This window comes from Alligator mississippiensis, chromosome 7 (assembly GCF_030867095.1).
Source record: "Alligator mississippiensis isolate rAllMis1 chromosome 7, rAllMis1, whole genome shotgun sequence".
Taxonomy (NCBI): Eukaryota; Metazoa; Chordata; order Crocodylia; family Alligatoridae; genus Alligator; species Alligator mississippiensis.
This window is the reverse complement of record NC_081830.1, coordinates 10,145,423-10,376,289: the sequence shown is the minus strand read 5'-3', so window position 1 is coordinate 10,376,289 and position 230,867 is coordinate 10,145,423. Positions and strand designations below refer to the sequence as shown.

Sequence of the window (230,867 nt, the reverse complement as noted above, 5' to 3'; positions counted from 1 at the left end):
CTGATTGCACAGTTAGCATAGCTTTTGGCCATCAATAACCAGCTGTTCCTTCCCAGGTCAGGAAGAAGCAGAGGCAGCTGAGGCTTAAACAAAACTAGGGTGTGAAATCAGGAAAGGCACAAGCCCAGGAGTAGGTTAGAGGAGGAAAAGTAGCAAAAGAAAGGTTAGCTTGACTAGTGGAACATCAAGACTGTTAGGAGAGGCGGGGTTAAGACCTGCAGAACAGAGTAGCAGGAATCCAGGAGATTGTGAGAGCTGTGAACTCAATGTCCGTGGTCAGTCCTTGGTTTTAGTGCCCTGCTTGTGAACCATGTGTTCTCAGGCTTTGTAAGCACAGAAGTCTGATTCCTGCTAATCTCTCTTCACTCCACTGGTGTGAATGATTCTCTCCCCTCTTCAGCAGCCTTGACAGTCCGCTCATTGAGTTCTCCTTTCTCTTGCAATTTTCCTGGCTTTGTCTACACCTGGAAATGTCTGCTCCCATTTCACAGCCCTGAAGATTGTTTCTAACTCTAGTTGTGCCTCCCTCCTCAGACCTGAAGGGTGCCCGGGGCTGGAAAACACAACTGATGCTATCCCAACTGCACTCCGTCCAATAGAAGATAGAATGCAGGGTAAATCTGCACCTTAAAGAATAAGCAAAGAAGACTAGATTGCAAGCTTTCATGAGCAGAAGCTCACTTGATCAGATACTGTGAAAGGCACATATATTTGTCTAAAGTCAAGCAGAAGGCATGGTGTATAATTTGTGATAAATATGGATAGGTATCTATATAGAAATAGGGATAAACAACAAGACAGATATAGAGATATATTAAATATATACACAGATTAGATAGACAAATACATAAATGTAGCTATGTAGATGGAGATATAGATTTAGAGACATGTTTATGCTCCTGTCTTTTCTCATCTATCCATGTCATCTATCAAGCTATATCATGCCTTCTAGTTGACTTCATACCACCACTGCATGCTACACCCCAACAGAAGGTCACACACCAAAAGCTCTGTGCCTCACCTATTTCCTGGGCCATCACGGCAACACATTCATTCCCCTCATTCATCTTTTTGACCCTGGTTTCACTCCCCCTCAAGCCAAGCTGGATGCAGAGTGCAGAGGTTTGCTCTTGGCTCCAGCTAGGAGGGCAGGTGAAGCAACAGGATAGGAGAAGATGCTCGAGAGAAGCAGCCCACAGGTGCCTGCCATGGAAGAGCTAGGTGGACCAAGCCTGGGAGTGCCACTGAGGTAGGACAGAGACTCCATCCAGGCTATGCCATAATCCCTGATCCCACCCCAGCCCAACCCTGCTCACCCCTCAGCCTGCCAGAGCCCCAAAGTAGTTCAACAGCTTTATTGAGGCTAGGGCAAGTCCTATTTGCCTCTCAGGTAAAAGAAACCACACACTGTACAAAAGCATCATCTAAAACCGAGGAGAGGGAATGCAGGCAGGAGCTGCGTAAGGAAGGCTACAGGCCCACTTACCTGTGGCTGGGCCTAGCTGCCAACACAGAGGTTCACAGTTCTAGAGCAGGTGCACACAGCACAGGACACCCTGTGTGCACCTCATTCCCTTTGGCCCACTGTAGCCTTTAGCCAGGTCCGGCAGCTGGCTATGTCCATGACAAGAGTACAGGGCTAGTCAGAGTCACTGTCACTCTCAGCTTCCTTTACGTCCACGCTGAACTTGTACTCCTGGTCGCAGCCCATGTAGGCATCACTCATGAAGTACAGTGTATAATTGTGGGTGCCTGTGGCTGGGGCCACGAAATCCAGCTTCACCTGCATGGGAAGACAGCAGCTGAGCAGGTGGGGGTGCTGCGGTGCACTAGACATGGAGCCAGGCTGATGTGCTTCATCCCTGGCTCCCAGCCACAGATGTGGCTGTCTCAGGCTACAGTGGATCCTGCTTCCAGCTCCACAGGCCCCAAGGGCGTCATCACTCCCCACCCCCTTTCCCAGCCAGCAGCTGGACTCTGCCAGGTACCCCAAGCCCCAGGGTTCTGGCCTGGGGTGTAGACCCAGGTCCCCCACCAAACTAAGGTCAGCCACAGTTGCATCTAGGCTTCAGCTCCACAGCTTAGGGGTATCAGCAGCATTCCCTCTAAGCTGTGCACAATAAAAGATCATGCTGTGCAATAACTTTTTAACACTGCACACACAATGGTGTGCCATCAGGTGGGGGGCACTGTGGTAGGGGGCCGGGGGGATGCCCCATGCTGTAGCAAGGGGGCACCAACACCCTCCCTGCCACCAGCTTCCCATCCAGCTTCTCGCCACCTACCCCAACCCAGCCACAGGCTGCTGCAGGAGGGGGGAGGGGCAGGCACACAGATACCCGTGCACTCCCAGCCAGGATTGCTCACAGATTGCTAAACCTTAGAGGGAACATTGGGTATCAGCCCCATGATCTCTACCTTCCAGCCTGGGCAAGGTAATCAGAGACCTGACCAGCCCCCAGCGCCCACCTCACCTTGGCCTTCTGCTGCAGGGTCAGCCGTTTGATAGAGATGAGGCTGTTGGACTTGGAGTCACCGATCACCACCCACCAGCCCTCCTCACGCTTCTGCAGGTACAATGGGAGCAAAGGGGACAGCTTGGGCACAGCCCTTGCCATGGCAGAGAGGTGCTGCCCAACCTCCTCCTCCCCCCCCCCCCCCCCCCCACACACACACACACAAAGGGGCAACAGGGCTCCCAGGACAGGACCCAGAGCTGGGTCTCGTCCATGTGGCAGTCCCAGCCCCTGCCAAGGATTGCCAGCTCTGGGCAGAATCTAGTTTGGATGTACCTGGGGAAACAGGGGTGCAATGACTGGTCCTGTGACTTCCTCCTCTCTCTCCAGCTGCACCAGTACTACCACTGGGCCCCCGCTGTGTGGCAGAGACATGGCTGTTAGGTTGTCCCCAGTGGAGGTGGTGCCCGCTGCCCCAGCCTTCCCAACAAAACACTCACCTTCGGATGCTGTCCTTCTCCACCACCTCATAGGATAGCTCGATGTTGGGGTAGCGATTGCAGAAGCGGGCCACATCAGCAATCTGGGCGTCTGAAAGCTGTAGCAGGGCATTGCGCTCCTCATCCTCCATCTCCATTATGTCGAAGACGCTCTCCACACCCTGAAGGAGACATTTGCAGCCCGGGGGAGGGGGGGTCAGCTTGCCATGCCCAAGCCCACCCCAGCCCCAGCTGCTCAGTGAGCTCCACAACATCAAGGAACCAGGGCTCAGCTCCCCATGGCTGCTGGGACCCAGCCATTTCCCCCATGCTCTCACCTTCTCTGTGCAGCGCTTGATGTGCTCAGCCGTGAAGTGTGGCAGCTGCTTGAGGTACGAGTCCTTGGACCACATGGCCTGGGTGACCATCTGTGCCAGCTCCATGGCAGCCAGTGCAGGGCTGAGCCACCCGTTACTGGACAGCACATCCACACAGGCCTGGATGAGGCGGATGGCCTAGGGGGCAGGGGAGGAAGAGGGGGTCAGGGTGGGGGCTCTTGGGCTGTCCTGGCTTCTACCATCCACCTCAGCTGATCCTCCCACAACCTGCCCCTGCAAATCTACACAAGAATAGACCCCCTCCCTGCATCCAGTTCATACACTTCAGCCTAGCTCCACCACAATCCCATTCATACCATCCTGGCCCCCCAGCTCCCCTGCATCCACCCCAAGCTGGATCCTCCCACCCAGCCTGGCCCCACCATATCCATCCACACCACCCTGGTCCTACCAGACAACCCCGGCCACAACCACACATGTAGCCACTGCCAGCTAGCCACAGCCAGACATGCACCTTGCTGAGAATCTCCTCGGTGTCGGATTGCAGCTCGGCACTCAGCTGCATGTGGGACAGGTGGGCCTGCAGCAGCAGGTTGGTCTTGACATGCGGGTCGTTGAACTTGGGGTTGGTCAGTTTGTGCGGGACCTTCTGTGCCAGCTGCCATTGAGAAAGCGGGGACAGGCCAGGCTGAGCCCCTGGGAGGGCTGGGGCTATGCCTGCCCTCCACAGCCTCTACCCTCACCCCCCGTCCCCTCCTGAGGAGCTGAGCCGTACCTATAGCTCCCAGTACTGCTTCCCATCAGGCCCCACACCCCCCCACTAAGGCTGCCCATGACACCCAATGCTGCCACCTCCCCCCTCTCCCCACCAACCCAACCCAACCCAGCCCAGCCCAGCCGTTATGGCAGGCAGCTGCGGCCAGATTCCAGCCATCCCAAGCCTTACCTGCCGCAGAAGATTGTCCTCGTGGTGTCGGATGGGGATGTTTTCATATTCGGCGGCGTTGGAGATGATCTCAATCAGGCCCCGCACCTTGGTCTTGGCATTGAGTGACATGCTGAAGAGCTCTGGGGAAGGCAATGTGGGGAGGGGTCAGGCCACACACACACCCTGCCCAACCCCACTGCCCATAGTTGGCAGGCATGGAGCCCCAGGCCCTACCAATGGTGGTGTAGTTGATGTAATAGTAGGCTGCAATCATGCCCAAGTTGAGAGGGGCCACGTCCATCTCGTCCTCAATGCTGATGCACTTGGACTGCTCCAGGTCACTCAATGTCTGCTCCACCAGCTCCGACAGGTGGTCCGAGAGATGCCGATGGGAGACGCCTGCAGACAGAAAGTCAGAGGTGCTTGTTGCCCTGCTAGGATCTTTGGCTGGGAAAGTGAGGACCGGGCCAATTGCAGTCAGGAGTGCATGGGAGGCCACGGTGGAAGTGCCTCCATCCCATGAGGGTGGGCAAGAGCTCTGGGGACCCCCATACAGAGAGAGGCTAACGAGCTCAGGCTCTGTGGCTGTGCCAAAGTAAATCAGGGACCAACAACTTTAGTGTTTGACTGGAGTAGCGCAGAGACACCATTAGCTGTGTCAGCCAGAAGTCAAATAGGAAGCAGGGAACATTTACAACCCTTAGACTAACCAAATTGTGTGCATCCCCCACCACGTGCACATGCATGCACACACATGTGCATGTGTATACATTCACATGCATGTGCATATATTTATGTATAAACACCATTCACAAATGTGCGTGTGTATGCACATTTTGTGTGTGTGTGTGTGTACACCCCCCCCACATAAATACATGTTTGAATGGTGGGTATACTGTTCTTTGTATATTGTGTAACTAAAATAATTTCTTCTTCTATGATTGTCTGACTTCTGTGTTGTTTTTAGTCTGTATGTAACTAATAGCTATAACTAATAATACTAATAACTATATATAATCTCTTCTATGAATGTGTGACTTCTTCTGTGTTGTAATAATACCTGACTACTTCTTCTACTATGATGTATGTGTAATGTGTGTTTCCCTGCACAGTGATGGATCACACTGCAAGGGAAAACATAGCTTTCTTTTTAAAGAGTTTGGGGGAGAAAACCCAAGAAGAAATATAAACTGAAAGAAATGGATTGGATAGGGATAAGTAGAGGGATTCTAGTTAGTAAGCTAAGCTATATCCAATCCTTTCCAAGAGCAAAAAGTAGTAGGAGACTGACTAGGAAGCCCTCTCCATACGCCGCCCTTCTCACAGGGCTCTTCTCTCTGCAATGCGGCCTTCTCACAGGGCTCTTCTCTGGAGCTGGGGTCTGTACACCCCGAACTCTGTGCCCTCGTTGGGGCTGGGGTCCTCACTCTACCGTGAGTCCCCTATGAGGCCTCCTCCATCCCCTTATAGCTTCACCCAAACCACCGGTATAAACAAACAAAGCAAACACAAGCCCCTAGGCCATAACTGAACTTAACGCTGCCCAGCTGTAATCACGTTACTAAAACATCCCAGAGCTGCCCACCTTAACCCTGCTTTGAGCAGTACCTGCAGTTCTCGCATCCTTGCTCAGGGAGCTCTTTCTGCCTTGGCTGCTGGTAGGGAACCACCTCTGGCCTCCTGCCTGTGCTTTATATATAAGGGCCAGGCCCTGCCCCTTCCTTCATCTGGCTAGGTAGGTGTAAGCCATTAGCTCCCTTTGGTTGCCTTGGCAACCGGAACCTGAAGAGTCTTCCTGGCTCTCTCAGTAGCAGGCACCTTAGTGTCCTGCTACAGTGATGGATGAGTCCCACACGCCAAGGGAGATCATGGTGGCCACAAACCACATGGTGCAGGGGTGGCTCACTGGGCAGGGTGAGAGCACCCTTGGGTTCATGGTCACTGACAACGGGGCCAATATGGTCAAGGTTGTCTGTGATGCCAACTTTTTTGGCATCCACTGTGTGGCACACAGGCTGCAACTCATAGTCAGGGACGCCTTGGTGATGGCACCATCACTACCACCCAGCTCATTTCCAAATGCAGGAAGGTGGTGAGCTACTTCCACCGCAGCATCAAGTGGGGCAAGATGCTGTGGGAGAAACAAGCAGAGCTGAGCATCCTGCAGCACAAAATCATGCAAGATGTGGAGACTCCATGGAACTCCACATACCTGATGCTCGAGAGGCTGGTGGAGCAACAGAAGGCCATCCATGAGATGACCTTGCTCAGGGAGTTTGGGATCAGCGGCCCCCTTAACAGAGCTGAGTGGGGTACCATCTCCCAGATCTTGGTGGTCCTCAAGCCATTCCTTGAGGCCACCGAGACCTTCAGTGCTGGCGATGCCCTCCTTAGCCAGGTGATCCCCGTAGCGAGGGAACTTGAGAACCAAATGGAGAAGTTTCAGGGGATCAATGTTCCTGGCTGAGGCAAGCCACTGTCACCAGACATGCAGGCACTGGTGAGGTGGCTGAAGAAGGGCATGAGGAGACAGCTGGATCCCTTACTGTCCAATACAGTTCACATGCTGGCGGGTATGTGCAACCCGAGGGTGATGGGGGTATATACACTGGCAGCACCAAAACCCTCGATCACTGGACACAAGTGCTGGTCAAAAGAGTCAGGGAGGCAGAAGGGCAGAGGCAAGGGGAGGTGGAAGAGAGGGATCCACTTTCCCATGCCAGCACTCCCAGCACCAGCCAGTCTCCTCCATGCCAGCCACTGCCAATGTGGGCCAAGGGCATGGCTTCAATGCTGGGGTCCAGACAGCCTTGGGCAGGTAGTGCTGTAGGAAGTTGTCTCCAGTTCTGGTGATGAGGTTAGGTTAGCAAGGTTCGGTGCTTATTTTGAATTTACAAATTACTTTTCAGAGCCTCCTAGGTAGTAGGTACAGAAACTCATGAACTCAATACAGACAGTGGAATTCTGATACACTACAACCTGCTGGACATCTGACTCCCAGGTACTTGTGCACTTTTACCTGTGCTGCTACATCCTCCTTCCCCACCCCCCCAGCCTGTCCCTCACCTCCTGATGCCTCTAGTTCCATTTTCACTAATTGGCTTTCTTGCCTGCATTACATGCCAGCTGAGTTCTTTACTATTCTTTTCATCCGGGAACAGCGCGCGCGCGCACACCCCCCCCCCCCTTGCAGGTGCTTCTTCAGCCTGACAAAGGGTTTTTCAACCCGAAAGCTTGCTAAGATATATTTCTCTAACTATTCAGGGGGGTTTTTAATAACAAACATATAAACATAAAAAAAACCACAGCATAACCCATCACACACCACAAGTAACACATCATTTATATATCCAACACAACATCTCTATTTCTTGCATTCAATTCTTTTATAAAAATTCTTATTTCAGTAATCATAAACTGCCTAGCTCCATGGTACAATCAAGGAAAACCCCTCTCCATAAAATCAAAACACAACCACTCACTGTCCCAGCTTTCTCTAACTATTCAGTTGGTCTACTAAAAGATACCAGATTGACCCAAAGGACCAAGGTCTGCCAGTGCCATGTCCCCAGACCAATACCCCTAGCACCTGTCCCCGGTCAGCTGACCGGAAGGACGCAGGGCCCTGGGCAGTAGGCACATCTATACCCCAGGGCTGGAGCTGGCAGGGAGAGTTCTCTGGCAGCTGCTGGAGAAGAAACTCCTGCAGGACAGGAGGCTCTAGTCTGCGACAGTTTGGCTGCCTAAGATGCTGCCGGTGCTACTGTGCTGCAGTGCACTGCAGTGCTTACCTATTGTTATTTAAAGTGGTGGACCGGTTGAGGCTGTACAGGAGGAGGCAGCCTCATTGGGGCACCAACTACCCATGTCCTGTAGATGCCCTTGCGCCAGTGAGGGCACACCTTAACACACAGTGTCACCCACCCATGTCACGAGTTTTGCTTGTCAGCAGCCTGAGGTGCAGGTTCCCAGAACCCCCTTTACCTATCTCCTTGAAAGCTGTCAGGCTTCATGGCCACTGCAGGGCCTAGCATGCCTACATTTTTCACACCCCTGTGCCTTAACACACACACAGTCACATGCGTCACAAGTTTTGCCTGTTAGCAGCTTGAGGTGCAGGTTCCCAGAAACCCCTGCACTTAGCTCCTTGAAACTTGGCAGGCTTTGTGGCCTCAGCAGGGACCACCACCCCTGCAGCTGTCACCCCCCTGTGACTTAACACACGCACATGACACAAGTTTTGCTTTCAAGACATAGGTGCAGGAATTTCTGGGAAACTGCAGCTCAAGCTCCTTGAAACTTGCCAGGCTTCATGCCCTCAGAAGGGGCTACCATCCCTGCAATTTTTATCTGAATCAGCAAAAAAAATGACAAAGTTATAGGCATTTCAATGATTCTCCACTATATTTGATGGCTGAATCTCCGAATCTCTCCGAGTCGGAGCCGAATCTTCTGAAGCCGATTTGGCCAAATCCATTTGGAACAGCGATCCGAATCTCCGATTTGAATTGCTGTACATTGACTTGGCCAAATCCAAATCGAACACTTCCCTATTCGCACAGGCTTAATGGCAAGGTTCTCTGAGTAGATATGGTATCTTTTATTACACCAACTGGTATCTAATAAAAGATATCACATCTACTCAAAGAACCGTGTGTGTGTGCGCGCACACACACACACGTAAATATGTAGTTGTGTATGTATACACCTACACATACATGTGCATATCACATGTGCATATATAGTTGTGTGTAAATATACACATGTAACGTGTATACACATACTTAGATATGTGTTTATGTGTATATATACACACCTACACAAACACATGTATGCATACGAGCACGTGTGTACATAATGTGCTGGGTTTTTGGTTGTAGCTGTGTTGGTCTAAGGACACAGACAGGCAAGGTTCTTTGAGTAGATGTGATATCTTTTATCAGATATCAGTTGGTCTAATAAAAGATACCACATGTACTCAAAGAACCTTGCCATATATACATGCGTGCATGTATGTATCCATATACATAATACACACACACACACTTTCATGACCTGCAACTCAGTTCAGTTCATGAGATGCAACACAGAGATGCACTACCATTAGGTATACCCTTTGTGAAGCATGAAAACCTAACTGTCAACTTCTGAAAGACTGTCCTAGTTAAACCATTATTTGTCACCTAGCTTGGGAAGGGGGCAGGCAAATTAACCCCTTTCATTTGCATACATCCAATCACAATGCAGACAGATACATGTTATGAATGATCTCTACCCAGGACCTTAAAACCTGGGGGAAGGAAGGGAACGACAGACTTGAGTTGGCAGGGGCACTGAACCACTAGCGAGAGCTCAAAGCTCCCTGAGTATGCTCTTGCCTTTCCCATGATTGGTCCCAATACTCGTTAAATGTGTGTTCAGCTTTCTGATAAAGCAATTTGCTTGAGAAGAGATAGGCATGCCCCCTCTTTATGCCAGCACCTGTCTGCTCAAGCTAGCTCCTCTGGTCCCTTATACTGCTCATCCCTGAGGTAACCCCCTGCCACCCCGGGACTCACCTTGGAGGTTGTAGTAGTTGGGGTTCTGGGTCATGCGACGGTAGAGGAAGGTCCAGGTCAGGTAGTCAACAGCATCCTGCTTGTTCTCTATGGTCTTGGTGACAATCTCGGCATTGAAATGATCGTGCATGCAGTGGTCCAGGTGCGACTCCACAGGCAGCGGCTCGTACAGGAATTTCTTGAAGAAATCCTACCCAGGGAGGGATGGCAACAGGAAACAATATTAAGGGCCACAGGGTCGACAGAATGGAGCTATCACTGGCTGTGCCTCATGGCCCTGAGGGACCCCCTGTGCCCCTGCTGAACCTGACTGGGGGCAATGCTAGGGGTCACCAGGGTCAGGCCAAGGATTCTAGAGCTGGCTGGCATGATCAGCTCAGAGGGAGGGACCAGAGATGGGGAGGAGCAAGGGATGATTTATGCCATAGTGGTGTTGTGTGGGGCTTGGCTACACCACAGAGCTGGCTGTATTTCCAGGACACTTGGCATGTCTTTCCTCCATGCTGGTGTTTAAGCCAAGCCATATTGTTCCCCAGGTGCATCCCTTCCTTCCCTCACCCTCTCACCTTCTTAGAGCCCTGACACATGATGACGCAGCGGCCCTCGTCATCTTGCAGGGGCCGGTTGGCATGGCCCACCATCTGCAGCACATCATAGATGGGGTAGTCCACGTACCTAAGGCAGACAGGCAAGGGGGCATGAACAGCAGATGGCTGAAGTGCCAAGGACCCCTCCAGGATACATGCCTCACCTGCAACAACCCCCTAGGATACTCACGCGTGGATCTTGCCATTGTAGTACTGTGTGTCCATGATGATCACCAGGTGGGCAGCAATATTCATGCCCCAGCAGAGGCTCCGGGAGGCCACCACCACTTGCACTGCACCTGGGAATGAGTTGGGGGAGAGGGGGTCATTCACAGACCAAGCCCCATGGAGCCCTCCAGCTCCCAACACAAGCCCCAAACCCACCAGCTGGACCCTGGAGGGAGGGAGAGAGGGCAGGAGTTGCCTATTCTATTGGTTGCCCCATAGCAGACCCTGCCTCCTGCCTTGGTTACCCCACCGGTAGGACAGGGATACCACTGAGCCCTGCTATAACCATGAAATGCCTGTGTCCACTCCTGCGATGCATTGTGTAGCAACAAGGTAGGTAAGAAGTTTGCTCTCTGTTTGAAGCTCAGCAAGCAGCTACTCATTTTGTCAAAGCACCAGCATGGTCAGTGATCGCAGGGAGAAAAATAGTCAAAAAGGAAGGATGTGAAAAAAAAAAAAGAAGAAAGGTCTGGAACAGAGAAGGCAGGCAATAAAAAAAGGTACATAGGCAGGAGTGTTCGTGGTGCACATGTGTTTATACATAGAAGGTTCTAGGAAAAATGCCTAATAAGAAGAAATCAATTATATAAGCTGTCTGTAATTAGCTGGTAGTAGTAGAAGTAGCAGTAAAATTATGAATGTGCAGAAAGAAAAGGCATAAAGACAGTTTGAAAGCAAAGGGTTGTTGAACTACTGGTCTACTAAATGGCTGGGCTGTTTCTAAATGTCCCAACAAAACCCTAAGCTGTCTGTAATCAAGAGGTGAGGAAGCCAGACTGTCTTGCAAGGTAACTAGTGCAGCTCTGGGTGCAGGAGTGTGCAGCATCTTCTGAATGCACCCATGGGTAGAGCAGAAACTCCTGTCTCTCTAGCAGTCTCTCTCTCAACAACCCACTGGTTCTTCCATCCAAGCGTTTGAAGCAGTACTGCAGAGGGCCAAATCCATGGCTCAAGCACCACCCCTCCTGCCCCGCCTACCAGAGCTGAAGAGCTGCTCCACTACACGCCGTTCCATGGGTGTCAGCCCCTCATGGAGGTAGCCCACGCCATTCACCAGTGTCTCCTTGAGGGTGCTGTCGTCCAGCTTGTCCAGGTAGGGCGTCAGGTCCTTTTCTGTGCAGTGCAGGAACCTGTGGGAGCATGGAGGTCACCCGCCCTGCCCCCTCACAACCCTGAGAGGTTCCTGGGTTCTCGGCTCCAGGAGGGGCATTCGCAGCTGGAGACGAGGATCCAGGACACTCAGATGCCGGCCCCAGATGCGCTGTCAGCCACCGATGGTGGTGATGGCATCTCACTGCTATGCCTCCATCTTCCCACCTGTCCCTGGGGTGTCATTTGAGGTCCTCATGCTCCCAGCATCTAGCACAAGGCCCCAGGGCCCCAGTGAGGCTCCAGTTTCACCACACCTCAGGCCCTTCTGGCCACCATCCTCCTGGCCACAGCCGAGCTTGGGGCTGCTGGCAGGACCTAGCATGGCATTAGTGGGCCAACAGCCAGGCGTGTCTGACTGACCACACTGTGGGGTGCATGCTTTGATCATCCCTGCTTTCTGGGAGTCCACACTGGCCACTTGCAACCCTACAGAAGAGGCCACAGCCTCACAAGCACTCAGTAGATCATTCTGATCTCCACAGGAGGATCAGAGTGGGGATGCTCCTACCTCTGCCTTTGGATGTCAGAAGCGCAGGTGGTGAGGATGTCAATGGCTGTAAGACGTGTCTGCTTGCGGGATGGGACGAAGACGATGACGGGCTTCTTGGGCGAGTGCTTCATGATGGCGTGGTATACCGGCTTGGCCATGGATAGTAAGCGGGTCTGCGTGTGGCTGATGTTGAAACCCTGGGAAGGACAGGGGCAAGTGACCACTATGTGCCAGAGGGAGGGAAGGAGAGGGGACAGACAACCGAACCTGGCTCAGTCTTACCTGGATGTGGAGCTCTAGGGGCACTGGCCGCACGTTGGGGTGGAAGTTGAAGGTAGACGTGGCACTGCAGCCCAGCCAGTGGGCCACATCCTTGGCATTGGACAGCGAGGAGCTGAGCGCCACGATGCGGATGGGCCTCTCAATCTGAGAGGAGATGTAGCGCATCCGAGAGCAGATCACTTCCAGCACAGGCTGTGGGTTGGATGCAGAGGGTCACACCTGGCACTGCCTCACAATCGTGTCCCACCTACCTCCTTTCCACAGCCTTGGGAGGAGGAAGGCCCAGGCAGCACCAACATCCCCACCCCACATGGCTGATCCACTCCACCCTGGACTTGCCCCATTCTCGCCCCCGATGAGGTGGACTTCATCCACAACAAAAAGGTTGACGTTCTGGACGTTCTTGCGCTGCTTCCAACGCCGGGAGAGGATATCCCACTTCTCAGGTGTGCTGATGATGATGTTGCCTTTGCCCAGGAGCTTGAGGTCTGTGCTGGTCTCACCCGTCAGCAGCACCACCTTCTTGTTGAGGCGCTCCTGGAACTTCTCGTACCAGTCCAGGAAGACCTGCCACCAAGGCCCCACAGAGGGTCAGTCTTGGCCCCCTGCTTGCCCCCCCCGCCATCCTTCAAGAGCAATTGTGAGGGTGGAGAGGGTCATCATTCCCCCATCCCCTGATGGGGGCTCCCTTCAACTTATGGTGAGATGCCAGGATGGGTCACTGTCAGAAACAGTCATAGAATCAGAGAAATAGGGCTGGAAGGGACCTCCAGATGTCATCTAGTTTGACCTCCTGCCACAGGCAGGATCATCATTCTCCAAACCATTTATTCAACTTAGTAGAGTGACAAAAATGATGAGAGGGCTGAGGAATGCAGTTCACAAAGAAAGGTTGAAAGAACTGGGGTTACTGAATCTAGAAAAGAGATGACTGAGAGGGAGTTGGTAGGAACCTTCAAAACCCTGAAGGGCAACAACAGAGGGGATGGAGATGAGTTTTTATAGATGAGGCCAAGCAGGGGTGAGGGGGTGCGGCGGGGTGGACGAGTAGTAGATATGCTGGATTCAGAGAGACCTAGACAAAATGGAGGACTGGACCAAAAGAAATCTCATGAGGTTCAGTATGGACAAGTGCGAAGTCCTGCATTTAGGACGGAACAATTCCATGTACCGCTACAGGCTGAGGGCTGAATGGCTGGGGAGCAGCGCTGCAGAAAAGGACCTGGGGGTGACAATAAGATGAATAGGAGTCAAGAGAGTGCCACTGTTGCCAAGAAGGCTAACGGCATCCTGGGCTGCATTAGTAGAAGTGTTGCAAGCAGATCAAGGAAATGATTATTCCCCTTTGTTCAGCATTGCTGAGGCCACATATGGAGTCATGTTCAGTTTTGTGCCCCCCACTACAGTAAGCATGTGGACAAATTGGAGAGAGCCCCATAGAGGGCAATGAAAATGGTAAGGGGGCTGGGGCACATGACTTATGAGGAAAGGCTGAGGGAACTGGGCTTACTGAGTCTGGAGAAGAGAAGACTGAGGAGGGATTTAATAGCAGCCTTCAATTTCTTGAAGGCTGGGTCCGAAGAGGATGGAGCTAGACTGTTCTCAGTGGTGGCAAATGACAGAGCAAGGAGCAATGGACTCAAGTTGCAGCAAGGGAAGTTTAGGTTGGATATTAGGAAAAACTCTTTCACTCAGAGTGCAGTAAAGCACTGGAACAGGTTATCCAGAGAAGCTGTGGAATCTCCATCCATTGAGGCTTTTAAGACCCGGCAGAACAAAGCCTTGGATGGAACTATCTAGTTGGGGATGGTCATGGTCCTGCTTTGAGCAGGGGGGGTTGGACTAGTGACCTCCTGAGGTCCCTTCCAATACTAATTTTCTATGATTCCATTATTCTCTCTGTGGCCAAAGGAGACATGGCCTCAAGCTGCAGCAGGGGAAGCTGAGGCTGGCAGTGACAGAATTTGCTGAATGTGAGCTAGGTCCAGCATTGGATCAGGCTGCCTAGCCAGGGACATTTTCAAGAGCAGGATGGAGAGACGTTTGTCTGGGAGGGTTTAATCAGGGCAAGGTTGCAAGTGTGAGAACAGGAGGAAAACCCTGTTCAGATGCAGCTTACTCTCCCTTCCACCTCTGCTCTCTGCCACTGTGATGCAGGAGATTGGGCAAGACGGAACCTATGGTCTGGTCCAGTCAATGGCACATCTTATGTTATCCCCAGCACCAGGGCAGCACAGCAAGGGTGGGAGAGATGCGCTGCCATCTCTGGGGATCTCTTTAGCGTATACTGACATGTCATTAGAAGCAGGAAGTTGGCTGCTGCAGTTCCCCTGCTTTCTCTGTGACAGTTTTGGGTGTTAGGTCTGTATGGTGGAAGGGTGACCACAGTCAGTAGAGTTTAGATTACAGATTATATAAAATGGTTTGGACAGGCAGGGGTTAGACTAGATGTGACCTCTGGAGCTCCCTTCCAGCCCAATTTCTCCTGGAGTCTATGCCTCAGCCACTCAAGGGGCTCCCAGCCCACATGCTCACCTGCTCAGCAAGTGGCTCCATGGGGGTGATGTAGACACAGCGCCCTTCTGAGTTCTGCAGTAGCATGCGCAGGATAGCAAACTCAGCACAGATGGTCTTGCCGCTGCCCGTGGGGGCGCCCACAAAGACGTTGTCATCGCTGTTGTAGACCGTGTTGAACACTGGGAGGGCAGGAGGGAAGAGGCACCATGGATGCATTGCTGAGGGAGAAGCCACTCTGACACTGGCTGAGGCCCACACCTGGCACTGACTGGAGGAGCTAGGAAGGTTCCTGTTCCCCTCATGGCTAAGACAGATGGGGTCTGACACGTCTCATGTTCCTAATGAAGAGACCAGGGCATTGCCTGCTGATGGCAGCCCAGTCTCAGGGCATTTCAGAGCATCCACTGCAGGCCCCTCAAGGTCTCAGCACCCTAAGAGCTGAGTCAGCATGGGCTGGATGAGGCTGAGGTCCAAGCTCGGCATCCCACATCTACCAGGAACCAGCCTCAGGGGGTTCAAAAGGAGAAGGGGGTTGGAGACATGAGGTAATTCACCCGTCTCCTTCCAAGCCCTCGGAAATGACATTTTGAAGCAGGAGATCTTCTGACCTGGCCAGTGTTGACCCTAGCACTGTCCACCTCCAGCAGTTGGATGCAGACACCACGGCTACATCTAAGAATTCTCTGCCTTGCCCTACCTCCGTGAGTCCTGGCCCAGCATGAGCTCCAGGCACTTCAACATCGCTACCTGCTGCTCTTGGGCTGAATGCAAGGGCATAGGCAGAACCCCACTGACAGAACCACGTGGTTACTCCCAAGCCAGGCTCTGTCTGGAGAATGGGGGCCAGGCCACTACCCACCTTGAGTCTGGATGGGGTTGAAGAAGGGGAACTTATCCTGGTAGAGGCTCTCAAAGGCGCTGTTGCGCAGGGCAGACACGGGCAGCGGCTGCAGGTCCAGCAGCTCTGTGGGAGGTGGGTACTTCTCAGGGAGGATCAGGTGGCGAAATGACACAGGCAGCTGTGTCTCACAGGCTGCAAAGCAAGGGCACAGCAGCACCAGACCAGTCAAACCACTGCAGATGTGGCTGCTACTTCCAAGATCCCACTCCCCTGCCCCCTCCCAGGCTGCCCCAAAGCCATTCAACCGGCACCCCCCTAGGTCTGCCCCCACAAAGCCCAGCAATGCAGGGGGAAGGTACCTTCCCATGCCTGCTGCACTTTGGCACTGCCAGGAGTGCTGTCAATTTCTATATTCATGAGTCCCAGAGCAAGGGGCAGCCCCAATGCTACTTCACCATTGGCTGTGGAAGGCTGATGAGCCCCCAAGAGGGTCCCCAGCCCCTCCATCCAGTTTGCTCTCCAAGCCTTTCCGTCTGTACTGGACCACCCTGAGAGCCACCTCCAGGCAGCCTAGAGGTCCTTCCATGCCACAGACAAAGCCAGGACTCACAGAGCCAGCGGTCAGAGACCACGCGGATGAAGTACTGCGGAGGCAGTGGCTCGAACACAGGCACGAAGAAGGTGATGAGGTGCTCGTCCTGGGCATACTTGGCTTTCAGCAGGAAGTACTCATGGTGCAGGATCACTTCACTGTCCACATCCTCTACCAGGATCCAGAAGGCTTCAGATGAGCCATGGACCTGAGAGGGGAAAGGCAAGTTACCTCCACAGTGTGGGGCTCCAAGGCTATTGGAGACCCATGAGTCAATGCCTGGCCTCACCACAACATAACGGCACAGCTGAGTGGGTCAGCAAGCCTCACCTTCTCGTCCCACTGGAAGTCAGGTGTGATGGTCAGCTCCACCTTCAGGGTGGACCGTGTGATAGGCTGGAGATGGACAGAGAGCTCCAGCTTGGGGAACAGGTGGACGTACTTGTGGATGGTCTTGCCCATCTTGGGCATCCGAATGAGCTCCCCTGTGGTGGGAGAATGGATGCCCACGTTAGAGGGAGAATGGACCTGACTCGACTAGGGGCAACGCTACCATGTTGGGGTAGTGCTCCATGTTAATAAACTAATGCTAGGCGCTATTCAAACCAAACCCAGTCCTGAGCAGCTCAGGTCCACAGGACAAGACACACGACATGCAACAGGCATCAGAGGTCTTGTGGTAATTTAACTGCTGGGGTTTTGGGGGCAGAGGGACCTCAGAAGAAGACCAGAGCTCCTCTAGGACATGGAACTGGCTAGCAAGAGCCCACAATCACCAACCCCTCCCAATGCTTTGTCCATGGAGCATCCAGGGCAAGAGTAGCAAGAACCAAGCCTGGCTAGAATGAAGGAAAGCAAGTCTCCACAGGCCACAGCATACCAATCTCGTTGTGATTCAGGTCATAGAGGCGCTCGAATGGAAAGTTCTTCTTCTCAATCTTCTTCACAACCTCTTCAGGCAGCTTCTTGAACTGGCGCAGGGGACACATGGACTGCCACCTATGAGGTGGGAGGTAAGACGTAGGGGGTAAGCAAAGGGCATTCAGAGCCCCCAACACCTTGGAAACGTGCTCTCCACCATGACTGGGTACAACTGTAGAGAGCTTGGCCTACAGCGTGTGGCCAAGAGTGGTGTGGACCTTCTGACTCTCCCCAGCACAGTCCAGAGACTGCACTCCCCAACTCTGCCTGTGCCACATGCCATTCCAAGTCCCTCAGTGGGGGCATCCATGACATGCAGCATCAGGAGTTAAACTCTCTCCTGAAACCTCCGTAGCGCTCACCAGGCCATGCCCAACTTGCCGCAGTGCCGGTCTCTGATGTAGGCATCCGCTGCCTGGTCTCTGCCAGTTCACTCCAGCAAACAGCATGCTCCCGAGAGCCTTCCCCCCACCCTGACTCCTGCAGCCACCCAGCCACCTGACCACAAGCATGTGAGGAGTCCAATCCCTGCAGCCACTTACATCCTCTTATCGATCATCTTGCAGAGGTTGAGAGTTTTGTCAGTGAGCTGGGCCCAACCACGGTTGAGGACAATCTCGAAGATGGCACGCATGAGGCGCCCAGCGGACTGTGGGTAGGGGGGGAACAGAAGGGCAGCTTTTAGGACAGACAGCCATCGGCGGCTGGGGACTCCCCATGTTCAATTAACAGATGCTCAGCTCAAGAGAACAGCTCCCCTCTCTTCCTCTGGACACCCCTGATTGCTGGAACTAAGCCCAGACGAGAAGGGAGTTAGGACTGGTAAAGCTGAGGTAAGGATCCCACCATCAGCATTCTGCCCTCAGGAAGGCCTTGAACTGGATATTGCCCTTCAGAGCAACGTGCAGGAGTCACCTCCCTGAGGAGGCATCCCAGCTCCTTGTGACAAGGGGTGGAATCCAGAGCAGGGCTCTGAACATGGATCCACATGCTCACCTGGGTGACGTACACCATGTCAGCCATTAGGGCGAAGCCTTCTAATTTCAGCTGGGAAATGAATGCCTGGAGCAGCACGTTGATCTGGGGAAAGGACAGCACAGAGCTGATGATCTGGGTGAGCAGGGACCGGCCTAGCACCTACCCCGGCTGTGAAGAGGGGAGGGATCCTGGCTTGCCAAGAAAGTGCGGTAGGTGAGCGTGGTGAGGAAAGCCTCTGGCCCCTCACAGCAGGAGAAGAGGAGTCTCTACTGCTCTTCATAGAAATCCTAGGGAAGTGGGGCTAGAAAGGACCTCCAGAGGACACAAATAGTCTAACCACCTGGCTGAGGTAGGATCAACCCTGCCCAAACCACTGCAGACACATCCATCATCTAAACTTCATATAAGACTAACATCAGCCCTGACACAGAAAAGACCTAACAACCCATCATAGGTAAAGCAAGGGAACCACAGCACCCAACATCTTGCTTCTATGAAATGCGGTTAATATATGCTCAAGACATCCCAGGCAGAGGCTGTGGCCCCAGCTACAGAGGAAGGCCCCACGGTTAAGGCATCTCTTATCCTGGTGATTCTCAACCTTCATTAGGCTCCAGGGCAACTTACACTGTTAGGCTCCAGCCCACCCCCTGACCCCCCATTAGCTTCCAGGTCCCCCCTAGTGGATAATCATGGTCTCATCCCATCCAGGAGGCTGGCCGCAGATGGAAGCATGGTATATTCCCAGAGCAGTGGCTGAAATAAGAGCCCCTTCCCCATGGTGAGGAGCTGGTGGGGTTGGATTCACCTTGGCACTGGGCTCCTCTATGCTCTCCTTCACTGGGATTGGGACCCGCTCCAGCAGCTTCTGGAGCTCCAACTTCTCCTCCTGCAGAGAGACAGGTGCAAGTGAAGCCCATCCAGGCCTGGATACACTCTGTACCAGCTCCCTGCCAGCAGCAAGGAGGTTTGGTGGTCCTCTGTGGTGGGAAGGAGTCTTCCCGGCCTCACACCCACCCACTCCCTCCTCCCCAGGCCACGTACCTCCCGCACAGTGATGTTCTTGAATTCTGAGGACAGCGAGAAGACCCGGAAAAGCTCGATTTCGCTCAGCGTGGGCTTCAGCAACTGGTTATAGGTCTGCATTGTCTCGTTGGTGATGTAGTAGTGGCTGGCGATGCGGCCCAGCTCTGTTACCTGCAGCAGGGGAGAGGAGGGGAGCCACAGGGATGAAACAGAAGCAGGCAACCACCCCTGGCCACCTTCTTTCCCTGGGGGAAAGAAGGTGCTGCCTTGATCCTGAATGAGAATGAGCCTGCACAGCAGACCCTAAAGTCCTGCTTTGGACCCTCCAAACCCTCTGCTCTCTGCTCCCAACTTCCAGGGCTTCTGGCTTTCTTTTCCTAAGCAATGGACACATGCAACGTGAAGGAAGCTTGCTCCGGCAGAGGCAGTCGTGCCACCATGCCAGACCCTCCATGTGCAGAGCAATACCAGCTATCACTCGGGGATCTTCAAGCCAGCAAGGGAGCAGCCCACAGGCTACTAAAGCATCTGGTCGACCACTTGTCACCTACAGAACATTGTTAGAAGATGGACCCAGGGACTAAAAATCATAACATTCCCAGACACGAAGAACCACAGAGCTAATGCAAACAAGAACTTCTCTGCTTCTGATGATCCACCAGCCATCTCTGCTCATCTCGTTGTGCTTTGTGGATGACAATGACCCTCATCAATGGTTTTGCTCTTCCACTAATCAAGCTGCCCTTTCTCCTGCACTCTCCTGGTTTTTCATCTAGTCCTGAGGCTGTCCCTATGCTGCTATTTGGAAGCCCTTCTCCGCTCCTTTAAGCCAGAGGTGTCACACATAGGGCTGATGACACCTTTCCATCTGGTCTGTTGGGTCATTGGATGTCATGGAGGTGTGGCCTACTGCAGAATTTAGCATCTCTGGGCCTGGCAGATGTGGCTGTGTCCATGTCCTTCCTAACCCCGAAGAGGTACCTTGTGCCCAAGAACTTGCCTAAGGTTTTTTCCAACTATACCGTTAAGTCCAATAAAAGGTATCACCCCTCATTCAAAAATCCGTGCGCCTCATCAATGATATATGGAACAGAGTGCAATATCACAGCCGCCCTGCCCCCTCCAGCACCTTGTTTCTGGAAAGCAGAAGGTGCAAAAAGAAAAATTCCCATTGTAGCAGACAGCTGATGGTCACCAGAGGCTCACTCCTCCTCAGCCAGCTCGCTCGCTGCTTTAGGGAAAGGCTACAGTGTTAATTCTTTTGCAGCCATTAACCACATTGGCAGCAGCTTTTGACTGCTTCATCAAAAGCTATTGCCAGTCTGGAGTGGGGCTGAGAAAGGGTTAAGACTTGGTCTCTGCCTCTGATCCTTTGCTAGCCTGGAGAGAAGCAGCAGCCATTTCAGCACAGTGGCTCTATGTTTCTATTCTGCTGAAGAAAATCAGCTTCCCCATGTAAGATGAAGACTCTGATTTCAGAGGCCCATTTTTGAGTCAAGGGTGCATGTGAAATACAAGTAAAATACAACACTTGCATTTAAGCAGGAGGATGCAGTTTCCACCCTCCAGTTTGCCAGGCTGCCTTTCCTGGCCTCACCTGGAAATTTCCTGTCTTCTTGTCGTACTTGACGAGGTTGTTCTTGTCCAGCATCAGCGCAGCAGTGTGAATGAGGTCCAGGCGGCGCTGGTCCAGTAACGGATCACCCTTCAGGTCATCGTGTGATATCCCATAGAGTGTTGGGGAGCGCAGCATCCGGATATAAAGGTAGGTGTAGCCTAGCCAGTTCACCGCATCCTATGGAGACACACCACCACACCGTCAATATGTTTCCAGGGAAGCAGATAGATGGCAATGGAGGGGCCAGGTTGAGGCGACACTTTGAGACAGCAGCAAGGTCCAAAATCAAGAGCAGCCAAGAAATGGGGTGTTTCTATGTTGGAGGCCACCAAGCACTCAGCTGGAGGCCATGGACATTGGCAGAAGGCGGCTTCCTCACTCACCTTGGCGTTCTGGACATTGCCCAGCACGATTTCAGCATTCAGCATGTCAGGTAGTTTCGACACCATCTGGCTCTCAATAGGCAGCTGCTGGTTGAGCAGCGAGAGGTAATACTGCAGCTCGCCATGGGATGTGATGAGGATGCCCTCACCTTTGCTGTCATACTGGGGTCTTCCCGCTCGCCCCAGCATCTAAGACACAAAGGAGGTTTTATAGTCAGCATAAAGAGGACCCTTCAGCTCAACCACTGACCAGGTACCTCCCAGGCGTGGGGCTGCCCAGATTGACCCCACTCATTCCCCGTTATCTCCATAGGATGTGCCTGGATGAGCCACCAGAGTCAGGATCATTTCTCCCTACCCCTAAAAAACAATGCAGGCTTAGTTTGCCAGCAAAATACCATAGTTACTCAAATCTAAGATGACCTCAAATCTAAGATGACACCCCAATAATTAGATTCTAGACACAGAAAATTGTATATAGGTTCTAACTCTCTGAGTCTAGAATTCAATTACTGGAGTGTCATCTTAAATTTGTGCCACCCCCCCCAGCTGCTGCAACAAGGAAACAATAGCAGGGAGCGGGGGGAATCAGGTCCCTTCCCCTTCCATGAAGAGGCAGGAGAAGTGGGAAACATTTCTTCCAGCTCTCAGTCATGACAGGGGATTCTAAGATAAGGCTTTGTTCTCCCATGATGAATGGTGGTGGGGGGAAAATCTCTCATCTTAGAATAGAGTAACTATGGTAGCTCACAGAGCAGCCTAGTCAATCAGCGTGGGGTGCCTGGTAAAGCCACAGGGAAGGGGGAGGTGTTTTCACAGTGTGAAGCTGATCCCAGAAGGCAGCTCCTACCAGGAGGCAGACCCATCACAGGCCATGGCGGTTTTACCTGCAAGATATCCAGGGCCCCCAGCTCAGTCCAGCGCCCTTTCTCAGGGCTGTACACTTGTGTCCCTTTGATGATGACCGTGTGAGCGGGGAGGTTCACGCCCCATGCTAGCGTTGCTGTGGAGACCAGGACCTGCAATAGCACAAACACAGCTGCCATTAAAAGAGGGGGATCTCACTTAGGACGGAAGCAGAGATATGGGTCCCCACTTCCATGGGACAAAGGTGGAAGCATGTTGGACTTTGCTGAAAAGACATTTCCAGAAAGGGCCACCGAGTCAGGAGTCAAAAGTCAGTTCCCAGCTTTATCACCGACTCCTGACATGACCCCAGGCCTTAGTCACTGCGCCTTTTGTCTATACTGTAGCAGCAGCTTGTATCCACTGCTGGAAATCTGGACAGTCTTCTGTAACCACAGTGCAGAAGGTAGAAGCTCACAGGCCACTGGTGGGACACCCTGCTCCTGGATGCTTTTAGCTTCTGTACCTTCTAAACCAGCGGTTCTCAACCTTGTTAGACTCAAGGCATCCTTTGGAACAAGGGTGGGCAATTATTTGGGCCGGAGGGCCCTGTAGGGAGTTTTGAATGACTTGTCATGGGCTGGGTCAGCACCCCTCCCCACCACAGCAACTTGACAAAATTCCATTTGGGGCTTTAGGTAGGTGGCAAGCAGTGTTCGGGAGGGGGATGGGTATAATCTGCTCCCTGCATGCCCTACCCTTTGAAGCGGAGTGCGGGGATGTGTGGGGGGAAGAGTGCCTGGGAGCCAGCTGAGGGTGAAGGGTGGGGAGGCAGGGGCTGCATGCAGCAGAGCCTGTCCAGTCCACAGCTGCCCCTGTGACACTCCACATGGGTCTAAGCCATGGAGGCAGCCATGGACCAAGCGAGCTCTGCTGCACGCAGCTTCTAGCAGGGCTGTTCCTGGTGTGGCTGAAGCTGGCTGGGTGCTGCTTTGCTCCCCTCACCTTAAGTGGGAGCTGCCTGAAGTGGGTCAGCACGGGCAAGAGCACAAGGAGCCACTGCTGAAGGCAAGGGGAACAGATCAGCATGCAGTCAGCTACAGCCACACTGGGAACAGCCCCGCTGGAAGCTGTGTGCAGGTCAGGGCCCAGGCCGGCAGGGCTATTCTTCTCCCCTTGCCTTTGGCAGTGGCTCCTCCTCCTGCTGTGCTGCTCTGGGTGGGTGGGGGTGAGGGGGAAGCTTCAGCAGGTCAATTCCTGCCCCAGCACTTGGGGCTCTGGCTCCAGTTCCTAGCTACCTTCCACCTGCTCATTGCACTGGGTGGGTGGAAGGCAGCTTAGAGCTACAGCTGAAGTCCCATGAGCTGAGGCAGGAGCCACCCAGCTGAAGCTCCTCTCTGCCCAGAGCAGTGCAGCAGGGGCAGGAGCAGGAGGAGGAGCTGGGGCTGGAGGCAAGGGGAGCTAAAAAGCCCTGCCAACTAGGGCCCCACGCACTGCATGCAACTTCTGCCAGGGCTGCACCCAATGTGGCTGCAGCTGGCCAGGTGCTGCTCTTCTCCTCTTGCCTCCAGCACCAGCTCTTCCTTTCACTCCTTCCCCTGCTGCACTGCTCCGGGCAGGGGAAAGCTTCAGCTGGGTGGCTCATCCTGGAGACAAGGGGAGCAAAGCAGCACTGCAAACAGCTCTGCTGGAAGCTGCATATGCTGGTCGGGGCCCGGGCCAGCGGGCACTGGCAGGAGCATAGCACAGACTATCCTGACAGGTGTGTGGGGCTCAGTCCCATGCAGAGCACCATGAGGGTAGCCATGGGGACGGATCCGGGTCAGCTGGTGGGCGAGACCTGGCCCACGGGCCATGTTTTGCCTACCCCTGCCTTAGACACTAAGAGCTTTTAATAATCCTTTTTCTTTTTTTTTTTTTTGGACTACAGAAAAATCCTAGAGTCATTTTTCTGTTGCAAAGAAATCAGACAACGATGGGTTCCCCAAATGGTTTGGATGCTCCAAACTCCTAATGCAAACCTCTGGGTTTATCTGGTAAACTGTACCTGCCTGCTTAATAGGGCTATCATGATCCAGCACCCTGTGACACCCCAGGGTGCTGTGATCCCCAGTTGAGAATCACTGCTCCATGCTCATAGGAAAGGCTTTTTCTTTTGGCTCCTGGCTAAGCCTTGTTCATTGGCCACTGGGCTGCATTTGGTCTTTCTCAAGAAAGAGCCAAAGGTTCCGGTCTCAGTAGAAGACCAAGCCCTAGCTTTGTTAAGACACAACTTACCAGGCCTGGGATGCCTGATCCAGACTTGCACTGCACACAGGCCAACGCACCAAATATACTGCTCAAGTGTCACACAGTGAAAGATCTGGACACGCAGCCATACATGTTTCTGCCTTGAGAGTGGGAACTCACCTGGATGTGCTTGTCAGCAAACAGATCCTCCACCAACGTCCGGTCCACCCTGGTCATCCCAGCATGGTGAATTGCAAAGCCATAGGGCAGCAGGTCCTTCAGCTCTAGGTTCTGGAGCAGAAAGAGTTGGGGAGTCCTCAGGATAGATCAGGAATGGGGGAAGGCTCATAATGAGCAGCATGGGTGGGGGGTGAAAGAGAATGCAAGCCTAACCCACAGGATCAGCACAAAACACAACCCTGGAAGGCAGCTGACCCAGTGCTCTTCCCACCCTCACCTTGCACTGCTCAGCTTCTGTCCTCAGGACCTCAGTGGAGGCTGAGCCCTCTCGCAAGAAGAGGCCCAGAGTGTCCTTCTCCAGACACATGTCCCTGATAGCCCGGGCAGTCTTCCCTGTCTCCTTCCTGGAGTGAACGAACACCAGAACCTGTTGGACAACACACCGTACTGTTAGTAACGAATGGCTGTGGGTGTACAGGGATGTCTGCTCTCACGCATCTGCTGTGCTCAAATCAGCAGGGTGATGGGAAAGGGGAAGCCTTCAAGACGGAGCCCCAGAACTAGTCTAAGAGAAGATGCATCATGCCTGGCCTGAGAACAGACAAAGGGGCCATTGCAGAAGCAGGCTAAAGGCACGAGAGATGCCTAGTTCTGGACACAGCTCCAGCCAGCTCTGCCTCCCAGGCACGTCTGGGAGAAGGCACATCAGCCAAGGCAGAATGTAAGTGCCCAGACTGCGATGAGCAGTGGTTAGTGACACTATAGATACACACAACACATCTCCATCACGGTGAGAAGGCACAAGCTACCCAGGCAGCAGAGTGAGGCTGCCTAGAGAGACCCCAGTGAATGGGCCATCACCTCAACTGCATGCCCCAGTCTTAAAGCCCAGCAGACCTACCTGGTTCTTCCCTGCATGCTCCATGATCTTCTCATAGACGATCTCATTCATGATCTGGAAACGTTTGATAGCTTTCTTCTCTGTGATCCCCACATAGGTCTGCTCCAGGGGCACTGGGCGGAAGCTGCAACAAAGACTCATGGAATCAAGCCGCCTATGGCACCACCACCCTATAGAGGCCTGTAGCCAGACAACCGCCCTGCAAGTCCTCTGACCAATATCAACCTATCCCACATGGGGTTCAGTTTGGTGACAGCTATTTTAACCTACTACCAAGAAGCTTCTGCAGACAGTTTAGGGTGGAGGATGAAGAGCTTGCCCAGTTTGGATGCACGTGGAAACCACCACCCTGCTGGCCACTGCATACCAAACCCTTTCTAGACCAAAATTTCACTGAGGCCTGCACTGCTTCCCACACACAGACCACCACCTCGGTACCTGTTATCAAAGTAGAACAAGCCTTTGGCAGGGTCCACTCGGAGGAATGTGGCCACGTCCTCATAGTTCGGGAGGGTAGCGCTCAGGCCCACAAGCCTCACATCCTCCTGCGTCATCTCGATGTTGCGGATGGCTCTCGCCACCAGCGACTCCAGGACAGGGCCTCGGTCATCGTGCAGCAGGTGAATCTCATCCTGGAGGTGCGAAAGCAGAGGTAGAGCTACTTTGGGAGGATGCAGCTGGGTGGGTGCACAGATGGAAGACCACACTTGTCCCACCACTTGGGGCTGTCTTCTAGCAATTATGGACACTTCAGAAACACTAAGATCTCCACAGGGCCTCTATGGCAGCACTGTAAGATGTACCATCTCTACAATGGCCTGGCCCACACCAGCATTACTCACCAGAATGACAAGGCGCACCAGCTGGGTATAGGTGCGCTCACCACCTTTGCGGGTGATGATGTCCCACTTCTCTGGGGTGCAGACAATGATCTGGGTGGCACTGATCTCCTCCTTGCACAGCTGGTGATCCCCAGTCAGTTCTGCCACATTGATGCCATAAGTGGCCAGGCGCTAGGAAGAAGTCCTGAGGGCTTAGATCAGGCGATAGGCATATGGCTTGGGGAAGACTTGGGGAGAAGAGACTCTGGGCTGCCCCTCTGGGAGGCTGGGCTGGACCACCCCATGCTCCCAAAAACACTGAATGCATTTTCTAGACCATGACAGCAAAAGAAGCCAGTGGCACCACGCTACAAAGCCTTCAGTGGAGGCATTGCCACAAGTGGGCAAGACTAGGACATCATGGAATTTAAAGTACTAGTAGGTACAACACCCTCTCCTCCAGCTCCAACACAAGCTCCCAAATCCCTAGCCCAGGGGTGGGCAAAATGTGGCCTGGGGGCCAGATGCAGCCTGACAGGCCATTCTATCTGGCCCGCAGGGCCCCTAAAAAATTTAGAAAATTAATATTAAATCTGCCCTGGGCTGCCTGTCACACGGCCCTCAATGGCTTGTCAAAACTCAGTAAGTGGCCCTCTGCCCAAAATACTTGCTCGCCCCTGCCCTAGCTGCAATCCCCACACTGCCTAAGTAGGGATAAGGCCAAGGGCTTTCCTTTACCTTCCCGAAGCTGCCCACCATTTCTTGCACCAGAGACCGCATGGGGGCGATATAGATGATTTTGAAGTCATCCACATTGATGGTGCCGTCCATGTTAATGTGCTTCCCAATCTCACGAAGCATGCACATCAGTGCCACGTTGGTCTTCCCTGCACCCTGCAATGGACAGGGAGTCAGCGCCCACAAGCCTAACCCTTCGCCACAAGAGCTAGATATAGAACTGGAGAGAAGTGGGACTGGAAGGGAGCTCCAGAGGTCCCATCTAGTCCAACCCCCCTGCCAGATCAGCCCTGTCCAAACCACTCGACACATTCATCGTCCAAGCTGTTAGCAAAGCTCTTGTCAACCCTGATACAGTTGTAGCACCTGAACCCTGATAAGGCTTAGCACCTGAACCTGCCACAGGGGGACCACGGCAGCCAACGTCCTGCTGGTATAAAGTTGTTCAACTCCGCTCAAGAGATTCCAGGAAGAAGTTGTGTCTCCTACTCCAGAGGAAGGCAAAACCTCCCCACTCTGTACCAATCTGCTCTAGAGAGCATTGTTCTTTATCTGCTAGCTGTGTTCCTTTTGGAGAGTTCAAACAAACTTTGCTTCTGCATTCATTCCATTGGAGAACTAACTCAGATGCCAAAAGCAACCCCCAGACCTATATAATTTTCTCCAAGGGTCAACACGCTTCTGTAAGGAGAGGCCAGGGCTCTGGGAACAGAGCTGGGCTAGACTCCAGAGCCTGGGGCACACCAAAGGAAGGTGGCTGGGGCATCTGCTGCTAAACACACAGAGGAGCAGGTCCTGCATTCTCACCGTGGGAGCACACAGCAGCAGGTTCTCGTCCGTCTCGAGCGCAGCACGGTAGAGCTTGCTCTGGATCCGGTTCAAGGTCTTGAAGCCCTCAAAGCCTGCCTGAGCATACTTGGGTAACTTGTCCACAGAAACCAGTTGCTGGAAAAAGGAAACACTGTGAGCAGCAGAAGTCAGTTCCCCTGCACCACCAGAGGCAAGAGATCTCAGGCACATGCAGCTTAGAAGAGGTTTCTTATAAGTCAAAACTCTGAAGTATCCCAATGCTTCTTTATAAATGCATGGTGCAACCACAGCTTGAAGACTGTGCCCTGTTCTGGTCCACCACACCTCCAAAACAATCTAGAAGAACTAGAGAAGGTGCAGAGAAGGGCAACAAGGATGATAAGTGCTATGGAGGAGTTTTCACATAAGGAGAGACTAAAGAAGCCAGGCCTGTTCGGTTTGGAAGAGAAATGATTGATGGAGAACATAAAAAAGATTTACAAAATACTGAAAGGTGAAGTGAAAATCCACAGGGGTTTATTACTGACTCTGAATCAGAACTTCCTAGACCTTGAGAGGAACAGTGGGGGAAAAGCCCTGGTGAGACTCAGTTCACCCTCCTGACCTCCGCTGCTGTGAGACCCAGGAGATTGGGCGAGATGCATTTCTGGTCTGACCCAGGACACAGCAGTTCTGATGTTCTTAGGCCAGGCACTGGACAGAGAACAAGCTTTATGGAGCCACCAAGAAGACTGTAGAGGCTGCCCCTCAGACCACTCTGAGCCTTGTGCTGAGAGTGAAGAACACCACTGGTAGAGCAGGTGCCTTATGAGGTGGGCAGCAAGGGGTGCCTTATGAAGTGGGCAGCAACCTAACCCTCCTGCCACCAACACAGTGGGACAGGGCTGGGTCACCTACCTCCTCAGAGCCGAAGGGCTTAGGTTTTAGGGCAGGGACGTGCACCTCCTCGTAGCCTTTGCGCTGGCGACGGAAGGAGCCGTCAGGCAGCTGGCACCGCTTGTTGGCCATAAAATGGCTGCCTTGGGCAAACACCAGGTCCTCCAAGTCCAGCACCTGCCGTGGGGCCAGCACCTGGGGACAGCAAGGTTAGAGTCAAGGAATGGGTGGGAGACACTTCTGACTGTCCTCTGTACACAGAGCATTGACATGGGAACCTCCCCATCCCAAGTGAGACTAAGGTTCCCTGACTACCCTTATCTGCAGCCAGCAAGATCATGGCATCTACATGACCTCCACCATTTGAAGACATCTCACTATACTCACGTGGTTCCTCATCTAGCTGCTACCTTCTGCATCTCACCACCACGTGGTGCGACAACACCTACCTCTCCACCCTGATCCAGGTCCATGGTTTCCAGATCTGTGTCCATCCGGGACTGGCGGACACGTTCCCTGCGAGAGCGCTCCTCCTGGGAGAAAGAAGGCAGATGGTGGTTACCCCCTTTGCAGACTGATGCCCATCAAGCTTGAACAGCACCCCCCTCCACTACAGAGCGGTGCTATGAGGGCAGATGCAACTACATCTCTCCAGAGAACGGAGGGGTCTACTCTGGGGTGACACCACTGTGGCTGACCCCTTTCACAGCACTAGGAATACAAATGCATCATCTCACAGCTGCCTGCTGGAAACTCAAGGAATCCGCACACCTTAATAGTGGTCTGGGTATCTCAGTGCATCAGTCTAGAGGCTGTTGTACCAAAGCTCCTCCGAGGAGTGCATCTGCTATGCTTTCAAAAGGAGGCTGGCATCAGAGGACCCCACCACAGAGATTAGGAAGGTGGAATGGCATTGCCTTTTACCTATCACTGACAGGCCAACCATACAGAGTAAGAGTCTGTGTAACTATAAAGACTAGTGTCCACTCCTATGATGTGTTGCACTGTAACCCAGCTTGGTACAAAGCTGCTAGCTCCTTAAAGTTGAGCAAAGCAGCTGCAAGTTTTGTCCAAGTGGAAAATTCATCAAGGCCAGTGGGAAGATGTTCAGAAAGAAAACAAGTGTAATTATAAGAAATATTTGCTGAGCTGGGGGCATCAATGCATTCAGGGTGTTAGAAAAATACCCAACCTTGACAACTCAATTATGCAAATAACCTATAACAGCCAAAAACAGTAGCACAAATCATGGTAAACATAATGAGCGTGCAAGTAACAAAAGGCATAAAAAACGTCCCTGCTATAAGTTACATATATTACACAATTCACTGGTGAACCATGCAATAAATTTACACTGGCCACACGTGCAAAATAGCTAACATGCAATTAACTGGTTAATTGCATAATAAATTTAGACAAGCCACATGTCCAAAGTCATTATCACACCATAAAAATGGCCATGTAGCTATAAAAGGAACCAACAACCTACAAAGTTAGTGCTTGCAAATGTGTAGCTAATTTGAATTTGTAGCAGGGTCTCTAGACTATGCCCCTGACCATCTCAATGAGATCTTGGACTGTCTGATCAACAGGATGTGGACTAAGACTCGTATGCAAGGTAACTAGTGTAGTTTTATGTAGAGGAGTGTGTGCTGTCTGCTGAATAAACCTGCATGACTGGAGTGAAAACTCCTCTCAACAGCTCATTGGCTCCTGGATCCAAGGTTTTAAAGCAACCTCTGGGGCTATGCTTTGTCTGGAGGGGGAGCCTACTTTAAAACATGCTCAAGAAAGATGCATGTTCAGCCTGCAACATTAGACTGAATCTCTACAGTCACCTAAGCCACAGAGTGGCAATCTGCAGCCCACAGGCTGGAAGTAACTGGCTTTCGCCTGCTGTGGCATAGGGATAGGGGTTGACCCAAACCATGTCATCCTGGCCATCTCTCTCGATACATAATAGAAGCCCCTCTGGCTCTACCTCTCTCTTTCCAAAGGCGCCTCCATCCTTACCCGAATGAGATCCTCCTTCTCTGTTTCGTGCAGCTGGTACAGGAACTTGGAGAGCTCGGGATCCGATTCCATCTTCCCCATGATCCTCTCCTTCTCGGCCTCACTTTGGGCACTAGCCAGCAGTGTGCAGTACAAGACTAGGGAGAGAACAGAGCTCAGGGGAGGAAGAAGCAACTATGCGTAAGGGACACATGACAGCCAATGACAGTTGGGGTGGAGCAGGGAGCAAAGAGCACTGATGGTAGGCCAACAGGGGAGTGGAAGCTAGCAGATGTAGGGCTGGAAGCCCACTCACAGGACAGATTTGCCATGATGCCATCATGCTTTACATAGGAAAGACATCCTCCCCTCCCCCAAACACCACCACCATGGGCCCAACACTTACTCATCATCCTGTGCTGCCTCAGCACTTTGATGAAGTCAAAGGTATTGAAACCCAGGAGCAGGACAAGCTGGTTCTCGCACTCACGGTCATCGCTGGCTGTCTGGGAAGAGAAGGCATGGAAAGGTCAGTTACGTATCTGCTGCCCACAAAGTGACCCCTTAAAGGAAGTGGCAGGGGGTAGAGCTCTCATATCCCAGCAGGCAGGGCTCCAGGGCAGGGCTGGATTCAGCTGGTGGTCTTGATCTAGCACCTGGGGCAGGCCCAGTAGAGACCCATCTAGCCATGTGAAGCGGGGTGGGGAGAAGCCTTGGCTCTGCGGACTAGAGACTGACAAAAAAAAAAAACAACACTAGCGACCTGACTTTTGACAGTTCCTAGCGAGCGGTTCTACAGTAATTGTCCCCAGAGAGAACATTTCTACCAAGGAATTAAGCCTGGCATGGTAGCATGTATGAGGCAAGCTCTTTGCCTACATTAACACATTAACACACATGATACACCCAGCAGCTTGGGTAGCTCGGAGCCCAAACCTGCTTGCCCCTAGGAGGTTGGCTACATACTTTCAAGATCTCCAGAACCTCATCCGCCTTCTTCTGGGACACAATGGCGTCGTCATAGAAGCGGCTCAGTTGCCGCTGGAGCCAGAAGGCATCAATGTCACGAGGATGCAGGTCCTTCTTCTTGGAGCTCATTAGCTCCCCAGAAGCCACAAGCTGAAGCAAAGAAGGGAGAGTCACCTGATGGATTCCCTCCCAAGAAAAAAAAGCTTTCCAGTGAGACAGAGCAGCTGTTATCACTTGTGCAGGCAAACCACACTCTTTACATTTTCCTCTTCCCCATCATTTCTCAGGCTTCTGGGTTTTGCTGGCTTATGTGCGGGAGAGGGAGGGAATTCTGCACCTGCCTCCCCGGGGGCTCTACCACATGTTCAATTTAAAGCAGGATACGAACCAGCTACAAAGTTACTACATATTTCCAAGTATTAGCTTTGTAGCTGGTGGGGTTTTAGCTGGACAGCCATTTTTGTGGCATGATAATTACTTTTCATGTGTGGCAGGTTTAATTTATTGCACAACTGACCGATCAACTGCATAATATATGCAACATGTGGCAGAAGCTTTGCTGCTACATGTCGGGGGTCTTTTTTAACCTTTCCTCAGTGGTACTGGGTGTTGGCTGCAGCCAAGGCTGGGGATGGTGACTGGGCTGTGCCAATGCTCCTGCTGAGATTGAAATCTGGAGGGTCCTAGCTAGAGGACTTTCCCTCTGCTCAGGGTCAGACCAGTGCTACACTAGGGGTCAGGAAGGAATTTTACCTCTTGCTCAGACTGGGATAGATTGGGGGGGGAGGGGAGAAGAGAGGGGCTACATTCCTCTGTAGCTGGGGCACGGCCTCAGCCTGAGATCTCTTGAATTTATATTAAAAACCTTTCACAGCAGCAGGACATTGGCTGCTGTGGTTCCTCTACTTTACCTGTGGCAGGATTGGGTGTGATGTCAGGTGTTGTTATCAGGGTTGAGGGTAATTTTATGAAGAGTTTAGCTGATGGACTTTTCTAGGATGGTTTGGCTAGGGCTTGGATAGGATGGTTTGGATAGCGCTGATCCTGCCTCAGGCAGGGGGTTGAAACAGATGTGACCTCTGGAGGTCCCTTCCAAACCGATTTCTCTACGCCTCTATGATATACCCTGGGTTTCATGTATGAAGCTAAACCCTGGGAGCTGAATGTATGTTGCTTGGGTCCCCACCAAGGAACAGCATCCCAGCATTTGCTCTTGGTCTCAAGCCCAACATGAGAGATCCAGGCTTCAAACCGACACCCCTATCCAAAGAGCTTCCCACTCCCCCAAGGAACTCACATTGGCCGAGAGGGTGCAACGGACAACAGCTTCATCCCCCTCCATGTCATCGTCTGATGCTTCATCCCTCACTTCACCGTAGACATCCTCGTCGCCCTCCTGTTGGAACAAGCAGTTCCGGTGAGACCAACGCCCCCTGGAAACACTTGCTAATTCCTTCCATGGGCAGGAGGGATGGACATGTCATTTGTGTAGACAGCTAGAGAGGACACCACTGAAGGCAACGGACCAGGAGGCAAGGCTCTGTTCTATTCCCAACTCTATGACAGGATTTCCTAAAAGACTTAAGTCACATCCCTGAAGACCTCAGCTTCCCCATTCACATGGTACAATAGGCTGCAGATGGTGACCGGGCTGTGCCAATGCTCCTGCTGGGACTCAAACCTGGACGTTCCTGGCAAGATGGTCTTACTCCTCTGCTCAGGGTCAGACAGGCTGTATCTGGGGTCAGGAGGGAATTTTACTCCATGGTCAGATTGGTATGGACTGAGTAGGGCTTTGCCTTCCTCTAGGGCACAGTCTCTACCTGGGATATCTTGAGCATACATTAATATCCTTTTACAGCAGCAGGACATTTGCTGCTGTGGTCCCCCTGCATAACCTGTAGCAGGTTTGATGTCTTGTGTTGTGTCAGGGTCAACGGTAGTTTCGTGAAGAGTTTAGATGATGGATTTGCCTGGGATGGTTTGGACAGGGATGATCCTGCCTCAGGCAGGGGGCTGGACTAGATTTGACCTCTGGAGGTCCCTTAAACCCAACTTCTCTACAATTCTAGGAGCCATTAATCTTTTACACAGAGCTCTGCAGGGAAGGGCACTGGCTCTGTTCTTCTGACAGAGACTGAAACCAAGGGTCACACAGGATAGGCTACAGTCAGGCCAACACTGGAGCTGCTCTTGCCTGACTTTTGTATGATAGCAGGAGAGACATTTGCTGGCTAAATGCATTAAGGTTCTTCATCTCCATACTGACCAGAAGGGCAGAGGGTTGCTGTCAGTTGGAACCTTCAGCAGTAGCTAGTACTGGATATATCCCAACGTTAGTAGAAAAATAATGCACTGAGCTCATTAGGCCTTCCCATATAAGCTACAGCCTGAAGCATGATGGTAAAGGAACAGTCTAACAAAGCTAGTTCTCTCACATCAGTTATGTTACAGGACACAAAACGTAGCAGAGTTCAGTGTCAGGAAACCTCATCTGTCTTGTGACACTCAAGTCCATTCAGAACTCACTACCATGTACATGATTCAATGTTTCCCCTCAGGGCCTGGAAAAAGTCCCATGTTTACTTGTAACCACACACCTCCAAATAAAATACATACCCTTTGGTATGGTAAGGTGGAATGAAAAACAAAAAAAGGTGTCCCTCACCTCTGAATCTGTTTCCCTGTTTAAGACATGCCACTCCCCCATAGTATACAACTAATTGGGGGAACAGGTCAGTGTTGTAAGCAAATAAATACGGTAATTTCTGCCAATGATGCCAAGTTTCAAGTAGTGCTCTATACAGAGACATTTTCTATGTTAGTTCTTTTCAGAGCTCAAATGACTTAGTTGAGTGGGCTTAGAAAAACAGGTCTATTTTTCCTGAAGGGACTCATCCCACTTAATTTTTCTTCTGGCACTCAGACTCTGGCAAAGGGCAAAGTTCTGAAGCGTAGCTCCTTGCCAGAGTCCATCTGTAGCATAAAGCAGTCCAGTGCACTCTAAAACAGGCACTGAATGAAACAGGTGTGAACAGAGAGACCAAGGGAATGCTGAGTTGGGAGCTGGAAGGCAGGCATAAGGCAAGCATCTGGCTCTCTGAGCTGCACTATGGAATTCATATTGCTACGCCTCCCTTGGCAGAATTGTAGGCAGTCTCTCAGGGCCAAGAAGCAATGTTTAAAGCAACATCCAGCCTCGCCTCCCCTCACTAACACAGCTGAGTCAGAGCCAAAGCCCAGGCTGCTCCAGTGGCGAAACCAAAGAGAATAAGCCCACTCCACAGCCAGCAGCACAAAGGGACGGTGAGAAGAGGCAACTGCTGACTTACCTCTTCGTCAGACTCGAACTGCACATTCACACCGTAGGTCTCATCGATGTTATCATCTGCAAAGGATGAGGCAACTCAAGGTCAAGCCAGAGAGAGAGTGGGGTGCAGCCCTTAGTCTCCACATGCAGTGAGTTAATAACCATGCTGCAGAGAAGAAAATTTCCCAGCCCAGAGCTCAGTTTCTAGCTCCCCGTAATTGAACACCCTAACCCAATGTAGGATCATCTCTTGTACCACAGGCCAAGAGGGGCTCTCCCAGCCTGTATTACAACGACCACGTGCAAGGGAGGCACGCCACAGCCTGTACCCATGTTCTGGATCTCCTTGTCGCCACCGTAGTCTGTGATCTTCTTGCCCAGGTTCACCAGCACATGGTACCGGGTGTCATCTGTCTGACCCAGCAGAAGGTCAATCTCCTTCCGCCGCTCCTTGTCCCGCAGCTTCTCATTCTTTAGCACAGCCAGGACCTCGTCAGCAGCTCCGCAGAGAATGTCCCGGGGCTGCAAGAGGAATGGGGACTAACCTAGTAACTCCAGCATATTGGCTTCTACTGACCTAAGGGAGCATTGCCCTGCTGTGATAAGCATTTCTAGTGATCATGAAATGATGGCATTTCTGGATGAATGCTAAAAGCGTGCTTTCTATGACAACAGGCTCCATAAAGGACACCACACCGGGAAGGTCAGCTGCCTAAAACACAGCAACCCTCCAGGCTGGGGCAAAGGGTGAGTTGCAGAGCCCTAGAGAAATGGGACTGGAAGGAATCTCCAGAGGCCACATCTAGTTCAACCCCTTGCCTGAGGCAGGGTCAGCCCTGTCCAAACCACCCCAGAAAAATCCAGCATCTAAGCTCTACATAAGACTACCATCAACCCTGATGCAGCACACACTTAACACCTGAACCTGCCATAGGTAAAGCAGGGGAACCACAGCAGCCAATGTCCTGCTGGACATTTTTCTGGACATCCAATTTAACTTTATTGGCTGCATCTTCAAACCATCAGTCCACCTCCTAATCTCTACAGCAAGAGAAAAAAAGGTGCTTTCCTCCTTCTTTATGGCAGCCCTTCAAGTCTTTGAAGCTATCATGTCTTCTCTTAGGCACCTTTTTCCCAAGCCCAGCTCCTTCGGCCTCTCCTTGTAGCAGCTGCCTTCCAAGGTCTTGATCGTCTGTCACCTGCCTCTGGCACCTCTCTAACATCTACATGTCCTTTTAAAATGTTGAGCCCAGAACTGCATACAGTGCTGCAGATGAGGCCTAACCAGTGCTGAGTACAGCACAATCATCTCCTGTGTCTTGCACCTGATGCTTCTGTTTGACCCCTCTGCTGTACACCAGCATTTCAGCAAGTCCAAGGGACTTACAGAATTTTATGAAGACCAGTGGGTCTCAACCTTGTCAGACTTCAGGCCCTGTCTGGGAAAGAAACCAGACGGTGCTCTAACTGGCTGGGCTGGGGTTTTACCTGGTCCCCGAGGGCTGCCTGAATGAAGCTCAACAGCACTTCGTAGGTCTCCCGAGTCTCCTTGGTTTTGGGCTTGTAGATGATCCCCACCATCTCATCAATGCCCTCTGACAGCAAGGTGTAGCCCTTCATCTTGTTGATGTCGTGCCTGTCCTCGTCACGCTTCCTCCTCCTGACCAGTGGGAAAGAGAGAGAGGGTTATACAACCAAATTGAGAGACAAGCTATTTCGGCTCCCGGTTGAAAGGCTGGCAGAGGAGGAGAGCAAAGCTGAAGCCCTCCAGCAGCAGGGGACTGGCCCTCACTTGCAAATACCCGTTAAAAAAAAAATCACTGGGGGGTACTTCTCACCAGCTTTCACTCTCACCTTCCTAGTGGGAGCAACATTTTAAGTAGGAATCGCTCACCCTTCAGAGCATGTGGCATCACTGTTCAACATCTTCATCAGTGACTTGGACAAGGGGGTAAAAAGCATCCTGTTCAAATTCGCAAATGACACTAAGATGTGGGGGGAAGTGGGTAGGCTAGAAGGGAGGAATAGGCTGCAAGCGGACCTAGAAAGGTTACAGGGGTGGGCGGATGAGAACAGGATGGGTTTCAACACTGACAAGTGCAAGGTACTGCACCTGGGGAGGAAGAACCAGCAGCATACCTACAGGCTGGGGAACTCCCTTCTCATCAGTGCAGAGGCAGAGAAGGATCTTGCAGTCATTACTGATGCCAAAATGAACATGGGCCGACAGTGTGGGGACGCGGTTAGGAAGGTCAACTGCACCTTGTCGTGCATCCATAGATACATCTCAAGCAGGTCCAAGGAGGTGATCCTCCCCCTCTATGTGACACTAGTCAGACCGTAGTTGGAGTACTGCATCCAGTTCTGGGTGCTGCACTTCAGGAGGGATGTAGACAACATGGAGAGGGTCCAAAGAAGGGCCACTCGCATGATTAGGGGGCAGCAGGGCAGGCCCTACGAGGAGAGGCTACGGGACCTGAACCTGTTCAGCCTACACAAGAGAAGGCTGAGGGGCCACCTAGTGGCCGTTTACAAACTAGTCAGAGGGGACCAGCTGGCACTGGGGGAGTCCCTGTTCCCCCGAGCACTCCCAGGAGTGACAAGATATAATGGTCACAAGCTAGCAGAGGGTAGATTTAGACTAGATATCAGGAGGCGCTACTTCACTGTCAGGGCACCTAGGGTCTGGAACCAACTTCCAAGAAAAGTGGTGCTGGCTCCTACCTTGAGGGTCTTTAAGAGGCTAGATGAACATCTTGCTGGGGTCATTTGACCCCAGTACTCTTTCCTGCCACGGCAGGGGGTCGGATTTGATGATCTGCTCAGGTCCCTTCCGACCCTACCAACTATGAAACTATGAAACATTGTTCGGGTGACAGCAAGGCTGGCCCTGAATTATACTGCTAAGAGTGTTGCTTGAATATTTTTTACTGGGAACCAAAACATTTAGATTGAACTGCAACCCAAAGTGATGCAAAGTCTGGCACTAAATGTAGGGTACCAGAAACAGCTCTGAATGTCAATGACCTGACCTGAATTGCCCTTCCTAATAAGGCTCTCCTGCCAGGTGGTTTCAGTCTGGGATTTCAGTCTGGGTCTACATATATGTTTTAGGACACTTCCTAAAGAAAGGGTCATTTCTTGCAGGTTATGAGAACTGCTAAGGCATGCGGTTTTACAACCTAATGGAACTTTCAGGAGGAATTTGGTGCTTTTTGCTAATCAGGAGGCTATATTACATCAAAGACATGACAGAGAGGTACACACATAAAGATGATGCAGAACAGGTGAGACACGAGGCAGGCAGAGTGCATGTGAGAGCGAGGCAGGCCGGCAGGCCAAGCGTGCGCGGCAGGCCGAGTGCGAGAGAGAGAGAGACAAGCAGAGAGGCAGGCAGGCAGAGGGAGAGGCAGGCAGAGAGACGCACGCCTACGCCCTGTCCCATTTGCCACTGCACTGCCTGCCCTCCCCTCCCCGTGCCACAGAGCATGCCTGTGCCCTCTGGCCACCCCTGCCTGACTTTGTTCAGAAAAGAAGAAACTTTCATCAGTGACAGAGCAGCCGGGAGCTGGGGTTCTCCACAGAATCAGTGCTTGTACCTCTCCGAAAGAGATTGCATACACTAGATCACTCAATGGGAGTTCAATCAGCTACCTTTTCCTGTGGCCAAAATCAGCCTATTTATTATTCACTAGATCATTTGTCCTGCAAGACAGTTGAATAAAAATGGGAGAGAAACCAGCTGTACTACTGTTATGCCTGCCCCAACGTGAATCTAGGAGCGGGCTGTCTCTTTTCAACAGGTAGATGGCCATTTCTAACTGTGATACTTCCTTGGCGGGTGTGGCTGAGCTACTTTTATTGCATAACCTCCCCCCCTCACAAATTGCATACTGTATGTTAACGTGCAGCGGTGGTCTCAGGGCAATGAGCAGGAACACAGGCATCAGGCAGGGCTTCCAGACATATCTGAAGCATGGCAGCATTGCCCGCCTGCCACATGCTGGCCATGCCAACACAGCAGCTCTCAAAGGCACAGAGAGCAGCCCAGCCTCCAGATACAGAAGCTGCCATGTGGTGATCCAACCTCCCAGCTCACTGGTGGTCAATACCGGTGGCATCAGATATACATTGGTTTTGCTCCAAATTTGTGTCAGGCTGGATTTGTGGGGAAACTGAAGCTCTGTCAAGTGCCAAATTCCAGAGAAGAAGCAGAGCTTAAACCCACTCACTTGGCCCGCCGCTCCTCCTGCATTTGGGGCTTGGTCCTCTGTGCTTTGTCACCCATGCGTGTCCCCTCCAGCTTCCCCACCAAGGAGAGCACTTCCCCTGTGGGCTCATCTCGCCGGGTCCTGTCGATCAAGGAGCGGTCCGCTTGAAGTACGAGGTTGGAGTTCTGGAAGGATCAGAGCACAGGGGGATAGGGTCAGGAGGAGTTACCACCATCTCCACTTTCCAGGATAAGAGTACCATGCTTTCAGCATTGCCACAAGCCCCTCATAGCTAAATCCCCATGGAACAGCCAGAACGCACCAAGGAGCGCTGCTTTCCCAAGCTGCTTTGCATCCTAAGAGCTCCCTGATCATCTTCCTTTTCCAGCCTAATTACCTGGAGTTAATTAGGTCTCACCTAGACTAGCACATCTCTGCTAGCTGGAGACAGCATTCACTACTGACCAGCCACCAGAATACACGTGTGTGCATGCACACACAAGTGGGAAGACACTGGAGCACAGACCAGCCCTTACTAGGGTAGATAAAAATCAATTATTTAAAATAAATAAATAAATAAATAAATAAATAAAGAAGAATTTTTTTAAAAATTTAAATCTGATTAAAAAAAAAATCCTCAATAAAATACTAAATTTCTCTCTCATTTAAAAATAAGTTACAATTAAATCTCACCACAAACTTGCTAAACCTACACTTAGTCTCAGTATGTTGCAGTTGCTAGAAAAAAAAAGTTTAGCTTAGCTAATCCTCATGGCTTGTTTAATTAGTTAACTAGGTTTAGAATCTATCACCCAAGTTTACAGTACAGAAAGCTGCAGTAAGAGAAATCTAGAGTTGCCAGTTGCTCGTGAGTGTCATTTTCTTATTTTATATTACATAATACATGCACCTTATTTTGGAGCATCATGGCCCCAGACCTTAAGTGATGCCATAAGTCTATTCCCTATTTTACTTTAGCGTAACTCAGCTTTCCCAAGGGAACCTCATCCTATACTTGTTTTCTCAAAAAAAACCAGACATGCCAGTGAGTTCAATGGGGCTTACTCCAAAACTAAGTGGACTCAAAGTGCAGTCAGTCTTAGCTTTTTTGGTAATTTGGAATTGGATCTGCATCCTTGCTGAAAAAAAATGTAAATGATTAACTGAATAATAGAGTGAGAAGAACTGAGAAGAATAACTATTCAAAACTCATTTTTGTTTCAGGATCCCATTTAAGCATAAGAGACTTTGTCTATCTGCAACAACTTCAGAGTCATCTGTTGGTACTTTTAGCAGCAGTGCTGCAACTAAACATATTTCAGACAACGAAGTACCAGTAGCAAGCAAAAGATTTCAGTCATCCAGTAAAACCACCAACGTGGATAGATTTGTAGTAAGGACCAGCAGATACCAACAAGACACCATAGATGAAAAGATTGCTCAGTTCATTTATGCCACAAATTCTGCTTTTTGCATTACTAACAATAAATACTTCATTGACATGGTCGAGTCCTTACGACCAGGCTACACTCCACCTGGTAGAGCAGACATTGGTGGAAGGTTGCTAGATACAACGTATGAGAAAGAACTTGAACAGTGTGCAAGAAATTCTGAAGGGGAAATTTGCCAGTTTAAGCCTTGATGGGTGGTGCAATGTACACAATGATCCAGTAATATGTGCCTGTGAGACAACAGAAGATGGGTTTGTGAAGAGGTCGGTACCGCCTCTTCGGAAGAGGAAGATGATCCTGGCCAGGGTTTACCAGAGGTGGCAGTGACAAGGCTGAGGAAGGAACTCCCGAGGTGCCCGAAACTGAATTTACCAGATCCCCAGGTGCGTTGCATTGGCTCCTCCTGCTGCCCTGGGGCTACTTCAGGCAGGGAGTTCTCCCTGGGGAAGGAAGGTGGGGAAGCGAGAGAGCCCCAGCAGGACAGAGGCTCTGGTTGAGAGTTTATTCCCTGGGAATGGGGCTTGAGACCAAGACGGTCTGTGAGGTCAGAGGAGCTCTGTGAGTGCTGCTGTCTGCCAGTCACAGCAAAGGTTAAAAACCCTAAGCTTGCAGACTCCAGAGGGAAACCTGAATAAACAGGAGAGGTTTTTTTTCTTCTTTTGAGTTCCACTGACAATGTGGATTAGGAGGCTGTGTAGCCCCAGGGGAGCACTGTCTCACCTTAATGAGGGCAATTAATGGAGCCCAGGAGTGAAGCCTAGCCGGCCGAAGAGGAATTGTGGCTATACCTGTGGGGTATCAGCACTAGAAGCACTGAGTTCATTTTCTTCTGCTCACTAACAAGGGGAGGATTTCCCTAAAGCAGTTATTTTCTTTTTTTTTTCCTGCCGAGTGAAGGAAGCCCTACAGCCTTGGAGAGGAGAGGAACAAAAGACAAGGAGAGACAGGCTTGATCTGATTTATTAGACCGGGCAAAAATATCTGGGTCCAAAGTCTGGACAATTTAAAGATTCTTTCTTTTTGCCAGAGATAACTATCCAGAAGAAAAATGATAATTGGCCTTGAGTCAGAGAAAACGGCCAGGCTGACCACATGCACATATTCTGGATTATACCCGATACCATGGTAAGAACTGGTAGGTGTACGGCTGGGGTGAAAGGGGAGGTTGGAGCCCCACTTGGAGGGCACCTTGCACTATAATCAAACTCGTGAAAACAACATCACCTCCCAAAAGAACATTCCATCAAGTCATGGCAGGCGAGAATTAGGTGGAGACTAGAGTCTGACTAGCTAGTCAAGGCATTCCTGACAACCACAGACAGGTGAATGTCATCAGGATGTCAAAGGCCACGTCCTTATGTGGTGATCCCTCAACAGGCTGCATATGTTTCAGAAACAATAGATACATTGGGAAATGCCCACACAGCAGAACATTTAAAAGAAGTGGCAGTGAAAGCTGTAATAAACTGTGAACAAAAATTCAACTGTCACATGCACAGTTGTCAGTGATAATGCTGCAAAGTTGGCAAAAATGAGAAGATACTTAGAAGAAGAAACGGAAGGATGCTCCTTAATAACATACGGCTACAGTGTCCATTTAATGCATCTTTTAGCCAAAGACTTAAGTACTTCTTCAGAAATAAAAGAAAATGTTGTTGAAGTCATAAAGTACTTCTGTACCAAGCATTTGGCTTCAGCTTCACTGAAGAGAGCAGGAGGATCCAAACTCACTCTCTCTCAAGATGTTCAATGGAATTCTGTGGTTCATTGTGTTGAACAATGTATTAAGAACTGATCTGTTTACATTGGATTAAGGAGGAATGTAGAGGATATGCTCAATATACTGAAGCCTACATCCATAGCCTTAAACAAACTTCAGAGAGGTTGTTGCTGCATTGCTGATGCTGTTGAAATTTGGAAGGCACTTCAAGAGACATTAAAAAAAGAAATACCTAACCAGAAAGTTAAACTGAAGGCAGTAAAGAAGCAAATGGATCAAGCACCAACTCCACCTCATGTTCTTGCCAACATTCTCAACCCCAGATATAAAGGTAGATGCCTAACTTTTGAAGATGCTGCTGCCTTGGCATGGGCATCTCAAAATCACTCCTCAGTTATGCCAGTCATAATAAATTTCAGGGCTGGGGGGGAACCATTTAAATAGTACATGGTTTACTGATGATGTTTTGAACAAAGTCACTCCCCTGAATTGGTGGAAATCATTAGCCAGGCACCTTGAGATAGAGTTCCTTCAGTTGCTAAGCCAACTTTTCACAGCAGTAGTTTCCTCCGCAGGCATAGAGAGGATATTTTCATTGTTTGGTATTATTCACTCAAAGAAGCTAAGAAGTCAACTGGGAGTTGAAAAAGCAGGAACACTTGTATTTCGGTTTCAGTCTATGAATAAAAATGGCAGTGGGAGTGGGGAAGATGAGACCTAGCTGTAGAAGTTTTAAGGACAGCATACATTTAGTGTTGTGATGACTTGTCTGTTAGAGTTAATAAAATGTGAAAATTAAGAGAGAGAGTTTAAGGACAGATGTTGTAAAATGCTGTACTGATTTGTAAATTGACATGTTTTAGTGATCAAATTTGTCCCATTGTTTAAGAAATATGTGAAGAAGTATCACTGGGAAACTTGATAGAGTTTTCTCTTGGTGATTTAAATTGCTTTGATTTAAATCAATCCACCCTGGCTCTTACCTTCCTGGAGGACCCCTTCTAATACCTGAAGGGCATTAATGGAAAAGCTTTGCTTGGAGTTACAGTTGCAGCGTAGGAGTTTAGCCTCAGAGAAGCTGTTCCCTCCCTATTTGACTTCAGCACAAGTAGCTTGAGAGCAAGAGACCTCTGCACTATCTAATGTGCAGCAGGTGCCACAGCTACTCAAACACACTTGCACCAGAAAGTGAGGGAGCTGCAACACAGTGCATTAGTTCAGTGAGCAGTGAATCTCTCCCGCACTCCAAATTTCCCTCCACAGTCACCCCTGTATCTGTCATCTGCTCCAAAGGTGGATTGTTTGCAGACTGCCCAGGGGAGCTGTGGACTCTCCATCACTGGAGGAGTTTCAGGAGAGGGAGGACAGTCACTGGTTGGGGATGATCTAGGTGTAGCGATGCCTGTGCTTAGGGGAGGTGCGGGCTCCCCATTGCTGGAGGAGTTGAAGGAGAATTCATATAGCCACAGGGCGAGGATGATCTTGGCATAGTGATGCCTGTGCTCTCCTACGAGGATTTCCTAGGCTGTGCTGGATGCCCCTCACTTTCTGCTACAGAAATCAGGGGGGCTTTAAGATTCCCTCAGAGAAGTTGGCTGCAGCCCAGGCTGGGGATGGTGACTGGGCTATGCCAACGCTGCTGGGACTCAAACCCAGGTCTTGACCCTTCACTCAGAGTCAGACTGATGGCGCTGCAGTGAGGTTAGGAAGGAATTCCCCCCCTCCCCTGTCAGACTGGTAAGGACTGGTTGGGGAGGGGCGCAGGGGCTGCCTTCCTCTGGAGCAGGTGGGGCACTGGGGGGAATATTAACAATGTTAAGGGTTACAGCAGCAGGACCTTGGCTGCTCTGGTTCCTGTTTCCTCTGTGGCAGGGTGAGGTGTTAGGTCTGGGTTGTTTCAGGGCCGGTGTTGGCCTTAGGTTGAGTTTAGAAGACGAATCTGTCTGGGGTGGTTTGAACAGGCGGTGCCTGCCGCAGGCGGGGCTGGACCACACCTTCTGGACGGACTGAGGTTCCCGTCAGCCCCGCTGCTCTGCGACTCGGGTGAGAGGAGGACGGCAGGGGCAGTTTTCCCCAAGCTGCATGATGTCGGCACCGTGCGACGGAGGCCTCAGAGCAACGGGTGGAAACACACAGCCCGCCCCGCCCCGTGCCCCAGCCCCTGGACGAGCCCCGATCCCGGCAGCACGAGGCCTGGCGCGACCGGCCCCGATCCTGGCAACGGCCTCCAGCACCCCACGGGACTCACCGCTTTGTACTCGTACTGCAGGCTCCGTGCGGTCACGTCCGCCATGGCAGCTCCTCAGGCGCCGCCGCCTCACAAGCCCGCGGCCTAGCAATACGCACCACCGCGCCACCAAGCACTTCCGGGGAAGGACTTCCGGTGTGTTTCCGCGTGTCCCGGAAGCACTCCCTCCCTCCTCTGCAGGGCTGAGACCTGGATGTAGCCTCGGGCGGTGGGCAGCGGAAGGACCCCGGTGTAGTTTGTTTGCTTTCAGCGTAGGCAAAGGGGACCCGGCTCTCAGGGGTGTTGTGTAGCGGCAGGCACTACGCAGGGCACCCCTCGGGGGGTGGAGCGAAGACCGCGGTCTTTCCTGCCTGTAAGGCGCTCTTAGGCGACCGCGCGCAGCCTAGCCTGTTGACAGCTACGACGGCGGCACTGCGCTCCAATCAGCGTCCGGCGGGGACAGGGCTCGGAGGACTATTGGCGGCGCAGTTTAGCCAGCAGCCAGTCACCTTCCAATCAGCGCCCAGCGGGAACGGGACCCGCAGAAGTGGTAGAGGTGCAGCCTATCACCGGCGAGTCGCTCAACTGACCTCCCGGCGGGGACAGCACAAGTAGACGCAATCCAATCAGAGCCCGGCAGGGGCGGGACCCGGAGGGTTGCTCCCAGCCGCTTTCCAATGGTCTCCCAGCGGGGGCGGGCCTGGGATTGGGGGCGCGGCCTGCCCGGCGCCGCAGGAGCAAGAGCGGGGCCGGCGCGCGGAGGGGCCGTACGCTGCGCATCGGAGGGATGTGGGCGCGCTACTGGGGCCCAGCCGTGGCCGCGCTGCAGCTGCTGCCCCGCCGCTTCCTGGCCGTTTGGGCCCCCCGCCGCCTGCGGCCCAGCCCGGGCCCGCCCGCCGCCTCGAGGGCCAGGGCCCGACGCGACCTAACGCCCGGGCTGTGGCGCCGCGGTCAGGGCCGCCCCGGACACGGCGCCCGCCGCCTGCTGGCCGCGCTGGCTGGCGTTTTCGTGTGGGAGGAGCGGCGGATCCAGGAGGAGGAGCTGCGGAGGTGGGTGCGGGTCCCCATGGCGCCAGCATCGACCCTGACGCCGCGCCCTTGTCCGCGGACTGAGCCACTGGGGCCCCCGTGCCGCCAGGATCGGGGCCAGTCCACGTGCTAGGATCGGGCCTGGTCCGTGCGCCGGGATTAGGCCCCCACATTGCTGGGATTGGGGCGCTAGCATCAGGGCCCAGGTGCTCAGTCCAGTGCACAATGCCATGCTCTCCCCTTCCTTTCTCTCCCAACCCTTTTTTGACAGCAGAGAAGGAACAAGTGGTTGCCACTGCCGCCCCCCCCCCCTCAAATATTGGGTCCTGCTGGCGTCCGTTGGCGGCATCCAGCCTGTGGGCCGGGAGCTGAGCACTCCTGCTTTAACCCTGTGTCCTGGCAGCGGCATTACTCTCCAGGTGGCGCTGAGGGAGTTGACTGATTTCCTGGCTCCTTATTATCGCCCTGATTCGTCCTGATCTCTCTGCTCCACCCACGTGACTGTTTCTCCCCCATGGCTCGCCAAAAGCATCTGGGAACGTCTCGTAGCTAGAAAGAAAGTGTACACCCAATGGAAGGGAGGGGCCGTCACCAGGGAGGACTATACCTCGGTTTCTCGGGGCTGCAGGGGGGCGGTCAGGAAGGCCAAAGCGGAGATGGAGCTGGGACTAGCGACCCGGATCAAGGACAACAAGAAGTCCTTTTTTAAATACATAGGGGGCAAAAAGAAGGTACTGGGTGACATGGGGCCTCTGCAAGACACGCTAGGAAATCTGGTCATCACACCAGACGACAAGGCTAACCTATTTAACGATTTCTTTGCCTCCATTTTCCTGAGTAGGGACCAAGTCAGCCCATCTGCCAGGACCCCCTCAGGCCTCGGGGGGAGGTGCACCCAGGCCTAGGGTCAGAGAGGATCTAGTCAGGGAACTTCTGGAGGGGCTGGATTTGTATAAATCAGCAGGTCCTGACGACCTCCACCCCAGAGCGCTGAGGGAATTAGCAGAGGTCATTGCAGGACCCCTGGCACGGCTTTACGAGCACTCGTGGTGCTCTGGTGTGATGCCAGAGGACTGGAAAAGGGCCAATGTGGTTCCCATTTTCAAAAAAAGGGGGAAGGAGGACCCAGGAAACTATAGGCCAGTTAGTCTTACCTCGATCCTGGGTAAGCTTTTTGAGAGAGTTATCCTGGTGCATGCCCACTAGGGGCCAGCAGGGGAGATTAGGTTTAGGGGCAACCAACACGGGTTCATTAGAGGCAGGTCCTGTCAGACCAACCTGGTGGCCTTATATGACCAGGTCACAAAATCCTTAGATGCAGGTGTTGCGGTGGATGTAGTCTTTCTGGAATTTAGGAAGGCCTTTGACACCGTCTCTCACCCCATTGTCATTAAAAAACCAAAGGACTGTGGTGTCGACACCTACACAGTCAAATGGGTCACTAACTGGCTGGAGGGTCACACCCAGAGAGTGGTGGTAGACGGGTCATTTTTGACCTGGAGGGATGTGGGCAGTGGGGTCCCCCAGGGCTTGGTCCTCAGACCCGTGCTGTTCAACATCTTCATCAGTGACTTGGACGAGCGGGTGAAAAGCACCCTGTTCAAATTTGCTGATGATGCTAAAGTGTGGGGGGATGTGGGCACGCTAGTAGGGAGGAATAGGCTGCAATTGGACCTAGACAGGTTACAGGGGTGGGCGGATGAGAACAGGATGGGTTTCAACACTTGACAAGTGCAGGGTGCTGCACCTGGGGAGGGAGAACCAGCAGCATACCTACAGGCTGGGGAACTCCCTTCTTGTCAGTGCAGAGGCAGAAAAAGATCTTGGAGTCGTTATTGATTCCAAAATGAACATGGGCCGACAGTGTGGAGACACGGTCAGGAAGGCCAACCACACCTTGCCATGCATCCACACATGCATCTCAAGCAGGTTCAAGGAGGTGATCCTCCCCCTCTATGTGGCACTGGTCAGGCCGCAGTTGGAGTACTGCATCCAGTTCTGGGCGCCGCACTTCAGAAGGGATGTGGACAATATGGAGAGGGTCCAGAGGAGGGCCACCCGTATGATCAGGGGGCAGCAGGGCAGGCCCTACGAGAAGAGGCTGAGGGACCTGAACCTGTTCAGCCTCCACAAGAGAAGGCTGAGGGGGGATCTAGTGGCCATTTACAAACTAGTCAGAGGGGACCAGCAGGTATTGGGGGAGTCTCTGGTCCCCCAAGCACTCCCAGGAGTGACTAGAAATACTGGTCACAAGCTGGCAGAGTGTAGATTCAGACTAGACATCAGGAGGCGCTACTTTACAGTCATGGAGGCTTGGACCTGGAACCAACTTCCAATCAAAGTGGTGCTGGCTCCTACCCTGGGGGTCTTTAAGAGAAGGTTAGACGAACACCTTGCTAGGATCGTTTGACCCCAGTACTTTTTCCTGCCCATGGCAGGGGGTTGGACTGGATGATCTGCTCAGGTCCTTTCTGACCCTACCAGCAATGAAACTATGAATGGTCTTGATGGTCCACCCTGGGCAGATGCAGAGTTTTGAAAAGGGGGTGCAAGTGGTGCGATGCCTTGTCAACACATAAAACACAACAGCTGTTTTCCACCTGATAACAAGAAAGCTAGAAGCTTTGCTAATGTACCCAGGGCTTGGCACAATGTGATTCAGTTTACAATCAAAGCAAAACCAAAGGTGACTTGAGTAAAATATGCATTCCTTTGTTGTTTCATATAAAAGCCACAGCAGACTTGGCCAAAACATAATCCAGAGATGTTGCCTCGTTATCCCTGGAGTCATTACAATTAAAAGTATGTCTTTTTCAGATTCATGAACCAAAATCTGGCCTTTTGGAGCTTGGCTGACGGTGACTCCAAGGCCCAAGTTCATATCTCTAGCTAGAGTTGGAACTCAGGATGTGAAAGGTTAAACATTTAAATGAGAAGTGTGTTTACCAGTAATGCATTACCAGCTAACCTAAGCAGTAAGGTTACATGGCAGGCAGGAGGGAGGAGGACTAGTACCCATAGCTAATCTACTCTCCTCCCCCCAGTTTGCCCATGGATGCAGTGGGCTGGGAAAACCCTCACCTGTTGCTGCTGTCTCCAGCTTCATGTGGGCTGTGTTGCCTGGCGGGGCTTGTGGCTGCCACCTCCCCTCCATGTCAAAGGCCTTGGGGAGCGGCTCCCAGCAGCAGCTGTGTCTGAATGGGTCGGTGTGCAGCCCCCAGCTCCCCTGTGCTGCTCCAGGCAGGTGTCTGCAGCTCCTCCCCTGGTGCAGGGCAGGAGAAGCATCAGTCCAGGGCTTTGCACCTCCCGGCCAGGACTAGGCCTGTGTTGTTGGTTAGCTGTTTAACCAATATAATCAGAAGTCAAATGGATCATTTTTATTTACATCCTTAGTTAAAACCAGTCTGTGGGCCTGTAAAACATTAGCTTTGATACCAAGAGAGGCTAGCAGACAAGAGAATTTTAGAAGGCGTAGCTTGATTAGTGGAACATCACGGCCATTGAAAAAGCACTTGTTAATGCACATGGAGTGACGAGTTCAGAAGGAATGCAGGAGATTCAGTTGACTTCATGGCTCTTCTTATTGTCACTGGTGCCTGAATAAAAATGCTGCTGTCATTGCCAGGCAGTTGGTTTTAAATGTTGGGTGGAGCAGGAATCAAAGTGGGGTGCAGCTGCTCCCATGCCCGCCCTGCATCCGCCCCTGGGTTCCACATTAGCTGGTAGCACACAGGAGGGTGATCTGGGAGTCACTGTGGACGGTTCAGCTTGGTGCTCAGCCACCGTCCAACAGGCAATGAGGGATTATTAAGAAGGGACTTGTGAACAGAACAGAACGTTATGCCCTTTTATAAATCCCTGGGGTGTTCACACCTTGAATCCTGTGCCCAGTCCTGGTTCCCGTGCCTCCAAATGAATATAGAAGAGCTAGAGGCAGCCCAGAGAAGGGTAATAAGGATATTGGTGGTATGGAAGAGCTTCTATACGAGAAAAGACCAAAGAGGCCAGACCTGTTCAGTTCAGAAAAGAGATGCTTGAGTGGGGATAGTATTTTCATAGATTTCATAGACATTAGGGCTGGAAGGGACCTCGGAAGATCATCGAGTCCAGACCCCTGCCCCAGGGGCAGGAATTCAGCTAGGGTCCAAGGATCCCACCAAGGTAAGCATCCAACGTTTCTTAAAAGAGTCCAGAGTAGGTATTTCAACACCCTTGGAGGGAGTCTATTCCAGGCCTTGGGGGCTCAGACAGTAAAGAAGTTTTTCGTTATGTCATCCCTTGGGGCACTCTGGTGAACAGGTGTTCCCAGATCCTGATGTACACACCTTATACTTATAGGCTGCCACCAGGTCACCCCTGAGCCTGCGCTTTTCCAGGCTGAAGATTCCCATGGCTCTCAGCCTTTCTTCATAAGGCTTGTTCTCTTGCCCTCTGATCATGCGTGTGGCTCTCCTCTGCACACTCTCAAGCTTCTCCACATCCTTCTTGAATTTTGGAGCCCTGAATTGGATGCAGTACTCCAGCTGTGGCCTCACCAAGGCCAAGTACAGCAGGAGGATGACATCCTGAGATTTCCTTGAGAAGCATCTATGGATGCAAGCCACAGGTTTTTTTTTGCCTTACCAGCTGCAACATCACATTTGTGGCTCACGTTCATCGTGTGGTCAATCATGACCCCCAAGTCCCTTTCGGCTGTGGTGCTAGTGAGCGTAGCACTACCAAGCCTATAAGCATGATGTAGGTTTTTTTTCCCCTGAGGTGGAGTACTTTGCATTTTTCCGTATTGAATGTTATCAGGTTTTTATCCGCCCACTTTCTAAGTCTATCAAGGTTAGCCTGGATCACCAGCCTATCCTCGGGTGTGGACACTGTACCCCGAAGTTTGGTGTCATGGGTGAACTTGGCCAGTCTGCTTCTGACACCAGTGTCCACATCATTAATGAAGCTGTTAAAGAGTACAGGTCCAAGCACGGAGCCTTGGGGGACACCACTGGTCACGGAAGATCATAATGATTCGCTTCCATCGACTACCACTCTCTGGGTCCGATATCAGAGCCAATTCCCCAGCCATCGGACTGTGATGTAGCCGAGGCCACAGTTGGCCAATTTTTCCATGAGGAGATCATGAGACACCAGATCAAAGGCTTTTTTAAAGTCCAGATATATGAGGTCAATCTCTCTTCCCTTGTCCAGGTGATATGTCACCTGGTCATAGAAGGAAATGATTGATCAGGCAAGACCTACCCACAACAAATCCGTGCTGACTGTCCCTCAGGATGTTGCCGTCAGCCAGTTTGTCAAGAATGGTCTCTTTGATAATTTTTTCCAAAATCATTCCACGGATTGAGGTCAAGATGATTAGCCTGTAGTTCCCTGGATCTACTTTCCTCCCTTTCTTGAAGATGGGCACCACATTGGCTTCTTTCAATCTTCAGGTACTTCACCTGAGTGCCACAAGTTCTTGAATATCCTTGCCAGTGGCTGGGCTATGATGCCTGCCAGCTCCTTAAGTACTCTGGGGTACAATCTGCCAGGACCCGCTGACTTGAAGGTGTCCAGCCTCTCAAGGTTTTCCTTTACAAGATCTACACCAATGTTGGGTATAAATTCACCCTCACCCTGGCCATCCCGCATCATGTTAGGCAGGGCAGTCCCTTTGGGCTGCTGAAAAACCAATGCGTACCCATTAAGCAGGTTGGCTTTTTCCTGGGTGTCAGCTGTCCCGTTTGGTTTAGCAGGAGTCCAATGTTACCTTTGCTTTTCTTCCGACTCCCCACATATCTGAAAAAGGACTTTTTATTGTCCTTGATACATGTAGCCAGTTGGAGTTTGGTTGCAGCCTTGGCTTGCCTGGTTCACTCCCTACAGCTCCAGACCAGTACAGAATACTCCTCCTTAGCGGTGATTCCTGCCTTCCATCCTTTATCAGCCTCTCTCTTTAGATGTAGGAGGTTCACAAGTTCCCTGCTGAGCCAAGGAGGTTACTGTGCCCTTTTGCTACCTTTCCTCCGAGATGGGATGGACATCCCTTGTGCTGGGTCAGGGGTTATAAAATACTAAATGATGAAGAGAAAGTTGATAGGGATTTATTATCAACCAAGGGGTCACAGCATGAAATTACTAGGTAGGAACTTTAAAAAAGGAGGTGTGTTCACCCAGGTCATTTAAGTGGAACTCATTGCCATCAGATGTGGGGGAAGCTGAGAGTTCAGCCTGATTCTCAAAGGGATGAGCGCTGTTCTTGGAGGAAAGGGACACCAGTAAGCATGGGAGTAAGGGGCACAGCTTTGAATCACAGTGTCCTAGACCAGTGGTGCTCAACCTTTTTTGGCCAGCAGGTGTGACCAAGCCCTCCATGGGCTGGATTCAGCAGAGCCCTACCCAGTCGCACAGTTGGGTGGGGGGCAGCCTGGCACTGATCCAGCCATTCAGGGTGAGGAGAGTGCAGGCCTGGCCCTGCAAGAGGAAGGGGGCATGACCTTGCCCAATTTGGCTGGGTGCAGGTGAGGGGGCATGGCCTCACTCTGATCTGGCCATCCATGGGGAGGGGCATGGCCCAGCTCCATCCTTATCCTGTCCCATAAGTCTTCAAATTTTGGCATCAGGGAGGGGTGGTAGTACTGCCACTGCACCCTTGCCACCAAATTTCCCAACTCATGGAGAGTCCTGCAGGCCAAGTTAGAGGCTGCAAGTGAGAGGAACAAGGGAAAAAACCCTGGTCAGACCCAGCTCACTCTGTCTTCCAGCATCTGCTCTCTGCAGCCATGTGACACAGGCCTATTTGATGTATAAGTAGGCTTGCTGCCCACAGAGCAACAGTTAGCTCCCCCCTGTTATTGGGGGGCGGGGGGGCTATTGGGTATATGTTACTTGATTTTGGGGGACAACTAAAAAGAAAATGGACAGAAGTGAGGTTACAGGCTTAAAATGAGTGCTCCTAGGGGGGACACTGGGCAGAGTGCACCAGACAGTGCCTGCAGGCCCTGGAACACATCCAAGGAGCCAGTGGATGCTGCCCAGTGAAACTGCATAGAGATGTGCACAGAGCACGGACAGGAAGGTGACCCTGCAGTCCCTGGGGTTCCTCCCAGCCGCAGCCTCTGTCCTGGTCAGGTAGATTGCCAGCTTGGCTAGGGCAGGAGGAGGCTGACCAGGAGGTCCTGGGACTCACTGGAGCCATGGATAAACAGGTGTTGAGGGAGTACAGGAAGTGTGCTAAATGCACGCCTGTGGCAATGGCTCTGTGGAAGAGCTGCCAGCTGAGGACCCCAGTGGCTCGCAGGATCAGGATGGAGTATATGCTTTTCTGCCAGGCATCCTTGTCCTCACTGCTTGGTGTCTGGGTGGGACATAAGGACAGGATTACAGAGCGTGCAGACCACAAGCATGTGGAGTAGGCAGCAATGGGTAGGCTGGCTTGGTATCCCCCAGGCTGGTGAGATTGTGTGCTGGGGAGTGCTGTGGGGCAAAGACTGGGTAAGATGGACCTCTGATATCTGCTGCAGAAAGACATGCAGGCCTGCAGCAGATGCTTTAGTACAGCAGTGGGCAATTATTTCGGGCAGAGGGCTGCTTACTGAGTTTTGGCAAGCCATCGAGGGCCACATGACAGGCAGCCAGGGGCAAATAAATATTAATTTTCTAAATTTTTTCTTGGCCCCGGGGTTTGGATAGAACGGCCTCACGGACCGCATTTTGCCCACCTCTGCTTTAGTCTCTCCGCATGTTCCATTGCTGGCTGTTCTCAGGGAGCAAAGCTTTAAAAGCTGATGCAATTGGAAAATTGCAGAATGAGAACTTGCCTGCGACTGAACTGGGTTAAGTACGGTTTACACGGACTGCGAATTCTTATTCCATCATCCAAGTTAGCTTTGGTGGCTCCTTTTATTCCTGCAGGCTTATTGCTCAATCATAAGTGGAAGCATGATCATCCAGAAATTATGTGAGGCAAATATTGCTTAGAGTGATATCTTTTGTTGGCCTGACTGTATGGTCTGGATGGAGTTAGATATGTTTTCAAATGCAAGACCTTCTTCAATTAAGCCTACGCAGTTTTCCATTGACTGCTGCAGGGTTGGGGTCAAGTCTGTCATAAGAGTTTCCTTAAGTGAGTAATCCTCTTTTGCTCACAAGGGTTACTCATGTCAGTACTGTAGCTATTAGTGGGCTTAACGATTTACAGGATTGGGCCCTCCAAATGAACTGGCGGGGTGGCAGACCTAACAAGTGGGTCTCCTTCAGATTGGCTCTGCCAGTGTGTTTGGAAGGCAGCGTTCATTGAAATTTTCACAGCTGTGACTCGTTTGGTGGACGTCTGCAATGTCCTGGTATGTATGAAAGAATGTAGCTTTAACATAGGAGGAAAAGAAATTTTTCAGACTGTTAAGCATTTGGATAGGGGATGAGGAAGGGAGCCAGACAGAGACCCTTTATTTGGCATCTTATTTGCTAGCACTGTGCTAGAAACTGGCATTAATGGAAACTGTGAAGAGAATGTGGGAGAAGTTATTCTTTGCTCTGCATTATATCATTGCTCACATCTAACAGAGAGCTGCCAGCGGTATAAAAACCAGACTAAAAAGCTAGCCTGGCCTGCCATGTGCCATCTTAATGTCTTTGTATTCATGCCTGAGATGCTATCCTCTGTCTTCTGCCTTTGTTGCTCAGAGCGCTTTGCAACATGGGAACCTATCATTCGTGTTCTGAACAGATCGAGACAGGTAGGCTTGCTTGAGTCCAGCTTGGAAATCAGACAAAATTGGGAATGAAACCCAGGGTCCTCTTCTGGCTCTGCATTCATGGGCACAGGTACCCTTTCAGACGCAAATATTCTGATCAATTAAGGTTAAACATAGCTATTAATATTATCGCATTATATCCAAACGTGGGGCTTGGACAGGAATTCATAGCTGCAGTCTAAACTGTGTTAGTTTGGCAGGTTTTGAAAAGAGATGTTAGAAGAGCCTGGGTGTGCAGTGGTGGTCACCGGGAAGAACTATAAAGAGCAGAGGTATTGATAGAGAACAGTGCACAAAGATACGTGAATTATGGATGGACTGATAGTCTGTGCAGCAGGGAACTGTCTTATTCTGCGCTTTGTACCTGTTATCAATTGAATAGAATCACAGGGAAGTCAGGTTGGAGGTTGTATCTAGTTCAGTCCGCTGCCTGAAGCAGGATCACCCCCAATCCTGGAATAAAGAGCAGTCAACCCAGAAAACCACCAATCTGCAGGTGCTGGTGGCTGGTAAGGAATGTGTTTAGGTCTTATTCTTGTCACCATCCCTGTATGTCTCCAAGCCCAGGTTTTCAGAAGGGGTTAGTGGTATTTTGTACGTTGCTTTCTGTTATCCCCCAAAGGGAGGTTCCTTTTAAAGGAGACTTTTTGACATACTTGGCATCTGTTCTCAAAATATTTCACCTTCTAATCCAAGAGCTATATGTGTCAGGGTGGTTTTAAACCTGCCTGAGAGGCATTGGGTGTTGGCTGCAGCCCAGGCTGGGAATTTTGACTGGGCTGTGCCACTGTTCCTGTTGACACACGCACCCAGCTGTTCCTGACTTAATTGGTCTTGCCCCTCAGCTCAGTCAGACCTATTGCCCTGTTTGGGTTCAGGAAGGTATTTTGCCCCATGGTCAGATTGGTATGGACTGTAGTGGGAGGGGGTTGCCTTTTTCTGTAGTGGGGGATGTGGCCTCTACCTAGCATCTGAAGTGTATATTAACCTTTTATAGTAGCAGGATGTTGGCCACCGTGGCCCCCCTGCTTTCCCCGTGGCAGATTCGGGTACGTTGTCTTGTGTTGTGTCAGGGTTGACAGTAGCTTTACTAAGAAGTCAGATGATGGATTTATATAGGGTGGTTTGGACAGGGCACATCCCGCCTTGGGCAGAGACTACACTTGTGTACTTGGCACCTATATTTGCAGGGACTAGGTTTGCATATTTAGTATCTAGTACTATATGCAACTCTCCCCTTCAAGATTTCATAAGCTGATCACTTTCCAATCCAAGTGATGTGCATCAGGGCGTTTTTAAACCTCCTTCAGAGGCATCTGGTGTTGGCTGCAGCCAAAGATGGTCACCTTCTCATCACCTTCCAGCACCTGCAGATTTGTGGGTTTCTGGGTTGATCGCTCTGTATTCAAGGATTAGGCTGGGATGGGGTTTGGACTGGATGTGACCTCTAAGGTCCCTTCCAACCCAGCTTCTCTATGGTTCGGTTCAGTTCGTACTTGTACTAGTACTTGTATTGGTTCATAGTACTTGGTAACCTGTCTTGACACCCTGTTTGAGAATCACTGAATAAGGGTGACGAATTAGGGCTGCAGTGAAAAACAATCCAGTTTATTGCATTTTCATGTACCACATGCCTTGTTTTGGGAAAGCAGAATGAAGGGGGGAAAAAAATCTTTTCCTTTTAACTGAACAAGAGTTCGGTATCACTTTCCTTGTTGAGATGCACACCTCAGTTTTCGAAGGCTAATTTTCAGGGGGAGAGGTGAGCGGTATGTGAATAAATAAGGTAATGGTAAAACAAAAAAAAAACACATGTCTAGGAAAGAGGTTAGTATAGTAACCTTGGAAAAAAAACACCCTGTTCTGTGACTGATTACCCCATCCCCTTTACAGTAATACTGGTGAAAGCACAGAATCCAAGACACTGATGTCTTTGCACTTGGTAACATCCTGTCATATATCCTTGGTATCTGTTATGGAGCCTCGCTGTTCTATACAGGAATCTGGACTCATGCTGGTAAAGCTTTCATGGTTGAAAACTCAGTGTCACCATTCTCAATGGCACAGAAAACTACAGTCGAAAGCTGTCACAAAAACTTATTTCAGGCTGTTGAGAGGCTGCACCTGCGTCTTGTCATCAAGCCAACTAAAGCTCTTTATACTTCTATTTATATTCAGATAAGAAGCTTTTCCTCTTTGCCTATTACCTGTATTTCACAAACATCTGCTGTGTTGCAAGGGCTAGGTGGATGTATCACAAGCTGAAAAAAGAAACCTTGGTTCTTCTTGGATATTTCTCCTCTCTATATTTTTGCTTTCAGCTTAATTTTTTCTTGCTTGTTTCTGTTGCTTGAGCTTGAGACCAATAATATAATTTCTTTTTGCTTCCTGAAGTTAGGTCTGTTTTTTACCTGGCTACTTCCCTTCCTACCATGTATTCATGTGAATTTTTTTTTCTCTTCAGTGCTTGATCTCTAGTCGTAGGTGTACATAATTAATGCACTTGCTAGCACCCTAATTACTAAAACCTAAGGTTGTTGTTTCTGTGAAATGATGAAGTGAGATTCTATTTAAAAAATGGTAATGCATGATCATAAGTAATTGTAAATGTAACTGGGTACCTTGGAGCCAGTGCCAGGAGGGAGGGATCTGCAGAAACTTGCTCTTGCAGGCCTGACATTCAAGGCTGCATTCATGGCTGAGCCTGGAATCCTACAAGTGAGCACGTGCAGAATTTAAAGCTGCCATAGTAGCCCCCATTCTCTGATGTTGGTCAACTGGTGCTCTTTAAATCAAAGTGGGGGCATGTGAGTAGAGTTGGGAAGTGGGTCAACAGACTGGTCAAGTAACAGCAAAAAATAGTTGTTGGATACTGTATTTTCTCACATACAATGTGCTCCTTTTTCCCCACTCCCAAAAGGTCCTTATCTTTTGGGACCTGAAAAGTGTGGGCAACACAAGTGGCTGCAGCATAATGTTCACAGGCCTTTGCCTGCCTAACCAGGAAAGGCCTTTGCCTATAGGTGCAAGAACAGCATGCTAAAGCTGCCAGAGTCTAACCATGTCCTGATACCTGGTGGGAGTCATAGGGTAAGAGAAGAGGACACTTCTGTTAGGCTGCCATAGGAAAGAGGTAGCTGTCAAGAAGTGCTGTTCCTACTATTGTGGAGTCTGTGGGAAAGGGTGGAGGGGTGCTCCTCCTTTCTGATGGCTTTCTGCCTAGCTGCCACATACATCCAGTGGCCAGTTGAGCTGCTGAGCTTGTTATGTGAATACTTCCCTTCCTGGCTGTCCTGGGACTGTGGCCTAGCCCTGGTAGGACAATGTGTTGCAGCAAAGAGCAACCCACCAACAGCAGCTGCTGTTTGAGATTTCCTGCCAGCTGCTGGGCAGGCCAGAAGCGCTCTTGAAGACTCGTCAGTAATCTGAAATAGGCTGCATGGAGATCAGCTGGATCTCATGGGACCTCCACTCATAACAGGATTGACATGCTAATTGCAGTATGGTCAGCAGCTCAGTAATGCCCTGTCCTGGATTATCTGGGACAGCTCCATTTCGGCTGTGTCAGCACGGGCCTTGCCTCCCACCTGTTCTGGCTCCGGGCATCTCTGGGAACAAGCTAACTCATAAAGCTTCACCTTGTTCCAAGAATGGGGAGAAGTAATTCACCCCGTTAGTCTGAGATCAGGTAGAAGAGGGGGAAGGGGGTGTTGTGCTTTCTAGTTTAAATCAGAGATGCATAAGTTTTTGTAAGCAGTGACATTATGTGATGCTGTGAAGGGAATGCAGGGAGCAGAGATGCTAAATAGAAAGCAGTGATTTGAATAGTAAGTGGGGGGAGGAGAAAGATGGGGGCAGTGCTGGGGGTTCAGCGGGTAGGAAAGAGAAATAAAGCTGTAATCCACAGAGGGACAAAGCTGCTGCAGGTCACAGGATAAGAATCCATAGCGTTGGTCTGGACCAGATGTATCTGGATCCAGTCTGTGAGTGACCTCTTATTCCACGGTTTCCACTTCAAGTTGGTTTGTAAAGCTTTGCTGTCCGAGATCAGCCGCTCCAGGGTTAGTGATGGCACATGCAGGAATATTGCAGTATCTATGTATCTGTCTGGAAGTGATGGCTGCTTGGCATCTATGTTCTTTCCCACAGGGGTCTGGCCAGTACACATAGCAGAGAGGCACTGTGAGCTGGTGATGGTGGGGGAGCAGGTGAACGAACCTCCTAGAACCATGGCTAATAAACATGGCCTTTGCTCGCCTCTCCACCAAGCTCCCAGGAAGCCTGTAGGCAGACGTCACAGCTTCCTGTTGAATTCACTGCACGTGAGCAGTTTCTCCTCAATAGACCATTTCCTGGGAACAGCACCCAAACAGGCTTGTGGATCCTGGTTACGGCCACCTCTCTTCCAGCTCTCAGCTGGAAACTTCATGGACAATCTTGGCTAGACTAAGCCAGGAGCTGAGAAGTCACTTCCCTCAGTGGCTTGCCATGGCCCTGCAGGGGAAAGCCTGCTGCTGCAACTGTTCCAGGCTTGCTCTACATGTTACATTTACTCCCTGATTAATGTGTTTAAGGTGCTGTCAAATGGGAAATACTTATGCTGGGCACAGAGTTTTCAATTCCTGGTGATAGAAACTAGAGAGTCTTGAACCTGAGGCTGACAAGCTGTGACCAACAAGCAGCTGATTGTCCAGGGACTGAGGCTGGCAGCCGTGAGTCTCAAACCAGGCCCAGAGCAGACAGCTGACTGCCAGCCCCTTGTGCAGGGCTGCAGCACCTAACTTTCCACTTGCCAGCGTAAAGAGAGCCTGGGACTATTGTCCTGGGCTCCTCCTGTCCTTGCAAGTAGCAGTGTGATTGGGATCTGATCCCTGATTCCAAAATTGCTCCGTCTGCTCCAGCTTTCTAAGCACCAGGTCTGGCATGAATCGCAGCTCTCCACTGCTGCTTTTTAGCCTTCCCAGAGCCTGGGAGAAAGTGTGTTGCTTTTTAACAGCTTTCACTAGGAACCTGCCATGTCTGCATAGAGCTCTGAGCCTGTGGCTTTATGAGAGAGGGTGGGGATGCAATGGAGCTGTTGGGTTTTGTGGCCATCACCAGGATGACTGAGGCCTCTAGCTCATTAGAAGTGCATAGCTGGCCTTGGAGGCTGTATCAGGCGGGTTTATGGATGATACTGACCAACTTGTGCTGATTCCTATCTCCCTTCCTCTCCCCAAGGTCCGCAGAGGAGATGAAGCGCACGCGGGAGATGGTCAGCTTCTTCCCAAGTGGCAGCGAGGAGCGGCCAGAGCCTGTAATGCCAGCATGCAGTGAGCCCACCTGGGAGCTGGTGATGGACAAGAAGCACTTCAAGCTGTGGCGACGGCCAATTGAAGGGAACCACCTCTATCAGTACAGAGGTAATCCTACCCTGGCTGAGCTGTTGCACTGTGGGTCTCATGGGAAGCCTGGTACGGCTGCGCGTGCCTCTCAGATGCTGTGTCTGCGTTGGCTGTGGCTTCCTTCCCTCCCAGTGCTAAGCTGTTCTGCTCCCAACCAGAATCACTCCATGTCCCTTTGTTCTCCTTGCCAGCCCTGTCTTCCCCTTCTCCGTGTGCCATGGTGCCAGCTCTGTCTGCCTCTGACCTTGCCATACAGCCTGGCTTACACCTTTTTGTCTCCCTTCCCCACAGTTTTTGGGACCTACACAGATGTGACCCCCAGACAGTTCTTCAATGTACAGGTGAGTGTTCCCAGACCCTATGTCTGAACTCAGAAAACCCAGTGGTGTAGAAATACAACCATGTCCCTGCCTAGTGCTGCAGCCAGCCAGTGACGTGGGCTGTGGGGCAGAGAAGAAGCAGGGGTGGCCTCCCAGTTGCAGCACTTGCTTCATCATCACCTGCCCACAGTCAGGTGATCTGTGTGTGATGAGGGTCTTAGAGTCACAGCCAGACTAGGCAGGGCTGTCCAGAAGTCACAGCTAGTCCAAGCGCTGCCCAAGGCAGGATCAGCCCCATACAAGCCCTGCCAGATGCATTTTGACCTGTTCCTAACACCACGTTCCAGCCATGTACACAGCAGCAAGGCCTAGAGACACTTAGAGCCTCCAGCTTTGCTCCAGGTGATGCCAGGTGATGAGGGCTGGCAGTGCCCTTCTGCTGCCAGGGGATTAAATGTACTCAAGAGATCCCAGGTGGAGGCTGTACCCCTGCTGTAGAGGAAAGCAAACCCCTCCCAGTCTGGACCTATCTGAGAAGGGGGGGAGAACTCCTGATGCCCAATACAGCACCAGTCTGAACCTTGAGTGTAGGGCAAAGACCCCCTAACCAGGAACCTCCAGGTTTGTGTCCCAGCAGGAACACTGGTCCAGCCCAGTCTCCCTCCCTAGTCTGGACTGCAGCCAACATCCAGCACTCCTGAGGAAGGCGGACAGGATTTTTCTTTTCCCTGTAGAAATAGGAGAGGAGAAAAAATTCCTTCTTGGCTTCATGGGGGAATTAGCAAAGCCCACAGGCACATTAGTTTAGCTGAGCTGGTAGTCTGTGGGTCTCTGAGTACAGCTTCTGCTCCCCAGCCATTAACTTCACCCCTCTTTGGCTTGTCCTTTTTATCCATGGGGTGATCTCTACTCCCCAGTGTTTATTGCCAAGAGAATTCAAGCTGCGTGATGGATGTTGCATGTTGAGGAGTGTTCTTGGCCAGAAAGAACCTGGAAATTGGAGCCTGAAGACCAAGTTCTGTAGGAAAGATGGCTTTCCCAGGGCACATGCCTCCAAAACCAGACCCAAGTGCATCAGGAGCATGGTGGATGGGAAGTCACCGGTGAGGCCGTACTTCGGCGGCTTGCTTGGCTGTCCACCTTAAACTCTACAGTCACATGCTGCAGAAGGCTGCAGGGTCAGATTCTAAAGCCACAAACCACTTCTTTGTAAAACCAGGCTGCCAGAAACAGCCTTAGAGGGGAACTGTGTCTTGCTGTCCTGTCCTGGTTTGTGCCACTGTGCAGTGAGATGACAGCAGGGCTTCTAAATTTCCCCTTTGAAGCCTCTGTCTTTTCTGGTTAGATGAAGCTGGGCTTTCATAAGCTTTTCAACAGACTTGGGTCTGATTTCCTGAGAGAGTTGGCTTTTCCTTGCATATCCACCACTGGCTGGAAGAACATTTTATCACTTTGCTCCATGTTACCCTTCTCCTGAGCTCTTTCTTCTCTCACTAGCTGGACACCGAGTACCGAAAGAAATGGGATTCTCTAGTCATCAAACTGGATGTGATAGAGCGAGATGTGACCACTGGCTCGGAAGTGGTCCACTGGGTAACCCACTTCCCGGTGAGTAGTTCTTTTCCCTTCCCTGCCTCAGGATGTTTCTTCCCGAACCTGAGATGGGGAGGGACTGATTTTGTGTTTCTCCTTCTAGTACCCCATGTACTCACGGGACTATGTCTATGTCCGGCGGTACAATGTTGACAAGGAAAATAATCTGATGGTGCTGGTATCACGGTATGTATTGCCACTATGGTCTAGTCAGGCTCCTGTGATCAGAGAAATCATAGAGAGAAATCAGTCTGGAAGAGACCTCCAGAGGTCACACTTAGTCCAGCTCCCTGGCTGAAGTAGGATCAGCCCTGTCCAAACCATCCTAGGCAAATCTATACTCTAAACTCCTCGTAAAACTACCAGCAACCCTGGTGTAACACAAGACATAACACCCAAACCTGCTACCAGTAAAGCAGGGGAACCATGGTGCTTCTGTAAAAGGTTGTTAACATATGCTTGAGAGATCCCAGGTAGAGGGCTGTCCTTAGCCTGTGCAGTGTTCCCTGCTTTAACTGGACAACTGGGTTCTTGCTGACAGTATAGTAAGCCCTTTCTATAACTTGGGGGTTGGCAACATATGGTCTGTGGGCCTGACTGCATGGAGCTTCAGCAGTGGCCAGGTCAGAGCTGGTCTGTCTCAGCCCTGAGCCTGGTTTTCCTGCCCACGTCTCTAAAACATTGCTGACTGCTGCTAGAATGAGCTGCCCAAAGCTTTGTGTGACAAGATTCTGGTTTTCAGGCCTTTTTACTTCGGGCTGATTTGCTGGTTAAGTTGGGACAAACCTGTCTTGACCAGATGACTTTTTTGAGTTGCTTTCCAGCCCAACTTTCCTAAGATCCTATGGTTCTTTTGCCCCCTTGCACATGCATGTTATGAGGCTGCCTCTGATTATGTGGGCAGGTGCAGTCTTCTCCACCAGACCCCAGCAGGTAACTCTTAGTGATATGCCATTAATGTACATTTTGCCATGGAAGCCACTAGTCAAGCCTTTGGGCCTGATACTCTTAACAACCTGGGTTAGATGATCACAGACTAGGCATGGGTAGAAGAGAGAAGTGCCCACCTCAGGATATGGGTTTGGAGAAGTGCCCGCAGGGTGACATCAAGAGGTTGCTCTTTTTCTTTGGCACCGTGTTCCATTTCTTATGCTAGTTGGTGCCCAGCTAGGGAGGAAAAGAGGGAGGAGGTCTGGGGAAGCAGGTTGTCAAGAAGGGTTTGGAAAGGATTTTACATAGGGGTAATGAGATGCTTCCAGGCTCCAGAGAAAGTGAGCAAGATGCTTAGTGGGAGTTGGAGGTGAGTGAGTGCAAGACCAAGCAATGGAGACCTCTCCTGCAGCCAGAGCAATGGGGTGGCCTTGGTTCAGGGAACTGGAGATGTGTTCCTGGGTTGGGGGAATGAGGGGTTAGAGCTTTGAGGTGGGCTTGCTTGGAGGGAAGGGGCATTGTTCTAAGCACAGAGACCACAGCTGCCTCTGGTAAGACAGGGCAGGAGAGAACCAGGCTGAGCATTATGTGCTGTGTGCTTTGCATTGTGCTGGGGGATGTGTGCACGCACACACTGACTCTGTTCCAAATGTGCAGCTGATAGCAGAAGAGGTGGAAGAGCCAGTGGGCAAGGGCACCTCTGGCGTCTGCCTGGCTGGTGTGACCCTTAGTTGCAGCCTCTATCAACAAAACAGAGCCAGTGCCCTTCCCTGAAGAGCTCTGCACGAGAGGCATGGGTCCTTGAATCACAGAGAATTGGAGCTGGAAAGGATCTGTGGAGGTCACATTGAGTCCAGCCCCCTGCCTGAGGCAGGATTAGCCCTGCCTAAACCATCCCAGACAAATCCATTGTCCAACCTCTTTGTAAAACTACCCCTAACCCTGACACAACACCAGATATCACACCCAACCCTGCCACAGGTAAAGCAGGGGGCCATGGCAGCCAATGACCTGCTTCTATAAAACAATAATATATGCTTAGATCCTACGAAAAGGCTGTCCCCCTGCTACAGAGGAAAGGGAACCCTTGCAATCCCTACCAGTCTGACCTGGAGGTAAAACTCCTTCCTGACCCCAAATGCAGCATCAGCATAACCCTGAGCTCTCTAACCAGGGACCTCTGGCTTTAAGCCCCAACAGGAGCATTGGCACAACCCAGTCACCATCCCCAGCCTGGGCTGCAGCCAACAGCTCTGAGGAAGTTTTAAAACCCCCCGACACATGTAGAAAGAGGGGGAAGGGGACAACCAGCAAAGCCCAGAAGCCTGGGAAATCCCTACGGTAGTACATGGGCATCACTACAGTTAGATGATTCTCAAGCAGTGGCTGTCCAACCTGTCCTTGAACACCTCTGGTGATTGAGAGTCCCCAGCTTCCCTAGGCAAGTGTGGCCTGGGTGAGCTTCTGTCACTGAAGCTTTAGATGCCTCTGTGGGAAGTCTGTGCTTGCTGCTCTGGTGCGTGGCCATCTCCTTTGAGGCAATGCCTCTTGATAAAACCTGAGCCTGGACCTGTATCTTGAGGACATTAGCCAGGATCGTAACGCTCTTCCTGCATCTCCAGGGCAGTGGAGCACCCCAGTATCCCAGAGGATCCCAAGTATGTCCGTGTCCAGACTTATGAGTCACAGATGGTCATCCGCCCGCACAAGACCTTTGATGAGGTGAGTTCTTGGCAGGCTGGGACCCCGGGAGCCAACCCCAAATGGGGTAGCAGGTCTTTTGAATGGCAGAACTCTCCATCCTCTGCTTTCTGGTGTTGGTTTTTACAGTGTGCCTCAAGGGTGACTCTGTGCCTGCCCTGCCCCTGATGAGAAACCCTAGAGCTGAGATGTTCCCACGTGGGTGGGGGTTGTGGCATAAGAATCCCACTATTGGAGGCCTCAGTCCCTGGACAGTCACCTAATTATTAGTCCCACCCTGGATAGCCTTGGGTTCAAGACTCCATGCAGGTCCCTGGTTTCTCCTGCCAGGGATTGCAAAGTCTGTGCTGAGCATTATTGTTTCCTGTTTGATGGCACGTTAAGCATGTTAATTGTGGCCCTGGTGTAAGGTGTAGAGGAGGCCTGGAGCAGAGTCAAGATAGCAGCCTGTCCCCTGCAGGGGCATACCAAGCCACCAGAGGAAGTGGGTATTCAGCTCCCAGCTCAGTCTATTAGGGAGCTCTTGTCCATGGAGTTTCCATCCAAGAGCTGGGGGAGAAGTGGTCATACCTGGGATTCACAAGCCCACTTGGGTGTTATTCCTAGGGAATGGCCGGTTGAGAAGGAACCGCTTGCATGCAGTGGAAATGCAATGGGAAACTGTGACATCTGGCCACATGGCTTGTTGGGAGTTTGGTGATGGGGCAAGCAGTGGCCACGTTCATTAGCTGTAGCTCTGGGCAGTTCATTCATCTGCTGCTCCAGTAACTTCCCAACTGGAAACTAGGGGTCTGAGGTGTAGAAGCTGCACAACTGCGCAAACCAAGAGACCTCCTTTGAATATTGGGCCTTTTTGAGGAGTTGCATCTGTCCACACTTGAAAAAGTTGTAGACGTGTGGACTGATGCTGTTATGCAGGGGTCAGCAACATTTTGGCTGGAGGACCAAAATAACCTCTATCTCAACCTGCACCTCAGCTTGGCATGCCAGAGGCAGACAGCAGGGGAGCCATGAGAGACCCAATCCTCATTGCTGGCAGTGGTTGCATGTGCCTCTGGGTGAATGGTGGGGGAGAGGTCAGGGTTGCATTGCCCTAGCCCTTTCCCTGCCATGCGCCCCTAGATGCACACATGTCTGCCACAGAGCCCAGCTGGGGCTCTGGAGCCCAGTGCAGCTGCTTGCAGCCTGTGGCTGCCTGCCGCAGCCAGCCTTGGGTCTGGGCAGCTGCAGCAGGCAGCCAGGAGCTGCTCCTGGCCACCTGCTGCAAGCAGCCTGGGCTCCGTAGCCAGTGGTAGCTGCCTAGAGCTTGGGTTGCCTGTGGCGTGCCAAACAAAATGGCCTCATATGCCATGCTCTGGCATGTGCACTGTGGCTTGCTGATTCCTGCTGTAACGGCTTACGCTGATGTAAGTGTTGCACCTTTCTGCTCCTATAGCTGTCCAAGCTGTGATTTACCAAGAAAGGCTGAAAGAACTAGGACTGTTGAGTCTGGAAAAGAGAAGAGCAAGGGGGGATTTACTCACAGGTCTCAAATCCCTGAAGGGTGTTTATAAAGAGGATGGAGCCTTTCTCTGTGGCCATAAGGGGCAGGACCAGGTGCAGCAGTCTCAAGCTACAGCAGAGGACATTGAGGGACTTCTGCATGCCAAATCCATTGCCCACTCTGGCTGGTCCAGGACTGAGCCACACATGGTGCCTGTTCTGGCCAGTCCAGGACCCATGCTGTACACCACTTCCATCCTAATCTGACCATAGCGGGCACTGGATCCAGCATGCAGGTGGGGTGGAAAAGTGGCTATCTGGAGGCCTAATCTGGCTTGTAGTCTGACATTTCTGTTTAGCAATGTCCAGGGAAAGTGTTAGCACATTTTAACCCATGCATGTCTGTAGGATCCTGGACAATTGTCCCAGGAGAAATGCAGTGTCTGTCAAGGCTGGGGGTTTCCACCTTCCTCTGAATTGGACTGGCTCGGGGGGGCTTCTCTTGGCTCATTGGGATCTGCAGTGGCTCCATAAGATTGGCTGCAGCTGCTGATGGTCCTTTGATAGATCACGTGTCACTGATGCTACTCTTGTCCTTAGAATGGTTTTGATTACCTGCTGACATACAGCGACAACCCCCAGACCATGTTCCCCCGCTACTGTGTCAGCTGGATGGTCTCCAGTGGTGAGTAAGAACAAAGGCTCCTACTGGATTGAGAGAAGGACCTAGGGTCTGGATCTGTCGCCTATGGGGCTGAAGGCTCCTGGCTTCCCCTCTTGGCCCAAGGGAAGAAGCAGGCCTATCTGGGGCATGGCAGGGGGAGCTGGGCCTTGTTGCTCGGCAGTGTAATCATCTCATGTATTTGAGATACTGCTGAGAGTTTGGACTACCAAACCAGTAACCTGGGAGGGGCACAGGATGCTGTGCCTGCACTGAGCTGGAAGGAGGTGGCTGCAATCTTCAGAGGGTCAGTGGGAGGAAGCTGTCCTGTAGCTTTCTACACCAGCCTTAGGACCCCAGGAGGGAGTGAGCTGACTCCCTTGTCCGGGGTGGGCTGGAGGCTCTGGCAGCTGCTTCCGTGGACATTCAGTATAGCAGAGAAGCAGGCTGGGAGGGGACTTAACAGTGCTGGGGCCAGCAGCACTTCACAGGTGCCAGCGGGGGGCTCAGGAGCACAAGGAAGGTGGCCCCTAGAGGCTGCTGGAGAATCTGCCATGGTCTCTGCTCAGAGCCCTGAAGTGGACCCCACCCTGTCTCTTTCTGCTCCCGGGAAGCACTGGGATGCGCTTGGAGCCTGTGATGAGCTGGGAGTGGCTTGTTCAGAAAGTTGCGACTTGAATACCCCTCTGTCCTGGAAGCTGCAGAAGGCGCATCCATGACACAGTGGAGCCAGCTTGGCAGAGCTCTGAGTACTGAAAGCAGGGGAAGGGGCCCCACTGCCTCACAGGTCCATAGTACTGCTCTCATCCCTTGGGGCTGAGAACATGGGTGCCGGAGTCTGGTGTCTCAGGCTTGTATTCATTTCATCCACTGCTGGCACTAGCTGGGCAGAAAGTAGGCAGCTGGCCCAGGTTACATGCAGGGCTGGGGGCAGAGTTGGGACCAGACCTGGATTGGCTGGGGGGCGGCTGCCCTCTCTAGGGCTTGAGTGAGGGGCTTGAGACTGTGTCAGACTGTGTCCCTTCTGGTGCTCATGGCACCCTGTGTCTCCTGCCAGGCATGCCCGACTTCCTGGAGAAGCTACATGCAGCCACCCTCAAAGCCAAGAGGATGGAGATTGAGGTGCGGGACTACATCTCTGCCAGGCCGGCTGAGAGCAGCGGCAGTGAGAGCAAGGCCAGCCTGCCCAATGCAGAGCACAAGCCTGAGGGTACACGCAGTCCTGCACAGCTGGGCTACGCCTGAGGGCTGGCCCAGATCCAGCCAGCTGGGAAACTGGGGGTGTGAGACTCTTCCCCCTCTTGTCTCTGGACCCTTCCTCATTCCCCATCTGGAGACAGGAGTTTGCATCTTGCCCCCGGCCATGTGTTTTCCTGGCCTGTGAACTGTAGCATCTGCATACTCCCTCTCTGTGCTCATAGGCACTGCCCTCGTGAAGCATCTCCTCTGTACAGAATGAACAGTTTTGCCCTCCCACCTGCTTCTCTCCCCTCCAAGCTGGCTGGGGCCAGAAAGCCACCTCAGCTCTGCAGCACTGGGCTCTTCAGACTCGAGCAGTGTCTATTGGCAGGACTAGCGCCCCAGCCCAGATTGTACTATAGGCTCTATGTGGGGTACTACAGCCATCCCCCGTGTTGCCCCGCTGCTACCCAAGTGCCTTTCCCCATGGCTCGTTCTGGGGGTAGGGGGCTGAAGTGGGAAGCCCAGCATGAAGCCAGAGCACGACACTCCCCTGGATTGGAGGGAAGTCAGCACTGCTTCCCTGCCCACTGGGCTGGTTATGTTTCTACCTCTTGAGGCTGCCTGCCTGCTTGGGAGCCTGGGCTGGAGATCTAGGCCCTGCTGTATAGATACTAGAGTTGTCTTAGTATGTCGGAGGGGTATTTTTCAGGAGTGGGCATCTGCTGTCATCTGTGAGCCTCTCTGCCCTCAGCTACTGAGAAGCCAGCACCTGCTGCCACAGCCCAGCCAGCCACGTGTACCTTAGAAGCAATGGGATCCCCAGCTGCCTGCCCCAGGCTGGGTGGATGGGGGGGCAGTCTCCTGTTCTGCTTATCTGGGTCAGTGGGCTTATCTGGAATGGGACAGCGGCTCAGTCCTGGTGCCTGTTTGGGGATGGGGCTGGACCAGGCAGTTTCAACGTGGATCAACCTTGATGAATAAATAAACTGTTACAGTAAGCAGTTGTCGGGCAGCGAGTTCTGTGCCAGTACCGCCCAGCGTCAAGACCTCCCGCCCCACTTCAGAAGCTATGTGTGGCAGGGGCTATACCAGCACTGGAAATCTCCCTGCTTTCCCTTTCCTCATGGGGTGTGGCTGGTCCAGGGTAGGACAGCCTAGCCCCCATCCTCTCAGTCAGCCTCACCACTCCTTTCATGCATGCTGGTGTTGTCCAAACCAGCATTTTTACAAGGAGAATAAACTTTGCAGATCATTATCAAACAAAGCCCAGCCCTGAGTCGGTGGGAGCTGTGGAGCTGCTCTGGCTCTCTCCTGGTGCCTGCTGGCTGAAAGGAGCCTTCAGGTCAAGGTACTGGGTTTTCCTTGGCAGGATTGGGGGAGTGTGGAGAGCAGCATCAGGCAAGGCCCTGCCGGTACCCCCTCCCCCCCAGCCACTGGGACTGCCCGGGGGTGGATGAAGATGCCCTTACAACACCGTACACCCTACACAGTTCTTGCTGTCCCAGCTCCCTATTCAGGAGAGGGCTCTTTTCTCTCCCTTCATAAAACACAGGGCAAATCCTCTGCTCAGGGAAGCCTCCCCCAAATCTTGGAGGGTCCCACTGGCACCAATCCCCTTGTGGAAATTGCAGGGCTTGCTTCATGCTGCTCTCAGCTGGACTCGGACAAGGACAGGGCTGTGCCAGGTCTCTTGCCCCCACAGTCCTGAGCTCTCTGCCCCATGCCCAGCCCTTCTGCAAGGGCACAGGATCATGCCAATGCCTGGCCTGCTGGGGTTAAGGCCCATGGAACACACTGCCCAGGAGTGGATCAGGCTCCAGCTCAGCAGAAACCTGGGCTGGGGGCAGCGTTCACAGTGTCACGTGTGTCTGTTCCAAGCTAGTCAGGAGCTGAGCGTCCTTGTGCCACTGCTGGTGGCTGCTTTGCTACAAACCAGAACCAGGTGAGGCACACACCCTGCCCCACCTCACGGGCATTGCTTCTCCAAACAGGCCTGGCCTGGGGTTTGGGCATGGCACTAGGCACAAGAGGGAGATGATGATGCAGGCATGTTCACGACTGGGGCACCATGGCTTCCACCCTGCCATCAGGACAATTGGAGGAGCTTGAAGGGTACGGGGAGGAGGGGGCAAACAGTGAGGCTCCCAAGACTGGTAACAAGCAGTGGGAGCCTTGGGTTGCAGTCACCCCCACGTGCCAGCCCAGTTCCTGGCCGGCACGCCTCTGTTCACAGAATCAGAGAAAATGAGGGTTGGAAGGGACCTCAGGAAGTCGTATCTAGTCCAACCCCCTGCTCAAAACAGGACCATCCCCAGCTAGATCATCCCAGCCAAGGCTTTGCCTAGCCAGATCTTAAAAGCCTCCAAGGATGGAGATTCTACCACCTCTTTGGGTAACCTGTTCCAGTCCTTCACTACCCTCCTGGTGAGAGAGTCTTTCCTAATATCTAAACTCAATTTCACTTGCTGCAACTTGAAACTGCTCCTTATTCTGTCATCTGCCACCACTGAGAACACTAGCTCCATCCTCTCTTGAACTGCCCCACAGGACATGATGCTCCTCTACCCACAGCCATCAGCCTAGGCCTGGGATAGCCAGAGCCTTTTGTTAGCTCTGTCTGGTGCCCAGCATGAGAACTCTGGAGGAGCCCTCCCTGGTGCACATCTCCAAAGGCCAAGCACAGCTGTGCAGCTACTTTAAATGGATGCTGTAAAACACTGCAACAAAAACAATAAATGTTATGCTGTTCAGCAGGGATCCAGGTTTTCCATTTCTCTTGGAAAAACCCAGCTTTTTCCCTTTGAAGCGGGAAACTCTTGAGTTTCCCCTTGCAGGCTAGCAGAGTTCTGGCCTGCTAGGTGCTGCTGGTAGCTGGGGGAAGTGGGGGGAGAACAATCAGTGGCAGGGGGTGCCACAAGCGTGTGCTTGTGTGCGGTGGCTGGCAATACAGCTATGCAGGGTGATGGGAGCAGCCCTGGTAACTGGAAAAAAGTAAGTCTATGGGATGGAGGCAGGATGGAGAGTCAGGACTTGGGGAGTGTTTTGGCATGGTCCAGGCACACCCACTGGCAACATCAGGGAGGGGCACATGCTCCCCCACAGATTTCTGCATGGACAGCAGGGTGTGGGGCACAGGGCTGCAGCCTAGTCAGACTGGCACTAGGCAGAAGCTGTCCCTGTAGCCCAGCAAGCAGAACTCAGCATGGGAGGGCAGAGTAGGGTGGGGAGACTCGATGCTGCTGTCACTGCTGCAGCCAGAAGTCCTGCACTAGCTGCACTGCCTAGGTGGGAAGCCTTTTGCAAGTCCAGCAGCAGTGGGGACGCGCAACTCTGTACTGCCCCCACTGCTGCTGGGTAGGCAGGTGGTGCCTCGATACAGCAATGCAGCTGGTATGGGGTTGCTTTCTGGCGGTGGAGTGGCAGCAGCACCTAGTCTCTCCACCCCACTCTGTCCTCCTGCGCTGGGTCCTGCCCACTGCACCAGGGAGGCTCCCAGGGGAAGGGCAGCAGGGCAGGGAGCACCAAGCCCCCCAGCAGGCAGTCTACAACCCCCCTTCCCCCCCCATTTCACTCAGCTCCACTCCCAGCCACAGACAGAGAAGGGGCCCAGGCTCTGCGCTCTTCCCTCCACTGGGGCCACAACAACTGGGTTTTCTGGTACTACTGGCTGGCTGCAGCTGGTGCTTGCAAGGCAGGGAGTGAGCAGGATGCAGCCCAGGCAGCTGCGGGGGGGACAGGGGCTGTAGGTGGGGAGTGAGGAACACTGGCAGGGACAGGGGCTACATGTCACAACGGACACTGGTGAGGAGGGGGAGGGGGCAGTTGGGAGTGAGGGGCATGGGTAGGGCTGGTGGGACAGGGAATTGTGGGTTGGGAGTGACAGGGCACCAGCAGGACTGGGGGCTGTGGCTTGGGAGTGAGGGGCAACGGCACAGGCAGGGGCAGGGCACTGCCATATCAGGGTTGCTCAGCACCACAAAAGAGCAGAGGGGAATATCCACAGCTGGACCTGCATCCTGATCAGTGAAAGAGGCAGAGGAAACTGATTTTTTTATGATAAAAATACCAAAATCAAATGCCAAAATATATAGGTATTTAGAATTTATTTTATCAATGATTAAGGCACTGGTAGGTTTCCAAATTGCTTTAAAATTGTAAATATCTCAATAAAACATTGTGTTCAACTGATACCTATATAGTGGTACTTCATTTTAAGTGTGGAAAAACATGGATTTGGGGGGGGGGGGGGGGGTTAATTAGCAAATTTTGGATTTTTTAACAAAGAAAACCAAGATCCATGTGATCAGTGATTGGAGTCACACAGTAAGGGATACAGACTGGGGACTGACTGAATAAGGAGCAGCTCTGCAGGAAAGGACCTTGGGGTTACAATGGACAATAGGCTGAATATGAGCCAGCAGCGTGCCCTTGTTGTCAAGAAAGCTAAGGCATACTGGGCTGCATTAGTAGGAGCATTGCAGCAGATCAAGGGAAGTGAGTCCTTCCCTCTATTCAGCACTGGTGAGGCCATATTTAGAGTACAGGCAGTCAACACAATTGGTTCTTGCAAACCCTGTCTTACATCCAAATTTTGTAACTCAGAACCAATTTTCTCATAAGAAACAATGTTATAAATGGGGGATTGGTTCCTAAACCAAGGCCCAATACCCTATTTTCACCAAAAATACCCCAGAATTTTGTACTCATTCAATTATAGATGAGTAATATAGCTACATTAATGTATGTATATTGTAAATAGCAATCATATTGATTTGGAAGGACTTCTCTGAAGTGACTTTGCTGGACTTTTTGAAAGGCTCTTGGTTGGACTTTTTGAAGGGTTCTTGGCTGAAGTCCTCTCGGGAGTCTTGACTGCAGGTTTTTCTGGAGTCTTCGCTGCTTTCTTAAAGAAAGTGCCCAAGGAAGTTTGGCCAGATGTTCTCCAGGGAGATGAGTGATGCAGTGAACTTGTTTGCTGGCATGGCGTCACATTGGATCAAGTGTTGTAAAGTCGAAACTGGTGCTGTAAAGTTGAAACAGGGTGTCGATTTATGTTGTAAGTGTGAAACATTGTAGTTCGAAACATTGTTAGTAGAGGACTGCCTGTACTGTGTTCTGTTTTGGAACCCTCACTACAGAAAATACGTGGAATAATTGGCAACAAAAATGGTTAATGGGCTGGGGGACATGATTTATGAAGAGAGGCTAAGGGAACTGAATTTACTTAATCTGTAGAAGAGAAGACTGAGATGGATTTTAATAGCAGCCTTCAACTACCTGAAGGTTGGTTCCAAAGAGAATGGAGCTAGACCAGGAGTGGGCAAAATGGTGGATCCAGGTGGCTAGACTCCAGCACAACGGCTATGAGGAGGTGCATGTCCCTGCCTTAAAGCCCAAGCTCTTTGGCTCAGAGGAGGTAGATGACCCAGCCCTGTCCCACTGGGTTGGTGGTGGAAGGGTTAGGTTACCCAGCATTCCTTGCTGCCACTTCATAAGGCACCTGCCCTACCAGTGACTTTTTCAGTCTCAGCACAAAGCTGAGTGGTATGAGGGGCAGCCTCTAAAGCAGGGGTGGGCGAAGTCCAGTTCATGGGCTGGATCTGCATGGCAGTGGATTCCATTTCCCAGCAGCCCCTGCCCAAGTGGCTGGGGCCAGTTTCCACAGAGACCCCAGCAGTAGCCCTGCAGGCCTGGGGTTTCCTTGGAGACCAGCCCCAGCAGCCTGGGCAGGGCACACAGCAAGGCAGGGACCATGCTGGGATCTTGCAGCAGTGACAGTGTGGTCAAGAGCCACGGCACAGCTGTGATCTGCAGCCTGCGTGCTCCAAGCAGAGGCATGCAAGCAGCAAATCACAGCTCTGCTGCAGCTCCAGACCATGCTATCACCACTGCAAGAAGGCAAGGCAGAGCCACGATCCACTGTCTGCACGCCCCTGCCCGGAGCATGCAGGCAACAGACTGCAGCTCTGCCGTGGCTCTGGACCACGGCATCACCGCTGCAAGATCCCAGCCTGGCTGGTCTCCATGGAAACCCCAACCCCAGACTATCACAGCCAGGCTGCTGCTGGAGTTTCCATAGAAACTGGCCCCAGCCATGCAGGCAGGGTCTGCTGGGAAATGGAGTCTACTGCCAGCCAGATTTCGCCTGTGACCCAAATTCTGCCTGCCCCCGAGCTAGAATGTTTTCAGCGGTGGCAGATGACAGAACAAGGAGCAATGGTGTCAAGTTGCAGCAAGGGAAATTAAGGTTAGATATTAGGACAAACTCTCACCAGTAGGGTAGTAAAATGCTGGAACAGGCTACTCAGCGAGGTGGCAGAATCTCCATCCTTAGAGGTTTTCAAGACCTGAGTAGAGAAAGCCTTGGCTGGGATGATCTAGTTGGGGCTAGTCTCACAGTGTGAGTTCGTGCCTGGTGCGCTTTTGCCAATAAACACACAGGGGTGGAGGATCCAACTTAATCTTTATTGTTTCAAGTCTGCGCAGAGAGGGGTGCTTGGCAATCATTTGCAAAGCAAGCACCACCGGTTTCTACCTTTGGGTACCTTTTATACATATGTTTGCAAGTGTATCGCTCAGTGATTGGTTACAAGCCACTGACATAAGACGTTCTCTACTGAGCATGTCTCTATACCTATGTTTTAGCCATGTATTTCATTTACATACATATATGTTTCATTAACATACTTTTGCTCTGCCCAGGGGTGTGATTTTTAGCATTATAATGAGACCTTTTTTTGAACTTCTTGCTATCTTACAGGTGTCAGGGAGACGTTATCCTGCTGGTGTTAGGGAGGCACTCCAGGAATCCTCCGAATCCCACACGCTGTGCTTTGCAAGCATCTCTTAACACACACATACCACACCCCTCCCAGCATCTGCAAGTTGCCTTAAGTATTGGGTTAGATATAGTTTACAGACGCTAGATATACCATAAAAAAGAGTACATAAAAAGATTACATCAGTTGGACTAGATGTGACCTCCTGAGGTCCCTTCCCACCCGCATTTGAGGTCATGAAGGAATTTTACCCCATCATCAGATTGGTGCGGATTAAGGGGCAGGGGCGGGGAATTGCCTTGCTTTGAAGCAGGGGCCGTGGCGGTCTACCTGGCACCCTGGTTAAGAGTCACTCGTGCAGTCCCTTGTTGACCACAGCACTGCTGTCTGCCTCTGCCACCTCCCGTGGCCACGAGTCCCAGAAATTAACCCCATGCAGTGCCTCTTGTACGTTGTAAAACCGTCTCTTTCTTGCAACCTGGGACTTGGTGAACAACAGCACCCTGTTTGTCATTGTAGTTTGTCATAACTAAAATATATAATTGTAACAGCATTCAAATTGTACTTACCTGAAAGGATAAGGAGGGCTGCCCTGCACAGGGGCGGTGTGAAGAGACAGAGTTTGCCTCAGCCCTCGCCGCACAAAATGGCGGCCGAACGCAACAAGATGACGCCGCTCGCTGCGGGCAATGCGCACAACATGGCGGCCGGCGTTGGGACTTCCGCTACCGCAGGCCACACCCCCCCTGACGCCAGAGCCGTTACCAGCGTGATTACGCCATCCGCTCGGCGCCTGCGCGGTGGGGTGGCGCGCGTTTTTTTGAACAGAGAAGAATCGGATGATCGGGTGAAGTTGAGTTTTTGCTGCTGCAGCGGAGCACGTGAGTGGGGCCGGGGCCGGGGCCGGGGCCGGGCCGGGGCCGATCAGGTGTGACGGGCGGGCGGGAGAGTGCGAGTGCCGCGAGCTAAACGTGGGGGGGGGGCAGTGATACCTCACTCACTGTCCGGCAAGACCTCCACGCTGATTGGCCGGGAGGCGGGAACATGCTGAGAGTTCCCTGCTGGTTGGCTGGCAGGTGGCTAGTGGCCGAGGCGCTCTTGCTGCGGGTCCCGCCCGACCCTTTGCTTGTGCTTGTGGCAGGGCCGTATTTCCTTGTGTATCTGCACTGAAATGACCAACCGCGGAACTGGGGGAGGAATGTGTATTTGCGAGGCAACACTGTAGTGGGGCCGTGTTTCCTTGTGTATCTGTGCACTAGTGCAGGTTCCAGCTACCGGATTGGGGTAAGAAGGTGTGTCTGCAAGGAAATACGGTACTGGAGGGGGCGCCCTTAAATTTTGAAATACCGTGGGGAGGGCAGGGTACATGTCACTAAATTGGGAGAAGCTGCAAGGAAATACGATAGTGGGGTCCATATTTCCTTATATATCTGCACACTGCAATTTCTAGCCACTGTATTGGAGGGGGGAGGGGTGATGTGTTTGCAAGGAAGTAGTGTAGGTGGGGGTTGCTTTGGGGAGGAGGGCAAGTTGCCCTTGTAGGTGAGGTCTGTGGAGTTTCACTGGGGCAGCTGGAGGTCACTGATTCATTAAAAAAACCCTTTCTCTTTCTTCCATTCCACCCCCTCCCCTCCCAGCAGAGATGAAGAGCTCAACACCCCAGTCCGCCGGCCGCTCCCTGAGCACCGCCTCATCCTTCGATAGCGTGTTTGTGTCCCCCAGCACCCGGCCCCAGGCCCTGAGTGCCGGCAGCACCCCTGAGCTGGAGAGCTTGGCCGGCAATGATGATGAGCAGGAGAAGAAACAACGTCGGCGCTCACGCATCCTTGACCTGAAGCTCAGCAGCACCGAGTCGCCCCTTGTGGTCAAATCCCCTGCCATCAGGTAAGAGGGCTGCTGCGGGGCTCCACCCATGGGGTGAGGGCAGACACGATCCGAGGTTAAAGAGGCAGGGAAGAGATAATGGAGGGATATGATCCGGGTTTGGATGGGGAGGGGGAGTGACAGACCTGATCTTGAGTTAAGGCGGGGGAAGACGGATGAACAGACACAATATGGGGTTAAGGGGTGGGAATGATGGGGAGACATGTTGGTGGTTAAAGGGGGGTGGGGGGGAGAAATGAGCGGGGTTAAAGGGGGGCAGGGTGGACAGACAGACATGATCTGGGATGAAGGAGGAGGAGCAGGGGTGAGGGTGGGCAGACACAGATGTGATATGGGTTTAAGGGGATGGGCTGACAAGCATGATTCCGGAGTTAAGGGGTGGGGTGACCATAACTATTTTAGGAAAATCTGGGATGGGGAGGTGTGCAGGCTGGGGCCAAGACCTGCTGGGGAGCACAGTGCCTTTTCTCATCAGAACTGGGGCCGTGCTGTCAGCCGGGCTTGGTGGCACTGCAGGGGCTCTGTCTGACTCATGGCTCTGTCCCAGCACCTTCAGCTGCATCCTGGCCATGAGCAGTTGGGCAGGCAGAGCCAGCCTTGGGCTTACACCCATCTGCCTGGTTAGCTTCTGTGACAAAGGCACCATGTTCCCCAGCACATCCCAACAGCTACTCTGGCCCTATGTACTGCCATACACCTGTGCATGTGCACTCTGCCCTGCAGCTCCCAGGAGTGAGGCCAGGCAGGACAGTTTGGGACATGTGGCCAACCTATACAGGGGGCACAAACCTAATGATGGGGCTTCTTGGTTGGGGGAGATGATCTGTACCTCAGGCTGGGTTAGTGGGGTGCCTGCTATTTATCTCCTCCCTGAAGCCCTAGGCCCTCCAGAAACTCTGGGACAGACCTGGCCCAGGAACAGCAAGTTAGATGCCCCTATCACACGACACTTCCCTGTGGTGTTCTCTGGAGGTGCCCAGTGCTGAGCTCTCTAAAGCAGAGGTTCTTGTCTTTCTTCAGGCAGGCAGACACTTCTCTGCCGGTGATCCCAAGACTGACAAACGCTCAGATTTCAGATCACTACTCAACCTGCTTTAAGCTGTCTGCAGAGAATGTGAGTTCAAAGCTGTGGCTTGAGGCAGCTTTAAAGATGGCCAGCTTCTTATTCCTCGGGCTGGGAGCATTTAAAATGGATTAGTTTTAGGCAGGCACCAACGGGAGTTCAGGGATTTCTTCCTGGATTGCTGTTGGGAGTAGGCGGTTTATTTTGGGGGGGGGGGTGTGCAGAAGCATCTGTGTTGTGGATTATGAGCACTTCTGGGCTGGAACAGTCTCCCCGTCCCTAGGATGATGGGATCCTGCTCTGGGATAACTGGGGCAAGGAAATACCATCTTTTCTCTTAGACAAGGCTTGCCTTTTTTTTTTTTTTCTCCCAAAAATTGGCCCCCTCTCCCAAATTGGGATGTGTATATTAAGCAGGATGGCTGACTTTTTGCCTCGTATAGTAACACCCTGCTTTTGATTCTTGCATTACTATTCGGGCACCTGTGGTGGTCCATTGACTTAATGGCTCATTTGCTTTTCACTCCAGAGAGGATAACTCATTTCTCCGTTATAGTCATGATGTTCCACTAATCGAGCTAATCTTTCTTAGGGCAGTCTTGCTGTCTACTGCCTGCTTCGGGTCTCTCGCCTATTTCACAGCTTTGGAGACCCTTTAGCTCTCTTCAACCATAAATCCACCTATGGAGACCAGTATTCAGCAGCAGCTAGACTTTCAGCTTCAAGTAAGCAGAAAAGAGCATGAGAATCAGCTGAAGATCAGCCTCTGTCTGTGCTCTGCGCAGCTATGACTCGGGGGCGAAAAATCTTTTTTTTTTTTTTCCCCCCCCCACCCCTTCATTTTGCTTATCAAAAACAAAGGGTGTGTTATTCCAGGGTGTATAAGAGAAAACAAGGCATTTACTTTCAGCTCCTTGATAGAAACTGACTAGTATTAGAATAAGATTCCTTGAGAAACATCTTAATTAAATGATTCCCCACCTGCTGTAGACTTTGAATTATGCCATTTTTCCAGAAATAAAAGCTCCTGCTTTGCTCTGTTTCAGAAAATCACCACAAAAAATGCCTTTGGCTTGCATCTTATTGACTACATGACGGAGATCCTCAAGCAGAAGGACTCAGAACTCACTAACTTCAAGGTGAGAGGTCCTGTACTATCTGATCCCTTCAGTGCCCTGTTGCCTCTGGTATCTGCTTGAGGAGATGAGCTCAAATATGTCCAGGGCAAAGGAAAGGTAACAAGACTGTACAAAGTCCGCAGTCCAGAGCTGGTAGATATTGGAGAGGACCTTTCTCCTGCTGTTGAAGTAGTAACTCCAGCTATAGGAGGAATTAAAATCCATGGAAATTGCTTAACATCCCCAAAGCATTTCCCTGGGCTGGGGCTGGCTCATGAATAGCTCAGGAGAAGCGTACTTGGGTGATTCAGACTCAAAGGTAAAGAATAACCCATGAAATGCTTACTCATGTGATGCTGAAAACATGGGTTCTAGTTGGTGGCCACTCAAAAGCCTGCCAGTTGCTTAGGATCACTGGAAAGTTGGGCTGGAAGGGACATCACAAGGGCTTTTAGTCCAGCCCCTGCTCAAGGAAAATTTAAACTATCCTAGGCAAGTCTCTGTCCAACCAGCTCTCAAATGTTTCCAGAGATAGAGGTCCCTTCCCCTCTCTGGGCAGCCTGTCCCAATGCTGGGTCACTGTCAGTTAGGAAGGTTCTCATCTCCAACCTCAATATTCTCTGCTGTAGCTTAAGGCTGTTGTTTTTAGTTCTTTCCTCTATGGCCACAAAAGGAAGCCAGTTTTTTATTCTCTCTGTCATCAGCTGTCTTTCAAGTATTTGAAGATGGAAGTTCCCTTTTGGTCTTCTCTTCTAGACCATCCCAATTATTTCAGTATTTTCTTCACTTTCTGCTCCTCTCCTCCTGTCAGACTTGGGTATAAAGCAAATGTATTGCAGCACCTCGGGTTCACAGCTCCCATTTCTACTGTAGCTGACAGCTTATCCCAGTAAGGCAAGACCCTTCCTAGCTGTCCATCCTACATCCTTCATGTTCCCTTACCACCTCCTTTCCGTTACACAGATGGCAGCTGGCACCCTGGATGCTAGCACGAAGATTTATGCTGTCCGTGTGGATGCTGTTCATGCTGATGTCTACAAGGTCCTTGGTGGGCTGGGCAAAGATTCCCAATCTACAAGAGAAGAGGATGGTCAAGACTTGGGTATGCTGGCTCTATTCAGAGGAGAGGGATCTGGTTCTTGAGCTCAGTGACTGCCACAGAATGAATGCTGCTTCATTCTAGGCAATGTCCAAGAACAGTCTGTGGCTTCATTCTTGTATGAAACAGGAAGCAGTGTTCACTAGTGAGTGAACAAGATGGGAAGAGATGTGCAGGATGCAGTAGATGACCAGTAGGTTGGGCCTTCCTAGATGATCATTTGTTTTAAAGCAACCCAACATGTATCCAAATGAAATGGATTAGCTGTGCAGGATTTTGTCCTTTTAGAGGGTGAATTGCATCGCCCATTATCTTGCTCATTGATACTTCAGGACACAAGGTGACATACATGTTCCTTTGGTGCTTAATAGGCCCAGTCCTGTGCACCCTGGGAATTTCTGTGCTGGATCACTTACTGAGAAATACTTCCTGGGATCTCCAGGGTGGGTCTTGCTAAGCAGGGAAAGTTCAGGTTTCCCTGCTCACTGAGATGCACCCTGGAAATCCTGGGGTCACATCTCTGTAAGCAGGGAAGGCTGGGCCAGCACTCGGGGCTTCAGGGGTCTGATCCTGGGCAGGATTGGGCCCCTCAAGTCCCCAGAGCACCTGCCCAGGGCAGCTGGAGAGCATGGGCAGCTCTAGGCTGCCAGCGCTCTCATGCCATAAAGTAAGAGACATCCACTGCAAAGTAGCAGCACAGATTGATACTCCCTTCATTGCAGCTCTGGCTTCGGGGCACTTGTGGTGTGACAAGGGACACGTACTTTCTGCTTGGTCTTTGTGCCACCATAACAATTTTCATGATGGCACAAAGGACATCTGTTTCTGCTTCTAGAATTACTGTAATATAGTTTTAGTTGTGTTTTTTCTCCAAAACAGCTGAACCTGTAATAGGTTTGCAACAAGTCCCTAGGGCAGGGTGTCGAATAACTAAACCAAGCTTCCATGGTTGAGGCTTGGGGGAATGGAAAGCAAGCCTGTGGGAGAGGAGGGTCCACATGTGACAGCCTGTGACTGAATCACACTGAGCTGAAGCCTTCTGTTAGCACCTCTGTCAACTCCAGAGCAGCTTAGCTACCCCCCGCCTCAGTAGCCTTGTGTTTCTAGATGGAACTGCCACCCTGGAAGCCAGGAAGAAAGCTCCCACCAAGGACAAGCACTTCTACAAAACCATCGAGCAGAACCCAAATAACCTCAACGTCCCGGAGACTGATTGCAAATGTGAGGTGGGTACAGTGGTTCCAACGGGCTTGGCCACTGTGTTGATCTTTCCTGCTCCTTGGCTCCACTGGGCCTGTTTCTTCAGATGGTGGCTTTGACCTTCATGCATGATCCTGTTGCAATCACAGCAAGCTTTTCCTTTTTGCTTTTCTCCATTCTGTACTGCCCAGTCAGGGTGGATTTCCCAAGCTCTGCCTTAGCTCAAAGACAATCCAGCCACAAGCATGATACTCCTTTCAGATTCATGCTTGAGGTTTCTCTGCCCCTATCTCACCCCACTGTTTCCTTCCCCCCCCCCCACATACAGGTTGACCCCATGCTCCAGAAATCAGCAGCCTCCTTTGATGAGTGTAGCACGGTTGGCATCTTCCTCAGCACACTACACATCCACAGCTACTGCAGTGAGCTCCTGTTTGAATCCAAGGTTACACCTCTCTCATCTTCAGAGATGATGCTCGAGTCCCCAAGCTCTGCACCTGTAAAGGTGGCCGATATTAACTGTAAGTGCACATGATGCCGTATTTGTCTCTTGCAGCATGCGCCTCTTGAATATGACCCACACCTTGTTTTGGGAAAGCAGAATGAAGGAAAGTTGCAGCCAAAAACTGAACGCAGACCAGCTTGCATGCCCTCAGCTAGCTCACTGGCTGCTTTGGGGTAAACCTCTTGGCACCATTGCAGCTACTGCTGAATTTTTACAGCAACTTTTGGTGGCACAACCAATTCATCAGTGGCTCTGAGAGGGTTAACCGAACTCTACCCCTGCCAGAGAGGAGAGCCCTGGATGGCCATTCCAGGATCTCCATGCTTCTATTCCAGTGTAGAAATTGGATTTCCCATTTCAGAAAACACACCTCAGTTTTGTCGAGCTTAGTGTTTTGGAGAGGAAAAATGCATGTGATAGCGTGAGCTCTGGCATCGTGCAAGCTCAGCTTTCCTTCTAAGCTCAGCAATAAATGCTTCTGCTCATTATCTCCCAACACAATGGGCACTTGACAATTGTTCAAATTTCAGTGCCAGCCACCTTGCTTGGATTATCTGGCTGTAGTTTCTTTGGGCTGTTATTCAGGCATTGCTCAGTATAATCAGTCTCCAGGCCCATGTCTTAGATCCTTGGCTAGCCACAGAGTTTGTCCTGTCCAGGGATCCTGGTTTTCTGACTTTTTAAAAATTAAATTGCAAATTCTCTGCTTTTCTTATTTTGTTTTTAAGTGAAAGGCCACTATATATAGGTATCAGTTGAACATCATGTTCTCTTGATACATTTACAATTTTTTAAAGCAATTTTGAAGCCTACCAGTACTTCAATCACTAATATAAATTCTGAATACCTACAGGTCTTGGTATTTGAATTTTGGATTTTTCATCATGGAAAATCAGAGCTCCTCTGGCCCCCTTAGCTCACAGAATACAGGTCCAGGCCCCCAGTGTCAGGGTTATGGGGCCAGGGAACCAGGTCCACAGCCCCCTGCCATCCTGCAGCAGCACCCAAATCGCAGCTGCCACCTGCGGGAGCATAGCTGCTGCAGCAGAGCATAGAGCCTGCCTGCTGTGGGCTCGGGCACTGGGGACAAGGCAGGGAGGGGGCAGCTCCCTGCTGCTGCATGCACACCCAGTGGGGGCAGGGGGGACCATGACCCCTAGATCTGTGCAGGGTGGGGGCAGGCTGCCTTCTGTGGGCTTGGGTTTCCCACCTTGCTGCCCTTCCCCAGGGCCTCTGAAGCCCTGCAGGTGTGACTGGCACTGCAGGGTAAAGTGGGGCTGTGCAGGGAAGCTCCTTGCTTTTGTGAGCTCTGTGCTGCCCTTGTGAGATGTCCCCTGCCCACGTAGCAGGAGCAAGGGTGGCAGCGTGAGGTTGTGTCCCTTATTGCTGGCGCATGGGCAGGGGATGCCTCGCCAATGCATGCAGCAGCCTGGAAGTTGTCCCCACCCCTCCCCATCCGCTGGACAAGCTGCCTGTAGCCCTGTCCTGCTCCTTGCCAGGGCTCTGCAGCTGCGCATTCTAGCCCCAGGTCCCAAGCCCTACACGCCCCCTGGCTGGGCAGTAGTCCCAGTCCTGCCTAGCTCCTCCCTATGGGGGCCTCAATTCCTCCCTCCCCCACCTGTGGGAGCTGCTTTCCAGGCTGCCCCTGCCTGGCTGCCCTCTGCCCTTCTGTAGAGAGCTATTTGCAAAAGTGCAAAATCCACAGGTTTCTGTTTTTAAAGTAAAAATTCCGTGTCTTCCTCTGCAGGGTGGGGAAATCTGTGTTTTCTCCAAGTAGCACAACAGTTGTTACGCTGTGTGCTTCAACTTGGTGGGTGACCAAGGTTAGAATGCTCTGTAGAACTGTGGATACACCAAGAGTAGTGATGAAGTTTTTTGGGGGGTTTTTTGTTTGGTGGGTTGTTTTTTGTTTTTTTGGTTATTTTTGGCATTCCCTCTCCAGTACCCAAGCTTCTGGGTATTGGGATGAAGCAAACAGTTCTGGTAACAGCTAATTTTTAGCTCTGTACACTCTGCCTCCTAGCGCTCCTGCTGAAGTGCATTGAGAATCGTCCCATCTGCCCTTCCCTTACTAGCCTCCGGTTCAACGAATGGGACAGCGAATCTCACAACGAGGTGAGTTTGAGGCACATGAGTTGTCGGGAGTCGTTCATGCCCCACGTGAGCCGTAGTCTACCAGAGTTTGCGCAGAGCTTATCCCCTTCAGGCAGGGGTTTAGACAGTGACCTCTGGAGGTCCCTTCCAGCCGGACTCCTCTGTTTCTATGAAAGGCCTCTTCGGGGTGAGAAAATGGGGAACTTTTTCCTGCATCAGTTCACTGGGGGACTATAGGCCATGTTTGCTCTGTGTCCTTGAGGGATTGGGTCTCAGACCAACTCAAGCTGCTTGGAATGGCTCAGAGTGGAAAATGGGGTTCTCCCGTCACCACTTTAGAATTGGCTTGCCATTGTTCTATTTTCTTTTGCCTTGTTACAGCTTTTCCTCACAAGTCTTTTTAACCACTTCCCTAAGAAAAGTGGGAAGGGACTGTGGATTTCTTGCTCTCAAATACAATGCACTTCCTTTTTTTTGGAAGGCAGAAGGTAGGGGGAGGAAAGGATTTCTTCCCCCAACTATTTTTTTGGTGGTGGGTTTGTTTCCTACCCCACCATGGAGAGGCTGTGCTGCAAGATGGCTGCCAGCTTTGTGGGACAGCAGGCAAGAGGGCCAAAAACCTATTTCCAATATGAGTGGCTCTGAAAGGGCTAACTCTAGGACACCCCCCCCCCCCCCCCAACCTTGCTGCCTGAGAGAAGCTGGCAGTCATCTTGCCAGCACAGTGTTTCCATATTTCTATTTCAGCAAAGACCATCAGATTCCCTGCTTAAGGCACCTCCATTTTAAAGGGCTGACTTTTTTTGCAGCGTGGGGGAATGCTAATAAATACAAGTTTAGCCATAACAGCAAAACCACATCTAGTACATAAGTTAGATCAGTTGTGATTTGCTATTCTTAAGCCAAAACCACAAATACACCCTTAGATACACTGTGAAGATCTCAAGGTCTTCTTGTATAATGCCTCCTCTTGGGCATTCTGCTCAGTTTAATGTAATCATTTAATGTGATCATTCATTAAAGTGAATGAATGCACCACTGCTTTTAGCTGGTGCCTTCATTGCTTCTGTTCTACTTAACTGGGCTGCTTGTAACATCCACAAAGCCTTGCTCAAGTCTTTCGGAAGCAGGCTTCGAGGTTGCCTGCATTAGCCACCTTTCTGTAGTTGGACCACTTGAAAATCAGTTGTCACCAGCCTTGGCTGTTGTGGCTTGTGGTGTTAAGCACATGTTTTAACAGTGCCCTACCTCGGAAGTCCGTGTGACCTGGTATCGAATCCTGTCTCAGAATATGTAACTTATCGCTCTTTCCCCTCTCATGCTCTTTTCCTCTTGCTTTTGGCTGCTGTTCCTGGGCTGCAGTCGGTGTCGGCTCTGCTGGAAAAATTTAAGAAGAGTGACCAGGTGTTCAATGTCAACGCTGACGTGGAGGATGAGCCTGAGGACTGTGCTGATGCCCCTGTGATGGATGACTTTGATGTAGACCTGCTAGACAAGACTATGGCAGGAGATCTGGGCAAGTTTGCACAGGATCCTGAGGCCTTCAGGATGGCACATGAAGGCACCAAGTGAGTGGTTTGAAAGGGTAGCATTTTTAGACTGTAGGTCATAGGGATTTCTTGCTCAAGGAATGAGCCTTGGTGACTTGCTGGAGAGAGAATACCCTGTTTGCATTATCCATATTCAACTGTGCTGCCTTCTCCTCAAAAGGCTCCTCCCAGCCTCTGAAATGCTTTAAATACCCTATGCATTTAAAATGCCTTTACCACATGTACTCACATGATACACACATGGCCCCCAGTAATCGGAGACAAAGGGCTAGACGGGACCTTGAGAGGTCATCTAGTCCAACCCCTGCCTAAGGCAGGATCGCCTGTATCCAAACCATCCTGTCCAAATCCATTGGCCAGCTTCTTAACAAAACTACAGTTACGCCTGACCCGACATGAGACATCACATGAAAACCTGCTATGAGGGAAGAAGGGGGACCATGGTACCCAATGTCCAGCTGCTGCAGAGATTGTTAAATACCCTCCAAATAGTCTGTAGTGGATTGCATGGCCTTCTTCTTGGGAAGGCAGTCTTCCCACTTCTCCCCAGTCCGTACCAATCTGACCATGGGGTAAAATTTCTTCCTTACCTCAAATCTGGCATTGGTCTAACCCTGAGTGGAGGGGCAAGACCTTCTGGCTTTAAGTCTCAGCAGGAGCATTGGCACAGCCCAGTAGTCATCCCCAGGTTGGGCCACAACCAACACTTATAGTTTCATAGTTGGTAGGGTCAGAAGGGACCTGAGCAGATCATAAAGTCTGACCCCCTGCCGTGGCAGGAAAGAGTACTGGGGTCAAATGACCCTGGCAGGGTGTTCATCTAGCCTTCTCTTAAAGACCTCCAGGGTAGGAGCCAGCACTACTTCTCTTGGAAGTTGGTTCCAGATCCTAGCTGTCCTGACAGTGAAGTAGCACCTCCTGATGTCTAGTCTGAATCTACCCTCTGCCAGCTTGTGATCGTTATTTCTAGTCACTCCTGGTAGTGCTTGGGGGAACAGGGACTCCCCCAATACCTGGTGGTCCCCTCTGACTAGTTTGTAAATGGCCACTAGATCCCCCTTCAACCTTCTCTTGTGGAGACTGAACAGGTTCAGGTCCCTTAGCCTCTGCTTGTAGGGCCTGCCCTGATGACCCCTGATCATGTGGGTGGCCCTCCTCTGGACCCTCTCCATGTCCACATCCCTCCTGAAGTGTGGTGCCCAGAACTGGACGCAGTACTCCAACTGCAGCCTAACCAGTGTTGCATAGAGGGGGAGGATCACCTCCTTGGACCTGCTTGATGCCTCTGAGGTAGGCTTAAGGCCTCTGATGCATGCAGCAGCAGGATTGTGGAGGCAGAGCCCCCTCAGCCTCATGTGGCAACCAGCAAAGCCCAAAATACTGGGAAAGCCCTATAGTGGAGCATAAGCATAGCTACATCTAGTTGGCACCTGTCCCCAGCTGGTGCCTGTCCAATGTTCTTGAACACCTCTGGTGAAGGAGAGTCCACAGCTCCCCTGGGCATCTATTCTACTCCCTCACTGCTCTAACAGGGAAGAAGCTTTTCCTGAGATCCAGTCTCAATCTTTTGCTGCCACTTCCAGCCATTGGTCCATGTCCTCCTCTGCAGCAAGAGAGAGGGGTTTTTTTCCCCCTCTTCTTTATGGCAGTCCCTCAAGTCTTTGAAGACTGCTATCATGTTTTCTCAACTGCCTTGTCTGCAAGCTGGACATACAAGGAGAGTCTGAAGGAGCTAGGTATGACTTGCCTTCCAAGCCCTCAATCCTCTGCCACTTGCCCCTGGACCCTCTCCAACTGTTCCATGTCCTCTTTAAAATGTGGAGCCCAGAACTGCATGCAGTACTGCAGATGAGGTCTAACCAGTGCAGACTAGAGGCACGATTAGTTACCTCCCATGACTTGCATCAGTAGAAACATTAGGTACATATGAAAAGAGCATTGGCCTTTATGCAGCTGTGTTGCACTTCAGACTCCTACCAAGTCTGTGGTCTGCCAAGGCTCCCATATCCCTCTCCATAGAGCTGCCATCCAACCAAGTGTCACCCACTTTATTTTTGGGGTTTTGATTATTCTTCCCACAGTGCAGTGCCTTGTCTTATCACCATTGAACTTCATCCTGTCAGCTCCAGCCCAGCTTTCTAACCTGTCAATCCTTCTGAACTGAGCTCCCATCCTCCAACATGTTCACAATCCTTTCCAGTTTCATGTTGTCTGTACGTTTGCTTGAAGTTTCTATGCTGGCATCCAGATAATTAATAAATCAACCCTCCAAAATCAGGGCATGTTTTGAGGCTTGTCTGTGCTAACACTTGGGAAGCCAGTGATGGGGAGGAGCAGCCCATATCTGAATGAGATCTTGTCTGGCAGGCATATGCCTGTCCTGCTGTCCTCTGCATTGGGCAGTGGTGTCTTTTGAATGGAGTGACTTACCTGTATTCTAACCATATCACCTTGCATTCTCTTTCCAGGAAGGACGTGATCCCTCTGGGTGAGGGAGACATCACCACCATGTGCCTCCAGCTCTCCACGAAACCAGGGGAATATTCTTACTTCAGCCCCCAGATTATGTCAATGTGGGCTGGCCCAGAGCACTGGAGATTCAAACCTCGTCATAAATGTACGTATGTCCATAGGAGGCCATTCAGACTGTGGATCTGGGCCCAAGCTTATGCATCTGTGGAGGGCTGGCATCCTAGCCACTGAATGAGGAGTGCGGGCATAGCATTGCTCTCCAGTTAGGCTTTTAACCACTGTGAGAACATGATGGCTCTTCTAGCTCCTCTTGCCCATGAAAAGGTTTCACAACTAGGGTGATTGTGGCAGAGTGCAGGTGATCTCTACTACATACTGTTCAATGCTAACCTTCCCTCAGTTGTTGATGAGATGGTAGCTTTTGGCTGAGGAACCACTGAAACAGTTGAGTGTGAGGTGAGCTCCTACCTGCTGTCTGGGGCCTCTTGATGAGGCTTATGGTATGATTCATAGATTGTTAGGGGCTGGAAGGGGCCTCGCAGATCATCTGGTCCAGCCCCCCAGCTTTAGGCAGGAAGACAACTGGGGTTAGGTGACCCCAGCGAGAGACTTAGACAGTCACCCTCTTGAAAACCTCCAGGGTAGGTGACTGCATCACCTCTGGAGGGAGTCTATTCTGCAGTCTGGACACCCTGGTTGTGAAGGGGTTTCTTCTGGTATTAAGCCTGAAGCAGCATTCCAGGAGTTCGTATCCTTTGGTCTTGGTCTTCCCTGGGGGTGCCCTAGTGAACAGTTGTTCACTGAGCTCCTGATGCACTTCTGTGATTATAGTGGTAAGCCGCTATTAAGTCCCCTCTCAACCTTCTTTTTAGTTTAAAGAGGCCCAGGTCCCTCACCCTTTCCTCATATCGCTTGCCTTGCAAGTCTTTGATCATACAGGTGGCTCTTTGGATCCTCTCAAGTTTTTCCATGTCCTTATTGAAGTGCGCTGCCCAGAACTGGATGCAGTACTCCAACTGCAGTCTCACCAGTGCTGAGTATAGTGGGAGTATCACTTCCTTAATTTTACACAAGATGTATCGGTTGATGCATGCCAGCATGTTATTTGCCCTGCTGACCACCGCCTCGCACTGACAGCTCATTCATGCGATGGTCATTCATTACCACTAGGTCCCTTTGGGCCGTGGTGTAAGTCCAAGCTATCACCACCAAGCCTGTATGTATGCTAAGGGTTGTTTGCCCCCAGATGGAGCACCTTAAACTTGGGCAGACCAGAACCAGATGAAGTTTAACACTTCCAACTCTTGAGCCTGTCCAGGTCCACCTGTATCTGCAACCCATCTTCTGACATGACCACACTGCCTCATAACTTGGTGTTGTCTGTGAACTTGGCCAGCGAGCTTTTCACTCCCCCATCCAAATCATTGATAAAGATGTTGAAAAGCACCGGTCCAAGCACGGACCCGTGAGGGACACCACTGGCCACTTTGCACTGGGATGACAGATCAGTTCTAGAGAACTCTCTGGGTCCTACCCTGTAGTCAGTTTGCCGCCCACTGAACTGTCGAGCAGCTGAGCCCACAATCTTGCAGTTTTTCCCACAAGGGTATCATGGGATACTAGACCAAACATCTTTTGGAAGTCTAGGTGTATAACATCTACCTAGTCTCCCATATCCAGGTGGTGAGAGATCGTAGAAGAAGATGAGATTGGTGAGACGAGACCTACCTGTGACAGTCATGCTGGCTGTCGTTCAAAATCTTGCCTTCTGCAATATGCTTGCAGAAGGTAAGATTCTGAATGACAGACGCACAGATTCTTTTATGAGCTTTTTTTATGATTTTCCCTGAGCTGGAGGTTAGGCTGATTGGCTTATAGTTGCCTGGGTGCTCCCTCTTCCCCTTCTTGAAGATGGGCACAATGTTGACCTTCCTCAGGGATTTCCCCTGTGTGCCATGAATTCTGAAAGAGCTTTGCCAGGGGTTCAGCCAGCTCCTTCAGCACTTCCAGATGAAGTCCACCTGGCCCTGCTGACTTATGAATGTCTAGCTTTTCTAGTTGGTATTGCATCCACAGTGGGGAGGCTGTCAGTCCTGGCATTTCCCCTATAAGCTTCATCTCACTTGACTTTCCCCTTGTTGCGGTATTTCACCAGACCAAAGTGGGTGTTCAGGAGTTCAGTTTTTTCCTGAACGTTGGATCCTGCTTAACACCTCGGGACAGCCAGTGGTCCCACAATTTCATTTGTTTTCCTTCTGCCTACATACCTAAAGAAGGACTTCTTATTGTCCTCGATTCCCATGGCTAACCTAAACTCAGTCACCGCCTTGGCTTTTCTGATCATTTCCCTGCAAGTACTGGCCACTGTTTTTGTATAGTTCTTCTTGAGGACCATCCCTAGCTTCCACTGTGCATACACCTTTTTCTTTAACAGGACCGCAATGTCCCTATTAAGCCAGGAGGGCTTGCCAGCCCTTCTACCTTTCCTCTTTGCAGAAATGGTCTTCCTTTGTGCTTTGAGTATTGTATCCTTGAGCAACAACCACTTTTTGTGCACCCCATTCACCTTCCCTTCGTGGTCCCGCATTGCCTCCCTTACTAACTCTGAGCCTGTCAAAGTCAGCATTTTTGAAGTCCAGGACTTCAATCCTGCTGGTTGATTTGTCGACCTTGCGGGGGACAGTAAATCTGATAATTTCACAGTCACTGTCCCCCAGGTTACCCTCCATGTTCAAGCCACACACCGGATCATCTCCCTCGGCCAAGACCAAGTCTAGGAAAGCATTACCTCTAGTTGGCCCTTACACTTCTTGGGTCAGGAAGAGCTCTGTTATCACAGATGGTCAGGAAACTGTGAATGATCTGACCTAGCCAAGTGTTCCTTCCAATCTATGGGTAATTGAAGTAGCCTGTGACACCCAAGTCCCTTGCATGCATGGCTTCTGTCAGTTCTCGAGAACTACAGATCCAGCTCCTCCCCTTGGTTTGGCCTGTAGTAAATATTTGGACCAGTATTGTGTTTATATAGTGAAGCAAATAATGCACCTATCTGATTTAGAAACGCTTGGATGCTTATCTTGCTGAAGTGTCCCTGTATTCACCTGCCCTCTCTCTCGGCCCAGCTCTTGGCTCTTCAATGGGGGATCTTCGGCTCCTGGGCGCACAACAGGTGTGAACCCATGCATCTCTGCCAGGGAGCAGGCAACACACTTATAGGAATATCTTTACTATAAATATGCTTTCATGTAAGCAACACTTTTTTGCTGCTGTTCTTACAAGGGTCTGGGGTCTAGCCTGGCTGCTGTTCTGCAATACCAGGAAGTTCCCGCTGCCACTCCCAGGATGTCACACTTTCTGGATGCTCTGCGTTCCCAGGAGGGCTTGTTATATGGCAGGCAGTGGGCCATGATGCTGGAGAGAACTTGTATTTGGCCTTCCAAAAACAAATAGTGAATTTGGAGGCATGAAAATACAGAATCCAAGTGTAGCTTACAGCCACCCTCAGATGCCCAAGATCAAGCAATTTTCTGCTTGTAGAATAGAAAGGCTGATGTCATTTTGGAGTCTAGTTTCCCTGCTATTGCAGAGAAGCTCTCCTCATCTGGGGAGGAGTGTGGAGTATCTCCCTCTGCCTGACCCTTCCCTGAGGAACAGTGAGAGAATTTTTAGCAGTACTCGCAAACTGTCTAAATTCTCCTGCACCCAAAACTGACCTGCAACCTCCCTTTCCCCACTCCCCCCCTTGCCTTTTCTTCATAGTGGAGGCAGGTGCTGATAAAGAGATCAGGAAGAAGAGTGCCAAGAAAGTCTTTGAAATCAACTTTGATGAGGATGTCAACTTTGAACCCTATTTCCGGGAGACCAGGGTATGTACTGGACTCGAGTGTGGGGCATAGCTTCTTCTGACTTTTTTTTTAACCTCAGGGTTTCTTTCATACAGCTCCTGTAGACTAAGAATCTGGCTCTAAAGCTAGCCCTGAACTTTCTAATTGCTTGTTAACTTACAAGTGTGGCTAGCTGTGGGGTCTGAAAGCCACACTAGCTTCTTCCTGGTATCTTTCCCCTCCAGAAAGGAAGTATTTTAGATCCAATTTTGCCTTCTGGCAGGGGGGAGGGGGGTGTCTTCAGAAACAGTTAGCAAATACGTATGAAGTGGAAGCTAGCTTATTCTTGCACAGCTTTCTAGGACAAACAGGAATGAAGGGGGCCTAGTGTTCACCTCTTTGTCAACATGGTTATTTATATCGCATTTAATAATGCCATGGTGCCCCACTTTGTTCCCTTTCATAAGAGCCTCAATTTGTAGTTGGACCACTGCTAGTTTTAAGGTTTCTCTTAAATTGCCCCTATTTTACTGAGAAACATGAAGCTCTGAGGATCCACTTCTGCATCCTTTGTTTTTAGAGCTCTAGATGTGCAAGCAACTTAGCGCTGAGGGTAGAACTTGGAGCTCCCACATACTGGGAAGTGGGTGAGGTCTGAGGTGGGTTTCCTTGAGGTACTTGATCTGGAATTGGCCCTGGTGTAACGCAGCAATGACCTTCAACAGGCAGCTACCACCATGGCCAAATCTGTCCTTGAAAGCCAGAACAAGAAGAGCACGACACTCCCAGCTGACTTCCACTATGACCCCAACAGCCTCACCAGGCTCTTCCTCAAGCCGGATGTCAAGGTGTGTGGTCTCTCTGGCTCCCACTGGTGTTTAGCTGCTGGCCCAAGGTTCTCCAGCAGGGGCATATAGTGATAGAAGAAGCTGGGCAAGAGAAGGTCCCTTAAATACAGAGGAGTCCATCGCTGACGCTTAGCAGGCTGTGGTTGTTTGTGTGGGACGAAGAGGGGAGGATGTGAGAGCAGGTGATGCAGTAGGCTTGGAGAAGAGAGAACCTGGGTGCCTTTGGGGGTGAGAGAGAGCATGGCTGGATTGTCCCAGTTGGGTTGCGTAGCCCATCCAGCCTGTCTCGCCCAGCTGTTACTGTCTGTCTTCTCCTTAGCTGTGGAGGATGTCCATGCAGAGCAGCTCCTCGAATCACAGTGATGAGATTGGAGAGTATGATTACAACAACCCCAATGACACTTCCAACTTCTGTCCTGCTTCCCAGGTAACTGGGATGGGGCCAGGGTCTTTGCTTTGACTAAAATCCACCCCCCTTCAGACAATATACTTTCTCTCTGCTCCAATAATATTGAGGTCAGGCTGACTCTGAGCTTCTCAGCTTCAATGGCCACCTCTGCTGAGACACTTCCTGGCTTATTCCTCTTTGCCTGTGACAAACCTTCTGCTCCCTTTCACACAGCTATACCTCAAGCAGGTCTTTCTTCTGGCTTCCCATGCATTTTGGGTTGCCAGTAAAGTGACCTGTTTTGGTCTCTGAAAATGTCATGGACTTTCTTCCAGGCTCTGGCAGACCCCTCCTGTCACGAGCCTGCATCTCTCCAGCTTTGGCTATGGCTAGTGGTTGTCCATGAATTCCATCCAGCTCTGAATGCCTTCCTTCACCCTTGCCTTTGCCTGTTTGATGTCTTCCCTGTTTGTCTTGCTCCAGGTACCTTGTTTCCTCACATGTGTTCTGGAATATAATATACAGAAAGGCAGAATAAAAGTTCTTTCCTGCCTATTATGCGTGAGGAAAATATGGTAGTTGGGTCTCCATGAAGTCACTTGCTCATGCTTTGCAGGAGAGGCTGCAGCCAGACGCATTGATGTATACAAAGGGGGTCTGTTAGCTTCTTTGCCAGGCAAAGATACAAGATCCCTCTGTATTTCCAAGCCCCCTGGACAAATGTGTCCCTCTTACTCTGGTTCAAGGGCTTGGTTTGGGCATGTGGGGAGAACACCCCACTTGGGTGGGAGGACACAATCTCCCTCAGCTCGGCTCACGTCCATGTGTGCCCTCACCATGTTGGGTTTTGCCTTGTGCTCAGTGTGCCAACAGTGATGATGATGATGACAATGACCCTGCAGACTTTGGGGGTCAGACTGGGGACTTCGAGCTAACTGCCAACACTGCCCGGGGCTTCAGCCAAGGGGTCGATGCCAACAGGGCTGACATCACGACCTACGGGGAGTCCAACCTGGTCGCAGAGCCTAAGAAGGTGAGACTAGGCACAGGGTAGCTTGGAGTTGGTCCAGGAAGGTGTTCAGATGTCTGCTTCCCCTACCCCCCAACTCTCCACCTCTGACTGGGGCCTCTGCTCCACCCTAGCCCAGCATGTCTGCCCTCAGGTCAACAAGATTGAGATTCAGTATGCCAAGACGGCCAAGAAGATGGACATGAAAAAACTCAAGCAGACCATGTGGGACCTCCTGACTGAAGCTAAGCAGAAGCAAGTGCCGGCAGAGGTAGGTACAATAAAAAATGCTGGCCCCTTGTCAGGCTGCCCCTGCCACATGGTAACGCAGGAGCCCTGTCTATCCCCTGCATAGCCACACTGAGGAGTCTTGTCACCAGCACATGCAACCTTCTCAAGCCCCACGTGGTACCTGCTCCCCTTCCGTCTGGTATAGATTGGCCTGTCTTGGGGCAATCCATTGTAGACATAAGGGGCATTTTTACACATGCATGCGCCACAGCACCAGGTGCTTTTAAAAGCACCTGGTGCTGCAGTGCATGCATTCATTAGTATAAATGTTGAAATGCACATTGGCACAATGCACCTTTGATGTTCAAAAGTGCACTGCCACCATTTTCTCAGCACTGATGTGTGTTTTGCCACTTAGACGAATGCACGTGATGCAGTGCCGGGCACGTCGGCTTGCATGCTCAGCAGACTTGGTTAATGAAGCCTGCTCTAAGCCTGCACTGGATTTCCTAGGTGTATAAATGCCTAAGAGCTCCAAGGACCGCTCGGGATGCCAACTTGGTCTCCTGCTTTACCAAAGCCTGGACGAGGTTGTGGATAATGCTTGTGGCTCTTTGAGGGGAGATGCTCCTTTTCATAGTTGGTAGGGTCGGAAGGGACCTGAGCAGATCATCAAGTCCGACCCCCCGCCATGGGCAGGAAAGAGTGCTGGGGTCAAACGACCCTGGTAAGGTGTTCATCCAGCCTTCTTTTGAAGACCCTTAGGGTAGGAGCAAGCACCACTTCCCTTTGGAAGTTGGTTCCAGATCCTAGCCGCCCTGACTATGAAGTAGTGCCTCCTGATATCTAGCCTGAATCTATTCTCTGTCAACTTATGGCCGTTATTCCTTGTTACTCCCAGTAGTGCTCTGGCGAACAGGGACTCTCCCATTGCCTTCTGGTCTGCCAGTTTATAAGATGGCCAGCTTATAGATGGCCACCAGATCCCCTCTCGGCCTTCTCTTGTGGAGGCTGAACAGGTTCAGGTCTCGTAGCCTCTCCTCGTAGGGCCCGCCCTGCTGCCCCCTGATCATGCGAGTGGCCCTCCTCTGGACCCTCTCCATGTTATCCACATCCCTCCTGAAGTGCGGTGCCCAGAATTGGACTCAGTACTCCAACTGCAGCCTGACCAGTGTCGCATAGAGGGGGAGGATCACCTCCTTGGACTTGCTTGTGATGCATCTGTGGATGCATGACAAGGTGCGGTTAGCCTTCCTGACTGCATCCCCACATTGGTGGCCCATGTTCACCTTGGAGTCATTATATAGACTCCAAGATCCTTTTCTGCCTCTATGCTGACAAGAAGGGAGTTCCCCAGCCTGTTGGCATGCTGCTGGTTCTTTCTCCCTAGGAGAAATTGAATACTGACAGTCAGTAATTGAATCCCATCTTGTTCTCATCTGCCCACCCCTGTAACCTGTCCAGATCCAATTGCAGCCTGTCCCTCCTTTCTAGTGTGCCCACCTCTCCCCACATCTTAGTGTTATCTGTGAATTTGAACAAGGGGCTTTTCAGCCCCTTGTCCAACTCACTGATGAAGATGTTGAACAGTGTGGGCCCGAGGACCCTCTTTTAGAAAGAGCTGTGTCCATTCCCCACCTAGTGGACACCAGGCAGGGCTGGGTCAGGAAAAAGCTGTTTCCCCAGTGATGATTTTTGCTAGCCACTGTCTGCCAAAACAGCACTCTGAGGTCCTGCACGAGCGCTTGTGGTGTATGGTGATAATGGAGCTGAGTGTCTGAGCACTGCCTTGTCGTCTTTCTCTCTGAGCAGAACAAAGATGTGGAGGAAGAGGCAGCGGCAGTGGTAATGGGCGAGAAGGTGCTGAGTAACCTCACAAAGGAGCTGCCGTGCAGGTATGTGAGGCACTGTTGCCCATTTCATGGTCCCTACAATAGTGCACCACCTTCCCTATTTGCGGTGCAGTTACAAGTGCGTTGTGGCATAAACATAACGTGGAGGGGTTTTGAACTTCAGAGCTGCACTTGCTCAATGTGGATAAATAACCAGGGCCAGAGTTGCTGTCTAGTTTGCTTCCTTGAAGACAGCTGGCTGGATCCTGGGCATTTCCTAAGGGAACCCCTGTTTCTCCTAGATGGAGATCCTTTCCACCCTGGTACTCTATGGGCTGGCTTGCAGGGGTGTGAGGCTGTGCCTCTTATGAGGGGAGCAGCCTCAGACTGGCTGGAACTGGGCTGGGACCTGCCAAGCAGGATGGACTCCCTTGCTGTGGCTCCAGCTGCCAGCTAACCCTCTCCACCGCACTTTGGAATATAGGTTGCCTTCCGTGATGGCGCAGAACCTCTCCATCCCTCTGGCTTTCTCCTGCCTCCTGCATTTGGCCAATGAGAAGGTGAGTGTAGCAACTTCCATGTCCCCTGGTGGCTGCAGGGAGAGGAGTGGGAGTGGTCTCTGCTCCCAAGATCTGGGCACAAATGTGGCTGCTTCAGCTTAGGACCTGATCCACAAAGAAAGTACAAGTGTTGCTCAGGCTGTCTCAGACCATGGAGGGGTGGGATGGAGGTGGACAGATGTCATCTCCTAAAGCCTCTCCTGTGTGCTTTCCCCTTGCTGCTTGGGCAGCTTTCATGGCATAGCATTAAACTCTGCTGGGAATGCCTTTTAGAGCAGGGGTGTCGGCCAGTGGGGCAAGCTGGGGCATGGTATGGAGAGATGCATGTGGCACGCAGCAGATGAGGGAGCGAGCATAAAGCAGAGCAGCCAATGGGGCCAGGGAGTACAGAAACCCCCACAGCTCTAGAGCCTTTTTATCGTGTCCAGCTCTGTCCCGATTGCTGGTGATATGGTCACTGCGCTCTGCTCACAGCTGTTCCACTGTTGCTGGGCCAGGCTAGAGGGGAAAACTGAGAGGGGAGATCAGGTGGGGCAGGGGCCAGATAGACCAAAGGCAAGCACTGCCCAGCCAGGCTCCTGAACCTCCAAGCAAATCTCAGTGGGCTTTGCTGTGGAAGCAGCACTGTGGACTGGGAATGGCTGTGACTGCACTGGGCCCATGCCAGGTCAAACTTGACTCATGAGGTCTTTGAAATGTCCCTCCTGCATGTCGGGTAGCTAATAGTTTTCTCCCTGACACTCGGGTCTTCCAGGTCACACCAGGAAATGGGTCCAGCTTAGTGGGAGCTGGGGGCAAGAGCTCACAGCATGAACTGGCTTTCTCTTGTCTTTCAGAACCTGAGACTACAGGGCGTGGAGGACCTGTCCGATGTCCTCATCCAGCAAGGGCAGTGAGATGGCAGTGCTGCTGGGAGAGGAGCCACCATCCCCCTCCTCCTCCCCCACCCAGCACAGGAACTTGGCTATTGTGCAATGGTGGCTCTTGGTTTCTACGTGTCGTCTCTTCTCTTGGTGGATCCCTTGGGCTTCTGAGCTTCATGGGGCCCTGGGTTAGGGTGAGCACAGGGGTGCTGCAGCCTCTCCCACCTGTCATCTGCTACTTCACTTGCATTATCCAGCCTGTTAAGTCCTGGGGGTCTCCAGACCCCACTTGCACACAGTAGGCATCCCTTAATCTGCTTTATTGCAGGGGCAGGGGGAGCCTGGAAAGGAGAGCCTGGAGCTCCTGCAGTAGAATGGGGATTAGAATCCCACAAATTAATCCTCCACAGAGCCTCTTGGTATCCTGGCTGCAGCAGTAACAACCCCCTTGGGGTGCTGCCACCTGCTGTGTGAAAGCACAGCAATGGCTTCCTGTATATAACCCCACCCTTCCTTGTAATATAAGTCTCTTGTAATTAGCACCTTTTGCCTGTTTCACCCATAAGATACAGTGGTCCTCTTGTATAGCCCTGCCTTGAAATAAATGGCTGTAATGGTGATGCATGCTATGCCTGGGAGCCCACAGCAGTAGTTCTTACCTAGGAGTTCTTGCCTGTTGTGCCCCCACCCCCTTGTTCCCCCATGCCCAGCTCCTTGTTCCACTTCACTGGCAGGGCCATGGGCTCCATCTCGTATCTGCCCTAGGCCACTGATGCAGATGCTTCCATCCTGTGTGGGGTCTTCCCCAGGGCTCTGGCAGCTGCCTCCACTTGCTGACAGCATTGGAAAAGAAGGGTTTACAGCCTGGCCCAGGCTGCAAGGTCAAGAGGATGTGGCGGATGGACTTGCAAGGCATGGTGCACTCAGGACCCTGCAGCCTGATGCAAGCTTCCCCGCCCCTGTGAGCCTCACTGGCAGCAAAACCCAGCCTGAGCTGCAGGTTGGTGAGGGGGGTTGGATCCAGGCTCTCCTGGGCTAATCGCTACATCAGCTGAGTCAACTTGGTTTGAGACCCAAACACACGTGCTAGGGAACCAGCTAAGCCCCACTGCCATTGGGGCACAGCTGGGGTCTGAGCCCTTTCCTTTGGGGGAAATTGGTACTTTCTACCCAGTATCTTGGCACCAGAAAATTGCAAAGGCTGAGTCCATGTGAACACTTCCTGCTGTAGTACTTGGCTTGTGCTGAAATGTCCAGCATGCTGTGCTCAGTACCTGGTGCCAGGATCTTGCCACCAAGTTCCCAGGGTCCATTCCGTGGGCTATCCCCTTGGCAGGCAGTAGTCCTGGGCTGCCTGTAAGTGTCTTGCCTAGTGTCTAAGCCCAGGCCCAGAGGGATGCTGTGGCATCTCCTCACCTCATGAGAGAAGGGGCTGGAGCTTTGCCCTCAGACAAATGCATGGAGCCCCTTGTAGTGTCTAGTGCTTATGCTGCCAGGCCCCAGCCTGCAGACAGGTGGGCAAACAGCTCTCTCAGGCTCGGTGCCAGCTCCAGGGTTTCAGTTTTGTGCTGCTGGGAAATAGGTTGGCTCTGGGCCCAGCCCCAGAGCAGCTTATCAGCCCTGCAGCCAAGGTGTCCTGGCGCCAAGTACTGCTGAGCAAACAGCAGAGGCAACCTCCTCCTGTTGGAGGGCAGCTAGCTCCTTGTAGGTGAATGCAACTTGGGCCTTTGCAGGGACGTGGGCTTGGAACTGCTGGGGTTTCTTGCCTGGAGCCTCTGTTGCCCCTGGGGAAGAAGCACAGCAAAGTCCAGCTGTCCCCCTGATCTTGTGTGCTCAGGGCCTTCTTGCCACCTCCTAAGTGCTGCCAGCCCTCCTTTTTGCCCCCACTCCTTGCTTCCTGCACCCTGCTCCTGGTCCCAATTCGCACAGCTTGCTGCCCCAGTACCATGTGTCCAGCAGCCGCATCAGGTTCCTGTGATCATAGAGGTCCTTGAGTTTGAGGGAGGCTGTGGGTTTAACAAGGCAAACCTGGAGCCTAGGAAGGTTGGGAGCTATTCCTCTCAGGGGTTGTTTCTCTGTCTGCTGAAGAGACCATTGTGTAGGACTGTCAAGGACCTGGTGATTTGTCCAGATGCATCGCTTCCCCTGTCCCTAAGGCCCATAGCCCTGCTGCAGAAGGAGGTTAAGTTAGCTTCACATAGCTTGTTTGTGCTGATCTGTTGTTGGCTGTTGCCTATGGCCTTATCTTCTAGGCTTACAGTCCTAGACTCTGGTTTCATTTTGCATTCAGTTTCTGGGAATCTTGCTGTCCCCTGTACTGTGCCTATTTCTCCCCCTGCCCTGCCTTTTATCAGTCTTTGATCTTTTATTACAGGTTATGGGAATCACAACAAGTGCTATTGAAGATTATTGCTTTAATTTCCTTCTGAGAACCCAGAATGAATAATTTACTGATCTTGAAAGCATTTGACTGTAGGAGTCAGGCTGGCAGGGTTATTGGCAATCACCTGATCTGCCCTGACTAAACCACACTGTCCAATCTGCTCTTGAAAACTTCCAGGAATGGAGACTGCCCACCTCTTTAGGTAGCCTCTTCCAATGCTGGACCCCACTCAGGAAGCTCCTCCTCAGCTCCAGCCTCAACTTCCCCTGCTGCAGCTTGAGGCCCTTGCTCCTAGTTTGGTTCTCTGTAGCCACAGAAATAAGTCCAACTCTGCCTTTATAATTACCCTCCAGATATTTGAAGGCTGGGATTACATTTCTCCCTCCTGCCCTTCAGTCTTTTCTTCTCCAGAATCAGTGGCCCTAGCTCTTCCAGCCTGTCCTCATCAGTCCTGCTTCCCAGCTGCCTATCATTTGTTGCTCTCTGCCAGATTCTTTGCTGTCTGTCCATGCCTATAAAGTGCGGGGCCCAGACCTCGACTCAGGAGTCCAGTTGAGGCCTTGCCAGTCCTGAGTCAAGTAGAAGAATTGCTGCCCTTGACTTGCAAGTGACCCAGCTGTTAATGCAGCCCATTTTGCTGGGTTGGCTCATCGTTCACCGTAACCCTCAGGTCCTTCTCTGCAGCCTGACTAGTTCCCCAGTCTGTTGGTACATGCAATGATTCCGTCTCGGGTGCAGAGTTTTGTGCCTGTCCACACCTAAAATCGTAGGCAAGTCGGGCTCTCTGGGCATGGGAGAATGCATAATTCATCTGCTCTGGGCTTCCTTCACTCTTCCTGCTCCCTTCTAACTACCCTCTGCCTTGATCCCAATCCTGGCATCAAGATACCTTGTGACCCCTGATGGCAGTTGTGCTGGGGCTTCTTCCCTGCCCTGTGCCTGGGTGCAGTAATTGGATCTGGGGTGTAGGTTGTAGCTGTGTTGCTCTAAGAACATAGGCAGACAAGGTTCCTTGGATGAATCTGAGATCTTTTATTAGACCAACCCAAATGGTTGGAGAATAGTTATTAAGCAAGCTTTCGGATTCAAAAACCCTTTGTCAGGCTAAGGAAGTTTCAGCAGTCGGTGTGTGCTCTTCCTGGATGGAATGAAAAGTAAAGAAGCCAGCGGCTGGGCTGGTGTGCAGACAAGACAGGTAGTCGGTGAAAATGTAGATTGAGGAGTCAATGGGTGAGAGACAGGTGGGGGGGGGGGAGAGAGAAGGGCGATGAAAGTGAAGAGATGCCTGGGGAGTCAGATGTCAGGCAGGTATAATGTGCCATAAATCCAATGCCTATATTTGGTCCATGATTTTTAGTATCCAGGAGGTTGATGAAGTGGAGTTCGTAGGCTCGTCTCTGGGAAGTGTTTTGTACGTTTCCTTTGAGGATCAGGACTGAGAGATTGGAGAGAGAGTGGTTTTCTTGTGAGAAATGCCCCCACCGGTAATTGGGTATTCCTGTCTTTGATAGATTTCCGGTGTGCATTCATTCTGGTGCGCAGTTGTTTGGTCTCTCCTACGTATTTTCCATCAGGGCATTTGGTGCATTGGATGAGATGTATTACATTTCTGGAGGTAATTGGGTCTGGGGCTTCAAGGCTGGGTGCCCTCAGCTTCTCCAGGCCTGTGCACTTTCAGCGCTATACGTCTCCTTAGCCTGAGACTTTAACATTATCTACAGCCCTAACCAGAATAGAACGATGCATGCTGGTTATCGGGGACTTTAGGGCCAGTGAGTTTGTGCTTGCTCCAGCCCAAAGGCTCTCACGGTTTAAGGCTCTGGCAGCAGCTGGTAGTTTCCTTCCCAGGCCACAGCTCCCAGACACCTAGATTGCTGTAAGAATCCCAGTGGTCACTTGGACCCCGTGCAGTACCCTGAAGGGCCTGGAACCAGGAGGGAGTTAGGGTACCTGAAGAGGTTAAACTGTCTCCTGGTGTTTGGGGATTGGCTCAGGACTTTGGATCTCCCACAACTGGATGCAATACAGAGCCAGATGGACACAGACTGGGAGCTTTTTGCCTTCCTCTGCAGCAGGGGCACAGCCTCTGCCTGGGGTCTGCAGTGCATTTAACTCTTTGGCAGCAGCAGGGCAGTGCCAGGCCAAATCCCCCAATGTCACTTGGTGCAGGGTTAGGGGCTCTCAAGTGTCTCGGCCTGGCTGCTATGCTTGTGCTGGTGTGTGGTGCTAGGAACAATTCGGACAAAGATGTGTCTGGGAGGGTTTGGAAGGGCTTGATCCTGGCTAGAAAAAGGGGCAGGGCTGGATGTGACCCCTGCAAGCGCCCAGCCAACCTGGCTGCACTTTAAATATTCTATGCATGCAAATGCTGCAGAGCCCCAGTTTGTTTTCTTAAACTCCTTATCAGTGCAATAAAACACAGATGGAGGCTGCCTTGTATTACCCAGGCTTTTTGTAAACATCTTTTCCATAGAAGAATTACCTAATTATTTCTCCTTAGTCCAGAAATGAGTAAAAGCAAGGAGCTGACGTTCTGTAAGGGGAGGTAGCCTGGAGCCTAATGAGGTTGAGAGCCACCTTGGACTAACTGGCTGAGAGAGTTGTGTGCTCTATCCCTACATTTGGCAACTTGCTGAGCTAACTGGATCAGGGGCCAAGAAGGCAACAACTGACTTCATCAGATGCTAGAGTGAGGGGGCAGCTTCCCTCTTACCACAAGGTCCTTGATAAGATCTCGGGGAAACAAGTGATTAGCTCTGATCCTGCCAGCTGCCATGGTAGGGACAGGCATACAACAACATTGCTCTGGTACTTGTCTTCTGCAAAGAGCTGGCCTCCTTGGGAACACCTATACCAGCCCTAGCATGTCCTGTTCATAGTGGGACCTTGTCTCAATGGGTTTTTTGGTCTGAATTTCAGTAGAGGTGGGGGTTCTCTTTCCTTCCTCCGGCTCAGGACTTAAATGCTGCTGCTATAGAACTGTCTTCATCCCCCCACTCCCTTCCTAGACCACTGGAAATAGCACCTGGATCTCAGAGGAGGGGGAGGGTGGCACTTAGGATGCTCATGGGAAACTGAAGGAAAACAGGCAATGGGGCTCTTTGGTGGGGTTGGACTGGGGTGGGCGGTTATCATAGAGCAGTGGGACTAGAAGGGTCCTGTGGAGGTCACATGGAGTCCAACCCCCTGATCAGCCCTGTCCAAACCATCCCATCCCCATCCATCAGCTGAACTCTGAGCAAAACTACCATCAGGCCTGACCTCCCCACTCCCCCCCACCCCACCACAGGGCAAGCAGGGGGGGCCCACAGTGGCCAACATCCTGCTTCTGTAAAAGGTGGTTAATAAGACACTTGAGAGATCCCAGACAGAGGCTGTGCCCCTGCTGCAGAGGAAGGCAAAAGCCCTGCAGCCCATACCAATCTGACCAGGGAGTCAAATTCCTTCCTGGCCCTAATGCAGTATCTGTTTGAGCCTGAGTGGAGGGGCAAGACCCTCTAGCCAGGACCCTCCAGCTTTGGTCCTAGCAGGAGCATTTGTACAACCCAGGCCCCGTCCCCAGCCTGGGCTGCAGCCAAACACCCAGTGCCTCTGAGGAAGGCTTTGAAAAGGACAAAGATGATATGTGAGATGTACTGCACGAGATATGGCTGCACTCAGTGGCATAAAAACATCCCTTAATAGTTAATAGTTAATCTGTGCTTTCCATCTGCTTTCACTTTCTGTCACTGGGAGACCTTGGGGGGGGGGGAGGGGCAGCAAGCCCAGGTGGTATCCTACTTTCTGCTGGCTATGCTGCTTGCTCTGAACCCACCACAGTTGCCACCTAAGAGGCTTCCTGGCCCCATCACTTATACCTGGAGCCCTTATGTGGAAGCTCCAGCCCCCTTAGAGGGGTTTGAGCTTGACAGGGGAGGCTGTGGCAGAGTATTGGAAATCCCCAGTCTGCAGCCCAGGAGGCATCACTGCCTGCGTGCTGGAGGAGGGAGCAAAGGTTCACGCCCAGACAGGAGCTGCTATAAGAAGCAACAGGGCTCACGTGGGGCCAGCACAACACAGGTGCCAGCTCTGTTCCTCACCAGGTGTGGAGAAAGTGAAAACAGCTGTGATGGGATCCTGCAAAAGCTCTCTGAATGGTAAGGAGATGGGGAGCTCCCTGGTGCCAGGGTCACAGCATGTTGGACTTGGTGCCACCTGCACTTGCTTGCTGCAGCATGATGAGCTCATGCTGGTGCCCCAAATGGGGTCCCCGGCCCCAGCACTGCCCTTTCTGCCCTTGTTGGCACTGGGAAGAGTCCTGGCTCCTCTGTGGGCCTTCATCACATCTCTGGTCACGCGTAGTTTGGGGCTGGAGCCGAAGCTAGAGCCAAGAGCCTGATCAGCCCTGGGCTGATCGGGGCAGCTCAGGCTCCCAGTCTCCAGGGGCTGGGAGGCTCCTTGGCTGCCAGGACAAGGCTGGGCAGTTGATGGGGCCCCCTGTGGAAAGGCTCAGGGAATGAGGCTGCTGGGCTGGGGCTCACTACAGCCCCAGGGCTTCTCTGGCCCCCAGCAGCATCCAGGGAAGACCAGGGAAGTTGGGGTTTCACTCCCTCGCTCTCACAGTCTTGCCAGAGCCCATCACCTCTGGCTTTTGGCTCCGTGTAGGAAGATGACAGGTGGAACAGGATAAGGCTTCATCCCTAGCCAGGAGTGGATGGAGTGGGGTTTTCCCAGCCTCTAGAGGCACCAAGCCATGAGCCTCAGCCTCTGGTCTTTCAAGGGAGGGCAGACAGCTGCACTCCTGCTCATACCCGTTCATGCCCCTCCTGGGCTCTTTCATTTTCAGTTTGAGCCTGAGGAAACTTCCTGCTGGAGTTGCACAAACCAAGGGGCTGTTGGCTCTGCTCAGGCTATGCCCTCTGCAGGCATGCCAGCTTCCTGTCTCTGGGGAAGGGGGCCAGGGCAGAATCTCCCTCTGGGGCTTCCCCCCTCCGGTCTGCTCCTGGCAGGTTAAGAAGCCAGGAGGCTGGAAATGCTGCCCTCTCCCTCCTGCCCTTGATGAAGGAGTCCAGCTGCTGTCCCGTGGTGGGTCCAGGCAGCCAGAGTCCCCTGACCAAAACAGGGTGTGAAGGGATCAGATCCCCTCCAGCCAAGGCCAGGGTCTCACTCCTGCTTATGGCATCTCCCACAGGCCTGGACAAGCTCAGGGAGGCATCACAGCCCCTCTGCTTCCACCCTACCACCAAGGGCTCCCAGATCCAGCTGGATGCAGCACACCGCACAGCCAGCAGGGCTGACACCTTCTGTGACGGCATCGTCTTCAGCAACCGGCCTGTGCAGCTGGGCGAGAAGGTGGTGCTGCGGGTGCTGCGCACGCAGCCCCGCTGGGACGGGGGGCTCCGGGTTGGCTTCACTAGCCTGGACCCCTCGCAGATGATCCCTAATCACCTGCCCCGCTTTGCCTGCCCATCTCTGGTGCTGCAGGGGCGGACATGGGCATCCCTTCTGCCAAATGCCTGTGAGGAGCAAGGCACCATTGTCCGCTTCTGGCTGGACCACAGGGGCCGAGTCTTCTTTGAAATCAACAACGAGCACCGCAGGTTACTCTTCAAAGGCGTGCCAGTTCAGGGCCCGCTCTGGGCTGTCATTGACGTTTATGGCCAGACCAAGGCTGTCCAGCTGCTGGGTGAGTCTCTGGGTTCATGTTAGGGGCAGGACATATCTCAGGAAGCTGGTTCCCCTCTGACATAGCCTTGAGACCTGGGCTGGGAGCAGGGGCTCCATCTGGGTGGTCCAGGCTTTGCCTATAGGGTCTGACTCCCTGGAGAGTGGTGCTGGGGGCAATGCGCACCCACCTTGGGGGTCTGGCCAGATGATGCCCCAGCAGAGGAAGACTCTGCAGACTGACTCGCAACCGGGGTTTCCCCTTTTCTAGATCAATATGGAGACCTCCAGGAGCTCCCCCGTGAGCTGCCCTGTTCCTTCTTGCCGGATGGTGAGTGTCAGGAGCCAACACTTGGCCTCTTTACATCCTTGGTGAAGGGGGAAGCGTGTTACAGGTCATGTGTGAGACCCCACAGTGGCACAGGGAGGGTGGTTTCCCCAGAGATGGCTTCCAGGACCTTGACACAGTTCTGGGTGCTAGGTAGGGTGTCTACATGGCCTACATTGGCTGATGCCTTCCAGCCCCGGAAGCTGTGGTCTCTGGGGGTGAGGGTATGCTGCATGGGGGTCTCCTGGCACACGCAGGCCTCCAAAGCAGTGATGCTCAAACTCACTTCCACTTATGTCCAGTGTGGCTGGCATCAGCCCTGTCAGATAGGAGGACCTGTGTGGGGAAGGCTGAAAGGAGGGTTGGAGGGATATGCTCTATGGGAAGGCTGGGTGGCTGTTCCATGTACCTGTGGACCCTCTAGCTCCTCTGCTCTTATGACATGGGGCCTGGGGAAGAAACCACCCCTCAGCCCCCAACTTTCTGAGGTGTCACAAAGACCCAGGCTAGCAGAATAGAAGCAGGGGCTTGCAGGCTGGGGCTGACTGAGCACAGCCAGCCTTCACCCTGCCAGGCTGGAAGGGCACATTTCCTGAGTCACTAGCATGGGGAGGGAGTGGGGGGAATCCTGGGGCAACACAAGCCTGCCCTGGGCTGTGCTGATGGCTCCTGTTCCCCGCAGAGCCAGCACATGGGGATCGCTGCCACCTGCCCAGGTCCAGCATGGAGAAGTGCACCATCTGCTACGCACATATGGCCAACACCCTGCTGTATCCCTGTGGCCATACTGACTGCTGCCACTGCTGCGTCCAGAGAATGCTAGCCACTGACAACCGGTGTCCCATCTGCCGGCGAGACATCAAGGATGTGGTGAGGTTTAGCCTGTGGGGGACAGACCTGCAGGCCCCAATCCTCTGAGGGTTTTGAGAGTGCCTGGGAGACCCCTGAAGAGGCCATGCTTGGTGCTGATGGGCATGGGGATGCAGTGACATCATATCAGCTCTGATGAACCCAAAGGCTGGGTCTGAGATGGCCCCAGTGTCTGTGCCCAGCTGAGAGGGAGCAATGCTCCCTGGTACAGAACCAGCCATGGACTGAGGGCTGATAGGCATGTGGAGATGTCCAGTATGCAAAAAAGCATCAATTTATGCAAATGTACATGTGTTTATGCATCTGTAGATATATTAGGGTGCTCTTAAGTGTGATAGATATGTAAAGGGCATGAGTATTGTATGGTATTACAGTATTATGATAACATAACTGTAACTACTGTATTGTTTCATATACAATGTGCATCCTTTTCCCTAGTAGGGAGGGATGATAATCATGCTAGCATGATTAATGAGGTTAATAAACCTCCTGGCCAGTTTCTATAAAAGGGCAAGTCTTTTCCCCTCTTCATTCTCCCCTCCCAGCACAAGGCGCCTGTGTTGGTTTTTTGGAGAAGGTGAATATGTGAAGAGGAAATGTTTTAAATATGTAAATATGCAACAGCTTGTAAATGTGTCACAATGGTGTAATCCGTGTGTGCTATAAATTCTATAAATATGCTGCCTAATAAATATGTATATGCTTATGTATCTCATTAATATGCAACTATGGCACAAGTATACGGGGTTGTTCCTGCCTGGGCTTTCCAGGGGGCAGCTGTTTCTCCAAACCTTGTTGCTTCTCATGGATGTGGGACAGGTGCCATCAGCTTTTCAGGGCCCAGGCATGTGAGTGTGATCGGTCAGATCCTTCTCAGCTCAAAGCCTAACTGACACAACTGACAGGCTTAGCATTGGCAGATATACAAGCTGGACCATTTAGTGCAGGGTCCTTCCAAGTCCCTACTTCTTCCAGCTGTGTTCACATGGGAGTCTTTAATTACTGGAAACCTTGATTATGGTACTGGGTCAAGCTGATACAGGTAAGCCAAAATAATTGCAAGTATACAGCAGGGAGGTCTCTGCCAAGATGGCCCAGAGGCCAGTCAGAAGAGCCTGTGGCTCAGCTTGGATAACCAGCCGATTTCACTTGATGTGAAATAATTTATCTGGGGCAGAGCCAGGAGGTAACTACCTACTGTATTTACCTGAAGCCAAGGCACCCCCGAACATAAGACAACCCCCCCTTCCCCGATTATTAGAACCTTAAATTACATTCTTATTATTTTCTGGGGAAAGGCAGTATGGAAAACCAACCCTAAGACACCCTGGTCCTTATAAACCCATGTGTCTAATGCCCCTAGACAGGTGCTCCAACACCTTTAACCTCCTGGGTCCTGAATCTCTAGCACATGCAAGTTCCTTGTATTTCACCTTTCCATTGCCAGGGGGAGCTTTCAGGCTGGCAATGCCCAGGGGCTGCAGGGATACAGGCAGGAGGATCTGTACCTGCAAGGACACCTGAAGCACCTGATAGCATTTCAGGATGTGCTAATCCTGCAAAGCTGTTCAGAGACACCCTTACCTTCCAAAATACCGCCCTCCCCCAGCCCCTCATGGTTCTCTTAACCCTACTGACTTTTTGCCCCACTGCAGGGAAGCCTGATACAGCTCCAGAGGCCAAACCTCCCACCAGAAATCCCAGTGCTACTGCTTTATTTCAAGGTGTCACTGCGTTCGCTTCTTGCCTTGGATTTGTTGCTCATGTGCAAAGCTTCTAATGCTGGCTGAGCTGCATTCATGGCAAAAATCAAGCCATCCCTTGGAAAGAGCGCCAGCTCTCCGCATAACAGGGCTTCAAAATGGAAATGATCAAGGCTTTTATTTTAAAGGCCTTCCACAGTGAAATGGATTTCCTCAGATGACTCGGAGTTTCTTAAAGCAGCAGAAATCAAACTGGGAGTAAAAGGAAAGTGCAGGGCAGCATAGGAACCCTACTGAACAAGAAGGAGCAATTAGTGACAAAGCTGAGCTACTCAATGAGTTTTTTTTTTTGTCTCCGTGTTCCTGAACAGGGCTCAAGATTGTCACAACCCAATTAAGTAGTGCCCATGTCACAAACAAGTAAAACCATTCAAAACAGTTTTTTTTCTACACTAGGTTAACTAAGGGTTAACAATAATGATAGTAACCGCTTTTTTTTTGCTGCGCATGTCAAAAAAAAATTTATAACTGCGACACTAACATAAAATAAAACTTAGCCTTCTGTGCTGTACATAAATCATTATAATTGGTCAAAATGACAGGGGAGTGTCCAGGAGTGTCCCTATGATAACACCCTAGCAAAGACCGCTAGATAATTGGCGATCCTAATTAAATTTATGACGTGGCGAAAAACAATTGGCTATTACACAAATAAAACCCGTCTTCACTTCCGTGAAGAACGGGAGACCTCCGCGCACACACACCTAAAAAACCTCTGAACGTATGCGTAAAAATAACTGACAAATTGATCACTTGTCAATCTCCCCCGTCTCGACCTTATCAGACGTAAATCAACGATCTACCGGCCCGACTTTTTTCTCCGTTTATCTGCCCGACCAAAAAACTCTTATATAGACCGACCTATGACCTACAAACCTTAAGCTATAACTAACCAAATATTTCTGACCTCCGCTATTTACCACCTTGACGGCATAAATAAATAATCTTGCTTTTCAACCGATAAGCGTCCGCCTAATTAATTCCACTCCAAGCGTCACAAATACCCACCTGACGGCCTTCTAAGGCCCCAGACCCTTAACTGCCCGGGTGGGAGTCAGAGAGAGCTGCTGGCCGGCTGCCCTGGGTCCCGACAAAGATAAGCCTCCTAATGGGTTCTTAAATGGGCATCAGAGGGACACCAGCCTACAAACTGTCAATGCTGACTTGGTGCAGTCACTTGGATGGACTGGATGTGTTTAAGTCAGCAGGCCCGGATAAGCTTCATCTGAGTACTGAAGGAATTGGCCGGTGTCATAGTAGAACCACTGGCACGGCTGTTTGAGCTCTCGTGGAGCTCAGGTCAGGTCCCGGAGGATTGGAAAAGGGTTAATGTGGTTCCTATTTTCAAGAAGGGCAGGAAGGAGGATCTGAGTAATTATTGGCTAGTCAGTCTCACCTCCATCCTTGGAAAGGTCTTTGAAAAGATTATGAATGATCATACTTGTGGGAGTCCAGAGGAAAAAATAATGCAGCAGGGAAGCCAGCATGGATTCAGAGCAGGTAGATCATGCCTGACCAATCTGGTTTTGTTTTATGACAGGGTCACAAAATACTTAGAGACAGGAGTAGAGGTGGATTTCATTTTCTTGGATTTTAGCAAGGCCTTTGATATGGTATCTCATCCCATTCTCATAAATAAATTAAGAGGCTGTGACATAGATGTTTACACGGTCTGGTGGGTGGCAAATTGGCTTAGCGGTCACACCCAGAGAGTGGTAGTAGATGGGTCAGTATCGACTTGGAAGGCTGGGGGTAGTGGTGTCCCGCAGGGTTTGTTCCTTGGATCTGTACTCTTCAATATCTTCATCAGTGACTTGGATGCGAGTGTGAAGTGTACTCTGTACGCCTGGACACAGGAGGAGGGATGGATGTCGTATACCTGGACTTCAGGAAGGCCTTCGATACGGTATCCCACCCCATACTGGTGAACAAATTAAGAGGCTGTGATGTGGATGACTGCACAGTCCGGTGGGTGGCGAATTGGCTAGAGGGTCGCACCCAAAGAGTCGTGGTAGATGGGTCGGTCTCGACCTGGAAGGGTGTGGGCAGTGGGGTCCCGCAGGGTTCGGTCCTTGGACCGATACTCTTTAATGTCTTCATCAGCGACTTGGACGAGGGAGTCAAATGTACTCTGTCCAAGTTTGCAGATGACACAAAGCTATGGGGAGAAGTGGACACGCCGGAGGGCAGGGAACAGCTGCAAGCAGACCTGGATAGGCTGGACAAGTGGGCAGAAAACAACAGGATGCAGTTCAACAAGGAGAAATGCAAAGTGCTGCACCTAGGGAGGAAAAATGTCCAGCACACCTACAGCCTAGGGAATGACCTGCTGGGTGGCACAGAGGTGGAAAGGGATCTTGGAGTCCTAGTGGACTCCAAGTTGAACATGAGCCGGCAGTGTGCCGAAGCCATCAGAAAAGCCAATGGCACTTTATCGTGCATCAGCAGATGCATGACAAATAGGTCCAAGGAGGTGATACTTCCCCTCTATCGGGCGCTGGTCAGACCGCAGTTGGAGTACTGCGTGCAATTCTGGGCGCCACACTTCAAGAAGGATGCGGATAACCTGGAGAGGGTACAGCGAAGGGCAACTCGTATGGTCAAGGGCCTGCAGACCAAGCCCTACGAGGAGAGACTAGAGAAACTGGACCTTTTCAGCCTCCGCAAGAGAAGGTTGAGAGGCGACCTTGTGGCTGCCTATAAGTTCATCACGGGGGCACAGAAGGGAATTGGTGAGGATTTATTCACCAAGGCGCCCCCGGGGGTTACAAGAAACAATGGCCACAAGCTAGCAGAGAGCAGATTTAGACTGGACATTAGGAAGAACTTCTTCACAGTTCGAGTGGCCAAGGTCTGGAACGGGCTCCCAAGGGAGGTGGTGCTCTCCCCTACCCTGGGGGCCTTCAAGAGGAGGTTAGACAAGTATCTAGCTGGGGTCATCTAGACCCAGCACTCTTTCCTGCTTATGCAGGGGGTCGGACTCGATGATCTATTGAGGTCCCTTCCGACCCTAACATCTATGAATCTATGAATCTGTCCAAGTTTGCAGATGATACTAAATTGTGGGGTGAAGTGCACGCTCCAGAGGGTAGGGAACGACTGCAGGTAGACCTGGACAGGTTAGAAAAGTGGGCAGTACACAACAGGATGCAGTAGAAGAAGGACAAGTGCAGAGTGCTACAACTAGGGCACAAAAGCATCCAGCACACCTACTGACTGGGAAGTGACCCTTTCAGCAGCACAGAAGCAGACAGGGATCTCGGAGTCATAGTGGACTCCAAGATGAACATGAGTCATCAGTGTGACAAAATCATCAGCAAAACTGACCACATTTTATCATGCAGCAGCAGATGCATGACAAATAGTTCCAAGGAGGTGATACTTCCCCTCTATGCCGCATTGGTCAGACCACAGTTGGAGTACTGCTGTTGATAGACTTAAGAGGGTCCAGAGGAGGACCACTCATACGATTAGGGGTTTACAGGACAAGCCCTATGACGAAAGACGGACGGACCTGGAGCTCTTCAGCCTCTGCAAGAGAAGGCTGAGAGGATCTTGTAGCCGCCTACAAATTCATTGGGGGATGCAGCAAGGGATTGGAGATGCTCTATTCACCAGGGCACCTAGGAACAGTGGTCACAAATTGACAGAGAGCAGATTTAGGCTAGAGAGAGATTTAGGCTAGGCTTCATGGTGAGAGTGGCCAAAATTTGGAATGGGCTTCCAAAGGAGGTGGTGCTCCCCCCTACCTTGGGGGTCTTTAAAAGATGGCTGGATTGGCATCTGGCTGGGGTCATCCCCAGGACTCTTTCCTGCTTTGGCAAGGGGTCAGACTCGATCTGTTGATGTCCCTTCTGACCCTAGCATCTATGAATCTATGGCCTGGGCAGCAGAAGCGGCTGGGCAAGTGAGGCTGATCTGATTCCCATTGAATGCTACTCTTTTTCTTTGGACTTGTACACAGGTATCCTTTTGCACCCCACCCCCAGTGAAGACCAGAGTGAAGGCTGCAGCTTGTCAAGTGCTGTGTAGAGGTTGCTTGACTCCAACTATAAGCCTGAGACTTGATGTGTTGAATGAATGAGTGAAAGCCCCACTTTCCACTTGTCCTTTCTAGCTTTGGTTCTCAGCCCAGGTCTGACTGCTCCTTTATTCAGGGGACAAAGCCGCAGCTTAGATTTGTGTTTGGGGGCAATTGTGGGTTGCCACAGCTGCAACACTCTTACCCCTAAGAGTGGGTTGCAGGGGAGGTGTTCAGTGGTGTCACTGCCCCCCTTTGATTCCTGCTCCACCCAGACTTTAAAGCCAAGTGCCTGGGGGAATCAGTGGCCTTTCTGTTCAGGCAGTCAGCCTGACTCATTATCCACTTTCTTTTTCCTTGTAATCTCCACCCCTTCTCCCTGTCAGGTATTAACAGCCTACTCCCATTTTCAGTGGTTCCACTATTCAAATAATCCTTTCTTCTGCAATGTTGCCATGGCCTGTGCTACATGTATTATACAATGAACTGGCAAAGTGCACAATAAATTTAGCTTGGCCACACATTCAAAGTAAGACTGGCTGCAAGTGCAATGCAATTATTGCACCAGTGACTGGTGAATCGTGCAATAAACGTACGCAAAGTCATTGTGACATAAGAAATGACTCTCCAGCTATGAAAAGAGCTGCAAAGTTAGCACTTGGAAACGTGTAACAACTCAAGAGCTGGTTTCTACCCACGTTTAATTTGAATGCATAGCAGGGTCCTATCAGCCAGCCTCTCCTGGGCATGCCTCTTTTCTACTTCACAGCCCTGCAGACACTTCTTCCTTTCATTACCACCAGGGCTTTGTGGCACAAGCAAGAGGGAGAGAAAACTGCTTTTCTAGGGAAAACTTTTTGGATCCACAGATGAGGCCACTGCTACTCCATGAGACACACTTCCCCCTCTGCTCCCCTTTAAATGCCAGCCCTGCCAGCATCCAGCTATTTACACTCCTGTACCTGCCCCCCACCAGATGCACCATAGGCTAGAGAGGGCTGCTCAGGGATTTGGTTTCCATGGAATATCCAAAGAGCTAACCTTTCATAGTGTTTAAATACAGAATATGTACAAATTTATCACATCTATACTGTTTGAATACTCATACATTACACTAGTTAAAGAGAGTTAGCCTTTCATAATGCTTATACACACAATATTTGTATATTTATCGATACATTCAAAATTTTCATATAATGTTTAGTTATTTTTCATAATATTTATACATGTGGTATTTACATATTTATAACCTGCATACATTCAGAATATTTCTATTAAATCTAATATAATAAAGGGTGTAGTTAGTCTGCCTGTCCGTAACACTCCAGCCCAACTGCGCGTGTGCCACCAAGAGTGGGAGGCGATTGGTTGGGCAGCTGGGCTACACAGGCCCAAGTATGCGCTGCTGCTGGGGAAGTTTGGGGACAGGGAACAAGCACCAGCCACCCGAGCAGCAGGGCTTGCTCCCCCACCTCTCTGCTTGAGGCCAAAGGAGAGGATCATACTGGTGGTGCCCCCCAAAACAGCCAGCAGGGAGGGGGAGGCAGTGGGCAGGGAGGGGAGCAGGGGCCAGCTGGGCACAAGCCCAGGGGCCCCTACCAATTTGGGGAGCCTTGGGATCATCATCATGGAAGTGAAAGTCAGTTTTAAACTCAGAGCTCATTTTTGGCGCTAGGTTTAAAACTGTGGCTTTCACATTTGCTTCCCTGGGAGCTGGAAGTGGGGCCCCTCCACCAACAGGGCTGGGGTCGGGCTGGGAGAGCCGCACTGTGCCTGGGGGAGGGGAGCAGCCTGAGCTGTGCCGCATCTGAGGGGGAGGGGAAGGGGGCCAAGCTGGGCTGGCAGAGCCGTACCCCACCTGGCGGGCTGGGGCGAGTGGGAGCGGTGCAGCCGGGCCAGGAGCGCAGCACTGTGCCTTTGCAGGCAGCAGCACTGGCAGAGTCTTGGGGGCTAGATTCAGAGATGACCCAAGCAGGAGGCAAATCAGTCTATGCGGGGCCCCACTCCCGGACGTGAGGAGGCCAGCGGCAGATTCTGTGCCTGTGTGTGTGCACACATTTGGCTGTAGCAGGGGCGGGGATCAGGGAGAAGAGGTCCACCCAGCCTCCCTCACCAGCACTAGGAAGGGGCCCTTCTTCCCCTCCTGCAGCCCAGGCTGCATGGGGGGAGGGGGCCTCCAATTTTGTGCTTGTCTAGGGCCCCAGCATACCTTAATCTGCCTCTGAGAGAAGGAGAAGCAGGGGGACGCGGAGTGGGGGGGGAGCTTGGAGCAGGGCTGGACGCAGACTGGCAGGGGAGTGCGGGGCCAGACACAGGGCCCCGTCGCCACCTGCACCCCCCCCAATCATTTTTGACAGGCAATTTGCTAGTAATATATGAAGGGCACTTCTTTCATAATGTCTACACACATAATATGCATATTTCTCATATCTGTACATTCTGAATAATTTATGTACTCTAATATTTAAAAGGGCTACCATTTCATAATGTCTACACATAATATTTACAGATCATATCTATACATTCAAAATATTTATATAATATTTAAAGGGATAGACTTTCATAATATTTATACACACAATATTTCAATATTTCCATATTTATCATAGCAATACATTCTAAAAATATATATTATACTATTTTAAAAATATCCTTTTATAATGTTTGTACACATAAAATCTACATATTTATCACATACACATATTCAGAATGCATAGATATTATAGTATTTAAAGAGCTAGCTTCTCATATTGATTCTATCCATGGTATTTACATAATCATATTTATAGTGTCTTGATAATGAGTGATTTATAATATTGGAATGTAATACATATATGCCAGCAGATTATTTACAAGATTCCCACCTTTATAATAACATGATGATTAACAACATTCAGAATATACAATTATAATACAATATCTATTTACGCATTGATTGTTCTTATATGCTTGTAAATAATTATAAAAATATATCACGCATATATAATTCATTTTATGGGTAGACTGATGGCAGCTGCCTCTAGACTCTGTCCATGTGCCCTCTGCCCCTGGCTGGCTCTGTACCAGCAGGCATTGCTCTCCCTAAGGTTAGTGCAGATACCGAGGCTGACGTCCCTGCAACCTCCACTGCCTATGAACACTTTGGGGGGTCCCCTGGTCCCTCTTCCTCCCCTCCAGGCTGATGGGAGCCCTCAGAGCATGGGGCTGAAACACTTCCACATCCTCAATATCCTGCCAGCAGACGGCACCAGGCGCCAGCAGCCAAGACCTGCTGGATGCAGCGGCGGCAGCAGTCGGCGTGGCTGCAGGGGTACAGCATATGTGTATAGTAGATGGCCCATTCCACTGCACAGGGCCTGGGCAAGTGGCAGGGATCCCTGCATGCTGGCTCTGAGGGAGACAGGAGCCATCAGTACAGCCCTCATGTTGCCCAAGTTCTCCCCCCAACCCCTCCCCATGCTAGCGACTCTGGAAAGGTGCCTTTCTGGCCTGGCAGGGTGAAGGCTGCCTGTGCTCAGTCAGGCCTAGCCAGTGAGCCTCTGACACCAGCCCCTGACTCTGCCCTGCTGGCCTAGGTCCCTATGGCACTGCAAAATGGGGAAGGGGGGGGACTGAGGGGAGGTTTCTCCCTCAGGCCCCATGTCATGAAAGCAGAGGGGGGCTAAAGCAGGTAAGGGCAATTATTTCGGGTGGAGGGCCACTTACCGAGTTTTGGCAAGCTGTCAAGGGCTGCATGGGAAGCCCTGCCCCTTGACAGGAGCTCAGTGCCCTGGTTGCCATCTTATGAACAGAAGTCCCACCCTTGCCCCTGGAAGTACTCCTTTCAGCAACAGGTTTTGCCACCTCAGAACCATAAAAATACCAAATTATGTTCTAAAAAGCAAGCATCTACAACATTCAGTAATTAATTTCAAAAAATAATTTTGTTTTACTTTACATGTGTTTGGGTAGTATTTAATAGCTTAACATGAAGTTGTACTTTTGTATATTGTGGGGGGCATGGGAGGGTCGGTACAGGTGTGCTTGTGGGGGTGGGGGGGGAGATAAGTGTGGGGGTATGGGGCTTGTGGGTGGCTGTGGGGGGGGGTGCATGTGTATGGTGGGGTATGCACGTGGGACTCACCCTATGAACACACACACACACACATACTGTCCCTCCTCACCCCCCCCCCCCCCCCCCCCCCCCCCCCCCCCCCCAGGTACCGGAGTGGCCCATGCTTTCCAGTCCCATATAAAGCCAGGAGCCATGTGGTGCTGGAGGAGGGTGGGGGAAGGGAAATGGCTGGGGGTCAGGCAGGGCAGGGCTGCTCGGTCCTGCCGGTTCCCCATGGGTCCTACTGCTGCCGACTCGTCATCTTTGACAGGCAGCCACAAACAAATAAATATTAATTTACTAAATTTGTAGGGGCCCTGTGGGCCAGATAGAATGGCCTGGTGGGCCAAATCCAGCCCATGGGCTGTATTTTGCCTGCCCTGAGCTAAAGGGTTGCCAGGTACATGGAACAGCTAGCTGGCCACCTACCCAGCCAGCCTTCCCATACAGCACATCCTTCCAACTCTTCCTTCACCCTTCACAATGCATGTCCACGTATCCCCAACAGACTGGCCCAGCCTGTGAAATGTGCTTCCAGCCATCCAATCACAAGAAAAACCAGCCCTCCAGTCACACGGGCATCTGGTCATTCACCCACCCACAGATCCATCCATCCATCCCTCTCTCCCTCCCTCCCTCCATCCACCCATCTCCAAGAGGATGGATGCAGCCATTGATCCATACTTCCAGCCATCTGGTCACAAAAAGATCTAGCCATCCAGTCACAGCAGTACCCACCTACCCAAGAGCACCCATCCACCAAGCCCAGGATATTGTGGGTCAGCCGTGCCCAGCCTCACTGGATTCTGTTGGAGGGGACCTCTAAGCACATCTGACTGGACAGCTGCAATCTGCCTGTAGATACTGACGATGGCCCAGAGCAGGGACCATACTGGGATGCCTTGCAGCAGCAGTGAGTTCCTCCCCATATCATTGATGCTGAAGAAGACCTGGCCCCTGGAGGGAAGCCCACATCTGCCCCTGCTGTACCACGGATGGGCATGTGATGCGGGGCAGGTCCTGAGAGACCATCTGAGAGGGGTCGAGGGCGGTGAAGCCCACATGAAGCCCCCTGTCCCAGTGGGGCTCCATGAGCAACACTACCTCCTTGCCCAGCCGCACTGAAGACAATGCCATCTCAGAAGGTGCTGGCCCGACTCGCCGTGAAGCGTGGTGCTGCAGCCAGATCTGTGAGCCCTTGGTGGAGGGGTGGAAGCAGAGGGGCCATGACAGGTCCCAGTACTCATCCATCTCTGTGAGAGGCTCTGAAAGGAGGGACAGACCGTGAAGCTCTGGCACTACCAAGCAGATGACTGCTGTGGGGAGCTGTGACCCTAGCTGGGGGAGACAGGGCAGGTACCTGGGTCTGGTGGCAGACACCGCAGCAAGGCTGGCTGGGTGTTTGGCACCCAAGCTGACTAGGGGAGCTGAAAGCCTGAGATGATAGGCTCCAGAGACAGAGAAAGATGGGGGTGAGACCCCCTGCTTCCCTGAAGGATGCTGCTGGGGGCTGGAGAAGCCTCATGGTGGGCGCAGAGACTGTGATGTGCCCCAACCAGGGGGTTGGGGTAGTACCCCCAGATGCTGTGGTGCCTCTTCAAAACTTGACTTAGGCATGAAATGAATCTGGGCTAGGAGCTGTGCGGGGAGGCTCTGAGGGTTAATGTGACATGGCTGTACCCAGGGGCCAGGATGGCTGGGCCCAGGGGGGCTGAGGGGCCCTGACCCCCCCCCCCCCCAATAGCTGCTGGCATGCTAGGAAGAGAGACATGCTTACCATACTTCCTTCCAGCTTGCCCTGTTCTTCCGCTGTCCTGAGGATCTGCCACATGGGCAGGCTGTGAAGAGAGGGGGCCATGCTGTGGGCACTGCTTAGGAGCCAGGACCCCCAGGGTCCCTTCCCAGTTGGGCAACTGCAGGCAAGAGCCTCAGCCCTCAGTGTGCCCATCTGTGAAACAGCAGACCACTGCAGCTCCCAGATCTACAGTGGCTGCTGGGGGACAGCTGGGGAAAAGGGTCCTGGGCTCCGGAACTCGCTGAGTGATGAGCAAGTGCTCCTGCCTCCCACACTAATGACTGGATTCAGCCCACAGTGCTTGCTCTGTGCCTCATAATGGAGCCTGTTAGCTATACCCACTGGAGCTGCTCCCACAGAGCAGGGGAAGGGAGGGACCCCCAGCAGCCTGGCATCGAAGCACCAGCCACAGCCATGCCCATCACTGCTACTCACATGTCCAAGCCTCTCACCTCTCACAGCCCCCGCCTTCCTGGAACCAGGGGAAGCACAGGGGTCTCCCATCTCCTTATCGTTTAGGGTGCTGCCGGAGGATCCCATCGCTGCTCTGTGTCACATGGAGCTCGCTCTCCCTCAGACCTGACAAGGAGCAGGAGATACAGCCTGAGCTCCTGCCAGCCCTGGTGTAAGCCCTGCCTGCTGCTTTCCAACCTCCATGCATCTGAGCCCACCCTCGAGAAATCAGCTGCCTTCATGTGCTTAAAGAGGTCACGCTTCCACCCAGCTGGGCCAGAGGCCAAGCTGGAATTTTCCTACAGGCAATGGGCCAAGTCCTGTGTTGCCTTGGGGGAAAGAAAGGTGGGGGCGGGGGCCTCGTGATGCTGAGACATCAGGGTGTCATCACCCTTTTGGGGGGTTTTATTTTACCGGAGCAAGTTCCTCTGAGCTAGACCCTGGTGTGTTGGGATATTAGGCAGGCAACGCTCCAAAAGCAGCGTCACCCAGCAGAGACAAAGACATCCTCACTACCCAACTTGGTTCCCCCTAATCTGTCCTCATGGCTTGAGGCTCTCATTCCTTTGCCATGGCATGGGGTGTTGGATACAATTTGGGTTCAGATGTCTGTATTCTCACCCACGGGTCTGAAAAAGCACGGTCAGTGGAGCCAGGAGCAGGGAAACTGAGTCATGTCCTGTGACCACTGGCTCATTTCTCTGAGCCAACGATCTCTCTGCAAATGGAACAGGTAAACCGAGTCACACTCAGTGCCCATTGCTCTTTCCTGGAGTTGCCTAATTAGCCTGGGGTGTGATGGCTGGCCTATGCCTACCCTAACACCCCCTCCCCTCCCTATGCCTGGGCCTTGGCAGGCCAGATCTAGCCTTTGGGCTACACCCTTCTGGAGATCATAGAATCATAAAAAGTTAGGCTTGGAAAGGACCTCAGGAGGTCATATCTAGTCCAACCCCCTCCTCAAAGCAGGACCAGCCCCAATTAGATCATCCTAGCCAAAGCTTTGTCTAGGCCGGTTTTGAAAATCCCCAAGAACCTTCCACCACCTCTGGGTAACTTGTTCCAGTGTTTTACTACCCTCCTAGTGAGAAAATTCTTCCTAATATCTACCTAAACTTCCCTTGCTGCAACTTGAAACTGTTGCTCCTTGTTCTGTCATCTGCCACCACCGAGAACAGTCTAGCTCAGGGGCAGGCAAAATATGGCCTGCGGATGTATGGCTGTGGACGTAGGCTTCTAAACTTTAAGGCGGTCTTTGACACTGTCTTTCACCCCATCCTCATCAATAAATTAAGCGACTGTGGCATTGATGCCTGCACAGTTGGATGGGTAAAAAATTGGCTGATGGGGCACACCCAGAAAGTAGTGGTGGACGGGTTGTACTCAACCTGGCGAGATGTGAGCAGTGGGGTATCCCAGGGCTCAGTCCTGGGGCCCGCACTGTTTAACATCTTCATCAGCGACTTGGACGAGGGGGTGGAAAGCACGCTGTCCAAATTTGCTGATGACACTAAGATGTGGGCGAGGTGGACACACTTGAAGGGAGAGAGAGGCTGCAACTAGATTTAGACAGACTACAAAAGTGGGCAGATGAGAATAGGGTAGGGTTCAACGTAGACAAATGCAGGGTGCTGCACCTTCGGAGAAGGAATCCACAGCGTACATACAGGCTGGGGAGCTCCCTTCTTGAAAGCACAGAGGCGGAAAGGGATCTCGGAGTCATTACTGACTCCAAGATGAACATGAGCCGCCAATGCCAGACCGCAGCCAGCAAGGCCAGCCATACCTTGTCATGCATCCAAAGGTGCATCTCAAGCCGGTCCAGAGAGGTGATACTCCCCCTCTATGCGACTTTGGTCAAGCCGCAGTTGGAGTACTGCGTCCAGTACTGGGCGCCGCACTTCAAAAGGGATGTGGCCAGCCTGGAGAGGGTTCAAAGGAAGGCCACCCGCTTGGTGAGAGGGCAGCAGGACAGGCCCTATGAGGAGAGACTGAAGGACCTGAACCTGTTCAGCCTCAGCAAGAGGAGGCTAAGGGGAGACTTAGTGGCTGCCTACAAGCTCATCAGGGGAGAACAACAGCAAATAGGCAGAGCCCTTTTCTCCCCAGCACCACCTGGGCTGACAAGGAACAATAGTAATAAGCTGATGGAGAACAGGTTTAGGTTAGAGATCAGAAGGCAATATTTTACAGTTAGGGTGGCCAAAATCTGGAATCAACTTCCCAGGGAAGTGGTCCTCGCCCCTACCTTGGGCAAATTCAAGAGGAGGTTGGATGATCACCTGTCTGGGGTCTTGTGAACCCAGCATTCATTCCTGCCTGTGGCAGTGGGTCAGGCTAGATGATCTGTTCAGGTCCCTCCTGACCCTAGCTACTGTGAAACTGCTATTAAGTCTCCTCTCAGTCTCCTCTTCACTAGACTAAATAAGCACAGTTCCCTCAGCCTTTCCTCAGAAATCTTGCCCCCTAGACCCTGAACTATTTTTGTCACCCTCTGCTGGACTCTCTCCAATTTGTCCACATCCTTTTTGTAATGGGGGGCCCAAAACTGAACTCAGTACTCCAGATGCAGCCTTACCAGTGCTGAATAGAGGGGAATAATCACTTCCCTTGACCTGCTGGCAACACACCTACTAATGTAGCCCAGGATGCTGTTAGCCTTCATGGCAACTGTGGTACACCGCTGACTCATTCAGCTTATTGTCCACAGTAACCCTCATGTCCTTTTCTGCAGAACTGCTTCCCAGTCAGTCAGCCCCCACTGGAGAGAAACCAGATGAGGGGGTGGCTGTCTCTGAGCCTGGACAGGCCTATGTACCCGCTCAGCAGCTACTGGGCTGCAGTCTTCACGGAAGAAATAAGCTGCAACCAGCTAATACATGGGATAGAGGCTGGGAAGGCAATGGGCTGGGTGCTTTGACAATGAAAGAGCATCAGCTCCATCAGCTTGGACAAATCTAGTGCCCCCCTGCCCCACTGGCTGCTCTGCTTTCTGCTCCCTGCCCAAAGGCCCCAGCAGGGGGATCTCAGAGCCCCGAGTAGTCGCCTGTCCCAAGCCGAGACAGGCGAAGTGCTGAAGGACTGGGAAAGGCCCGAAGATGGCACACAGGTGGGTACAAGCACACATGTGAACACATTACTACACATGGTTGCCATGTGACATGTTTCTAGCCATGTCTGGCAGGTACCCCCAGCCCAGGGAGGCAGACCAGACACTGGGTATCACTGGTTCTGCTGCCATCTCTGCAGCCTCTGGGTGTTCCCAGCCAGGCAGCACCCCCTGGTGGTGGGAATGGGGCAATATAGGGCGCTTGGATCGTCTGGACACACAGCAGGGACCCTGGCTAGACGGTAGGGAGCTGACAGGTTCACCCCAGAAAACTGAGACATGCGGGTACCATGAACTTGTTTCACAGCTCCCTGCCCCACCGGCTGCTCTGCTTTCACCTCACCTGCTCTGTGCCCCCTACCCTATCGGCTGCTGTGCTCCCTGCTCTGTGCTTTCCTTTTGTCTGCTCTGCTCTTCGCTCCCTGCCAGATCTGCTCCTCTGCTCTGTGCCTCATGCCCCTCTCCCCCACTGGCTGCTTTGTGCTCCCTGCTTGATCTGCTGCTCTCCTTTCTACCCTGTGCCCAAAGGTCCTGGGTAGTTGCTTGTCTCGGCTTGGGACAGAAAATGCCGGAGGACTGGGAAAGGTCCAAAGACAGGACATGGGGGCAGGGCGGCACAGGCACACACATTACCACACACAGTTGCCATGCATTTTCTAGCCATGCCCTGCAGGTGCCCCTGGCCCAGGGAGGCGGACCCAACCTTGGGTGTTACTGGTTTTGCTCCAAACCCTGGTGCCTAGGGGTATTCCCAGTCTGACAGCACCCCCTGGTGGTGGGAAAGGGGCAATGCAGGAAGCCAGAATTTTCTGAATGCAGTGGGGACCATGGCTGGAGCAGGCAATGCCTTCACCCCCACCCTGGCAGAGAAACAGGCATGTGGGCACCATGGTCTCAGTTTTACAGCTCCCTTGTGTGCCCTGCCCCATCAGCTGCTCTACTTTTTGGTCCCTGCCCTATGCTCCTGCCTCAATCTGCTGTTCTGCTTTCTGCACTTTGCCCTGTTCCCCTGCCCCATCAGTTGCTCTGCTTTCCATTCTCTGCACTGCACTTAATGCCCCACTGGCTGCTCTGCTTAGAGCCCCATCCACTGTTCTGCTTTTCACTCCCTGCCCCTTCCCTATCCCATTGATTGCGCTGCTCCCTGCATTGCCCATTGAGTGAGGGGCACCAGCAGGGGGGAGGGGGGCAGGGTGTTATGGTTTGGGACTGAGGCCCCTCACTGGGTCAGGGAAGGTGGCAGGGACTGTACGAGTACCTCCCCTTCTGCAACAGGGTGGGGACTCCCCCAACACCCATCATTATGGTTAAACAGTCCAGTTAACTCACAGTGACACAAAGCAATTTTTGCAGTTCAGACCAGCTGATTCCATTGGCATTTCTTGGCAGCCCGGCTGCCCCTTGCCACCGGTTGACAGAGAGGCATATACCATATAACAGCAAATTCCACAGAAAGTAAATTATATCATATAATTTATATTAGTTTAAATCTAAAATTAAATATATTATAAATATGAATTTATATCAAATATGAATTGTAATTAATACCATTATAATTTATTATAAATTAATGTATAATTTATTTTTGGTATTAATGTAGTGTTCTACAAAAAATTTAAAAATACTAGTGAATGCTAACCTGAATAGAAACAATTTATCTTAGTTGTCAAACGCTAGCACGCAGCATCTGCCAGCAGTTGCAGCTGATGCCCTCTGTCTGGGGGGCGTGACCACTTGTCCATATGTGGAGGCCGCACGTTCTGCATTCACTGAGCTGGTTGGAATCGTAAGGCAGCGTTTTGCCAAGCTGTAGAGATGTGGAAACCGATCAGCAACAGAGTCCCAAAACTCAGTTACATTTAAAGGCATCTGGCACTCTTTGATGAAATTCATGTATGCAGCATGTTCATTGCTGTGCTCTCTCTGCCACCCAGGAATTGATTTAATTAGCTGAGGGTTAACAGTCAGAAAAGGCACCTGATTCGGGTCAAAAATGCGAACAGCACTAAAAAAGGCAGCAGCCGGTTGTTTAAACCGAGGCGGCAGCGACGGATCATACTTGTAGAACTGTTTCAGCTTGGCAGCGATGGCCTGGAACACATCCTGCCTGCGCTGGTTTTCTGTGGGACAGTCTGAAAGCTGCTGTGAGGCCATGTCTTCCACCCAGCTTATCAAATCCATCAGTTTGTTGTGCATGTTGTGATTCAAAACCTGTCGCCCTTCAAACCACGTGAGCAGCTCCCTGAATGGGGTCACATTTTCAGCCACAAACTCAACTTTGTCACCAATGTCGCCTTGCTTTAGGAGCTCGTGCAGCTTCAGCATGTACTGCGTGCCAGGCGTGATTTCCAGCTCCTGTCTCACAAATTGCTGGTAGTGCTGAATGTTCTTGGCGTGGTAACAAACCGCATCAAACCACGAGTTACACTTCACAGGGGCTGGCTCGACTGTGAGCGGCACTGCTGCCTGCAGCTCCCCGCTCTGATTGGCCACAAACTCCCCGTACCGAAGCTTGCGGCCCGGACAGTGCTCGAAGGCTTTTTTCAGGGAGGAAACCAGGGTGTCCACATCTGGGAAGTGCATGCGCCAGATGTCGCTGACCAAAGAGAGGATGTGTGCATTGCAAGTGACATGCACCGCGCCAGGCATCATCCCCTGCAGCACGTCAGAGAAGGCTCGGCACATGTACACAGCGTGGCCTGACAGGAACGCTGACACCCTGTTGAAGTCCACGCCGTGGGTGATGACTGCCTTCACCACGGCTTGGGCCACCACGGTGGAGCTGAGGGATGCGAGCGGCACCGGCTCGGCCTCGAACACAGACGGGCCGTGTGGTGCCCAGCCACTCGGCACGAACAGCAGGCGCAGCACACAGTGCCCATGCGCATCCGTGGCCTCGGCCACCACCACGGCCACGGCCTCACCGGGTGGCAGTGCCCATGGGGACGGGGCGCGCGAGGCCAGCATGCCGGGCAGGTAGTCTTGGCGCAGGCGGGCGGCACATGGCAGGCCGCCGGTGCCAGGCAGGTAGTCCCGCAGGCGCGGGTGGTCCAGCTTCTCCAGCGGGATGTTGGCGGCTGTGAAGGCCTCCACGAACGCCAGGGCGGCCTCCCGCCACTCCGCGCCCCGCCGCAGCACCAGCGCCGCCGTCGCCTGCTTCTTGCCTCGGCCTTGGCCTGGGCGTCGGCGGCGCAGCCGCGCCGCCCGGACTCCAGGTGCCGGTCGATGCTGTTCTTGCGCTGCATGTCCAGCGTCACGTTGCAGGCGGAACAGAAGAGGAAGCCGCTGTGCGCGTGCAGCGTGCCCGCGGGGAACTGCCGCACGCGGTTCTGCGCCGAGATGTGCTTCGCCTTCTTGGACTTCTTGTCGCTCATCGCCGCGCCTCCCGCCGCGCCCGAGATGGCGCCTCGCGCCGTCCCCTCAGCCCTGGCGTGGGGCTGCCTGACTGGCTGCCGGCTGCCGCGCATGCGCCATTACGGCACCCGGCCAGAGCGTGCGCAGCTCGCCCAGCAGCAAGCAGCGGCGCATGCGCCTTGTCTCCTGTCCCCTAGCGGGCCTTGGAAGCGCATGCGCAGCTCCCCCAGTGTCAAGCAGCAACGCATGCGCATTGCGGTCCATTCCCGTCTGGCCACGGAGGCGCATGCACAGTAAGCTGCTGGCAGCGGGTGCGACCATGGCGGGCGGCGGGGGGCTCAGCGCGTTGTGGGTGCTGGCCGGTACGGTGCTGCTGGCGGGGACTGGTGCGCATGCGCTCTACTTCCACATCGGGGAGACCGAGAAGCGCTGCTTCATCGAGGAGATTCCGGACGAGACCATGGTGATCGGTGAGGGGGGAGGGGTCTCGCGGGTGATACCATGGCAACTGGGAGGGCGAAACCAACCAGGGCCTCGCTGGCGTGGGCGCTAGCATGGTAACCGGGGGGCGGGAAGAGACTGACTCGGTCCTGGGTGGGGGGTGAAAGATCCCAACTAACACTGGGGCCCGGTGACAGACAGGTTGGGGGGGGCAGGGGACCGCCGGAAGTGCGGGGGTGGGAGAAACCAACAGGTGGGCCGGAGGATGGAGGAGACTGGGGGGGTGGAAGCGAGGTGGGAGGTCAGGTAGGGGGAGGGGGTCATGGGGGCAGGGACGGGACAGCCAGGGGTTGTACAGGGTGGGGGGTTGCTGCCACCCCAGCCTGACCCCCCTCCAACCCCACAGGGAACTACCGCACACAGCTGTGGGACAAGCAGAGTGAGTCCTTCCTGCCCTCCACGCCGGGGCTGGGCATGCACGTGGAGGTGAAGGACCCCGATGGCAAGGTGAGGGGTGGGGCCGGCCTGGACGCCTGGCTGGGGGTGCTGAGGCACCCGGGCTCTGGCCTGCTGGGAAGGGAGACGTGGGAGCCCGGCAGACACCTGGGCTCTGCCCTGGCTTTTGGGGGATGCCTGGGTTCTTTCCCACTGGGAATGGTGACCTGGGAGCCCGGATGCTGGGTTGCATCCCTGCTTGGGATCTCACAGCTTGGTCTCTGCAGGTGGTGTTGTCTCGGCAGTACGGCTCCGAGGGTCGCTTTACCTTCACCTCGCACACTCCTGGCGAGCACCAGATCTGCCTCCACTCCAACTCCACCCGCATGGCGCTCTTCGCCGGTGGCAAGCTGGTAACTCCCGGGGGAGCTTGGAACCCGGACAGCTGGGTTCTATCCGGGCCGAGCAGGGTGGAGCTGGGAGCCTGGACTCCTGGGCTGTTTTCTGTCTGTGGAGTGGGGGTCTGTGGTTAGAACAGGGGATGGGGACCCGGGATGCTGGATTCTCTCCTGGCTCTGGGAGGAGAGTGGGTTCTAGCTGTTCGAGCGTGTGGGGCTGGGGGGCCTGAACTCCTGGGTTCTCTCCCTAACTGGTGGGGTATCAGAGCCCAGATGCCTGGTTGAGTTCTGAGCTCTGGGAATGAAGCAATTCATCTCTGGAGGGGGCAGCCTGTTAGGACTCCTGGGTTCACTCCCCAGGGCCAGCCTGCCAGCCCCTTCTGTGCCTCATTTGCCTCAGAAACAGAGGCATCTGGGCTATGTACAGCTCCCCCCGCTCATGGCTGAACAGATGGGCCCTGGAGGTGGCTGTGACTGGCTCATTGGCTGTCCCCCCACCCCCTTAATCCCCTGCCTCTCTCCCCCTCCCCCCCTGCAGCGAGTGCACCTGGACATCCAGGTAGGGGAACACACCAACAACTACCCTGAGATTGCTGCCAAGGACAAGCTAACAGAATTGCAGCTTCGCGCTCGCCAGCTCCTTGACCAGGTCGAGCAGATCCAAAAGGAGCAGAACTACCAGCGGGTAAGAGCAGAGGGCCCAGAGTAGGGTGGGGAGGGTGGGGGTGTCCCTGCCTGAAGGAAAGGGGACATCTCTGCCTTCATCCCCAATGCAGGTGTGTGTACAGGGAGCACCCAATAGGAGGGGGTACAAGGAGCACTGGGGTGGCATTGGGAATGCTGGGGAAGGTACTAGGAGCACCGGGGAGGTACTGGGGGTACTAGGAACTCTGAGGGGTACCGGGGGTGTTATTGGGAGCCCTAGGCAAGGCACTGGTGGGGACACTGGGATCACTATGGCTACATGGTTTTTTTGAGGTGGTGGGGGGGCAGTTATCAAAGCTGCAGCTGGCATCAGAGGGGCACAAGCTGAGGCAGTGCCAGGGGGCACCTGGGAGGCTGCGGGAGGTGGTTTTTGTCCTGGTCTGACCATCCTTTGTGATTTTTTTTCCACCCGCCTCCCCCAGTACCGCGAAGAGAGGTTCCGGATGACTAGCGAGAGCACCAACCAGCGAGTGCTCTGGTGGTCCATCGCCCAGACCATCATCCTCATCCTCACTGGTGTCTGGCAGATGCGGCATCTGAAGAGCTTCTTTGAGGCCAAGAAGCTGGTTTAAATGCCCTCCTTGCCCACCCCCCATTCCCCTTTCTCCTTTCCCCCCACTGTCTTCCTATCTCCTTTACCCCTGAGTTCAGTCTAGCACTGATTTGCCATGAGAATAGCAGGCTTCTCTGCCTGGCAGGGAGCTGGGGGGCACTGTCAGGATGCCGGCACTGGAGGGGAGGGGTACTGGGGGCCAAGGGGGGAGGGACTAGGAGCCCTGGGGGTACTGGGAGCCCTGGGGAGCTGTTATCAAGCAGGAGGCAGGGGCTGCTTTGTGCCCCCACGGTGCCTTTAGCAGTGCCTGGCAGGTGGCCTGCTCTCTTAAGCGAGGCACAGCCAGGGGGTGGGGAGGGTGGGGATTGGCATGAGGGCATCTGCCCAGTGCCAGTGCACAACAGAGGGTAGAAGAGGAAGCCATCAGACCACTTAACCTAGCTTCCCCTCACCCGCAACGCATCACGAGTGTCCCAGACTCCCTGCCCTCTTTTCTGTGCCCAGCCGCAGTCGCTGTCATGGGCTTTGAAAAGAGGCATTTTTGTTATGATTGTTTTATGGAGCGCAATAAAACACCCGTTCCAGTACCCAGCAGCTGGCTGGTGATTTGGGGGCTATGAAGCCTGTGCCCGCAAGAGCCTGGAGGTGGAGGGCTCTGCAGGCAGCACCAGGCAGGGTCATTACAGTACCCAGCTCCTTTGCACAGAAGGGGCACTGCTTCTTGAACTGGGGGAACTGGCTTTAAGCTGAGCATAGTGCCGGTGTATTTGGGAGTTGGGATATGCCTTGCTGTGTGCCAGGGCTGGGGGGGGAGGGGGGAAGGGGGTGGCAGCAGGCACTGAGTAAATAGGAGGGCTCTTTTGCCCTAGGGAGGTGGGTCCATCGATGACCCCAGGGCAGATGTGACGTTGCCTGTGGGGCAGCAAGGGACCCCCATGTTTGGACACCTGGGGTCTATTCAGCTGCTGGGGGAGGAGGAACTTGGATGCCCGGATTTTTTTGGTGGGGAGGGGGCAGGGGCTCGGACACCTGGGTTACTTGAGGCAAAGCTGGGATGCAACCCAGGTGTCCTGGCTGCCCTGACCTGGCCCGGGAACCCAGGAATCCTGGACCTGGTGCCACCTCCGCAAAGCCCCAGGGCTCCAGCTATAAGGCCCCTTCGTGCCTGGTGCGGTACGAAGCTGGGGCGGTCCTCCAGCCGAGGAGCAGTACGGAGGAGAAGCTACGCTCTAGCCCAGGGACTTGGTCTCGTTGGTGGGAGCATGCGCACTGAGACCATCTGCCCCCCTCCCCACCCGAAGCTGGTCGGCGCATGCCTAGTGCGCCTCCGTCCGGGTTCCGGAAGTGCATGGGCGCATGCGCGCCAGGCTTGACAGAAGCTAGCGGCGAACATGGCGGCGCCCAGCACGAGTTTCGCGCACATGGGGTTGGACCCGCGTCTGCTGCAGGTGGGGTTCGGACGCCTGGGTCCTATCCAGGAGGGGAGCGTGGGGGTGGCTGGGAGCTCGGACGCCTGGGCTCTCCTCCCCGCTCTGGGTGGGGAGGTTGGTGGGTTTTAGAGCAGGGGCTGGGCCCGGACGCTTCAGGCCTGTGGGAGCGCGGGGGCAGGGGGAGCCCGTGGGAGCGGAGGGAGCCCGACGCCTGGGTCCCTCCCGCAGGCCATCGCGGAGCTGGGCTGGGCCAGCCCCACGCTGATCCAGGACAAGGCCATCCCCCTGGCCCTGGAGGGCAAGGATCTTCTGGCGCGTGCCCGCACCGGCTCAGGCAAGACGGCTGCCTACGCCATCCCCCTCATCCAGCGCCTGCTGCAACTCAAGCAGGTACCCTCGGGGGCTGGGAAGGGGTGGGCCTGCTCTATGCCCTGCCCTCACTGGCCTGGGGTGGAGCCAACCTCCCTTAGGCCTTTACTTGGGCAGCGCCTGGCCTTGGAGCTCTGTGGGGGCAGGAGTGGGGTCCTGACCCCTTCCTATTGCCCTGACAGGGCCCAGCAGTGCAGGAGCAGGCAGTGCGGGCCCTGGTGCTGGTGCCCACCAAGGAACTGGGCCGGCAGGCGACTACCATGCTGCGGGACCTGGCCGCCTACTGTACCCGCCATGTCCGCATTGCTGATCTCTCAGCCCCTACTGAGCCAGCGGCGCAGAGGTTAGTGGCTGCCATGAAGGAGCCGGGCCATGTTAATCCCCATCCTCTTGGTTTGAGTGCAGTAGGGCGGGGGCCTGGCCTGCGTGGACATCCCTGAGAGGTGGAGTCTTCTCTGTGCTCTTTTCCCTGTGTCTGCATATTGGACCCACCCCTACAGGTGACATCAAAGGCCCCACCCCCCACAGGTGACATGTTTTCCCTTTATCTGCATAGGGGATCTCCTAGACTCCTTTCCTCATTTGCATGCATCCGATTACAGGGTTGGGCCACCCCTCAGTACTTTTCTATTCATCTGCATATAAGACACCCCCCCCCCCCCCCCCCCAAGATCACCTACCTATTGCCCTCATTTGTATGGGGGATTCTTGAAAGCTTCTCCTAGTGTTTGTATAGACAGTCCTAAGGGGTGGAGCCTTTCTGTGCATCTCCCTCTTATCTACACACCAGGCCCCACATGGCTGACATCACCTGTATAGTCTCCTCCTTTAATGAGGGGGGCCCTTTAGGGCCTGGGGCAACCCATAAGCCCAGACCTGACCTGTCATTTGCATTGGTGACCCTAAGACTTGGGCCACCCCTGTGCTTCTTGTCATTCACTTGCATGTTAGGTCCGCACATGGGTTAGGTCACCTGTGTACTCTTTCATTTGCATAGAGGGGGTCTCAGAGGTGGGGCTGACTTTCTGTTTCTCCTCTCATTTGCACGTGAAGCATTTAGGGGGTGGGGCTGCTTATATGCTTCTCCCCCTACATTAGCACAGATTTCCCTGGGTCTCTTTTGCTTTTCTTCCTTATTTGCATAGGATGTCTCTCCCACTCACCACCTGCCCCCTCCCCCAGTCCCTTGGATTCTTTCAGACTCTCTTGCCCTGCTCCCCCCTTTATTTTCTTCTCCTGTAGCAGCAATCCTGGCACCCAGAGCCAGGATGCATGGATTCTTTTTGTCCTGCCAACCCAGCTGTGCCTCAGTTTCCTCTCCTGTAGCTGCAAGCAGCACTTAGGGAGGTGGTGCAGATTCCAGCCTCATGCCTGTTCTGCCTCGCTGTACCTTAGGCCCCTGCTGATGGAGAAGCCAGATGTGGTGGTGGGGACCCCTGGGCGGGTGCTGGCCCATGTGTTAAGCCATGGACTGAGCCTCCGTAATTCACTGGAGCTGTTGGTGCTGGATGAGGCTGACCTGCTGCTCTCCTTCGGCTTTGAGGATGACCTCAAGAGCCTGCTGTGGTAAGGATGGCCTAGGAGGAGGGGTGCTGGCAGTACTGGTGGAGTCTCTCAGGGGTGGAACTGGGGAAGGGCGGGGGGGGCTACTGGGAGTATGTACAGGCACTGGGAGGGTACTGAAAGTACTAGGTTATAGGTTAGTGCTGGGGAGGGCACAGGATACTGGGAGGGTACTGGGGGAAATTGGGGTGCTGGGTTTACTGGGGGTACTGGGGGGCATAATGAGAGTCCTGGATGGGCATGAGGGGCTCTGGGATGATACTGGGGGGGCACTGAAGGGCACTGTTAGGATACTGAGGGGCTGCTGGGGGAGCACAGGGTGGGTACTGGGGGTGTTGGGAGGATCTTGTGGGGTCCTGGAAGCCCTGATGGGATACTGGCGGCATAGGGAAAATCCTGGGGGGTGCTGGGAGCCATGGAGGGCACTTGAGCTGGGCTGACCCTGGCACCCCACCCTCGCTCCCTCCCTGCAGCCACCTACCACGGATCCACCAGAGCTTCCTCATGTCTGCTACTTTCAGCCCTGATGTAGAGGCGCTCAAGGAGCTGGTGCTGCACAACCCGGTGTGTCATGGTGGGAGGAGGCTGGGGAGTTGCTGGGACATGGGGTTAAGTGGGAGTGGGGGGTGGTTGGTGGCTGCTGGCTGGGGGAGACTTGGGGCTGGTCGCAGCTGGAGGGGGCTAAGGCATGAGCAGGATTGTCTTTCCCCTGCCCCTTGCTGTGCCTCAGTTTGCCATCACATAACTGGAATTGCAGCACTTAGAGCCAGGATGCCTGGGTTTGTTCCCTGCTTGCTTGCCAGCCCTACCTCCCCACCTTTGCCATTCCTCAGTTTTTTCCCAGCTTAGTGCTGACCCAGGCTGTGTTATGTGGGGGGGGCAGGTGACACTGCGGCTGCAAGAGGCACGGCTGCCAGGGCCGGCCCAGTTGCAGCAGTGGCGCTTGGAACTGGGGACAGAGGAGGACAAGTGCCTGGTGCTGTATGCGCTGCTCAAGCTGGGGCTGCTGCGTGGCCGTGCTCTGCTCTTCGCTGGTGCCCTGGAGCGCGGTTACCGCCTCCGCCTCTTCCTCGAGCAGCTCGGCCTGCCTGCTGGCCTGCTCAACGCCCAGCTGCCCGCCCGCTCCAGGTATTTCCCTGGGGGGGCTGGAGTTGGGGGTCACCTGGGGGGAAGGGTCTGGTGGGATCGAGAGCAGGTGAGAGGATCTGGAGTGGGGTGTGGTGCTCTGGGGTGGGGTCCATGTCTAAAGCAGAGCAAAGGGATCTGAAGGGGGTGGGGGGAATCGAGAATGGGGGAACTTAGATCCTTCTCTTCTGCTCTGATGTGGGTGGATCTAGAGTGAGGGGTTTTAGAGCGGGGGATCTAGAACAGTGGTGGGGATTTAGAATGGAGAAGGATCTGGAGGACCTAGAGTGGGGAAAGAGGTCTGGGGGAGATCTAGTGCGGTGGTGGAGATGGGAATCTAAGATAGTGGGGATCTAGAGTTGGGGAAGGGGGTCTAGAGTGGGAGAGCTAAAGCAGGGCAGGGGCTGTAGTGTGGGGAGGAGGTTGGGGATCTAGAGCAGGGGAAGGCTCTGGGAACCTGGAGCAGGTGGATCTAAAGCAGGGGACGGGATCTAGGCTGTTACTGTTCTAGAGCAAGTGAGGGTGGGGGGTCCTAGGGGATCTAGAATGGGATGATGTGGGGGGGGGGGAATCTAAAGCAAGGGGTGGGGTCTAGGGGAGCATGGGGCAGGGGGTATTGAGATCCACCCCTCCCACCCCCCCACAGGTGCCATATCCTCAGCCAGTTCAACCAAGGCTTCTACGACTACCTTATCGCCACTGATGAGCTGGACACGGTGAAGAGCCAGGCCCAGGCCCGGACCCGCAGGAAAGCCCGCAAGGGCCCCAAGGCTGACAAGTGAGTCCTGGGAGAGTTGGGGTTTATTTGGGGAGGGGGGTTCCTCCCTGGCAGGTTCCCCACCTCTCCTGACCCCTCCTTCCCCCCCACAGAGGCCAGGACCCTGAGTTTGGCGTCTCGAGGGGCATAGACTTCCAGGACGTGGCAGCTGTCATCAACTTTGATGTGCCCCCCACCCTCGAAGCCTACGTCCACCGGGCTGGCAGGTATGGGGTAGGGTCAGAATATGTGCAGTGGGGCTGGAAGGGCTGAGATGGGGGAGAGATCCTATAGCCATGGGCACAGGGGCCCAGCCCAGCCCAGCCTGGAGACTTTCTGCATTAATAGTTAATTAAATAATGAATTCACCCAAAATCTTTCTATTTCCTCCCAAAAGTCCATTAGCAGCTTCTGCTGATTGGCTGTGGATGTCTGTCTGGGTCTTTCTGTTCCTAGAATCACCCTGATGTATAGTTAACAGCACCTAACAAGTCATTATTGTTCTGGCACCCTGCAGAGATTGGGGGGGTGGTAATTGCCAGACCCTAGTGAACAACTGGGAGACAGGACAGGTGCCCCCTGCTTTGTTGCCCCCCTCTCTGGGGCAGTTGGAGCCTGCTCTGATTCCTGCCCCTTGTGACACCCTCCCAACCCAGGACAGCCCGTGCTGACAACCCCGGGACGGTCTTGACCTTTGTGCTGCCATCAGAGTGCCCGCAGCTGGATGCCATCGAGGAGGTGCTGGGGGCAGGTGGGTGCATGAGTGGAGGGTGAGAGGATCTTGGGGTGACATAGGGGCTCTGGATGGAGGTCACATCAGGGCCCTGGGGCCTGTCCCAAACCAGGTTCTCAGCTGCCCCATCAGTTTGGGGGCTCCTGGGTGGGGGTCTAGGAGGTCTTAGGGGTGACACAAGGGCTTGGGGCAGGGAGGGTTACACAGCTCAGACTGGGCCCAATGCCCTGATCTATCTGCTGGCAGGGGGGGAATCTGGAGGGTTGTGGGGACTGGCATTGAATAGGGATCTCAGGGGGGTATCATAGGGGGTGGGGGGGTCACAGCTTTGGGACAGGCTACATCACCCTGATCTCTCACCTTAGAGGTGGGGGGGCTGGGCTTGGGGTTACTCTAAGCTGGGTTCTGAGGGGTCTAGGACCCCTCTTACCCACTCCCCTTCTCCATTTCTCCCCCCAGATAATGCTGAAGCTGCCATCCAGCCCTACCAGTTCCACATGGAAGAGATTGAGGGGTTGCGTTACCGCTGCCGAGTAGGTGTTGTGGGGGCAGTGTCAGGGGTTTGGGGGAGATTATGCTAGGGTTTAGGGGCCTGGGGAGTGGGGAAGGGCAAAGCCAGAGCTTGGGGGTTGCTTGGTTGGTTGAGTGAGGTTGAGGGTGGGTGTGGGTGAGGGGCAGGGCAAGGGTCCCCCATTGTTATAAGGCTGCGGGTGGGGTCCAGAAGCTGTGTGGGGGGAGCTCTGACCCCATCCTGCATCTCTTCCCCAGGATGCCATGCGGTCAGTGACCAAACAGGCTATCAAGGAGGCACGGTTGCGGGACATCAAGGATGAGCTGCTCAACTCGGAGAAGCTTAAGGTAGCTGGGGGGGACTGCTGCCCATGCCAGCGTTAACTTCTGTGGCCAGGAGCACCCCCTGCCCAGGGAGGGGTCCTCCAGGCTATGCCTGGCCTGGTTGGGGTCCTAACAGGCTGCATCCCTTCCCTGCTTCTCTACCCACAGACATACTTTGAGGACAACCCCCGGGACTTGCATTTGTTGCGGCATGATCGGCCCCTGCACCCTGCCATCATCAAGCCCCACCTCCGCCACGTGCCTGACTACCTGGGTACGTGCCCCTGCCATGTGGCTGCTTCTGGGTGGAGCCTGGGCAGAGGGCTGGTTATATCGGGGCCCCTTGGGATACAGCCATCTGGGCTCGAGTGCGGTGGAGGATGCTGCTTAACACAGGGATGCCATGTCCGGTGCTGAGATGCAACCACCTCTGGGATAGGACATGTTGAGGGCTGTTTATAAAGGGACTTGTGCACTGAGATGCAGCCACTTCTGTGGTGGAACATGTCGGGGGCTGGTTATATCAGGACCCCTGGAGAAAGAGCTGGGCTGGGGTCTGTCTGGTGTGCTGCTTGACACAAAGATGCCTTATCTGGTGCTGAGATGTGACCACCTCGGGTGGAGATCAGTTAGCCAGGGCCCCCAGGGTGGGAGCTAGGAGGCAGCCCTGCCTGAGGGGCTGGTGGGAGGTGGTCTTGATATCCCCCCCCCCAGTGAATGTCACTGACCCTCCCCCTCTCCCCCATAGTGCCCCCCAGCCTACGAAGCGTTGCCCGGCCCCATCTCAGCAAGCGCAAGCGTCAGCGCCACAAGCCTCCAGCCCACAACAGAGCTGGCTTCCAGGTGAGCATCCCCTCCTAACTCCCTGGAGACCTGGACATGCCTTGGGATTCCCCAAGGGGGTGGGGTTGGTGATGGCTATACTTATTACCTGTTACCTGGCTAGGGAGATGTAGCCACTTCTGGGGTGGAGCGTGTTGTGGGCTTAATTGTACAAGGCTGGTGCTGAGATGTGACTGCCTCCCCTCTACCCAGTCCCGGGGGACCCGTAACCCTCTCCGGAGCTTTCGCTACCTGGGCAGGAAACCCCGGCGCTTGGCCAAGAAGGAAGAGGAGACGATAGCTTGACCCATTGGGCTTGACTGGATGGACTCAGAAAGAGGCAGAGCAGCAATGGGGTAGGGGGCTTCTGAATAACCAGAAAGAACCTTTCACCTTTTGGCAGCAAAACTCCAGAGACTGAAGCTAAAAAGCCCTGAATAGGGACTATACCCCCACCCAGGAACTACCCTGAGGTGTGCCTGGGTGTGGGGGGCTAGCCTGGTCAATTTCATGTCAGTTTCAAGTCCCCTGGCTGAAATGGACCAGTTCAGCTGGGCACAATAATAACCCCTTACCCACCAGCTCCCTGGTATTATCCTCTCGCCTGGTTCCTGCAGGTATTCTTTAAGCTAGATTGAGTGGGTCATTGAGGTCCTCTAAGGGGGAAAAAGGTGGCGGCATGGGTTATGGCCTTCCACAGTGTGGATGGCTAACCCTAGGCTGTGAGCTCTGGGTGCCAAGAGCGTACCATGGTACGAACACTCCAAGAAGCAAGGTCCTTAATAACCCAGCCTCTTAATTACCCTCTTAATTACCTTAATTAAAGTACCAGTAGGTTACTACCATATATATTGGTGTATCCATGTGCTTTTTCCCTGGGCATTAGCAATTGTGGGGTGTGATCTGACATAATTTCTGGTGTGTCCCTTTCCCCTGCTCATTAGCAAAGGGGAATTGGGGGGAGGGGTTAGTGTTGCTAGGGCCAGAAGGGGGTGGGCTTAGGGGGTGGTTGTGATGTTACGGGTTGGGGAGTGAAGTGTTCAGGGTGCTAGGGTGAGCTGTGGTCAGGGTTGCCCTTTCTGAAAGGTGAGGCTAAGACTCCTGGCCTACCTCTCAATCCCTTCTCAGTTTTTCTCGCTGCCCCTTGGCCCAGCTACAGCCACCTGGGGCCGGGTGCAAGGCATTGCACGTGGCTGCAGCTCCCCAGGCCCAGCAGGGGCAAAGGCAGTTGGAGTGTGGGGCGGGCAGGTGTCCTTAGGCCTTATCTTTCTGGCTCCCCCTATCAGCGCCTTATCGGGGCCTTGGGAGGTGCCTCAAGGCCATGACCGGGCCCTAAACCCTGCCCAGGAGATAGCAGCAGAGCACCCAGGCATCACGCAACTGGGGAGGTGGGAGTGCAGAGGGGTCATAGAATTGCCTGGGCCTCAGGGGTAGTCGCACATAGCACCCCAGGCCCCATCACTACAGCCGCACAGCACCTGTAGCCCTTCTGCATGCCTCCACTCCCTGCTCTACACAACACTTGCAGGTCTGCTGTTGCTTCAGCCAGTAGCTCCATTGCAATGCATACACTCCATGCTTCCCTGGTATAGCTACAGCCGCATGCCACTCATATTCTCTAGCTACAGCTCTAGGTCTAACACCCAGCCCCAGCCACATGCAAGACTAGCCCGAGCCATGGTTGCTCGGTGCCTCTGGCTACAGCTGTCTGTCACCCCCTGGCTGTTGCTAACTACACGCAGTAACTTGTGGTTGTATATGGCACCATCTCCAATCCCTACAGTTCCACACCTGACCCTCAGCTACTTGCAACACCCGCACACCCCATCTCCTGTTCCTACAACCATGCACCTGCCCCCAGTTGCCTGCAACCCCATATCCTATATATTCCTACAACCACACACATACCCCCCAGCTATACACAGCAGCTCTACACCTCTGTCTCCTATCCCTATAGCCATGCACCTGACCCCAGCTACACAACAGCCAACTATCCCTACAACCGTACACCTGCCCCCAGCTGCACAGCAACTCTACACCCTATCTCCTAATCCTGCTGCCATACACCTCCCTCCAGCTACATGCAACCCCATACCCCCATTTCATCACTACAGGCACTTGCTTGACCCCAGCTACACACAACAACCCCACACTTGTATCTCATATCCCTACAACCACACACCTGACACCCCAGCTACACACAACAGCCCCATATCCCCATCTGTCACTAGAGCCAAGCGCCTACTCCCCAGCTTCAGCTTCCCACCCATCGTGCAGCAACCCCATAACACTGCCACAGCCCATAGCTCACCTGCCCTACGAGTTCCTGCTGTGCCTACCCTATGCCCTCCCCAACTATGCCACCCAGTGACCTTGGGGCTCCCTGGAGCAAGGCCAGGCCCGAGTGCCTCCTTGAACCCTTCTGCAATTGTCCTTATCGGTGCCGACGTGCCAGGCAATGTGCCAGGGAGGGGGGCACCAACGCACATGGCCTTGCCCAGGGTGGCATGGGTGTCTCCTTGCCTGGCTCCTTCCTGCCTGAGAAGAGGAATAAAGGTGACTCTGCTTTGCATATATTCAGATAAATTGTAATGTATTTGCATACACTATAATAAACACCACTCGATGCATTTTTTGTATGTATTGCATTGTTCCTTTGCAAGAAGTATAACAGTGGAGCCTAATTCAAACGCCTTATAAGATGTTTGCATATAATTAGAATAAAACTCTGATGCATGAGCATGTTTTGTGTCCTTTAGATTAATCCTTTTCAAGATGAAGCAGGAAGATGACTATTTTGCATATATTTGAATACATTATAGATTGCATACAACTAGGATAGATGCTGCTGTATCACCAGGTTTCCCATCAATTAGATCATTCCTTTCCAAGAAGCATAGGGGCTCTTTTACATATATTCAAATGTATTATAATATTTGCATACATTAGAATAAACACCACTGTAGCTGTATTTTCCATCTATTAGATGTTCCTTTCTGACAAGCATAAGTGATTATTTGCATATATTCAAATATGATATATTTTGCATATATTCGGATAAACACTGCTGTGTTTTTGCATTTTAGAAAAGCGTAAAAGTGAATATATTTTGTATATATTTAAATTCCTTATTATTATTTGCAGATATTAGGATATATTGCTGCATTGGCATGTGTTTTGCATGTCTTCAGTCATTCCCAGAAGAAGTGTAAATGGGAATTTCTATTCAAGTATACTATGAATATTTGTATTAATTAGCCGAATTGAAGCTGCATTGGTGTTTGTTTTGTGTCTATTAGAATAATTTAGAAGAAGCAAGGAATACAACGCTGGGTGTGGGGCAAGGAAAGGGGTGTGACTCAGTGCTCCCAGGCAAATACATGCAAATGTTGAGTGGGTGATTAATTCTGAATATGAGTGGATAAATATGCTCAGGACCTTCTGTCTGCACTAAGCATGTTCAGTATGATCCCCCTTGCCCCCTTTTGGCTGGGGTAGGCCATACACTGAGCATGCTCTAGCCTCAGGGCTGCAGGGGTTGAGCTCTATCCACTGTTCTGCCCTGGGGCTGGAAGAGATTCCTGATCTGGACCCCTGACCCCAGATCAGGAAGGCTTCAGCCTTGGTAGGGGGGGTGAAACCCCGGTTTCCCCTTCAGGTGCTTGGCCCTGCCCGCATGTGGCATGGTAGAAAGAGGAACGGAGGCATTTTTGCCTTCCCTGGGGTGGGGGCAGGGGCTGTCCTGGTTCCCGTGGGCGGCTGGGTTAATGATTCCTGGGATTTATGGGCCCAGCTGCTGCCTGATTGGCTCCAGGGCCATCAGGCCAGACCCGCTAATAGGAGACGACAGCCCCATTAATGAGAAGTCTTCAAGGTGCCTGGCCCTCTTCCGCCCACCTGCCTGCCAGGATGCCTGGGTCCCTCCTGGCCCTGGCACTGGTCTGTGCCTCCTTGGAACTGGTAAGTTCTGGCAGCTTGTGGGGAGAGGGACACCTGGGGTCAGAGGTCTGGGCATATGGCAGAGGCTGGTCTATTAAGGATGGGCAGATTCAGAGGTGGGGGGGAGGGGTCAAGGACCAGAGGTCAGGTTATGGGGAGCCAGAGTGGTTCAGGGGGGTGTGCAGGAGTGGCTGGGCTTGCAGTGGGAAGCTAAGGAAGTATGGGCTGGATGAATGGAGTGTAAGGTGGACAGAAAACTGTCTGGAGCATTGGGCTCAGAGAGTAGTAATCAATGGCTCAATGTCTAGTTGGCAGCCCATATCAAGTGCAGTGCCCCAGGGCTCTGTTCTGGTGCTGGTTTTGTTCAGTGTCTTCATCAAGGACCTGAAAGATGGCATAGGGTGCAGCCTCAGCAAGTTTGCAGATGACACCAAGCTGGGGGGTGTAGTAGTTATGCTGGAGGGTAGCGCTAGGATTCAGTGATATAGACAAATTGGAGAATTGGGTCAAAAGATATCTCATGAGGTTCAATAAGGACAAGTGAAAAGTCCTGCACTTAGGATGGAACAATCCCATGCACCAGTACAGGCTGGGGGCTGAGTGGCTGGGCAGCAGCTCTGCAAAAAAAGACAGGGTTACAGTGAACAATAAGCTGAATAGGAGCCAACAGTGTGCCCTTGTTGCCAAGAAGGCTGGCAGCATCCTGGGCTGCATTGGTAGGAGTTGCCAATAGGTTAAGGGAAGTTAATTATTCCCCTCTATTGATCACTGGTGAGGCCACATCTGGAGTACTGTGGGCCACGTACTGAGTTTTGGGCACCCCATACAAAAAGGATGTGGACAAATCGGAGAGAGTCCAGCAGAGAGCAACAAAAATGGTGAGGGGGCTGGAGGACTTATGAGGAAAGACTGAGGGATCTGGGCTTATTAGTCTAGAGAAGAGGAGACTCAGAGAGGGATTTAACAGCAGCCTTTAACTACCTGAAGAGGGGTTTGAAAGAGGATGGAGCTGGACTGCTCTTGGTGGTGGCAAATGACAGAACAAGGCACAATGGTCTCAAGTTGCAGCAAGGGAAGGTTAGGCTAGATATTAGGAAGAATGTTCTCACTAGGAGGGTAGTGAAACTGGAGCGGGTTACCCAGAGAGGTGGTGGAAAGTCCATCTTTGGAGGCTTTCAAAACGTGGCTAGACAAAGCTTTGGCTGGGATGATTTAGTTAGGGACGGTCCTGCTTGGAGCAGGGGGTTGGATTAGATGACCTCCTGAGGTCCCTTCTAACCCTAATTCTCTGATTCTATGGGAGAGGTGGGGGTCAGGTTATAGGGCCCTGATCTCCCACGAGGAGTGGTCCAGTCTGGGGGTCAGGTATCAGAGGTCAAGTTGTATAAGGGTCTGGTCTCCCACTATGAGTAGCTTGCTTTAGTGTGGAGGTTTGGGCGAGGTTGGGCATGGGGGTCAGAGGTCAGGTCATCTAGGGTCTCTGATTTCCTCCCCCCAGTAGTGTTCCCAGCTGGGGGTCAAAAGTCAAGTTATCCGGCCCCAGTAACGTTGGGTGCCAGGGTAACACGGAGCACTGGGAGGGGTCAGAGATCACAGGTCAGTTGCCCCCAACAAGGAATGGGTGGCTGCCAGGGTCAGAGTTCAGCAGCTCTTCCCTCCCTCCCTCGCAACAGGCCTGGACAGCAACATCCACCCCAGCGTTGACCCCCATCCACCGCACTGGCTACTGCTCCTTCTACGGCGAGTGTGGGCGCAACCCTGAGGTGAACATCAGCCTGTTTCCCACCCAGGTGCCTTGCCTGGACAATGGCCCAGCCCGCAACATGTCAGGCTTGCACCTGGCCGCCCTGCGCCGTGTCTGCCCGATGCTGGAGGGCAGCCAAGCCTGCTGCTCGCTGGGGCAGCTCAACGCCCTGGAGGCTAGCCTGGCGCTGTCGGGGGGCGTGCTGGCGCGCTGCCCAGCCTGCGCCCGCAACTTTGCTACCCTGCACTGCCACAACATCTGCAGCCCAGACCAGAGCCTCTTCACCAATGTCACCCGTGTCTTTGCTCGTTCTGGCATCGCTGCTGGCAGCTTCGCCGTGCTGGAGTATGATGGCTTCTATCAACAGAGCTTTGCTAGTGATGCCTATACCTCATGCCGCAATGTCCGGCTGCCAGCCACAGGGGGCTATGCCATAGCTGCTATGTGTGGCAAGTACGGCGTGACACTCTGCAATCCCCAGCGCTGGCTGGACTTCCAAGGGGACACTAGCAATGGGTTGGCACCTCTGCGCATTCGCTTCCACCTCATCCCTGACAGTGCTCCAGGCCCTGGTGATGGCATGAAGCCCCTGGGGGCTGCGACAGTGGCTTGCCAGAGCCCTGTGGAGGCTGGTAGTGAGCCGTGCTCATGCCAGGACTGCCCAGCTGCTTGCCCCCCACTGCCACCGCTGCCAGAGCCCCCAGAGCCCTTTCATGTGGGTGTGATGGACGGGGACCTCTTTGTGGCCTGCGTGCTCTTTGCTGGGCTCTCAGTCACCTTCCTGGCCTGGAGAGGGTGGTGCTGCTGGCAGAGACGGGCCAGCAAGCCTCCAGCTCCCAAGCCACAGAAGAAGGAACGAGAGAGAGGCATGAAGTGTACAGAAGCTGCCCAGGCCCGGCTTGGAGCTGCCTTCCAGTTCTGGGGGGAGCTGGTAGCCAGCTACCCTGGCACGGTGCTGGCCGTGGCCGCTGCTGCCACGCTGGGCTGCTGCAGCGGGTTGGCTTTCTTGGAGCTGGTCACAGACCCAGTGGAGCTGTGGGCAGCGCCGGGGAGCGATGCACGGCAGGAAAAGGCCTTCCACGACAGGCACTTCGGGCCCTTTTTCCGCACCAACCAGGTGTTCCTGACAGCCCCTGGGCTCCAGGGCGAGAGCTACCACTCGCTGCTGCTGGGAGAGAAGAATTTTAGTGGGGTGCTGTCCCAGCCCGTGTTGCTGAAGCTGCTGGAGCTGCAGGAGAGGCTGCGGGATGTGATGGTCTGGGCACCCCGGCACGGACACAATGTGACATTGGCTGATGTGTGCTATGCGCCCCTCAACCCTGAGCAGCCTGGCCCCAGTGACTGCTGTGTTAACAGCCTGGCCCAGTACTTCCAGAGCAACCGCACCCGCCTGTTGCTCACGGCTCCCCAGAGTGTGGCTGGCAAGCAAGGCACCGTGGACTGGAGGGACCATTTCCTCTACTGTGTCAAGTGCGGGCCCCCTTCCCCCAGCCCAGCCGTGCCCCTCACTTCTAACCCACAGTCCCCTGCCCTGGCAGTGTCCCTCACTCCATACCCACAGCTCCCTGCCTCCCCCAGTGCCCCTCCCAACCTGCAGCCCTACACGACCCCCAGTTCTTGCCAGTGCCCCTCACTCATGGCCCTCAGCCACCCTGCTCCTCCCCAGCCCTGCTGGTGCCCCTCACTCCTGACCTGCAGCCCTCTGCTTCCCCTCAACCCTGCAAGGGACACCACCCTCACACCCTACCCTTACCCCCCCCAGCTCGCCGCTGTCCTTCAAGGATATCACCAACCTGGAGTTAAGCTGCATGGCTGACTATGGAGCACCCGTCTTCCCTTTCCTGGCTGTGGGCGGCTACTCTGGTGAGTCACAGCCTGGGGGCAGTGGGTGCAGGGGGCTGCAGGTTGGGGGCGAGGGCTACCGGCTGGGCTGTAGGGGCAGGGGGTTGCGGGTTGGGAGCAAGGTAGACACAGGGGTCTCCCTCTACACACCAGGCTAGGCATTCAACTGCAGCCCTACACGACCCCCAGGCTAGGAGTTCAACCTGGGCTGCAGCCAAGCCTGTCCCAGGCCTGCAGGTTTTGGGCCAAACACTGGTGGTTTCTGGTCTTTTAGGGACTGGAAAGAACATAAAGCGAGAGTCTGATGCCAGGCAGCCATGGGTGTGCCAGGGAGCCCCGCATTAGAGCCAGGGCATTGCTGCTGCTGCTACTGCTGCTTGATCATTAACATATTATCATTGTCACCGTCACTGCTACTTGTGTTAGTTTATTCTCATTATCATCATTGTTGTCCTTATCACCACCCTTGTTGCTGTCACTGCTGCTATGTTTGTGTTACGATGGTTATTGTGGTTATCATGGTTATTGTTATTGCTACTGTGATGATGTCATTCTTGTGGGCAGGCTCTGTGGTGTTGCTGCTGCTGTTGCTGTCTGTATTGCTGTCATTGTTACTAACAGGCTGTACTGTATAGGATTTTATTGTGGCTTTATTATATTAGTCTCCTATTATACAATCCATAGATGATATATAATATCTTGTATGTGGTTTTATTGTAGCTATATTATGTAGGTGTATAGCATAGACTATATAATCATAGACTATATTGTATGTGGTTTTGTTGTGGCTATATTGTATAAACTATATCTATCTATCTAATACATAAATGTATAAAATATGGTCTATGATTATATAGTCTATTATATGCACATATATAATACATCCACAATAAAAACATACATATATAGAATCTTGTTCCACCTGGCACAAGGGCTGCAGGTTAGCTCTCTGGTCTATGCTATAAGCTTATATAATAACACCCCGGTAAAACCATATAAAATATAGTCTATTATTATATGGTCTATTTGATATATGTACATAAAAACACAAAACCATATACAATATAGTACCTTATTATATAGCCTACAGTTTTATTGTGGTTTTATTATACATGTATAAAATACACTATTTGATAATAAACTGTTATAGTTTCTATGATCATTTTATTATAAAGCTGTTATATTAGTACATAATATACTGTTGTTGCAGTATAATATAATATACTAGTAACAGACTGTAACATAACACAATATCATATACTGGTGAATTGTATTGTATAATGCTGTATTGGATTATAATATATTGGTAACATAACATAACAGAATAGAGCAGTAACAGAATGTAATATAACAGTATCATATACCAGCATCCCATCCCATCCTATTTTATTGGATCATAATACACTGGTAATATAACATAACACAACACAATGAAACACAACACAACAAAACACATCATACTGGAATTGTATCATATTGTATCATATAGGAGCATAACTGAAGATACAAAGCAAGGGGAGCTACTCAGCAGCTACTTTGCCTCAGTCTTCACAGAAAAATTGGGGTGCAGTTATACCCCTAATAGGGATTATCTGGATAAGGAAGGGGGAAGCTGAGGGAGAAGATAACAAAAGAGCTATTTGGAGAGCTTTTGTAGAGTCTGAATTAATTCAAGTCAGCAGGGCCGGATGAGCTTCATCCCATGGTCCTGAAGGAACTGGCAGAGGAGATCTTGGAGCCCTTTGCAATGATCTGCATGAAATTGTGGGAGACTGACCGGGTACCAGAGGGCTGGAGAAGCGCTAGTATAATGCTCCTTTCTCAAAGAGGTGGACCTGTGGAATATTAGCCTCATCTCAATACCTGGGAAGTTACTGGAGCAGATCCTAAGGAAGGCCATTGCAAGAACCAGGAGGAGGAAGGGCTCATCACAAGCAGCCAGCATGGATTCACAACAAACAAATTGTGTCAAACAAACCTGATCTCCTTCTTTCACCAAAATACGACTTGTGTGGATGAAGGGAATGCTGTGGATATGGTGTATCAGGAAGGTTTTTGACAAAGTCTTGCATTACCTTATAAACAACTTTGAGAAGTGTGGGCTGGATAAAACTACTACCAGCTGGATAGACAACTGGCTCAATAGCCACAAGCAGAGGGTATTTGTTAATGGTTTCATGTCAGAATGGCAGGAGGTTTCCAGTGGAGTCCTACAAGGGTCTACCCTGGGCCTGGTGTTCAATGTGTGTTTATTAACTATTTGGATGCTGGCCTAGGAGGCTTCTTGAGCAAGTTTGCAGATGACAAAACACTGGAAAGGACTGTGAACATGGAGGATGAGAGTGCAATTCAGAAGGATCTCAACAGATAAGAAAGCTGGGCTAGAGTTAACAGGATGGAGTTCAGTGCAGACAAATGCAAGGTGCTGCACCTTGGGATGAATAATCAAAAACACAAATACAAAATAGAAGACAACTGGCTGGATGGCCTTTGGAAAAAGGACTTGGGAGTCTTGTTACATCACGGACTGAATATGAGTCTGCAGTGTGATGCAGTCACTCAAAAGGCCAATGTGGCTTTGGGATCCATCATCAGAAGCATCAGGCGCAAGACACAGTGGGTGATTATGCCTCTCTTCTTGGCACTGCTTAGGTCTCATCTGCAGCAGTGTGTGCAGTTCTGGGCTCCACAGTTTAAAAAGGATGTGGAGAAGTTGGAAAGGATCCAGAGGCAGTGACAAAGATGAGCAAGGGCTTGGAAGGCAAGTCATATGAGGAGAGGCTGAAGGAGCTGGGCATGTTCAGCTTGTGGAAAAGGTGCTTAAGAGGGGACGTGATGGCAGGCTTCAGAGACTTGCAGGGCTGTCATAAAGAAGTGGAAAAGCACCTTTTCTCTCTTGCTGTAGGGAGGAGGACATGGACCAATGACTTAAAGTTGCAGCAAAGTAGGTTTAGATTGGAGATCCAGAAAAAAACCTTGACTATTAGAGCAGAGAGGCTGTGGAATAGGCATCCAGGGAAGTTGTGGCCTCTCCATCACTGGAGGTGTTCAAAAGGTTGGCCAGGCACTGGTCGAGGATGATCTAGGTGTATCAATACCTATTTTCTACCCATGCTTTTGGGCTTTGCTGGTTGCTTTGTCCCCCCCCCCCTTTATTTTTTCTGCTTCATGCATTTAGGGGGTTTTTAAGCCTCTCCAGAGGCTTTGAGTGCTGCCTGCAGCTAAGGCTGGGAACTTCAGTTGGGTTGTGCCGATTTTCCTGCTGGGACCAAAGCTGGAAGGTCCTGGTTAGAAGTTCTTGCCATTCTGCTCAGGGTCAGACAGATGCTGCATTGGGGTCAAGAAGGAATTCCCCACCTTAGTCAGACCAGTATGGACTAGGGGCAGGTTTGCCTTCCTCTGCAGCAGGGCTGTGGCCTTTTATCTGGGATGCCTTGAACATATATCGACAACATTTTATAGAAGCAGGATGCTGGCTGCCATGGTCCCCCTGCTTTACTTGTGGCAAATGCGGGTGTTAGGTCTGTGGTGTGTCAGGACTGATGTCTTATATAGTCTTATGTAGAGCTTAGATTATAGTTTGTATGGAATAGATTGGATAGGGCTGATGCTGCCTCAGGCAGGTGGTTGGACTAGATGTGACCTCTGGAGGTCCCTTCCAGCCCCACTTATCTGTATTACACTGGTAAGGTAACAGAACAGAATATAGTATACCAGTAACATAATGTTAACATATCATATAATATACTAGTATTGTATTGTATTGTATTGTATTGGATCATAATATACTGGTATTGTAAAATAATATACCAGTAGGATAATGTAACATAACGTAATATAGTATACCAGCATCATATAATATTGTATCATATCCTGTTATATCGAATCATAATATACTGGCAGTCTAACATAACATAATATGCACAATATAATATGTTGGTAAGGTAATGCATCCTATAGTATCATACTGTATCATAATACACTGGTTATGTAACATAACATAACATAATATATTGGTACCGTATCAGATCATAATATACTGATCATGAAACACAACATAATATAATATGCTGATAACATAATGCAACCTAACCTAATATGACACGAGTTGAAATATAACATAACCTGGCATAACATAATATACCAGTAATGTAATGTAACACAGCTTAATTTACTGGTAATGTAATGTTACATGCTGGTAACATGACATAACCTAACATAGCATATAACATATGACATAAGTTGAAACATAACTAGGGATCCTGGTTTTCTCTGATTTTAAAAAATCCCCAATTTTTGGATTTAAAAAAAAGTAACCCCAAATCACATTTTTCCATGATTAAAATGAAACACCATTATATATATATATGTCTATATATTAGCAGTGTTTCATTTTAACCCTGGAAAAATGTGTATTTGGAGTTACTTTTTTTAATCCAAAAATTGGGATTTTTTTTTCAGTCGGAGAAAACTATAACATGGTACATATAACATAAATTTAAATATACGATACAACCTATAACATAGTATGTTATACAACATTATGTAAGTTTAACTATAACATATAATGTAAGTTTAAATATAACATAAGTTTAAATAAAATATAACCTGGCATAACATCATAGCAGTCATGTAACGTAATATACCTTAACTGCTGGTAATGTAACACGGTGTAACAGATAAATGTCCACATGCCATGCCATGCCCTAGCCGTCATGTAACAGCACAGTGTCATGTAATAGCATAATACTGTAGCATATCGAATATAATTACAACACAGGGCATGTGCCTGCCCTATCACATGCATGACATTGGCGTGGTGTACGTAGGGGAGGAATACTCAGAGGCGGAGGCCCTGGTCCTGACCTTCTCGCTCAACAACTACCACCGGGATGACCCACGCTTCGAGTGGGCACTGCTGTGGGAGCAGCGGTTTCTCGAGATCCTGCAGGACTTCCAGCGCGAGCATGCTGGCAACCTCTCTGTGGCCTACATGGCAGAGGTATGGAGGGGTGGCCGGTGCCCCTCACTCCTGACCCACAGCCCTTCTGCCAAGTGGAACAGAGGTGCCAGTCTCTCAGGGGTACTGACAGGAGGGCACTGTGGGTCAAGAGTGAGGGGCACCAGTGGCGGGGTGGAGATTGAGGGGCATCAGCAAGGCTGGGGCAGGCAGGGGGCTCTGGGTTAGGAATGAGGGGCACCAGTAAGACTTGGGGGGGCAGGGAGTGAGGGGCACTGGGGGGTCCTGCCAGCTCTGACCCTTTCCCTATCTCCTCCAGCGCTCACTGGAGGATGAGATCAATCGTACAACGGCTGAGGACCTGCCCATCTTTGCCATCAGCTATCTTGTTGTCTTCCTCTACATTGCCCTAGCTCTGGGCAGTTACAACAGCTGCCGCCATATCCTGGTATGGGCACCTGGAGCAGATCCGGAGGTTGGGGGCGCTCCCTGGGGGGCCCCAAAGCATATCTGGGCACATGGGGGGGTTTGCCCCTGCTGAACACATCCCTGCAAGGCAAGGCAGTGGGCACCCCTGGTGCAGTGCCACCCAGCCCCCTGGAGCCAGCTCCCACTACTGCCCCCACTCCATTGCCAGCCAGGCTGGGGGTGGGAGCTTCTGTACTATCCTGCCTCCCCTTGCAGGTGGACTCCAAGATGACGCTGGGGCTGGGGGGTGTGCTGGTGGTGCTGTGCGCTGTGGGGTCAGCCATGGGGCTCTGCGCCTACATGGGGTTGCCCTCGTCCCTCATTATCGTGGAGGTGCTGCCCTTCCTCCTGCTTGCCGTGGGCGCTGACAACATCTTCATCTTTGTGTTGGAGTTACAGGTGAGGCTCCTCACTCCCAATCCGCAGCACCCCCCTGGCACCACTCGTGCCCTTCACTCCTGACCCGCAGCTCCCTGCCCCTCTACTGGCTTGGCCAGTGCCCCCGAACCCCTTCCCTTGTGTTGGCAGAGGTCAGAGCGGGGCGTGGGTGAGAGCCGGGAGCAGCACATTGGGCGGATACTGGGCAACGTGGCCCCGAGCATGCTGCTGTGCAGCCTCTCCGAGGCCGTCTGCTTCTTTCTGGGTGAGTGGGGCTGTGGGTCAGGAGTGAGGGGTGCTAGATGGGCTGTTGCGGGCAGGGGGCTGAAGGCTGGGAATGAGGGGCACTGGTAGGGCTGGGGTGGGGGAGTAGGCAGCTGTGAGTTGGTAGTTGTGGGGGGTGGGCTTGACTGATTTCCCCCCCCCCCCCCCCCCCCCCCATGCAGGGGCACTGACCCAGATGCCGGCAGTCCGGTCCTTCGCACTCTCGGCCGGTGTCGCTGTTGTGCTTGACTTCCTGCTCCAGATCTCGGCTTTCGTGGCGCTGGTGGCGCTGGATGCCCGCAGGCAGGAGGTACCACCTTGGCCTTGGGGAGAATCAGTGCTGAGGGGGAAATGGGGGGGCCTCCAGCCTGGGGGCAGCAAGTGGTGGGGGGCTCTAGGCTGCAGGGTGTGGAGTGAGGGGCTCCAGCAGGTCCCAGGCTGGGACTGGGGGTACAAGGCTTTAGGAGGCAGGAGTGGGGGGCCAGGATCTCAATGCAGCCCAGCCATGCTCCCCTGACCCCACAGGCCGGGCGCTGGGACATGTGTTGCTGCTGCAGCTGCCAGAAGGGCCAGAGGGCCTGGCAGGACTCAGGGCTGCTGCGGCCCCTGATGCGCCGCTACTATGCCCCTGCCCTGCTGCACCGACGCATGCGGCCAGTTGTGGTGAGTGAGTGCAGGCTGTGGGACCCAGGTGTCTAGGGGCTGGGTGGGGAAGGTCAAAGGCACCCAGGCATCTATGGCCTGGCTCACCTCTTCCCCCCAACTCCTCACCCTGTGCCCCCAGATGCTGCTGTTCTTCTTCCTCTTCTGTGCTGGTCTCTATTTCACGCTGCAACTGGAAGTGGGGCTAGACCAAGAGCTGGCACTGCCTGAGGTGACCCCTGATCCCCAGCCCGCGGGTGCTCCTCACTCTTAACCCACAGCCCCTTGGACCCTCCAACCCCATCGATATCCCTCACTCCTGACCCCCAGCCATGATGGCACTGCCCCCCCAGGACTCGTACCTGCTGCAGTACTTTGAGGCACTGAACCAGTACTTCATGGTGGGTGTCCCCACCTTCTTCATCACCACATCCGGCTACAACTTCTCCTTGACTGCTGGCATTGACGGCGTCTGCTCCAGCACCGGCTGTGACAACAATTCGCTCATGCAGAAGATCCAGTATGCTGCCGAGTTCCCCAACGTGTAAGTGCAGGGCCCTCCCAGTGCCCCTCATTTCCAATCCACAGCCCCCTTCCTAAGGGTGTCATCCCCCCAATCCCTGCCCCCCCAGCTCGTACCTGGCCATCCCAGCCACATCGTGGGTGGACGACTTCCTTGACTGGCTCAACCCCACATCGGGCTGCTGCCGCATCCATGTCTTTGGGCCCAAGAAGGGGCAGTTCTGTCCCGCCACAGACTGTAAGTGCCCCCTGGGTTAATACCCCTTCCCAGGGCATGGAGGGGGGCTAAAGGGACCGTGCCCCTCCAGTGTTTTGGACTGGGCATCACCTGACCTGTGGCACTGAATGGGGTTAACCACGCTGCAGCCCCTGCCCTGCTGTGGGGTGGGTGTAGGGGGGCTGGGGCACTGGGAGGCCTCACCTGTGCCCAGGGGGAGGGCTGGCTCTTGGGGGGTCACTAAGGGACATTGGGGAGCACAGAAGGGATTGGGGTGCACTAGGAGGCACTGGGGGTCCTGGGGCACACCAGCGTGACACTGGGGGGCACTTGGGGGCTTTGGGTGGCACTGGGAAACATAGGTGGGGCATGGGGGTGCAGGTGCCCACTTTCTGGTTTGCCCTTGCCCCCAGCCTCGCTGAGCTGCCTGCTGGGCAAGTGCCAGGCAGGTGGGACATCAGGTGCCCGCCCATCACCCACTGACTTTGACCGCTTCCTGCCCTGGTTCCTGGGTGACCGGCCCACCCTGCAGTGCCCCAAGGGGTAGGTGCCTGCTGGAGGGGGGTGCACTGGGGGCACCCACCACTGGGCTGGCTGTGCCTGCTCATCCCTGCCCGTCTGTCCCTGGTGCAGTGGCCTCGGTGCCTACAACACTGCGGTGGATGTTGGTCCCGGCGGCGAGATCCTAGGTGAGTGGTGGGTATCACTGGGGGCACTGCCAGCGTGGGCCGGGGGCTGAGGGGACTGGGCACTGTGAGAGGCAGGGCAGGGGGCTCAGGGCTGTGGCCACCATGTGCCCAGGCTTCCAGGAGCAGGGTGGGTATGGGGGGCTCTGGCTGCCCATGGCAGGGACTCCGGTGCCTGCTGATGCCTGGTCCCACAGCGTCACGGTTCATGGCTTACCACACGCCGCTGCGCAACTCCCAGGAGTTCACGGCGGCGCTGGCAGCTGCACGGGCACTGGCTGCTAACATCACGGCTTCCATGCGCCGCGTGCCTGGCACCGACCCGAGCTTCCGCGTCTTCCCCTACTCGTGAGTCCAGGACGGAGGGGTGCTGGGGGTGGGTGCCACATGGGGCCCTCTGGGACTCCCTGGTGGTCCTGGGACAGGCGAGCGCTGAGTGGGGCTGGGTGGCTGGCAGGCTGCCCTACGTGTTCTATGAGCAGTACCTGAGCATCGTGGGCGAGGGACTGTTCACGCTGGGACTGTGCCTGGTGCCCACCTTTGCTGTCAGCTGCCTGCTGCTGGGCTTGGAGCTGCGCCTGGGCCTGGCCAACCTGGTGGCCGTGCTGTCTGTGCTGGTGACCACTGGTGGTGCCATGGCCCTCTGGAGCATCCCCTACAATGCTGTCGCCCTCGTCAACCTCGTTGCGGTGTGTTGCCCTGACCTCTGAACCCCGACCCCCACCCTGTGACCCCTGAGCCCCCCCCATGTCCCCCTGCCCTGATGCACCATAGCCCAGTGTGCCTCTTATACCCCCCTCAGCTGGTATGTCCTACCCTGGCACTGCCCCTTGCTCCCTCTCACCCTCCCTCCTGCCCCCTACCGCAGGGACCCCTTATATGCCCTGGCACAGCCCTGTGCCTTCCAACTACCCCAATCCCAGCTCTGGGCTGGCCCCAGCCCTGGCAGGTAGTGCCCCCAGCCACCAATACTTCCTATGTCCCCCTTGCAGACTGTGGGCATCTCAGTGGAGTTCACGTCCCATATCACCCGCTCCTTCGCCATCAGCACCCGGCCAGGGCGCCTGGAGCGCGCCAAAGAAGCCACTGTGGACATGGGCAGCGCTGTGAGTGCCCATGGTTGTGGAGGGCACAGGCAGCTCAGGGTTGGCTGGGGGAGATGCCAGGCTCTGGGGCACGGGGAGAGGGCGCAGTTCTGGCCTGGTGGGGAGATGGAAGGGTGTGGGGCAGGGCAGGGGTTGCCACTTGCACTCTGATCCCTGCCCCTTAGGTGGTGGCAGGTGTGGCCATGACCAACCTGCCAGGCATCGTGGTGCTGGCATTCGCACGGGCACGGCTGGTGCAGATCTTTTTCTTCCGCCTCAACCTCATCGTCACGCTACTGGGCCTGGTCCATGGGCTAGTACTGCTGCCCGTGCTGCTCAGCTATTTCGGTGCGGGCATGGGACTTTGCCAGGGGGCTGGGGCTGGGGTAGAGGGCACGGCAGGGGCATGAGGAGGGGGCATGGGGAAGGAGCTGGACCTGGGGTCGGGGGTGGAGACGGGCTGCAGCTGGGGCACAAAGGGGGAGCCAGGGAGCATGGGGCTGGGGCACGAAGGTTTGCTCTTGGTATGGGGGACACAGGTTGGGGGCTGGGATAGGGTGCATGGGGTTTGGGCTGGGGGCCCAGTGGATGCCCAGCCCTGAATCTGCTGTGCCCGCAGGCCCACCCCCACTGATGAGCCTGTCCTCAGTGAAGACCCTGACCAGCTCCAGCCCTGGCACCCAGCCCCCCGAGGACCCCAGCAAGGATCCCCCCACATCCCCCCAGGCCTGATCCCCACCTCTCCGGGGCTGCCAGGGCCTGGGTGGGCAGGAAACCAGTGCTATGCCGGACTCCTGGGTTCTGTTTAGGGTGGTTCTCCCAGGCTGGGCCTGGCCCTTGGGGTAATAAAGGCTGGTGATTTGCCCTGGCAAAGTCTCTACTTGTCTCTGTCTGTACCTCGGGGAGGGAAGCCAGGCGTCTGAGGCCCCATGCAAGAGGAACCCAGAGACCCTGGATGCCTGGGTTCGGTCCCAACTGGGAAGGGGTCCTAGGACGCCGGACACCTGGGTCCTATTCAGAATGGGGGTGGGCTGCTTCAGGGAGCCTGGACTCCCGGGTTCTATCCTGGATGGGGGAAGAGCCCTGGCTTACCATCTGTCCGGGTTTTCCCAGACACGTCCTCTTTTTGAGCCCTCTGATCTCTGTCTGGGTGGGTTTTTTTAAATCTGCTCAAATGCCCAAGATTTTCCTTTGCTCCACTGGCGGGAGCGGAGAGCGCCGACGGACCCGCCTGCAGCGCGTGGAGGCGGCTGGCCCAGGCGGTGCACTCTGCTGCCTCCAGTCGCCTCCCCCTGCTCCCACCCCGGAGCAAAGCGAAGTCCTGGGCGTTCGGGCAGGGCAGGGCTGGGGCAGGAGCTGGAGGGGCAGCAGGATGGACAGGGCACTGCCCCCCACCCCCGCCTGCCATGTGTCCTCTTTTTGGACCTGGTGGGAGCCCGGATACGCGGGCTGTACTAGGTGGGGGGTCCGGGAGCGCAGATGCCTGGCTTCTTCTTTGGCTGTGCGCGTCTCGGACGCCTGGGCTCTGTCCTGGCGAGGGTGGGACGGGGACTCGGACGCCTGGGTTGTCTCCGGCGGGGGGGAAGTCTGCTCAGCGCAGCGCAGCGCAGCACAACCCGGCCAGGCCCACGAGGCGACCACTTCCCCACCCCCAGCGGTGGTTCAGCCCAAGGAGCCCCTTCCCCCGCGGCCGCCTGCAGATGGTTCCGCCCTCGCTCTTCTCCCGCACGGCCGGGCGGGACCATTTGTTCCTGCAGGGGGGCGGGGCCTGTAGTGGCGGCGGCGGAGGGTGGCGCGTTCCAAGATGGCGGCGCTTTTGTGTCGGCAGGTGGGGGGGCTCGGACGCTTGGGAGCGCACGGACACCTGGGATGTCTCCCGGGCGGGGGCGGGGGGGTGCTCCGGCCCTTGGGCTCCGTGACCCCCCCTGGCTGACGCTGTGCCCTGCCCCTAGGCTGCCGCCCGGAGCTGCCTGGCCTGGCCCCTGCCCCGCCGGACCCTGCACGCCAGCTCCGTCTGCCCCAAGGTGGGAGCCCGCCTGCCCTGGGGGGGGGTCTCTGGGTCTGGTGGCGGGGGGGCGTGCAGCCTAGCCCAGAGGAGCCCGGACTCCTTGGTTCTTCACTCAGTTTTTCCCGGGGGGGGGGGTGTATCTCCCTGCCTCAGTTTCCCCGTTGAGGGGTTGGGCTCTGCCCTGGGGAGGGGAACGGGCCGGGGGTCACTGGTTCTTCCCCCCCCAGAACTGGGCGGCACGGGTGCGCGTAAGTAAGGGGAAGAAGCTGGTGACCTATGAGGCCGCCCACCCGCCGCACTACATCGCTCACCGCAAGGGCTGGTTGTCCCAGCACACCAGTAAGTGCCCCCCAGCCCTAGTCCTTCCCCCTTGAGGCCGTGACTCCACCCAGGCTTCTGCTGCCCCCCCCCCCCCAGCCCCTAACTTGCTCCTGGGCCCTGGTGCTCCCCTGCTTTCCCCTCCTGCAGGCTTCTGACTTGTCCCCTGATTCCCCTGGGGCTTTTGATGGCCCCGCTAAGCAGTGGTTTCTCCCTCTCGTCCCTCATTCACTCCCTGTTGGACTTCAGGTGCGCCCAGCCCCTGATTATCTCCCACCCCCACACCTCATTACTTTTTGATTTGCCCCTGGGGTTTGTAATTTCCCCCACAGGCAACCTGGACAGCGAGGAAGGCGCAGCGGAGCGCTTGGTGGAGGATGTCTTCATCCGTCGCTTCCTCCATGGCACCTTCGTAGGCCTCCTGGCTCAGGAGCCAGTGCTGAAGCGCCGTGCCAACGTGCTGATCATCTGCCTGGTGCTGTTCCAAAACATAGCGCCCGCCAAGATATACTTCCTGGCCGCCTACACAGAGACACTCTTCTCTCACTTCTACAAGTGTCCTGTCAAGCTGGAGTTCCAGACCGTGTCCAGCATGCTGGTCTACAAGTATCTGTAGGTGGCCGCGCAGCCCCATGGGGTGGGTGCCACCATTGACCCATGTGATCCCGCGTGGTGCCACCAGGGGGCACCGTGGATCCATGTGATTCCCCCCCTTGTGACAACATGGACCTATGTGATCCTGTAGTGCCCCTAGGGTGCTCTGTCAGCCTGTGTGGTGCCCCTCACTCCTGACATGCTGGTACTCCTCTGTGTACTCCTCCGTGATCCCTTCTGGCACCACCAGGGGGCGCTGGTTGCCACCCAGATGCCCCTCCCACTTCCTCACCCCCACTGGCACTGTTGACCCCCAAGCTGGGGCGGGGCCAGATGTACTAGGGCAATAAAAGGACTGAGCTGGCAAGGTGTATACCGTGGTGTGGTGGTGCCGGTTTGGTGCCAGGCTGGGCTGGAAAGGGCAAGGGGTTGGGGTGGGTAATGTACCCTGGTGTAGGTCAGGTGCGCACCCTCCCAGTGTGCCCCTGCCTTGTGTGGGGGCTGGGGAGATGCCCCTGTGGTGGGCAGCTGAGATCCCAGGGTCCAGCTGGGCCCCCTCCCCAGATACATGTAGGTGCCCCATGGGGGCACATGAGTGTGTGGGCTGGGATGCCTGGGTTCTTTCCTCAGCTCTGGGAGGGGACAGGTTGGGCTGAAGCAGTGGAGCTGGGGGCCTAGATGCTTGGGTTCTTTCCTGCTTTGTGGAGGGGAGTGGGCTCTGGGAGCCTGGACGCCTGGGTTCTCTCCAGCTCTGGAAGCAAAAAGGACTCAAGGGACTAGTGCAGAGCCCTGGCGCCTGGGTTCTCTTCCCAGTGGTATGGGAAGGTGGACTTTTGCCTGTGGGTGTTGGCTGGGGGGAAGCTGCGCTCGGCCCCTGTGTGATGGGTGAGGCCTGTCACAAACAGCTTTATGGCCCCCTGTCCACACCCACTGGGGCAGCCGTGGCTGGGAAACTGAGTCACGGAGGTACTGAGCAAGGGAACATCTAGGCTTCATTGCTCAGGGCAGAGCCCCCCTTCTCAGTGTTGGGGTGGGGTGGGGGTCTTGGCTGCCCCTGGAGCGCCCTATCTGGCATGATGCTGTGTGTGGGTGGGTGCCCGTGCCAGCCAGGTGCTAATGAATGCAGTGCAGGGCCAGGCCAGGTATCACAGACGCCTCCTGCGCCTGGGGTAGATGCATCCTGGGGAGGGGCTCGGGGTGTAGATCAGGTCTTGGGGGTAGATCAGGTGAGGCCTGGGGGCAGGGATCTTGGGTAGTTTGGGCCTTGGGGGTGTGTCTGGGGTATTAAATCTACCCTGGGTGGGTAGGGGCAGCCCCGGGCCCAGGAAATGCCCCCAGGCCTGGCTGACAGGCCAGGAGAACTGCAGCTGGCACTGAGATGTGACCACTTCTGGCCTGAGGCCTGGCTGGGCATGGTGCCCCTGCTGACCTGCCTCACCCTGTGCTATCTTCCCTCCCCACCCTTCACTGGGGTCTAGCTGTGTGTCAGAGAACCCAAGCATCTGGGGCATGATTCCTTGCTCTGACCACTGAACCGTGCTTCCTGGCAGGTGGTATTGGCACTGGTGCTCCCAGGCCATGGGGGCAGTGAGTACTGGGGGGAGGCACTGGCAGGAATGACGCAGGTACCACAGGGGCACATAGGCTTAGCTTTTGGGGGGGGGCTGGGTCATGTGTGTGTGCACGTGCGTGGTGGCGCTGGCTGCGTGCTTGGCGTTTGCATTCCATGTGTGTGTGTGTCTGTCTGCTCTCCAGCACCCCCGGTCCCTGCAGTGACCTAGTCACAGCTCCTGGCTGGCCCCTGCCAAGGCAGCCACAGGATGTTGCCCCTGCCAGCCGCTGGGAGCGGGCACAGGAGCAACTGCAAGCAGCTCGAAGGCTGTAATTGGTGGTGGCTTACCCGAATGCCTGAGTTCTGTCTTGGTTCTGGCAGGGGGGTGGGCTGGGGGCTTAGAGCCAGGGGTCTGGCAGGCCAGACCACTGGGTCCTTGCCCCAGGTCTTGCAGGGGGCGGAGAGTTTGTGGGGGAGGATTAGATCCTAGAGCTTCCTCCCTGCAGCCATGTTCACCCTGAAACTTAACAATGGCCACGGCTGCAAGTCCTATTGAACTCTAGGTCTGAGGGGGTGCTCAGGGAGGCTGAGTGGTCTGGTGGCCAATGTGAGGCAGGTCCTGGGTTCAGCACCACCCCCCAGGGTCCTATCTACCTGCGGGCATCTGAGCCAGTCACAGGATCTCTAAAGACCGGAATAAACCTGTCCGGGGGCCGAGCCATCTCCGCCCTGCGTCACAAGCTCCCTGCCAGCAGGGACAAGGGTCAAGGAACAGGAAGGGCAGAAAACCCAGTGACCCACCCCAGCATCCTGCTGATGCTGGGAGGTGGCTGGGTCCAAGGCTCTGGTGCCAGGGAGATCTGGCCTCCAGCCCAGGCAGGGCATGAGCTTGTGGCAATGACCATTGTTAGGTTCCAGAGTGAACGACGCAGTTCCCAGACTGCCTGGTCGCTGGGTGGCAGGCCCCTCTTTGGATCCCATGCGCCGAGGCCATGACAACCTGGCTTCTACCCCAGGCGGAGAATTGGCATCGTTCGGCTCCAGAATGAACGCGTCTGTAAGAGGGCGGGGGTGACGCCCCCTGCGCATGCGCAGCAGCTATTCCGGGGAGGGAGAGGGGCGTACCTCCCTCCTAGAGACGTAGCCAATGACTGCGCAGGTGGCCCTCCCCGACTACGTCACGCGCCGGCTGCGTGTGCGTCACGTGGTCCGGGGCGGGCATATAAGGCGCCACAAAGCCGCCGCGCCGATACTTCGGGGCGACGGAGTGAAGTAGAAGCTGCTTGCTTTCTCCCTCGTCTCTGCAGCTGCGCGCCGGGACCTCACGATTGGTGAGCGCTAGTGGTCGCCGGGGACCAAGGGGGCACCCCAGGCCTCGCCTCGCCCAGGCAGCTCGGAAGGCTCCGGGACCTTGGGGCTGATCATGTGCGCATGCGCAGGGATGGGGGAGTGGGGCGGCTTTCCCACGGCGTATGCGTATTAGGGAGGGGGGGATGCCGGCTGTTTCTGCGCATGCTCCCTGCTTCTCTTCTTTCCGAACTTCCCGCGCGCGCGACGGCTCGCTATTGGGCAGGGGCTTTACGCCACGCCTTTGTCTCCCCCTCCCTTTTGTTTCTCCGTGGCGCCTGCGCAGTACGAGCTCGGAGCGCACGCGGGACCCACGTGGGCCGGGCGCGCGCGGGGAAACGCCGTTTCCGCTTGGGCGGGAAGGTCACGGGGGGCGGTTTGAATTAGGGGTGGCCGTTGGCTGCGCGGGATGGTGGGGGGGGAGCTGTTCTGGGGGGAAGGGCAGCCTGAGGGTCTCTGAGGGCTCGGGGGGCAGGCTATGGGGGGGGGTCTAAGTGTGGGCAAGGGGGTTGTGGGGAAAGTCCCAGCGAGGCTGGGGGGTCCGTGGGGGGCATCCTAGGGGAGTCCTTAATGGGCTCTGGGTGAGGGCTGGGCAGGCTGTGTGGTGGGAGGGTATTTGGAAAGAACATAGGGCCTTTTGGGGTTCCTGGTGTGTGGGGGCTCCCTGCCTCTGGTTTCCTGGGCATGTGTGCTGCAGGGGGGAAGGTAACACTAGCATTTTGGGGCTCCTTGAGTGGCTGCTGGAGAAGGTTTTTGAGGTCCCCTGGGGTCACCACAATGCGGGGGTGGGGTGGTGGGGGTCTCTGGGGCTCTCTTGTATCCCATGAGGCTATTTAAAGGGGTGAGGGGAGGCTCTGTGCCCTCTGGGGAGTCTGCTGGGTGTCACTGCAGGGTTGGGCTCCCCTGCCTTCCCATGAGGTTGGTTTTTAGGGGGTTCCATCCATTTCGTAGCTGGGAAGGGAGTGTGCGCCCTGTGTCGGTGCCCTGGCCTTTTAGGGCACCCCGGGGTGTCATGTGCATCTCTGGGGGAGTCCTGGTATTTTAGTTGCCCCCCTTTGCATATCAGCAGAACATGATTGGGTACTGTGATTTATAGGGCAGAGCTGGTGTTTCAGGGGCACTCCCAGACTGCCCGGTCATGGGTGCTGGCTGTGTGTCCTCGAGGGCCTGGGGGGAGGGGGGTGCCAAGCTGCTGTGTGCCATCTGTGGGGTGCCCCTGTCACTTGAGCAGTTCTGAGCCCCACTGTTTGGGGGTGGGGGGGAAAGGTGCTTTGTGGGTCAGCTCTGGAGCTATGACAGGATATACATGATGTGAAGGCCTTCAGGGTCCCTGTGAGGTCTCTGGGCATCAATGGTGCTTGTGGAAGGGGTGATATGAAGCTTGCCTGTCTCGCCTTTATTTACCCAGCAGGTTTGATGGTGGTGTTCATGGATGTGCTTTGGGGCTGGGTTGATTGGCTTTTAGGGGGGCTGTGCTGTGCATGTTACTAGGCGCTGCTGGAGTGTAACTGGGTGGTCACAGTTCCCTGGGCCCAGCCCCTTGCCCTTTAAGGAGGTCACTGGTTTATGGGGTACGGTGTCTCACTTGCTTCACATCCTGATGATGGGGGGCACTGGGCTCATTCGATTTCCCCAATCCCCTGGCAAAGCCATGCAGCTGTGCACAACCCCCATGACAGTGTCTGTGTTCCTTTTGCCTTTCAGGGGACCTTGGGCAACCAGGGAGAAAGCAAGGATTCATTTTTGAGGGGGGGTGAATGGCTGAGGAGGGAGTGCTGGATGGACTCGGTATCATCCCACAGACCACGCCCTGCCCTGCTGGGGGGGAATTGTTGGTGCCTTCCTCCCTGCCCTCTATGAGCTAGCAGCTCCCTGCTCCCTCCTCCCTTCCTCCTTCACTGGGGAGATGCTTTTTGACTGTGTTTGAGGAAGTTTCAGCACTTCTTAGACCCTGTTGCTGAGATCAAAGGGCTCAGCCCTTGTACAGCTGGTAATGGGTGCGTGTGGCAGTAGGGGGTGGGTATAGCCTTGTATGCAGTGTCCTGTTAGAGCGAGGGGTTTTGGGAGAGGTGACTAAGAAACCGCATGATCTATCTGGCTTTTTATTGCTCATGGCTTTTTATTGCTCGTGGCTTTTTCTGCTGGGGTGTGTCCATGTTGTTCTGTCTGCAGCCCAACCAGAGTGTGGAGGCTGGGGCAGGCAGTGGCCAGGCTAGGCACTGCCAGGGGCAGTTGCCAGTCAGCCCATGTTGAGCTGAGCTTCTGTGGCTTCCTATCGCCTTTAAGGGAACATGACTATTAGATCTCTCCCTTTGGTTAAAAGCCTGGCATGGCCTGGGCACGCTCCAGATCCAGCCAGTTGTGTGGCAGTGGAGAGAGCTCTCTGCACATAACGGGGCTGTGAAACGCAGCTCCTTGCTTTTCCCCTGTAGCAGATATTGAGTTCCCCAGCTCCACAGATCTTTGCCTAGCAGGCAGACAGAGCTTTCTGCCCAGAGGCTGAGGCTGCTGCTGCCTTCCATAGTATCTGCCACCAGTATGGGAGTGGGAGAAGGTGAAAAAGATGCCCTCTGCAACCACAAGTCTGCTTTCCTGGCCTCTTCTGGCCAGCTGACAACACAATGGACTCCAGGGCAGGAAACCAGGGTGGCTGAGCTGGGTCTTAGTCTAATATAGCACTGATGGGTCTTCCCTGGGGCAGTGATCAGAGGGGATTCAGTCTGCTTCTAGTCTGGGTCTGGTATCTTTCCCTCCAGGAGACCTTGGTCTCAGCTGTGAGGCCTCCCATCTCCTCATCACAGGCGTGGTGAGTTGCTCTGTTCACGTGGGCTTTGGCAGCCTTGGCCTTGTTGATCCTCTTATCAACCACGCCCTGACCAACCAGTGGCTTTATGGACTGGCTCCAAAGCGTTGGCCTCCTGATAGCGGCTTCAGCTAGCAAGGCTGTTACTGGGAGGCAGGGGGGAGGGATCTAGTGTCTTCAGCTGCCTCTAGGAATGTAGTCAAGTGGGCTTGAGCCTAATGGAGCTGCTGGTACCCATGAGCTCCCTAGCAAGTGGCCAGCTTGAGCTGCTAAGGATGGAGGAACCCAGTTTGAAATGGATTTGGCTTTGCTGGCTCTCTGGAAATCTTCATTGTTGTCCAGTCAAACCTTCGTGGTCTTCCACAGACACTTAGTGTTTCTTCTCTCCTTCCAGGATGAAGAAGCCTTTACCATCTTCTGCATCATGGAATTTCCCTCGGTTGTAACTTGCTGGAGCCAAAGGAACTGTAGAAAAGAGATCCCCAGCCCTATTGTATAGCAGTAACTGTCTGGTCCTAGACACCTCTTAGTTTACAGTTTAATTTAATTTTTTAGCATTATTTATTACAGTATTTTTGCATACCTCATATTCCGTTTACGTGTCCGAGTCTATTTCCCTTTTAATTGGAAACCACCGGTGTCATCAGCATGGAGTTCACCACTGAATCTACCACGGCTCTCCTGACATCAGTAATTCATGCAACCAGCACGGAGACCTCTGCCCCCTTGGTAGCCTTCCTCTGGTTGCTGATTCTGGGCTTCATCATTGCCTTTGTCCTGGCCTTCTCGGTGGGTGCCAACGATGTGGCCAACTCCTTTGGCACGGCCGTGGGCTCAGGTGTGGTGACGCTGCGGCAGGCTTGCATCCTGGCTAGCATCTTTGAGACTGTGGGCTCTGTGCTGCTGGGTGCCAAGGTGAGTGAGACCATCCGGAAGGGGCTGATTGACGTGGAGATGTACAACACGACCCAGGAGCTGCTCATGGCTGGTTCCATCAGCGCCATGTTCGGTGAGTCGCTGGGAAGGGAAGCGAGAAGGGGTTGGTGCGGGGATATCTCCTGGTGTGCCTTACCAGGCCTGTTGCTCTTAGGCTCAGCTGTGTGGCAGTTACTGGCTTCGTTCTTGAAGCTTCCCATTTCCGGTACGCATTGCATTGTTGGAGCAACCATCGGCTTTTCCCTAGTGGCCAAAGGGCAGGAAGGTGTCAAGTGGTCCGAGCTACTTAAAATCGGTAAGTTAAAGCGCAGCCAGTCACCTGTCTGAGACAACCCTGAGCCTGCAGCTGTGGCTTTAATACTAGGGTGTTTATCCTGCCTTTCTCTCCTAGTGTTATCCTGGTTCATCTCACCCCTCCTGTCTGGAATCATGTCAGCTGCCCTGTTCTTTCTCGTCCGCACATTCATCCTTCGCAAGGTAAGGAGTGCAATTGCTGCTGTTGCTGCATTGTGAGCACAGATGATGATGGGGGTAACAGTAGCATAAGAGTGATGTTGCAGGTGTGGTGTGACTGAGCACATGATGATGGGTGTAATTATGGCAGAAGGGTGACACAGTAGCCATGACATGATGGTGTCATGAGCACAGCTGACAGAGGATGTAATGGTAGGCTAAGAGTGATGTGACTGTTGTGATGTGAAGCCATGAGTGCAGTTAATGGCAGGTGTAACAGTGACAGTGTAGCCATGTTGTAATGAAGCCAGGATCACAGATAAGTGGGTGTAATGGTAGTGAGAACAGTGCTGCTGTAGCCATGATGGTCCAGGTACTAGACAAGAGGGGTGGATATCTTAAGGTGAGATCTCTTACCAGTAGGGACAAAGACGAGCTTCGAATGCAGGACATCCTTCCTCAGTGGGCAGAATCTCATCTTCTCTGGGTGATTCTCAGTGGCTGAGAGTGGTCCCTCAAAGGACTAAATGGGCTGAAGACCCTCACAGCCTCCTCTGCAGGCTTGTCTCTGTATCTAAGCACTTGAGTCTGAAGTGCGTTGGTTAACATACTGTGGAAAGTTTGAAACCATTAAGCGGAGCTGGCTTTATGCTGTGGGGTTGCCAGGCAGGGTTAGCTGAGGAAAGTAAATGGACCCTTTCCCTTTCTTCTCTTGCTGATGAGGGCTGTCAGCAGCTCAGAGCCCTATCCACTGTACCCATAGCTCTCCCAGCCTGACAAAGGCAGGAAGCAATCTCTTCCCTCGCTCTTGGCACTCCTTGGTGCAGCTTGTCGAGATGCCAACAAAAGCGAGTTGCAACTTGAATGAACTGCTGTGGCATCTGAGAACCTGGTGTGGCTGTACTGCTGAGCTGGCAGCCTCGCAGTGTGTTGATCCATTCTGCTGGAGGTCTGTTGGCTTGTGCGGCAGCTGATTCTCTGGAGTAACTACTTCACAAGAACATACCTGTGATGAAGGGCTTATCATGCTGCAGTGGAGGCAATGTTTGAGGCGGCCATCCAGCTGCTGAAGGCAAATCTGCTGACATTTAAACACATGCTTAGTGCGCAGCGAAGACTGAATAATAGGACAGAGCAAAGATACTTCTTGAGGCACAAGGGCCTGGCTAATAGGAATGCTAAGGAGTGAGAAGCCCAAGTATACAAGGTTACTGACAACTTACTAAGTTATATCAGGCTGCTGGAGGTCAGGGAGGAAGCGTGACATAACACCTGCATTTCTTTGCGAGAAGAAACCAAGTCAAGTCCAAGATGTGGAACTGTATCTTGAACTATTCAGTAACCCAAGAAGGCAAAATAAGAAAGTTCATCCCATGGTTCCCCAGTTTTTGGCTCATAACCACACGAGCTCGGTTGTAAGAACTTCCACTTACTGGGTCAAACCACAGGTCCATCTTTTCCCGTCTCCTGTGTCACACAGCAGCAAAAAGCAGATGCTGGAAGGGAGAGTGAGTTGGGTCTGAGCAGAGTCTGTCCATCCATGTGTTGTGTGTTCTCCCCTCCAGCCCTTGAAGAGACCATCAAAAATAAATCCCTATTGACTTTTTCTCTTCACCATTTAGTATTTTGGAAACCTTCTTATGTCTCCTTCCAAGCATCTCGTTTCTAAATTGGCCTCATTAGTCTCTCAGGAATAACACAAGGAATTGTTTGGGTACAGTCAGTAGCATTCTGCTGGTGAACTCACTGTAGACTAGCACTTGATGTTCTACAGGGCTTGTCGTAGAGGGGATGTACAGAACAGTTCCACATTCTTGTTCCCCCATTGATTCCCCGATCTCCTGACTCTCAACCTTTGCTGAGACTGTGCTGCTTTTGGCCATATGGGGCCAAACACCTGCAGCTAACACGTACCATGGCTTAACAGGTTCTTGGTTGTAGCAATCCCACGCTGGGGAACCTGCTAAAATCACTGTGCTGGAATGCATGCAAAGAGAAGTATAGATCTAATCTGGTTGGACTGAACAGCCACCACTCAATTCTCTGCTGCTGTGTGGTAACCAGCCTTGGTTCATCTTTGCCAGTGTGCTCTGGGTTCGATGACTGTCTGACTGCCCAGTGCAGGACAGATCAGGCAGGGATATATATAGCCCAGTATCTAAGGGACTGCCATTAAAAAGGCAGGCAATGCTAGGGATTATTAAGAAGAGAATTGTAAACATAATAAGACGTATTGTGAATCCTCTTGATAATCCATAGTGTCTCCACACCTTGAATCCTGTTTAGTTTAGAAGAGAGATGCTTGGGGCAGGGATGGGACAGGATCGGGGTTTCCAAAACATTGAATAGCCTGAGATTCGGCTCCAGATCTTGGATCTGACTTGCTTTCTTCTTTCAAAGAAAAGCAGGTACATTGTCATGCATCCTTTAACACCTTTAGTCTCCTGATATAACTTGGAGAGCTGTCAGTAATCCTGTGTACCTGGCCTTTCATTTCTTAGTGCTTACCGTTAGTCAGGCCTTTGTGTCTCAGAAAGCATGTTTGCTCTGTCTTATTATTCAGTCCTCACAGAGCACTAAACGTGTTTAAATGCCACTGCCTTTTCCAGCTGGATGGTCACTTAAAAGTGTTGCCATTTGGATGTGATATGTCCTTTGTCCCCAGGTAAATGGCAAGCAATCCATCTGTACAGGTAACCCGGCTGCCTTAATTGCCTGGGCTTCCCTGAGAAGGGAGGCAGAGCTTCCTAAAGGAGCCAAACACCCATTGAGCATGGCTTGAATAAACAGTTGGCAACAGGATGGGTTTCAAAGCAGGTCCCTTGTGCTAGGCAGGCTGTTGCATGCCCACAAAACAAATTTGTGGAAGTTTGTGTAAGCCATCTTGGACATGACATGGTATAGGCATCTTTGGGATGAGCCATTATCCCACAGCTGTTTGAAGAAACTTGTTGGAAGGTACAAAGCAACCCAACAAGGAGAGAGGAGCTCTGTAATGCTGTCTTCGGCATCAGGTGAGGTTTAGATGCAAGGGAAAAGGATGTGTCCAGTGACCCTCCCTAGAAACCCAGCACAGCCCTAAGTGGATGCTGGCTCTTACTGAAGGTGATAGCTGAGGAATGACACTTATTACAGCTAATAGACTGCCCCCAGAGCTGGGCTGGGTTCAGCTGTCACAGCGGGGGCCATCAGATAACTGGCTGCAACATCTCAGATGCTCATCTCCGTCTCCGCAGGGAGTGAAATCGCGCCCTTTATTTTTGGCCTGACAAGTCAGCCAGTGTGACTCGCCTCACCCAAACCACAGCAAGCTGTCACTTAGTCACTCCAAGCATCTGGCTGGTTCCACAGCAGCCAGACTGTTTATTTTTTTTCTAGAGCTCGGCATGGGGAGGGAAGTCTGGGTATACCAGTAGCAACACTGTCACTTTTCTTTTGCAGACAGATCCAGTTCCCAATGGCTTGCGTGCTCTTCCTGTCTTCTATGCCTGCACTATTGGCATCAATCTCTTCTCCATCATGTACACAGGGGCACCTCGTAAGTCAATCATGTTTTCCCCTTGAGCGTGATTTTTATTTCCCCTGTTCTTTGCGAAATCACCATTAAACGCACGATTTACCCCTCTTTTGCTTTACAGGGCCGAAGTCCTAGAAGGCGGCTGGCCTCGGCCAGTTACAGAAGGCTGCAGGCTAGCAGGGGCTGAGTTGTAACCTAGCTAGTTGCCCCACCAAAGAGGCGTGTCCTTACTCTAAATCCCTCCAGACCTTTCTCCTTAGTCTTCACAGGATAACATGAGTCCCCCCCCTCCCCTCTCTCCTCCACTCTGCTGAAACTCGGGATCCTGGCTGTCTTGAAGACCTCTCCTGACCTTTTCCCATTCTGTGAATCAGGCTTGGCATGGCAGGGCCAGATTTTGGTAGCATGGAGCGGCTCAGCTGTGGCCTGTTTCTAAGACTAGATTCATTACCCCAGAGCCTTCCTGAGCACAAAGAGCTAGCATGTCCCTGCTGGTACTGCGAAGAGGAACTCCAGGCTTCGGGGTTGGAAACCTCTGGGGAGCTCCCAGTTGACGTGTACGCATTAATTTGTGTACAAGGCAGGCGGGAAGGAGGGGATAGACGTGGCCTTTCGTAGTTGGTGTTGGAGAGAAGCCCTGCGGATGTCAGCAGGAGCCTGCAGGAACAGTGCTGTCTACTGCAGCACGGTTGCTCTCTTTGACATTGCAGCAAGCTCAGGACATCAGCCAGCACATAGGCTATGTCAGCGGGGAGGAGAGAAGCTAGCATTCATATGATTCCTAGCTGCTAGGTCAGAGGGCCCGAATCCTTGCAATAATCTGTCTCCTAGCACACGGAAAGAATTAGCCTGTGATGGGCAGTGATTATAGCCTAGCACAGCTTCTATGCAGTGCTGGACTCGCACTGCAGGAGAGTCACCGCTGGATACCGCCCCCCCTTCACCCCCTGCCATTTCCCTCTTCAATATTAGCACCTGATTTCTCCTGTCTGCCAGTAATGTAGCTGCACTGGTGCCACAGGCACCCCAGAAAGGCAGCTGCCAAGCTGTTGGCGATATGGAAGGACGGGGCCTGTCGCCCTGGGGTTTTCAAGATCCCTTGTTTTATTTCCTAGTGCTGGGCTTTGACAAACTTCCTCTCTGGGGTATCATCCTAATTTCGGCGGGGAGTGCTGTTGTCTGTGCTCTCGTCGTCTGGTTCTTTGTATGTCCGCGAATGAAGAAGAAAATTGACCGTAAGTAACGCCTGGTTTCAGTAGCCCATGTAGCTAATGAGTGATGCCTTGTTTTTGACTGATCTTTTTCCCCCTTGCCAGCACAGGGGTTTGGTCCGTCAATCCCAGCATCCTAGTGCTCAAATAGCCCTTAGCTTCTCTGTCAAGGCAGTATGAATTGCTGGGGCATAATCCAGCTCTTGAATAATGCTGTTAACCCTCTGGCTTGTAACAAGAGTACTGGTCTGAAACAGTGGGCCTCACACCTGCTCTGTAGCATTTTGCCCCTGTCTAAATGGCCCTCACACTGGTAAGAGGAGACTTTCTCTGCTCTACATAGCGGTCGGATCTAGCTACAAGATGTCTCTGTGCCTGAATGGGCTGCAGCTGCTCAGCAAAGAGCTGATGCCTGGACAGACAGTGTTTCCCACAGACAGGGAGGGGGTGAAATCACCTGTTAACTGATGTAACCTTTTAATAACATACGTACCTGAGCATGCCTTTAAACCTTGCTGTGGAAGGCTTAATGACTTTAAGCGGGTGATCCCATCCAATCCCTTAGCTGGAGGGGGGGGGGGCCTCTGATGAAACACCTCAGCCTCCCTGTTGTAAGGGGTTGTCTCATACACAAATGATGGGCAAAAACCCAGAGACCGGATAATGGCTCTCACGTGATGAATAGCTAGGTGCTTCCCACTTGTCCTGAGAGTGTTCCTCGCTTGGGAACTGGCTCTTGTCCCCCCCTTAACCTGGATTCGGGCTCTGTCCTGCAGCTGTTGAATATCCACCCAGCTTGCTATTGTTACCCCCCCTTGGAAAATGGAGGCAGAAGCCATCAAGCTGGTTTTCCTTGAACCCCATTGGCCAGGCAGATACCAGGCTTGAGTAGCAGAGATCTCCACCCCTTTCCATCCACCTCCCCTATCCATCTTCTATGGGAGTGAGCAGATTAGGCTTCTCCAGACATCTTCCTTTTGCAGTGCCACCCATTAGTGGCTAAGGGGTATGTTCATTTAAGTGGGCAGTGCTAGCTCCTCATTGCCTGTGGGTTCCCTGTGATTGCTAGCGAAGCCCTTAAGGCTACTAGTTGCACCCCAGGGTGCAGTCCTGCCTGTGATGGATATCAGTAAAGAAATATATGGAGCTGGCTAGTGCCAGTGCTGGAAGCCCTACTGAAGCGCGAGTGACTTGGTGACCATCCTGGCACCAGGTTGGCAGGAACCTGCCTCTGGGTATCCCGTGGATCTGGGACTGGTGGTTGCTGTTGGCATGGGGGGAGGCAATAGCACAGCTGCTGTCTCACAGGTGAGATCAAATCGAGCCCCTCGGAGAGCCCGCTGATGGATAAGAAGGACAGCTTGAAGGAAGACCCTGGGGAAGCCAAGGTGACCTTGGGTGAAGCCAAGAGGCCCCTGGACTTTGCCTCAGTTGTGGAGGAGAGGACGGTCTCTTTCAATCTCGGTGACGCAGATGAAGTGCCAGAGCGCGAGAGGCCGGACCTGAAGGAAACCAATGTCGATAGTGGTGAGTCATGGCCCAGCAGGGTGAGGGGAAGGAGCCCTATTGCTCCCTTGGGTCCAACCAGTCTCTTGTCTCTCCTGCAGGCACCGTGCAGCTACCCAGCGGTAACACGGTCCAGTTCAACCCAGTGGTCAGCAACCAAGTGAGCTGGAGTGGGCACTACCAGTACCACACGGTGCACAAGGACTCAGGGCTTTACAAGGAGCTGCTCCACAAGCTGCACCTGGCCAAGGTGGGCGACTGCATGGGCGACTCTGGGGACAAGCCGCTGCGACGCAACAACAGCTACACGTCCTACACCATGGCCATCTGCGGTATGCCTCTGGATGCCTTCCGTCCCAAGGAGGCCGAGCCTAGGGGTGAGGAGCTGGAGAAGCTGACATGGCCAGGTGGCGAGGCCAAGAAGCGGGCGCGCATGGACAGCTACACCAGCTACTGCAATGCTGTGGCTGACACCCACCCTGCTGCTGATGTGGAGGCTGCTGCGGAGCTGGGCCTTAACGACCACCAGGGCAGCCATGGCTCCTTGGAGGAGTGGCAAGACCAGGACAAGCCTGAGGTCTCCCTCCTCTTCCAGTTCCTGCAGATTCTTACCGCCTGCTTTGGCTCCTTTGCGCATGGGGGCAATGATGTCAGGTCCGTTATCTGGCTTGGTGTTGGGCTGCGGGGGAACATGCAAAGGCTCTTGCTTTTGATCAGATCTGGTCTTCAGCTTGAATTGGAGCTTAGGAGAAACATTCACTGGTAGAGTAGGGAGGCAGTGGAAGAGATGCCTAGGGGAATTGTGCACTCTCCATCGCTGGAGGTGTTCAAGGAGAAGTTGGACAGCCACTGGGCAGGGATGATCTAGGCTTAGCGATGTCTGTGCTCTGGGGATATCCCAGACTTTGATTGCCACATGAGGCTAGGAGAGAATTAACCATTCCAGCTTGCTGCTACATGGGTTGGAGTTTTTAAGCCTCCCTCAGAGGCACTGGGTGTTGGCTGCAGCCCAGGCTGGGGATGGTAATGGCTGTGCCAATGCTGCTGGGACCAAACCTGCAGGGTCATAGCTAGAGGGTCTTGCCCCCTCCATTCGGGTTCATATTGACCTTGCGTTGAGGTCTGGAAGGAATTCCCCCCCACCTATGTCAGACTGGTATGCACTGGGGGAGTTTGCTTTCCTCTGTAGCAGGGACATGGCCTCTGTGTGGGATCTCTCAAGATCCCAGGCAGCCTTTACAGCCTTTGGGCAAGGGACTGGACTCAATGTGACCTCTTAAGGTTCCTTCCAGCCCCATGTCTCTAGGATTTCAGTCTGTTTTTAGCTCAAAAGGACCAGTGACCGCTCCCAGTCAAGCTGTCTTCTCTCTCTCTCTTCCCTACTTTGCAGCAATGCGATTGGTCCCCTGGTGGCCCTGTACCTCGTTTACCAAACAGGCGATGTGGCCTCCAAAGCGGCCACCCCCATCTGGCTGCTGCTTTATGGAGGCGCTGGCATATGCATTGGCCTCTGGGTCTGGGGCAGGAGGGTCATCCAGACCATGGGCAAGGACCTGACGCCCATCACGCCCTCAAGGTAAGACCCGGGGGGGCACGCTGGGGTCTTCTGCTGCCCCTTGGCTGGTGTAAGAGTCTCTGCTGACCCCAGCCCCTTCCCAGGGCAAATCATGACTGAGGCTGGGGCACAAAGCCTGCCCAGCCCCCATGGCAGACAGGAGGCTGATTTGTGGTTGTTCATTCACCTGAAGCAGGAGACAGGAAGGGCTAATTACAGATCTCAGTAGCTTTGATCTGGCTTCCAGCTGGGCCTCAAAGAGGTGCTTTCTTCATGGGTTGTCAAAATCTTGGAGATTCGGATCTGTGTGGGTTGCACATTGTTTCCAGGAAGTTGTGACCGGCTCTGTTTTCAATCCTGCAGTGGCTTCAGCATCGAGCTAGCTTCTGCCCTGACAGTGGTGATTGCTTCCAACATTGGCCTCCCCATCAGTACCACACACTGCAAAGTAAGTGCTCTGCTCGCAGCTCCCCCTGGCCTTGGCCCTGTGCTGCTAGCTTCCCTCTGGAAGCAAAGCTGGGTGCTGACTTCCAGCTTGGCAAGCCTGAAAGCTGCCTTTGAATGACCTCTAGCGTGGGGGAAGAGAGAAGGAAGCAGAGGCTACAGAAACAGCCTGGAAGGGGGGCATCAGGATCCAAACAAACCAGCTTCTCTGACAGCTCCTTTATGGAGCTGCCAAACTCTGGAGACTTAGGCCATGGGAACCTTCACCCCTCCGTGAGCCCAGCCCTTGCCAGGGCCCGGAGGAGAACAAACAGAGCTTGTTGACCATGGTGGAGCTGGAAACACTGAGCCCAGCGGGGGTGTTTCCAGATCTGGGGGAGGAGCTATAAAGGACAGTGGTGAAGCTAGATGCAGCCTGTTTTTTTCCAGTATGGGCTGGCTGCATCTATCCAGGGGGGCTGTTTCTGGCAGCTAAAGGGGTCTTGGAGGATCTAGCAGGGTAGCCATGGACACTGCTTGGGCAACAGCTGGCTGATGTTTAGCAGGGGCAAAGGGGGACTCAGGATCACTGCAGCTTGGCTGCTCAGCTGGGTCTCTCTCACACCTGTCTCTTCCCCCTAGGTGGGCTCCGTGGTGTCTGTGGGCTGGCTGCGCTCCCGCAAGTCAGTAGACTGGCGTCTCTTCCGCAACATCTTCATGGCCTGGTTTGTCACTGTGCCCATCTCAGGCCTCATTAGCGCGGCCATCATGGCCCTCTTCAAGTACCCCATCCTGGGAGTCTGAGACACATCAGAGGCATGAGCTGCTTTGTCACCCCTGCTTTGTTGGGGTGATGCTGGGCTGGGGGGCCCCTATCCATGCTGTAACCCCTTTATGCTAATGTGCCCCCCCTTAGCTGTAACATAGGCAGGGCCTGACTTTCCCCTCCGTACCGCGTGTTCCCATCTGTGTCATACTTCTCCCTGCCCCAGTCCCTGATGTCATCCTTGCTTGTTAATTTTTAATTGTCCCCTCCCCCCCAACCCCCCCTAAACCAGGAGGAGTGGGAGGGAGGGAGGTTGTCTCAGTGCCATCTGTAGCTCTAGCCAAGCCAGAACAAGGGGTCTGTAGATCCCAGGGGACACTTTTTTTTTTTTTTTTTTCTTTCAATAAATCTTTTTTAGCCTTTACCTGTTGGAGCAGGTATCAGTCCTAGCCTCCATCCCTTCCCCCTTCACATGCATCTCCAAGCCAGCTTCTCCCTGCGACCCCCCTCACCAGCTCTGCAGAGGCCAGGCTCATGCCCCGGTCCTGAGGGACTATTTCTGACTTCTACAGGTTCTGGTGCCCCCTGATCTAGGCTTGGGGGTCTAGAGAGCATGTGGCACCCCCCCATCTTGGTTGGGGGAGGGGGGGGCAGTGTTTAACAGGCACCTGGTGCCCCCCTGATCTCAGCCTGGGGGGGTCTGGCCACAACCTGGTGCCCCCAATGTCATCAGGGGTGTGTGTCCCATTGCTGCTGCCCATGTCAGAAGCCATGTGACTGTCCCTGTTCCATCACATGTGTGCCAGGACCCCGGCCTGTGCCCACACACTACAGCTGCCCTCCTCACCATTGCTACCTCTAACTCAATAAAGACAGCATCATTTTTATATAAGACTCATTGGCTTTTGGGCTGTTACCTCTATGTGGGGGGTTGGGGGTTGGTGTGCTGTTGCTTGAAAGAGGGAAGCTGAGGGGTGCAGGGTAAGGGGGTAGAAGCCCCATGGGCAACAAGGTGTGAGGGGGCAGTTTCTCCCCAGGGGAAAGCAGCTGCCTTCCTCTTGGCCCTACAAGCTGGGCAGGGGGTACAAGACCCTGGGCACCCATATTACAGCCCTGTTGGGGAAGGAGACTGGTACAGCAGGTACCTTTGTACCTTCCTGGGGGCATGGGGGGCTCTATCTGGCCTCCCCTCCCCCCAGCTGGAGGTGGCTGGGGCTGACAGGAACAGGCTGGGTCCTGGCTCCCAGTGCCCCCTGCCCCCCTCCTCCTCCCCTGCAGTCCGGGTGGCACCAGAGATCTTGCTGCTTCCCACCTTGCTGGCAGCTGCTATAATTAGACTATGGCACTAATTGCGTTGGCTGCTGTTGGGAGTTATCCTCGCTTGCCCCCGGGAGGGTGGGGGGGAGTGGGGGTTAGGACACCAGGTTCTCAGCCTGGGGGGTCTGTGCTGTCCCTGGTGTCCCCCAGTCTTGGCCGGGGGGGGGGGGGGGGGGCTGTGCAGTGCCCAGTGCCCCCCAGTTGCAACCTGGTGGGTCTGAGCTGGTGCCAGGGGCTGAATGAGTTCCCACTGCACTGCTCTGGGCCTGGCAGGGCCTGGACAGTGTGTGGTGCCTGGGGCTATGCCTTGACATGGCTGCTGCAGGCCCTGGCCCTGTGCCCACCTCCATGCCTGGGGCTGGCATGGAGCAGGGGTCCTTGCCCTGCCCAGAGGGCACACCTGGGTCTGGGGCTGCTGCCGGGTGTCCAGACGTGGTGGGGGCTGTGCCCTCCTGGCCTGGCAGGTGGGGTGGGCTATGGATAGAGACAGAACAGCCATCCCTCTGTCTGTGTCTGCATCTGTCTGTGTACTTGTGACTGCTGTCTGTACTGAACCTGCCTCCATGGGTCTGTCCCTCCATTCCTCGCCTCTTCTCCATTCATTCATATTGATCTCTGTCCATCTGTTCATCCATCCATCTGCCTACGTGGCTTGTCCTCCCTCTGTGTTGAATGAATCATCCATCTGTTGGTCTTGCTCTTATCTCTCCAGCTCTATTGATCTGTCTGTCTGTCCATCCAGCTGTTCCTGTCTGTTGCCATCCATTCATCCCTCTGTCTTTATCGGTCCATCCATCCATCCGTCTGCCTTTCTGTCCACTTATTGCTCCGTCCCTCTTGTGTCTGTCTGTCTCTAGCCACCTGTATTGATCCGTCTCTCCATCTATTCATCTGTCTATTGCATCCATCCATTCCTCCTTCTGTCCCTCCCTCTTGATTTCTCCACGTCTGTATGGATTCATCTGTGTGTCTGCCTATGGCTCACTCCATCTCCCTCCACCCAGCTGTATAGATCTATCCATCCACTTCCCAGTTCTTCTGTCCATCTATATTGATCCATACTGAGGCCTAGGCCCTGGGAAAATTGAGGCATAGCACTGGTGCTCAGGCCCAGGCACAGGGGCAACTGAGGCATGCCTCCACCTCACACAGACCCAGTCCACAAGGAAACTGAGGCACAGCCCCCCACCTCTGTGCTAAGTCCTAGGCACTGAGGAAATGTCCCTGCCCCCTCCTCCCTACACACACTGAAGCCTAGTCCTGGGGGAAACTGAGACAGAAGCATCTGATCTCCCTGACTCTGGCATTGCAGCCTGCTGGAGCGGAGCAGAGCAGAGGCTGGGAGCTCGGATGCCTGGGTTTTTTGCTGGGGAGGGGAGGAGGGGGTGGGAAAGGGGTCAGTGTCCTGGGGGCCCAAGTCTGTGGGGCAGGGATGACGCAGGCTGGACAGACAGACGTCAGGGATTGGGGAGGTCTGTTGCAAGAGGGGCTGGGGATTGCATAGAGGGTGGGGCTGGGCTCAGGTTCTCTGGAAGGGCAGTGGGGTGTGGTGGTTAAAGCAGGAGGTGTGGGGGGGGGGGGGGAGGGCATGAGGCCTGGGCACCTGGGTCCCTGGTGGTGGCAGGCTGGGGCATCCCCTGGCCCCCCTCCCTTGGGCCACCCTGGTGACCTTGGTTTAATGATTTGCCACCAGGGCTCAGTTGTGGTGCCCCTCACTCCTGACCAACAGCACCTGGCCCTTGGGGGGGGCTAGCAATAGCCCTGTGCCTGGTGCTGTGCCCCTAGGTTGGGGCTCAGACTGGCAGAGACTGGGCAAGCTGGTTTGGCTCTGCTGGACAGGAGGCAGCAGGACCTGGAACGGGGGAGGCTGGGCCTGGACCCCTGGGGTCTTCCCCCTGCTTCTGAGGGGGGGGGTCTCATGGTGAGAGCCTGTGGGGGCTGGGTGGTTTCTGGGAGGGGAGGTGGTCCAGTGGTTAGAGCAGGGGGCTGGAAGCTGGGGTGGGGCTCGGGGACAGCTGGGTGAGGGAGGGGGCAGGGCTGGCCAGAGCTCAGTGGGCTGTGAGGGGCCCCAGACCCCCCCCAGAGCCCCCTCAGGCCGAGCCCCAGCACTGGTGAGTACAGCCCCCACTCCCATCCCTGCTGGTGCCCCTTAATCCTGACCCACAGCCCCCACAGTGGGGGAATGGGCAGGATCCAGGTGGGAGGTGTCCCACATGTGGGCCTGGGGTGGGGCAAGGGGGCAGCCCTAGCCCTGAGACTGCCCTGGACTCCCATCCTTCCCCCTCCCCGCCTCCACAGGGCCTGAGGAAACAGGCAGGGAGTGGAGCAGAAAGGCTTAAATCCCAGAGGGTGCCCCTCCTTCCTCCTCCCCTTGGCTGGAGGGGCATTTCCATCTCAAAAGCCCCTTTGCTTTAATTATTTCTGCTCTAATTAACAGCCCCCCTTCCCCCACTGGGTCTTAAAGGGCCAGCAGCTGGCCTCTCACTCCCAGCCCCACCTGCCAACTCTTGCGGCATCCTCTGGCTGGGCTCCTGGCACCCAGCCACAGCCATGGGCATCTCCTTGGACTCTGACCCAGTGACTGTGCCTTGGCAGCCTTCCTAGCCAGGGACCCCCCTTGCTGGCACCACTTCTGGGCTGGGGATCTGTGGAGACTCCCCATGGGGTGATGCAGGGCCTGGGATACATGGATGACCTGCTGGTGGGAGAAGGGGGGTGGCAAAGCTTGTAGCTTCTTCAGACAGAGCCTTTCCCCTGTGGAGAATCCCCCTGGGGCAGTACAGGGCTCATGGCACATGTTTGAACTGCAGGAAGCAGCTATTAGAGTGGTGGTGGGGCGCAGCGGGGTGTTGTATGTCTCTCAGTCGATCATAGCTTAGAGACCTGCTTTTTTTTCTCTGAGACGAATCCCCTGGCAGCAGTACAGGGCTTAGGACGTGCTTGAGTGAGCAAACTTGGGGGTGTGCTGGGGGCAACGGCATTCATATAATGCAATGCCATGTAATATGTAATATAATATACATTTGGGCACGCTAGACTTCATCTCTCCCTCCCGCGCTCACCCGGGGCCTCTCAGCTTGGAGGCCTGTGGAGGTGCCGGGAGCGCCCTGCTGGCGCTGCTGATAAGAGCTGAGCTGTCTCTGCCGGGCTCTGGTATGCCACCTGCTCCCTTAGACTTTTTGCCCAGCTTTTGGAGCCAGGTGGGCCTTGGGCCCTGATAAAAGGGGCCTGTTGGGAGATGGGGAAGCTGAGGCACAGCCTCTTTTGTTCACCTTGTAGCTGGTGGCTGAGTGGTGGGGCTGAGACCCCTGAGCACCTGGGTGCTGCTAGGGAAAGTGGATGGCCCAGGTCTGGGGGCAGGGGCAGTATGGTCCTGGGGGTGCCTGTCCTAGCCCCTCCCCTGCAGTTACCCCTACCCATGGGAGAGGAGCAGGGGATGAGGGGCTAGGGCCAGAAGTGAGGCCAACAGCATCATCCATATCTTTAGCTTCCCTTGTCAGCGTGCTACTGAGGGTCATCCAGCCACCAGGGTCGTTCCTGCCCACACAGTGGCAGGGGGAAGTGGGGGCTGGGGCAGGGGCACCAGGTGGTTGAGGGGGTCTGGGCACCCCCCTGGCTTCACCCCTCCCCCCTCCTGCCCTCCGCTTGTTCCAGGATCTTTTGAACTGAATTTCATTGTGTCCAGCCTGGCGCTGGACAAGATCAAATGCTTTGACTTCAACATGGACTACACACTGGCCAGTAAACACGGTGCCAAAGTGGGCACAGCCATTGGCTACCCTGCTGCCCTCTGGGACTACGCCTACGACCCCTGGTTCCCCACCAGGTGAGCGGCCTGACCCCGGGTGGCCGGGGGGTGGGTGGGCCTGGGCTCTAGAGTCTGGGGTGGGGCTAGTATGGGCACAGTCAGGGAAAGGGGTGGAGCCAGGGAAAGGGCGGAGCTGAGGGCTAGAGAGGGTAGAGCCAGCCCCAGTGTGGGCAGGGCCAGCACCTCTGTGGGGGGAGGATGGGGGTCCAGAAGCTGCGTGTGCCCTGCCAGCACCAGGGGGGCTTGGAGGCTGCAGTCCTGGGTGCTGCCTCCCCTAATTCCCCCGGGCGCAGGGGCCTGGTGTTCGACACCTGGTTTAGACCGTGCTGAAGGTGGACGCCCACGGGAACCCGCTGCTCTGCACCCATGGCTTCCACCTCCTCAAGGGGTACATGCCCCTGCCCCCGGATCCACCCTCGGATCCCTCCACGGCCCTGGGCCCTGCCCCGCCAGCCTGGCCAGGCCTGGGGTGCTCTTGGACACCCGGGTTCCATGCAGGGTGGCCATCGTAGAGGACAGTCCGGTTTTCTGCTACTCTGCCCTCTATTACTATGAAACCCAATGCCTTTGTCCTCTATTTTTCCTTCTAGAGAAAAAGAGGTCATAAAGGTGTCTGGTTTCGTATCAACAGAGGACATAGCAGAAAACCAGAGTGTCCTCTGATGGCCACTCTAGTTCCATGCCAGCCTAGGGTCCTGGGGGGAAGGCCAGGCCCTGAGGTCTCCCTGCTGGGAACTGTCCCGGGAGGGGTGGATCTGCCCCTGCTCATGCCCCTCCTCCCATGCAGGGCTGAGGTGCAGGGGTTTTAACCCAACAAGTTCATCCAGTGAGATGACACCAAGTGCCTCCATGTGCTCAGAACCCTTCTCCCTCCCTGGTCAGCATAGGCCCCCACCCCCATGTCCCCCAGCTCCCTCAATTATCCAGGGACCCCCAAATCCAGCTTCCCTATACTCATCCACCTCCCAGTTTACCCAGGGTTCCCTCTGGATCCAGCCTGCTCTAATGCAGCCTCCCTACTGAACCAGGATCCCCCCCTGAGCCAGCCCTAGCGCCCCTATATTCCTCATGCTCCCCCTCCCCCCATTTATACAAGGTTGCCCCTCAGCCTCCTCTATATGTGGGGTCCTCACTCCAAATTCCTGCCCCCCTGATGACTTGTGCCCCTGCAGAAACCTACCTCTACACCTGCTTGGTTGATTTCTTCACCAACAACCCTGAATACATCAAGACCCAAGCTGGGGGTATCTGGGGCTTGGGTGGGTGGTTGGGGTCTCATGCACAGCTCTGGGCATGGGGTAGTGGTAAGGGCTGGGGGTACTGGGGTCTGACATACAGCACAAGGCAGCAGGGGACTTTGGGGGAGGGGGGGATCCAGCTGACTGACCCCCTCACCAGCTCCCTGCACCTGTGACATGGGCCACGAACATGGGAACCTCTTCATGTCATACCAGACCATGTTCCAGGACGTATGGGAGGCCATGGACTAAGTCTACCTCTCTGCGAGTCTGGGAGAGTCCGGAGGGGTATCTGCCATGGCTGGGGGGGTGGTAACACTGTGCCCCCCTCCACACCCACAGGGCTGCTTGAAGGAGAAGACCTTGGAGAACCTGGAGATCTATGTGGAGAAAGATTGAGTAGCCCCTGACTCCCCCCGCCCCCCACCTTTGGAGGGCATAGCTAGGTTGGGAAAAAGAACCCCCCCTACCCCTCCAACCTTCATTGCTCCCCCCCCCCCCCCCCCCCACTGGATTCCCCCGAGCTCCAGTAGCTGCTGCACCCCTGGCCAGAGCCTTGGCACTCGTCCCCTAGATGCCCACCCCGGGCCCTCACCTGCCCCCCAAGCACTGGGTGCTCCCTGCTGGCCCCCCCACATTGATGCCCCGTGCCCTGCTCTGCCCCACAGCCCCAGGTACCCCTGCTTTTGGCTCACATGAAGGAGGCAGGGAAGGTTTTCTTCGCTACTGATAGCGACTACCATTACACCGATGTTAGTAGTGGGCCCCCCCCTGCTGCATTGGGGTAGCAGGGTGGACAGCCTTGGTTTGGGAGGGGTGTGACTCAGTTTCCCCAGTGCCTGAGCGTTAGCACCAACACTGTGCCTCCAGGAACTAGGCCTCAGGGTATGTGTGTGAGGTAGGGTAGCATGCCTCAGTTTCTCCAGTGGCTGGGTCTCATCATGGATCAATAGAGATGGTAACCTCCCTCCCTCCTGTCTTGGGCAGGCCATCGTGACCTACCTATTTGACTGCCAAGAGGGAGACAAGGTGATTCAGAGCCATGGGGAGGCCTGGGGGGAAGGGGGGGTAGATGCTGGGGTGGGGAGGCCTTGACCCCTGTCTACCCAGTACCCTTGAAGCATGTCGGTGGATGGTGTGGGGAAGCAGATCCTGGCTGCTGGGGGGGGGCCTTGGGGCAACTGATGGGGGAGGGGTCCCTGAGATGGCTATGGGAGGATTGGGGGCCTGGAGGGTCCCAGTTGGCCCTGTCCCCCCAGACAGCCCCCCTGTGACAGCCCTGGCGCTCCTACTTTGACCTCATCATGGTGGATGCCTGCAAGCCATGCTTCTTGGCCGAGGGCACTGTGTTGCGCCAGGTTGATACCCCCTACTTCTGACTCCTGCCCAGCTGGTGCCCTGAAGTATGTGGTGGAGGGCAAGGGGGAGCAGATCTCGGCTGCACCCCTGGCTCAGTGTGACTCCCTTCCCCCAGGGCAATGGGAAGCTGCGGATTGGGACCTACACAGGGCCCCTGCAGCACTGTGTAGGGAAGTGAGGTTCCCCCCCCCCCCGACCCCTGCTGCTCCCCCCAAGCTTGAGGGCAAGAGGCAATACCCTGCTGACCCCCATACCCCAAGGCTCGGCAGTGGCAATGTGTGGGCTGCTGGGGGTTCAAGGCCATGACATCCTGTACATAGGGGCCCACAGCCTGCCCCTCAAGGGCCCCAAGTGCCAGGGCTGGCGAATGTTCCTGGTGCTGCCTGAGCTGGAACATGAGCTGCACGTTCCAGCCCAGCATCGTGGTGCATGTGGGTCCATGGGAGGCTGGGGCATGCCTGGGGGGGCTGTGGGGGGCAGAAGGGGTTTGGGGGAGCTCGGGAGGGCAGGAGCAATATGGGGATTCTTGGGGGTGGGGGGCTGTCAGGGGTCTGAGGGAGTCAGGAGGGATGTGTGGCTGTGGAGATCTTGGGGACAGGAGGGGTTGGGGGGACTGGGTAGCAGGAGGGATATGGGAGGTTGGGGGGCAGGAGGGATGTGGGGATTGGAAGGATGAGAGGGCACAGGGGGCTGTTGGGAACCATGTAGGGACTGTGGGGGGGAGGTCTGTGCCCCAGGGGGCCTGAGCTGCCCCCCCTCACTGACCCCCAGTGCTGACAGAGCTGTCCGAGGAGCTGCACCACCTAGACACTGCATTGGCTTGGTGAGGGGGCCAAGGGCTGGGGGAGCGGGGGGTGGGGTCTCAGGGGCAGGACTGGGTTCTGGAGAGCTAGGAGAGTGTTTGGGGTGGGTCTGGGGGGGGGCTAGAAGGGGTCTGGAAGGGTCTTGGGCAGGGGGAAGGAGAGGCATGGGGGGATCTGGGGGGCAGGGGGGATTGAGAACATGGCAGCACCCCTCATGCTGTGTCCTCCATTAAGCAGTGGATCCAGGTGTGCGGGGCAGGGGGCCTGGTTACCTGGGTTCTTTATGCATGTGGGTGCAGGTCTGTGTCCATGGATGCCTGGGGGTCTGTGTGTGTGTGTGTGTGTGTGTGTGTACACCCATGTCCTGGACCCCTGGGTCCCCAGTGTCTGTCTCTTGGACATCCAGGTCTTGACTATCCGTAGCCCAGATGCCTGGGTCCCTTGTGCCTGTCTCCCAGATGCCTGGGTCTGGAGTGTCCATGTCCTGGACACCTGTCCCCCATCCCCCGCCGACTGTGCTGCTCTCTCCACAGCAGGCATGGTGGGTGGAGGCATGGTGCCATGGCCAGACAGGTGAGCTGCTGCATTGTGGGTCATGTCCCACACTCCTTGCCAGCCAGCTTTTATGGACCCTTGGCCTGCTGCTTGGGCTCCCCCTGCTGCCTGTGTGCTGCTCCCTTGCTGGTATGGCTGTGCCAGGTGCTGGGTGCAGGGGGAGGCTGGGTATATGGGGGGCAGGAAGCATGGGGGACTGAGATTGTTAGGGACTATGAGGGGCAGAGAGCACAGGGAGACAGGGGTGATGAGGTAGGACACGGGGAGTTTGGGGGCTGGGACTAAGGCAGGGATTGGGGAAGGGAAGAAGATTGGGGAGGACAGGGGTAATGAGGGGCAGGAAGCATGGGGGTGGGACTACCTGGGAGGGAAGGAAGCATTGCAGCAGGGTTTAGAGATGGGCAGGGATTATGGGGGAATGGGAGCATGGGTGGATACAGATTATGGGGCAGGGGATAATGAGCGGGCAGAAAGCAAGAGGTAGGGACTAAGGGGGGAGGGATTATGGGGACTGGGATTATGTGGCAGGAATTATGGGGGGGCAGGAAGCACAGGGGCCAGGGATTATGGGTGCATGAGTTGTCAGGGATTATGAGGGACAGTAAACATGGGGGCAGGGATTGGGGGGAAGGATCATGGGGTAGAGTTTATGGGGACAGATTATGGGGTAGAGAGTATGGGAAGGAAGGGAGCATGTTGTGTAGGGATTATGGTAATATAGGAGCATGGGAGTGGAATTATGGATCAGGGATTATGGGGGGAGGAAGCATGGGCACTGGGATTACCTGGAGGCAGGGACTATGGGGGGTGGGGAGGGAGCAAGGCAGGTGAGGATTATGTGGGGGGTTAGGGACTGTGGTGGGGGCAGGTATTCTGAGGGGCAGGGTTGGCAAATGGCTTCCTAGATGCCACACGAGTCAGCGCTGGAGCTGGGGTGCCTGGAGCTGGGGGCAACTGGCCAGCAGGTGGGTGTCCCCCTGCCCCCTCCCACCCACCCCCCCAGAAGTCCCCCCAGGGTTTGGGGGGGCTCTTATTCCCTCCTGGTTGCTATGGCAAAGCCCTTTAATTGGCAGGACCTGCCATCACCATCTCCTTCCTCCTCCCCTGCTCCCAGATGGTGATTCTTCAGGACTCTGATGAGGATGATGACTGAAGACCCCCAAGGGGATGGGGTGCCTCTGCTGCCCCCCCTCCCCCATTCCACCACCTTGGTGCTGGGGACCCAGCCCCCTTCCATGCCTGACTGCAGTTAGGTCTTGCCTCAGTTTCTCCCTATGAAGACAGCCCCCTTTTTGGAGGGACTGCGGGAGCAGCTGGGGGGAATAGTTAAGGGCCTAGCCAGCAGCAGAGCTGTCTACACTAGGGCTCTTGCTGGCTTAGCTCTGTCTGGGTGGGAGGGGGTGATTGTAGCCCACCCCAGAGCTGGCATGAGGCTGCATGGGGGGGTCTGCAGTGGGGTAGGGGGAGATCCTTGCCAACTGTCCTCCAGCACTCCCTCCCCCACCCCGTGGAAAGGGCAGTGCCCCAGGGCAGGGGTCTTGTGCTGGGGCTCGGAGCCCAGCCCCATAGAACAAAAAAAGGGCTTGGGAGCTGCCTTCCTTGGGGCAGGTGGAGGGGAGCACAGCCTGTGTCGGGGCTCTGGCATGACCCAGGGCAGGTGAGCAGGAGCTGCTAGGGATCTGGAGGGTCCATCTCCCACAGTGGCAGGGGTGGCTGCTCTTGAGAGCATTGAACCAGGTATCTTTAGTGATCCATGCCCTGTTCAGCACCTCTCTGGCATCCACCATGGACTGGGTTAGAGTAAACATCTCCCACCCCTCTGGTCACCAGCCTTTCGGATGGGTCCTCCATGTACATCCCTGGTGCACTCTCTGCCCTGTCTCTGGCAGCAATGAATTCCACCCATGAATGATGTGTTGCTTATAAAGGCCTTTCTCTGGCTGGTTTGAACCCCAGCTCCTGCCCATTTCAGCCCATTTCCAGCATCCTAGGACTTGAACAGTGGCTCCCTGGTCACTTAGTCCACAGCCTGCGTGATGCTAGAGACCTCCATCCTCTCATTCCTCAGCCTTCTCCATTCTACCCCACATGTCCTGGCCTTAAGTCTCTCTTGGCTTGGCTGGAGCTCCAGGCCCTGGATCCTTTGTGTTGCCCTGTTGTGGGTGAGCCAGACCCTTCTCTGGGTGTCTTCAGACAGGTCTAATCCCCTCCAGGGAAAGCAGCTGGACTCCTTGGGAGCCCATGCTGGGCTCTGCTTCCTGCCCACAGCTGCTACCAGTCCCACAGGATCTAGCCTGGGTGGACAGACATCAACTCTGGGTGATCTGAATGCCAGGATGGGAGGCACATAGATGCCTTCAGAGCTTTGTGGAGGAGACAGGTGCCTAGTTTATGGTGCTGGTGAATAGAGTGGCAGAAGAGACAGGGAGATGCAGCCCCTCCAGCACAGATCAAAGCCAGGATTGGGACCCAGATGCACAAATCAGCCATGCATTGTGCTGGATCCAGCATGGAGGGCAGTGATTTAAAGGGCCCTCAGTGACAGGCAGAGCAGGGTCTTAGGGCCCCATGGCCCTGTCCAAACCCTCCCAGCATGGAGTCTCCCCTCCCTCCCTACAACTCCCTCAGGCTCTTCTCAGACAGCCCCTCCCCTAGTTACCTCAGGCCTGCTTGATCTCCATCCCCTACCCCTGGCTTTGCCTCCACCTTGGATCCATCCCATCCCACCCTGGGGCTTTTCAGCTCCTCACTGTAAATTCCAGAAGCTACCAGCTGTGGATCAGGTTGGTTTAATAAGAGAAGAAGCTTTGCATAGGTCTGAGCTAGAGCTGCTGGTAGTGAAGGAGTTAATGCTTGATCTCCCCCACCTCCCTAGGCTGGATCTGCCCTTGGAGTGTATGCATGCACATGCACCTTCATGGAGGTGGGGTGACCTTCTTATGAGGGTGCAGGGCTGGCACCTTGCAATTCTTGGGTTACACCTGGTCAGTGCCATCACCAGGGAGGGGAGATACCAGTGGCCAGGGCTGCAGGATCCTTCAACCCAGCATAGGATGACAGTAGACATCTTCCCCCTCCACCCTGCAGAAGCCCCTTTTCAAGGAGCACTGGGGTGGGGAAAGCATCCAGTGAAAGATGTGCCTGCCTTTCAGAGGAAACAAGATGCTTTTCCTGTCTGCAAGTTGCAAAAACATGCCTCCTTGCACTCATTTCACAGATGGGAAGACTGAGGCCCAGGCCAGGGGCTTTGTATGCAGGACCAAGGACAGGACTCAAGGGTCCCAAGTTCTGCCTGCCAGGCAAAACTGCTCCCTGTGTGCCAAGTTCTCATAGGTTAATTGCATGTTGATTGGCATCTACCCGTCAGGGGCTGTGAGGCAAGCAGTGGCCATGTGCTCTGGGGGAGGAAGCCTTCATTGTCCCAGGCCCAGGATCTCCAGTTCCACATCCTCGGGCAGGGCCTCGTTCTTGCAGATGACAATATGGCCCCCTGCAATCTCAGCCAGGGAGGAGACCACGAGGTCATGGTCCCGGAGCATGTTGGGGTAGCTGGCCATGGTGTGCTCGATACGTAGGGACCGCCGCACTGGTGTCAGGAGCTGTACATTGGGTGCTGAGGCTCTGTGCAGGAGAGACCATGGATCTCTGAGATTTCCCCAGCTATGGATCTCTGAGGTTCTCCAACCCACAGATCCCTGATGTTTCCTTGTCCATGGATCTCTGATATTCCCCCAACCACAGATCCCTGATGGCAATGATCCCTCCAGATCCATCAGGGTCCCCCAATCTCTGATTGGCTCATTGCTTTGGTGCTGTCACCCCACCCCACCAGCTTTACTGATTTGGATGGGGCCCCAGTTTACCATCAAGGGGCATACACATTCCAGGGGGAGATGGGCAAAGACAGGGCAGCAGATACCATATCTTCTCACGTACAACACAAACTTCCACTAAAAAAAAAAAAAAAAAGGGTACCAAATCCAGCTGTTGTAATCTACAGTGTGCATTGTACATCTTAAGTATGGTAAGAGCAGGCTCCATCCCATTATGGGCCAAAATCTGCAGAGGCAAGGACCAGAAAGTCAAGTTAGCTGGGCTCCCTGGCAGTTGCCACTCAGTGGGTGGTTGTAGGTGAGAGATTATGGTAGGTGCTCCTGGCTATTGTCCTGTGTAACTAGTGGTAATGGGTGGGATCTGATTATGGTGAGTAGGGGATAAGATAGGGCCTTACCTGGGTGTTGGCATGACCTTCAGCTTGATGGTAGAGACGGGCAAGTGTCTCGAAGTGACACAGGGGGTAGCCACCGCTGGCTGGCTCTGGCCAGGGCAAGGGGTTGTGGGCACCTGAACCTCAGGGCCAGGGGTTGCAGGGATCCCTGGAAGGAAGAAGAGAGAGCATCAGTGGTCCCCAACTGCTGGGGAATCAGGGAGGAACCGGATCCCTCTCTGGACACGGGAAATGGGACACTGGCAGTGCTCCCAGCCTGGTCTGACCAGCCAAGGGGGCTTGTGGCATCCATCCGTGTGGTTTTAAGGGTGGCTGAGACAGATCTGGGGATGCTTCAGAGAGTCTTGATTCTGCCTTGAACAGGGGGCTGGATTCCCTGTGCCCTCCCGAGAAGACTCTGCCAGCCTGGCCTGGCTGAGGTGACCCTAAAGGAGTGTGTTATAAGCCCAGATCCTGGTTCTCTCCGATTTAAAAAAAAACAACAACAACAACAAAAGCAAAAACAACAAAAAACCTAATTTTTTAATTAAAAAAAGGAACCCAAAATCAACATTTTTCCATGGTTTAAAATGAAATGTTTTCATTTTAAATCGTGGAAAAATTTGGATTCTGGGTTACTTTATCTGAAAATTTGGGATTTTAAATGAGAACCAGGATCCCTGGTTAAGTCAGGGGCAACTGGCAAGGGAGGAGCAGCCACAGGCCCCACTGGGCATGGAGATGAGAGGAAGCCAGGATCTCTGTGGTTGCGGCCACTGCCTTCTGGCTCCCCATGCCTTCCATGCTGCGGCCACAAGATGGCACCAAACCAACGTATTTTAAACCCAGGCTGATGGATAGCTTGAGACAGCCACCTTGGGTCCCTGTGGCTCCTTGCCTCTGCCTAGGCCTTGGGAAATACTGTACCTCCCCACACAGGCTTCTTCCCACCCCACACTGCCCCCCTTCCTCCCACCAAAAAAGCAGCCCTCCAAAACTGGGCTGCACCTTAAGCCAGGGACCTGATTTTTTGCCCCTGGAATAGAAGCAGGGAGATGCTGTGCTCTCACGGCTGCCACTTTGCCCCTGTTTAGTCCTTTCACAGCTGTTGGTTGACGGGACTGAGGGTGAGCAAGCTGCCGCTAGCAGTCCGTAATACCTGGTTAAAGCTTATGGAATAGCAACATGGGATGCCACACTTTCTGGACAGTCTACCTTCCCAGGAGGACTTACTCTATGCCAGAGTTCAGCAGGAGCCTGAAAAAACAAACCCTTCCTGCCTTCCAATAAAACAAAGTGCATCTAATCTGGAGGGGGCTGGCATGTGGGGAAAATATGGTACCCGCTCTCACTGGGTTCTATGACCAGGTTACGAAACGCCTGGATACAGGAAGAGGGATGGATGTCGTATACTTAGACTTCAGGAAGGCCTTCGATACGGTATCCCACCCCATACTGGTGAACAAGCTAAGAGGCTGTGATGTGGATGACTACACAGTCCGGTGGGTGGCGAATTGGCTAGAGCGTCGCACCCAAAGAGTCGTGGTGGATGGGTTGGTCTTGACCTGGAAGGGTGTGGGCAGTGGGGTCCCACAGGGCTCGGTCCTTGGACCGATACTCTTTAATGTCTTCATCAGCGACTTGGATGAGGGAGTCAAATGTACTCTGTCCAAGTCTGCAGATGACACAAAGCTATGGGGAGAAGTGGACACGCCGGAGGGCAGGGAACAGCTGCAGGCAGACCTGGATAGGTTGGACAAGTGGGCAGAAAACAACAGGATGCAGTTCAACAAGGAGAAATGCAAAGTGCTGCACCTAGGGAGGAAAAATGTCTAGCACACCTACAGCCTAGGGAATGACCTGCTGGGTGGCACAGAGGTGGAAAGGGATCTTGGAGTCCTAGTGGACTCCAAGATGAACATGAGCCGGCAGTGTGACGAAGCCATCAGAAAAGCCAATGGCACTTTATCGTGCATCAGCAGATGCATGACAAATAGGTCCAAGGAGGTGATACTTCCCCTCTATCGGGCGCTGGTCAGACCGCAGTTGGAGTACTGCGTGCAATTCTGGGAGCCACACTTCAAGAAGGATGCGGATAACCTGGAGAGGGTCCAGAGAAGGGCAACTCGTATGGTCAAGGGCCTGCAGACCAAGCCCTACGAGGAGAGACTAGAGAAACTGGATCTTTTCAGCCTCCGCAAGAGAAGGTTGAGAGGCGACCTTGTGGCTGCCTATAAGTTCATCATGGGGGCACAGAAGGGAATTGGTGAGGATTTATTCACCAAGGCGCCCCTGGGGGTTACAAGAAATAATGGCCACAAGCTAGCAGAGAGCAGATTTAGATTGGACATTAGGAAGAACTTCTTCACAGTTCAAGTGGCCAAGGTCTGGAACAGGCTCCCAAGGGAGGTGGTGCTCTCCCCTACCCTGGGGGTCTTCAAGAGGAGGTTAGATGAGTATCTAGCTGGGGTCATCTAGACCCAGCACTCTTTCCTGCTTATGCAGGGGGTTGGACTCAATGATCTATTGAGGTCCCTTCCGACCCTAAAATCTATGAATCTATGGGGTGTTTTCATCCCATTTCAGCCAGTGTGCTACAGTGCTCCCACCAGCCTCACCTTGAGATTTCTTGTCCCTCTGCTTCAGGAGATCGACAACCACCTCCCGCAGCTCCTGGATGGGCTGTGAGGGAAGGAGTTGAGAAATGGATGGTCAGAGCAGGCTCGATGGAAGGAAATGCAGGGGGCCAGACCCCAAATGCTGAGTTGCCAGTGGGGGAACAGCCAGAGAGCCTGGGGGGTCCCAGTGATGGGGCCTCCATGGTGGAGTGTAGCTCTAGCTTTTCCAGTCCTTTCTGAGCTATAACGCGGCCCTTGGATCTATAGAAAAGCAGTGCTCCTGAAGTTACAGCTAGTTGCACAGCCCTGGGCAAGCTGAGGCTCTGGGTTCCCCCAATCCCAAAGCCAGGAGGTAATTGGCTTTCCCAGCATACACAAGGAGCTCCACCAAGACTCACCTCAGCCCCGGCCCGCACAGCCGCCTCGTACAACTCCGTCACATCGAAGCTGCCTTCCCGGGCTAGCATCTTGGCTTTACAGATCCAGAACCTGGCTGACCTCTCTGCTTCTGGAACCTGGGCTAGCTGGGTGAAGAATTTGCTGGCTGGGAGACCCTGGGAGGCAGAGAGGTGGAGGTGAGACAGAGGACTGGAGGGAGAGGTACCTGGTTCCAACCAATTCCCATGCTGGGATTGGGGCAGGAGGTGGCTGGATAAGTCTTTGCTTCTTTGCCCCACCTTCCCCCAATACAAGGCGAGTGATTTGTTCAGGGCATGCTTGGAACGTGTGGAAATACCGTAACCACTACAGCTGCCTGCCTGCCTCACAGACTCCTGTGGCACTGGCCAGCTGGACCCTTGCAGCCTCTACCTACCTCCTCAACATGTTTCAGGCACTGGCTAACGGCGCTGTGGATCTTGCCCGCAAAGTCCATCTGCTCCTGGGTCTCCTCTTCCTCCTTGATGCCATCCCAGAAGGACTGGTGGAGCTTCTTTGCCAGCTTCTTTGTGGACAACGTCATGGGTGGCCGCTTATATGCTCGGCCTTTGGATGCCAGCCACTCCTCCAGCTGTTTCCTGGGGGGGGAGGGATGACAACAGGACATTGGACCCTATCGCCACAGCTCCAAGAGCTGTCAGGATTGGGGCCCTGAAGCTGGTGGGATGTGGCCAACCCTGTCTAAACCATTCCATCCTTGTGTCCAACCCATCTGCCTATAAAAGCTTCCAAGGATGGAGATCCACTCATCCCCCAACCCACCCTGACACCAAGACATCCTCAGAGGCAGAAAGTTCTGTCTAGGGTGCTGGACTCAATGACCTCTGGAGGCCCCTTCCAGCTCAGCTGCTCTATGATTCTCCAACCTCCATGGCTGATGCCCCTAGTCCCGTCACTTGTGTCTTCCAAGCCTGTCTCCAGCCCCCAGAGAAGCTGGGAAAAAAATCCTGATCCAGCAGCATCTCTGTGATGGGAGTAGCTCTGAGTTCTTCCACTCTGGTCCCAGCTGCAAAGCTCAATCTGTCTGTAACCTGCTGAGTACAACTGTGTGCGACTCGGCCCAACAACAAAGGGAGCTTGAGCAGCTGTGCTCATGAGGGCAATTTCCAGGCATGCAAATCCAGTTTCATAGTTGGGAGCTCAGCAGATCATCAAGTCCGAACTCCTGCCATGGGCAGGAATGAATGCTGGGATCAAATTACCCCAGCTTGGTGACTATCTAGCCTCCTTTTGAAGACCAAGGTAGGAGTGAGCTCCACTTCCCTTGAAAGTTGGTTCCAGATCCTAGCTGCCCTGACTGTGAAGTAGTGCCTCCTGATGTCTAATCTGAATCTACTCTCCGTCAATTTATGGCCATTATTCCTCGTTACTCCCGGTAGTGCTCGGGGGAACAGGGACTCTCCCATTGCCTGCTGGACCCCCTTGGCCAGTTTGTAGATGGCTACCAGATTCCCTCTTAGCCTTCTCTTGTGGAGACTGAACAGGTTTAGGTCCCGTAGCCTCTGCTCTTAGGGCCTGTCTTGCTGCCCCCCCAATTATGTAAGTGGCCCTCCTCTGGACTCTCTCGACGCTGTCCACATCCCTCCTGAAGTGCAGCACCCAGAACTGGATGCAGTATTCCAACTGCGACCTGACCAGTGCCACATAGAGGGGGAGGATCATCCCCTTGGACCTGCTTGTGATGCATCTGTGGACGCATGACAAGGTGCAGTTTGCCTTTCTGACTGCATCCCCATATTGGTGGCCCATGTTCATTTTGGAATCGATAATGACACCAAGATCCTTTTCTGCCACTGTGCTGAGAAGGGAGTTCCCCAGTCTCTAGGTATGCTGCTGGTACCTGTCTAGATCTAGTTGCAGCCTGTCCCTCCCTTCTAGCGTGCCCACTTCTCCCCACATCTTAGTGTCGTCTGCGAATTTGAACAGGGTGCTTTTCACCTGCTCGTCCAAGTCGCTGATGAAGATGTTGAACAGTGCAGGCCCGAGGACCGAGCCCTGGGGGACCCCACTGCCCACATCCCTCCAGGTCGAAAATGACCCATCCACCACCACTCTCTGGGTGCGGCCCTACAGCCAATCTGTGACCCATCTGACTGTGTAGGCATTGACGCCACAGTCGCCTAATTTTGTAATAAGAATGGGGTGAGAGACCATGCAAAGGCCTTCCTAAAGTGCAGAAAGACTAGGTCCACCGCGACACCTGCGTCCAATGATTTTGTGACCTGATCGTAGAGGGCCATCAAGTTGGTCCGACAGGACCTGCCTCAAATGGACCTGTGTTGGTTGCCCCTAAGCATGATCTCCCCTGCTGGTCCCTAGCAGATGTGCTCCTGGATAATTTTCTCAAAGAGCTTCCCCAGGACTGAGGTAAGACTAACAGGCCTGTAGTTTCCTGGGTCCTCCTTCCTCCCCTTTTTGAAAATGAGGACCAAATTGGCCCTTTTCCGGTTTTTCAGCACCTCGCCGGAGCACCACGAGTGCTCGTAAAGCTGTGCCTCTGAGCCTGTTCCTCACACTCAGAGTTTGCCTGGAAGATAACAGAGACCAAAGAGATCCTTGGATCTATGGTTCACCGGAGTTGGACTGGAAGGGACCTCAGGAGATCGCATCTAACCCAGCTCCCAAGGCAGGCTCAGCCCTGACAAAACTAGCCCCACTGTGTTCATCCAACCTGCTCTCAAACATTCCCAGGAACAGAGACTCCATAACTGCTCCAGGTGCCTGTTCCAGTGCTCGGCCCCCTCATAGGAAGTTCTACCTCATCTCCAGCCTCAGTTTCCCTTGCTGCAGCTTGAGGCTGTTGCTTAGACCTCGGGGACTGCAGTAGAAGTCTTGTTCCTGACAGGCACAGAGAAAAGCCTGTCTCCATTCTCTCTATTATCAATCTCTTGGTATTTGAAGGCTGGGATCAAATCCCACCTGTCTTCCCTTCTCCAGACTCAATCACCCCATTCTTCCAGCCTGTTCTCATCAGTCTTTTCTCCCAGGGTCCTGATCATTTGTGCTGCCCTGTGCTGGATTCTTTCCAATCTGCCCATGTCCTTCTTTGAAGCATGGGGCCCAGAATTGAACACAATCACCAGGGCTGAATAGAAGTGGAGAATCACTGCCCTGGATTTGCAAGTGACTGCTGCCAGTACAGCTCAGGATGCAACACAACTGCCTCATATTCTGCTTACGGTCCATGTAACCTCATCTCTCTCTGCAGCCCAGCCACCATGCCCCAGTCTGAATTGATGCATGCAATAATTCCATCCCAAGGGCAGGGCTTTGCACTTGTCCTTGCTGAATTTCAGTTCATTGGTTATTTCTTCCAGTGGATCCAGGTCTTTGTGGATCCCAGCCCTGCCCTCTGGAGTGCCTGCTCCACCCAACATGGCATCAGCTGCTCTCAGGTACATCAGATGTGGCTCACATCAGAGGACAGGGTTGTTCTGGCATTAGATCACTGCAGTAGGCAGATTGAAGCAAGTCAAGGAAGAGATTAGAGCTTGGTCTTCTGTGATTAGGGAAAAACTCAGCCATCTTGTTGCTTTCTCTCCCATGTATTGTCTCATTAATTCCAGCCAGGACACCCCAATGGCTCTGATCCATGGAGGACACCGCTAGCCACAGAAGCTTTGTCTAATATATCATATCCCTTGGCAGTTTCACCCAGAGCGGGTTGCAGAAAGGCACCAAGCCACAGGTGGCTGGATGTGCCTATCTAGCAACTGCTTGTTACAAAGGAGACTCAGAAAATCCAGGCTGGCAAGGCCCCCAGGGGGTCATATAGAGTCCAACCTCTGTCCAAACTCCCTCCCTCTTCCCCCCCCCCCCCCCCCAAGTTATATCTGAGCTGTTCCTAACACCCTGTGGCAGTCCCACAAGGCCCAGATGCCCCCAGAGCCCCTGCCCTTGCCCTGGGGGATGCTGGCTGGCTATGCCCTGCTGCTGCCAGGGGGCTTAAATGCCCCTGGGATATCCCAGGCAAGGCCATGCCCCTACTGCAGAGGAATGCAACCCCCCCCTTCCCCCCCCCCCCCCCAAGTCCATGCCTATTTGAGCGGGGGGGGGGAAAACTCCTTTCCCAATCCCCAATGCAGCATCAGGCTGATCCTGAGTGGAGGGGCAAGACCCTCTAGCCAGGACCCTATGCCCCTCAGAGCCCCCCTAACCAGGACAACCATAGCTCCCCTGTCTGCCTCCCTTCCATCATATCATCCCAGTGCCTTAAGCTAGCTTGCGGAGAGCTCCACCTTTCACTCTTATCCACAACATTGGCTATGTGGTACATGTGGAAATATGGTAACTGCCACCATTGCCTGCCTGTCTTGAAGAAAATCTGATGGCCCTGGCTAGCTGGACCTGAGGGGGTTTGGCCCCAAATCCAGTGCGAAGTACCTTTTCTCTGTGCTGGAAGGAAGTGGTGGTGGGGGAGGCGTACAACACCAGACTTGCCCAAGGAGGTATATAACTGGCTTAGCAAAGACTAAGCTGGCTTTAGACACTGGACTAGATCCTCTTTCTGCCCCAGTGATATGGGACCTATTAATCCCTTAGGTTCCTGGAGGCAAAACTCCCTTGTGGGAAGGTGGTGGCAGGTGAAATGCAGCCCTAGAGAAGCAGCCCCAGGGGCGTCTCCATGAGCTGCTGAGCTCAGGGAAGGGGTGGCTGTCCCTGCTAGTGGCTCTGTGAGCTGCTTGGAGAAGGTCATAGCCAATATTCTACAGCCACTAGCTGTATTTTAATAGTGTACAATGCACCCCCTCACCATCCCTGCCCCTCCATAAAAAAAAACAGTTGCTGGAAATTGGGGCGGGTGCATTATAAATGACAAAATATGGTAATGGCAGTTTCCACTGCTGATGCTTCTGTTGGGCAAAAGCAGCTCTCTGCACACAGGGAGCCAAGCAACAAGGAGGCTGCAGCTGCTTAGTTACAATCAGGAAAGATCTCGGGGGGGGGGGGGGGGGGGGGGGGCGGGGCGTATTGGACATGTGGGAAGTATGGTACTTACTTGCGAATGGCCGGGGTGGGGGCCTTGGGAACCCGGCGGGCTTGACTCCTACCAATGCTACTCCTCCTCTTAGGCAGGCTGGCCCTGATTTGAGCCCCGGAGGTGTGGGGTGTAGTACAGTTCCTTGGGGCACCAGGTCCGGGCTGAGGAACTCGCTTGGCATCCAAACCATTCTGCTTCCCTCTCCCCATTACTGTGGGGCAGGTGATGGGGCCACGAGGCCTCCCCACTTGAGAAGCTGCTTTGGGTTGTGTCAAGGGGAGCTTCTCCAAGGCTTGGGGCTTTCTGGGAGACCTTGTCAGCTTCAGATCCTTCCCAGCTGTAGCCAGAGGCCTGAGTTTCCCCAAGGCTCTCAAGGGCTCTGCATGTTGCCTCTCCAGTGGTCTCCCTGCCATTGGCTGGGGCTTTGAGAGGCTGGGATCATGCCCCCCTTTTAATATCCTTGGTCCCTTGAACAGCTGAGTCCTAGGAGCAGTTGAGATCTGATGCTGCACCACAGTCAAGCCGGTTTGCCAGCTTCATCACATGCCTGTCCAGTGGGCCGGCTGTTCCCACTGGCTTTCAGCCTCCCACGACCCCTTGTGATGGTGGGAACTATGTCTTTACATCCGGTCCTTGCCCGAGTTCTGCTCTCCAGACCAGACGCCCCCCTGTTGCCAAACTCTGAAGCAGGGAGGTTGAGGTTTTCTTTACCCATCTGAGTGGAGGGATGGCCCCTGCCTCCATCTGACTCTCCAGCCCTCTGATGTAGCTTCACAGCCTTGGCAGTCTCCTGCGTTGGATACAAGGGGCGACGGGTGGAAAATGCCATCGTCCTCGTGGACGGATTGCAGTGGTCTGGGTTGGGTGGCTTTGCGAGGGGGCCCTGATCCTTTCCCAGGCATTTCATGAGCCTGGATTTCGGGCCCTGGGAGACAGGGATGCCCACAGAACTGTGTTGAAGAGCACGACCTGCTGGCTTTGCAGCTCTGGAAGGGGGCCCAGTCTCTCTCTGGACACGGATGGGCCATTTCGGGGGGACAACCCGGGGTCCAGTGACCTGGTGAGAGAGATCAGACTGATGAAAGAACAAACCACCCAAACGCATTTCTAGTCTACTCTTTATATACATGAAAAAGGGTTTCAACCAGGCAGACATCACTTCTGAAGGACATAAGAGCCATTCACGGGTTCATCTTTCCCTCCTAACACAAAAGCAAGCTTTTGTATTGCCTTTTCTGCCACGGGGAGAGGTCTAGGATATACAGGTTTCCCTCGCTTTATGCTGTGCATATATTCCTGGAAAATGGCACATAACTCAAATTTGCATAAAGGGGAATTCGCACACTTTACAATGTAACAAATAGGGATACATTCCAAGACCTCAGTTGTACTGACCCCCAGACCTATTTCTACCACTTTTACAAGACAATGTTGGTACTCGCCCACAGCAGACAGTACACACAAGCACAGGGTGGTGGTGAATGTTACCGTCATGGGGATGGCAACTACAGAAATGCACGTCACAGACAACGAGCAAGAAGCACAGATCCACACAGGAGACTATTTTGGTGCGCGTCACTCCCACAGTGCACCGCACAAAGCAGCTGACTGTGGGCTTCCACCACACTGACCACATAAGAGTGAATTTACTTCGCATACAACCCTTTTTATACCAAAAATTCGTTATCGCATAAAAGCAAATTCGCACTACAGCACCTGCATAAAGCACGGGAAACCTAGGGAAACACAGGGCTCCTACCAGAGACCACAAGGCTCTTGGAATAGACAGGTGAATTTGGATTTCACTAGCAATCATGAGACTCCAGCTGCATCTCCCTTGCATTTTGGCTGCTATGTAGAGAAAGCAGGGTATAGTGTCTGTGCCTCTTAGAGAGGAATTAAATAAGAAAGCACAAGAACATAAGAGCTGCCACCAGAGGTCCATATTGCACAGTCTCCTGCCTCACACAATGGCAGGGAGTGGATGCTGGAAGAGAAAGTGAGCTGGGTTTTTCCATTGCTCCTCTCTTACTTGCAGCCTTCAGCATTTAAGGTCTAGGATGTTTCGATTCAGAAGCCATGCCCCTCACTCCAATATCTATTGATGCCCCTTTCCTCTGAGAATACGTCCCATCCCTTGGTGAATCTGGCTGAACTTTCAGCTTCTGCCACATCTGGTGGCAATGAGTTCCACACTTTATTGACCTGCCAGGTGAAAAAGAACTGTCTTGTGTTCACTTTAAACTGATGGCCTGCTCGCTTCATGTCATGACCCCTCGTTCTTGTATTGGGAGACAGAATCATAGAAAAAAGGGGGGCTGGCAGGGACCTCCAGAGGTCACATTTAGTCCAACCCCCTGCCTGCGATCAGCCCTGTCCAAACCATCCCATACAAATCCACCATCTCAACTCTTCATAAAACCACTGTCAACCCTGACACAACACCAGACATCATTCCAACGCTGCCACAGGGAAAACAGGGGGACCACAGCAGCTAATGTCTTGCTGCTGTAAAGGTTTATTAATATACAATCAAGAAATCCCAAGAAGAGGCTGTGCCCCCACTACAGAGGAAGGCAATCCCCTCTACCCCACCCACACCCATCTTTTTTTTGGGGGGGGTGGAGTTTCTTTCTGACTCCAAATGCAGCATTGCTCTGAGCCTGAGCAGAGGGGTAAGACCTTCTACCCAAGACTGGCTTTGGTCCCAGCAGAAGCATTGGTACAGCCCAGTCACCATTCCTAGCCTGGGCTTCAGCCAACACCCAGTGCCTCTGAGGGAGGCTTAAACCCCCCCTGGCATGTGTAGCAGAAAGCAGGGGAGAGGGGGCAACCAGCACAGCTCAGAAGCCTAGGAAATCCCCATAGCTGAGCACAGGTATTACTATGCCTAGATCATGCCTGCCCAGTGCCTATCCAACCTCTCCTTGAACTCCTCCAGTGATGGAGTCAACAACTCCCCTGGGTGTCTATTCCACTGCCTCCAAGCTTTACCAGGGAAGAAGTTTTTCCTGAGATGCAACTTCAAGTCCCTTTGCTGCAACTTCAAGCCACTGGACCATGTCCTAAATAACCAACGTGCAAGTCACAAAAGGCATAAAATTTGGGAACAAAGGGTCATTGGAGTACTGGACACAAAGTCCCAGTTGTGTGTCTGATCAACAGAAGGGAACAAGATTGCCTTGCAAGGTAACTAGGGCATTTCTCAGTCTAAGTGTGCATGATGTCTGGTCAGGGTGGATAAAAAAAAAAAAAAAAAAAAAAAAGATTTTTAAATTTAAATCATATTTTTTTAATTTTGTTGTGAAGATGCTTTAAAAAAAAAAAACAACAAACCTATATAAAGATAGTTTTAATTTAAGATATGTTAAAGCTCAAAAATAGCATCATGGAATAGTATATAATTAGAAGTTATAATCCCTATTTGAGACAATATATTCATGTAACCTTTTTAGAAAAGTTTTATAAATGGGTCACAACAGGCCATGGACTATACTAGGGGCCCAATCTTATGGGGTTCCCCAGAGGCTTTTCTACAGATTAGTAAAGATTAAAGAAAACCACTCAACCCAGTGGGACTCAGTGCTAGAAGACCCCATTAAGCATCTCTGTGATGCTTAGTTTCAGTTCTCAGACTGTGGATTTGTCTCCAGAGATAACATCTTTGTTAACAGCAGGATATGGAGATGCGAGATAACAAACCTGATTACTCACTCATCAGCCCTATTGTCTTTCTGCAAGTTTGTGTAGGGAGTCAAGCCCTTACCTCTCTTTAAAAAAGGGCAAGGTTTCAAGAAGTTAAATGAATATAGGATATCAAACAACAAGAATACGCTTTTGTAGGAAACAATTATTAAATCAAGGCTTCCTGACCAGCGATTTAAAATTCAGTCTACCCTGTGTCTGCTGATCAAATGCGAGTGAAGTGGAAAATCCAGTCTCTCCAGCATTCTCTCTCCCAGTTGATCCAGGATTTTGGAGTAACAGGCTCCACAACACCACACCCCTCATAAGGTTGGCCCTCTCCTCTCCTCTCCCACTCAGTGCTGCCCACCTTTCTCTTCCTTTGCAAGTGCTGGTTCAGTCCCTTCACTGCCATTTCCCCCTCCCACTTTCCCCTGCCCCTTCAGCCAGCAGGAGTCTGCTCCCAGGTGCAGCAAATCAGTCTGCCCCATGCGCTTTGCCTTGAATAGGCAGTGCTGACTTAGGGTCTGGTGATGACAGTGCTGTTGCTTGGCTAAAGGCATGATCCAACCCCTCCAGGAGAGTTGGCTATTGGGGATGCTGTATGGGGACGCTGTATCTTCCCATAGCTAGTCTTCTCCAGTGTTTGTGCCTGAGGATGGTTGGCCAAGGCATTGGGATGGGTTGTGAACTTTCTGGCCCCTTTGCTGACTCAGCAGTGCCCGTCAAGCTGAGTCAGCAGTTTTCATACCTGCTCCACCCTCCCAGCCCCTAGAGCCACAGAGCTGGGCCTTCCCAGCTTATCACAGCCAAACACAGCAAAGGGCTGGTGTAAACCCATGAAGCAAGAGTTCGTTTTCCTGGGAGTTTCCTGCAAAATAGAGAGAAAGCTCTTTCCCCACTTACTGCTCCCGGTTTCCAAAGTGGGGGTTCCTGGAGAATCCGCTGGCTGCCTGAATCTTTTAAATAGGGCCTGTGGAAGACAAATGGAAATGTATGGTGTTGAGATAAAGTCAGGGGCTTTCCAAGGCAAAACATCCTCTCTCTCAGGCCTCCCCATACCTGTACCCAGCTACACAGTCAGGCCAATAAAAGAGGTCACCCTAAGGAAGCCTTGTCTCATTTCTGGGCCATCCTGACTATAACCTCCCTCTGGCACTAACAACCCTTCCCTCCCCAAAGGGATCTCAACAGGAAATACTGCATTATTGGGTTCAAAAGCAAGGAGAGGAAGGGTTTTTTTTGTTTTGTTTTTTTAATGCAGTTGGTGGTTAACTCCTGGGACCTGGTGAATAAGATTATCCTATTTGCTCTATCTACCCCCTTGGCCTTGTTTAGTCTCTCTTGGCTTGGCAATGGCACTACAACCCTGTTCATGTGGGTCACCTTTATTCGTGTTGTTTTAAGAGAAGCTGAGATAGACCCTGCTCTGGGTGGCTTCAGACAGAGCTGGTCCTGTCCAGAGAAGAGGGCTGGATTCATTGGGACCCCCAAAGGGTTCTGTTCCTGCTCACAGCCACTTATAGTCCTGTGGGGTCCAGCCTGGGCGGATCGGGGGACCAGAGTCTTTCCAGATACAGCAGCTCCATACATTTGCCCGTCTGCATGACGTTATGTGCAACCCACCAAACCCCAGTCCACATTTTGCCCTGAGAAGAGAGTGGATTACGCCTCTCCTGCCTTTGGCTGGCCTTCACATCAGCATGCCTCACTTGAATCCAGCACAGAGAAAGCAGCAATGCCAAGAATTCGGAAGCTGACGCAAGATTCAGACTCACTTGGCACAGGGACATTTCAGCTTTCCTTTGGCAGCTAAGTATTCCTGGAGCTTTCTCTGCCGCTCTTCTGCAAAAAGATCATAGTGAAATGCAGCACATGCAGCCTGAAGACCCACAGCCCTTGGCAATACCCTTGTACAAATGAGAGCAGCTGATTTGGGGACAAAGAGGTCTCCCATCTCTACCGAAGACGCTGCTGGTAAAATGATGCTGCCTCCCACAAATTAATTTGTGCTCTCACATTTACCTTGGACGGTAAGACTACAAGAGGCGAGACTATCTTAGGGTGATGTCTTTTATTGGACAAAGTCATCGGGATAAATTTACACAAGCTCTTGAATGCAAGATGTTGTTTGGAAGCTGCGTCTGACTTTATCCCAACTGCATAAGAGATTGCTCTACAAAATCCTTGCTTCTCCCATAAGGTCTGGATCGTTACGGCTATAACATCACTCAAGACAACAGGATACAAGATGACTTGTAAGGTATAAAGCAGAGGAGCCAACAAAAATGAAAAGGTAACTGGAGTCTCAGAGGCTCAGTCCTGGTTAGGGTGAAACTAGGAGTGGGCTGGCTGCTACAGGGTATATTAAATAGATTTTTTTTCTATCCCTGGCTGCTGATACTCTGTCAATGAACAACTGCTCCTTTCCCAGCACCCAGCCCTTCAAACACCTCCCTCAGAGAGCTACAGGTAAGGTGGACAGGACCCAATGCTTTCTCCAGGCAGCAACAGAGGGAGTGTTTCAGGCCGAGACACCTTTTGGTGAGCTGCTGCCAAATCTGGCTTCCAAGACCTTGGACAGGATTGGAAGGGATTCTCTAGCCAGATGGCTACAGAAGCTACCAGCCTACGGAGACCTTCGCCTTTGGGCCAGTGGGGCTATCTGGAAGGCTTCTTCTACTTGGCCGTCCCTACTCATGTGTCCTCTAGGTGGCATCTGCTCATCAAGAAGTCTGAGACCTGGAAGTCCCCTAAAAACAGCCTCCAGACAGCTAGAAGACAGGCACAAGCAATCCAACCTAGGGTGGAAATGATCTTTCCCCCTCCCACGCAGAGATCAAGGAGATCTCTGTGCATTTCCAGCCATGGGATGCACCCGCTCCAAAACCCTCGCAGGGCCCCCGCAGCCCACTCCCCGTGCAGCTGACGGAGCGGGGGGCTTGAAGCAGGGGCCGAGATCCACTGCGCCCAGGCTGCTTGGTTGGACACTGAAGGCCTCGCACCTCAGGGCTGCGCCGAGCAGAGGGCGCACGGCCGCACAGCTCTGCCGCCATGGCTGGTCTCCCAGGGGCCTGGGAGCTGGAGCGGAGCCAGCTCCCTGTGCACGCCCGCGTGCAAGCGCACAACCCTGCTCACACCCACTGAGTGCACGCACGTGTGCGCCCCCCGCCCCTCGACATTCCACCGCTCAGGCCCCACCCCCCAACGTTCCACCGAAGCCCCGCCCCTCAACACCGGCCCCGCCCCCTGCATTCCACTGCTCAGGCCCCGCCCCCAGATCTCAACATTCCACCCAGACCCCGCCCCCGTCACGGGCCCAGCTCCCGGACCCCAACACTTCGCCGCCAGGCCCCCGCCCGCTCGCCCGCTGCAGCGCTCCCGGTCCGCACTCACCCTGCGCCTCCATCCCTCGCCTCTCTCCGGCCGGAGACGTAGCGCTGCTGCGCCAACCGCCCCGCACGTCTATTGGCCACCGCTTCCTTCAAACCGGCCAATGAGCGAGGGCGCCCCGGCGCGCGGGGCGGGGCATCCCATGTCGGCCCCCCCCCACGCGGTGCGCGCGGTGATTGGCTAGAGCGGGTTGTGGGCGGGGCCAGATGCGGGGGGCGTCCTGGCAACGCCCTGGTCCCGGAAAGGCTGCGGAGTGCAATTAGCGGGGTTATTGGGGTAATTAGCGGGTAGTGAATGCAGCTGCACTGGCCTGGCACTGCGTGTGCTCGCGGCCGCTCTGCCTGTACATACGTGTGCGCCCGTGTTCACACCCATACTATGCACGCACATGTATGTGTACACATCCCAATTCACACCCTGAGCATGTGTCATCCCTATGGTTACACCCACATGCATGCATATTTGTGTGCATACATCCATTTTCACACGTGAATTTCTGTACATACGTGTGCACCCCTGTGGTTACACTTGCGTGTATGTACATGCCCATGGGCGCACCCACTTGTATGGACAGGCGTGTACACCTGTGTTTACACCCAGATGCAGGTCCACACGTGTGCATGTGCCTGTGTTCACCCCCACTTGCATGTGCTCTCCTGTTTATATGCCCAAGCCCCTGTTCCTGCCCATGGGCACCTCCCCCCACATGCAGTCTTGCAGGCCAGCACTCGGGACCCACCTTGCATGTGACAGACACAGAGGCGAGCCGTCCCCCTGGACCTCAGTTTGCCACATCTGTGAAATAGGTGGAGCAAGGAGCACAGAGGCGTCCAGCCCCAAATCCAGCTGGGTTTTTATACACTTCACTATAAAAGCCTTTATACCCAGGCAGTGAAGCATTGGAGGCATGGTCTAGATGCTCGAGAAGACTGCAGTTGATTTTACAAATCCAAAAGAAGAGACAGACATTTCACTTCAGGACTCATGACATGACATAGGACTATTCAGCCTGTTTTTTGGGCTTTTTTGCCCAGTTTGTTTGCTTCTTTTAAACTTAAGAGATGAGCTAGCAAATTAGCACACTGGCTGGCCGTTATGTCGGTGCCTGCTTTGCTCTTAAATGGAATAACATAGCGCCAGGCCCTCTAGCATAGCAGGAAAGCTTCTGGTTTCTTTTTTACCTGGAGAACAAGAGGTTTCATGTTATAAGTGATGATGCCCTGTGTCATCTGTACCCTAGATCCTAGATTGGCCCATGCCCAGCTTCCTCTTGTTCTTTTTCTTGGCAAAATGGGAAGAGAAATTGGAAGGTGTTTTGCCTAAAATCAAACCAAATATGTTGTTCTGACACCCCCAAAATATTCAACCCTGCTGCTTAAACTCTGGGGTGTGGTTTCCAAATGAACCAAGGGCTCTGGGAGAAGAGAAAGAAAAGCTTTTGCAAATATTTTTCATAAATATTTTTCCCTCCTGCTTCCCAGATTGAAGTCCAAGAACTACTGTGCTAATGAAACAGATGTCCTACCCATGCTCATGGGTTTCTGTTGCGATCCCCAAATCCTTATCCCAACAAATTGCACATTTATTCAACCAACTGCACCTTTATTTAGATCAACATCATACAAAAAAAGTCTTCATCACATTGTTATGTAAATGTGTCTGAAATAGATCAGCCTCATATAAATAATTCTTCGTTAGATAGATATTATATAAATATGTATTAAACAGGTCAGCATAAATATATATATATATTAAATGGAGTTGCTCTTATAATAGTTAGTTTCATTCTAGTCACCTATCAGTTTTGGAGTCAAGTTTATCCTCAAGTTCTCCACATTTTGGACACAAAATGCATTGACATTTGCAGGATCCAGCAGGACGGCTTATTTCTTCAGTGCCTGCCTCTGAAAAACCTTGTTTCAACTGGAATTTTAAGAGCCGGGAGACTTTTTGATGGATCTGAGTTTAATTTAAAAAAAAACAAACTGATTTTGGAGGGGGGAAAATCATGTCGATTTGGACTGGATTAGAGACCTGACCTCACACGATGCCTGTAAAGCATTTGAGAATCACACCTGGGGTCAGTGACCAAAGTTCTTGTTTTTAGTTTATGGGTGCTCTCAAGAGACTGTTGGGGAGTTCTGGACACTTGCCCCCCCTTTTTGCTGTGCTGAGGGTGTCACTATGTTCCTCTTAGTCTGATCCCAGAAGCAGGTCCGCCTGAATCACAGCCATTTGCATGCAGGAGAAGGCAGATGGCGAGGGACGGTTGCAAGGGGAGTGAAAGGCGTAGGTCAGTCATCAGAATCGAAGCCGGGGGTGGGCAAAGTGCGGCCCAGGGGCTGGATGCGGCCCACCAGGCTATTCTATCCGGCCTGTGGAGCCCCTAAAAAGCTTAGAAAATTAATTTTAATCTGCCTTGGGCTGCCTGTCATGCGGCCCTCAATGGCTTGCCGAAAATAATTGCCCATCCCTGATCTAAGCTAATCAGGTGACCCTGGGGGAGATCAATGATCACAAGGTATGACTCAGTTTCCCTGCTCCTTACTTCACTGGCCAAGAGCTCCTTCTCTCAGAGCCATAGACAGGAATACCGACATTGGTATTCCCGAGATGTATCCAACTCCCTCGCACCATGGCAGAGGGGTGGCAGTCTGGATCTTGCTTCCTGTGAGGGCAGATTTGGAGGGGCCTGAGTTTGGTAGAGAGGACATCTGTGTCTTCTCTGCTGTATGTAGCTGCTCTTGGGAATGTTCCCTGACTGCTAATATCCCAACACACAGGTTTAGTTCAGAGGAACTTGCTTTGGAAACTTCTCTTGTCCTTTTCCAGGTAGAATAAAAGCCCCCAGAGGCACCCTGATCATAAGCAAGTTACCACAATATAAATACAAAATAAATAGCACAACAAAGTTCATAGAGAATTACAATGGGGTCATTCCAAAGCCGCATGTATGACATGGACGCGTTGGAATCGTGTGAGTCTGTACATGGTACATACTAGCTTGAATCAGCCACAAATGATTGGAGATTAGCTGTCATATGTGAAGAAATTGGTGATGGCCACCTGTCCAGTTTGATTGACTGATGTAACGGGCTGTCCTTCAGTCTTGGAGGTGGAGATGAACCAGCCGGGGTGAGCAGCCAGCTCGAAACTGAACGTGTTGCCGGCATCAGTCTTGAAGAACAAGAATCGCTTCTGAGACTCAGTTTTGATTTCCTGCATGGGCCCTGACACCTCCTGGGGGAAAGCAGAAGCCAGTGAGATGCTGTTGGAAAGGGGATGAGCATCAGATCATGGGAAGGTTGGGCTAGAAGGGACCTCAGGTGGTAACTTCTAGTCTAGTTCCAAGGCAGGATCAGCCCTGAGTAAACCGCCCCCGCTGAGTGTCTGTCCAAGCTGCCCTCAGAAACTTCCCAAGATGGAGACTCCTTCTCTGGGCAGCCTGTTCAATGCTGGATCCCCCTTCTAGGAAGTTCTACTTCACTTCCAGCCTCAGTTTCCTCTGCTGCAGCTTGAGGCTGTTTGCTCCTAGCCCTGTCCCCTGTGTCCATGAAGAAAAGCCCATCTACATCCTCTCTATCATCGCCTTTCAGGTTGGCATCTAATCCCCACTCAGGCTTCTCTTCTCCAGATTCAATCACCCTGGCTCTTCTAGCCTGTCCTCATCACTCAGGCTCCTGTTCCTTTTTGTTTCCCTGTGCTGGCCTCTTTGCAATCTACATACGTCCTTCTTGAAGTGCAGGGCCGACAGCTGAAGCTATGTGAGGCTGAGTAGATGGGGAGAATCCCTTCCCTTGATCTGTAAGCCCTGCGGATACATAATATAACTTGAATGGGATTCTCCCCAGAATATGTGGGCAGAGAGTTAAGCCTCTGAGCCCATTGTCAGGATCATGTAAGTAACACTGAGGTTCTGCGGCACGGTCGCCTTTGAAGCAAAGCAGATGTCACTCTGATCATTGTGACCTCACTTGCCCTGAATAGGGAGGAGAAACCCTACCTTATGACATCACAGTGACTCTTATGCCATTGGTGGCACTGCATATACATCACACTGGTCTCAGTCAATGGCAGACACCCAGGAATTCCCAGAAGCAGAAGCATTTTAGGGCTTGATCACTCTGTTCTAACAGACCCAGCAAAGAGCTGGCGCTTGAAAGCCCCCGGCTTGAGCCCATGCATAACCCAGGACTAGCCACTATGTGTGGCTGACCCGCACTTTATGCATAGGAGCTGTGAGATCTTCAAGGAAGGGAATTATGACAGCAGCTAAAACCAAAGGGATCCCTGATCTGGGTGGCTGAGTCTCACAGTCTATTGGCAGGATAGCCACAGGTGGGAGTGGGCAGCCAGGGGCCCCGAGTGGGTGATCTTACCTCCAGCTGCAGCTTAGGGCTGCCATCAGGACAGCACAGACAGAGATTCTTGCTCGTGAGACGTATGGCCACAGGCCTATTGGAGGAGCCCTGCGTGGAGAAGTAGTAATCCAGGTTTAATTTCTCTGGGAAGAGAAAAGCAGAGGGAATCTGGCATCAGTGCATTAAGCAAGGCAGACTTTCTTGAAACAGCCCAAGAAATTCCACCCTATGACATCATATTGCCTCCCACACATTTGGTGGGCTGGAGGTACATCACATATCCCCCCAGACAATGGGATTGCAAGGGAAGGAGGCATCGTTGCCTTTTCCTGGCTGGCTTTGGAGAAGAGCAAGCCTGGCTTGTTCATGGTTGGCTCAGATCTTGTTCCGTTACCTTCTTGGCTGGTATTGGGGCCTTGAAGGTGCGAAGCCATCAGCTGGGCCTGGCCCTGAATGTTTTGCAAGGTGAAACCCTTGTGATCTACATCCCTGATGGTGAGCTGCTTTGTGTAGGCGTATCTGTAGGTTGAAGGACCTCTGAAAGTGATGGCGGAGTTGGTGAAGGAGACAGCATCTGTAAGCACAGGACATGGAAGGTTCATCAGACATGGAGCAGAGCATGGATCTGGAGAGAACTGGATCCCCCCCAGATCATAGAGTCATAGAGAAGTGGGGCTGGGAGGAAACCCCAGAGGTCATCTAGTCAAGCCCCCTGCCTGAGACAGGATCAGCTGCGTCCAAACCATCCCAGATACATCCATCATCTAAACGCTACATAAGACTGCCGTCAGCCTTGACACAGCACACACCTAAAATCTGACCCTACCACAGGAAAGCAGGGGAGCCACAGCTGCCAATGTCCTGCTTCTATAAAAGGTTTTTAATAGATGCTCAAGAGATCCTAGGTAGAGGTCATGCCTCTGCTTCAGAGAAAGGCAAACCTCTCCAGTCTGTACCAATCTGACCATGGGGTAAAATTCCTTCTTGATCCCAAATGAAGCATCAGTCTGAGCCTGAGCCTGAGCAGAGAGGCAAGACCCTTTAGCCAGGAACCTCTGGGTTTGGTCTCAGCAGGAACACTGGCATAGCCCAGCCACTATTCCTAGTCTGGGCTGCAGCCAACACTCAATGCACCTTGAGCAAGGCTTAAAAAACCCTGAAGTGTAGTAGAAAGGAGGGAAGGGGTCAACCAGCAAAGCCAAAAGCCTGAAAAATCCCCATAGTTAATAGAACACAGGCATAGCTAAACCTGGATCATCCCAGTGCCCATCCAACCTCTCCTTGAACACCTCCAGTGATGGTGAGTCCACAACTCCCCAGGATGTCTACTCCACACCCACCCTGCTCTACCAGGGAAGAAGTGTTTCCTGAGATCCAACCTAAACTTGCTTTGCTGCAACTTCAGGCCATTGCTCCATGTCCTCCTCTCTGTAGCACAAGAGAGAAAAAGTGCTTTCCCTCTTTACAACAGCCCTTCAAGTATTTGAAGACTGCTATTATGTTCTCTCTTAAGTGCCTCTTCCGCAAGCTGAACATGGCTAGCTCTTTCAGCCTCTCATATGACTTGCCTTCCAACCCTTGATCATCTTTGTTGCTGCCTCGGGACCCTCTCTAACTTCTCCATGTCTTTTTTAAACTGTGGAGCCCAGAATTGCACATAGGCCTAATCAAAGTGGGGTGTAACTATACCATTGCCCTCCCAGATCTGCCCCAGGCAACATGCCCCTAATGATGCAAAGAGTGAGATTCCCCAAGGTCTAGGCATGCTCAGATTTCAAGCCACCTGCCTCTAGAAAAGAAGATATTGAGGGTTCGTACCTTCAACCCAGTTGTTGAAAACGGTCAGCAGCTCGCTGTTTGTACTTTTCTTTTCCTCACACTCTTCTGGGACCTCGCACTTGCATTTGGGGCCTCTCTTGAGGCTGAGAAGAGGATCGAGGTTGTAGAAGAGACCCTGTGGAGTGGCAAAGCAGAGGGCATTAATAGCTAGGAAGCAGCATGAGACCTCTCTGTGCTGTTCTCTATGCCTCAGTGATGTTCAACTTCATCTGGTCCTCACACAGCCTGAGCCTCAGACCTGGCTTAGGCTCATTTCTGGCTTGATTATACTGGAATAAAAGCACCTGCAGACAGTTAGAAAAGCTGTTTGAGGCAGGAAGCTGGGCAGGTGAGGCCAGGATGGGGCAGAGAGACAGGGCTTCTGGGGCATGGGGCTTGCTTGGAGCAAGAGACAGGGATTTTCTTGCTTTCTGCTGCCTTCAGGGAACTCAGTAGAAGCAAGACTCCACCAAATTCATCCCCAATTCATCCTTCCTAATTCTGCGTGACCCCAGATGGCTGGGTCTGGTGGGGTATATAAGGGTGCGGGGATTATTCAGCACAGTAATTGGCATGAGCCTTTGGGAAGTCAGGGCCAAAGACAATTGGCACAAAAGCAAGCAGGATGTATTACCTCTGTTTCCCAGGGGTAGTCAGTCTTGTAACTGTAGCTATGGAAAGAAAACAAAAAAAGCAGAATCAGTGCCTGATTGTGGGGCTGAGGGGCACTGGGCAATGATATAAAGAGAGTCCTTCAAGCCTAGGTTCTGGTTGATGCAACATAAGATACATGTGTGAGGGTCTCCTGTCACATATGTGCCCTATGCGGATGCCCTGGCCCCCAGACTGAAGGCATCCCAGCTTCTGGGGCAGAAATCATCTTGTCTTTTACCATTCCTGCCCTTCCAGCCCCACTTTGCTCCCTATTGGTTGAACCTTACCCTTACCCCTCGGGAGAATGGCTTGGATTGGGCAAGACCATCCTAACCAGTCCCTTCTCCTCCATAGCTATGGATGGAGACCAAAATAATTCAGGGAAAACAACAGGCATCTTAGACCCACCTGGTTTTTCCCATTTTTGTTGTGCAAGTTCTAGGAAGAGCTGATCTGAGTAGTTTCCATCCCTTTTAATGTCCTATTAAATACAAGCTGCTAATGGAAACCAATAACTGATATACCATATTTCCTGGCATACAGCACTCACTTTTTGTCCCCCCAAAACCAATGTCTGGAAATTTCAGTGCATGTTATATGTGACAAATATGGTAAAAGCAGTTTCTGGCATGAAGTGCATGCCACCCACCAGGTTCAGGACAGCAGGGAGGCCAGGTTGCTATATAGTTAATTATTACACGGAAAGAGCTTTTCCCCTTCATTCTGCTTTTCAAGAACAAAGTGTCTTATATTCTGTGCTGTGTTGTATGCAAGAAGATATGATAACCTCTGTCTTCCTTTGCCAGGTAGCTGGGGAGCCATTGCAAGCCTTGCCTGGAGTTTTCCAGCCTTGGGCTCATCCAGGAGGGGCACAGTCTGGCTGGATCACAATACTGCCCATATTAGGGAAACTGAGGCATGGGGGCAGGGGGCTGTGACTCACAGCTGGGTGGGGTGTCTGGCACCCACACCACAATCACATGGGTCCAATTTGGGTTAACACACTGCCTTTTTTTTTTGGCATTCCTCCCCCCTCACTTCACACTGTCTTCTCTGGGATCTTGGGTAGATCACCAAAGCCTGCCTGGTACAGGCAGAGCTGCTGTTCCTTCATGTCTTATCTCTTAGGGATCTGAGGCTTCCTGTCTGCCTACAGCTGTTCCCAATGCTGGCACCCATGACCCCTGTAATCTGTTTACCCCCCCCGCCCCCCTTTCTGGTTCTGGAAGGGAGCAAGAAGCTGTGGTTACCTCTCCAACTCTGCGTAGAGATCAGGCACTGTGGCCATTGCTGCTTCTGAAAGAGGAAATAAACCAGGGTTGCAGATCTGGAGTGCTCTCTGCCGGCCCTCCACGTTGCCTGCTACAAATACCATTCCCACCATGGCATCGAGGTCCAGCTGCATCTCTTCATCAACATCCAGGGTTCCTTCCCTGGCTCCTCTAATGAGATGCGCCCTTGGTTCAGGAGCTTGGGAATTGGGAGATAGATCCTCATCTGAGCTTGAGGCAGACCCTGGGTTTGCAGAGGTTGCCTGATGCTCCACAATGGAAAGCTTTGGGTCTGCCTACATTCCTTGAGTGCCCGTATCAATGACAGAGCCCAGTGTGACAGGATGGATGGATACCAGGCTGGCCATAAGTCCATAAGGATGTGTGAGTCTGTGGTAGACCCTGGGACCTCCTGGGACCGCCCAGCACTGGTATGGGCTCCACAGAAACTCAGGATACCTATCGTGCTCTCTGGGGGATGGCTGATGGCTCTCCATTGGGTTGATCTCTCCCACCCACCGTTGCCTCTCTCAGCCATGCCCATTCTCCTTTGCGTCTAAAAAACCATACTCCTTTCTCTATGGTCCCCACCAGCCAGTTCCTAACATCCAAGGGAGTAGATGGACCTCAGCCAGAGCTGCCAGTCTGCCTCGCTTCCTGATAATTTCTCCTCTGCTGAGCAAAGCTGCTACTGCCACCCTTGGCTGCCTTTGTAGCTCTAATAATTCTGCCTGGGTGCAGAGAAAGGAAGCTGGTATTTCTCCAGTCAGCCAAGCCTCCGAGAGGGGAATCATTGCAATCCCAACCCACTGCCCCAAAGGTCCCAGCCTGAGAGGCACAGAGAAAGGATGTTACCTGCTTCTGGGAGGTTTCTGGGAGCAGCTGCCGGAAGATCTGACTGATCATTCTGGAGCCTTGAGGTGTTATTTATAGCCTGGAGAGTGGTTGGGGGGGGAGGGGAATTTGGTCCTTTCACAATGGTGCACACGTCATTCGAGTTACGTGAAAGTTATGGCTTGGAAAGGGATTTGGGGGAAGAAAAAAGAGTTTGGAGTGGGGGCAAAAGATGGGCAAGGTGCAGTTTGCTGAGTGCCTAAATCACTTGGGATCAGGACCTGACAAATGCGGAAACATCCCTGGTCCTGGCCCCTTGCAAACTGGCTGAGGTTACACACTCGCAGTGTGGCAGTGCCGTCCCAGAATACTTTGCACCCACAGCCCTCACCTGTGCCGGGGGTGGATAGGACTGTCTGAGCCTGGCTAACCCCCACAGCCCCCTTCTTGAAGAGACATTCCCTATGTGACAGGCACCCCAGCTTCTTCCCCAGAGTAGATTCCCTGGTGGGCGTCTATCCCCCTCTGTGGCTGGTGAGAGGACACAGCCTCTGATGCCAACCACAGGCATGTGACCCGCTTTGGTCCTGAGTGTGAAGGTACCATCAAATAGCCCCAATCTGGAGACCCTGCGGGCTGGGGGTGGGGAGCGTCTAGCTGGACCCAGGCTGCTGGGAGGAGTCCGACAGTGGCTCACCCATCCCCTCTGCTTGAAATTCCCCTAGCCAGGTGTATTCCTTGAGCCTCAAGTTCAGACATAGACAGGGATCCTGCCACTAGACACCCCCAGCCCCCACCACCCCAGGGTGAGAAGGAGATAATGAGTGCTGGAAATGTGCTAATTGTGTTGCATAAGGCACTTCCAGGAGACACCCGTCAAGCCTGGGCAGGTACAGAGTAGAAACGCTGGGAGAGAACTGGCAGTGATGGGGCTCCTGAGAGGGATGGGAACTCACTGTGTGCAGGCAAAGGGATGTGACAGAAGTGACAGGGCCCTTAGTGGTGGGGCCGGGCATGCGGAGATCATTGGCACCAAAGAGCTGGCTGCAGCCTGAAGATCCATTGACCAGGCAGATCACACATGCTAGATCTTATCCACCCCACCATGCCCTGCTGCCTCATGGCTGGGCTCTAGCCGTTCCGACCTGTGGCCTTGGCCCATGCTCCTGCAGCCCACTCCAGTGCCCACAATGCCCTGGCCTTGCTGTCATCAGCATGTGAGCAATTTGGACTTGTCCCCTGAGGTCACAACAGACATGAGGGAGAGGGTGTGGATCAGGACAGCAGCAGGGGTGGGCTGGCTAAGGTCAGGAGATGCCCAGGGCTTCCTGATCTCAGCGTCTTGCCCCTGAATCCCTGCCCTGCTGCAATCCAGCTGATCCTACAGGGATCTGGGGAAAGCAGTGGATCTGGGATCCCCCCTCAAGCAGCCCTTCTGGCATGCTGCTGATCCTTGTTCACACAGCATTGATACCTCAGATGATCCCTCTGCCCTGAGATGACCCCAGATCCCTTTCCTCCTGTGATCTCCAGAAGTGGGAAGTCACCTTGTGCATTGAGAAAGGTCCAGAGGTTGAGCCAAAGCCATGCCTTAAGTCACAGTCCCCATGGGGTTATGATTCCCAGCTGGGAAGCCCTAGAAACGAGACCAGGAAGGAAGCTAGAGAGCAGAGGGGCACGAGGAATAAAAGTGCCTTGTTGATTTCATCGCGGAGGTGGAGGAAACTGACAAGGAAGTGGGAGAGCTCTGGTAGCTTCCCACCCTGCACAAGCAGGCTCCACTCCCTTCCGCTGCCCCAGGGTTATTCAGAAGGCGGGGAAGCCACAATTGCTTCCTTCAACTGGTTCCCAACAAACCTGGGTGTCTGGAAAGTTGCGCTTGTTTGCATACAGGGCAGCTTTGCGTCGGGGGGGAAATACCACAGCAAGGCCAGAATAATCCCCAATGATCCCCCTGCACAGAGCCCCACAATTGTGGCAAAGGCTATTGGGATCCTGGTGAGTGCTTGACAAGCTCAAGAAGTGGCAAAAGAGGACATGTCTGCTTGCTAAAATGTAGCCCCCCACGCTGGGGCTCTTGCCTTCACTCTGAAGGCCTGGAATCTGGACACCCCTGAAACCATTGTGTAAGTTGCCCCTGTCCACTCCTGCCAGGAGCTGCCCAGCCACTGAGCTCATTAATAAGCCGCTAGCTCATTCAAAGCAGCTGCAAGTTTGGTCCAAGTAGAAGCTTAGTCGAGAACACTGAGACAAAGTTCAGAAAGAGAGAAAGTGTGATCAGAAAAACCTGCCAAGCTAGGGGTGTGGAAGTGTCTCGGGTTTCAGAAAGATGCCCTATCCTGTGTACTCAGTGATGCTGATACCCTAGAAACAGCTGGCAGCCAGAGCTGTAGTCATGGAGGAAATAATTAACATGTAAGGAACAAAAGCCAGGCCTTAAGTCACAGCCCCCATGGAGTCATGATGCCCAGCTGGGAAGCCCTAGAAACAAGACCATGGAGGAGTCACCAATGTGATACCGTAGCTGGCAGTGTGAAACAAACACTGGCTTGCAACTTGAGCAAGACTAAGGATGTCATCCTCCTGCTCTACTCAGCCTTGGTGAGACTGCAGCTGGAGTCCTGTGTCCAGTTCTGGGTGCCATGCTTCAAGAAGGGTGTGGAGAAGCTCAAGAGAGTCCAAAGGAGAGCCAGACAAGGTTCTTTGGGTGAATCTGATATCTTTTATTAGACCAACTTAAATAGTTGGAAAACAGTTATTAAGCAAGCTTCCGGGTTCAAAACCCCTTCGTCAGGCTAAGGCAGTTTCAGCAGTCGGTGTGTGCTGTTCCTGGATGGAATGAAAAGTAAAGAAGCCAGGGGCTGGACCATGCACATGATTAGAGGCCTAGAGGCCAGGTCATATGAGGAGAGGCTGAAAGACTTGGGACTGTTCAGCCTGGAGACAAGAAGACTTAGAGGGGACTTGGTGGCAACCTATAAGTATATCAGGGTCATACATCAAGGCCTGCGGGAGCTTCTGTTCACCAAGGCCCCCCAGGGGAAGACAAGAAACAATGGGCACAAGCTGATTGAAGATCGCTTCAGACTGGACACAAGGAAAAACTTTACAAGTCGAGTGCCAAGGGTCTGGAACAGGCTCCCCACAGCGGTGGTACATTCACCCCACCCTAGTGATCTTCAAAAAGCATCTTGATGCCTACCTTTTTGGGGTCATCTGACCCCAGCAGTCTTTCCTGCCCAAGTGCAGGGGGGCTGGACCGGATGATCTTATAAGGTCTCTTCCAGCCCTTAACATCTATGAATCTATGAAAGGCATCAAACAGATTGGGAACAAAGGGCTGCTAGACACTGAGACTGCTGGACATCTAGATTATGCCCCTGAGCATCCTAGTGAGACCTTGGACTACTTAATAAACAGGACAGGGAGCAAGACTGGCTTGCAAGGTAATTAGTGCATTCCTAGATAGGGGAGTGTATGCTGTCTGCTGAATAAATGTGCATAAGTGAAGTGGAAACTCCTGTTTCTTGAGCAGTCTCTCTCTCAACCACCGGCAAGTTCCTCACTCTGAAGTTTTGGAGTAAAAGTTCACCTGGGCAGGATGGGCGGGGAGGGAGATGTGAGATCACAGCCTTGTGGGGAAAGCCAGAGGCTGAAGTTTACTGTTTTTGAGGAAGAAAAAGCAGCCGGATGCAACTTCTCCAGAGACTGAAAAAAGGATGTCATAATTCCTTCCTGTCTGTGCAGTGACCGGATGTCAGCAGGGAACCTGGGGAAAGTTTAAGGGTGCTTTGGTTTGTCTGGGAGCTGAGGGCTTATTCTCAGAGGGGGACTGTGGGATAAGTGTAAATTGTACGAATTCATTTCATAGGTGTTAGCACCCCTCTCTCCTTCTTTAAACAGTCTTGATCTTCCACTAACCAAGCCAGCTTCTTTCTTGCAACTCTGCTGTCTATTCCCTGCTCCCAGTCATGTAGCTCCTATCTCACAGCCTCACAGACTCTTTTTAGCTGACACTATGAACTCAGAGGTAAAAATAACCTTCAGAAAATCATTAGAGGCCCTGCCAGGAGGCTCAAGAAGGCTCCATGGTTTTATGACGCTGAAAGAGAGGTGCATTGAATCCAAATGACTATAGAACTAAAGAAATGCCAGCCTTGGATAATTTTTTGTGCCTATTTTGCTGTGTTTTTAATACGATGTGTATGAAATAGACATTAGATTAATAGATTCATAGACATTAGGACTGGAAGAGACCTTGAAGATCATCACGTCCAGCCCCCTACCCCAGGGGCAGGACGCCAGATAGGGTCAAAGGATCCCATCAAGATAAACATCCACACGTTTCTTGAATGAGTCCAGAGTAGGTGCCTGCACCACTTCTGGAGGGAGTCTATTCCAGGCCTTGGGGGCTCGGACAGTAAGGAAGTTTTTCCTTACGTCCAGTTTAAAATGGTCACAGAAGAGTTTATGACCGTTGGTCCTTGTTATCCCTTGGGGTGCTCTGGTGAACAGATGTTCCCCCAGATCCTGATGCACACCCCTTACGTACTTATAGGCAGCCACCAGGTCCCCCCTGAGTCTGCACTTTTCCAAGCTGAAGAGTCCCGTGGCTCTCAGCCTCTCTTCATAAGGCCTATTCTTTTGCTCTCTGATCATGTGTGTGGCTCTCCTCTGGACTCTCTCAAGCTTCTCTATATCCTTCTTGAATTGTGGAGCCCTGAATTGGATGTAGTACTCCAGCTGTGGCCTCACCAAGGCCGAGTACAGCAGGAGGATGATATCCTGGGATTTGCTAGAGAAGCATCTATGGATGCAAGCCACAGTTTTGTTTGCTTTACCAGCTGCGACATCACACTGGTGGCTCATGTTCATCTTGTGGTCAGTCATGATCCCCCAAATCTCTTTCAGCTGTGCTGCTAGCGAGTTTAGCAATGTCGAGCCTATAAGCATGCTGCGGGTTTTTTCCCCCGAGGTGGAGTACCTTGCATTTTTCGGTATTGAACGTCATCAGGTTTGTATCTGCCCACTTACTAAGCTTATCCAAGTCAGCCTGGATCACTAGCCTGTCATCCGGTGCGGATGCTATGCCCCAAAGTTTAGTGTCTTTGGCAAACTTGACCAGCGTGCTTCTGTCACCAATGTCCACATCATTGATAAAGATGTTGAAGAGAACCGGTCCAAGGACAGAGCCTTGGGGGATGCCACTGGTCACGGAGCGCCATGATGATTCACTTCCATCAACTACTACTCTCTGGGTCTGATCTCGGAGCCAATTTCCCAGCCATCTGACTGTGGTGTAGCCAAGGCCACGTTTGGCCAATTTTTGCATAAGGAGATTGTGAGACACCAGATCAAAGGTTTTTTTTAAGTACAGAAATATGATGTCAATCTCTTCTCCCTTGTCCAGGTTATCATAGAATCATAGAAGTCGGGTCGGAAGGGACCTTGTAGATCTTCAGGTCCGACCCCCTGCCTGGGCAGGAAGAAAACCAGGCTCAAATGACCCCAGCCAGGTAGGCATCAAGCCGCTTCTTAAAGACCCCCAGGGTAGGAGTCAGCACCACTTCCCTTGGAAGTTGGTTTCAGATCCTAGCTGCCCTGACTGAAGTAGTTCTTACAGATGTCTAATCTAAACCTACTCTCCAACAACTTGTGGCCATTATTCCTTGTTATCTCGGGGGGCGCTAGGGGAAACAAGGTCTCCCCCAAACCCTTCTGGTCCCCTCTAGTGAGTTTATAGACGGTCACCAGGTCCCCCCCTCAGCCTTCTCTTGTGAAGGCTGAACAGGTTCAGGTCCTGTAGCCTCTCATTGTAGGGTCTGCCCTGCTGTCCCCAAATCATGCGGGTGGCCCTCCTGTGGACCCTCTCCATGTTGTCCACATCCCTCTTGAAGTGGGGTGCCCAGAACTGGACACAGTACTCCAGCTGTGGCCTGACCAGTGTCACGTAGAGGGGGAGGATCACCTCCTTGGCCCTACTTGAGATGCACCTGTGGATGCATGATAAGGTCTGGTTAGCCCTGCCGACCGTGACCTCGCATTGTCGGCCCATGTTCATCTTGGAGTCAGTGATGACTCCAAGATCCCTTTCTGCCTCCATGCTCTCAAGAAGGGAGTTTCCCATCTTATAAGTGTGCTGCTGGTTACTACTGCCCAAGTGCAGCACCCTGCACTCGTCAGTATTGAAACGCATCCTGTTTTTGTTAGCCCACCCCTGCAACCTATCCAGGTCTTTCTGCAGTCTCTCCCTCACTAGTAGCGTGCCCACCTCACCCCAAATTTTGGTATCATCAGCAAATTTGAACAGGTTGCTTTTCACCCCATCGTCCAAATCGCTGATAAAGAAATTGAACTGTGCAGGCCCAAGGACCGAGCCCTGGGGGACTCCGCTGCCCACTTCCCCCCAGGTCAAATATGACCCATCCACCAGCACCCTCTGAGTACCACCCTTCAGCCAATTCGCAATCCATCTGACCGTGTAGGCATCGATGCCACAGTCGCCTAGTTTTTTAATGAGGATGGGGTGGTCGACAGTGTCAAAGGCTTTGCTGAAGTCCAGAAAGACTACATGCACGGTGACACCTGCATCCAATGCTTTTGTGACCTGATTGTAAAAGGCAATCAGGTTGGTCTGACATGACCTGCCCCTAATGAAACCGTGCTGGTTGCCCTTGAGCATCATCCCCGATGCTGGCCCATCACAGATGTGCTCCTTGATGATCTTCTCAAAGAGTTTCCCCAGGATTGAGGTAAGACTGATGGGCCTATCGTTGCCCGGGTCCTCCCTCCTCCCTTTTTTAAAGATGGGGACCACATTGGCTATCTTCCAATCATCTGGCACCTGGCCCGAGCACCACGAGCACTCGTAAAGCCATGCCAAGGGCCCTGCAATAACCCTGCTAGCTCCCTCAACACCCTGGGGTGGAGAGCATCTGGACCTGCTGATTTGAACACGTCCAGCCCCTCCAGAAGCACTCTAACCCGGTCCTCCTCAACCTGAGGTCTGGAGGCATTCCCCTCGAGTCCGCCTTGAATCACGGTGGGGGAGTCCCGGTCCCCGCACAAGAAAATGGAGGTGAAGAATTTGTTAAAGAGGTCTGCCTTCTCTGGCACAACCACCAGATTGCCCAGTGTATCTTGCAGGGGCCCCACATTTCCTGGTGCCTTCTTCATCCTCCCTATATATTTGAAAAAGGACTTTTTATTATCTTTGATCTTGGACACTAGTCCTAGCTCTATGTCCGCCTTAGCTTTCCTAACAGCCCCTCTACAGGCCCGAGCAGTGGAGGTATACTCCTCTTTGAAGATAGCCCCCGCCTTCCACCGGGTGTACACCGCCTTTTTGGCAACCAGGCATTCCCAGATGTCCTTGGTGAGCCAGGGAGGCTTTTGGGCACTCTTGCCCCGCTTGCTTCTTGTTGGGATCGTCACCCCTTGGGCCCAGAGTATTGTCTCCTTAAGGAACGACCACTCATCTTGGGCACTGAGTTCCCCTGCCCTCAAGAACCCCAGCGCCTCTCCCACCAATCTCCTCAACTCTTTGAAGTTGGCCTCTTGAAGTCTAGGGCTACCACCTTGCTGCAGGCCCTTGTCACCCTGCGCTGGATGATGAATTCCAGCAAGTGATGATCGCTATCACCCAGGTGGTCAAGGACCTGGAGCCCCCTTACCAGATCTTCGCCTGTGGCCAGGACCAGGTCCAACAGGGCATTTCCTCTGGTGGGACTCTGCACCTCCTGGTTATATGTCACCTGGTCATAGAAGGAGATGAGATTGGTCAAGCAAGACCTACTCGCGACAAACCCATGCTGGCTGTCCCTCAGGATGTTGCCCTCAGCCAGCTTATCAAGAAGGGTGTCTTTGATAATTTTCTCCAGAATCTTACTGGGGATTGAGATTCATAGATTCATAGATGTTAGGGTCGGAAGGGACCTCAATAGATCATCAAGTCCGACCCCTTGCATAAGCAGGAAAGAGTGCTGGGTCTAGATGACCCCAGCTAGATACTTGTCTAACCTCCTCTTGAAGACCCCCAGGGTAGGGGAGAGCACCACCTCCCTTGGGAGCCCATTCCAGACCTTGGCCACTCGTACTGTGAAGAAGTTCTTCCTAATGTCCAGTCTAAATCTGCTCTCTGCTAGCTTGTGGCCATTGTTTCTTGTAACCCCCGGGGGCGGCTTGGTGAATAAATCCTCACCAATTCCCTTCTGTGCCCCCGTGATGAACTTATAGGCAGCCACAAGGTCGCCTCTCAACCTTCTCTTGCGGAGGCTGAAAAGGTCCAGTTTCTCTAGTCTCTCCTCGTAGGGCTTGGTCTGCAGGCCCTTGACCATACGAGTTGCCCTTCTCTGTACCCTCTCCAGGTTATCCGCATCCTTCTTGAAGTGTGATCAAGCTGATTGGTTTGTAATTCCCAGGATCTACCTTCCGCCCTTTCTTGAAGATGGGTACCTGAGAGTCTTCTTATGGCAAATTAATACACATTCCAATCGAGTTATTATTGTTTTTTGCTTTGATCTTAAACTGAATAATACAGTCCTAGGCTCCTAATGATTAGTAAATCTTCTTGTTTCTTTTTTACCTGGAGAAAACCACGCGTGCCATGCTCTATGTGCTGAGATTCCAGCAAGGCAAACACAAAGTTCCACATGTGGGATGCAATAATTGCCTCTTCCAGGTTGCACATCCCAATCACCCTATTGCATCCTCTTGATTGCATGTATTATTAAACGAGTATCTACGCTTGTGGTGGCGATGCGCCTCCACGGGCACAAGAGGAGGTGAGGGAGGTCCATGGGGCACACAAAACCCCGATGCAGAACTCAGGAGGGAGAGACTTACCTCTGAAAAACTTGGCGGTGCCGGAGCTTGAACTGCGGCGGCGGCCACAGCTGCAGCTACAACTGCGCGAGCTGGCATTACGCCGATTATTTAAGCAGCTGTTCCCAGTGAGGGAAGCAGCCGGGCCAATCACAGCGGCCAACATGGCCGCTGCAGGAAAGTTTAAAAACCCCACCAGCACTCACCGGGAGGCGGAGCGAGAGAGAGGGAGAGACAGCAGGCAGCACGTCTGCCATTCTGAGGCTCCTGCTGGGAAGAGGCACAAGATAGGCTGTGCCGTACCGGCGCAAGAGGCAGGGCAAGCCTCTAAGCCTCTGGCGGAGGCAAGAAAGGGGAAATCCCCTAGCTTTCAGCAGGAAGTGAATGGGTAGAGACCAGTACTCCCCTTTGGAGACAGGGAGCAAAGGGAATGCCAAAGCTTCCTGCAGCTGCCAGCACTTTCCCTAGGGGAAATAGAGCAAGGGACGGGTGCGGAATCCCCTGGAAGGCGTTGAGGAAGGGAAGGCAGCTCCATGACCCTCTCTGTCCCAGAAGAATACTATTTCTAAAAGAAGATAGGGAAGAAAGACACAAAAAGATACAAGGAGAACGGAAAGATAGAGAGAGAAAAAGGGGACGGGCTGGCTGAGCTGTGCCGCCGAGCTCAAGTGCCTTCATTTTTGAGTTCGGCAGTGGGACAAGCTTGCAGAGGATTGAAGATTAACATCCTACCAGCACAGGATCGGGTGGCGAGTGAACGGGGTGTAGGGGTGGCGGAGCCCCATGAAACAACGCACATCATAACTGTGAGTATACCTGTGTTGGGGGGACCCCTCTGAGAAGATCTCCACTAGAACCCTCCTGTAAGAATTTACCAGCAAAGTCGTGGCAGGCGAGATGAGGGAAGGGGATACCTTACCAACGGGTGACTTCATACGTAAGACCACCGTCATCACAATGCTAAATACAGCTTGGGGAATCACTGGCCAGGATGCAGTCCTGCTGGTGAACGTTGTTCACTAGTCACAGACATTTCATGCTGCCAGGGAACAGTATTTACTTGGCATGGACATTTCATGTTATTGGTGAGTGGTCTTCACTAGTCATGGACTTTTCACAGTCCTGGTGACTCTTATTCATGTATTGTGGCTATTTCAAGCCACCGGTGAATGCTGGTTACTAGGCATGGACTTTTCAAGCTCCTGGTGACCATGATTCACTAGTCATGGATGTCTCACCCTGCCAGTGAGACTTGTTCGCTAGGCATGGGCTTCTTGCTAGTCACTAACATGACCAGCAGCAACCCATGCTGTGTGACAAGGGGTGCCTCTTGCAAAAGAAGCCTCCCCTGGGTCCAGCCTGGGAAGATGTGGCCAGATGACAGCCACAGATGTGCTGGGAGCTGGGACTGGGAGCACTGGGATGGCCGAGGCTGGAGAAGGGGAAGTGAGAGGGAGTAAAAAGAGCTTCCAGACTCAGTGTAAGCTGGAGACAGAATCTCACCACTGGAAGTGCAGAATCTCCACCCTCGGGGCAGCAGACAGACACTGCATGGGTTCAGACAGGCCTGATCCAGCCTGGGACAGCTCACATCCAACCTCAGCTGTGGCTGTAGCTGGCCTGTTGCCCTCTCACAGCTCAGGTACAGTCTTTTTTCTGCAACGCTTAGGACCAAAGGGATGTTGGACAAGGCCTGTGGGACACAGATGTCCTTGGTGAAAATGACTGGGGGGGAAAGGACAGAGAAGAGGGCAGCAGTTTTAGGACCAGCAAAGCAATAATGTCACTTTAAAAGGCACTAGGGGAGAGGGGTTGTATCTGGCAAGTGATGCACCTCAGCTGCTTTTGTGTGTCCAGTCCCTTAGCCAAGTCCAGCAGAGGCTGCTTGGATCAGTGGCTAAGTAACCACAGTTTGGTTCAGAGTGGACACACACAGACATGACATGGGGTAAATCCCCCTGGGGACTTATCATCAAGTATCCTGACAACCCCTTATAAATCCCTGGGGCAACCACACCTTCACTCCTGTGCCTGTGTCTAGACCCCACACCTCCAAAAGTAGAAGAAGTAGAGAAGGTGCAGAGAAGGGCAGCAAGGATGATGACTGGTTTGAAGGGACTTCCCTATGACGAGAGACTAATGAGGCTAATGAAAGAGAGAGAGAGAGAGTAGGGTAGATAGATAGATAGATAGAGTGTGGGGTAGGTAGATGAAGATAGAGTGTAAAGCAGATAGATGGACGGAAGGATATATAAAGTGTGGGGTGTATAGCTGGATGATAGGTAGAGTTAGGGCTGGGTGAATGGACAGACAGGCCTATTCAGTTTAGAAAAGAGATGCTTGAGGAGGAACATGAGAAATGTTTCCAAAATACTAAATGGCAAAGAGAAAGTCACTAGGGATTTATTACTGACTGTCTTTCCCAAAACAAGAATGAGGGGTCATGACATGAAACGAGCAGACCGTCAGTATAAAACAAACACAAGGTACTTCTTTTGCCCCCAGAGGGTCATTCAAGGGTGGGACTTGTTGCCACCAGATGTGGGGGAAGCTGAGAGTTCAGCCGGATTCACTGAAGGCTTGGACACATTCTGGGAGGAAAGGGACATCTGTAGCTACTGAGTATGGGAGTGAGGGGCACATTCTCTGAATAAGAGCTTCTTAGACCTTAAATGCTGGAAGCCACAAGTGAGAGAGGAGCAGGGGAAGAAACCCTGCTCAGACCCAGCTCACTCCCCCTTCCATCCTCTGCTCACTGCCGCCCTGTGACACAGGAGCCTGGGCAAGATGAACATAGGGTCTGCTCAGTCCCTGGCAGCTCTGATGTTCTTAAGACCCTCCAAACCCAGCAGCCCTGGGGCGGGTCTCCACTCCCTACCTTGGTGGGTGCTGTTGAGGCCTTGCAAGAAGTTGGCTACCAGCTGCATCTCGTGTTCCCAGAAGACGATGTTCTTTTTGTTAGCGTACTGGATGGTGACGGGTTCTGAGTGGTGGGAGCGGTAACAGGGCGATGGCACAGCCAGCAGCAAAGCAGCTGCCCGGGGCTCTGCAACCAGGGAGGGGGAACATCAGAGCACGGCTCCCTCTAATGCTCCCAGCCACCTCTCCTGGGCCCCTGCTCCCCTGATCCCAGCCGCCAGTGTCTGCCTGCTCCCCTGAGGATCTTTGATCCAGGTAGCATGGGCTGCTGAGATGACGGGGGGGATCCAGGGGCAGGAAGCTCCAGTAGTAGGTTGTTATCCTCTGTGTGGAGCAGCTGGGTTACACCTACTTCCTCTCTTCCCCCTTCCTTTCCCCCCATGGCTTCAACAACCAGGCCTCTGGTCTGTGCCTTCCAGCAGGGACCCTCCAGCCCATCTAAACTCACAGGGTAGCAGAAGTGAGTTATTGCCCCTGTACCTACCCTGAAGGGGCTGGGTCATGGCTGGGAATGCAGTCTCCTTTGCTTCCTCCTCTGCTCTGTGGGCAGCTCCTGGGGCTGCTGAGAGGTCCCCAGAGCTGTGATGTGTTTGGGACGGTGCAGTGGGTAGCTGGGTACAATGGAAGTGGGGTGCTGGGCTGAGGGGGCACAGAGGAAGTGGGGTGCTGGGCAGAGGAAGCCGGGCTGGCAGCCATGGCTGCGGAGGGTACATCTTGGACACTGTGGGGGGACAAGAATAAAAGTGTTTAGCAAAGCCCTGGTGACCTCTGCAGGGAGATGTCTGTTGACTCTCTGCCCCTCCAGGAGCAGGTACCAGGCCTTGATCACCCCCAGGGCTCATCTGTCTATCTGTCAGACATCTCCCACCACAAAGCACAGTCCTGATTTCAGCCTTCACTTCGCTACCTGATTCTGGGATGCATCTTCCGCCTTGCAGAAGGTGATATTCTGCTCCCCATGGGGAGGAAAGCATCTCTGAGCTGCTGCTTACCAGGCACTGATGAGCATCAGGGTGGCATAGAGGCACCACAGGGGTTTAGGAACAGTGGGTCCCCCCCCCCTCCCTCTGCCCCTGGAGATGCCTGGGGAGTGGGTGGGCATCTGGCATAGTTGCACCCCCCAAAGCCTACAAACCCCTCTGCATTTTCAGCCCTGGAGTCATCTCTCAGACCCCCACAGACAGGCCAGGAGGCCAGGAGGGACAAATTCACATCTCCACCCCAGAGATGACTCCTACCTGTCACACCCCATCAGTTCGGTGAGCAGGTTGGGGACATGGGCCATGGCTGAGCCTAAGAGAGGGGACCTGGCGGCCTGCTGAAAAGGCTAGTTTGGCCATGGAGCAGAAGGGACTTGGGGTGGCCTCACAGAGCCGGGCTGGGTCCAGGAGGAGCTTTGCTGGGCTGGGTTCCCCAGGCAAAAAGAGCTGAGAAGCGCAGAGACCCACGGGGCCCCCAAATCCACCAGACAGTGCCTTATATGGGAGCCTGTAGCCCTGATGTCTCCCCCTCCAGTGCCTGGGATTTATAGCTTTTGCAGCAGGAAATGGGCAGGAAATATTCCCAGGGTGAGAGGGGTTGATTCACACTTTCTGGAAAGGAGTGGAGCAGTCAATGGGGCTGGGAGATCCCAGCTGTTCTTCCCTGGGCCGGAAGCCAGGCGCCTGGAGCAAAGCAATGGCTTCTAGAGTGGCTGCACACACATGCTCCCAGCCACGTGAGGCCCAGGAGTGTTCCCAGCATGGGGCAGGACGAGATGCCAGGCATGGGGAGGCTGCAGAGGTCACACCAAACTCTGTCTGCTTTGTGCAAATCAGCCCTGATTTGAGCTGTAAAAGGCAGTGCCTTTCACATCTCATTGAGGCTGGCTGGGGGGTAGCTCAGGGCAGGGGGCAACTGTTAGCCCCTCATTGATGCCCCTTTCAAACCTCCCCAAGTCCCAGGCCTCAAATTGACAGGGCCTCCACTGTTTCAGGCCCTGGGATGGCTCAGGGAGGCTGAGATCTGGCTGCCCAGAGATGCTAATTCCTGGGAGGGGGTATCAGAAGCTGCCCTGGAGATAGGGTGGTGGTGTAGCTGTTTCTGGAGGGAACTCCCTGGAGGGGAGACTGGATGGGGTGGGCTGCTAACGAGGTTGTTAAAGCTTGTCAGGTCTGCTGCTGGCCTGTGCTGGCACTTGGATGCCTGCTCCAGCAGCTGCTCTGCTTTCAGCACCTTGCCCTGTTCTCCCTGCCCCATTGCCTGCTCTGCTTTCTGCTCCCTTTCTTGTGCTTCCTGCCCCATGTGCTGCTCTGTTTTCAGCACCTGGCCCTGGGCTCCCTGCCTCATCTGCTGCTCTGTTTTCTGCTCCCCACCCCATTGGCCGCTCTGCTTTTTTGCTCCCTGCCCTTTGCTCCCTGGCCAATATGCTGTTCTACTTTCAGCACCTGACCCTGGGCTCCTTGCGCCATTGGTTGTTCTGCTTTCTGCTCCCTGCCACATCAGCTGTTCGTTCTGCTTTCTGCTCCTGCCTCTATCTGTTGCTGTTTTCCCTGTGCCCCTGCACTGACCTGTCCTGTGCCACCCCTGGCTGCTGCCCATACCTCCTGCATGCCACCCACTGAAATTTCACAGGGGACTTTTAATCATGCACTTGCCAGAGCCATCTCATAGTTCCCCTCCCTGCAGTGGGAAATAGCACTGGAAACACGGTGGTTTTTCTGTAAGGACCATGTTGATCTCTCAACTGGGTCCAGGCTGTTTGTGGCTTTCTAAAGGCAAGCCCAACTCCTTAAATTGCATGGGGCCTCTGATCCCAGCATCAGGGGAAGACCATTGCCAGCTGGGTCTGTGCTAAACGGCCCATCTTCCCCTCCAATGCTTCAAGGGGAAGGGCAGGAAACTCCTGCTTTTCTCAACCAGTCACAAAAGCCGGTTGAACGCACAGGCTTTCCTCTGAGCTGAGTATTGACATGTCATTGAAGTGCTTCTAGGAATCCCTGTGCCTCAAGCTCAGCTGACTGTGTGCATCATAGGGGTGGGAGAGGTGAGGGGAGGAGTTGGGGCTACTTCAGTTGATGTGCCCAGGGGGAGGCAGCTGCCTGGGTTTGCCCCAGGATGCAGGCATGTATGCAGTCATCCATGTGGAGGCATCTGCTGGCCTCAGGAAAGCTGCCATGCATGCTAACTACACTGATCTACCATATATTCTTGCCTATAATGCCCCTGCAATATAAGATGTACCTTGTTTCTTTGAAAGGGGTGATGAAGCAAAGGGGTTTCCCCCCAACCACCCCTTGGTACAGTTATAGAGAGTGAAGACAGAGCCTCATCTCACTTTCCTTTTCCTAACTAAAACCCTACCTGTTGCTGCCTGGTCTCCATGGGTAGAGCTCTGATCTTGAGAAGAACTAAAAAGCTGTGGAATAGGGGATTAGAAGCCCCAGCAGGCAACAACTTTCCCCTGAGAAAGGTTGGCTTCATTAGAGGTTGGCTTAATGACCTCAAGATCATTAAAAATCATAGCATCATAGAGATGTTGGGCTGGAAGGGACCAGGGGAGGTCACGTTGAGTCCAACTCCTCGTCCTGTTCAAACCGTCCCTGACAAATCCATCATCTAAACTCTTCCTAAAATTACCAGCAACCCTAACACCACACCAGACATCACATCTGGTCCTGCCATAGGTAAAAGGTGGACTATGGCAGCAAATGAACTGCTGCTGCAAAGGTAATTAATATACACTCAAGAGATCCCAGGTAGAGGCTGTGCCCCTGCTGTAGAGGAACGCAACCCCCTTGTTCCCATGTCCGTACCAATCTGTGCAAGGGATAAAACTCCTTCCTGACCCCAATGCAGTATCCGTCTGACCCTCAGTGGAGGGACACGACTATCTAGCCAGGATCCTCTGGATTTGGTCCCAGCAGAAGCATTGGGCCAGTCACCATCCCCAGCCTGGGCTGCAGCCAGCACCCAGTGCCTCTGAGGGAGGCTTAAAAACCCTTTGATACATGTAGCACAGGGAGGGGAGAATTCCCTCCCAGCCCCATGGGGTAACCAGTACATCCCAGAAGCCTGAGAAATCCCCATAGCAGAGTACAGGCATTGCTATAGCTAGATTATTCCCAGTGCCTGTCCAATATCTCCTTGAACACCCCCAGTGATGTTGTCCATACCTCCCCTGGGTGCAGGCCTAGCTATGCCTTGATCACCTCCCACCAGTGCCCATCTGACTTTTCCTTGAACCTCTCTGGTGTTGGAGGGTCCCCACCTCCCCTGGCATCTATTCCACTGCCTCCCTGCTCTTTCTGGGAAGAATTGTGTATTAGCAACCTTTTACAGCATCAAGATGCTCCCCGTCATGGCCCCCCTGCTTTCCCTGGGGCAGGGTTGGGTGTGATGCCTGGTGCTGTGTCAGGACTGACGGTAGTTTTGCTCAGAGGTTGGACAATGGGTTTGTCTGGGCTGGTTTGGACAGGGCTGATCCTGTCTCAGGCAGGGGGTTAGACTAGATGCGATCTGGAGCTCCCTGCCAGCCCCACCTCTCTAGGATGTTACAACTCACTCCATAGCTGAGAGATCTAAGACGTCTGGGTCTCCCAGGGTGAAATGCCATTCTTTGTGATCAGCTAAGGTGACTACTGGGGTGTTGGAGACAGACTCTTAACTATTTTAATGAGGGATGTTAATCCTCTATGTCACAGTGAAAGGTGTGGTCAGCCCAATGTCTCCAACTAACTTAAGCCTACAGCCGGGCTCTAGTTAGCGAATGGGTAATTAGAAAACCCCCCAAATCCAAATGAAATTGAACAATATGGAAATATATTATTAACAACTAACAGAGACTTTGACACAGCGTCTCATCCAATTCTTATAAATGAACTAAGCAGCTGAAATGTAAATTATTACACAGTCCAGTGGGTGGAAAATTGACTTATGGAACACACCCAGGGAGTGGTGGTGGATGGGTTGGTCTCTACCTGGAGAAATGTGGGCAGTGGAGTCCACCATGGCTCTGTACTGGGACCAGTCCTGTTCAATATCTTTATTAGTGACTTGGACGAGGGAGTTGAAAGCACTCTGTCCAAGGTTGCTAACGATACCAAACTAAGGGGGAAAGTAAACAAAGTAGAGGGCAGGGAGCGAATCCAGGTGGCTTTGGACAGGCTGGGGAAGTGGGTGGAGCAGAATAGGATGCAGTTTAACAAAGAAAAGTGCCATGTGTTGCACCTGGGGAGGAAGAATCATCAACACTCCTCCAGCCTGGGAGGTACCACTCTAAGTAGCACAGCTGTGGAAAGGGACCTTGGAGTCATAGTCGACTCCAAAATGAACATGAGTCACCGGTGTGATGAAGTAATAAGTAAAGCTAACCACACTCTTTCTTGCATAAGTAGATGCAACACAAACAGATCTAAGGAGGTGATACTTCCCCTCTACGCGACACTGGTCAGGCCACAGCTGGAGTACTGCGTCCAGTTTTGGGCGCCGCACTTCAGGAGGGATGTAGATAACTTGGAAAGTGTTCAGAGGAGAGCCACCCGTTTGGTTAAAAGCCTACAGGAAAACCCTACAAGGACCGATTGAGGGACCTGAATCTTTTTAGCGTCTGCAAGAGAAGGCTGAGAGGTGATCTTGTGGCTGTCTACAAACTCATCGGGGGGGGAGGGGGGGGGTCAGCAGGAAATAGGGTGTATGATGGGGCACCCATCGGGTAACCAGAAACAATGGCCACAAAGAGAAAATTCAGATTGGACATCAAGAAAAAATTCTTTACAGTGAGGGTTGCCAAAATATGGAATATGCTTCCAAGGGAGGTGGTGCTTTCCCCTGGAGGTATGTAAGAGGAGATTGGGCAAACACCTGGCTGGGGTCATCTGACTCCAGCACACTTTCCTGCCCAGGGCAGGGGGTTGGCCTTGATGATCTAATAGGTCCCTTCTAACCCTAAAATCTATTAAATCTATGAACTGAATAATATAATACAAAGTTCAGTATAGAAGCTTACAGGGAAGATGAAAACACAAACAAGGAACAGTTAACAATGAACAGAGATCAAATATCCCTCTCTCCTCCTAACACTTGCAGGCACAGTATAACTTAAAACAAATTCACTCAGTGCTGAAGTGAGGTCCTCTGTTTCACTCTCCCACCTCCCTCCAGGGACTTAATTCCTCAATTAAAGGGTGGGGGGTATGTTATGTTACCCTCATTAGTTTTCTTTGGACCAGGTTATAGTTGTAGAACCACAGAATTGAAGGACCAGAAGGGACCCGCAAGATCATCAAGTCCAGTCCCCTGCCATGGGCAGGAAGTTATTGGGCTCAGATGGGCTCAACAAGGTGCTTGTCCAGCCTCATCTTGAACACCTCCAAGGATGGCGACTGTATCACCTCTGCTGGGAGTGTGTTCCAGCTTCTGGTGACCCTTACAGAGAAAAAGTGTGAGGTCCTGGTCCTCTGGACTGGGTTCCCATTTAGGTGACCCCTGGGGAGTCTCACTTGCCACCCAGGGGCAAATTTTCCCCACCAAGCACCAACTGGTCCAGATACACAGATGGACTCAGGCACCCAGCCAATCAATCACTCAGGGGCTACATCAATCATTTTTCAATCCAATCACTTCAAAAGATACACTTGTCACTCAAAACTGTGGCTACATACTTATCAAATTCTCAACCATCAACTAATTGTCTTATTAATTACCACAGAGGGTGATTTACATCCTTTTGGTGCCAACATTGCTCCTAACAGCTCTACTGGACATGTGCAAGACTAGAAAAGTGGGCCATGGTTCAGGAGTTCACTGTTTCTACAACTCTCCTGACCCAACCTCTACTGAGCATGTTCAAAGCTTAAGAAACTTAATTAATTTAGGAAAACATCTTAATTTATGACAAATTACTAGCTAGGCCGGGGACACTGGCTTGTGGCCTAATAGTGGCCTGACATCCCTCCAGCCTCACATGCATTTCCTTCATGTGACCTTAATGTATGCCAGAATCCAGCCTTATGCTATGGCTGCTCCATAAATGTTTTCCCATAGCTGTAACAACATGGTTTGGTAGCAGTCATCTCTGTCCTGGTGGTGGGGTCTAGCCTAGAATTGACCAAGACAGGAAAATCAATCTTCCCATTAGTTCTCTAGATCTTTGAGCCAGGAAATCCCCAAGTGGCTGCATCCGCCAGAGATGTGTCAGTTGGCAGGCCACAACAGGGCCTTTTGTGTTACAAAACAGTGACAAGAAGTTTCCCCCTTCTAATGAACCCAAGGTGACACTCTCAGCAGAATTGTGTCCCCCAGGGCCAGCCAGCAAGACTCTCATGCCCTTTAGAAGCTATAGAGGCTACTTGAATTGCTTTTCTAGTCTTTCTCCCCTTGAATGGGGCATGGGAAGAGCTCCGAACTCCAAGGGAACTGCTATGCAAAGCAATACGGGACACTGGAGGACTGTCATAGATTCATAGATTCATAGATGTTAGGGTCAGAAGGGACCTGAATAGATCATCGAGTCTGACCCCCTGCATAGGCAGGAAAGAGTGCTGGGTCTAGATGACCCCAGCTAGATGCATATCCATCCTGTCGAGCTTGGGGCATCCACATAACAACTTTCTACTGAGACACACCATACTAATTTTGGAGGAATTCATGCTTTCATTGCAGAAGGCATCAACCTGGAGCTTAGATCTCCAATCACAGTGTGAGACTGGGCACAGGAGCCAGCACTACCATGGGGTGAATCACTGTGGGGCATAGTGCCCTGGAGATGGAGGGGGCAGGCGGTCTGGGACCCATTCCCTGCAGTGTGTCTGCAAGGACCCTGGGAGCGGGGCGATTCCTGAGTGCGGGGAGCACCATTCAGAGTGGCATGGCCCTGGGTATGCATGAGGTGGACCAGGCCCACAACTCCCCGAGAAGGACTGAGCCACTGGGATGTGTGAGCAAGTCACACCGCTCCCCTGAGGCCTGGAAATGAGCTCCCTTGTGGAAACATTAGCCAGGCTTATGAACGCTGCTCCACCCTTCTCCTTGGGACACGTGGGTCAGTGAGGAGACGGATCTTCGCCAGGGAGTGACACGCAGGGAAGGTAGCCTCAATAAAGAGGTAGGAGGGAAAGACCCCCCTAGAGGAAGGGAACCCCTAGAGAACTCTTGCATCTCATATTTTGGAGCGTTTATTAATTGTTGGATACATGCTGCATTTTGGAGTGTGGATCAACTGTTAACTGTACGCCTTGTATTTTATGAGTGCCATTTATTGTTGTACTTATCTGTTCATACCGTTTGGGACCATTATGCTTACCTGTTTGTATTTCGGTGTGTATTTAGTTATAGTTATATGTATGTATAACCTGTAAATACTCGCTTTAGTTCACTACCTTTTATATACATATATTACATTTTGTGCCTGTTTAACACATTGCTTTCTGTTCCTCCTCTATTGAGACATGATAGGTGGGAGGGAACTGCGAATAGACTGCAGTTTCCCCCCCCAGCATGCGTTCTCTGCTGACTTTCCCCTTCTATTGGTGAGGGGGACACTCACTTTGGGGACACCGGGGTTGCACATGCTGAGAGGGGCCAGGTTTTTTCCCAGGGCTGTAATTAATCAGCAGCATCGGGGAGGGGAGAACGGCAGCTGGAAATTTTTGAGGCAGTGTTGTTTGGAGGGGTTGACGCAATGGGGAAAGCAAACAGCCATCTTGGTTAAAAAAGAAAAACCCCAACATCCGGGTGAAGAGGAAGTGCAAGCAGTGAGAAATATCATCACTGCTTTCCCTCCTGGTCTTGGTTGGGGTGTTGTGAGCATGCCTAAAAGACAGGGATGATGCTAGCAAGGAGGGCATACAGGTAGATTGAAGACATAGGCAATTGATAAGGGAAGCTAAAGGTCTGGAGAGGCAGGGCTGCAATACGGCTTCCATGGGGCACTGCCTGCACTTGTTGTGGAACGAGGTGAAGCCTCCTGGAGACCCTGATCTCCAGCACAGCAGGGGCAGGGATCTACAGGGCAGTAGCAGGGGCGTCTATGGGACAGTTTCATTGCCTGGCTTCTGGAATGGGTGTTTCCTGGGTGCTCCAGACCTACATCTGTCCCTAGCGTCCTATCCTGTTCTGCCACCGTCTTGCTTGGAGACATCTGGATTTGGGGACAGGCTAATCTCTTCCCCACAGCCACCATCCGCAAGACCTCAGCCCTTCTCTGAACAGCCTCCGGAGGGAGATCAGGCTCCCAGAGGACTCCCTTGTTCTGACTAGGCCTTGCAGCGGATGCCTTGACTACACTAGGGCACTGCACTTCCAGTTAGACTCCCTGGCTGCTGGGGACATGCTTCACTACAGGATTCACTATCTGAAGGCTCCACCCCCCCACTTCAGAGCCCAAATGGGATTTGTGCCACGCTGGCATGTGACTGATATGCAAATGAGGCCTGGTGGTAGGCGGAGCTCAGATCTTGAAGTCAGGGGTGGAAAGCAACCAGCACTGGAGGGGTGTCTACAATACCCTCCTACCCCCAACTTGGATCTGTGCCCCAGCTAAACCCTCCCTGTGGAGTCTAGGCAGCAGGCGTGGAGTGGGGGATGTGGCTGAGGCATGGGCAGAGGCATGGAAGGAAGGAAACCACCAGCTGCCACTGACTTGGGGGCAGAGAGACCTTGGGTTGATATATGGGCATATATGGCTGGTTCATATAGCACAGCTAAGTCTAGGCTGTTTACTGCCGATGGACATAGGTTCAAACCTTGCCAGATATAGGGTTGTAGGCTGGGGCCTGGGTGTGCTGTCAGTTTTTTAGGATGTGGTCGAGCTAAGCTGGTTGGCTGAGGGGCTTGTGATCTTTGATACCTGAGAGGCCTCTCCTTAGGTGCTCCCTGTGGCAGCGCAGCCAGGGTTCATCCCCTGGGGCAGCCCACAGCCAGCTCACAGCAGCAGTAGGCTGTTATCTGCAGATCAGGGGATTGGCATGGATTGGCCACCAGCTGCTTCTGCTGTTACCTCTTATATTACATCCATTCCTCCCTTCCCCTTACAATGAGGTCTGACATTCTCAGTTAGTCCTCTCTGTTCTGTCGCTGTGTCTCTCCTCCTTCTTCTCTCTCTTTCAGAGAGGCTTTTCGTGGGCAGAAAGGCACTGAGGCCAAGCCATCATATGAATTGGTGTAGGCCAGAGGCTGGGGCTACTTGGGTGAAGGCATGTTGAACTTCCTTCTTCCCTCTTCAGCTTGTCCATCTTCTCTCCCACCTGAGGATGGTAGGAAAGTCAGGCTGGAAGGGGCCTCATGGTGTCACATCTAGTCCAGCCCCTTGCTCAGAGCAGGTCTAAACCTTCCCAGTCAAGTGTCCATCCAACCTGGTCTTGAATGCTTTTAAGGATGGCGACTCCACCACTTCTCTAGGCAGCTTGTTCCAATGCTGGGGCAGCCTCATAGGAAGTTCTACCTCATTTCCAGCCTCAGTTTCCTCTGCTGCAGCTTGAGGCCAATTCTCCCAGTCTTGTCATAGGATCATCGAAAATGAGGGTCAGAGGGGACTGCAAGAGGTTCTACTCCAACTCCCTGCTCAAAGCAGCCCCAACTCTATCATCGTCCCTGAAAGCCACACAGAAAACCTGCCTCTATCCTCTCTGGCATCGCCCTCCAGTCTTGTTTTACCTGGACTCAGTCACCCCAGTTCTTTCAGCATGTCCTGCTTCTTGGGCCCTGGATGGTTTTTACTGCCCTATGCTGAACTCTTTCCAATCTCCTCTTCTCCCTTTTGAAGGACCCAGGACTCCACGGGGTGGGGAGGGGGAGTGGTGTTTCTCTAGGGTGGGATCTGCTAAAAAGTAGCACCAAATGAACCTTGTTTCTTGTGTCATCTGATGCAAAAAATCCCTTGTGTAGTTGGCAGCCTCTCAGTAAGATCCTTTCCCCTGACAACATCCCTGGCCCCTGAGTTTCCGGAAGAGCTGGTCAGATATTCCCAGTTATATACCACCCCCAATCCCAAACGCCATCTCAGCCTGCCTTTGAAACCTAGAGACGCAGCTGGATTGTTTTAATTCCTTTCTCCCTGGGTTGGTTGATTACTCTGAGCTAACAATGAGCTGGAAACATGAG

The 230,867-nt window shown here is 53.0% G+C and overlaps 13 protein-coding genes and 2 long non-coding RNA genes across 28 annotated transcripts; 8 read left to right on the top strand and 7 right to left on the bottom strand.

The window, feature by feature from the left end:
• Positions 1-1,340: 1,340 nt before the first annotated feature.
• On the bottom strand, positions 1,341-44,812 carry SNRNP200 (small nuclear ribonucleoprotein U5 subunit 200). The gene is made up of 45 exons (XM_006258557.4): positions 44,677-44,812; positions 39,279-39,442; positions 36,535-36,706; positions 35,376-35,568; positions 35,069-35,124; positions 33,034-33,132; positions 31,734-31,886; positions 31,174-31,273; positions 30,789-30,925; positions 29,225-29,308; positions 28,797-28,970; positions 27,897-28,034; positions 27,090-27,245; positions 26,373-26,543; positions 25,969-26,162; positions 25,531-25,654; positions 24,907-25,056; positions 24,630-24,740; positions 22,262-22,393; positions 21,375-21,563; positions 20,971-21,168; positions 19,392-19,544; positions 19,156-19,236; positions 18,366-18,449; positions 17,912-18,018; positions 17,329-17,447; positions 16,779-16,933; positions 16,467-16,656; positions 15,875-16,048; positions 15,034-15,194; positions 12,838-13,065; positions 12,499-12,690; positions 12,235-12,413; positions 11,553-11,704; positions 10,537-10,645; positions 10,326-10,434; positions 9,760-9,949; positions 4,436-4,600; positions 4,220-4,341; positions 3,788-3,931; positions 3,274-3,450; positions 2,957-3,117; positions 2,793-2,874; positions 2,475-2,567; positions 1,341-1,783 (listed from the first exon to the last, which is right to left on the bottom strand). Exons 1-45 carry the CDS (start codon positions 44,719-44,721, stop codon positions 1,640-1,642), a joined length of 6,411 nt encoding a protein of 2,136 aa, XP_006258619.2. The 5' UTR covers positions 44,722-44,812; the 3' UTR covers positions 1,341-1,639.
• Positions 44,813-45,158: 346 nt separating this feature from the next.
• On the top strand, positions 45,159-68,673 carry STARD7 (StAR related lipid transfer domain containing 7). Of its 2 annotated transcripts, none has more exons than XM_006258565.4 (8): positions 45,159-45,705; positions 59,643-59,824; positions 60,098-60,147; positions 61,624-61,734; positions 61,823-61,905; positions 64,272-64,371; positions 66,433-66,517; positions 67,551-68,673. In XM_006258565.4, exons 1-8 carry the CDS (start codon positions 45,443-45,445, stop codon positions 67,736-67,738), a joined length of 1,062 nt encoding a protein of 353 aa, XP_006258627.3. In that variant the 5' UTR covers positions 45,159-45,442; the 3' UTR covers positions 67,739-68,673. The 2 variants fall into 2 exon arrangements, with proteins under 2 accessions (XP_006258627.3, XP_019354493.1); XM_019498948.1 differs by lacking the exon at positions 45,159-45,705 and adding an exon at positions 53,989-54,011.
• A 3,088-nt stretch (positions 68,674-71,761) lies between these two features.
• LOC132251355 (uncharacterized) lies at positions 71,762-75,114 on the bottom strand. The gene is made up of 3 exons (XR_009463326.1): positions 75,024-75,114; positions 73,948-74,022; positions 71,762-72,698 (listed from the first exon to the last, which is right to left on the bottom strand). It is a non-coding gene; the product is annotated as an uncharacterized LOC132251355 (long non-coding RNA).
• NCAPH (non-SMC condensin I complex subunit H) lies at positions 75,101-97,623 on the top strand. Of its 6 annotated transcripts, none has more exons than XM_019498963.2 (18): positions 75,101-75,335; positions 76,095-76,338; positions 77,359-77,452; positions 78,448-78,540; positions 79,483-79,621; positions 80,726-80,844; positions 81,147-81,339; positions 83,347-83,438; positions 84,780-84,985; positions 87,436-87,584; positions 91,199-91,305; positions 91,989-92,111; positions 92,431-92,538; positions 93,362-93,532; positions 93,663-93,779; positions 95,552-95,634; positions 96,056-96,131; positions 96,968-97,623. In XM_019498963.2, the coding sequence occupies exons 1-18, from the start codon at positions 75,101-75,103 to the stop codon at positions 97,025-97,027; spliced, it is 2,409 nt and encodes an 802-aa protein (XP_019354508.1). In that variant the 3' UTR covers positions 97,028-97,623. The 6 variants fall into 6 exon arrangements, with proteins under 6 accessions (XP_019354508.1, XP_006258620.2, XP_019354511.1 ...); XM_006258558.4 differs by having other exon boundaries at positions 76,092-76,338; XM_019498966.2 differs by lacking the exon at positions 75,101-75,335 and adding an exon at positions 75,560-75,738.
• Positions 97,624-97,728: 105 nt separating this feature from the next.
• On the top strand, positions 97,729-106,928 carry NEURL3 (neuralized E3 ubiquitin protein ligase 3). Of its 2 annotated transcripts, XM_006258566.4 has the most exons (4): positions 97,729-103,513; positions 104,548-105,042; positions 105,292-105,351; positions 106,031-106,928. In XM_006258566.4, the coding sequence occupies exons 1-4, from the start codon at positions 103,486-103,488 to the stop codon at positions 106,264-106,266; spliced, it is 819 nt and encodes a 272-aa protein (XP_006258628.1). In that variant the 5' UTR covers positions 97,729-103,485; the 3' UTR covers positions 106,267-106,928. The 2 variants fall into 2 exon arrangements, with proteins under 2 accessions (XP_006258628.1, XP_019354490.1); XM_019498945.2 differs by having other exon boundaries at positions 97,729-105,042.
• Positions 106,929-112,686: 5,758 nt separating this feature from the next.
• On the bottom strand, positions 112,687-125,008 carry LOC109286041 (uncharacterized). Of its 5 annotated transcripts, none has more exons than XM_059730502.1 (4): positions 118,343-125,007; positions 117,873-117,933; positions 115,708-117,360; positions 112,687-115,392 (listed from the first exon to the last, which is right to left on the bottom strand). In XM_059730502.1, exon 1 carries the CDS (start codon positions 124,417-124,419, stop codon positions 123,112-123,114), a length of 1,308 nt encoding a protein of 435 aa, XP_059586485.1. In that variant the 5' UTR covers positions 124,420-125,007; the 3' UTR covers positions 112,687-115,392; positions 115,708-117,360; positions 117,873-117,933; positions 118,343-123,111. The 5 variants fall into 5 exon arrangements, with proteins under 5 accessions (XP_059586485.1, XP_019354516.1, XP_059586486.1 ...); XM_019498971.2 differs by having other exon boundaries at positions 112,687-117,360; positions 118,343-118,469; positions 123,092-125,007; XM_059730503.1 differs by having other exon boundaries at positions 112,687-117,360; positions 123,092-125,008.
• Positions 125,009-125,072: 64 nt separating this feature from the next.
• Positions 125,073-127,925, top strand: TMED4 (transmembrane p24 trafficking protein 4). Its single transcript, XM_019498973.2, has 5 exons — positions 125,073-125,276; positions 125,654-125,754; positions 125,970-126,095; positions 126,619-126,765; positions 127,208-127,925. Exons 1-5 carry the CDS (start codon positions 125,093-125,095, stop codon positions 127,355-127,357), a joined length of 708 nt encoding a protein of 235 aa, XP_019354518.1. The 5' UTR covers positions 125,073-125,092; the 3' UTR covers positions 127,358-127,925.
• Positions 127,926-128,188: 263 nt separating this feature from the next.
• DDX56 (DEAD-box helicase 56) lies at positions 128,189-137,713 on the top strand. The gene is made up of 14 exons (XM_019498970.2): positions 128,189-128,786; positions 128,997-129,158; positions 129,320-129,480; positions 130,533-130,703; positions 131,174-131,264; positions 131,584-131,828; positions 132,472-132,603; positions 132,696-132,809; positions 133,239-133,333; positions 133,775-133,848; positions 134,084-134,173; positions 134,318-134,423; positions 134,898-134,992; positions 135,185-137,713. Exons 1-14 carry the CDS (start codon positions 128,730-128,732, stop codon positions 135,275-135,277), a joined length of 1,686 nt encoding a protein of 561 aa, XP_019354515.2. The 5' UTR covers positions 128,189-128,729; the 3' UTR covers positions 135,278-137,713.
• Positions 137,714-138,773: 1,060 nt separating this feature from the next.
• On the top strand, positions 138,774-152,577 carry NPC1L1 (NPC1 like intracellular cholesterol transporter 1). The gene is made up of 19 exons (XM_059730499.1): positions 138,774-138,931; positions 140,584-142,124; positions 142,417-142,517; positions 147,326-147,498; positions 147,776-147,904; positions 148,141-148,323; positions 148,453-148,567; positions 148,749-148,876; positions 149,092-149,229; positions 149,351-149,440; positions 149,562-149,752; positions 149,841-149,968; positions 150,361-150,490; positions 150,581-150,636; positions 150,831-150,981; positions 151,091-151,322; positions 151,626-151,739; positions 151,904-152,066; positions 152,338-152,577. The coding sequence occupies exons 1-19, from the start codon at positions 138,830-138,832 to the stop codon at positions 152,448-152,450; spliced, it is 3,978 nt and encodes a 1,325-aa protein (XP_059586482.1). The 5' UTR covers positions 138,774-138,829; the 3' UTR covers positions 152,451-152,577.
• On the bottom strand, positions 147,436-153,376 carry LOC109286039 (uncharacterized). 2 transcript variants are annotated; one of them, XR_002093964.2, is made up of 5 exons: positions 152,811-153,376; positions 149,848-149,966; positions 149,571-149,695; positions 148,759-148,906; positions 147,436-147,544 (listed from the first exon to the last, which is right to left on the bottom strand). It is a non-coding gene; the product is annotated as an uncharacterized LOC109286039 (long non-coding RNA). The 2 variants fall into 2 exon arrangements; XR_009463325.1 differs by having other exon boundaries at positions 148,759-148,889.
• A 97-nt stretch (positions 153,377-153,473) lies between these two features.
• On the top strand, positions 153,474-155,011 carry MRPS24 (mitochondrial ribosomal protein S24). Its single transcript, XM_006258560.4, has 4 exons — positions 153,474-153,546; positions 153,671-153,742; positions 153,954-154,065; positions 154,377-155,011. Exons 1-4 carry the CDS (start codon positions 153,523-153,525, stop codon positions 154,658-154,660), a joined length of 492 nt encoding a protein of 163 aa, XP_006258622.1. The 5' UTR covers positions 153,474-153,522; the 3' UTR covers positions 154,661-155,011.
• Positions 155,012-157,411: 2,400 nt separating this feature from the next.
• Positions 157,412-171,601, top strand: SLC20A1 (solute carrier family 20 member 1). Of its 2 annotated transcripts, none has more exons than XM_014607079.3 (11): positions 157,412-157,521; positions 160,735-161,349; positions 161,431-161,571; positions 161,668-161,753; positions 165,171-165,267; positions 166,362-166,481; positions 167,766-167,984; positions 168,065-168,617; positions 169,354-169,539; positions 169,882-169,966; positions 170,584-171,601. In XM_014607079.3, exons 2-11 carry the CDS (start codon positions 160,989-160,991, stop codon positions 170,743-170,745), a joined length of 2,010 nt encoding a protein of 669 aa, XP_014462565.1. In that variant the 5' UTR covers positions 157,412-157,521; positions 160,735-160,988; the 3' UTR covers positions 170,746-171,601. The 2 variants fall into 2 exon arrangements, with proteins under 2 accessions (XP_014462565.1, XP_019354496.1); XM_019498951.2 differs by lacking the exon at positions 157,412-157,521 and adding an exon at positions 158,800-160,343.
• A 10,959-nt stretch (positions 171,602-182,560) lies between these two features.
• Positions 182,561-192,551, bottom strand: LOC102575120 (cytoskeleton-associated protein 2-like). The gene is made up of 6 exons (XM_006258562.4): positions 192,050-192,551; positions 187,427-187,628; positions 187,011-187,166; positions 186,613-186,676; positions 184,019-184,163; positions 182,561-183,408 (listed from the first exon to the last, which is right to left on the bottom strand). Exons 1-6 carry the CDS (start codon positions 192,442-192,444, stop codon positions 183,201-183,203), a joined length of 1,170 nt encoding a protein of 389 aa, XP_006258624.2. The 5' UTR covers positions 192,445-192,551; the 3' UTR covers positions 182,561-183,200.
• On the bottom strand, positions 192,549-199,204 carry LOC132251754 (cytoskeleton-associated protein 2-like). Its single transcript, XM_059731682.1, has 4 exons — positions 199,112-199,204; positions 197,494-197,560; positions 196,622-196,688; positions 192,549-193,088 (listed from the first exon to the last, which is right to left on the bottom strand). Exons 1-4 carry the CDS (start codon positions 199,122-199,124, stop codon positions 192,549-192,551), a joined length of 687 nt encoding a protein of 228 aa, XP_059587665.1. The 5' UTR covers positions 199,125-199,204.
• A 1,512-nt stretch (positions 199,205-200,716) lies between these two features.
• On the bottom strand, positions 200,717-208,105 carry LOC102575353 (interleukin-1 beta). The gene is made up of 7 exons (XM_019498947.2): positions 208,068-208,105; positions 207,192-207,237; positions 205,922-205,958; positions 205,288-205,423; positions 203,864-204,043; positions 203,488-203,612; positions 200,717-202,348 (listed from the first exon to the last, which is right to left on the bottom strand). The coding sequence occupies exons 2-7, from the start codon at positions 207,227-207,229 to the stop codon at positions 202,139-202,141; spliced, it is 726 nt and encodes a 241-aa protein (XP_019354492.2). The 5' UTR covers positions 207,230-207,237; positions 208,068-208,105; the 3' UTR covers positions 200,717-202,138.
• Positions 208,106-230,867: the final 22,762 nt, after the last annotated feature.

What these genes read in the sequence shown, in the direction of transcription:
- SNRNP200 (XM_006258557.4), bottom strand. Translation starts at nt 44,721, where the DNA reads ATGGCGGACGTGACCGCACGGAGCCTGCAGTACGAGTACAAAGCG. An exon ending in CAGGAGGAGCGGCGGGCCAA is followed by an intron (nt 36,707 to 39,278) that starts GTGAGTGGGTTT and finishes CCCACTGGTCAG; the next exon opens with GAGGAGGAAGCGTGACGAGG. An exon ending in TCTGACATCCAAAGGCAGAG is followed by an intron (nt 11,705 to 12,234) that starts GTAGGAGCATCC and finishes ATGCTCCCACAG; the next exon opens with GTTCCTGCACTGCACAGAAA.
- STARD7 (XM_006258565.4), top strand. Translation starts at nt 45,443, where the DNA reads ATGTGGGCGCGCTACTGGGGCCCAGCCGTGGCCGCGCTGCAGCTGCTG. An exon ending in CCACCTCTATCAGTACAGAG is followed by an intron (nt 59,825 to 60,097) that starts GTAATCCTACCC and finishes CCTTCCCCACAG; the next exon opens with TTTTTGGGACCTACACAGAT. An exon ending in ACTGGGTAACCCACTTCCCG is followed by an intron (nt 61,735 to 61,822) that starts GTGAGTAGTTCT and finishes TTCTCCTTCTAG; the next exon opens with TACCCCATGTACTCACGGGA.
- NCAPH (XM_006258558.4), top strand. Translation starts at nt 75,101, where the DNA reads ATGGCGGCCGAACGCAACAAGATGACGCCGCTCGCTGCGGGCAATGCG. An exon ending in AAAGGTGGCCGATATTAACT is followed by an intron (nt 81,340 to 83,346) that starts GTAAGTGCACAT and finishes TCTGCCTCCTAG; the next exon opens with CGCTCCTGCTGAAGTGCATT. An exon ending in TGGTCGCAGAGCCTAAGAAG is followed by an intron (nt 93,533 to 93,662) that starts GTGAGACTAGGC and finishes GTCTGCCCTCAG; the next exon opens with GTCAACAAGATTGAGATTCA.
- NEURL3 (XM_019498945.2), top strand. Translation starts at nt 104,415, where the DNA reads ATGAAGGAGTCCAGCTGCTGTCCCGTGGTGGGTCCAGGCAGCCAGAGT. An exon ending in CAAGGCTGTCCAGCTGCTGG is followed by an intron (nt 105,043 to 105,291) that starts GTGAGTCTCTGG and finishes CCCCTTTTCTAG; the next exon opens with ATCAATATGGAGACCTCCAG. An exon ending in CTGTTCCTTCTTGCCGGATG is followed by an intron (nt 105,352 to 106,030) that starts GTGAGTGTCAGG and finishes TGTTCCCCGCAG; the next exon opens with AGCCAGCACATGGGGATCGC.
- LOC109286041 (XM_059730503.1), bottom strand. Translation starts at nt 124,419, where the DNA reads ATGCTGGCCTCGCGCGCCCCGTCCCCATGGGCACTGCCACCCGGTGAG.
- TMED4 (XM_019498973.2), top strand. Translation starts at nt 125,093, where the DNA reads ATGCACAGTAAGCTGCTGGCAGCGGGTGCGACCATGGCGGGCGGCGGG. An exon ending in TGAAGGACCCCGATGGCAAG is followed by an intron (nt 125,755 to 125,969) that starts GTGAGGGGTGGG and finishes TGGTCTCTGCAG; the next exon opens with GTGGTGTTGTCTCGGCAGTA. An exon ending in AGGAGCAGAACTACCAGCGG is followed by an intron (nt 126,766 to 127,207) that starts GTAAGAGCAGAG and finishes CGCCTCCCCCAG; the next exon opens with TACCGCGAAGAGAGGTTCCG.
- DDX56 (XM_019498970.2), top strand. Translation starts at nt 128,730, where the DNA reads ATGGCGGCGCCCAGCACGAGTTTCGCGCACATGGGGTTGGACCCGCGT. An exon ending in AGCTGGTGCTGCACAACCCG is followed by an intron (nt 131,265 to 131,583) that starts GTGTGTCATGGT and finishes TGGGGGGGGCAG; the next exon opens with GTGACACTGCGGCTGCAAGA. An exon ending in CAGCTGCCCGCCCGCTCCAG is followed by an intron (nt 131,829 to 132,471) that starts GTATTTCCCTGG and finishes ACCCCCCCACAG; the next exon opens with GTGCCATATCCTCAGCCAGT.
- NPC1L1 (XM_059730499.1), top strand. Translation starts at nt 138,830, where the DNA reads ATGAGAAGTCTTCAAGGTGCCTGGCCCTCTTCCGCCCACCTGCCTGCC. An exon ending in GGCCGTCTGCTTCTTTCTGG is followed by an intron (nt 148,568 to 148,748) that starts GTGAGTGGGGCT and finishes CCCCCCATGCAG; the next exon opens with GGGCACTGACCCAGATGCCG. An exon ending in AAGAGCTGGCACTGCCTGAG is followed by an intron (nt 149,441 to 149,561) that starts GTGACCCCTGAT and finishes CTGCCCCCCCAG; the next exon opens with GACTCGTACCTGCTGCAGTA.
- MRPS24 (XM_006258560.4), top strand. Translation starts at nt 153,523, where the DNA reads ATGGCGGCGCTTTTGTGTCGGCAG. An exon ending in CCAGCTCCGTCTGCCCCAAG is followed by an intron (nt 153,743 to 153,953) that starts GTGGGAGCCCGC and finishes TTCCCCCCCCAG; the next exon opens with AACTGGGCGGCACGGGTGCG. An exon ending in CTGGTTGTCCCAGCACACCA is followed by an intron (nt 154,066 to 154,376) that starts GTAAGTGCCCCC and finishes TTTCCCCCACAG; the next exon opens with GCAACCTGGACAGCGAGGAA.
- SLC20A1 (XM_014607079.3), top strand. Translation starts at nt 160,989, where the DNA reads ATGGAGTTCACCACTGAATCTACCACGGCTCTCCTGACATCAGTAATT. An exon ending in TTCCATCAGCGCCATGTTCG is followed by an intron (nt 161,350 to 161,430) that starts GTGAGTCGCTGG and finishes TGTTGCTCTTAG; the next exon opens with GCTCAGCTGTGTGGCAGTTA. An exon ending in CATGTACACAGGGGCACCTC is followed by an intron (nt 165,268 to 166,361) that starts GTAAGTCAATCA and finishes TTTATTTCCTAG; the next exon opens with TGCTGGGCTTTGACAAACTT.
- LOC102575120 (XM_006258562.4), bottom strand. Translation starts at nt 192,444, where the DNA reads ATGGCAGGGAGACCACTGGAGAGGCAACATGCAGAGCCCTTGAGAGCC. An exon ending in GAGGGACAAGAAATCTCAAG is followed by an intron (nt 184,164 to 186,612) that starts GTGAGGCTGGTG and finishes TCTTCCTTCCAG; the next exon opens with GGATCCCTGCAACCCCTGGC. An exon ending in AAGGTCATGCCAACACCCAG is followed by an intron (nt 183,409 to 184,018) that starts GTAAGGCCCTAT and finishes TCTCCTGCACAG; the next exon opens with AGCCTCAGCACCCAATGTAC.
- LOC132251754 (XM_059731682.1), bottom strand. An exon ending in CTGAAATGTCCCTGTGCCAA is followed by an intron (nt 196,689 to 197,493) that starts GTGAGTCTGAAT and finishes TGTCTTCCACAG; the next exon opens with GCCCTATTTAAAAGATTCAG. An exon ending in CACTTTGGAAACCGGGAGCA is followed by an intron (nt 193,089 to 196,621) that starts GTAAGTGGGGAA and finishes CTCTCTCACCAG; the next exon opens with GTCACTGGACCCCGGGTTGT.
- LOC102575353 (XM_019498947.2), bottom strand. Translation starts at nt 207,229, where the DNA reads ATGGCCACAGTGCCTGATCTCTACGCAGAGTTGGAGAG. An exon ending in ACTACCCCTGGGAAACAGAG is followed by an intron (nt 205,424 to 205,921) that starts GTAATACATCCT and finishes GCCACTCCACAG; the next exon opens with GGTCTCTTCTACAACCTCGA. An exon ending in CCCCAATACCAGCCAAGAAG is followed by an intron (nt 203,613 to 203,863) that starts GTAACGGAACAA and finishes TTCTCTTCCCAG; the next exon opens with AGAAATTAAACCTGGATTAC.